The sequence below is a fragment of the Oncorhynchus clarkii genome, chromosome 10 (assembly GCF_045791955.1).
Source record: "Oncorhynchus clarkii lewisi isolate Uvic-CL-2024 chromosome 10, UVic_Ocla_1.0, whole genome shotgun sequence".
NCBI classification, from domain to species: Eukaryota; Metazoa; Chordata; class Actinopteri; order Salmoniformes; family Salmonidae; genus Oncorhynchus; species Oncorhynchus clarkii.
This window is the reverse complement of record NC_092156.1, coordinates 56609519-56897876: the sequence shown is the minus strand read 5'-3', so window position 1 is coordinate 56897876 and position 288358 is coordinate 56609519. Positions and strand designations below refer to the sequence as shown.

Genomic DNA, 288358 nt, shown 5'->3' with positions numbered 1-288358 from the left:
AACAAGCCCAAGAAATGTTGATACAATTGTCTGCTTGGTGTCACTAAAGTACCTTATCACAACCCCCAGGTACTTAGAAACACTTACATCCGTGGACTCATCTAGGAGGAGGCTGAAACGCTGGTCACCCACATCTGCCATCAACCTCGGTGCTAGAACACCATTAATCATTTCTGTGCATTTTGAAGTGGGTAGCAGCAGTGGAGTCTGAGAAAGCAACTCTACATGCTTCTCCAATGTGATCACATGCCAGCATGGAACAGTGTTCAGCGATAGCTAATTCCATGGTGGCCTCAGCCTTTTTTGAAGAGTAATGTAATTGTTTTAGAGCCTGTTTTCATATTTTAACCTGCATGTCGTGATCGCGTTTGGTGTGGGGGAACAAAATAAATGTATGCATGATGGTGCATGCGCGCAGCCAGTTTGGGTTCCTAGCTTGGAGCAGCAAGCAAGCTAGCCTCCATCAGGGTGCTCTGCTGTCCCCCCACTAGGTGTCGCTTGTGCCATCATTTGGGTTGTGTCCTTGTTTTTGTTAATTGTGACAGTGTACCAACCTGTGTGCTGCCAGTATTGCGGCGCTGAGGATTTGTTGTCCTTGTGACTTGCTTTGGGGTTCGGAGACCGTGCCTACACCGCAAGATCAGGAGACTGTATGCTTTGCTCTAGCTGGCTTGCAGTTCTCCCCTGAGACCGAGGTGTAGCGAGGCGTACCATGTTTAACAATACTCCTACTAAGGTTTGAACAAAGAACTTAAGATGCCTTTGGGAATCCGGGCCCTGGCTGCTGTGGAAATTGACCCACTACTACAGTTTACTGTGTGTGTACTTCATCTGGCTGAGTCTACCTTTAAACCTAACCTATGACCTGACCCATCACCTTATGCATTACTGCCTCAGAAAGGCAAGAAGTGACATCCCCAAAAACTATACAACACATAAATGCACGTCTTTCTGTCCCTAACACTAAAACTGAAACTAAATAATATACAATCAAAGAAGTGTTCCTATAACACTTAAACTAAATAAAAACTAGTCAAGTGGATCTGAAAACTGAAACTATCAAATAAAAATCTAATATAAAAACACTAAACACACAGTATGATTTGTGCCATTTGTCTTTGCTACTAAACAAAGATTATTTTGGGGAGCTGTGAATGCGGAGGTAAATGCATTGACACAGACAGAGAGGCAGTGGGTCACTCTACACACTGGACTAATTGGACTACAGGCTGATAAGATATTTTGGTTCTTTGGTCCAGTCATTCCAAACACCTCAATAGTTGAGAGTCAGGTCATCAGAGGAGAGAACTTCACAGAATTCAAAGGAAGATTCCCAGACAGACTACAGCTGGACAGAGAAACTGGATCTCACCCTCTACAACTCTGGAGTTTATCAGCTAAACATTTACACACAAAACATCTCAGAAATTCAACCTTACTGTCTATGGTGAGTGTTGGTTTAATATATTTATATATATTTTTCAGTGTTTCATGTGGCGCCCAATGCAGTCATTGATGGCCAAACAGTTATGTTTGATGTGACACAACACAGTGCCTGTAATATTCACCACCCTTTGTGTCATCCGTTATCTCTTTCATGCCCTGCCTCCAGCCCACTTACCGATATCTGAACAAGAGAGCCTCATCGAAATTGCAACAAGCAGTTCTGTGAACATTGAATTTAAATCAGAAGCCACTGCCAGATTTCTGGATTGGGCTGCACTCAGAGTATTCTGCCTAGGCAAAATCGCGCTGTTAAGACACTGATGCCCTTGCAACCACATACCTATGTGAGAGTGGATTCTCGGCCCTCAGTAGCATGAAAACTAAATACAGGCACAGACTGTGTGGAAAATGATTTACGACTGAGACTCTCCAATTACAACCCAACATTCCAGAATGGTGTGCATTCTTTCAAGCACACCCTTCTCAGTTATTCACAATTTTCAATGAACAAAACGTTTTATATGTAAGATGGCTAAATAAAGAGAAAAAGTATTGATTATTATTATTATTATTATAAGTTCCCTGGTCCTATAAGAGCTCTTTGTCACTTCCCACGAGGCGGGTTGTGACAAAAACCCACTCATTCTTATGTTTAATAAATGTATAGTGTAGTGTGTGTGGCAGACTTACAATGATGGCAAAAAAAAACATTTGCGAGTGCGCTGACCGTGGTGCTGGAGGGGGTACGTCGCTGGAGGTTGAATGTTTAAAGGGGTACGGGACTATAAAAGGTTTGTTATTGTGTATGCTATGCTTTTATGATAATTAAAATATGATTTGAGTGCCAACATTTTGGTCCACCTACATTTAATATAAGGTTTTACCTCTGAAAAGGGGGAAATATGAGAAATGATTCACACTGACACGTAGCATCAGCAGCGTATTACATTGTTAGAACTGTAATGTTTGCATTTTGATAGCGTTTCAATGTAAACCTATAGGGAAGATAGGCCATGTGGAAATGTACAGATTGAAACATATCTTAATTTTTTTAAGTTCCTAACTTAGTTCCCACAGAGCCCCGACCCCAAGTTTGGGAACCAATTTACTAACTTCTCTCTGCTTACTTCCTCCCTCCACTTTGTGTCCTCTGCTTCCTCCTGCATGCATTGCAGCCTGCCTCAGCCTCACCACTGAGAGCTACTTCAATGTTTGTCTCAGTATTCTACTCTCTGTAAAGCAAAGTTATTAGAACTTAGTTGGGTATTTCTTTGCTCCTGCTGAGGTAGGCTCTGTTTAATGTTAGCTTCTTACTTCATCCTTCTAGCTGGCTAAGTAATACTAGCCAGAGCCCTTCAAATTACTGCAATACAAGTATCTGGAAGCAGCTAGCCACCTGACTGACTGAAATATCTATGAGTGACTATTAACCAGTTGTACACTCCAGAGGAGGTTTTAGGAAGAGCTATAGGAGGACGGGCTCATTGTAATGGCTGGGATGGAATTAGTGGAACTGAGACAAACACTTTGTTTCCATGTGCTTGGTGTGTTTGGTACCATTCCATTTCATGGCCCCCTCCTCCTATAGCTCCTTCCACTAGCCTCCTCTGGTGCATTCATTCCCTGAGAGTCGGTTTTTGATTATTTTGGGGATGTCTGTGGACACAGCAAGAGTTGTGGGACAGTTTTAAAAATACATTTTAAGAACATGTGCAAAGATTCCTGGGTACACCACAAAGGCTGCTGGGATAAGAGTATAGTATCTTCTTCCATGCCTCTCATCTTTGTTGTGTTGTGTGGGTTAAAAACAAATACAATACATTACATACTTAGTGTACCTCACATAATACAACACAGAAGCATACAAGGTAATGTAAACTGCAAACAGTTGAAGAAGCAGCAGATATTCTTCCTGGTGTCCACAAGTTCAAGTATATAATTGTATAAGTTCACAGTGAAATTCTAAACTTTCTCCAATAGAAGGTGCTCTTGACCAATCTAAGCTCAGATTCATCACAATACAACAAGTATACTAAGCCATTGTCTCAAGAGAGATTTATACAATAGTGTATTGAGCTCAGAGCTGATGGCAATAAAGGATAATGATTTATCTTAGTGATGATAACGGTGATGGTCTGTTTAGTGACAGGGATGGCAGCCTACCAGCTGTAAATGGAGTTGTAATGTTCTCTCTCTACCTTCAGGGGGAGTGAGAGGTTGGTGGTGAGATCTGGGGCCTCATTTATAAAACTGTGCGGACGATTCACGTCAAAAGGTGGCGTACAGACGAAACAGAAAGTGCTTACTCGCAAAAATATTCTGATTTCTAAGAGTGCGCACACACACACGTCCCACACCGGTTTCACTTTATAAATCAATCAAATTGACATTTGGCGCACGTGAGCGAGGGTCTTGTCCCACCCTTTTAACGCCAATATTTGTCTAATTCTTCCATTTGCCAAATTTTACAACAGTGCCGAAGCAGCCATTGTGCGTCATTACGCATTGTAATTGCATGCCTTTTTTATCCACCCATTAGCGAAGCATCTGAGTGAGTTGGGTGCGGAATTACGCAGCTCCTTTCCCGAAACGGATGACACAAACAACTGGATTCATTATCTCTTTCATGCCCTGCCTCCAGCCCACTTACCGATATCTGAACAAGAGAGCCTCATCGACCTGAGCGAGCGTCTTGTCCCACCCGTTTAACGCCCATATTTGTCTAATTCTTCCATTTGCCAAATCTTCCAACACTGCCGAAGCAGCCATTGTGCATCATTACACATTGTAATTGCATGCCTTTTTATATCCACCCATTTGATTGTCAAAGCTACTCAATTGCGTAACACCTTCAGGTGTGGTAATTACCCTGATTGTAACTGACAATGACAGGGCTATTATCACATTGACAGTTCTGCGCAACGTCCATGTGTTAACAAATTAGAAAACTGTGCACTCGTATCTTCCAGCTTGAGGCATCGAAAACCGCATCAGTTTAAACGCAATTTGTCCTACTGTTCACCTCATTATTTATGATAATACATTTAATAACATGCAGGTATTGTTTAATAATTACAGATCCAATAAAATGTGATTCCCGATTAAACTGTACAACAGATTTGAGGGGTTCTTTTGCAAAAAACAGATATCTCCATTGATATTTTATTATCCTAAATCATGTTTTTGTGCACTCCAGGGAACCCTTCATATATAATATGTGAGAGCGATTTATTTTACACAATGGTATCAATTTCAAAGCGTTTCTTGAGTTTCATCCTTCTGTCATCAAAGTCCCCGTTTCTAATTTCTCCAGTTTATGTGCGTACCTATAGGTCAAAGTGTCCCTGGAGGACCGCACATTCTCCAGTCAAGTTTGTTTTCTATAAATCCCAAAGTTGGCTTAGAAAGTGGTGTACATCTTCTTTTGTACCTACGCAATGTTTATAAATGAGGCCCCAGGTCTGTTGAGATCTCACATGCACCTGTAAGGTCCTAACCGTTAGGACATGCTATAGAGGGCTTAACTTAACTTGGTATGTAGGCCCATGTTGTGTCTTGACTATCATTGATATGTTTGACTGTTATTTGATCAAATAATTACATGCCACGTTCATTATGCGATTAAATTAACAATATAACAATTAATTAAGTAGTAATCTGGTGCCCCACAGGAAAAGTTTTTTAACGAGTTACTATCTCCCGACTAAACTCTAAAGATATAATATCTGTTACATCAGTCACAGTCAATTCATTAATTCTTATTTACCTTCAGTCTCATTCTGAATGTCGCAAAACTCTTTGAAATCTGCACGAACCCTAGTCTCCATGATGAATCAGCGATACACAAATTGGCTTAATTATTTATTTACTGACTAACTAAATAATCACACAGAATGACAAACACACACACAGGATAGATTATACATTGGTTACTAACAATGCAATGATAGGTCCCTAGTGGACTAACCCGATATGACAGCGTGGTAGACAATGGAAAGGGGTGGGGACAGTTAAAGAGCGGAAGAGACAGAGAGTGGGCTTATTGTACATACATGTGAACCATCGTAAATGTGGATATTTAGCACCCTAACAACCGCTCATTCAGATTTAGAAATGCAATGTACATATTTACGCTTGCATGTCTCTGTGGTCTCTGTTGAAATCGCCGGTCCATCTGTGGAGAGTAGTTCGATGGAAGTCTCTGGTTTGTCCACCAGAGATCAAATTATTTTGTAGTTGTAGCTTGTTCAGCGGGCTCTGTTCATTAGAATAGTGGTGAGAGGATATTGTTATTTGTCTCTTGTCTTTGGTCGAGTTTACTAGACTATTTTATATATACAGCTGCAGACTGTGAATGTGTAGTCTTTACCTTCTTCACTGTTAAAAGTTTCAGAGTTTCTAACCATTTTGTACCTTTCAGCTAACGCTAGCCATGTACTGGTCTTGTAGAGTCTAACCATTTGTGACGTCCGGCTTACCGTCCACCTGCTTGGTTTAATGTACATTTAGTTAGGAGGGGTTTTATGCACTCTGGTAAAAGTTCCATGGTTCCATAATGCCGACATAATGTCTGTGCTTACGTGAGTGTGGTCACTGACTGGGTACAACTTTTATATGATAAACAATTCTCATTTAGAAGGCTAACATCACATTTAATCTTTTCACAAATAGTTTCATATTTAATCCTGTGAGTTCCACAACATTTGGATGTAAACCTGACAACTGTTAAATATACACATTCAGAGATACAGTTATGCTGTCATACCATCCTTAATGAGATCCCAAAACAACAACTGATCTGACATAATTGTTCTTTAAGTACCCACGGACCATTCCAACTGTTTGGATTACAGACACATTATCCAATCTTGGATGTCACAAACTGCTGTAACAAAGGGATGTTTAACTTCCCTTCCTCCAGAATGGGAGAGAGAGAGAGTTCCTGCAGGTATTTACAACCATCATAAAATGGCCAACTTCACCCCTCTCTCCCTCTGTGGGAGAGGGCTCTGTAAAATAAATAAATAGTTCATTTCGTCAATCAAGTAATATTTAAATAATGATCTAGTTATGCTGATATAAAAAAGATGGTGCAGAGGTTGAGTAGATACAGACTTTAAGATTTTCAATCAATTAATTGATCTAGTTATGCTGATATAAAAAAGATGGTGCAGAGGTTGAGTAGATACAGACTTTTAGATTTTCAATTAAATTAATTTCAACATAGATGTTTCCTATCATTTTAACTACAGGTTGTTGGTTTATTGTATTGAAACAATGTGTTGTATTTGCATCACTGCAAGCCATTCCGCTCTTATGTTGGAGAGAGAAAGATAGAGGTAAATAGGGTATTAAATAGAGCTCTTTCATGGGAGAAGGAAGGGTTGTGGTCTGCACAATATCTCTAACATGGTCTCAGGGGAATTTGTAAGACTACTATATAAATATGTTCCCAACCATTTAGTATGATACTTTATGTTACATTACATTACGATTGGAATAGCTTGTGTACATTATCAGGAGGACGGTATCATAGTTCTTACGAATTGGATGATGTAAATGATCCTACAGCTTGGAGGATATACGGCACATTCGGGAAGTATTCAGACCCCTTGACTTTTTCCACATTTTGTCATGTTATAGCCTTATTCTAAAACTGATTAAATCGTTTTTTTCCTCATCAATCTACACACAATACCCCATAATGACAGGTTCAGGAATTTTTGCAATTGCAAAAAAAAAAACAGGTTTAGGAATTTTTGTAAATGGAAAACAGGATTAGTAATTTTTTGCAAATGCAAAACAAATTATAGAAGGCCAGCAACCCGGAGTCGCCTCTTCACCGTTGACGTTGAGACTGGTGTTTTGTGGGTACTATTTAATGAAGCTGCCAGTTGAGGACTTGTGAGGTGTCTGTTTCTCAAACTATACACTCTAATGTACTTGTCCTCTTGCTCAGTTGTGCACCGGGGCCTCCCACTCCTCTTTCTATTCTGGTTAGAGCCAGTTTATGCTGTTCTGTGAAGGGAGTAGTGCACAGCGTTGTACGAGATCTTCATTTTCTTGGCAATTTCTCGCATGGAATAGCCTTCATTTCTCAGAACAAGAATAGACTGACAAGTTTCAGAAGAAAGTTCTTTGTTTCTGGCCATTTTGAGCCTGTAATCGAACCCACAAATTCTGATGCTCCAGATACTCAACTAGTCTAAAGGCGGCCAGTTTTATTGCTTCTTTAATCAGGAACAACAGTTTTCAGCTGTGCTAACATAATTGCAAAAGGGTTTTCTAATGATCAATTAGCCTTTTAAAATTATAAACTTGGATTAGCTAACTACGTGCCATTGGAACACAGGAGTGATGGTTGCTGATAATGGGCCTCTGTACGACAATGTAGATATTCCATTACAAAAATATGCCGTTTCCAGCTACAATAGACATTTACAACATTAACAATGTCTACACTGTATTTCTGATCAATTTGATGCTATTTTAAAGGACAAAAAAAAAAGATTTTCTTTCAAAAGCAAGGACATTTCTAAGTGACTCCAAACTTTTGAACGGTAGTGTATATATATATCATTTAGTTAATGAAGCTGCATACAAACATGGTCTCTTTTTTGTTTTCTTGAGTAAGGTTGCTCCAAAATGCAGGTGTTTCAGCCTAGCTCAGTGCTTTCTGTGGTGGTGGGGCAAGCCAGCAAAAAATAGGAGCATTAGCTCAGTGTTCTGTCACTCATGGGGACACTACGCCACCACCAGGTCTAAGTCCTTAGTAAGGGTAGACATCAAACATTTAAGCCCTTTGGGTCCTGCCATAGAGTTACATTATAAGTGCCATTCCAAGAAGGCTTAAGGTCATTGGCCACAGATAAAATGACATCAAATCACGTTATATGTACAGCAGCTTTGATTGGACTGATCATGTCAACATCTTACTTTCAAAATATTAGCTAGCGGTCATCATCATGAATCAAGTTGACAATCTACTGGCAAATTCTTTTTAATCCTTATGAAGAGAAAGTAATGACTTAATAGAAATGACGTATTGCCTCTTATCCGCTTGTCGTCCCGTTATGCCATACTTTGTACATCTCAATTGTCAGTAGAAACCACATTTGTTTCAGCAAGTCAGCCATATCAGCTAGGTTTTTTTAAAAGGCAGTAAATGAGGCTGAATGAACTGTTTCGCTGCCAGACAAGGCTCCACTGATAGCCAGGTGTAGCAGTGGTAAGGTGTTGGGACTGGAGTCACAACATTGCAAAATCTGAACTTTGTGGAAAAATACATCACATAGATACACAGAATGATAAATGAAGCACTCATGTTTTCTGACCAAATGTGTTTAATTAAACATATCATTGGCATGGCATAATTTACAAGACATGTTTTTATATAAAATATAAATTGGCACAATAATGCATGAGCACAGTCCAAATGTAAAAGCATAGAAAGGTTTGAGAACATTTTGCTGACACATGATTTAAGTTACACTTACAATATACAGTACACTAAAAGTAACAGATCAAACGTACCAAACACACTTAAACTCAATAAATCAAGAAACACACTTCAAAACCACCAAACTATTACAGTGGTCTCTCCTAGACCCCAGAAGTAGGCTCCATTTGGTACTTTATTAGGATCCCCATTAGCTGTTGCAAAAGCAGCAGCTTCTCTTCCTGGGGTCCACACAAAACATGCATAATACAGAACATTAATAGACGAGAACAGCTCAAGGACAGAACTACATCAATAAAAAGAAGGCACACTAAGCCTACATATCAATACATACACACAAATTATCTAGGTCAAACATTAAAACCAGCATCTGGAGGTTGTGTGTCTCTGGAGAAACGTTGCCAATCTCAAACTCTTGAACGCAACTTTGGCTGCAAAGACTGACTTTTTTCACAGGTATGTTGTAGCAATACATTGTTTGTTTACAAAAACTCAAATGACAACAAAAATATAAACAATGGAGTAAACTTAAACCATATTGTGGGTTGTGGTAAGGTAAGATTATTTTTCAAATATACAGTTGAATTCGGAAGTTTACATACACTTAGGTTGGAGTCATTAAAACTCATTTTTTAACCACTCCACAAATTTCTTGTTATAAACTATAGTTTTGGCAAGTCGGTCAGGACATCTAAGTTGACTGTGCTTTTAAACAGCTTGGAAAATTCCAGAAAATGATGTCATGGCTTTAGAAGCTTCTGATGGGCTAATTGACATAATTTGAGTGCATTGGAGGTGTACCTGTGAATGTATTTCAAGGCCTACCTTCAAACTCAGTGCCTCTTTGCTTGACATCATGGGAAAATCAAAATAAATCAGCCAAGACCTCAGAAAAAAATTGTAGACCTCCACAAGTCTGGTACAGGCTTGGGAGCAATTTCCAAACGCCCGAAGGTACCACGTTCATCTGTACAAACAATAGTCCGCAAGTTTAAACATCATGGAAGCACGCAGCCATCATACCACTCAGGAAGGAGACAGGTTCCTTCTCCTAGAGATGAACGTACTTTGGTGCGAAAAGTGCAAATTAATTCCAGAATAACAGCAAAGGACCTTGTGAAGATGCTGGAGGAAACAGGTACAAAAGTATCTATATCCACAGTAAAATGAGTCCTATATCAACATAACCCGAAAGGCCGCTCAGCAAGGAAGAAGCCACTGCTCAAAAACCGTCATAAAAAAGCCAGACTACGGTTTGCAACTGCACATGGGGACAAAGATCGTACTTTTTGGAGAAATGTCCTATGGTCTGATGAAACAAAATGAGAACTTTTTGGCCATAATGACCATCATTATGTTTGGAAGAGAAAGGGGGGGCTTGCAAGTCGAAGAACATCATCCCAACCGTGAAGCATGGGGGTGGCAGCATCATATTGTGGAGGTGCTTTGCTGCAGGAGGGACTGGTGCACTTCACAAAATAGATGGCATCATGAGGATGGAAAATTATGTGGATATAGTGAAGCAACATCTCAAGACATCAGTCAGGAAGTTAAAGCTTGGTCGCAAATGGGTCTTCCAAATGGACAACAGCCCCAAGCATAATTCCAAAGTTGTGGAAAATGGCTTAAGGACAACAAAGTCAAGGTAGTGGAGTGGCCATCACATAGCCCTTACCTCATCCTATAGAAAATCTGTGGGCAGAACTAAAAAAAGCATGTGCGAGCAAGGAGGCCTACAAACCTGATTCAGTTACACCAGCCCTGTCAGGAGGAATGGGCCAAAATTCACCCAATTTATTGTGGGAAGCTTGTGGAAGGCTACCAGAAACGTTTGACCCAAGTTAAACAATTTACAGGCAATGCTACCAAATATTAGTTGAGTGTATGTAAACCTCTGACCCACTGGAAATGTCATGAAAGATATAAAAGCTGAAATAAATCATTCTGTACTATTATTCTGACATTTCACATTGTTAGGGCTAGGGTCCTTTTTTTCCAGAATTTCCGCCTGACTGACGTGCTGAAAGTAAACTGCCTGTTACTCTCTCCAGAAGCCAGGTTATGCATATTATTGGTAGCATTGGATAGAAAACATTTAGAAGTTTCTAAAATTGTTAAAATAATGTCTGAGAGTATAACACAATTGATATGGCAGGCGAAAATCAGAAGAAAAAACAACCAGATTTTTTTTGATAATGGAAAGCTATGGGTCCTATGTAATTCGGGCTCCCAGATTGCAATTCCAATGGCTTCTAATAGATGTCAACAGTCATTGTTCAATGTTTCAGGCTTGTTTCTTCAAAAACTACTAAGAATATTTAATTTTTGCATAGAGACCACCGGAACCATATCAGACTTTCGATGCGCGAGGAAGAGATCGCTTACTAATTTTACTTTCCTATTGAACATACTACTTTCTGTATTAAATATTATAGTTTATTTACATTTTAGGGTACCTGAGGATTAAATAGAAACATCGTTTGACTTGTTTGGATGAAGTTTAGCGATAGCTTTTTGGATTCCTTTGTCTGCACATTGAACGCATGGATTACTGAAATCGAGGGTGCCAACTAAACATAATTTTTGGGATATAGAGAAGGATTTATCTAACAAAACGACCATTCATGTTGTAGCTGGGACCCTTGGGACTGCAAACGGAGGAAGATTTTCAAAAGTAAGTGATTTATTTAATCGCTATTTGTGAAGCCCGTGCTGGTTGAAAAATAGACAATCGCATCGTAGGCTTTCGCTGTAAAGCCTATTGTAGACAACGCAGTTAGATTAACAAGAATTGAGGCTTTTAAATTATATAAAATACTTGTATGTTCATGAATGTTTAATATTACGATTATTTATTTGAATTGCGCACCCTCCAATTTCACCGGATGTTGTCGACTAGCCTTAAGAAATTTTAAAATGAAGTGGTGATCCTAACTGACCTAAAACAGGGATTACTAGGATTAAATGTCAGGAATTGTGAAAAACTGAGTTTAAATGTATTTGGCTAAAGTGTATGTAAACTTACGACTTCAAATGTAACTGGGCGGCAGGTAGCCTAGTGGTTAGAGCATTGGACTAGTACCCGGAAGGTTACTTTGCAAGATAAAAAAAAACTGTCGTTCTGCCCCTGAACAAGGCAGTTTACCCACTGTTCCTAGGCCGTCATTGAAAATAAGAATTTGTTCTTTCCTGACTTGCCTAGTTAAATAAAGGTAAAATAAAGATAAAATAACTTTGGGGGATTGACAACCATTTAACATTAGATGAAATGTATAGGTAAGTCTGCCTTAATATATTGGAGGTCAGTTAAAAAAGCTCAGAAAACAAATCTTTATCCGTTTGAATAAGTCATAAGCTTATTTTATAATAGTGAAATGTGAATTATATTATCTTAATATTCAGACTTGGTAACTAATATAAAAATGAATGTCTCCAGTGCAACAATTCACTATGGTATCAGTAGATTTGGTATTTTTTCACAGTTATATTCTGTATCTTGGCTAACGTAGGTGGAGCACAAAATGCTCTAATATTTTTTTTATTTTTTTTATAGAAGTGTCTGCAGGAGGGAGTGATTGTAACCCTCCCCTAACAACACTGGGCCAATTGTGCACCTCCCCATGGGTCTCGACAGAGACTGGACACAAACCAGGATTTCTAGTGGCTAGCACTGCGATGCAGTGCTGAAAATAAGCTTTGGTCCAGCAGTAGCATAGCAAACATACTAGTGAATTGTATTAAAAGAGGTTCCATTTGTTTTAACCTATACATTGGGACAATGGGCACTTGAAAAGAGGGATCACCCTACTAATAACCCTAGGCATAGCTATTGAATTTGTCTGTAACAGTTAATCTCATCGAGGCCCCAATTCAACAAAAGAATGTGAGAATGACCAACACAGGAAGTCTGAACTGATAGCTCAATGGTTAAATGGGAATTTTCTCCAATAACAACTGACTCCATTAGGTTTCCTAAACTAATATTTACTATAATTCTGTCTCAACGTCCACTTTAGGATGTAACGCCTTCTCTTGGATGTGAATTATCACGTCACCCTCTCATTAACTTCCTGTTCCCTCTCCTTCATGCAGTGTTAACATCCTCGCTGGCAGCCATGTGACGTAACTGGAGCGTATAATAAATTAATGTCAGGTTAGGGTTGTCTCTAAGTGACTCCAGTCCTTGTACACCTGTTCGCTCCTCCTAGACAGGGAGAGGGAGGGAGGAAAGGATTGAGAGGGACAAGGAAAGAGGGGGGGGTGTAAGAAAACAACAACAAAAAGTAAAACTGATCATATGTTACGTTATTAGATACTTTGTACCAGAGGAAGGAAACAAGACAAGTCTGACGCTCTCTTGCCTATTCTCATTGTTCTGCAGTAAGTAACTCAGTCAACACATCTAGAACCATTCCTAAATCTAGTGGGAGGAACCATAAATTCAAGCTTAAAAGTCCACTGACTTGGCAAATACTGTAAAGGACATGGGAAGATCAAGGCATCGCTATACTGAACAAAAATATAAATGCAACAACTTCAAAGATTTTACTGAATTACAGTTCATTAAAGGACAGTCAATTTAAAATAAATCAATTACACTCTAATCTATGGATTTAACATGACTGGGCAATGGCGCATCAATTGATGGGCCAGGGAGGGCATAGGTCCACCCACGCGGGAGCCAGGCCCAGACAATCAGAATTAGTTTTTCCCCACAAAAGGGCTTTTTTACAGACAGAAAAAGCCCCCCCCCCCCCAGACGACCCACAGGTGAAGAAGCCGGATATGGAGGTCCTGGTTGGTATGGTTACATGTGGTCTGCAGTTGTGAGACCGGTTGAATGGGTAGGTGTGTCCAAATGTTTGACTGGTACTGTATGTACAATATGCAGTGTGGCGTCTCATTGTGCAACCCAAACATTTAAAATGGGCAAAACTGGTTGCAGTGACATCAGGCCGGTTATCAAACTCAGGTGGTCTGTGCAACTCAATACCACATTAACCCACTGACACAGAGATAAAGCCAACAGTTGTGAACATGAGGGCTGATAAAGCAGCTGTATTACATCTCCTATGTTTATCAGCCTGTAGAATTATTACTAACCTGGTTTTCTGCTGGTTTAATGTGAGTTATCTCTGCATACTGAACGCCATCTTGCTCTCTTTCAGGTGAATCTATAAAGGCAAATAAAGTAAATGAAATATACAGTGTGGGTGGGAGTTACTGACATATATGCACAAATGCTCACCCCCAAGACAGGTTCTGAAAACACTAAATAATCATGTTACTATGGGTGCCTGTACTAGCAGTGGTTTTGGCACCAGAGAACCTATAAAATAATTGTCAGACTGTGCTTGTGTGTGTGTGCCTTCTGCTTTATCAACATTTAGAGAAGTGGTCTGAGACAATGCAACTGTCTGACCAAGCAGAGGAAGTGTGGAAGATACGCCACTTCATTTGACCTGCATCAGGGAGTTGTTCAGGCAAACATTTCCTACATTTCTAAAACACTATCCATGATAATTAAAAAAGGTTGTGCACAAGATGTTTTGACTTTGACAAGGACAATGACCTCACCCCATTAAAAGCTAAATACCTGCATGTGAGTGTCCGTTTCTCCTCTTCTTCAGATACATTGCAAGACCAACAAGTCCTGAGGCAACCAGAACACAGATTACAGCAATAATAAGACAATCTCGAGTCCTCTCATCACCATCTAATGTAAAAAGACAGAAAACAATATTTGAATTAAAACATTGCGTTTCATAAAATGGGCTCTACCATACTTATTGTTTCATATAGAAGTTGGTATTGTCTGGATGTCTGTAATGTAACATTAATACTGTACATGTGTTTACCTGTCACCTTGAAGGGATCACTCTCTATACAGGAATGTGGAACAACAGCTGTCTCCTTGCTGACTGGGTTGGCAGCCTCACATCTGTAAGAGTCTCTGTTCTGTACATCCACCTTGAGAGGTAGAGAGAGGGTGATGTTGTGGTCAGGGCTGCTGGTCTGGTTGAGTATCTCCCCTCCTTTGTACCAGGACAGGGTCACCTCTCTACCGTTCTCCACAGAACACACCACGCTACAGGAGATGTTATCATGGACCGTCACCTGAGGTTTGGACAGAACATCTGGAAGACAAATAATGAAAAAATGTGAATTAGTGAAATGGATCTTATTTTTAAAGTGGCAAAGAGCAGTTGGTACATTCATTTTTGGACTCATTGATTCTTGAAGTATATTTAAAATTGCCTCTTGACCTTAGTCCCATTCAGAGAACCCATAAGCTTGTTTTACTCTGGTGTTTGTAAACAAAGACATTGTAAAACAAACACTATATAACTAACTATAAACTACAATCTTTATATAATGGCTGATCAGTCCTTGTATCCATAGCTCTGTCTATGAATTTGAGAGTGGTTACGTTTCTCCAGAAACATCCCTCAGCTTTTTACCGAACCAATAAAGCGACAGCTTCCGTATTGTTTCTACTGCTCATTTCCACTTTTATGATTTTGTCATTTACAGCACACACACACACACTTACAGTACACAGTCAGCTGAAATGTATGTATTGTCTTCCCTTCATCTGTATTCTCCACAGTATAAACCCCAGAATCGTCTATTTGTAGGTCTGACAAAGTGAAGAATCCAGTAACATTGTTCCAGTGAAGGCGGTTTTTAAATCTCTTCTCAAGGTTGGTAGAAGTTTGTTTACTAAGGTACACGTTTGCAATATTGCCATGGTCTCCATAAAGTAAATTGCCAGACTTCAACACCATCACTGGAAAACAGTGAATCTTTCCCACAAGGCCTTTCACCTGGGAAGCCTCAGGCTGAGCTGAATGCTGGGCTGCACAGAGTACTGTGGAGAGAAAGAGAGACTCAATATCAAAGCACTGATTTAAATATCAGAGTTATTCTCTAATAACATAGCAATGTAGCAAATTTCAGTTTCTCGATTGCTTGTTATCTTCTAAAAAATTAACAGTCAGCCCCAAATTGAAGCACGTTGGCCAAAATTACACATTTATTTTGCAAAATTCATTAAGACTCTCTAAACATTAAATACATGACTCAAAATCAACTACCTCCATCAAAACATACAGCTTGATATCTAATGAAAAGTCATTTCAATAAATCATTACACAATGGCCCAATAAATGGTAACTACAACTATCAATATACCCTAACATGGTTAACCCTCTTTCATATTTCTGTGACATTTGTTGATACTATAATTATAGTATGCACCATAAAAGACAACTAAACATATAACAGCATGGGCTGTATTCTTTTTTTCCTCAAATTATTTTACCAAAGATCACCAATGCAGAAAAACCCTTTTAGGTTCCAGGTTGAACCCTTTTGTGTTCCATGTAGAGCTCCCTGGGATATAGGTTCTACCTGAAACCAAAAAACCAAAGGATGGGGACAGCTGAAGAACTGTTTTAGGTTCTACACACCGAAATTAAGTAAACATGGAAATAAAGACTGTCTCAGCAAATTCTTCTTCTGCTGTTAATGGCACAATTTCTGAAATGCCATCATTGTAAAAAAAAAATCTATCCATTATTACTCAATAAATAACTTCCTACATCTATACTCAAAAAAGAGAAAAACATAGTTAGACTGTTGCATCACTATTTAAATCAATGCTGCTATTGTTTTAATTTCGTAAAGCAGTTTGTGTTTCTTAACCAGGCAAAGAAAGTCAACTGCACGAGTCATCTGCGCGATATGTAGCCGATAATCCGAGTGGAGTCTGTCTGCCTTTCTGCCCACACTCAAAGCTTCCTCACCTGCACCTCACAAGCTGGTAAAACATATTTCCTTCTGCTGAATAGAACTGCCCCTGGACAAACACAATCTCTATTGTGTTTGTCCAGTCTATTTAGCAGTCAGATTTTAGTAGCAGAGATAATTTAGTCAAGTTTAATTTTAGTAAACTGAAATTAAAAATATTTTAACCTATATTCTGTTCTTGGTCTCTTTAGCCAGTGTTTGGTGAATATTTTAGTAATTATTTTTGTTGACGAAATTAACACTGATCCAAACAATTTACCACTTGATAAAATACTTCAAAGTACTATTAAAAGTCATGTTTTGGGAGTATCTGTAATATAAGGAATTTGAAATGACTTATACTTTTTTTTTGATACTAAAATATATTTTAGAAATTACATTTACTTTTGATACTTAAGTATATTTCAAACCAAATACTTTGACTTTTCCTCAATAGTATTTTACTTGGTGACTTTCACTTTTACTTGAGTCATTTTCTATTTAGGTATCTTTACTTTGACTGAAGTACGACAATTCCACCTCTGCTTAATTTAAAACCAGTGATGCTTACTGAGATGGTGCAATGCCTTGGTCTGAAGCCTGACTGATGCACATTTAGAATAGATTCTGTAGTAGCAAAGATCTAAGCTGACAGTTGATTAGGGATTAAACAATGTTATCAAACTGGTTCTGACTAAAAAACACTTCCAATGAAAATGTTAATTCTTAATTTGTGTCCGGAAACCAGCCCTATGTGTCTACATTGACGTGAGGCTCTGTGTTTCTCTATGTCTATTTGTTTCCTGCTCATCCAACACAACACACACTGACATACAAAAACAAAGAATAGACTATATCTTTATACACTGTTTAATAAAGTCTTAAAACACAAGTATTTTGTAAAAAACAACAACTATTGCATCTAGCTGCCACAATTTTGCGAGTGTTGGAAACACCTCAAACTGTTAAAAAAAATGTATTTATTTATTTCACCTTTATTTAACGAGGTAGGTTAGTTGAGAACAAGTTCTCATTTGCAACTGCGACCTGGCCAAGATAAAGCATAGCAGTGTGAACAGACAATACAGAGTTACACATGGAGTAAACAATTAACAAGTCAATAACACAGTAGAAAAAAAAGAGAGTCTATATTCATTGTGTGCAAAAGGCATGAGGAGGTAGGCGAATAATTACAATTTTGCAGATTAACACTGGAGTGATAAATGATCAGATGGTCATGTACAGGTAGAGATATTGGTGTGCAAAAGAGCAGAAAAGTAAATAAATATAAACAGTATGGGGATGAGGTACGTAAAATTGGGTGGGCTATTTACCGATAGACTATGTACAGCTGCAGCGATCGGTTAGCTGCTCAGATAGCAATGTTTGAAGTTGGTGAGGGAGATAAAAGTCTCCAACCTCAGCGATTTTTGCAAATCGTTCCAGTCACAGGCAGCAGAGAACTGGAACGAAAGGCGGCCAAATGAGGTGTTGGCTTTAGGGATGATCAGTGAGATACACCTGCTGGAGCGCGTGCTACGGGTGGGTGTTGCCATCCGTTATGTTAGGCTTTAGGACTATGTTAATAACAAACATAATCATTAAATCATTAAAATATATTATAACGGACAGAACCTGCAGTAGGCCTATAACAAAATATGGACTTATTGACTCTCCTCTTCAGCTCATGCCACAGGTTTTCTATTGGGTTTAGGTCAGGGGACTGGGAGGTCCATGGCAAACCTTGACTACCTTGTAGTGAACCATTTATGTGTTGATTTTGGAGGTGTGCTTTGGATCATTGTCCAGCTGGAAGATCCAACCAAGGCCCAGTTTAAGCTTCCTAGCAGAGGCAGACAGGCTTTTATTTCATATCTGCTGGTACTTGATGGAGTCAACACCTTATATCCTAGCAAGTTGTCCAGTGCATTTGGAAGAAAAACAGCCCTACAACATCTAAGATCCACTACTTCACAGTGGGGATGAGGTACTTTTCTGCATGTCTATGCCAAACCCACCTCTGTTTTTCGTATCCAAAAAGCTCTATTTTGGTCTCATCTGACCATAGTACCCGGTCCCATTGAATGTTCGGAAAACTGTAGGCACCAGAGTTTGTTGTTTAATGACAGCAAAGGCTTTTTTTATGGCAACCCTCCCAAACAACTTGTGGTTATGTAGGTCGCGTCTGATCGTAGTTTGAGACGTTATTATTATATTTGTAATTTTTTTCATTGTATTTTTTTACCCCTTCTTCACAATTTCAAGGTAACCAATTGGAAGTTACAGTCTTGTCCCATCGCTGCAACTCCCGTACGGACTTGGATGAGGCGAAGGTCAAGAGCCGTGTGTCCTCTGAAACACGACACCGCCAAGATGCACTGCTTCTTGACACAATGCCCACTTGACACAGAAGCTACATTAAATGTGTTTTTGCCGGTGTCATTTTGCATTCAGATTGTGACTCAAGTGGTCATTATCTTTGTCTTTATAATTTAATTTAGTGAAATTATTTTGGTTACTGTCAATATTTATGGGTACAGCACAAAACAAGAAAATGATGTCCTTGACACTAGATGGGATTTATATGTTATATTCTGACGTACTAAGCTTTGCTACGTTTCTTGAATACACTTTAAAAACTGCATGATTCTCTCATCATGTGTTAGTGTTGACTGATTGATTTGGTACCCCATACAGAATAAATCAGTTGATACTGTCTAATAGAAAATATATTGCATTAAAACACTGGGGCGGCAGGTAGCCTAGTGGTTAGAGCGTTGGACTAGTAACCGTAAAGGTTGTAAGATCAAATCCCAGAGTTGACAAGGTAAAAATCTGTCATTCTGCCCCTGAACAAGGCAGTTAAACCTGCTGTTCCTAGGCTGTCATTGTAAATAAGAATTTGTTCTTAACTGACTTGCCTAGTTAAAAAAATATATTTAAATCAGACCGAAGGGCACCCGCTGACCCACGCATCTCCAATTCATACTGTGATTGCGTAGTGCAATGTTTACAGTAGGCAAAAATCATTTTCCAGGTTATTACAGTTTGTTATTACTAGATGGTTTTAATTCTGACAAACAACTGGCATTGGAGTTCAATTAGTTGTATCTCAGTTTTGAGGTACACGATTTTAGTAATAAAACCTTTGCGTTGCTAGACATTCACGTTACACACCCACCCATCCACCCTCCTTATCACACTATCTTATAACCCAGAGGTTGTAAATATACCCTTTTTAAGCTAATTTAACTTGAATCATTATCATATGGGTACTAAAAGCTACAGCCAAATGGCTTCAAACTGAGCATTTCTCACTGGAAATGGCTGCTGACACCAAACATAATTTATGGTTACTCATAAGACACCATTTCTTTGTAAATCAGTAATTGATACAAATCAGATTCCAAGAAAAAACTCTCACACACAGCCAAGATGGAGGGACACAGTGTGGGGCTTACATGCTGACCAGACACGTCACGTGCGCGAGCGTCGCAAAATATATTTAGAAATCCATGTTATTCAATTATTGCACCCACACTGCTCGCACGCCAACGAGCGTCTGCGTTGCCAAGGGCTAAAATAGAACTCCTTTCTATTTCTGACGCAGATCGCTCTGATAGTCCTGCCTCTCCCATCTCCTCATTGGTTTATAGAAGTAGGTACCCACGTGCCATCTCCTCATTGGTTATACCCACGTGTGTGATTGAAAGACGAAATGTTTTGCCGGTTGTCATGGTAAAACTGTAGATGCCAATCACCATATACGTTCAAAGATGAAAGAGCCTGGAAGGAGGAGAGATGACTAGAAACGATTCGGTTGGCTATTTTATGTGTGGATTAATTGTTGTAGTAGAGGACCTTGTGCATTTCAGGTAAAATAACAACTTAATATTTATATCCCAGGACAAATTAGCTTGCAACAGCAAGCTAACTAGCTAAATTTCCACACATGTTTAATGCTTTTCGACCTGTCCCCAAATTAATGTAATTGGTTCAGAGTTTGTTTTGATATTTTAACCTGCGTGTCATGATCGCGTTTGGTGTGGGGGGACAAAATACATTTATGCACGATAGCGCACACGCGCAGCCGGATTGGGTTCCGTGTTACAGACACACAGAGCCTGCAATAATTAGTACATTTATTGAACCTTAATTTCACTAGGCAAGTCAATTAAGAACAAATTCTTATTTACAATGAAGGCCTACCTCGGCTAAATCCAGAGCCAATTGTGCACCACCCTATGGGACTCCCAATCACAGACGGATGTGATGCAGCCTGGATTCAAACCAGGTACTGCAGTGTCTTAGACCACTGCATCACTCAGGAGCCCTAATAGTTACCGGCATTCGCCCCATCAAAGAACCTTCAGACCTAGAGCTCTGAAATTGTGTAAACCTGTTCTAGAGCTTAGGTCAGTAGAGCACTGTGAGTTTTGTGGAATTTTTTTATGGTTATGTGATAGTTGGCTTCTAAATGAGTTGGACAAAGTGAGTTAGGTGTCTGTATTGGACATTTCAACAGTATATTAGAGCAGGTCCAATTCATGAAGGTAAATGCCCATTGTAATATATTGCAAATGGACACTGTGGATTTGTACATTTCCAATGTATTTAACGAAGGATTTATCGTCACCAAATGGACAGACTGAAATCACCACCAACGAGCGAGGGAGAGGAACCATTATCACTGCTAGGCCATCCCGGGTTCAACAAGCCAGACATTTGGGCATTTCAGCAGTATATTAGAGCATGTCCAGTGTTCAGGGGCAGAACGGCAGATTTTACCTTGTCAGCTCGGGGATTCGATCTTGCAACCTTTACGCTCTAACCACAAGGCTACCTGCCACCCCAAGTGAAAGGCTTGGTGTGTTAAGTTAAAACCAGGACTCGGATTGAGGACATGTGTGTGAGGGTATTGTGGTCTAACCCCTTGTTAGATTAAGATTTTGAAAAAAAAAAGATGGACCTGGTTATATAAAGCAATCTATACCAATGTTTTATTCCGCAATGCTGTATGCTAGAAGCAAGTTGAAAAATGCCAGGTAAAGACATGACTCTGAGCATATGGGATATCTTTGGTTTGTCTCTCTAACCACGTTTCTATCTGCAGTTTTAGGGGAATTAAGTCATATTGATTTTTTTAAATCACAGTTTTATAAATGCCGACGATCATTTGTTCGTTCGACATGGTGGGATCTTTTTGTGTCTGTAAAATAAATAATGGAAGAAAAATGGTGGAAACATCTTCATACGCAAATATTGATATAAAAACCATAATGTCGAAGTAAACTTGGAGTCACACAATGATATAGTGTGTGGTCCTCCCATTAAGACTCGGGAAACCATGCAGTTTATTAGGCTACAGATTAAATCATTTATGATGAACTTCATAGGGTGTTGAAATTGTACAGTGATCTTGATGCTCCTTTCCAATAAATATCGAGGATCTGATTCTGGTGACATTATGATAAATACTTGACTGCCGTTTTACAAATAAAAAATTCCATAATAATCGCATCATGTAGACCAGCGGTAGGAACCTTGTTCCTGGAGTTCTGCAGGATTTTGTTCCAACTAGGCACCATACCTGACCAACTGAGATAATTCAGCAGTTCAGTGATTGCCTAAATTCAACACACCTGGTCTTCCAGGTAGGTTAAATCAAAAACACGAAGAGCCTGCGACACTCCAGGACCAGGGTTGCCTACCCCTAATGTAGACTTGACCCGCACAGCCTAAACACTATGTCTGTGATCTGTTGACTACAGCATACATGTCAAGACCATAGTTCACATTTGCTCATGACAATACTATTGGTATAGTTTAAAATGTGATGGAAACTTATTGAACTTTCTAACTTTCTAAGTCAATTTGGTGGAAACACACCACAGGTGGGAAAATGCGCTTGCGGATTCTAGGGTATTCATATGAAAATCTGTCCCAATTACATGAAAACCTAGCTTATGACATAGAAGTTTGCGCTACAACCTCCTTTAGCCGAGGAGACAAATGTTATTTGCTTAGGAAGTAATGTGTGATTCTGTCACTATCAATTGAAGTTCAACATTTAAACAGGCAATTAAACAACATACTATCTCTAAATCAGTCAGGAGTAAGCCAGGTAGCCTAGGAAGGAACGGAAATTAATTATATTAATATTATTAATATATTAATATTATTTCAAGGCTATAGCCTGCTATTTAAGAAATTAATTGTGAAGCATTTGTGACACTACAGGCAGGAAGGAGCACTCAGCATTTCAACAAGACATCAACAACAGCACTTTAAAACCTCTACGTCATCGGTGTGCCTAAAACGGGACTGTTGTTGATTAATATGCGATGATGTGACAAGAATGACGTTGTAAACAGCAACCAACTTTCCAGGACATAGACATGTCTTAAATGGGCAGAAAACTAACATTCTTCTTAATCTAACTGCAGTGTGCTATTTAAAGTAGTTATTACAGAAAAAACTACCATGCTATTGTTTGAGGATAAAACACTTATCATGGTAACTGGTAATGTACTTACATTCAGTAATCTTGCTCTAATTTGTCATCCTGAGGGTCACAGAGATAAAATGTAGCATAGTTATGTTTAATAAAATCTACTTTTATATTTAAATATAGAAACTGGGTTCTACAGTTTGACCCCGCAGCTCTCTGGCAACACCCAGAGTGTGTAAACTTACAATTTTTATTGCCAGAGCATTTTTGTATGTTCTCTGTAGTTATGTACTTAAAATGTATAAATTGACCAATTCGGCACATTTTGGCAAACTCATGGCAGACTTGATACACCATTTTGTGTAGTGAATTAATTATTCACTGGATCAGTCTGAAACCTTTCACACACTGCTGCCATCCTGTGAACAACATCTAAATTACACCTAGAGTTCTACAGTATCTCAATCGACAATGTATGGCCTTTCTCTTGCATTTCAAAGATGACATTTTTTAAATATATATATATAAATATATTTTACCAGATCTAAAGTGTTAATTCCACAAACTTCAAAGTGTTTATTTTCAAATGGTATTAATAATATGCATATCCTTGCTTCAGGTCCTGAGCTATAGCCAGTTTGGGTATGTCATTTTAGGTGAAAACCGATCCTTAACAACATGCCTATACATTTAGGCTGTTTAAATAGACATTTCCAAAAACAATTACTTAGAATTAAACAATAATTAGAAACTTAAAATATGCCTTATTAAGCTATACAGTTATTCTAGAGTGCCTTTGAATTCACTTTAGAAACACGAGTTTGGCCAGTCTTTGGTTTGAGGATCATGTGGTGAGCTATGCATACAGTTTGTTAATTTAGCATAGCAGATGTACAACACTAATGTATTTTGTAACGACAATATCATGGAAAGAAATATGATAAATTAGTAGATAGTTTCCTGAATGTAAAAAAAGTTACAAGTGCATATACCGTAGGCCTACCTAATGATTTGCGGCTCTGTGTTAAAAAATTTTTTTTAAAAAGGCTTTTTCTCAAATTCAACAATTAGATACTTCAGATGTCATTGGTTCATTTTTACACTGTTAGCACTGGTCCAAACTTAGACTATCCTCTTTTTTAACAGTAGCCTGTATAGAAATGAAAACCTCTCTGGTGCTGCAGCAATGCGCTCATTCGTTGTCATGTTCTGTTGTGGTGTTAAAAGATTCCGCTTGTCTTCAGTCATTTAAAATGATGTAGAATTGCATGAAATGCATCTACAAAAGGCATTTTTTTTTCTCAGAATTCAAATAATATGATAGATTCATTCAGTGCTTTTATTATAATGGAGATATTTTTATTTACACTTGTTCGTGGTGGAATGTGTATCCACAATCTTCTGACAACTTTTCTGAAACTGCGTATCTAAAGGCTCTGGTCTGTCCTAGGATTGAGGGTAAACGGTAGGTTCTCTGCTATCCACATTGTTTTAATTATTATTTTGGGTATAGGGGGATTACTTGTTTTGTTTTCAAGCGTTCAGGGAGGGTAAAAATATATGCATACTTTTTAGTCCAGGGCTTAATCTGTGTCCAGGAAACAGGCCCTGAATGATTGATCTATGGGGGTTCTTCATTTAGTTGATGGACCTACAGTATGCTCATTGTCATTCAATGATACAACACCATGGAGGAGATTCCCAGCTCTAGTTCTTATCATGACAATAATCTTATAAAAAATAATGCAGTTTCAGAAAAGGGAAGTTGTTCGAGATCAGCGCTTTAAGCAAGTTGGACAATAAAATCTCATTACCAAGAGAAAATGCTCTCTCTTCTCCATCCTGAACACAGAGGGGAATGACTTGTGTGAGCTCACATTCAAGCCCAACATTCAAATAAGAGGCTAATTGGTTGCAGTCAGATCATTAGTCCCAGAGAAATAGATAAAGTCACCTGCCTGTTAAAATAAGTTACTCAAGTTGATAAAACAGACAAAACAGTTTGTCTGCACACATTTTTTCACACAACTGTTAGGTGTAGCCATCAACGCTTGTGAACATAGCCAAGGGAAATAGGGGTGCTGTAGCACCCCCTGAAAAATAAATAATAAAACAAAATATAAAACAATAAAACAAACAAAAAACAGCGCCCAGCCCCCACCATAAAACTGCTTTTTGCGGCTATGCTTGTGTAAATGCTTTTGCACATAAAAACTCCCTAAAACATTAGCAAATGGGTCGATGCCTCCTTTTATATCAGTTGTGTAACTTGAGGGTGTAGGCTACGCCTGGAACAAAAGTGGAAGTCCCATAACATTGTATAAAGCATCAGGTAGCCAAGCCTGCAGATATAGTAATTACATTTGCGAACATAACTAATAAGACTAATAAGCCTACATGTATAGCTTACATATATATATATATATATTACGTTTCTGTATCACATGGAAACATGTCTAAAGGTGTCACACATGAGTTTAACACAGCTGTCTAGTCTCAAGTCTCCACAACCACAGTCACAATAATCAAGGGGCACATACCGAAGAGATGCAGCAGCGTCACCTTCAGTTTTTTTCTCTGAGAAAACAGCATTGTAGCCTACAGTCCATACAATCATCCAACTGGTTCCACTAAATCATCTTCAAATAACATAGCATAGTCTGAGATACTCGACAAGAGCGCCCAGACATTGAGTTTGTTAGTTTAAGCTGTCCCAGGGGCTGGGTGGGTGGAGTTTGTGAGGTGTAAAAAAAATTATTGCATTAATTTTGAAACAACTACAACTCCATCTACAGCTGTATTTGCTTTTCACATACAACATAAAAAAAGAGGAGGGGCATGGAGGGAGATATTATCCTGTTATCCCAGCAGCATCCTTGGTGGTGTACCCAGGAATCTTTGCAATGTTTTTCAATATGATGAAACCGCATCAAAGGTAACACCTTTAATTTGTCTCTCAAAAGACTGTTATAGAGGAACTTATCCTGTGTGCAATCTTTCTTCTCCAGAGAATGTTTTAATGTTGAGTGATGATGGATGAGCATTCCATTTCGAGGCAGAGAACAGAGAGAGAGAGAGATAGAGAGAAGTGGGAGAGCGAGAGAGGGGGGAGAGTGAGAGAGAGAGGGGTGGAGAGAGAGAAAACAGCCAGAAACACTCTCTAATCACTCTTGATTAAACATTATTTCTTAACCTTTTTTTTACATCAAATTAACTAAATGTTTATTGGTCACACGCACATATTTAGCAGATGTTATTGCGGGTGTAGCGACGTGCATTTGTTTAAAGGATATTGTATGTTTGTGAAGGATTCACCATCCTGCTTTGTTAACAATTTGACCAGGTGACACAATAATGATCCATTTGAACAGGGCATAATGTGTTTAGTGTCTGTGTGTGCAGACAGTCAGCTTTAATTTGAGGGTATTTTCATCCACATTGGGAGAACCGTTTAGGAATTACAGTACTTCTTGCACATAGTTCCCCTATTTTACGGGACCAAAAGTATTGTCACATTTCTACAATTGTTATTTCAGTTTGAAAATAAATCCCAATTTAATCCCTTTTAATATTTTAATTTAAGGCGGCAAAATGTGAAAACTGCGCAAGAGTATGTTGGGCGGCAGGTAGCCTAGTGGTTAGAGTTGTTTGGCCAGTAACTGAAAGGTTGCTATATTGAATCCCCGAGCTGACAAGGTAAAAATCTGTAGTTCTGCCCCTGAACAATGAAGTAACCCACTGTTCCTAGGCCGTCATTTTAAATAAGAATTTGTTCTTAACTGAGTTGCATAGTTAAATAAATTCAGAAAGCAATGGGGATCCTATTCAGACTTGAGATAAGTTGATTTAAAATGGACTTAAGTACATTTTGGGGGGCTTAACTTAATTTTGTGTCAATGTATCTCTGTCTGAATCAGAGCCTGTAAGATCTAAACTACCTAACCCAACACCTAAAGCTAATAATAGCAATTTAAAATCAGTTACTGGTCACTGTACACTCAATAGTAACAATATCCCTACTTTTTAGCACTTTGAGATTGTTTTTAATTGAATGCAGGTTAAGAAACTAAATGTATTATTATTGATTACTGTTACTCTTAAAATAATATCAAGCAAATATGTCTACCTAGATAAGATTTGTCACAGACACGTTAATTTATTCTTCAGTTCCTCACAGCTCATTAAATACATTCTTATAACGCCTGAACTGACACATTTGTGAAAGTTAGCTGGACAGACAGGTTTCACCTGCATTCTAAATGGATTCTCAACTTTTGTGACATTATTTTAAGGATATTGTATAGTATTTTTTTTCCTATTCATTTTTGGAGAAGAGTCTGTAGTTTGTGATTTATGAGAGGTTGTGGAGTAGATTCCTTGGAATCAGGACAAGACCCGAGGTAAGACAACAATGGACACATTTCTGTAATAGGGTGAACTATAACTGTTATAAGATACACCGGACACAAACGACATGGCGACAGACAGTGGTGGCTGCTGAGCTGGATGTAGATGGGTCTTTAATGGTCATGGGACAGACGGCACAAGCTGTGGTCAAAGACTTACTCCAGAAGAAGATTGTTGCAGCTGAATGTCCCACATGGGAATAAGAGGACTGAGTAAGTAAGTATAACTTTTAACGCTAAGAAATATTGTAAATCTTGAACCTTTAAAATCTTGAATCTTGAAATTAATACCACAATCATTTTGACATCCCGGGCAGTCATTCACATGCAGGATAGTTGGTAAATACTAGGCTTCATTGAATGGAACATGGATATGTTGCCAGTAAACAGTTTTGATATTGGCTCATTACGACATATCTAAAAAACACATTTATGAAAAAATTATTACCAATTAGAGATAAGTATTGTATTTATTTATCCTTTAACCAGGCCGTTGTTGTTAGAAACCTATTTTGAGAGGGTTATGTTACCATTTAGCAGTTGTCAGTTAATTCAGATGTGCTAATGGCACTAAATAAGTCTCTTTTCTTGTCCTACGGGAGTGTTTTTAACCAGAACAAGAACAGTTCATCACGTTCATACACTCAACTATGACACTAGGATAACTGCGATACCCTCATAACCCACAGCTTTTTTCTTCTCACGCTATAACAGTATCATTATTGAGACATTCACAGCGTTCTCATTTACTGTTCTGACCACATTGACGTTTTACGTGAAGCCCACTGCCTGTTTCCTCAACCACTTGTCTATCGCTCTGCTATCTAGCTTCTCTATGTGACAGACATTTCCTTTTTGAAGAACAGTCTGATACCATTAAATGCATCTTAAATACTTGCCATACTTTGAATTTGATCTATACTAGGGATCTTCATTTTGTTGGTGGACCCGACAACATTGGAAGACTTGATAGAGCTGATGGTCACTTTAAATGGAACACTAGTCACTTTAATAATGTTTACATACTGTTTTACTCATTTAATAATGTACATACTGTATTTTCAGAAAATGCCACTCAGACATGGCTTGTCATAATATTTAGATATTTCTTAATTCCATTCTTTTACTTTTAGATTTGTGTGTATTGTTCTGAATTGTTAGATACTACTACACTGTTGGAGGTAGGGACACAAGCATTTCGCTACACCTGCAATAACATCTGCTAAATATGTATGTGTCCAATACATTTGATTTGATGTACAGTACATTTCTATGAGGATGACACTGTTCTCTATTCAAGTGGCAGCAGTTTGACTTTGACTTTTGAAAAAGCTCAAACAGCTTTTAACATCCGTCAACAGAATCAGTTTGATTTGAAACTTCTTCTGAATTCCTCTAAAACAAAAACACATTGTCTTTTCCAGTACTAAACACTCTGAAAACCGTGTCATTACTTCCTTGGAAGGAAATTCCATAGAGCGAGTGAAGCTGAGTTCCCCTAATCATGTTGAGAACCTGGTAAAGAAGATCAAGTTGAGAATAGGTCTTTATTACCAGCATAAGGGTTGTTTTTCATTGGAGGCCAGAAAATAGCTAGTACCGAGAACCTTCCTGTCTGTCTTGAACTACAGTGATGTAATTTATAAACAGACCTCAAGCACAACCCTGATTTCGTGTATCATGCAGCTCTTAGGTTTATTAGCAACCAAAAGCATCTGACACATCACTGTGATCTCTATAGTGCTGTTGGCTGGTCGTCGTTGACTACTACACTTACACATTGTTCTTTTTTTCTTCATTGTTTTATTTTCTTTATTTCACCTTTATTTAACTAGGCAAGTCCGTTAAGAACAAATTATTATTTACAATGACGGCCTACCAAAAGCCCTCATTTAAAATAAAATAAAAATACTATATAAATATAGGGCAAAACGCACATCACAACAAGAGAGACAACACAACATAAAGAGAGACCTAAGACAACAACAACATGGTAGCCACACAACATGGTAGCAGCACAAAACATGGTATAAACCTTATTGGGCACAGTCAACAACACAAAAGGTCAAGAAGGTAGAGCCAACAATGCATCACAAAAAGCAGCCACAACTGTCAGTAAGAGTGTCCATGATTGAGTCTTTGAATGAAGATATTGACATAAAACAGTCCAGTTCGAGTGTTTGTTGCAGCTAGTTCCAGTCGCTAGCTGCAGCGAACTGAAAAGAGGAGCGACCCAGGGATGTGTGTGCTTTGGGGACCTTTAAAAGAATGTGACTGGCAGAATGGGTGTTGTATGTGGAGGATGAGGGCTGCAGTAGATATCTCAGATAGGTGGAGGCCTAAGAGGGTTTTCTAAATAAGCATCAACCAGTGGGTCTTGCGACGGGTATACAGAGATGACCAGTTTACAGAGGAGTATAGAGTGCAGTGATGTGTCCTATAAGGAGCATTGGTGGTAAATCTGATGGCCGAATGGTAAATAACATCTAGCCGCTTGAGAGCACCCTTACCTGCCGATCTATAAATTATTTCTCCGTAATCTAGCATGGGTAGGATAGTCATCTGAATCAGGGTTAGTTTGGCAGCAGGGGTGAAAGATGAGCGATAATGATAGAGGAAACCAAGTCTAGATATATTATGATTTATGAGGCCATTTTGGGAAAACTGCCACTTTATCGCTGTTCTTCTTTGATAAGGTTAGGAAACAAATAACAGTTAGGGTCTCACTACTTACTTTTAACGGTTCCTAAAATCAGAACGGTTTTAGAAACTAAGCTCTGTGGTTTTGTAATTCTCTCCAGACCAGCTTGAAACTCCAGGATCTGGTTTCCTTGGAGGATTGTCATTCGGACTTGATGCTGTGGTACATATGGTAAAAAAAATCTAAGACAATTGTATGTTTCTGTAATCGAAATGCATGTCTGCTATGTAAATGTTATTTTTTGATGGTGTGTCTATGTCTGTAAGTTGCTACAGTATGTCTGATATCTGTATCAAACATTGCTCCCCCGTTTCTGTCTTGGTTGGACCAGGTCTCTCTTGAAAAATGTATTTTCTCTCAATGAGATTAATCTGGATTAACAAAGGTTAAATAAAACATAATAATTCTCCTTCTATAATACATATTGGGGGCATTTACCAACTCACTGTTCATGTTACAGTGTCAGAAAAAGTTCAAGAGGAAGTGTGAGCTTTGTCAGTTGAGCAATCTTCAAAAGAGAGGCAAAATTGAGCTCCCAAGTAGTGCAACGGTCTAAGACACTGCATCTCAGTGCAAGAAGTGTCACTACAGTACCTGGTTTGAATCCAGGCTGTATCGCATCTGGCCGTGATTGGGAGTCCCATAGGGCGCCACACAATTGGCCCAGTATCGTCCGGGTTTGAACGAGGTAGGCCGTCATTGTAAATAAGAATTTGTTCTTAACTGACTTACCTAGTTAAATAAAGGTTAAATAAATAAAAATAGTAGGTCAAGGGATGTCCCCCTCTCCTCTGCTTGTTAGTAATCTGATGTGCACTATTGTAGCAGTTGTGACAAATATTAGTTTCAGTTTTTTTTCCCTGGGTTTGGTGATAGTTTTTGAACGGTTGGGGATATTAGCTATTATGATGCCTGAAAGCTATGACTCTCAGGAACACGCACGTGTCTTCTATCTCCCTCCACTATGCTTACAAGCCACACAGTGTAACAGCTTTCTTCTGTGAACGAAGGAGAGGACCAAAGTCCAGCGTGGTTAGTGTTTAATGTGTTTAATAAAGACGATAAATGTGAACACTACAAAACAACAAACGTGAAAAAACGAACCAGTTCTGTCTGGTGCAGACACACGAAGACAGAAGACAACCACCCACAAAACCCAACACAAAACAGGCTACCTAAATATGGTTCCCAATCAGAGACAATGACTAACACCTGCCTCTGATTGAGAACCATATCAGGCCAAACAGAAACGGGAAAACTAGACACACAACATAGAATGCCCACTCAGCTCACGTCCTGACCAACACTAAAACAAAGAGAACACAAAAGAACTATGGTCAGAACGTGACACCAGGAACCGTTAGATGAGACTATGACAAAACCGCAATTGAAAAAGATGGCAATGCAGCACAAACACAATTATTTTCCTGATTACCTTTCCCGAATTTCCAATACCTTTCTTATGCATTTCAATCACTTGTTGATGCAAATACAAATTGTTACATCTTTCCCAGATTCAAGTCATTTGATATATTTTGTAATTAGCCTTATTAAAATAGAAACTAGGTTGCAGTCTGTGCCAGAATTGTTCAAACGTACAAATATCAGTATTGGTTGATAATGCAATGAAAAAAAGAGCAGGTTTAGAGGGTACCAAACTAGGAGGCCTACGGCAGTCCAAGCACACACAGGCTCCACCGGCTCCAAAAAGAGATTACAGATAAGACTGCACAATTAATTGAATTCAGATATCCATATCACAAGAGATCCATATGCCATGCAATATTTTGAAACGCCACCCGGGCGTGTATCGCGTCCTTTTTTTCTTACTCCATTTTTTTCCCTTCTTGCGGCTGCTTTTCACACACAACAAGCCCGGCCCCGCCACTCAAACAGCACAATTCCTCCTCTTCGCTGTAATATTTACTATAAGTTTGCATGCTGTTCTTTTATGTCAAATGCAGTCAGCAGATTGATCCAAAGAAGAATGATGCTGCTTTCCACTTTGCTTCTAAATATACATAATCCTACTTTGATTATTCCAACAGTTCACCCAAGTGTTTTGATATCTATTGCAAGTCAAATTTCAATTGTAACATTTGGTTAAAAAAAAGAATACTTTTTTTGGCCTATATCGTGTAGCCCTAGTTACAGAAGCCACCTTTTTCACTAATACTTACCCAAGAAGCCTGAACTGTCAGAGCCACATGTAGGGAACCAGAACCTGCTGCAACTTGGCAAGGCACACTGACACGCTGTCACTGCAGCCCAATTCCATAGACTCCATGCTTTCAAAAACAATACACAGCTTGCGAGTCTAAAATGTTAGAACCTTAAAACATTAGAACACCTGTCGTGACTTGGTAAAACGCACACGTGCGCTGCATAGCATCGACTAGATTCGATGAACCATGGCAGCCCGAGGCTCAAACACACAGGGAATCAGCAATAACCTGAAAACTGTATACTTGCAAGCTTCCACGGCAGCCAAAGGCTCAAATCCACAGGAAATCAAATCAAATTTATTTATATATCCCTTCGTACATCAGCTGATATCTCAAAGTGCTGTACAGAAACCCAGCCTAAAACCCCAAACAGCAAGCAATGCAGGTGTAGAAGCACGGTGGCTTGGAAAAACTCCCTAGAAAGGCCAAAACCTAGGAAGAAACCTAGAGAGGAACCAAGCTATGTGGGGTAGCCAGTCCTCTTCTGGCTGTGCCGGGTGGAGATTATAACAGAACATGGCCAAGATGTTCAAATGTTCATAAATGACCAGCATGGTCCAATAATAATAAGGCAGAACAGTTGAAACTGGAGCAGCAGCACGGCCAGGTGGACTGGGGACAGCAAGAAGTCATCATGTCAGGTAGTCCTGAGGCATGGTCCTAGGGCTCAGGTCCTCCGAGAGAGAGAAAGAGAGAATTAGAGAGAGCACAACCCAGACAGGATGATCACATCAGTGACTCAACCCACTCACGTGACGCACCCCTCCCAGGGACGGTATGAGAGAGCCCCAGTAAGCCAGTGACTCAGCCCCTGTAATAGGGTTAGAGGCAGAGAATCCCAGTGGAAAGAGGGGAACCGGCCAGGTAGAGACAGCAAGGGCGGTTCGTTGCTCCAGAGCCTTTCCATTTACCTTCCCACTCCTGGGCCAGACTACACTCAATCATATGACCCACTGAAGAGATGAGTCTTCAGTAAAGACTTAAAGGTTGAGACCGATTTTGCGTCTCTGACATGGGTAGGCAGACCGTTCCATAAAAATGGAGCTCTATAGGAGAAAGCCCTGCCTCCAGCTGTTTGCTTAGAAATTCTAGGGACAATTAGGAGGCCTGCGTCTTGTGACCGTAGCGTACGTGTAGGTATGTACGGCAGGACCAAATCAGAGAGATAGGTAGGAGCAAGCCCATGTAATGCTTTGTAGGTTAGCAGTAAAACCTTGAAATCAGCCCTTGCTTTGACAGGAAGCCAGTGTAGGGAGGCTATCACTGGAGTAATATGATACATTTTTTGGGTTCTAGTCAGGATTCTAGCAGCCGTATTTAGCACTAACTGAAGTTTATTTAGTGCTTTATCCATGTAGCCAGAAAGAAGAGCATTGCAGTAGTCTAACCTAGAAGTGACAAAAGCATGGATTAATTTTTCTGCATCATTTTTGGACAGAAAGTTTCTGATTTTTGCAATGTTACGTAGATGGAAAAAATCTGTCCTTGAAATGGTCTTGATATGTTCTTCAAAAGAGAGATCAGGGTCCAGAGTAACGCCGAGGTCCTTCACAGTTTTATTTGAGACGACTGTACAACCATTAAGATGAATTGTCAGATTCAACAGAAGATCTCTTTGTTTCTTGGGACCTAGAACAAGCATCTCTGTTTTGTCCGAGTTTAAAAGTAGAAAGTTTGCAGCCATCCACTTCCTTAGATCTGAAACACATGCTTCTAGCGAGGGCAATTTTGGGGCTTCACCATGTTTCATTGAAATGTACAGCTATGTGTCATCCGCATAGCAGTGAAAGTTAACATTATGTTTTCGAATGACATCCCCAAGAGGTAAAATATATAGTGAAAACAATAGTGGTCCTAAAATGGAACCTTGAGGAACCCCGAAACTTACAGTTGATTTGTCAGAGGGAAACCATTCACAGAGACAAACTGATATCTTTCCGACAGATAAGATCTAAACCAGGCCAGAACTTGTCCGTGTAGACCAATTTGGGTTTCCAATCTCTCCAAAAGAATGTGGTGATCGATGGTATCAAAAGCAGCACTAAGGTCTAGGAGCACGAGGACAGATGCAGAGCCTCGGTCTGATGCCATTAAAAGGTAATTTACGACCTTCACAAGTGCAGTCTCAATGCTATGATGGAGACTGAGGTAACCCTGATAATGTGCACTTTAAGTGCTGCCACACCCCAAGGCAGCACAAGGCTCAAACTCACAGGGAACTGTGGTAACTCGGATAGATGCATAACATGTACGCTGCCTAACACCCACTCCCGGACCCAGCCATAAGAACACTGAGCGACACTGGGAGCAGTTAAATCCAAGCGATAAAACCTCACAAAGGTATGTGTAGAACCCCAATTCACTGCATCACATATCACTGATCGTCATGCCCCTGAACAATGGCCAAGAAGCTGCCACACCCATAAGGAAGAGATATGAAAGGAAATAGTTTGAAAGCTGGGACCTGTAAGACATAGGCAAAACAATGGGAGCAAAAGGTGCATTAGGATGTAATATCACTTTGGAGTCGCCAGGTGCAAACTACAAACAGGAAGGTTGTACTGATAGCATGTGGAGATCCCGAACACGTTTGGCCGACACCAAGGCCATGAGCAGGGCAGTCTTGTAGGAAAAGATCTTCAGATCCACAGAGTCCAATAAGTGCCATAGGCTTAGACACTGGTCTGAGCTGATGCACACCTTTCAGGAACTGCACACAAGAGGATAAAACCCCGGGGTAGAGCCATCAACCCCTACATGACACACTAAGATGGCTGCCATATAAAGCTTCAATGTGGAAAAAGAAATGTAAATGGCGTGAGGTGGTAAGGCCATAAATAGGCTATGGTAGCAAGTAATTACAATTTTGCAAAATTAACACTGGAGTGATAGATGTGCAGATGATGATGTGCAAGTAGAAATACTGGTGTGCAACAGAGCAGAAAAGTAAATTAAAACAATATGGGGATGAGGTAGGTAGATTGGATGGGCTATTTACAGATGGGCTATGTACAGCTGCAGCAATCAGTTAGCTGCTCAGATAGCTGATGTTTAAAGTTAGTGGGGGAAATAAGTGTACAGCTTCAGCAATTTGCAATTCGTTCCAGTCATTGGAAGCAGAGAACTAGAAGGAAAGGCGGTCAAAGAAGGTGTTGGCTTTGGGGGTGACCAGTGAGATATGCCTGCTGGAGCACGTGCTACTGGTGGGTGTTGTTATCATGACCAGTGAGCTGAGACAAGGCGGAGCTTTACCTAGTAAAGACTTATAGATGACCTGGAGCCAGTGGGTCTGGCAACGAATATGTAGCGAGGGCCAGCAGATTAGAACATACAGGTCGCTGTGGTGGGTGGTATATGGGGTTTTGGTGACAAAACGGATGGCACTGTGATAGACTGCATCCAGTTTGCTGAGTAGAGTGTTGGAAGCTATTTTGTAAATGACATCGACAAAGTCGAGGATCGGTAGGATAGTCAGTTTTACTACGGTATGCTTGGCAGCGTGAGTGAAGGAGGCTTTGTTGCAGAATAGAAAGCCGATTCTAGATTTAATTTTGGATTGGAGATGTTTAATATGAGTCTGGAAGGAGAGTTTACAGTCTAGCCAGACACCTAGGTATTTGTAGTTGTCCACATATTCTAAGTCAGAACCGACCAGAGTAGTGATGCAGTTCGGGCGGGCAGGTGCAGGCAACGAACGGTTGAAAAGCATGTTTTTATTTTTACTAGCGTTTAAGAGCAGTTGGAGGCCACGGAAGGAGTGTTGTATGGCATTGAAGCTTGTTTGGAGGTTAGTTAACACAGTGTCCAGAGAAGGGCCAGATGTATACAGAATGGCGTCGCCTGCGTAGAGGTGGATCAGGGAATCACCCGCAGCAAGAGCAACATCGTTGATATATACAGAGAAAAGAGTCGCCCGAGAATTGAACCCTGTGGTACACCCATAGAGACTGCCAGATGTCCGGACAACAGGCCCTCCGATTTGACACACTGAACTCTGTCTGAGAAGTAGTTGGTGAACCAGGCGAGGCAGTCATTTGAGAAACCAAGGCTGTGAAGTCTGCCGACAAGAATACAGTGATTGACAGAGTCGAAAGCCTTGGCCAGGTCAATGAAGACGGCTGCACAGTACAATCTTTTATCGATGGCGGTTATGATATCGTTCAGTACCTTGAGCGTGGCTGAGCTGACCAGCTTGGAAACCGGATTGCACAGTGGAGAAGGTACAGTGGGATTAAAAATGGTCAGTGATCTGTTTATTAACTTGGCTTTCGAAGACTTTAGAAAGGCAGGGCAGGATGGATAATGGTCTGTAACAATTTGGGTCTAGAGTGTCACCCCCGTTGAAGAGGGGCACGACCGTGGCTACTATCCAATCTTTAGGGATCTCGGATGATATGAAAGAGGCTGAACAGACCGGTAATAGGGGTTTCAAAAATGGCGGCGGATCATTTTAGAAAGAGAGGGACCAGATTGTCTAGCCCAGCTGATTTGTACGGGTCCAGGTCTTGTAGCTCTTTCTGAACATCTGCTATCTGGATTTGGGTGGAGTAGAAGCTGGGGAGGCTTGGGCAAGTAGCTGCGGGGGGTGCGGAGCTGTTGGCCGGGGTAGCCAGGAGGAAGGCATGGCCGGCCATAGAGAAATGCTTATTGAAATTCTTGATTATCGTGGATTTATCGATAGTGACAGTGTTACCTAGCCTCAGTGCAGTGGGCAGCTGGGAGGAGGTGCTCTTGTTCTCAATGGACTTTACAGTGTCCCAAAACTTTTTGGAGTTAGAGCTACAGGATGCAAATTTCTGTTTGAAAAAGCTAGCCTTTGCTTTCCTGACTGACTGCGTGTATTGGTTCCTGACTTCCCTGAACAGTTGCATATTGTGTGGACTATTCGATGCTATTGCAGTCCGCCACAGGATGTTTTTTTGCTGGTCGAGGGCAGTCAGGTCTGGAGTGAACCAAAGGCTATATTAGTTTTTTAAAATGGGTATGCTTATTTAAGATGGTCGTTCTTTAAAAGTAATTTCCTCACCAGGCATCCTCGACTGACGGGATGAGGTCAATATCCTTCCAGGATACCAGGGCCAGGTCGATTAGAAAGGCCCGCTCGCAGAAGTGTTTTAGGGAGCGTTTGACAGTGATGAGGGGTGGTCGTTTTACCGCGGACCCATAGTGGATGCAGGCAATGAGGCAGTGATCGCTGAGATCCTGATTGAAAACAGCAACACTTTGTCCAGCTGATCCTCTGAGAACCGGCACTGTTTATTTGGAAACACTGCGCTAGGATTAGCCCCCTTGATAGCCTCTGGAGCTAAGTAACTTGCCAGCTTTCCATTCATCAGTGGTGTGCAAATGAGACCAGCCTCCTCTATACCCCCTACACGACTCCTGAGTGGCACAAAGTTGTAAGGCACTGCATCAGTCCCTGTATTGAATCCAGGCTGTATCACATCCAGACGTGATTGGGAGTCCCATAGGGCGGCACACAATTTCACCAGCCTGGCTAAAAGAGGGGTATCCCAGGTCGCCAAAATATTTAAACATACAGTGGGGCAAAAAAGTATTTAGTCAGCCACCAATTGTGCAAGTTCTCCCACTTAAAAAGATGAGAGAGGCCTGTAATTTTCATCATAGGTACACTTCAACTATGACAGACAAAATGAGAAAAAAAATCCAGAATATCCCATTGTAGGATTTTTAATGAATTTATTTGCAAATTATGGTGGAAAATAAGTATTTGGTCAATAACAAAAGTTTCTCAATACTTTGTTATATACCCTTTGTTGACAATGACAGAGGTCAAACGTTTTCTGTAAGTCTTCACAAGGTTTTCACAAACTATTGCTGGTATTTTGGCCCATTCCTCCATGCAGATCTCCTCTAGAGGAGTGATGTTTTGGGGCTGTTGCTGGGCAACACGGACTTTCAACTCCCTCCAAAGATATTCTATGGGGTTGAGATCTGGAGACTGGCTAGGCCACTCCAGGACCTTGAAATGCTTCTTACGAAGCCACTCCTTCGTTGCCCGGGCGGTGTGTTTGGGATCATTGTCATGCTGAAAGACCCAGCCACGTTTCATCTTCAATGCCTTTGCTGATGGAGGGAGGTTCACTCAAAATCTCACGATACATGGCCCCATTCATTCTTTCCTTTACATGGATCAGTCGTCCTGGTCCCTTTGCAGAAAGACATCCCCAAAGCATGATGTTTCCACCCCCATGCTTCACAGTAGGTATGGTGTTATTTGGATGCAACTCAGCATTCTTTGTCCTCCAAACACGACGAGTTGAGTTTTAACCAAAAAGTTATATTTTGGTTTCATCTGACCATATGACATTCTCCCAATCCTCTTCTGGATCATCCAAATGCTCTCTAGCAAACTTCAGACGGGCCTGGACATGTACTGGCTTAAGCAGGGGGACACGTCTGGCATTGCAGGATTTGAGTCCCTGGCGGCGTAGTGTTACTGATGGTAGGCTTTGTTACTTTGGTCCCAGCTCTCTGCAGGTCATTCACTAGGTCCCCCGTGTGGTTCTGGGATTTTTGCTCACCGTTCTTGTGATCATTTTGACCCCACGGGGTGAGATCTTGCGTGGAGCCCCAGATCGAGGGAGATTATCAGTGGTCTTGTATGTCTTCCATTGCCTAATAATTGCTCCCACAGTTGATTTCTTCAAACCAAGCTGCTTACCTATTGCAAATTCAGTCTTCGCAGCCTGGTGCAGGTCTACAATTTTGTTTCTGGTGTTCTTTGACAGTTCTTTGGTCTTGGCCATAGTGGAGTTTGGAGTGTGACTGTTTGAGGTTGTGGACAGGTGTCTTTTATACTGATAAGTTCAAACAGTGCCATTAATAGAGGTAATGAGTGGAGGACAGAGGAGCCACTTAAAGAAGAAGTTACAGGTCTGTGAGAGCCAGAAATCTTGCTTGTTTGTAGGTGACCAAATACTTATTTTCCACCATAATTTGCAAATAAATTCATGAAAAATCCTACAATTAGATTTTCTGGATTTTTTTTCTCTCATGTCTGTCATAGTTGAAGTGTACCTATGATGAAAATTACAGGCCTCTCATCTTTTTAAGTGGGAGAACTTGCACAATTGGTGGCTGACTAAATACTTTTTTGCCCCACTGTAGGTTAGCAACGCTTCACCACTGTAGGGACAGGAGGTAAATACCTTCCCCCAAAGCTGGTGGAACTCTGCTGTGGCGGAGAAGACCAATAGTTAACTCTCCCCCACTGAATCCAAAGCCGGGGCTTTAGGCTGCCCTGGACTGAGTTAATCCTATTCACACTCTGAAAATTCTCCAGAGCCAACCAGGGATAGTATATCATCCCAGAATCCGTACTCTAAAGACTGCCAGAGAAATCGGCTTTGCTCTCAGACAACCCCATTCCTGAGGTTGCTTCACCGGAAAACCCTTTCCCAGCAGCCCCATCTCTTTCACAAAGTCAGCCAAATGCTCAATGAAAGCTGATCGCAGCCGGAGGCAAATGGTCACACAAACTGGCACGAGCCAAAGCCTCCTGTGTTGGTTTCTACTCCAGGCAAACAGGACAGCACTCCTGAGTATATTTCGTTTTCATTGTGAAACCACATGCCTTAGGGTATGGCCAGAGGTACAAACTCAGCTGGTTAGCTTTGTGAACTTACACTTACACTTAGCAGAGCAGAAAATAGTTAGACACAAGACACAAAACTCACAACATCTAGGGGCACGAGTACTCTCAAACCACTAACATAGACCTAAGTCAGAGTCGAATTTTGTTGGTCTTTGTGTGAATGAACATTTTGTAAATTCCTTGACACATTCTTCCTTCGGGCGATCTGAAGAGCAAAGAATTGAAGAAATAAATGCGTGCCCCGGTATTAGAGCCAGGAAGGCAGGGCTTCCAAGTGCGGGCTCGGCATCCATTGACCCGTTGGGCATGATTTCCGTTTTCAGATAAATATGATTGGTCGTTAACTCCCCATAGTATGTTATACCAAGTGTTATACCAAGTGACCGACTGAAAGAGGACAGATAGAAAATGTAGAAATGATAATGGACCTATATATTTTAAAATAACTGCCCTTTTTATGGACCGCAAACAAATTTTAACATAGAAATCTGTCAGAAAAAGTTATCAGCTAGCGGTTTCATTCTGCTTCATTCACCTAAAAGAGCCGGCTCTGAACTGCCCTTCGTTCAGCAACTATGATTGTGTTTAAATAGACATGGGTGGGTACCTCAGACATGGCCTCCAAAACACCAAGTCCGCCCTGCCATCACACACACCACTAGCCTTGCACTCACACAACAACACCCATGCTCTCTCTCACCCGCCGTCTCTACCTCCTCTGTAAATACTAGTGTAATAAAATGCCATAGACAGGCCTATGCTCAGATAGAGACATCCTCTTGTTTATCCTATAACAGCAGTGGAAAGATAAAGTAATCTGCTGATAGGCAAGCAACTGGTAGCCTAGCCCATGATGGCTAGTCTACTCCTTTACCGTCCACAAATTTTATATTTTATGTCCACAGGTGAATGGGCTCTGGCAGCCAAAACAGTCTGCGAGTATTTTCAGTTACAACACTTTTCTGGCTTCCCTCTTCTGTTACACACAGGTGTTCTGAAATGCTGGATAGCTAATTTTGGTTGACTTTCTGTTACATAAAAAATAAAAAAAATCACACAGAGTTGGTGTCACGATTGTCTTCGGGTGAAAGAGAGGAGGACCAAGATGCAGCGTGATGATAATCCATATTTAATGGGAATACTTAAACACCGACCAAAAACAACAAACCGACAAAAGGAACGAAGACAAAACAGTCCCATAACGTGAACAGTGGAACAATTACCCACAAAATACCCAAAGAATATGGCTGCCTAAATATAGTTCCTAATCAGAGACAACGATAGACAGCTGCCTCTAATTGAGAACCAATCTAGGCAATCATAGACTTACAAAAACGCCTAGAATTAGGAAACACCCCCATAAACATACAAAACACCTAGACATGAAGGAAAAACACATGCTCCACCCATGTCACACGCTGACCTAACCAAAATAACAAAGAAAATAAAGAATACTAAGGTCAGAGGTTGACAGTTGGTGTAACATGGAAATATGGCCGTGGGATCCTTTTTGCTTTTGAAAATGATTTCTCGATGATTTGAAAGTAAAGTTTCAAAGGTTTCCAAAACCGTATTGCAACCGAGGATTATTAAAGTTTACACAGAGCGTCGTCGGGACTGCTGTATAATTGTAACACCTGGTTCTTGTTAGGCCTATCTGAAAACACATACATCTTGAATTCTTGCATTGATCTTGAAATATTGATGGCTATTCAGAGAGTAGGCTAAGCCATCTTTGGATAAGCCATCCCTTCACTACAACTATATTGCAGTGCAGTAGGAATGTATATATTGCAGTTACTACAAACTTACTGCAAAACAACATCCATTGTGACGTATTTAATTATGCCGTACATCATCTTCATGCAATTTAGTTCCGGTACTGGACAAAGAGCTCAGGGAGGAGGAGCACGTGATGCCGCGGAGCTGAGCAGACATTGACAAACCGATCTCTTCAAAGTTATTAAATTATTACCTAAATAACAATGTTGAAACAATATTCTAACATCGGCTGATAAATTGTCAAGTACTTCCCAAAGAGCCATGGACTTCCGACCGAGAGGCAAGAAGGACGACCAAAACTTTATTGATTCCCAAGATAATGATAACGCTACAGCTAGCAAGATTAGCATTAGCCCTCACAACTCAGACGACAGTTCCAGACTGTTGCTCTTGCGAGCCTGCCGACATGCTGGCTACACTCCTCCGGGGAAATTCAGGGTGGTAACAAAGGTCTTTCTATGAAAATTGATGAGAAATTGGCTGAACTCCATTCTTCCATTGACGACCTGAAATCCTCCATGGATGATCTCCTTTTGACCACGACTGAGGCTGAGTTGCACATTAGCACAGTTGAAGATACCATCGCTCGACATGACCAGGTCTTGATACAACTGCAAAAGGACAATGCCTACCTCAAAAACAAGGTAGATCAGATGGAGAACCCGAGTAGAAGTAGTAATATCCGTGTGGTGGGATTGAAAGAGGACAGCGAGGGCCGTGACCCGGTCTGTTTCTTCACTCAATGGATCCCGGATGTCCTAGGCATAATCAACTTCACCAAGCCACTGGAAATCGAAAGCCGCCCACAGAACATCAGCGCCGAAGATGAGCCCCCACGGGCCGTCCTGATCAGGTTCCTATGTTTCCAAGACAGAGAGAAGATACTGCAACTCGCAAGAGCCAAAGGGGACATCACCATCGATGCAAAGAGGGTCAGCTTTTTCCCGGATATTAGCGCGGATCTCGCCAGACGTCGCAAGCAGTTCAGACCTGCCGCCAAAGCACTGAAGGAGAAGAACATCACCGACTACCTCATCCACCCTGCGCGATGAAAGTCCAGTACAAAGGCCGAAGCCATCTCTTCAACACACCGGGAGAAGTGTCCACTTTTCTCAAAGAACTGAACAGCGTCTGAGCCAGGACGGATAAGATGCAGTTTGTTTGTTTTCTCTTATCCGTACTGAATTGCTGATTATCTTCCGGTCGCTATAATTGATTTGTACATTTTCAACTAACCGTATTTTTCCGGGGTGAGTTCTATTACATTTACAGGAGAGTATATTTTGGTTTAGTCCATATCCACGGGGCTAAGCAAATAAGTGGGCTTAGGCCCACTACTTCCTCCCCCCATTTATGTTAATCTTTCGAAAAGAGACTCAAGCAGCCCTTACCGTGGGCTGTATATATTCAGCCATAAATGTCTATTCACAACGTTTGTTTTCAACTTAGAGAGCTCGTAGGTTTTAATTAGTTTACGCCAAGGTTTAGCTAGTAAGAGCAAGATGGAAAGCGAGCAGCAAGTGTATTCATGTTTGATTGTTGGGATTGTTGTTTTAGTCTGACAATCGGGGTGGGTGGGATTTTTTTCCCTCCTTTTTCTATGTTTATCGTTTCCTTCCTAAAGAGACACAGGTCACTTCTGTGTTCAAACCAAAGTTGAAACATTTCCTAACTATTTACAGATTTTCCATTCAGTTACATATTTGAAACCCAACCTATGAACCCCAACCTATGCTTAATCCACTAAAATATGTCACAAAATATGTCACATTCAACGTAAAAGGTCTTAACAGCCCGATTAAAAGGAAAAGAGTCTAAACATACCTTCAGAAATTAAAGGCTGACATTGTGTTTTTACAAGAAACACATCTTACAGCCAGTGAACGAACACAAGAAATTGAAGAGGGAATGGTGAGGACAAGGTTTTGCGTCCTCTTTTAACTCTAAAGCAAGAGGAACTGCAATTTTGATAAGTAGACACATCCCCTTATGCGTCAACAACACCATCTCTGATCCCTCTGGCAGGTTTGTTTTGGTGCAGGGGCATATGTTTTCAGAGTCTTGGACCCTATTGAATATTTATGCTCCTAACTTCGATGACCATATGTTTATTCCGAATGTCTTCCTTCAGGTCGCTCAAGCACCACCAGAATGGCTACTTATTGGAGGAGATTTTAATTTTTGTTTAGATACAGTTCTTGATAGGTCCTCTGATCAACCCTCACTTCTTACCAAAGCCGGCAAGCTCACCATGTCATTCATGAAAGATCTCAAGCTCTTACTAGACATCTGGAGACAGTTGCAGCCAATGGCGTCTCATTGTGCAACCCAAATATTTCATTTGGGCAAAACTGGTTCCAATGACATCAGGCCGGGTATCAAACTCAGGTGGTCTGTGCAACTCAATACCACATTAACTCACTGACACAGTGCAAATGAATGACTTAAAAATCATACAATGTGATTTTCTGGATTTCTGTTTTAGATTCCGTCTCTCGCAGTTGAAGTGTATCTATGATAAAAAATTACAGACCTCTACATACTTTGTAAGTAGGTAAAACCTGCTAAATCTCCCCACTGTATATATAGTTGAAGTCGGAAGTTTACATACACCTTAGGGGAATACATTTAAACTCAGTTTTTCACAATTCCTGACATTTCAGCCTCAGTGGGTAAGAGGTTTACATACACTCAATTACTATTTGGTAGCATTGCCTTTAAAAATGGTTTAACTTGGGTCAAACATTTTGGGTAGCCTTCCACAAGCTTCCCACAATACGTTTTTTAAAATTTTGGCCTATTCTTCCTGACAGAGCTGGTCAGGTTTGTAGGCATCCTTGCTCGCACACGCTTTTTCAGCTCTGCCCACAACTTTTCTATAGGGTTGAGGTCGGGGCTTTGTGATACCTTGACTTTGTTGTCCTTAAGCCATTTTGCCACAACTTTGGAAGTATGCTTAGGGTCATTGTCCATTTGGAAGACCCATTCGCGACCAAGCTTTAACTATCATTGCGTTTACTTGATGCCTACCTACACAAATAGCTAGCTAGAACAAAGTGTTAATAAGATAAATTCATTAAAAAGATTAAAAGCAATACAAATAAGTTCTCCAGTGGGCATCTACTGAGGGAGCTAAGAGCTGTGTTGTACTGATGTCTTGAGATGTTGCTTCAATATGTCCACATCATTTTCCTGCCCATCTATTTTGTGTGCCAGTCCCTCCTGCAGCAAAGCACCCCCACAACATGATGCTGCCAACCCCGTGCTTCACGGTTGGGATGGTATTCTTCGGCTTGCAAGCCTTTCCCTTTTTCCTCCAAACATAACAATGGTCATTATGGCGAACAGTTCTATTTTTGTTTCATCAGACCAGAGGACATTTCTCCAAAAGGTACGATCTTGGTCCCCATGTGCAGTTGCCAACCGTAGTCTGGCTTTTTTTATAGCGGTTTTGGAGCAGTAGCTTCTTCCTTGCTAAGCGGCCTTTCAGGTTATGTCGATATAGGACTCGTTTTGCTGTGGATATAGATACTTTTGTACCTGTTTCCTCCAGCATCTTCACAAGGTCATTTGCTGTTGTTCTGGGATTGATTTGCACTTTCTGCACCAAAGTACATTAATCTCTAGGAGACGGAACACGTTTGTTTGTTTGTTTGTACAGATGAACATGGTACCTTCAGGTGTTTGGAAATTACTCCCAAGGATGAACCAGACTTGTGGAGGTCTACAATTTTTTTCTGAGGTCTTGATTGATTTCTTTTGATTTTCCCATGATGTGAAGCAAGAGTTTGAAGGTAGGCCTTGAAATACATCCACAGGTACACCTCCAATTGACTCGAATGATGTCAATTAGCCTATCAGAAACTTCTAAAGCCATGACATCATTTCATGGAATTTGCCAAGCAGTTTCAAGGCACAGTCAACTTGGTGTATGTAAACTTCTGACCCACTGGAATTTTGATACAGTGAATAAAAAGTGAAATAATCTGTCTGTAAACAATTGTTGGAAAAATGTAGTGTCATGCACATAGTAGATTTGCCAAAACTATAGTTTGTTAACAAGACATTTGTGGAGTGGTTTAAAAACAAGTTTTAATGACTCCAACCTAAGTGTATGTAAACTTCCGACTTGAACTGTATATAGAAGCAACACTCACCATTGACAGTGTGATTGCATTTCTGAAATGTTTTGTGTGGATTGAAAATGTCTAGCTGATAAACTCCAGTGTTGTAGAGGGTGAGATCTCTGATGCTGAGAGATCCAGTTTCTGTGTCCAGCTGCAGTCTGTCTGGGAATCTTCCTTAGAATTCTGTGATGTTCTCTCCTCTGATGACCTGACTCAACTATTGAGGTGTTTGGAATGACTGAACCAAAGAACCAAAATATCTTATCAGCCTGTAGTCCAGTTAGTCCAGTGTGTAGAGTGACCGACTGCCTCTCTCTCAGTGTCAATGTATTTACCTCCGCATTCACAGCTCCCGAAAATAATCTTTGTTCAGTAGCAAAGACAAATGGCACAAATCATACTGTGTGTTTAGTGTTTTTATATTAGATTTTTATTTGATATTCAGTTTAGTTTCAGTTAGTTTTCAGATCCACTTGACTAGTTTTTATTTAGTTTAAGTGTTATAGGAACACTTCTTCGATTGTATATTATTTAGTTTCAGTTTTAGTGTTAGGGACAGAAAGACGTGCATTTATGTGTTGTATAGTTTTTGGGGATGTCACTTCTTGCCTTTCTGAAGCCGTATTGCATAAGTTGATGGGTCAGGTCATAGGTTAGGTTAAGTTTAAAGGTAGACTCAGCGAGATGAAGTACACGCACAAAGTAAACTGTAGTAGTGGGTCAATTTCCACAGCAGCCAGGGCCCGGATTCCCAAAGGCATCTTAAGTTCTTTGTTCAAACCTTAGTAGGAGTATCGTCAAACATGGTGCGCCTCGCTACACCTCGGTCTCAGGGGAGAACTGCAAGCCCGCTGGAGCGAAACATACAGTCAGTCTCCTGATCTTGCGGTGTAGGCACGGTCTCCGAACCCCAAAGGAAGTCACAAGGACAACAAATCCTCAGCACCGCAATACTGGCAGCACACAGGTTGGTACACTGTCACAAGTAATAAAAACAAGGACACAACCCAAACGATGGCACAAGCGACACCGAGTGGGTGGACAGCAGAGCACCCTGATGGAGGCTAGCTTGCTTGCTGCTCCAAGCTATTGAGTAGATGCCGGTATCCTATACTTCTGCGCTTATACACTCTAACATTGAGCTCTTACCAAGCGAGCCCTTCCTGGAACACGCCGAGAGAAGGAAGTGGAAGTAGTGCAGCGGCTGCTATTTAAACGGGTTATCCGCAGCACAACAGTACATAACTCAGCCCGCCTAAAATATTATTGGAAATACAGCGGCTGTGAAGAGACCTATGAAGTCCCAGCAATAGAGAACTAGAAAATGACAACGCTTCAATATTTGGGAATATCAGTACGTTTCATCATCGGTAAGTAGGCTATTCCTGTAGAAGTTGCACTTTGTTGGTTGCTGTTGTAATATACAGGCATGTCTTCTCATAATGTATAGGCTAGCCTATTAGACCTACTGTTATTAATTTAATTCGTTGTCAATCTATTGTTTAGCCTATAGTCCTTGTCCTTTTTGAACACCATTCCCCACGAATAAACTCGCACAAAAAGTATACAGCTCTGGTATCAAAACCTGCCATTTCCCCGGAAAGAGGTTGTGAGTGAGAACAGTGCTGTTAGTCTGGTTCAGTCTCTCATCTCTACCGTACCACGACAGAGTCACATCTCTCCCGATGTCCACAGAACACACCACTGAACAGCTCTCACTGCCAGGGGGAAATCGCCAGTTATGATACCAGATGACACGGAGTACAAGGAGTGGAATGTCATACCTGAACTTGCTAACCAAACATGTGCTATCAGCAAATTGTAAAAAGCATTCCAAAAATAATTGGTGTCAAATTTGAATGTAGACTAGATTATTCATATAGCCTATGCCTATGATTTATCATCGGATAAGATCAAAATGTGTATATTTGTATTATGCCTTATGGACTTTAAAAAAAAAATAGAAGCAACCCCGACACATGGAGATGGACATGTAAACTATCTTGTGCTGACTGACTACCTCAAATTATAATAATTTAACAGAGAGCGCTTTTGCGCCATGTACTCTATAGCCATCTGTTTTCTTTAGTTTTGTGTGCACTATTTAGCCTACTAATTTAGGATCAACGTAAAAACAGTTTCAGTTTTGATACCAGATATTCGGGCTTTCAAACCTCAATAGCTTTAAACCACTTAGGCCACAGACTCCAAATAAGTGTCATGATGTTAGAAAAATTGTGCACAACATTGCACAGGTCTTATTTTTCACGATTTTGACATTAATTCCCTTTCCAAAGCTAATAAACATGTGGAAATATGAGCAGCATTCTGTATTCGGAGTTGAATTAGTTAGGGAGCGCAAACAAAGTACAAACTTTTGACATTCTAATTTCAATAGCTCCTTGGTCATGTGACCTACTGACCTCAAACACAGTTCAGAATGTACATTCAGTGCTCCTATGTAGCTGATGTGAAATGGCTAGCTAGTTAGCGGTGGTGTGCGCTAGTGGTGTTTCAATCGGTGACGTCACTTGCTCTGAGACCTTGAAGTAGTGGTTCCCCTTGCTCTGCAAGAGCCATGGCTTTTGGGGAGCGATGGGTAACGATGCTTCGAGGGTGACTGTTGATGTGTGCAGAGCGTCCCTGGTTCGCGCCCAGGTCGGGGTGAGGGGACGGACGTAAAGTCTATACTGTTACACATTGCACACCCTTTAGTTTGTCCATTTTCATCTCACACTTTGTTACATGAATTTTGTACATTTTCTAATTTCAATACCTCCTTGGTCTTGTGACCTACTGGACCCAACCAAGGTTCGGAATGTCCACAGACTATCCTATATTGCACGCCTTTTGCACACGATTTTACATTAATTTGCCTGCTATGCCCCGCTGAAAGACAGTGTCACAAACACACCTATTCACTTGGGCCTTCTCCCTGGAGCCTTCCTGACCTCCAGGCAGGCCCCCATTGACCTGGTGACCTCTGACTCCAGGCCTCTAAGCCTACACTCCATGCCCGCCTGCCTGCCCTCTCCATGGGCCTAAGAGTGTAAGCTTACTCCCTGGAACTACAGACCTCTAGGCCTCCACCCTTATTCTCCCTACCCGGTCAACACCCCTCTCACTGGGAATCATCTATCACCGTGTCCCGGCCGGGGCTCAGCCAGCTCCATAACTTTGCCAACCAGGTGAACCAGGGCACCCACACTTAAGCACCCTCCACAGACACTAAGATGTCTATATTCCCACTGTCAGGAACCACGTGCACCTGGAAAATCAAAACAGGACATGTGCACCTGGTAACCTGAAACAGGCTCTGTGCACCTGGTGACCCGCCCACTTTTTTGTGTCCCCACTCCAACCTCCATGGCCTGAGTGCTGCCCATAGCCCCCGAGTCCGGCTGCCAGTGCTCGGACTCTGAGTGCACCCCTCCTTATATGGAGGCCTACTCGTGCACCTGATGACCCTTTGACTTCGACAGTGAGTCCCAACCTGACTCACAGTCACACTAGAGGATGGGCCTGGTTGGATGGGCGACCATCACCTAGCCCCCTACCTATCCATAGCCCCATGTCAATATGTTATGCCTTCTACCCGCCTGCCTGGTTTCTCTGACACTCTGTGTCTGGCCCCTGGCCCTTCTGTGTGCACCTGGTAACCCCTAAGTAAAAAATGAGGATGGCGGAGGAAGACACCTTCCGTCCCTGACAAAAGCTTGGATCGAGGGCTGACTTTCAATAGATCGCAGCGAATGAGCTGCTCTGCTACGTATGAAACCCTGACCCAGAATCAGGTCGTCTACAAGTGGTTTAGCACCAGAATCTCCACAAACATGCTGTGCGCATCAGGAGAGGGGCGGCAACTCATCCATCCGCACCCCAACCCCGTCACGAATGGCTCTAGTCACCTGCCAAAAGAGGCAGGCTATCCCGGTCCAACCAAAGGTCCGTGGCGCTACGGTATCATTGCATTTAGGTGGGATTCTGACTTAGAGGCGTTCAGTCATAGTTCCACAGATGGTAGCTTCGCACCATTGGCTCCTCAGCCAAGCACATATGTACTTGGGTGATTTGAGTGCGAACGCAACAGGTGGATATGCTCCTTTGAATTTGATCAAAGTTGACATTCAGTGATCCGTGCATGGTGTGAACCTAGGCTTCTTTCGTCTGTTTTATGGGTCCACAGCAAATCAATTGGCATGGATGGTACTACCCACATCAGATGTAGGCCTCCCTCTCCAGACAAGCTGTAGCTTCCTCTCCCCACTTCATAGGGCATGAGCCAGATCCATGCAATGCCCTATCACTGCGGGGCCAATGGGTTTAGTCTCCGCCTCGAGTCTTGTGAGCGTAGAGGAGACCTCGCCACCTACAACGTGTGGTGTCCCACACTCAGGTAATCCTAAGGCCTGGTAGTGTCAGCAAATGGTAAGGCACATGCCATCTCCACTACATGCTCCAAGGAGCGCAGAGGAGAGCTCCCACATAGAATGTATAGAGTCCCACACCCAGGCGGACCTGAGACCTGGCAGTGTCTATAACTGCTGAGCACATTCCATCTCCATTTAGTGCTCCACTGTTAACGGGTCCAGCCGAAGCCAGCGTTAGTTTCAAACTTTCGAAGTTTAGAGTTAGCTAAGTGTACAGGGGATGCGTCTTTAAACGTTTCACCACATCCGCTCACATCCGCTCAAATTGATGAAAGTGTACTACTGGCATCAGCATCTCCCAGGTCTTAACTCCCCCTCCTAGCTAAAGCCAGGGATGTGCTAAAGCCATCATTCTCTGATTGGCTTCCTGTCAAGGTCAGGATTCACATACAAGAGCACCACAGCAAATCATTGAGTCTGGTGGAACCGCCCTCCACATTTTCATGCTTGACTGAAAGACCCATATTCCAGGACCGACTGCCGCCTTCCGTTAACGATCAACAGCCGTCACCATCTGCAGGAATCTCTTTGCGCACGGACTAGTACCGAGGTAACTCCCGTTTGGTTTACATCATTAGTGACACCTGAAAACAGGTGACATACAGGGAGGGATTGGAAGAGCCCTGCTAGAAGGTTACCTCGTTATCTCCCTTACCACCCCCCCCCCCCCCCCCCCCCCCCTGTACTAACATGCTAGAGACAGTTTGTCTCCTAGCCGTTGGCTAGTATAAACAAATGTGTATAATTTATTATTCAAGACAAAATTCACATTCTACAGCACACCGGCAAAGTCATCAGACTCAATAAACCATGATTTCTGGGAATGTTATAAAATCCAAAAGTTATGGGCGGAGATAGAACTTTGGCTGTCAGAAGTAGCCTATTACAATGTAAACATACTTTTAATCCGTCTGTCTACCTATTTCAAGACCTGGCATATGGATGTGTAGTAAGATACCCGATGGGATGGACAATTCTCTTATCACTCATCTTGAAAAAAGTATACTAAAAACGTGGAAATCAAACAATCCGCCACCATTAACACAATGGGCGACTAATAATTTGTTTTGTACAATTTAAGGCCATGTGGCAAACAATTATGCAGGCACTAGGAGGCATGCGGGTCTGGGCAGATTTGTGTGTGTCTGTCTGTACGTTGTTTTTTGTATGTGTAAGTTTGTATCTGGTGTGGGAAAAAAAACTAAATAGATATAATAATAGAAAAAAAGAAAGTAGGGAAGGTGCATCTGCGACAGCCGAAAGTCAGAAACGAATATCGTTTTCCAACAGCAAGACTCGGATCAACATGGCAGTGTAAGGCATTGTTTATAAAAAGGTTCTTTAAAATGTCAAAATAAACATGCGTCTAAACCCCCACCTCACACACTCACAAACTAAAATCATAATGTAATATAGATGTGTGTAGGCTACATTTTAAATATTTTTTGATTTAACTAGGCGAGTCAGTTAAGAACATTCTTATTTACAATGACGGCCTAGGATCAGTGAGTTAACTGCCTTGTCCAGGGGCAAAAACAACAGATTTGTATCTTGTCAGCTCGGGATCCGTTCTACCAGCCTTTCGGTCACTGGCCCAAAGCCCTAACCACTAGGCTACCTGCCACCCCATTACAATCACTTAGTGAGGGAGACTCAATTTGCATTTATTTGGATATATCCACTGTACACATACATTGCAGAAAATTGGTTCCCGTTTCAGTCGTGTCTTTGGTCACGTTCGCATCTGTCAAATAAAAACACCCTAATGATTGGTTGACAATTGGAGCCTCCCAAAATGTGATGGCTGCAGGAGTTTGTAAAGAGCAACTGCAGAAACTTGCGGTCGACTGCAGTCAAAATTTAATGACATTAATTCACATGATTTTTGTAAAGTTAATGCAGTTGACATGTAGACGCAAGTTGGAAAATGTTTATCCCCAGAATGCAACACACTTGTTGCTGGAACAAGCACATTGAGGTGAGCACAATGCAACGGTTTTCGCACACTGAGCATCTGCAAGGGTGTGCTTCATGTCGCTAAAAAGTGGTAGCTACGGAACCAAAACAGCAGAAAAGTTTAGCCTTGTTCAACGCTCCAGGGCCCGGTTTCCCGATTGTGGTGGATTTTAGGCTTAAGAGTGTTTTTAATAATGCTCCTAGAAATATATTATCACTTATGGCTGCAAATATTGAGGCGGCTTATTCTAATGCACATCATGTAATATATTGAGACAAATTACAGACAACCTACAAGTATCAAAATATAACTAAATTGATTGAACATGAAATACATTTGAATATTATTCTCCCACTGTATTTATATTTTAATGCAGTCATCTCGGTTTTAATTTGAAGCATCTTTTTATACATCGCTGGTTTGCAAAGACAGTGGCAACTTTATTTGTAGTCCACTTTGAAGTAAGTTATCAGCGTTAGATTACGAGCGTGTTCAAGTGCAACATTAATAAAGATTGCTTTGGGAAACAGCTCGGAGATTTAAAGATGTTCTTATGAAGGTTCTAAAAAATGATATGTTTTGGGCTTTTGGGACACCGGGACCAGGTTGTGGCAATTGACCCACTACTACAGTTTACTTTGTGCATCTACGTCATCTACCATTAAACCTAACCATCACTTTATGCATTATGCCGATGTCAAAACTACTGGGAACTCGGAACCAAGTGCGTTTAACACAACTAGGAACTTAGAAGAAAACAAGCTCCTACAGGGAAAAATCGTTTTGATTTGTTCCAACTCGGAATTCCAACTCGGGCCTCTTTCTAGACCTCCCACTTTCCTACCCGAAGTTCATTATTTTTTTCATTAATATTTAAAAGAAACAATATACTTGCAGTGAAGCCGCTGAACAAATACATCACATGTCATGATTATCCCAGTTGTCTTGAACGCACCATTACTGCCCCACAGCTGCATGACGTGACGTTCCCCAAAACATAAATGGCTCCTAGCCTCCCACACAGAGGCAACTTTCTGTCCCTAACACTGAAAAAAATAATACAAATGAAAAATACATGTTTTTATAAAACTTAAACTAAAACAAATAGTGGTTTTGTGCCCTTTCTCTTTGCTACTGAACAACTAATATTCATTGTTCCAGATCTGTTGGGAGCTGTGAATGCTGAAGTGATTACATTGACACGGAGAGAGAGGCAGTCTGTCACTCTACACACGGGACTAACTGGACTACAGGCTGATAAGATATTTTTTTGTTCTTTGGTCCAGTCATTCCAAACACCTCAATAGTTGAGAGTCAGGTCATCAGAGGAGAGAACTTCACAGAATTCAAAGGAAGATTCCCAGACAGACTGCAGCTGGACAGATAAACAGATTCTCTCACCATCAGAGATCTCATCCTCAACAACCTGGAGTTTATCAGCTAGACATTTTCAATACACACAAAACATCTCAAAAATTCTATCTATGGTGAGTGTTAGTTTTATATATAAGTGTTTCAAGTGGGTCCCAATGCCCAAGAGTATTGTGGCATGTATTGTAAAACAGAAGCCTACAGTAAAAGGTATTGACGTAGTATACTGAATACCATTTCTGCCACAAGCAACATTACACTATCAACTTTTCTATGTGACTTGTTACTGTAACTGCTACAGTATCATCAGCTTACAGTGTATCAATTATGATATTTACAACCCAATTGTAGCGATTGTTATGAATAGGCCTAACCAGACATTGAGAATTGAAACCGTTTATGATAATCACATGTATGTTCTTGTAATAATGTGGGGTTAGTCATGTTATCCGATGTCTTGTTTTTTGATCACCTGTCAGATAAAAATAACCATGTTTAGAGTTTGTGGTCAAACGCAGACAATTGGTTTGTGCGCGCAAAACCTCTTGTGCGTTGCTCGGGTAGCCTAAAATGCTCTGTCTAATCATATATTTAGCCTAGGTCAACTTATCAAAACTTACAACCACAATGTGATCATATAAACAATTAAAACGTGAAGGTATATCAAAACGAATATTTAACGATTACCTTGTTTGTTTATTGGTACGAGTTTTCACTGTCAAACAGTGGGTGCGTTCAAGGTCATAGTTTATTCAGTGTAGCCTATGGGTATAAAGGAAATAGCTTATCCCAGAGGAGGCAGGAGCTCTATGATAATTTTTTGGGTATTATCCTGTTTGTTATTTTTGTTTGTATGTAGTGTTCAGTCACCGGCATAATTCTTCACTTTCTAAATTAAACGTTTCACTCTGGCAAGAAAAAACAGATCTGCATTGTTGCCTCCTCACTGTAAAATCCTACCACTGTGTCAACGTCACACCAAGTATTGCATTGTGACGAGCAAATACTTTGAATATGAATGCAAATTGAATGGGTGATTTGGTGCAGTGAACAAGAGTGACTGTTTGTTGCACTCAGTCAATTGAGAATGTGCTTAGTTTTGAATTGAGCAGTTTTGAGTTTTGTGAAAATTGCACCAAAGTGATCAATAAAAAACTGAATGTGCTCACCACATTTTGTTACTAGTGAGAGTTGTCCTCCTACCCAGAGGACCAATATTAATGACATGAATCTGTGTTGAATCATTGTTTTAATTTTAAAAATCCCAGCTCCAGTACCACTTCCTCAAGTCAGAAAAATCCCTGAAGGTGATTTTCTGGACAGTTCATCAGGCAAGGGGAGCTGTTCAGTGGCGTGTTCTGTGGAGAACCAGATAGAGAGGATCCTGTCCTGGTACAGAGGATAGGAGAGACTCAACCAGACTAGCAGCCCTGACCTCTCCACCAACCTGTCTCTCCCTCTGGAGATAAAGCTACAGGACAACAATATCTACAGCTGTGTGCCTGCCAACCCAGTCAGCAACCAGACAACCAAACTCAACATTGAAACACTCTGCCTTCAGTTTGTAGGTATGTCATTAATGGTAATGTGCAACATTTACTTTGTTATTGGACTGGTTAATTAGTTTATTTGGATCCCATGTCACTCCTATTCTTCCAGCACTGGGGGTTAGACACCATATAAAACAATAATATTATACTAATACCGTAATAAATATTAGTATTTACTACGGTATTAGAAGCCTCCAACTGGACTCACCACATCATTTCAATGTGGAAATTTGGGTAATATTTGGTTGAGACGTTGTTCATTGAGATTTCCACCTTTATTCACCCACCCAAAAAGACCAGTTGGATGAATTCCGAATATGTTCTATGCTTTCAATTATCTAAAAGCACAACCAAATTCCAATGGAAAAACAATGTCAGATTTTTGGTTAAGTTGTCATCTAAATGTGTTCTCATCGCGCTTTCAACCATAAAACTGCAACAAAGTTCAAATCGGAATACAATGTCAGATATTTTATATTTATACAACAACTAAATGTATTATCACGGTGCTTCATCTAATAGCACAACCATTTGACCTAGAATGCAATTTAGATTACATTAAAAGTACATAGTGCAATTGTGAAGATTTCCACAGACCTGCCACCTTTCCATGCTACAGTACAGTGAACATGCACACTTGAAATGTATAGTTACAGTAACCTCAATGTGACCATGTATGTGTTACTCATTTTAAGGTTGAATAAATGTTGTTGCATTAGTTTGTAAAAATAGCCTTGACGGGCAATTCCGCCACTTTTCAACCTCATATTCATTATTTCCAGTACCAAACCAGTGTCTACAGCGCGTTTCTATGATCTGTGACAACACCGTGCTCCTCACTTCACTGCGATTCCAACACAATCTCCTGTTGCGAGATTGTGTTGCAAAATGCAACACAATCTCACATTCAATGCGTGCATATATGTATATAACGCATTTCAGCAAATTTCGTGCGTTTTTGTGTGGCTTAATTCATAAAAAAAGACACGAATTTATGTGATACTTAATTCGTGCGAAAAGACACATTTAACCAGTAGGCTACACACAAGCCTTTGCAACAACCATAGATGCGATAGACTATTGTTCTTCTGTATGCCTAATTCAACGTTATAAATATACATAAACGGTGTCTTTGTTTAACCCTGTTTTAAAATGTGTCGTTGAATGCTTTTATGTAGTGTTTGCTGAACCGAATGTGAGAAAAGACACATTTACGTGCGAATTAATTCGTGGGAACAATTGCTTAATTAATGCCAATGCTGTTTTCTATGCATGACTTCGCTTAATACTTTGGGAAACTGGTGCACTTGTAACCAGAATGGCTTTTTTTCGTGTAGGCAACAAACAGTACACGATTTTCTTAAACACATTTCATATTTTGTGGAGCCTTAATTACACAATTTTCTTCATAATGCATGTATTACATGTTAAACAGGTTCATGTAAAATGAATTATGGCACTTACAAGGCCTTTCCATGATGATTATTACGGACATGGCAATCATGTTATATACTTAGGCAGCTGTAACGCGTTCAATCAGTTAGCAAGTCAGAAATATCAGTTTCCAAGTACCGACTAGCACGTGAATGCTGTATTATGCTGGCTTCACATTTTCATGGGAAAATGGGAATGTGTAACTCCAACATGATTGTGTTCAAGTGCTTTTGAAGTCGGAATAATTCATAAACCAATAAGATTGAAAACATAATTTTTTTCTCATTTCCCACTTGTAATTCCTATTTGGAGGTTCATTCAAGTGAAACTTCCCAGTCGAAACCAGGAATTTCCGAGAACTCCGATGGCACCTGAACGAGGCATTGGTATGTGTAAAAGACAATAGTAGGGTCTGGGTCGCGGCGTGTCCACCCCTCATACCCATTCACGACCACCACTCCAAATCGTATGCGAAAATAACGGAAAACTGACCCAAGATCAGTCCTGTACAGGCAACTTCAACACAATGAAATGCGGAGCGCGTTCCTGCTCGTCAACACAATCGGCTGCAGGGGAGGTTACTTTCTGCGTTGTTCGGTTTATTTATGAATATAAAATTAAATGAATCTAAGTAACGTATATTCTTATTCTGTGCAGAATGTGTATTTTGACCTACAACACAAATGCGCATCATGACTTCAACAAAGAAGGCAACTTGGAATGTACCGGATTCCAAGTTCCTATGCGATCATCCTCTTTCCCGGTGAGTGAAGTATGCAATAAAACAATGTGGTTGTAATCGCTAGTATGTAATGCTATGGAGATTTATTTATAGCTTTTTAGACACTTCTCAAACCAGTATGCATTTTCACTGATCTGTCAAGGTTTTCAATTAAAATCTTAGCATACTCAACAGTTTCAGCTAGCTAGAGCTAGGCTAAAGTCTATGGAGTTTCATGGTGGGCGCAGGATTTTGTTCTGGGCAACATCTACAGATTTTTGCTCCACCCTTGATTGGTAAATGAAGGTCACAAATGACTAAGGAACTCCTCTCACCTGGTTAGGTTGTCTTGGTGTTAATTGAAATGAAAAACCAAAAACCTGCAGACACTCGGCCCTCTGTGGAACGAGTTGGACACCCCTGCCCAATAGAGCTAGTTCAGCTTGTCTTTGCAAAGCCTTTCTAAAGACAGTTTTTAGATCTTGTGGAGCAAACAATGGGTGAATTGGGACAACAAGACAACGATCCTCCCATCCACAGTGAATTATGTTTCTATTCAATGGTCATCTTATTATCCATCATTCACATTATTTACATTTTTTACACCACCTGTAGTTTTTGTGATGTAACCCACTTACAAATTAAGTACATTTTAATGCCCAGTTAAACATGTTTATTAAAATAAGTATCCTACATATACAGCGGTGAAATACAATTCAAAACTTGTTTTGTTCTGTTTTCTTTGCATCTCCAAATGAAGACCCTTTACACCTTCACCACCCTTCTCTTCAGACCTATGGCTGACACCTTTAGTCTCTCTCTCTTTCCATCCCCTCGATACAGATCTCTTGATCCACCCTCTGGCTGCATTTTAAGTAAGTGGAGACTTTCTCATTTGTGTTTTCAAAAACTAAACCAGGTTGTAGTTTAAACATGCAAACCAACTGGAGGAGATTATTTCAAATGTTTAGCTTCAAATAAGTAACCAAAACCCACTGGCCCAGGTACTGTTTCATCTGTCAACTAACACTCATTGCACTATGCACCTGAGGCTATGGCAGGTAGCCTATATCTAGGTTACAATAGTAGTCAGTTAGTATTTCAGTTAGTACACATTATGCTAAAGTGTAGCGTGTTTGGTAATGTTAAAGCCTCAGGCTTAGTTTTAGTACCAGGTGAGGTCCATTATCAGATTTGACTCATGATTGAGTCATTGAAACCCTTGTCACCTTCAAACACACACATAGCACTTTAATTAGTTTGAGAAAGGTCAGGGCTTGACGTTTATTGTGAACTCAACGTCGCGGCCTTAGTTGGCCAAACTCTCTTTATTAATGGCTGTTAGTATGGTTTTTATCCCTAGTTCTCCTTGTCAATTCAAGCCCCATGCCAGAGTGGACCTCCCTGGTGCATTCCATCAGTCAAAGTTATGTGTATAGGGCTATTTTTTGTGACACTTTCGTATCCACCTTTCATGCAGAATGGCTCCTGTCCGAGTTGTAACACAGTAGCATCAAAGAAGTGCAAGTTCTGTGGTGCAATAACCCAGCTAAAGGATACAGGCAACAGATGAATGGGCAAATAAGAACTTGAAACATGGAAGATATGCAACCTTGGTTAATGCAACAAACAAGCTGGTGAGCTTTATTATGTTTTCCTCTAAAAAGATTTCTGCAATTATTGCTTAGTGAAATGATAGGCCCTATTTACTTATTTGTTGTTGTCTCATTGTGTCATTTAAGACTACATCTAAATTTCATTATTTGTTGTGTTTCTGGAAGTTGTTTTGTCATTAATGATTCTAGGTACATAGGTTCCACAAGTTATGAGTGTACCCCCTGCTACTCTTCAGCAAGAGGAAGAATGATAACATTTTGTTGTCAACTGCAGTGTCCTCACAGTTGTATGATGAATCGGACCTCAATGGCAGCAATCCAAAGGTTGTATGAGGCAATTATGAAAGGTATTTGGACAGAAATATGTATGTTTGTCTACCTTAAGACCCTATCCCTCAACCACTACATCCGCCAGACTGTAAACAAACAAATTATTTCACTTACGCAAATTAGCCATAGCCAGCCCCTCCCTCTACTGTCCTGCTGGTCAAAACTCTCATCCATGCTTTCATCTTCTCCCGAATAGACTATTGCAACTCACTACTCCCCGGCACTAACACAAACTCCCTCGATAAGCTCCAAAGGGTTCAGAACTCAGCAGCCCATCTTCTAACCCACACTAAATCATCCTGGCAGCATATCCTCTGAACTTCACTGGCTCCATGTCTCCCACCGCATTAATTACAAGATCCTCCTGACCTAAAAAGCTCTCCCTTACCTTGCTACCCCTTACCTCTCTGACCTTCTTCTCTCGTACTAGCCCTCATGCTCTCTCCCCTCAACCACAGTTGGCCACCTTGTCATCCCCAGGTCCAACTTCCAGAGTTTCAGTGACAGGGCCTTCTCCAGGGTTGCTCCTAGGCTCTTGAACTCCCTCCCTCCAGCCATCCATGACTGAGTCCATCTTTCAGTCCCGCCCAAAAACCCACCTCCTCACCATGGCCTACCCTTACCTCCACCATTTTCACACACACCTCTTATGTTTCACATATGCGCAACACCTGCTCACTCACCTTGCTGTCTCACTCACATACTCTATTTAGCCCCGTTTATACCTGGTTCTAACATGCATTATATGTCCTGATCTTGTCCACAGTCTGATTGTGCCCACATTTTCAGACATGTGTAGATGATTAAAAGAAGCATTGTGATCAGATCTTTCTGACCACGTCTGGAGGTGACAGTGAAACCATTTAAATCATCCTGCCTTATAAAATCATTGACAGGTGGCAACCATTGACTTACGGAATATATATGAGTCTTAAAATACGTTTTTTGAAAGAATATCTGTCAAAGAATTAGCATACAAGGTGGGACCAGTAAATCTGTTCACATTGTGGATACAGTGGGCGGTTAAGACTGTGTAGACGCATTTCAAAAAAATGTGTGCACAATCATAATGTGGACAAGATCAGGACAAAGGATGCATGTTTGCGCCAAAGTATTTTGGTTAATGTTTTTCTTTTTGTTTATTCTGGTGTTGATTGTTTGTTAGTTTCTACAATTGTAAAGCTTATACATGTATGTTTGATGTATAATTATTGTTATTATTAAAGTAGAGGAGGTAGTTCAGGCAAGCAACATTTCAACACATTCTTTTCACATATCCTGTGTAGAAGTTTATTTATAAACTGGGTGGTTCCATCCCTGAATGCTGTTTGTCTGAAAGCCTTGGTATATCAGACCGTATACCATGGGTATGACAAAACATGTATTTTTACTGCTCTAATTACGTTGGTAATCTGTTTATAATAGCAATAAGGCACCTCTGGGGCTTGTGATATATTACCAATATACCTCGGCTAAGGGCTGTGTCCAGGCACTCCGCATTGCGTCATGCATAAGAACAGCCCTTAGCCGTGGTCTATTGGCCATATTCCACACCTCCTTGGGCCTTATGGCTTAAATATACATGCTCACCTCTGGCAATTGGAAACTGTTGTCCACTTGTCTGTTCCATTTCCTTAATATGTTCTATTTCGCAGTGGCAATCAACACCCATGCCCCCACACTTCAACCCTCCTCCTGTTGCTGCCCAAGAACTGTCTGATACAATTGCCCCCCAGGAGACCAGCTACACCCTCACCCAGGTTGAACCCCCAATATCCCCCACCACCCAGGAGACCAGCTACACCCTCATCCTCAACCAGGTTGAACCCCCAATAATCCCCACCACCCAGGAGACCAGCTACACCCAAACCGAACCAAAGAAGACGGGGAGAAAGATAAGTCCTGTTCTGTCACCCTCAAAAAACCTTCCAACCCATTGAGCATGACAGTCAACCCCCTGCCTAGAAGTCCAGCATTCCAGATTCGCCTCTTCACTGTTGACATTGAGACTGGTGTTTTACAGGTACTATTTAATGAAGCTGCCAGTTGAGGACCTGTGAGGCGTCTGTTTCTCAAACTAGACACTCTAATGTACTTGTCCTCAGTTGTGCACTGGGGCCTCCCACTCCTCTTTCTAATCTGGTTAGAGCCAGTTTGTGCTGTTCTGTGAAGGGAGTAGGACACAGCATTGCACTAGATCTTCAGTCACTTGGCAATTTCTCGCATGGAATAGCCTTCATTTCTCAGAACCAGAATAGACTGACAAGTTTCAGAAGAAAGTTATTTGTTTCTGACCATTTTGAGCCTGTAATCGAACCCACAAATGCTGATGCTCCAGATACTGGTCTAAAGAAGGCCAGTTTTATTGCTTCTTTATTTAGCTTAACAGTTTTCAGCTGTGCTAACATAATTGCATTAACAATGTCTACACTGTATTTCTGATCAATTTGATGTTATTTTAATGGACCAAAAATGAGCTTTTCTTTCAAAAACAAGGACATTTCTAAAAGTGACCCTAAACTTTTGAACTGTAGTGTATAGACACACAAAAAACATTAAGCAGGACATTCTTACCAACATTAAAATCCTATTATAATCCAAAAGTAGTGTGAAATGCACTCATAAGCAACATGTAAATAAAGGCTGTTCTTGCTGGCTTTCTATAAGAACTCCCCTTTGTTCTGCCACCAACTTGTGTGTGCTTTGCCCTCATGAGTAAGCAATGTTTTCAAACACAAAGGGGTCTATAGCGGTGAAAATACTTGAAATCCTTGTAAGTGAACAGCTAAAATAGTAAATAAACTAACTTTATTTTATCAATGTACCAATCGGGCTTCAGAAAGAAGCATAGCACAATTACAGCAGCCATGAAGGTTTTAAATGATATCACTGAAGCCCTTGACAAAACAGCACTGTGTCTCACTTTTTATTGATCTCTCGAAGGCTTTTGATACAGTTGATCATGCTATACTATGGCAGAGATTGTCGAGTGTAGGTCTTTCGGAGCATGCAGTTGCATGGTTTGCTAACTATCTGTCTGATAGAACTCAGTGCACTCAATTTGACGGGCTTATGTCTGTTAAATTGTCTTAAATGGTGTGCCCCAAGGCTCCGTACTTGGTCCTCTCTTATTCACTATTTATATAAATGATTTAGACAAAAGTCAAATGCACAACTTCATTTTTATGCTGATGATACTGTTATTTACTGTTGTGCCTCGTCTCTTACAAAAGCTTGCAAACTGCCTTTATACTGTTCAACATACCTGTGTCAATACTGACAAAACTAAACTAATGGTGTTTTCTAATGCAAGAAATAGACCTCTGAACCTTTCACCTATTACTACCTGTCAGGGCAAGGAGATTGAGGTTTTAACCTCATATCTTAGAATGTTAATTCATGACTGCCTCTCTTTTTAAATTGCATATTCAACAACAATTTTATTTTAGGAATAATGCCTGTTTTCTTTTGAAGCCAGAAGGAGGCTAGTATCAGCTACATTTATGCCTTTACTAGACTATGGGGATATTTTATATATGAATACTTCCGCTCAGTGTTTGAGATCAATTGACACTCTTTACCATGGCACTTTGAGATTTATTTTAAACTGCAAAACCCTTACGCACCACTGCACTTTGTATACCAGGGTTGGCTGGCCTTCTCTAGTCACTCGTAGGCTCAGTCACTGGTATACTTTTATTTACAAAGCCATTTTTGGGTTTACTACCTTTTTTAATTTGGGCATTTTTATTGTTCAGAAATGTGGTGGGTACTCTCTTCGTTCACTGGACTTTATCCTGCTAACTGTTCCAAATGTCCGAACTGAATTTGGTTAAAAGGGCTTTTATGTACTCTGCGCCATCGTCTTGGAACGCCTTACAAAATACTTTTAAACTGGAAGAACTTGTCCCGATTGGTGTTTTTAAATCACTGATGAAGGATTTTGAGGCTGATTCCCTGACCTGTCAATGTTTATTTGCTTTTTTTTATTTTGTTATACTCTTGTGAATTCAATGGTTTTTACTAGATTACTTGTAGTTTGTTGTCTGTCTGTAATTTTTGTAATGACTTGGTGCTGCCTATCTTGGCCAGGACGCTCTTGAAAATGAGATTAAATCTCAATGAGCCCTTCCTGGTTAAATAAATAAAATAGCCAATTATATTTCCACCAATATTGTTTGTCTTTTTGAAGGCCATTCATTTTAAGAGTTTGTCTTAAATCTAGTTAACAATATTTTATATGCATATATACAGTATAACGACATGGTTGATGTTTTATGTACAAGTATATTTGTATAGACTACTACACCTAATATAGAACAGGCATTTCACTGAATTCAAATATTTCCTTTTAATTACATTCTGTTTCCCTTTTGCTACAGTACTTTGAATTTAATTCAAATTTAAGAATTGAATTGAAATTTGAGGCATTCTCAATTAAATTCTGAACCCTGTTTCCTATGAAAGATTGACAGTATAATTTAAAACAGAGGTCTCCAACCTTTTCTAAAAATGAGAGCTAATTTTAACGAAACATGTTGTGAGCTACACATTTTTTTCTAGCTTTCAAATAGTCACATTCATCTCTTCATGTCCATGCTTAAATCACATTAGAATAAAAAAATGGTCTTGAAGAATGTTTTGTGTAATTCCCCTATGATTGCGAATCTGGCCCTTTAATTGTACATCTTGTCTAGCCAGTGAGGAATGTGCGTGTAATGTGCCAGTCTAGTGATGGTTCTGTACTGCTGCTGCTCATTTCATGGCAAAGTTTGCCATAAACAAATAATAGATACAAATACATGTACTCATGATATACTGTACTTCTGCCAGGTAAGCCTACTTTGCACTTAAAGTTGCAATATGTAACTTTTTGGGCGACCACCAAATTCAGAGATTTGAGTTATATATCTGTCATTCTCATTGAAAGAACAGATACTGCTTCTTAGACTTTCTATGTGCACTATTTCTATGCTTCTCGTGTTTAAGTTTCAAGTTTTACTTTCGGTTTTGTACACCAGCTTCATGCAGCTGAAAATACAATACTTTTGGTTATGGAAAAGATATTCCACAGTGGTTTAGATGGTACAATGATTCTCTACATTATACTTGCTTGTTTTTGTCACAAACTAAAATTAGAATGTAAGTAACCAGGAAATGGAGAGAGTGATTTCTGCATAGAGCGAAGAAAGGGTTCTGTCAACCCAAAAGAGGGTTATCGCATCAACTGGCTACACACCGAGTGAAAGACAAAGGCGGGCATCACACAGACAGACAGGCGCAATATTGCTGGAAAAGAATTGGCAGATAGTGTTGAGTTATTCTAACAATTAATCTAATAGCAAAACTTGTAAGAAATATTTCAAAAATTGCCCTTTGAATGTTGTGTAAATTCCAGCACATTACTGTTTTCACATTAGGCAATAGACTTGCACTACCCATTTTAAAATGTACTGAGCATCCAATTTCCATAATTTCTATTCCATGTGTGAGCAAAGGTGTGATCATTGTGATCATTTGACAACGTAATCAAATGAAAGAAACATTCTGTTTAGCAGGCACCTAGTATGCATCAAGCCTGTCTTGAGCATTTGGCCATAGGTTCTCATCGAAATCGCTGTAAATATGCTCATTGCTCATGCACCTGGGGAAAAACCTTTTCTGCATGGCGAATCCAAGCCTGACATACAGGTAGGTCTTGATTGAAATCTTTGATTACCTCATCCATGGCTTGAAGGAGGGTTTTAAGCTCATGTGCATGGCAGTCATACACCTTCCACCTGTATTGTACTGTAGTGGTCCTTTACATGGCTCAGTTTATGAGAGTTGTGGGTTCGATTCCCATTAGGGTCACATACCAAAATGTGTGAACTGTTGTCACTTAGGATAAAAGTGTCCGCTACGTAAACGGCTGTATTGGCCAATGCAATTTTTGCAAAGTAAACCTTCAATTTGCGGGAGTATTGAAACACATCATCCTGAAATGTTTTGAAACGTTACAGGGTGTATTGTAACACCACTAAATCAAGTGTTGTGCAACACCTTGCCTGAAACTCGGCGGGAAAAACAGACAAGATTGATAACACAATTTTGGTGTTTTGAGGCCTGTTTCGAGCAGCATTATATACCTTCTGTTTTGGTATTTCCCCCTCTCTTAAGCTTCTAAACACAATAGATTTTTTTTAAACCTGTATAGTGCAGAATTAGATCCCTTTTTCTGAAGTGTCTCAATGTTTAACATTGTCTATGTATTTAATCCTTTGCCATTTTATACCGTTTTATTAGGCATTGTCAAGCACAGTGTTCAGTGGCGGTCGGTGCTGTTTAAGATTTTTTAAATGTTTTTATGAGCATGGCCTTCTTTCTACTACAGCATATTGGATGACTATCATTCATATTCAAACGTAAGTGCAAAGGTCGAGAGATGTGAGTAATCGACGTGACAGACATTGACATAATCAATACTCTCTTGCACAATCTTGCCTGCATCTAGCTAATCTAGTATAGTCATTAGTCCAACAGTGGCAAACTAGAGTTTCCATTGGACAAATCCGGGTATTTTTTATCTCAGTTTCGTTCCGTTCCGCTTGCTTCTATTTAAGAAACATTTTAACTGAATCGGAGGAATGAATACACCTCATCACACGCAAACCCAGTTCACTTTCATAACAACCATATACAGTGGGGATAACAAGTATTTGATACACTGCTGATTTTGCAGGTTTTCCTACTTAAAGTATGTAGAGGTCTGTCATTTTTATCATAGGTACCCTTCAACTGTGAGAGACAGAATCTAAAACGAAAATCACATTGTATGATTAAGTAATTAATTTGCATTTTATTGCATGACATAAGTATTTGATACATCAGAAAAGCAGAACTCAATATTTGGTACAGAAACCTGTTTGCAATTACAGAGATCATACGTTTCCTGTAGTTCTTGACCAGGTTTGCACACACTGCAGCAGGGATTTTGGCCCACTCCTCCATACAGACCTTCTCCAGATCCTTCAGGTTTCGGGGCTGTCGCTGGGCAATACGGACTTTCAGCTCCCTCCCAAAATGTTCTATTGGGTTCAGGTCTGGAGACTGGCTAGACCACTCCAGGACCTTGAGATGGTTCTTACAGAGCCACTCCTTAGTTGCCCTGGCTGTGTGTTTCGGGTCGTTGTCATGCTGGAAGACCCAGCCACGACCCATCTTCAATGCTCTTACTGAGGGAAGGAGGTTGTTGGCCAAGATCTCGCGATACATGGCCCCATCCATCCTCCCCTCAATACGGTGCAGTCGTCCTGTCCCCTTTGCAGAAAAGCATCCCCAAAGAATGATGTTTTCACCTACATGCTTCACGGTTGGGATGGTGTTCTTGGGGTTGTACTCATCCTTCTTCCTCCAAACACGGCGAGTGGAGTTTAGACCAAAAAGCTCTATTTTTGTCTCATCAGACCACATGACCTCCTCCCATTCCTCCTCTGGATCATCCAGATGGTCATTGGCAAACTTCAGACGGGCCTGGACATGCGCTGGCTTGAGCAGGGGCACCTTGCGTGCGCTGCAGGATTTTAATCCATGACGGTATAGTGTGTTACTAATGGTTTTCTTTGAGACTGTGGTCCCAGCTCTCTTCAGGTCATTGACCAGGTCCTTCTGTGTAGTTCTGGGCTGATCCTTCACCTTCCTCATGATCATTGATGCTCCACAAGGTGAGATCTTGCATGGAGCCCCAGACCGAGGGTGATTGACCGTCATCTTGAACTTCTTCCATTTTCTAATAATTGCGCCAACAGTTGTTGCCTTCTTACCAAGCTGTTTGCCTATTGTCCTGTAGCCCATCCCAGCCTTGTGCAGGTCTACAATTGTATCCCTGATGTCCTTACACCCTCTCTGGCCTTGGCCATTGTGGAGAGGTTGGAGTCTGTTTGATTGAGTGTGTGGACAGGTGTCTTTTATACAGGTAACGAGTTCAAACAGGTGCAGTTAATACAGGTAATGAGTGGAGAACAGGAGGGCTTCTTAAAGAAAAACTAACAGGTCTGTGAGAGCCGGAATTCTTACTGGTTGGTGGTGATCAAATACTTATGTCATGCAATAAAATGCAAATTAATTACTTAAAAATCATACAATGTGATTTTCTGGATGTTTGTTTTAGATTCCGTCTCTCACAGTTGAAGTGTACCTATGATATAAAATTACAGACCTCTACATGCTTTGTAAGTAGGAAAACCTAAAAATCGGCAGTGCATCAAAAACTTGTTCTCCTCACTGTATAAACAGCATGATCTCTTCATTTTGATCGTTGGATAGTTCCTTTTCTCTTGGCTTGTGAACTTGAGTGCACAAAAAAAATCAGCTGTCTGTGACCAGGCAAACAAACCTTTCCAAGCCAAACCTTCATATCATAACCGCTACACACAGCCTACATTGTTGTCACCATATTAGCTAGCTTCAAGGAACCACAAGCCTCCTAGGTTTTGTATTGAAGTCAAAGGAGGACAGAAACTAGCTGTCCGGCTACACCATGGTGCTACCCTACAGAGTTCTGTTGAGGCTACTGTAGACCTTCATTGCAAAAGTGTTTTTTCATTAATTATTTGGTGACGTGAATATATTTAGTATAGTTTATTTAAAAAGGATTACTTTAATGTTTCACTATTTTTAATTTGATGAAATTCACTGAGGACGGTTCTCCCCTTCCTCCTCTAAGGAGCCTCCGCTGGGAGGTTGACCTGAAAGAATTTAGGATTTTTCACTTGCCTCTCATTGAATCCTACTTCTTCCGTATTTGGTTGGTGGATCGCATCCAACTTTTAGTTGCATACAGTGCCACCGTATGAGGCCATCCACCACCTATCTACATTACATTCTTGATACTGTTATTTGATACGATAATACAACATTTGGAAAAAGGTAAAGGAAAATTGCCCGGCCAACTATTAGCCCTCTAACAAAAACCCCTCCATTCCACTATTTAACCCTCTCGTGCTACTCCAGACCAATAGTCTGAGAGGATATAACACTACCACTCAACACCACCTGCAGTAAATCCTCCCAATCCCAAGTACTTCTCTGCTGCTGCCACCACAACCTCTTTTCTGTGACTTTCATTCCATTTCTGTAATATAATTGACAACCATGGCTATAAATGCTAAAAAGCCCACCTTACTGAAGCACATATTCTTCCCATCACTGTCTCTTGGTCTCTGCCTACTCACAGGAATCCTCTCAGGATCCCTCACCCTGTACATATCTTCCTCTACCACTGTCTTCACTGCAATATGTTTTCTGTACTACTCCAACCCTGGCAACCTCAGTCTGCCTTTCTCTCACTGGACACCGCCGATCTCCAGCCCCCACAACTAACACATACAACTTTATCCACCGATACCACACATTCCTTCACATTGACAATCCTGGATGTGGGAATGGGTGCTGTCCTCATTGAACATTCATTTGCCTGATGGTTTTTGATGTCCGTTCATCATGAACCATTACAAGTCACTCTTTATATAATTTATTAAAATGCCTTTATTTGTATGGCATCTTCAATGGACACGAAGATTACAAAATCTGACGCATCAGAGAGAGAGTACAAAGATATAATAATACAATGTCCTCTTTTGAACAGCATTTTCCAATCAACCCTGATTTGAAGAGGAATTGGTTACAGAATTCATTGGACAACACCTAGCAAACAAAATATATCCAAGATGGCGTAGCAGTCAGACGTCGTTGTCCTGTCGTGTCCCTTGTATATATATATTTTTTTCTATATTTTTCTTCGCATATCTTTAAATTATTTTCCTAAACCTCAACTTCTAAATACTCTCCTGCAACCCGCCTCACCTGTAACTACAGAGTTCCTCTTCTTCATCTGAAGAGGTGTAGCAAGGATCGGACCAAAACGCAGCAGGGTAAGTGTCCATGTTTTAATAGTATAAAACGAACATGACACAATACAAAACAACAAAGTGAATATAAACGAAACAGTCCCGTGTGGCACAAACACTGACACAGGAAACAAACACCCACAAACCAACAGTGAAACCCAGGCTACCTAAATGTGGTTCTCAATCAGGGACAACGATAAACAGCTGCCTCTGATTGAGAACCATATCAGGCCAAACACAGAAATAGAAAAAATATAGAAACACAAACATAGACTGCCCACCCCAACTCACGCCCTGACCATACTAAATAAAGACTAAACAAAGGAAATAAAGGTCAGAACGTGACATCACCCAATGTGGCGAGGAACTGTTTTTTTCCCAAAGTATTTCTATTTACTTCGGATCTGGAATCCCTCAACTGAATCTAGCCAGCTAACTACCTGCCAGCTATCAATCAGCAAACCACTGCCAGCAGTCATCAGCTAGCCTTTAGCTTGGAAAGCTCTCGCCAGTTCGTACAACGTGACTCAAAGAGCATAACGGACCTATTCTTTTCTCTCTCCAAATCCCCGGATTCCTACCGCAAACTCTGAACATCTTCATCTGGATCTTCGCAACTAGCTAGCCGCAATCCCGGGTGACTACTCCTGGCAAGCGTTTCCATCCCGTAGCAAGCACCAATTAGCCTGAAGCTATCCCGGCTAGGACTCCTGGGCTACCACCAAAGCCCACTCCTGGGCTACAGCATCCGGACCCCTTCTACTGCCGGTACGGAGCACAGAACACCGCCGATCCTCTACGACTGGAATACCGACATGATCTGCCCGAGGATTCCAACAGGCCCCTTAGGCGCAACGTCCGGTGAAGGCTCATTCTGTTAACCGCGGCCTGCAAGCTACCACGAGCTACTTGGAACCCTACTAATCCACGACTGGTCTGTCGACATCACCACACAAAGAGGCAAAAACAGACTTACCTCCAGCCCCGGTCTACTAACTGCTAGCTTGCTAGCCCCGGTTTGCTAACTGCTAGCTTGTTAGCACCGGTCTGCTAACTGTCTGAATCGCCGTGTCCCCAGCCAGCCCAACCACTCACTGGACCCATATGTTCACTTGGCTATGCATGCCTCTCTCTAATATCAATATGCCTCATCCATTACTGTCCTCATTAGTGATTACTGTCTTATTTCACTGTAGAGCCTCTAGCCCTGCTCAATATGCCTTAACCAACTATGTTGTTCCACCTACTACATATACGACGACATCACCTGGTTTAAACGTCTCTAGAGACCATATCTCTCTCAACATTACTCAATGCCTAGGTTTACCTCCAATGTATTCACATCCTACCTTACCTTTATCTGTACACTATGCCTTGAATCTATGCTATCGGTTCCCAGAAACCTGCTCTTTTTACTCTGTTCCGAACATACTAGAAGGCCAGTTCGTATAGCCTTTAGCCGTACCCTTATCCTACTTCTCCTCTGTTCCTCTGGTGATGTAGAGGTTAATCCAGGCCATGCAGTGCCTAGCTCCACTCCCACTCCCCACGTGCTCTTATTTGTTGACTTCTGTAACCGTAAAAGCCTTGTTTTCATGCATGTTAACATTAGAAGCCTACTCCCTAAGATGGTTTTACTCAGTGCTTTAGCACACTCTGCAAACCTGGATGCTTTTGCCATGTCTGAATCCTGGCTTAGGAAAACCACCAAAAAACCTTGAAATTTCCATACCTAACAATAACATTTTCCGCCAAGATAGAACTGCCAAAGGGGGCAGTGTTGCAATCTACTGCAAAGATAGCCTGCAGAGTTCTGTCTTACTATCCAGATCTGTACCCAAACAATTCGAGCTTCTACTTCTAAAAATTCAACTTTCCAGATACAAGTCTCTCACTATTGCCGCTTGCTATAGACCACCCTCTGCCCCCAGCTGTGTCCTCGACACCATATGTGAATTGATTGCCCCCCATCTATCTTCTGAGCTCGTGCTACTAGGTGACCTAAACTGGAACATGCTTAACACCCCGGCCATCCTACAATCTAAGCTTGATGCCCTCAATATCATACAAATTATCAATGAACCTACCAGGTACAAACCCAAATCCGTAAACACAGGCACCCTCATAGATATCATCCTAAATAACTCACCCTCCAAATACACCTCTGCTGTTTTCAATCAAGATCTCAGCGATCACTGCCTCATTGCCTGCATCCGTAATGGGTCTGGGACCAAACGACCACCCCTCATCACTGTCAAACGCTGCCTAAAACACTTCTGAGAGCAGGCCTTTCTAATCGACCTGGCCGGGGTATCCTGGAATGACATTGACCTCATCCCGTCAGTAGAGGATGCCGGGTTATTCTTTAAAAGTGCCTTCCTCACCATCTTAAATAAGCATGTCCCATTTAAAAAAAAAATGAACTAGGAATAGATATAGTCCTTGGTTCACTCCAGACCTGTCTGCCCTTGACCAGCACAAAAACATCCTGTGGCGTTCTGCATTAGCATCGAATAGCCCCCGTGATATGCAACTTTTCAGACAAGTTAGGAACAAATATTCACAGGCAGTTAGGAAAGCTAAGGCTAGATTTTTCAAAAAGAAATTTGCATCCTGTAGTACAAACTCAAAAATGTTCTGGGACACTGTAAAGTCCATGGTGAATAAGAGGACCTCCTCCCAGCTGGCCACTGCACTGAGGCTAGGAAAAACTGTTCATACCGATAAATCCACTATAATTGAGAATTTCAATAAGCATTTCTCTACGGCTGGCCATGCTTTCCACCTGGCTACCCCTACCCCGGTCAACTGCCCAGCACCCTCCACAGCAACCCGCCAAAGCCCCCACCATTTCTCCTTCACCCAAATCTAGATAGCGGATGTTCTGAAAGAGCTGCAAAATCTGGACACCTACAAATCAGCCGGACTAGACAATCTGGATCCTCTCTTTCTAAAATGAACTGCCAAAATTGTTGCAACCCCTATTACTAGCCTGTTCAACCTCTCTTTTGTATCGTCTGAGATTCCCAAAGATTTGAAAGCTGCCGCGGTCATACCCCTCTTCAAAAGGGGTGACACTCTAGACCCAAACTGCTACAGACCTATATCTATCCTACCCTGTCTTTCTAAGGTCTTCGAAAGCCAAGTTAACAAACAGATTACCAACCATTTCGAATCCCACCATACCTTCTCCTCTATGCAATCTGGTTTCAGAGCTGGTCATGGGTGCACCTCAGCCACGCCCAAGGTCCTAAACGACATCATAACCGCCATTGATAAGCAACATTACTGTGCAATGATGTCACTCTGATGTCGCTCTTCTATACAGATGACACCATTCTGTATACTTCTGGCCCCTCTTTGGACACTGTGTTAACTAACCTCCAGACGAGCTTCAATGCCATACAACTCTCCTTCCATGGCCTCCAACTGCTCTTAAATGCATGTAAAACTAAATGCATGCTATTCAATCGATCACTGCCCGCACCTGCCCGCCCGTCCAGCATCACTAATCTGGGCGGCTCTGACTTAGAATACGTGGACAACTACAAATACCTAGGTGTCTTGTTAGACTGTAAACTCTCCTTCCAGACTCACATTAAGCATCTCCAATCCAAAATTACATCTAGAAATGGCTTCCTATATCGCAACAAAGCATCCTTCACTCATGCTGCCAAACATACCCTCGTAAAACTGACCATCCTATCGATCCTGGACTTCGGCGATCGGTCATCGGTCATCTATAAAATAGCCTCTAACACTCTACTCAACAAATTGGATGCAGTCTATCACAGTGCCATCCATTTTGTCACCAATGACCCCTACACTACCCACCACTGCAACCTGTATCCTCTAGTTGGTTGGCCCTCGCTTCATACTCGTCGCCAAACCCACTGGCTACAGGCTATCTACACGTCTCTGCTAGAGCCTGTTGTAACTACCCATCCCGGGTCCTGGAGCGTTGTCATCATCTGACACTAATTAGCATAACGCAACGGACATAAATATTACTAGAAAATATTCCTATTCATGAAATCACAAGTGAAATATATTGAAACACAGCTTAGCCTTTTGTTAATCACCCTGTCATCTCAGATTTTGAAAATATGCTTTACAGCCAAAGCAAGACAAGCATTTGTGTAAATTTATCGATAGCCTAGCATAGCATTATGCCTAGCTAGCAGCATGCAACCTGGTCACCTTGGGGAATACGTAGAAAAAGGAATCTGGTTGATAGCCCATGCACTGCTCAATAGGGACGCATCGGAACGCAGAGCTTTCAAAACATGAGTCACTTCCGGATTGGATTTTTCTCAGGCTTTCGCCTGCAATATCAGGTCCGATATACTCACAGACAATATTTTTACAGTTTTGGAAACTTTAGAGTGTTTTTTATCCTAAAATGTCAATTATATGCATATTCTAGCATCTTGTCCTGACAAAATAGCCCGTTTACTTTGGAAACGTTATTTTCTCCAAAAATGAAAATACTGCCCCCTAGTTACAAGAAGCTAGGTAAAGTCCCGCCTTATCTCAGCTCACTGGTCACCATAGCAGCACCCACTCGTAGCACTCGCTCCAGCAGGTATATTTCACTGGTCACCCCCAAAAACAATTCTTCCTTTGGTTGCCTTTCTGCAAAAATCACTTAAGCTGGAGACTCATATATCCCTCACTAGCTTTAAGCACCAGCTGTCAGAGCAGCTTACAAATCACTGCACCTGTACATAGATGGGCTGTTTACAGATGGGCTATCTACCTCCTCCCCATACTGTATTTATTTATCTTGCTCCTTTGCACCCAGTATCTCTACTTGCACATTCATCTTCTGCACATCTACCATTCCAGTGTTTAATATCTATATTGTAATTACTTCACCACCATGGCCTATTTATTGCCTTAACTCCCTTATCTTACCTCATTTGCACTCACTGTATGTAGACTTTTTGTCTTTCTATTTTTCTACTGTATTATTGACTGGTTTGTTTATTCCATGTGTAACTCTGTGTTGTTGTATGTGTTGAATTGCTATGCTTTATCTTGGCCAGGTCACAGTTGGAAATGAGAACTTGTTCTCAACTAGTTTACCTGGTTAAATAAAGGTGAAAATACTATAAACATTAAAAGTTGAAATACTGTAGACATGTTATCAAAATGCAAATCAAGGTTAGAAGCATCAAAACCCCCCCAATAAATAAAAGTTCTCACCTTGAATATGACTGGGCAAAGTGGTGAGTATAGGAGATACATCTATTTTATAGTACATACACTAGATCACAGCTGACAAGGACCACAGCAACATAGCTGAGGGCAATAAAGCATTATGTCCACTAGATGTAGGCAAAGAGACCTCTCACAACTCTACAGGAATGGTGAGAAATTCATATCTTCATTTAAACCAGGATACTTAACTTAGTGGCCCGTAGTACGTAAATCCCCAAACTTTCACTTCGGTTTAGCTGTTTAACCTCTACAGGATCGGTGGGTCCTCCGGACGGTTGAGCTAACGTAGGCTAATGTGATTAGCATGAGGTTGTCATTAACAAGAACATTCCCAGGACATAGACATATCTGATGTGGGATAAAAACTTAAATTCTTGTTAATCTAAAAACACTGTCCAAATTACAGTAGCTATTACAGTGAAATAATACCATGCTATTGTTTGTTTCAAGTTATGAACTTAGGCACATTTGGGCAGTCTTGAAACAACATTTTGAATAGAAATGCAATGGTTCATTGGATCAGTCAAAAACTTTGTACATACACTGCTGCCGTCTAGTGGCCAAAATGTAAATTGAGCCCTTGGCTGGAATAATACATTATGGCCTTTCCCTTGCATTTTAAAGATGATGGTACAGTCCCCTTTTCTAATTGAGGCTGGAACATGATCAATACGTATAGCTTGTAAGTCTGGGTTGCAGTGGTGTAAGGATATGTAGTGCCTTGCCATGGGGTAGTCTTCGTTGCCTACCCATATGGTGTACTTGTGTTCCGTTAAGCGGCACTATGGACATTCCAATCTGTAGATAAGTGATTTTACAGTTAATCACATGCTTATCTTGATACTCCGTTTTATGTCAACAAAATACTTCTTCTGTGCAATATTTCTTAATTGGTTGCATTTAAAAGAGCCCCTGGGTTTGTGGTCTAGCCAAGTCTTTTTAGAGTCACCAATAAGGTAGCTGTGGACTAATATGTAATTTAGGGTAGGACATCTCTTAAAGCGTATGACTGGTGGCTCTGGGAAGACTTTGCATAGTAGCGTATCACTTTGGATGATGCATACATTGTGTGAAAGAATCATAAAGTCAGTATTTTTTGTATTGCCCACAATCCCCTAAAACAAGATAAGAAATGCAAGGTGATTAAAACCAAATACTTATAATGAGTTCAATAATTACATTTTCTCTCTCTTTGGTTATCTTCATGAAATAGTCTTACATCTTGAGCAAAACATTAAGTTGGATTTATTCTTACATTATTTTGGTAAAATTAAATGAACAATTGATTTAAATGACTTGCCTACATTTTCTATATATGTATACATATATTTTTTTACACATTATTTAGACAGTTACAGACAGGTGGGAGATACAGATTGAAGGGCCGGTGCAGCGATTTTAACCCCGGTCTTCAGTGGAGACAGGGTGAAGGGTCTATGCTGGATGCGTTGCCGCTGTTCGCTAGACCAAAGGCTCTGCATGACTTGCCCACATTTTTATTAAGTAAATGTTTTTTTGTTTTTTTGTAAATTTCAGTTCACGCCAGAACTATTTCTTACACGGAACACAATCCAGCTGCGCGTGTGCGCCATCGTGCACACATTTATTTTGTCCACTACACCAAACACGATCACAACATGCAGGTTAAAATATAAAAACAAACTCTGAACCATTTACATGAATTTGGGGACAGGTCGAAAAGCATTAAACATGTATGGCAATTTAGCTAGTTAGCTTGCACTTGCTAGCTAATTTGTCCTGTTTAGCTAGCTTGCTGTTGCTAGCTGATTTGTTCTGGGATATAAACATTGAGTTGTTATTTTACCTGAAATGCACAAGGTCCTCCGACAATTCATCCACACGTAAAACGGTCAACCGAATTGTTTCTAGTCATCTCTCCTCCTTCCAGGCTTTTTCATCTTTGAACTTATTGGCATATAAACTTTCATAGTATTACTACACCGACCGGCAACACAGTTCGTCTTTCAGTCACCCACGTGGGTATAACCAATGAGGAGATGGGAGAGTCAGGACTTGCAGCGCGATCTGCTTCAGAAATAGAAAGGAGTTCTATTTTAGCCCTTGGCAACGCAGACGCTCGTTGACGCACGAGCAGTTTGGGTGCAATAATTGAATAACATGGATTTCTAAATTTATTTTGCAACGCAACGCGAGCAGTGTGGTCAGCCTATTGCAGTGTGGCTATGTGGTTGGTTCCAATGAAATGTACCATCTTACTGCCCCTCCTGTTTTCAATATGTCTAAATAAAGCATTGAAAAACTAAAGGTGGAATTCCACAAAGAATATTCTCAATAGGCCCTTATTATCAATACATTTTAGGCTATAAACCATTTGCATGTCTAAACCATTGATTGTATGAAAAATATTTTTTGTGTTTTGATGCTGCCTTTTACATACAGTATACTGAAACCCCCAAAAGTTTCAGTATAAAAACACACATATTTAGGTTGAATGTTTCAGGGCACTTAATTTCTATGTATTAAAACACTTTAAAGCACTTACAATCAAACATTCAAACACCAGATCTCAGTTTACTGCCGGCCTTCAAGGATATCTACAGCATCTGGTATCACAGGAATGCCAAGAAGATTATGAAGGATCTCCTCCCCCTGAGACACCCTCATCGAGTAGGGTTACAGCCAGGGTTCAGTCAATATTGACGGTGACTCTGGCCCAATTAGGGTTAATTGCCTTGCTATATTTTTACTTTTCGCTTACTGGCCCAATGCTCCAAACCACCGGCCTCTGACGCCCCAATATTACAGTATAGCTCTGTTGGATCTAGAAACAAGCATTTCGCTGCATCTGCGATAACATCTGCAAAATATGTGTATCCAACCAATAATATTTGATTAGATTAGATTTTTGATGAGGTGCACTACTTTCTATGGTTTCAGTACACAACCATGCTGTTTTCAGACTTTCTCCTTTTACAGTTTCGTACAGCAGCAATTCCTAATCTCTGCTAAGACTCCACCATGGTAAAGAGACAATAAAGCACTTACTATATTCTCAAAAGGTCAGATTCTATACAATTAACACTACTTTATTTGGCATTAGCCCTACTCTGAATCCCACATTTTGAACATTTTCAATTCATCTAGTTAATCTAGTAACAGGTTTTTGGTACTTGTCAAATTAAAGGAGAGCTGCACACTCTAGGACCTCAGATGCAATCATTTAATAACCCAATAGCCAACGTTTCGACAGACAAGCTGTCTTCATCAGGTTTTTGGTGCTTGTCACCTTGGCCGTGTGGTTGATGATATCAGTCAGAGATGGTGTACTTCTCCCTTCCCCCGTTTTCTATCATCTGTGTTTCTCTGCAGCCCCACCACATCCTGTCTAGCTAAGAGACAGAGACCTTAACTACACGTCTCCATAAAGAGAAATAAATATCATTGATCATACCCCTTGTACCTTAAAATGATCTTATGAGCATTTAATCCAATTAAGATGCTATTGATGAGCTTGTGGTGGTGTACTTAATGAACACATCTTAAACACTAAGACCCCATCTCTCTTACCCTCCTGTCTATGCATGGCAACCACACATTCAAGCTCTGTCTAATCCTGGCAAATCATAATTACCACACCATAATACATTATCTTATATCTGACTCTCTTTCTCTCTAGTGTCTCTCTCCATCACTCTCATTGTGTCTGCCTTTCTTTCCTCTCTTTCTCTATCTCTATCCTGTGAAAGTGAGAGGCCATTTAATGTTAAAATGTCAGCATGCAGCTAGAAAGTCTATTCAGTATACATTGTAGAATCGTTATGTAATTTAGCAGACACTTTCATCCAAAGTGACTTACAGTCATGTGTGCATACATTTTACGAACGGGTGGTCTCGGGAATCAAACCCAGTATCCTGATGTTGCAAGGGCTACGCTCTACAAATGAGCTATGGAAGACTATGCTCTCCTGAGAACTAACAGAGGGGCATTTTGATAACAGGTCACAGTTGGAAGCCGTCCTACTGCCTCTGACCACAGAACAACATGTGTCATTATCTGTTCTGTTCATTTCCCCTTCTGTTCAGTTAAAACTAAGTTGAGGTTAAAGGTTAGGCACAGGAGTGCTTCATTTGACTAGCTACCTAGCACAGATCTGACTTGCACAGAATTATTGGCCGATATAAGTTTTGGGGAATTATTGTGAAACTGTATGTGGTTATCTTACCTATTTTAGTTGAATACACTTATTGTAAGTCACTTTATAAAAGTGTCTGCTAAATGTGGGTGCAGGGGACTGAGAGCATGGTTTGTGGTGACAGCTTTCTTGCTTGAGAAAAGCTGTGCAGAGATAGAGGAAGGTACCACATCTCCCCTATAATGAGAATGACAGCGACTGACCCATATAGGCTATTGACAACAGAGAGAACAAATAAGCGATAACCACACCTTGACATAGATGGCAATAGAGAAGCGTCCATGCACACACACGCACACTACCACACGTACACAGACAATGTGGGGGTGTTGTGGGGTTTGATGGAATCCATGTATGTTGACACGTTCATTTTGATACATGTATTTGTGTAGTTTTGCTCGAGATATAGCAACCACAAGGCTCCCACTCTCTATCCGTTTGTGGGTGTTGTTTTGAGACTAACATCAGGGCCTTCTTCAAAGATTCTTGCAGAGTGATGTTCAGAAGAGGTGGCTTTATAGTTCTATACAGCACATTTCTATCAGGACCACACCATGCTCACAGAAAGAGACATGCTATTCTGATCTGATAGAGGCAACATGTGTAATAACTTTCAAATACATTATTGAAAAGATGTAGCAGCTGCACTTTTTATAGCAGTTTTACTTTCTATCTAATGCATCGTATTTCATAGGCTGATTGAAAATATGATGCAATAGATAAGGAGCAGGTGATGGCTTTATCAATCTGTCATCTAGAGCAGGGTTTACCTACCTTGGGTGCACGTTTAGTGTTTTCCCCCCTAGCACTACACAGCTTATTCAAGTCACCATCTCATCATCAAGCTCTGTTGAAGTTATCCTGGGGGGCCCCAGGAGCGAGCCTGGGAAACCCTGATCTAGAGATACACCAGAAAATCCTGTTCAAGTGTCAAAACACCTTGATACTCTATTCAATGTAAACACATGAGATCAACTAACAATCAACAACAACACGTATGACAATTGGGTACTTTTTCCCTCACTGCTTTATGAAAGCAAAAAATCTTTAAATTTTATTACACATTCTGGGATTTACTTTTCTTTACATCAGTTAATCCTACTGTAATGCAGGTCATGCTACAATGCTACTTTTACTGTACTGCAACACACACCAGGTTAACTTATGAAGGGAATGAGAGAGTCAGAGACCGGTACAGTTATATGCAAATATGATGTTGATGATACTTTCAGCACTGTATGTCTGATTGTGCCAGAGTAAATTATTAATTTAAATGTTAAAGCTGTAAATCTGTAAGGTCCCTCAGTCGAGCAGTGAATTTTAAACACAGATTCAAACACAAAGACCAGGGAGGTTTTACAATGCCTCACAAAGAAGACCACCTATTGGTAGATGGGTAAAAATATAAAAGAAAACCATTTAATATATAATTTTGAGCATGGTGAAGTTATTAAATACTCTTTGGATGGGGTATCAATACACCCAGTCACTACAAAGATACAGACGCCCTTCCTAACTCAGCTGCTGGAGAGGAAGGAAACTGTTCAGGGTTTTCACCATGAGACCAATGGTGAATTTAAAACAGTTACAGAGTTTAATGGCTGTGATAGGAGAAAACGGAGGATGGATCAACAACATTGTAGTTGTCCACAATACTAACCTAAATGACAGAGTGAAAATAATTAAGCCAGTACAGAATTACAAATATTTCAAAACATGAATCCTGTTTGCAATAAGACACTAAAGTAAATCTGCAAAAATGGTGGCAAAGAAATTAACTTTATTTCCTGAATACAAAGCATTATGTGCAAATCAATCACAACACATCACTGTGTGCCACTATTAATATTTTCAAGCATGTTTGTGGCTACATTGGCAAGGCTCTGGGAGTTTATTAGGATACAAATAAATGGAATACAGCTAAGCACAGGCAAAATCCTGGAGGAAAACCTGGTTCAGCCTGATTTCCAACACACTGGGAGACAAATTCACCCTTCATCAAGACAATAACCTAAAACATAAGGCCTAATTTACACTGGTGTTACTTACCAAGAAAACATTGAATGTTCCTGAGTGGCCTAGCTACAATTTGGACTTAAAATCCATGGCAAGACTTGAAAAAGTCTGTCTAGCAATGATCAACAACTAACTTCACAAAGCTTGAAGAATAAGAATGTGCAAATATTGTACAATCCAGGTGTGCAAAGCTCTTAGAGACTTACCAAGAAAGACACAGCTGTAATGACTGCAAAAGATGCTTCTACAAAGTATTGACTCGGGGTATGAATACCTGTGTAAATGAGATATTTCTGTGTTTATATTTCAATAAATGTGCAAACATTTCTAAAAACATCTCCACTTCGTCATTATGGGGTGTTGTGTGTAGATAGGTGAGGAAAAAACATCTATTTAATCCATTTTGAATTTAGTCTGTAACACAACAAAATGTGAAATAAGTAAATTGTTCTGAATACTTTACTGAAGGCACTAAGTGTACAAAATATTAGGAACATCTTCCTAATATTAATTGCACCCACTTTTGCCCTCAGAACAGCCTCAATTTGCCATGGCATGGACTCTACAAGTTGTCAAAAATGTTCCACAAGGATGCTGGCCCATGTTGACTCCAATGCTTCCCACAGTTGTGTCAAGTTGGCTGGATGTCTTTTTGGTGGCAGACCATTCTGGATACACACCCTGAAACTGTTGAGCGTGAAAAACCTACACCTTGACAGACTCAAACCGGTGCATCTGGCATCTACTGCTATACACTGTTCAAGGGACACTTAAAAATGTTGTCATATCTATTCAGCCTTTGAATGGATACACAAATCCATGACTCAATTGTCTCAAGGCTTAAAAAACTTTATTTAACCTGTCTCCTCCCCTTCATCTACACTGATTGAAGTGAATTTAACAGGTGGCCAAGACATCAATAAGGGATTGTAGCTTTCAACTGGATTCACCTGGTCAGTCTATGACATGGAAAGAGCAGGTTTTCCTAATGTTTTGTACACTCAGTGTACATACCTCACATAATAGAACATAGAAGGCAAACATACAAGATAATGAAAACGGCAAACCATTCACAGTGAAATTCTCAATTTTCTCCAGTAGAAGGTGCTCTTTAATCTACAAGAATGTGCTCTACTACACTGGCTTCGATGCTTGTTGGATGTAGCAGGGCTTACAAACTATTACGGACTACAAAGGCCTACCAGATGAGCTAAATTACTTCTACTTGCGCTTCAAGGGAAGAAACACTGAATCCTCCATGAGAGCACCAGCTGTTCCGGACGACTGTGTGATCACACTTGCCATAACCGATGTGAGCCAGACCTTTAAACAGGTCAACATTCACAAAGCCGCAGGGCCAGATGGATTACCAGGAAGTGTACTGCCAGCATGCACTGATCAACTGGCAAATGTCTTCACTGACATTTTCAACCTGTCCTTGGCCAAGTCTGTAATACCTACATGTTTCTAGCAGACCACCATCATCCCTGTGCCGAAGAAAACTAAGGTAAACTGCCTAAATGACCAACCCATAGCACTCACGTCTGTAGCCATGAAGTGCTTTAAAACGTTGGTCATGGCTCACATCTACACCATCATCACAGAAACCCTAGACCCACTTCAATTTGCATACAAATTGCACTCAACACTACCCTTTCCTACCTGGACAAAAGGAACCCCTATGTGAGAATGCTGTTCATTGACTACAACTCAGCATTCAACACCGTAGTGCCCTGAAAGCTCATCACTAAGCTAAGGACCCTGGGACTAAACACCTCCCTTTGCAACTGGATCCTGGACTTCCTGATGGGCCACCCCCAGGTGGTAAGGGTAGGCAACAACATCTGCCACACTGATCCTCAACACGGGGGCTCCTCAGGGGTGCATGCTTAGTCCCCTCCTGTACTCCCTGTTCACCCACGACTGTGTGGCCAAGCACCACTCCAAAACCATCATTACGTTTGCCAACGACACAACAGTGGTAGGCCTGATCACCGACAACGATGAGACAGCCTATAGGGAGGAGGTCAGAGACCTGTAAGTGTGGTGCCAGGTCAACAACCTCTCCCTCAACATGATCAAGACAAAGGACATGATCGTGGACTACAGGAAAAGGAGGGCCTGATCACGCCTCCATTCTCATTGACGGGGCTGTAGTGGAGCAGGTTGAGACCTTCAAGGTCCTTGGTGTCCACATCACTAAGAAACTATCATGGTCCAAACACACCAAGAGAGTCGTGACAACACCTTTTCACCCTCAGGAGACTGAAAAGTTTTGGCATTGGACCTCAGATCTTCAAAATGTACTACAGCTGCACCGTCGAGAGAATAATGACTGGTTGCATCATTGCCTGGAATGGCAACTGCTCGGCCTACAGAGGGTAGTGCGTACGGCCCAGTATATCAATGGGGCCAAGCTTCCTGCCATCCAAGACCTCTAAACCAGGCGGTGTCAGGGGAAGGCCCTAAAAATTGCCAAAAACCCTAGTCATAGACTGTTATCTCTGCTACTGTAACAGTACAAATTTAGACCGTCCCCTCGCCGGGCGCGAACTAGGGACCTTCTGCACACATCAACAGTCACCCTCGAAACATCGTTACCCATCGCTCCACAAAAGCCGCGGCCCTTGCAGAGCAAGGTCTCAGAGCAAGTGACGTCACTGATTGAAACGCTATTTAGCGCCCATGCTAACTAAGCTAGCCGTTTCACATCCGTTAAACTCACCCCCCTTTTGACCTTCCTCCTTTTTCCGCAGAAACCAGTAATCCGAGTCAACAGCATCAATGTAACAGTACAAGTTTAGACCGTCCCCTCGCCCATACCCGGGCGCGAACTAGGGACCTTCTGCACACATCAACAGTCACCCTCGAAGCATCGTTACCCATCACTCCACAAAAGCCGCGGCCCTTGCAGAGCAAGGGGAACTACTACTTCAAGGTCTCAGAGCAAGTGACGTCACTGATTGAAACGCTATTTAGCGCCCACGCTAACTAAGCTAGCCGTTTCACATCCGTTACACTACCACACGGCAAGCACCAAGTCTAGGTCCAAAAGGCTTCTTAATAATTTCTACTTCCAAGCCATAAGACTGCTGAACATGCTCAATTACCTCGACTAACCTGTACCACTGCACATATACCGGTACCCCCTGTATATAGCCTCGTTATTGTTATATATCTTTTACTTTTTACTTTAGTTGATTTGGTAAATATTTTTCTTAACTCTTATTTTTCTTATAACCTGCATTGTTGATAAGGTGTCAAATAAAAATCTATTTGATTTAACAACCTACACCCTGGTTCATCACTACACAAGTCTATTAACTGCTCTATAGTGTAATGAGCTCAGAGATGATGGCCTCCATCTCCTCAGTGATGTTTATGGTGAAGTGTAATTACCAACAGTGTTTGCAACTACACCACTGTAGATGGGAGAGACAGGCTGGTGATGAGATCAGGGGTGTAATCATTAGTCCAAACAGTTGCAACTAAATCAACAGGTTCTATTGGACAAATTCAGGTACGTCCTTCCCTGTTCTTTTTTTTACTTCCGTTTAAGAAAGGTTTTACAACAGAATTGGTGTAATGAATACACACCAGAGGGCTGCTGGTCTGGTTGAGTCTATTCTCTTCTCTGTACCAAGACAAGGTCACATCTTTCTGGTTCTTTACAGATCACACCACTGAACAACTCGAGCTTTAGAGAAATGAACCATTTGTTCAGAAGGAGAAGGCTTGCCAGACTGACGTTCATTCTGCTATATTTTGCCATTGATGGTATGTTTATTTTATTCTTACTGATTTGCTGCACTAACTAACAGTGTCTGTGGGAGATGATAGATAAGTAGCCTAATTATTGTTAGATTTGAAATGTACAATGTTTTAATTAATAGCTTTGGAAATGTAAAACACATTTAGGTCTATTTTTGTACGATTGTTGACTTTCCTGACAAGGAAGCCTAGACTAGTGCTTAGAGCACAGACCGAATGTGAATTCCGCTAATTGCATTCCGAACTTAAGCAACCATTATAGGTTCATGGGCCTCTTCTAATCTGATCCACAGCACAGCACGTTTTTTTACGTTGTCTATTGTTTTGATAAATGTTTATTCATTTCATGTAAAAAAAAATAAATGTTTCCTTAAAACTTAAAGGACAACTCCACCACTTTCCAAACTCATTTTCTTAATCTCCAGCACAATACAAGTGTCAACATATGTGAAAACGGCACATTCCTATGTTTTGTCAACAACAACAAAAAATAAGTATTTGCGGTGATGTGGGGAGCAAAAAAAATACCCTCCCTTGGCCTAGAAACTTGTTGCAGGTTTTGAAAATCACTGTTTATAATCTTTAATCCTACCCTGTGATGAAACTTTCTTCTTATCTTCATAACCACAGAAATACGATGTTTTCATATATGTAGACACTGGTTTGGTGCTGAAGATGATGAATATGATGTTGAAAAGTGGCGGAATTGCCCTTTAAATAGATTCCACCCAATATGACTTTCATGAATACAACCACTGTCACTGGGCAACTGTTATTGGTTCAGGGACCTCACCTCTAGCCTGAGTACCAGTCTCTTAGCTAACATTCCACTCGTTACCACTCCTTGTCATTGCCAAAAGGACTTGCCTTTTGGCAATCTTCAAATATGAACATTCTTTCAATAATGAGCTCAAGGAAATCTGAGGATTTGATCCTGATTGTATTACCCTCACAGCTGTCCTCCGATCACAATGTTTATGCAAAAAAGTTCATTCATAGGCTGGGCTATTAAGCCACCATTAGTATTGGAGCCTATATTAGGCCTAGCCTACTACAGTGAATGCAGGCGACCACCACCTGTGCTATGCAAGCCAGAGAGCCAGGTCTGACGCACGCTGTGGGACAATGAATTTAAGTTGAACTTGAACATCACCAAATGCGTCATGTTTATTTAAATATGTAATAAAAAAAAATATGGTGCCTTGGCCGATTTAATGAAACCCTTGCTGTTGAGGTAGACAACAGATCATAAAACAGCGAATCTCCGACTCCCCACCGAGCTCCTTTTTGGAAATGGCAAGTTCACTTTCTCATTCATAAAAGCATATCAATTTCAAGTGTGCTATCCTGCAGCTTACATCAGCAGGATCGCAACCTTTTCATTTGGAGGGACGTCTAACATGGATCACTAAAATAATGATTATGATCACATTTCCTCAATTTAAATATTAGGCATATGGGGACACCTACACATTTTTCAGCCTGGCACGTGTGATCAGTGTAGCCTTGTATGGTCTAGACTTTTAGCGTGTGTGTGTGTGCGTTTGCTAATTCTCTCTATGTCCATTCGGGATGTTTCCTAAAGTAGCCTGTCTAGACAGATAATATAACTAATGACCATACAAGCATTAAAAAAATGTAAGAAAGTCATGATTAGCAGCAGGTAGTCCCAGTCGGTGTGAACGTTGCGACCCTGCCCGCCTGTGGGGAAAACAAAGGCAATTTTCTTGTTGTCTGCTTGTTTTAGTCAATTACAAAACTACATTTAACAAAAGTACAACATATCTTAAGATTCCTTTTCAACATTGCCTGCTCCCGAGCTTTCTCACAACTTAGAAAAGTGTTACATTGCAGGGCTTCCCTCATGCCCTTTTTCATGACGTGCTAGCAGTGCTTGCTGCTGACCAGAACGTTAAGCCAGCCAAGAACAACACAAACGGACTATACAGATACAAGTAGTGAGTGGAGTTACAAACGGACTACATACTACACAAGTTAAATGTCTTACTTGAGATTAAATGTTTTCCACACACAAAGCTACGTGTAAATACTTGGACAACGGGGCCCCACATTTCCCGCTCTCCTATGCCGAATAGCCTGAAGCCGCAGGGATTTTCTCGCAAGCTTTATTTCCCTACATGGGAGCACTGCGAACCATTGGTCAGGATTTTTTACCTGGTTAAATGTACATTGAACAACCCAGCAGTCTTTCGGCATGTTTTTTTATTTCTATATAAGTAAAAATCTCCTTTGAAGTTGGCTCTTTTACAATGGGGGTCGATGGGAAAGAATGTTTGTTATTCCCAATTTGTGGGTGTGGTCAAGGGGAATTCCTTCTTACGATGTGAATATCAACTCAGAGTATGAGTGAGGAATGATGACAGTTGATTTTCTCTCATTAGCATTAATGGGATGCAACTGAAGCAAACAGTTCGATGGAATATATAGGTAAATATTTTCAGTATCATTATCTTTCTTTCATTAAGAAGCCCTCTCGAGCCACTTTGAACAACATGAACTTGCATTGACACGGCCATCTCACAATGAAATGACCGCAGCAGGTAGTAACGGTATATAAGCAATAATGCTTGAGAGGACGTGTTATTATGACATTTTTATCATGGCTGTGATGTGGTCAGAGTCACGAAGCAAAGCCGAGTGGTGTAGACCTGTCACGGTTTTCCACCTCTTCATCTGAAGAGGAGAGGCGAGAAGGATCGGAGGACCAATATGCGGCGTGGTAAGTGTCCATGGTTCTTTTAATAAGAAAATCTCAACATGAACACAACTACAAAACAAGAAACGTGAAAACCCGAAACAGTCCTGTGTGGCACAAACACTGACACAGGAAACAATCACCCACAAAATACCCAAAGAATATGGCTGCCTAAATATGGTTCGCAATCAGAGACAACGATAAACACCTGCCTCTGATTGAGAACCACTCTAGGCAACCATAGACTTACCTAGACAACTGAACTGAACACAACCCCATTAATCTAATAAAACCCCTAGACAAGACGAAACACAATAAATCACCCATATCACACCCTGGCCTAACAAAAATAATAAAGAAAACAAAGATAACTAAGGCCAGGGCGTGACAGTACCCCCCCCCCCTCCCCCCAAAGGTGCGGACTCCCGGCCGCACACCTAAACCCATAGTGGAGGGTCTGGGTGGGCGTCTGTCGCGGGACGTGGACCCCACTCCACCATCGTCTTAGTCCGTTTTTGTAGCATCCTAGGAACGGCGACCCTACTAAATGGCCCCACCGGACTGAGGTAGCTCAGGCTGGTTGACGGCTCTGGCAGCTTCTGGCTGAATGGCGGCTTTGGCAGATCCTGGCTGAATGGCAGCTCTGGCAGATCCTGGCTGAATGGCAGCTCTTGGCTGAATGGCGGCTCTGGCGGATCCTGGCTGAATGGCGGCTCTGGCGGATCCTGGCTGAATGGCGGCTCTGGCGGATCCTGGCTGAATGGCGGTTCTGGCGGATCCTGGCTGAATGGCGGCTCCTGGCTGAATGGCGGCTCTGGCGGATCCTGGCTGAATGGCGGCTCTGGCGGATCCTGGCTGAATGGCGGCTCTGGCGGAGCCTGGCTGAATGGCGGCTCTGGCGGATCCTGGCTGACTGGCGGCTCTGGAAGCTCCTGGCTGACTGGTGGCTCTGGCGGATCCTGGCTGAATGGCGGCTCTGGCGGATCCTGGCTGAATGGCGGCTCTGGCGGATCCTGGCTGACTGGTGGCTCTGGAGGATCCTGGCTGACTGGCAGCTCTGGAAGATCCTGGCTGACTGGCGGCTCTGGAAGATCCTGGCTGACTGGCGGCTCTGGAAGATCCTGGCTGACTGGCGGCTCTGGAGGATCCTGGCTGACTGGCGGATCTGGAGGATCCTGGCTGACTGGCGGCTCTGGAGGATCCTGGCTGACTGGCGGCTCTGGAGGATCCTGGCTGACTGGCGGCTCTGGAGGATCCTGGCTGACTGGCGGCTCTGGAGGATCCTGGCTGACTGGCGGCTCTGGACAGATGGGAGACTCTAGCAGCTCTGGACAGACGGGAGACTCTAGCAGCTCTGGACAGACGGGAGACTCTAGCAGCTCTGGACAGACGGGAGACTCTAGCAGCTCTGGACAGACGGGCAGCTCAGGCAACGCTGGAGAGAAGGAAGGCTCTGGCAGCTCTGGACAGAGGAGCTCTGGCGCCTCTGGACTGAGGGGCAGAAGCTCTGGCAGCGCCGAACAGGCGGGAGGCTCCGGCTGCGCTGGAGAGGCGAGGTGCACTGTAGGCCTGGTGCGTGGTGCCGGCACTGGTGGTACTGGACCGAGGACATGCACCTCAGGGCGAGTGCGGGGAGGAGAAACAGGGAGTACTGGGCTCTGGACACGCATAGGAAGCCTGGTGCGGGGGCTGCCACCGGAGGGCTGGTGCGTGTAGGTGGCACTGGATAGCCCGGACCGTGCAGGCGCACTGGAGCTCTTGAGCACCGAGCCTGTCCAATCTTACCTGGCTCGATGCCCACTCTAGCACGGCCGATCCGAGGAGCTGGAATGTACCACACCGGGCTATGCACCCGCACTGGAGACACTGTGCGCTCCATAGCATAACACGGTGCCTGCCCGGTCTCTCTCGCTCTCCAGTAAGCACAGGAAGTTGGCGCAGGTCTCCTACCTGGCTTCGCCATACTTCCTGTGTGCCTCCTCCCCAAGACATTTTAGGGGCTGACTCTCGGGCTTCCTACCGCGCCGCCGTGCTCGTTTCTCCAACTCCATTCTCCTGTAACCTTCCTCGCACTGCTCCATCAAATCCCAGGCGGGCTCCGGCACTCTCCCTGGGTCGACCACCCACCTGTCTATCTCTTCCCAAGTTGTATAGTCCAGATTCTGCTCCCATGTCCTGAAATCCTGACATCGCTGCTCCTGCTGGCGGTGCCTGTCACCACACCGCTTGGTCCTGTTGTGGTGGGTGATTCTGTCACGGTTTTCCTCCTCTTCATCTGAAGAGGAGAGGCGAGAAGGATCGGAGGACCAATATGCGGCGTGGTAAGTGTCCATGGTTCTTTTAATAAGAAAATCTCAACATGAACACAACTACAAAACAAGAAACTTGAAAACCTGAAACAGTCCCGTGTGGCACAAACACTGACACAGGAAACAATCACCCACAAAATACCCAAAGAATATGGCTGCCTAAATATGGTTCCCAATCAGAGACAACGATAAACACCTGCCTCTGATTGAGAACCACTCTAGGCAACCATAGACTTACCTAGACAACTAAACTGAACACAACCCCATTAATCTAATAAAACCCCTAGACAAGACGAAACACAATAAATCACCCATATCACACCCTGGCCTAACCAAAATAATAAAGAAAACAAAGATAACTAAGGCCAGGGCGTGACAAGACCATCACAGCAATGATAAAAATGTCATAACACATGGACTCAATTTATCAACAAAACGTGATGCTACAGAGAAATACGAGAAATTCTCGTTAGTTCTATTCGTATTGACTGCCAGGTAAAGCAAACTACTCAAGCGCTGGTTGATAGTTCCAGAACCTTGTTTTCTATGGACTCTGTCCATGGTTCTGAAAACAGTGCACGTCTGGTCTATGCATAGTAAAATTAAATGCCAGATCGAAACAGTGTACAGGGGCGCTGTCCATTGATCTGAAAACAGCGCTAAAACATTGTAGCAAAAACCTTGATACAGCAGATCGTAATAGAAACCACAGGGACATTGTTTGTTTTTTTTGGGGGGGGGGGGGGGTGGTCATTCACAGCATCGACAGCAATTTATTTATGATTCACATTGAATTGCACATTTCCACCGGCAGAGCTCATTCCCTAGTTTCTCATACATGCAGCTGCGACGATTCTCTCTTTCTCTGAGCCATTTTTTGTCTACATCCATAACAATGAGCTAATGAGGCGTGATTTTGTCTGGCATAGGAAATATGCTCACTCGCACGGTTGGTTAGGTTAGGTTACTTTCTAAATGTAATGCGTTACAGTTACTAGTTACCTGTCCAACTTGTAATCGGTAATGTAACTTTTGGATTACCCAAACTCAGTAACCTAAACTGATTACATTAAAAAAAAGGGACTTGGGAAAATTGCAGTTGGCTCAAACAGGGCAGCACGGCTGGCCCTTAAAAAAACACTGAAAGCTAACATTAATGACATGCATGCCGTCTCTCATGGCTTCCTCATTACTTGTTTTTGTAAGAGGTGTTGACAAGCTGAATTACCGCGCTGTCTGTTTAAAATACTCGGACACCCATGCATACCCCACAAGACATGCCACCAGAGATCTCTTCAGAGTATTACATAAAGCCATGACTACATGGAACTCTATTCCACATCAGGTAGCTGATTCAAGCAGTAGAATCAGATTTAAAAAACAGGTAAAAATACACCTTATGGAACAGCAGGGACTGTGAGGCAACACAAAAATAGGCACAGACACATGCATACACACACATGATAACATGCGCACTATACACCCATGTTCACATGGATTTTGCGTTGTAGATATGTGGTAGTGGAGTATGGGCCTGAGGGCACACACTTAGTGTGTTGTGAATTCTGTAATGAATGAGTGTATTGTAACGTTTTAAAAATGGTATAACTGCCTTAATTCTGCCGGACCCCAATGGGGATCCATAATAAAAACAAATACAAATGCAGTGACGAGTGCTAAAACGGTTGCCCCGTAATAAAACACAGTGGGCTATGATAAACTACATCTAACGGCTTTAATGAGGTAGCAGCTGCATTTCGCCACACGCGCAATAACATCTGCTGATCACGTGTATGTGACCAATACGATTTGATTTGATATGACGTCGCCATAGTCTAGGACCGATGGGAACGTGGACTGAATAATCTACTTTCTCCTATTTATCGAGAGGCAGGACATATTTCCATACAAGAAGCCCATTTTTTTTATTGTAGTCTTAACGAACTCGTCGAGATGCTTTTTAAAAGGTTTTTCCATCTATCCAAATGCCCAGATACTTGAAAACAGGGACACACTCAATATGGAAACCATCCAAAGTACATATGCTTAAATCGTCAGAGTTATTTTTATGCGCTCTAGAGAACAACATACTTTTTTTTACCTGGATTCAATACGAATTTCAGGTCAATAAAGTTTTTCTGTAATACAATGAAGGCAGACTGTAGTTCAGATAGAGCCTTGTCAACCATGGGGGCAATGACATATACAACAGTATCATCGGCATACAAGTGCAGTCAATTTTGTTAATGTAAACAGTAAAAAGTATAGAACCCAAAATCGACCCCATGCGGGACACCTTTGGTAATATCCAGGAAACCTGATTTAACACCATCAGTAGATAGATACACATTGAGTTCTATCTGTCAAGTCATTTTTTTAATAGTCACAGTTACTGGTCTAGGCCAATTGAGGAAAGCCTATAAATTAGCAGTGAGTGATCAACAGTATCAAAAGCCTTTGACAGGTCATTGAAGACGGCATCTCAATGTTGCCTTTTATCCACACAATTAACCACATCATTTATAAATAGGGATGCAGCAGATACGCTCTGAGCAACTCCCTAGCAAAGTGTGAAAAACAGTTAGCTTGTTAGCTATCCAGCTGAGTCTTCTGATGTTGTATTCTTAGTCCGTCTTCCTTTATCTTTTAATTTTCCATTGACCAACATGATTTCCCCCCAAAAAATCATTGCAGTTGTGCAGTTGCACATGCTGTTTTTTTATATGGCTACTGCAATACCTGTGTCCAAAATAACACAGTTACAGTCACGTTTGTTCCTGCAAGTGAATGTTAGATTATACTGCACAATTCAGTAATTGTGTAGTACAGGGGTAGGCAATCCTCTTCCTGGAGGGCCGCAGGTACTACAGGATTTTGTTCCAACTAGGCACCACACCTGACCAACTGAGCTAATTGATCAGTTCAGTTATTGCCTAAATTCAACACACCTGTCCTTCCAGGTCGGTTAAATGAAAAACATCAATCACCTGCGTCACTCCAGGATCATGGTTGCCTAACCCCTGGTGTAGTGGTTATGTCCTAACTGGTTATTTTGCAGTTCTATTGCAATTGCTGCATTCAAAATAACCATTATACTGTGAATACTGTAACTGCAGTTTCACAATTGCAATTAGTTACAAGTTGATGGCACAGCCAATTATTTGTTGCAATTATTGTCAGTTTTACTCTCAACTGTTTCAGTTGCCAGTTCTACACCTGTTATGGCTGCGATCCCCGTACAGGGATCAACATCAGGGGAAATTTCAGAGTGACAACTAACAATACAACTTCGTAACATTAAACATTCTTGAAAATGCAAGTGTCTTACACCCTTCAAAATATTAGAATCTTGGTACAAAACCGTTTGTGCCGTGAATTCCATCTCTATCAATTTTTTACGGAGCATTCGACGTGATTACCCCCGTAAACAATCGTTTATCTAGTCATGGTTGGTTTCAGTGCATTCCTCTGGATGTTTGCAACACAGCCAAACGTCATTGGTTTTTTTGCTGGGAGTATTGACCGAAGTGAACTGATTTGAAGACAACGAGCAATGACTACCTTACGCACCAATAATTTTAGCGAAGCTTCATTGATTGACTATATTTCTGCCCAATGACCACTGATCTTCTTGAAATCTAGCTGGGTAGATAGCCAATGAGCTGAGGTAATCGCCAGTATGTAATGGTTTTGGGTTGGACCACAATTCCTTGTTTGTAATCGCACGCGCAGGGAACTCCATTCTCACCTTGATGATCAGAGGAGTTGCTGTAAGGCTTTTTACGGGCAGCTGTATTTCAGAAAGTTGTAGTTTCAACGATTTCATTGAAGATATCATGGCGAATAAATCAGGTACTGTAACGGTTCTCCTCTTGTGAAGTAAAGGCGGACCAAAGCGCAGCGTGGTGGTTGTTCATTATATTTATTGACGACACTATACATGAACAAACTAACGAAAACAAAACAAGAAACGTGAGAACTCAAAACAGCCCTGTCTGGTGCAAACACAAAACAGGAACAATCACCCCCAAACAAACAGTGAAACCCAGGCTACCTAAGTATGATTCTCAATCAGAGACAACTAATGACACCTGCCTCTGATTGAGAACCATACTAGGCCGAAAACATAGAACTGACCCAAAACATAGAAAAACAAACATAGACTGCCCACCCAACTCACGCCCTGACCATACTAAATAAATACAAAAACAAAGGAAATAGAGGTCAGAACGTGACAGTACCCCCCCCCAAAGGTGCGGACTCCGGCCGCAAAACCTTGACCTATAGGGGAGGGTCTGGGTGGGCGTCTGTCCGCGGTGGCGGCTCTGGCGCGGGACGCGGACCCCACTTCGCCATTGTCTTAGTCCGCCGTATTGTCCACCTCCGTGGCTTACTCCCCATGCCCACCCCTCTCAATGACCCCACTGGACAGAGGGGCTGCTCGGGACAGAGGTGAAGCAGCAGCTCGGGACAGAGGGGCAGCTGCTCGGGACAGAGGGGCAGCTGCTCGGGACAGAGGGGCAGCTGCTCGGGACAGAGGGGCAGCTGCTCGGGACAGAGGGACAGCTGCTCGGGACAGAGGGGCAGCTGCTCCGGGCGGAGGGGCTCTAGCGGCCCCTGGCTGACTGGCGGCACTGGCGGCCCCTGGCTGACTGGCGGCCCCTGGTTGACTGGCGGCACTGGCGGCCCCTGGCTGACTGGCGGCACTGGCGGCCCCTGGCTGACGGGCGGCACTGGCGGCCCCTGGCTGACGGGCGGCACTGGCGGCCCCTGGTTGACTGGCGGCACTGGCGGCCCCTGGCTGACTGGCGGCACTGGCGGCCCCCGGTTGACTGGTGGCACTGGCGGCCCCTGGCTGACGGGCGGCACTGGCGGCCCCTGGCTGACGGGCGGCACTGGCGGCCCCTGGCTGACGGGCGGCACTGGCGGCCCCTGGCTGACGGGCGGCACTGGCGGCCCCTGGCTGACGGGCGGCATTGGCGGCTCCTGGCAGACGGGCGGCACTGGCGGCGCTGGGCAGACGGGCGGCACTGGCGGCGCTGGGCAGACGGGCGGCACTGGCGGCGCTGGGCAGACGGGCGGCACTGGCGGCGCTGGGCAGACGGGCGGCACTGGCGGCGCTGGGCAGACGGGCGGCACTGGCGGCGCTGGGCAGACGGGCGGCGCTGGCGGCGCTGGGCAGACGGGCGGCGCTGGCGGCGTTGGGCAGACGGGCGGCGCTGGGCAGACGGGCGGCTCAGATGGCGCTGGGCAGACGGGCGGCGCTGGCGGCGCTGGGCTGAGTAGCTCTCCTAGCGCCGAACAGGCGGGAGACTCCGGCAACGCTGGAGAGGAGGAAGGCTCTGGTAGTGCTGGACAGGCGAGGCGCACTGTAGGCCTGATGCGTGGTGCTGGCACTGGTGGTACTGGGCCGAGGACACGCACAGGAAGCCTTGTGCGGGGAGCTGCTACCGGAGGGCTGGGGTGTGGAGGTGGTACTGGAAAGACCGGACCGTGCAGGCGCACTGGAGCTCTTGAGCACCGAGCCTGCCCAACCTTACCTGGTTGAATGCTCACGGTCGCCCTGCCAGTGCGGCGTGGTGGAATAGCCCGCACTGGGCTATGCAGGCGAACCGGAGACACCGAGCGCAAGGCTGGTGCCATGTAAGCCGGCCCAAGGAGACGCACTGGGGACCAGCTGCGTAGAGCCGGCTTCATGGCATTAGGCTCGACGCTCAATCTAGCCCGGCCGACACGCGGAGCTGGAATATACCGCACCGGGCTATGCACCCGCACTGGAGACACCGTGCGCACCACTGCATAACACGGTGCCTGTCCGGTCTCTCTAGCCCCCCGGTAAGCACAGGGAGTCTGCCCAGGTCTCCTACCTGGCGTAGCCATACTCCCTGTTAGCCCCCCCCCAAGAAATTTTTGGGGCTGCCTCTCGGGCTTCCTTCCGCGCCGCCGTGCCTGCTTCGCCAACTCCATTCTCCGATAGCCTTCCGCGCACTGCTCCATCGAATCCCAGGCGGGCTCCGGCACTCTCCCTGGGTCGGCCGCCCACCTGTCGATCTCCTCCCAAGTAGTATAACCCATGCCATTGCTGTCCATAACGTCCTCCCATGTCCATACCTCCTCGCGCTGCTCCTGCTGCTGCTTTCTCCGTTGCCCATTACCACACCGCTTGGTCCTGTTGTGGTGGGTGATTCTGTAACGGTTCTCCTCTTGTGAAGTAAAGGCGGACCAAAGCGCAGCGTGGTGGTTGTTCATTATATTTATTGACGACACTATACATGAACAAACTAACGAAAACAAAACAAGAAACGTGAGAACTCAAAACAGCCCTGTCTGGTGCAAACACAAAACAGGAACAATCACCCCCAAACAAACAGTGAAACCCAGGCTACCTAAGTATGATTCTCAATCAGAGACAACTAATGACACCTGCCTCTGATTGAGAACCATACTAGGCCGAAAACATAGAACTGACCCAAAACATAGAAAAACAAACATAGACTGCCCACCCAACTCACGCCCTGACCATACTAAATAAATACAAAAACAAAGGAAATAGAGGTCAGAACGTGACAGGTACAGCGAAGTCAAAGTCTAAAGTTTTTTGTTTGAGGAATCTTGGAGTGTTATGATTCAAACGAACTGAGGAGCTGTTTCTGCAAGGACAGGACGTACTTCTGGACGGGTAAGTGCTAATGCCGTTTTATGAAATATATTAATAAAATATAAAATGTTATATACAGTGCCTTGCGAAAGTATTCGGCCCCCTTGAACTTTGCGACCTTTTGCCACATTTCAGGCTTCAAACATAAAGATATAAAACTGTATTTTTTTGTGAAGAATCAACAACAAGTGGGACACAATCATGAAGTGGAACGACATTTATTGGATATTTCAAACTTTTTTAACAAATCAAAAACTGAATAATTGGGCGTGCAAAATTATTCAGCCCCTTTACTTTCAGTGCAGCAAACTCTCTCCAGAAGTTCATTGAGGATCTCTGAATGATCCAATGTTGACCTAAATGACTAATGATGATAAATACAATCCACCTGTGTGTAATCAAGTCTCCGTATAAATGCACCTGCACTGTGATAGTCTCAGAGGTCCGATAAAAGCGCAGAGAGCATCATGAAGAACAAGGAACACACCAGGCAGGTCCGAGATACTGTTGTGAAGAAGTTTAAAGCCGGATTTGGATACAAAAAGATTTCCCAAGCTTTAAACATCCCAAGGAGCACTGTGCAAGCGATAATATTGAAATGGAAGGAGTATCAGACCACTGCAAATCTACCAAGACCTGGCCGTCCCTCTAAACTTTCAGCTCATACAAGGAGAAGACTGATCAGAGATGCAGCCAAGAGGCCCATGATCACTCTGGATGAACTGCAGAGATCTACAGCTGAGGTGGGAGACTCTGTCCTTAGGACAACAATCAGTCGTATATTGCACAAATCTGGCCTTTATGGAAGAGTGGCAAGAAGAAAGCCATTTCTTAAAGATATCCATAAAAAGTGTCGTTTAAAGTTTGCCACAAGCCACCTGGGAGACACACCAAACATGTGGAAGAAGGTGCTCTGGTCAGATGAAACCAAAATTGAACTTTTTGGCAACAATGCAAAACTTTATGTTTGGCGTAAAAGCAACACAGCTCATCACCATGAACACACCATCCCCACTGTCAAACATGGTGGTGGCAGCATCATGGTTTGGGCCTGCTTTTCTTCAGCAGGGACAGGGAAGATGGTTAAAATTGATGGGAAGATGGATGGAGCCAAATACAGGATCATTCTGGAAGAAAACCTGATGGAGTCTGCAAAAGACCTGAGACTGGGACGGAGATTTGTCTTCCAACAAGACAATGATCCAAAACATAAAGCAAAATCTACAATGGAATGGTTCAAAAATAAACATATCCAGGTGTTAGAATGGCCAAGTCAAAGTCCAGACCTGAATCCAATCGAGAATCTGTGGAAAGAACTGAAAACTGCTGTTCACAAATGCTCTCCATCCAACCTCACTGAGCTCGAGCAGTTTTGCAAGGAGGAATGGGGAAACATTTCAGTCTCTCGATGTGCAAAACTGATAGAGACATACCCCAAGCGACTTACAGCTGTAATCGCAGCAAAAGGTGGCGCTACAAAGTATTAACTTAAGGGGGCTGAATAATTTTGCACGCCCAATTTTTCAGTTTTTGATTTGTTAAAAAAGTTTGAAATATCCAATAAATGTCGTTCCACTTCATGATTGTGTCCCACTTGTTGTTGATTCTTCACAAAAAAATACAGTTTTATATCTTTATGTTTGAAGCCTGCAATGTGGCAAAAGGTCGTAAAGTTCAAGGGGGCCGAATACTTTCGCAAGGCACTGTATATAAAAAAAATATATAAAAATGTTTTTGCAATGAAATGTGTGGTTTGTTTGTTTGTGTGTGTGTGTGTGTGTGTGTGTGTGTGTGTGTGTGTGTGTGTGTGTGTGTGTGTGTGTGTGTGTGTGTGTGTGTGTTGGTTTGTTTGGGTGTGTGTGTGTGTCTGTGTGTGTGTGTATATATATATATATATATATATATATATATATATATATATATATATATATATATATATATATAACAATGGCCGGAGTTGAATGGAACAGCACTTCACCTTAGTGACTGTTCCCTCTTCTCTATACAATACATATCTGTTTATTTTATGTGATGATAACAGGCTCAATACAAATATTTTTTAAATGTTTTCTTTCACAGTGATAGCGACTCCGACTGGGAGCCCCCGGTGCCAAGCTGCCCGCTCTACCTGTGCCCCCAGTGGTGTTCATATGCCACAGTTCATTACTGCAGGCATGACTGTGCCTCAGGGCCAAAAGGGCACAGCATGGAGGCGTCATTGTGTTCTGTGTCGCATGAAATGCACCACTTGTTCAGTTTGCCTCTGCTTTACATCAGAGAGAGACTGCTATGGGACATGGCACAGGCAGCAAAATATTGTGATGAGGACTTCCAAGGGGTGTACTGTTTTTTATATATGTTTATTTTCTAATATTTTTTAAACATTTTTTTTGTTGTGTGTGTGTGTGTTAGAATTGCTTTATGATATGTTGTATATAGTTATTTGCACTGCTGTATATAGTTATAGGTCATTTCACCAATTCGGCCACTTGGGTACATTTGGGCAACGTGTGTGGGACACCTGGGTGACTTCATGCTAAATGTAGTGTAGCTCACCCATTCCTGTAGTTATCAGTCTGAAACTTGGCACACCTACAGTTGCCCTCTTGTGTTATCCATCAAAATTATCTCCAGCCTCCTATCTGACTGTGTGGCTATTCTAGTACATGTGAAAGATGATACTACAACAATAAAAAACAGAAAACGTATGCTCTGTCTTTCTCTTTTCTTCCACCAGATCTACTGTGTTATATTCTCCTACATTCAATTAACATTTCCACAAACGTCAGAATGCTTCCATTCAAATGATACCAAGAATATGCATATCCTTGCCTCTGGGGCTGAGCTACAGGCAGTTAGATTTGGGTATGTCTTCTGCCTCTGGGGCTGAGCTACAGGCAGTTAGATTTGGGTATGTCTTCTGCCTCTGGGGCTGAGCTACAGGCAGTTAGATTTGGGTATGTCTTCTGCCTCTGGGGCTGAGCTACAGGCAGTTAGATTTGGGTATGTCTTCAGGCGGAAATTGAGAACAAAGGGATGCAGCCATAACAGGTTTTAAGTAGATTTAAAATCAAATACTTTTAGACTATTACTCAAGTAGTATTTTACAGGGTGATTCACTTTTACTTGAGCCATTTTTATTTAAGGTATCTTTACTTTTACTCAAGTATAACAATTAGGTGCTTTTTCCACACGTATTATTGATATACATTACTTCAGTCTAGATAATTACATTTGAGTAATTTAGCAGACACTTTTCTACAGGCTACAGATGCTTACAATCATAATATGTCTGCAGTGTCCATATGTACAGAATTCCTGCCTCTTTCCTACTGCTGGTAGGACAACCATGCCCCTGATCTCTGTATCTGTGTTCTCAACAAATATCACATTTTCTAACGCCTACATTAGTCATCTATCATGCTGCAATGTTCCTCTGACCCTGAAAATCAAAGGACACAATCTAGGCTGTTTAAAAGGCTGCACTGGAAAATCTTAATTTCATTTCTTAATTTCGGACAAAATATTCAACTACTAGTCCAAACAATTATTTCCTGTCCCCAACCATCACATTAGACCTGTACATATCTAAGAAGGACTGTGATACTCAAGTCAGTAGTGTCATTCCAGACGACTACATTGCAGACGTGCAGAAAACATGAACTAATGGTTGAATTTCAATGTCATCTTCAGTGCAGTCTGACATCAGATCACAATATCATATGGATGCGGTTACTGACATATTAAACACTTATCCAGGTATTATGAGATTTAGTGTGCGACTGCAGTCATTGTGTTGATATTGAGTCTCTCTCTTTCCCCAGTACTCTGTGCTTCCCAGCAAACAGTCCAGTCTGAGACTCAGCAGGTGAAAGGCATCGTGGGACAGTCTTTCTCTTTTCAAGAGAGGGTGATCAAGATTGCCAATTTACATTATGGAGACCTTGATAGTATTGCAAATGTGTACCCTGGTAAAGAAGGCAACATCGCCCTTGAGAAGAGATTTGAAAACCGCCTCCGCTTGAACAATGTTACAAGATACTTCACTCTGTCAGACCTTCAGATAGACGATGCTGGGGTTTATACTGTTGAGAATACAGACGAAGAGAAAAAAACAACAAAATTTGAGCTCACTGTATACAGTAGGTGTCTGTGTGTGTGCTGTGTATTACAGAAACATTTAATATAGTTTCCAATTCCAATTTATTCATATTTTTTCTTCCAGATGTTGTTTCCAAACCTCCGGTGACAGAGTGTAACAGCAGCTCCTGTAGTGTGGTGTGTTCTGTGCACAATGAAAAAGAAGTGACCTTGACCTTGTACAGGGGAGAGGAAATACTAAACCAGACCAGCAGTCCTGACCTCACCTCTGATCCATCTCTCCACTTGGAGGTAGAGGGAAAGAACTACAACTCCACCTACAGCTGTGTGGCTTCCAACCCTGTCAGCAATGAGACAGTTCTTGTCCCAAAATGTTGCAGTGAACATGGTCATCCTGATGATGCAGGTAAGAGACATTTTGAATGGAAACCATCCAGAAAATAGCAATTACCAAGTCAAACTGAAGTGTAGTTGAGCTCATTCAAAACATATTTTACAAAAATAATTTCCTTGTGTTTTATTTCAGACAGTGGCGAGATGACTCTGGGTATGGTTATTATTGCTGTATTCTGCGTTCTGGTTGCCTCTGGGCTGGTTGGACTTGCAATCTATCTAAGGAAGAGTAGAAATGAACACTCACAAGGCAGGTATTTATCTTTTACAGGTGTGAGCTCACTCCCCAAAGTCAAAACATCTTTAGCCTTGTTTTTTTTGTGTGTTTTTTTACAATCAATGGTAGTATTTTGGAAAAGGTAGGAAATGTTTGCTTGAACCCAGGATGCAGGTAAAATATATACTACACTTCCTCTGCTTGGTCAGACAGTGTCATTATCCCAGACGACTTCTAAATGTTGAAAAAGCAGAAGGCACACACACTCTTGACAATGATTACTTGAAAAGCTCATCTCATCTGACACTGTTTTAAAGACTGCAAGCACAGACACTGATTTACATAGTAACACATGAGTCCTGAGTGTTTACAGAACCTGTCCAGGGAGGTGAGCATCTGTATGTCTCGTTCAGTTAGTCGCACCTCACCTTAGGCCCATATTTACTTTCCTTTATGTGTCTTCATAGATTCATCTGAAAGAGTGCAAGTTGACATTGAGTATACAGAGATAACTCCTAAAAAACAAACAGATAACCAGGTTAGTAAAAATGTTACAGGCTCATGTCTACAAGTCTACAAATTTCCCGTTTCCTTCCTCTGGCACAAAGTTTTATTATAAAGAGGCCTAACATCTTTTTTTTTTTACATTTGTTGGTTTCCTACCCCTTTTATCTCCCCTCTCAATTCAATTAATTTCAATTCAAGGGCTTTATTGGCATGGGAAACACATGTTAACTTTGCCAAATCAAGTGAAGTAGATAATAAACAATCAAATGAACAGTAAGCATTACACTCACAGAAGTTCCAAAAGAATAAAGACGTTTCAAACGTCATAATATGTATATATACAGTGTTGTAACGATGTCCCTGTCACTCTCCATCCCTCCCTCCCCTCCCCTCCCTCCCACACCTTGCCTAGGAGGAGCGAACAGGTACACAAGAACTGAAATGGCTTAGAGACAACCCTAAACTGACATCGGTTTACTATACACTCCAGTTACATCGCAGCGTTGCCAGCGGGGATGTTGACACAGCGACTTTCCATTTTGCTCCTTCATGCTGAGAGGCCAACATGATAACTCATATCCTGGAGAGGACGGTATATCATAAGGAGGACGTTGAAACAAAATGAAAGTAAAAAAATATTCACCCAGAAAACCTTTTAGAGGCACAGTTGTTATGGGAGAACATTCCCCTGGAACTTTTGCACTGATGTTATAATTTCAGGCTTTCTTTGCAGGTCTTTCTGTCAAATAGGGGGCTCGATGACATCCACTGATAAGGACCAATTCAATAGCTATGCATTGAGTAATTAGCAGGATCAGGATAATCTCTCTTTTCAAGTGCCTTTTATCCCATATCCCAATGTACAGTTTAGGTTAAAACAAATGGAACCTCTTTTAATACAATTCACTAGTGTGTTTGCTATGCTGTAGCTGGGTCAAAGCTTATTTTTCAGTTCTGTCTGTTCTGTTGTTTAAATGTAGGTTCTTCCCCTGTATCTTTTTTATAGCTGGTCATTGTTTAGCTTGCCAGTGGATAGCAGCTGTGTACATCATATAAAAAGAGCAGGCGTTTGAGATAAAACCACCTACTCCTTAGAAGCTAAGGCTGTTAGGCTTCTTTAGAAACAAAAGGTCCAAAGATGTGTTTTCCTTTCACCGTGTATGTTGTATTGAAACATTTCTGAGAGGAAAATCTTCCGTTTTTCTGTTTGATCTTGAGTGACATTTTATCGCTTTTTGCAGAATTTAGGGCTGGGATAAATTGTAGCTTTTAATTTAGCTCATTTCCTTTATGATGGACCATTTATTGATTGCCCCAATCTATGTAGCACATCAACCCTTAATTAGATATTTGATGGTGTAGCTACTTTATTTATGGCCTGTATGTGTCCCATATATGCAGTTGAAGTCAGAAGTTTACATACACTTAGGTTGGAGTCATTAAAACTTTTTCAACCACTCCACAAATTTCTTGTTAACAAACTATAGTTTTGGCTAGTCGGTTAGGACATCTACTTTGTGCATGACACAAGTCATTTTTCATCGACAATTGTTTACAGACAGATTATTTCACTTATAACTCACTGTATCACTTATAACTTATAACTCATTGAAATTCCAGAAAATTCCAGAAAAAGCTTCTGATAGGCTAATTGACATCATTTGAGACAATTGGAGGTGTACTTGTGGATGTATTTCAAGGCCTACCTTCAAACTCAGTGCCTCTATGCTTGACATCATGGGAAAATTTTTAAAAATCAGCCAAGACCTCTGGTTCATCCTTGGGAGCAATTTCCAAACGCCTGAAGGTACCATGTTTATCTGTACAAACAATAATACGCAAGTATAAACACCATGGGACCACGCAGCCGTCATACCGCTCAGGAATGAGACATGTTCTGTCTCCTAGAGATGAATGTGCTTTGGTGCAAAAAGTTCAAATCAATCCCAGAACAACAGCAAAGGACCTTGTGAAGATGCTGGAGGAAACAGGTACAAAAGCTTCTATATCCACAGTAAAACGAGTCCTACACCGACATAACCTGAAAGGCCGCTCAGCAAGGATGAAGCCACTGCTCCAAAACCGCTATAAACTGCACATGGGGACAAAGATCGTACTTTTTGGAGAAATGTCCTCTGATCTGATGAAACAAAAATATAACTGTTTGGCCATGATGACCATCGTTATGTTTCGAGGAAAAAGGGGGAGGCTTGCAAGCCGAAAAACACCATCCCAACCGTGAATCACGCGGGTGGCAGCATCATGTTGTGGGGGTGCTTTGCTGCAGGAGGGACTGGTGCACTTCACAAAATAGATGGCATCATGAGGGAGGTCATTTATGTGAATATTTTGAAGCAACATCTCAAGACATCAGTCAGGAAGTTAAAGCTTGGTCGCAAATGGGTCTTTCAAATGGACAACGACCCTAAGCATACTTCCAAAGCCACTATGTTTAACAGCAGAGAAAACCCCCTAAATTATATTTTTTCTACTTGAAATTGGATGTCTTTTCCTAGAGTGAACCCAACATTAGAAAATGAGAAACATCACCTTTATTCATATTTCCATGAAAGCTGTAGACCACCAGGGTACAAAAATTGTCTTAGGGTCATTTTTGACCCGGCAGTTCGAAAATCATTTACACACCACAAAAACCACAAAGACACACACACATGCGCGCACACACACACACACACACACACACACACACACACACACACACACACACACACACACACACACACACACACAATTGAGATTGTGTGCTACTGATTGAACTCAGCCAGCAGCTCCTGAAGAGGAAGATCCCCATGATTGGGTACAGTTAGAAAGAACAAGCCTGAGCTCCCCCCTGCACTCCTCGCATCAAGGGGGAGAGAGGCCTTCTCATCAAAGTTTTCCTTCACCCCCACCACCACTCTAGTTTCTTACCTCCCAAAGAGGAACAAGAATATGGTCCTCCTGAGCACACTGCACAAAACGGCTGAGATCAGTGATCGTGAGGATAGGAAGCCAGCCATCATTGTGGACTACAAACACAATAAAGGAGGCATGGACAACCTGGACAAGGTGATTTAAACGTACAGCTGCAGGAGGATGACTGCCCACTGGCCCCTGGTCATCTTCCATAACATCATTGTGTCCTCATACAATGCCTTCGTGATATGGAACAAGATCAACCCTATATGGATGCCTGATAAGTGGAACAAGAAGAGGGTGTTCCTGGAGCAGCTGGGAAAGGCACATTCAGCTGTTCAGGGGGCTGAATCTTATTTTTTAAATTATTTTTTTACCTTTATTTAACTAGGCAAGTCAGTTAAGAACAAATTCTTATTTTTAATGACGGTCTAGGAACGGTGGGTTAACTGCCGGTTCAGGGGCAGAACGACAGATTTGTACCTTGTCAGCTCGGGGATTTGAACTTGCAACCTTCCAGTTACTAGTCCAACACTCTAACCACTAACCCTAACCCTGCCGCATCCTCAGGTGTCCTGATCCACCTGAGGCTGCAGCTGGGGCAGACAAGAGGAGGAGATGCCAATTCTGTCCCACAAGGAAGGACTGTAAAACAAATACTAAGTGCTGCACATGTGAGAAATACGTCTACAAAGTCCAGGCACACACATTAGCATACTGTCCTACATGTGATAATTAGAGCTGATTGAGTTATGTTCTTCACATTTTTGTTTTGCATCTATCATCTTATTTTATTCTTATTTACTGTTGTTGTTTATACATCTTGTGGGTGTCGTCAATGGTCCACAAAATGGGAGAAGACTAGTATTTTGTAGTTGAATTCCTCATTGTACAGTATATAGGGGTTGATATAGGGGTTATGGACAACAAAGTCAAGGTATTGGTGTAGACATCACAAAGCCCTGACCTCAATCCTATTGAAAATGTGTGGGCAGAGCTGAAAGAGCGTGTGCGAGCAAGGAGGCCTACTAGCCTGATTCAGTTACACTCCGTCAGGAGGAATGTGCCAGAATTCACCCAACTTATTGTGGGAAGCTTGTGGAAGGCTACCCGAAATGTTTGACACAAGTTAAACAATTTACAGGCAAATGCTACCAGATACTAATTGAGTGTGTGTAAACTTCTGACCCACTGGGAATGTGATGAAAGAAATACAAGCTGAAATAATTCATTCTCCCTACTATTATTCTGACATTTCACCCTCTTAAAATAAAGTGGTGATCCTAACTAACCTAAGACAGGGAATTTTTACTAGGATTAAATGTCAGGAATTGTGAAAAGTTTAAACGTATTTGGCTAAGGTGTATGTAAACTTCCGACTTCACCAGTAAAAACTGTAAACTGTCAATCTCTTTTTGCTGTCTGTATACCAATTGTGTAAATGTGAATATACAAACATAGTTCATAAAAAGTCATATCAGCATTGCACCTGAGATGTTAAGGAATTAAAGCAGATTAGTATCATTTGTGTGTTTAACTGTGGAGGCATTACCTTTTGCTTTTGCACAATGTAGCACTGTCCTCACAATAAAGAAAATCCACCATCCACAATAATTACCAAATTACATCTCTCATGTGTGAATCTACCATATATATATTTGATTGGCTTCCCAAGTGGCACAGCGGTCTAAGGCACTGGATCGCAGTACTTGAGCCGTCACTACAGACACGGGTTTATTCCCAGACTGTGTCGCTGCTGGCCGTGGCCTGGAGACCCATGAGGCGGCACACAATTGGACCAGTCTCGCCTGGGTTAGGGGAGGGTTTGGCCGGCCGGGATGTCCTTGTTCCATCGCGCTCTAGCGACTCTTTGTGGTGTACTGTGTGCATTAACGCTGACGTCACATACAATACAAGTCAAAAGTTCAGATACACCTACTCATTCAAGGGTGTTTCTTTATTTTGATTATTTTCTACATTGTAGAATAATTGTGAAGACATCAAAACTATGAAATAACACATACGGAATCATGTTTTAACCCAAAAAAGTGTTAAACGGATATATTTTATAGTTGAGATCCTTCAAATTATCCACCCTTTTTCTTGATGACAGCTTTGCCCACTCTTGGACCACGGTGCGCTTCAGGCTTGGGTTTGCTGAGGTGCAGCAGTGGCCTGAAGGTAGAAACCTGTCTCTCAACTTCGGAATTGCATTGATGTCAGTAGAGTCATGTTAGTAACTTGCCCTATGTTTGACAGCCATACTTCAGGATAGTCAGACAGGGCAGACAGGGCATCTCCAGAAGAAGATTGAGGCGCTTTACCTCAGTGTGAAACCGAGGAATCACTCCCTCTACCGTTTGACAGGTAAGGCCCAACAACAATATGACCTCAAACACATTGTTCATCAAGCAGTACAACTGATTTGTGAAATACAATACATGATTCATATACATCAGACCATGTTTCTGATAAAATATAGGCATGACCTATGTTATTAATTGATGTAAACATTTAATTAAACTGTGAAATTACGTGACCTTAAACAGCAGTGTAACTTGAGTTGAATGCTTCGTACTCTCTTTGTTTGTGCCTCTCTTGTAGCTCTATAACTTACAGTCATGTAATATATCTGATTATAAACTGAGTGGTTCGAGCACCGAATGCTGATTGGCTGACAGACGTGGTATATCAGACCGTAAACCACGGGTATGACAAAACATATATTTTTTACTGCCCTAATTACGTTGGTAATCAGTTTTATAAAAGCAATAAGGCATCTCGGGGGTTTGTGGTATATTTCCAATATACCACGTCTAAAGGGCTGTATCCAGACACTTCCCGTTGTGTTGTGCATTAGAACAGCCCTTAGCCGTGGTATATTGGCCATATACCACACCCCCTCTGCCCTTAATGTTTAAATCTACAGTCCATCTAATCACCCTTTTTTTCAGATGGCAACAAGAGGAGGCATCAGATTCTGAGAAATTGTTGAGGACAAGGCGGCCTTGACAGCTGCCATTGCTCAACTTCACGAGTAGCAGGCAGAGTTTAGGCTCCCCACAGTGGACAAGCTGCTCAATATCGACAAATTTGTGTGGCCATGGGAGAGACTTGGCAACAGTAAGTATATGACTGCAGAAGGTATCTATTGTGGTTTAATTTTTATCTTCAGCGTAGGTTGCAATCATTGCTGTTGTTCGGTTATATACCTCTGTGAGTTTACATCTCATCTGTGGTATCACCACAGGCAACAGCCAGCTTACCATCAAAAAGGAAATATTCGACAGACTGATGTTGGTGAACAGACTGCAGGAGGATCCTGGAGCAGGAGATGAAGAGTTGCGGGAACACTGAAGGCACTGTCCCTACAGCTGCAAGATCAGAGTAAGTTGAGGTTTATACTATTTGTGGATTGAACTTTTTGTCGCATTTAATGGTATCAGACTGTTCTTCTTTAAAAAGGAAATGTCTGTCACATAGAGAAGAGCGAGAGACAAGTGGTTGAGGATACAGGTAGTGGGCTTCACGTAAAAAGTCAATGTGGTCAGAACAGTAAATGAGATGGGGAAGATGGTTGAGAATGTGAATGTCTCAATAATGATACTGTTATAGCGTGAGAAGAAAAAAAGCTGTGGGTTATGAGGGTGTCGCAGTTGTCATAGTGTCACAGTTGAGTGTCTGAACGTGGTGAACTGTTCTTGTTCTGGTTAAAAACACTCCCGTAGGACAAGAAAAGAGACTTCTTTAGTGCCATTAGCACATCTGAATTAACTGACTTAACCACTACATGGTTTAACTAGCTAACATAACCCTCTCAAAATAGGTTTCTAACCTCAAGGGTCTGGTTAAAGGATAAATAAATACTATATTTATCTCTAATTGGTAATATCGTTTTCATAAATGTGTTTTTCTAGAGATATTGTAACGAGTCAATATAAACACTGTTTACTGGCAACATATCCATGTTCCATTCAAAGAAGCCTAGTATTTACCAACTATCCTGTATGTGAATGACTGCCCGGGATGTCAAAATGATTGTGGTATTAATTTCAAGATTTTAAAGGTTCAAATTTACAATATTTCTTAGCGTTAAAAGTTATACTTACTTACTCAGTCCTCTTATTCCCATGTGGGACATTAAGCTGCAACAATCTTCTTCTGGAGTCTGTCTTTGACCACAGCTTGTGCCGTCTGTCCCATGACCATTAAAGACCCATCTACATCCAGCTCAGCAGCCACCACTGTCTGTCGCCATGTCGTTTGTGTCCGGTGTATCTTATAAAAGTTATAGTTCACCTTATTACAGAAATGTGTCCGTTGTTGTCTTACCTCGGGTCTTGTCCTGATTCCAAGGCATCTACTCCACAATTTCTTATAAATCACAAACTACAGACTCTTCTCCAAAAATTAATAGGAAAAAAAATACTATACAATATCCTTAAAATAATGTCACAAAAGTTGAGAAAACCAATCAGAATGCAGGTGAAACCTGTCTGTCCTGCTATCTTTCACAAGTGTGTCAGTTCAGGTGTTACAAGAATGTATTTAACGAGCTGTGAGGAATGTGAAGAATAAATGAACGTGTCTGTGACTAAGCTTATCTAGGTAGACATATTTGCTCGACATGCATATTATTTAAGAGTAAAAGTAATCAATAATAATACATTTCATTTTTACCCTGCTTTCAGTTAAAAACAATCTCAAAGTGCTAAAAAGTAGTGATATTGTTACTATTGAGTGTACTGTAACTGATTTCAATTAGCTATTATTAGTTTAAAAAAAACATTGTTCTCTGATAATATAAGGCTAATGTGGAACCAACTTATGGAGATGGGAGGTTGATAGTGTTGGGTTAGGTAGTTTAGTTCTTACAGGCCCCGATTCAGACTGAGATAAATTGACAAAAAAATGGCTTAAGTATAATTTGGGGGACTTAAGTCCATATTTAATCAACTTGTCTCAAGTCTGAATAGGGCCCCCAGTGCCTAGTGTAATTCAACACACCCTTGGACAGTTTTCACATTTTGCCACCTCAAATTTAAATATTAAAAGGGATTCAATTGGGATTTTTTTTCTCCACTGATCTACACAACCAACAACACATTTTCAAACTAAACCAAATGTCTCAAAACTTTTGGTCCCCTAAAATGGAGGAACTATGAACAAGAAGCGCTGTAATTCCTAAACGGTTCACCCAATATGGATGAAAATACCCTCAACTTAAAGCTGACAGTCTGCACACACAGACACTAAACACATTACGCCATGTTCAAATGGATCATTATTGTGTCACCTGGTCAAATTGTTAACAAAGCAGGATGGTGAATCCTTCACAAACATACAATATCCTTTAAATAAATGCATGTCGCTACACACGCAATAATATCTGCTAAATATGTGCGTGTGACCAATAAAATAAAATGTTATTTGATATTAAAAAAAAATATTTAAAAAAATGTTTAATCGAGAATGATTAGAGAGTGTTCCTGGCTGTTTTCTCTCTCTCCTCCCCTCTCTATCTCTCCCCCCTTTCTCGCTCTCCCCCTCTCTCACTCTCCCCCTCTCTCTCCCCCTCTCTCACTCTCCCCCTCTCTCTCCCCCTTCTCTCACTCTCCCACCTTCTCTCTCTCTCTTTCTCTCTGTTCTCTGCCTCGAAATGGAATGCTCATCCACCATCACTCAACATTCAACAATTATCTGGGCTAGAAAGAATGCACACAGTATAAGTGCATCTATAACAGTCTTTTGAGAGACAAATTAAAGGTGTTACCTTTGATGCGGTTTCATCATATTGAAAAACACTGCAAAGATTCCTGGGTACACCACCAAGGCTGCTGCTCTGATAACAGGATAATATCTCCCTCCATGCCCCTCCTCTTTTTTGTGTTGTATGTGAAAAGCAAATACAGTTGAAGATGTTGTAGTTGTTTCAAAATGAATGCAAACTCCACCCACCCAGCCCCTGGGAAAGCTTAAACTAACAAACTCAATGTCTGGGCGCTCTTGTCGAGTATCTCAGACTATGCTATGTTATTTGAAGATGATTTAGTGGAACCAGTTGGATGATTGTATGAACTGTAGGCTACAATGCTGTTTTCTCAAAGAAAAAAACTTAAGGTGACGCTACTGCATCTCTTCGGTATGTGCCCCTTGATTATTGTGACTGTGGTTGTGGAGACTTGAGACTAGAGACAGCTGTGTTAAACTCATGTGTGACACCTTTAGACATTTTTCCATGTGATACAGAAACGTCATATATGTATATAGGTAAGCTATACATGTAGGCTTATTAGTCTTATTAGTTATGTTCGCAAATGTAATTACTATGTCTGCAGGCTTGGCTACCTGATGCTTTATACAATGTTATGGGACTTCCACTGTTGTTCCAGGCGGAGCGTACACCCTCAAGTTACACAGCTGATATAAAAAAAGAAGGCATTGACCCATTTGCTAAGGTTGTAGTGGAGTGTTTCTGTGCAGCAGCAATTACTGGGGGCTGGGTGATGTTTTTTGTTCCTTTTTTTCCTCTTTTATTTTTCAGGGGGTGCTACAGCACCCCAATTTCACGTGGCTATGTTCACAAGCGTCGATGGCTACACCTAACAACAGTTGTGTGAAAAAAACTCTCTGTTTTATCTCATAGAGAAAGCGAAGTTGATCAACTTGAGTAACTCAACGTGACTTTATCTGTTTCTCTGGGACAAATGATCTGACTGCAACCAATTTGCCTCTTATTTGAATGTTGGGATTATATGTGAGCTCACACAAGTCATTCCCCTCTGTGTTCAGGATGGAGAAGAGAGAGCATTTCCTCTTGGTAACAAGATTTTATCAACTCACTGCATTAGATGTTTGTCCTACTTGCCTAAAGTGATGCTCTTAAACAACTTCCCCTTTTCTGAAACTGTAACATGAACAACTGTGTTTATGTTTCGTATGACGTTTTAAAACATTATTGTCATGATAAGAACTAGAGTTGGGAATCTCCTCCATGGTGTTGTATCATTGAATGACAATGAGCATACTGTAAGTCCATCAACTAAATGAAGAACCCCCGTAGATCAAACATTCAGGGCCTGTTTCCTGGACACAGATTAAGCCCTGGACTAAAAAGTATGCACAATGGAGAATCTCCATTGAAATAGGGTTTTAGTCCAGGACTAGGCCTAATATGTGTCTGGGAAACAAGCCCTCAAAGTATTTAAGATGTAGTGTGAGAAGGAAATGATGTGGGTTTTCAGGTTTTGGTTTTGTCTGTCAGAGCTATCTTGAGTTTCTTGACTGAGGTGCTTGTGAACTGTTAAGGGACTGTAAGGTATTTATAATGAGGGATACCTGGAGAAAATCGGACCTCTCTGAAATGAATATGGATGACCCTTCAGTAAAATATATTTTTACACTCCCTGACCGTTTGAAACAAGACAAGTGACCCTCCCCTGTACCCAAAATGAAACAAAGTGGATAGCAGAGAACATGCCTACTGCTTTACCCTCAATCCTAGGGCAGACCAGAGCCTTTAGATATGTAGTTTTAGAAGCTGTTCTTCATTTTGTAAGCATTAGCCTACATGCCTAAGTTGTCAGACGGTTGTGGATTCACATTCCACCGAGGACAAGGGTAGAGAGGAAAAGGTCTCCATTATAATAAAAGCACTGCATGAATCTATCATGTTATTTGAATTCTGAGAAGAAATTGCCTTTTTAAACACTTTTATGCAATTCTACTTCATTTTACATGATTGGAGACTAGCAGAATATTTTAATATCACACCAGAGCAAGACACTGAATGAGCGCATGCTGCAGCACCAGAGAGGCTGTGATTTCAATACAGGCTGTTAAATAAGATAAAAAAATGTGTAATAAATGTGATAAATATTTCTCTCCGAAACATGTGTTCCACAGTTATTGGCACCCCTAGAAATTCTTATGAGTAAATCTAACTGAAGTATATTCCCATTCATATTTTAGGTTTTTAAGTTCACCTGAGTTATTAGGAATGCTTAAGTGGTAAGCTATGACTTCCTGTTTCACCGGGGTATAAATAGGAGGTGACATACAGGCCAAGTTCCCATATTTATCCTCGCTATGGTAAAGACCCGAGAATACAGTAATGTTGTGCAACCAAATGTTGCTGGGCTGCACAAATCAGGAAATGGTTAAAATAACATTGTTTAACGGTTGACAATGCCCATTTGTAGAATAATAGTGAAAACTATGAAATAACACACATCAAAACTATGAAATAACACATATGGAATCATGTAGTAACCAAAAAAGTGTTAAACAAATCTACATATATTTTATATTTGAGATTCTTCAAACTAGCCACAGCTTTGCACACTGTTGGCATTCTCTCAACCAGCTTCATGAGGTAGTCATCTGGAACGCATTTCAAATAACAGGTGTGCCTTTTTAAAAGTTAATTTGTGGAATTTCTTTCCTTTTTAATGCGTTTGAGCCAATCAGTTGTGTCTTACAAGGTAGGGTTGGTATACAGAAGATAGCCCTATTTGGTAAAAGACAATGTTCAAATTATGGCAAGAACAGCTCAAATGAGCAAAAAGAAACGACATCCATCACAGTGCCATCCGTTTTGTCACTAAAGCACCTTATACCACCCACCACTGCGACTTGTATGCTCTAGTCGGCTGGCCCTCGCTACATATTCGTCGCCAGACCCACTGGCTCCAGGTCATCTACAAGTCCTTGCTAGGTAAAGCTCAACCTTATCTCAGTTCACTGGTCACGATGGCAACACCCACGCGCTCCAGCAGGTGTATCTCACTGATCATCCCTAAAGCCAACACCTCATTTGGCCGCCTTTCGCTCCAATACTCTGCTGCCTGTGACTGGAACGAACTGCAAAAATAGCTGAAGTTGGAGACTTTTATCTCCCTCACCAACTTCAAACATCAGCTATCTGAGCAGCTAACCGATCGCTGCAGCTGTACATAGTCTATTGGTAAATAGCCCACCCATTTCCACCTACCTCATTCCCATACTGTTTTTATTTATTTAATTTTCTTCTCTTTTGCACACCAATATCTCTACCTGTACATGACCATCTGATCATTTATCACTCCAGTGTTAATCTGCAAAATTGTAATTATTCGCCTACCTCCTCATGCCTTTTGCACACATTGTATATAGACTCCCCCTTTTTTTTCTACTGTGTTATTGACTTGTTAATTGTTTACTCCATGTGTAACTCTGTGTTGTCTGTTCACGCTGCTATGCTTTATCTTGGCCAGGTCGCAGTTGCAAATGAGAACTTGTTCTCAACTAGCCTACCTGGTTAAATAAAGGTGAAATAAAAAAAATAAATACAAAAAATTACCTTTAGACATGAAAGTCAGTCAATCCGGAAAATTTCAAGAACTTTGAAAGTTCCTTCAAGTGCAGTCGCAAAACCATCAACCACTATGATGAAACTAGCCCTCATGAGGACCATCACAGGAAAGGAAGACCCGGAGTTACCTCTGCTGTAGAGGATAAGTTCATTCGAGTTACCAGCCTCAGACATTTTCAATTAACTGCACCTCAGATTGCAGCCCAAATAAATGCTTCACAGAGTTCAAGTAACAGACATATCTCAACATCAACTGTTCAGAGGAGACTGTGTGAATCAGGTCTTCATGGTCAAATTGCTGCAAAGAAACCCCTACTAAAGGACACCAATGAGAAGAAGAGACTTGCTTAGGCCAAGAAACAACAACGGTGGATATCTGTCCTTTGTTCTGATGAGTTCAAATTTGAGATTTTTGGTTCCAACCGTCATGTCTTTGAGAGACACAGAGTAGGTGAATGGATGATCTCCGCATGTGTGGTTCCCACCATAAAGCATGGAGGACGAGGTGTGATGGTGTGGGGGTGCTTTGCGGGTAACACTGTCTGTGACTTATTTAGAATTCAAGGCACACTTGACCAACATTGCTACAACAGCATTCTGCAGCGATACACCATCCCATCTGGTTTGCGCTTAGTGGGACAATCATTTGTTTTTCAATATGACAATGACCCAAAACACACCACCAGGCTGTGTAAGGGCTATTTGACCAATAATGAGATTGATGGATTGCTGCATCCGATGGCCTGGCCATCACATTCACCTGACCTCAACCAATTGAATTGGTTAGCGATGAGTTGGACCGCAGAGTGAAGGAAAAGCAAACAACAAGTGCTCAGCATATGTGGGAACTCCTTCCAGACAGTTTGAAAAGCATTCCAGGTGACTACCTCATGAAGCTGGTTGAGAGATTGCCAATAGTGTGCAAAGCTGTCTTCAAGGCAAAGGGTTTAACACTTTTTTGGTTACTACATGATTCCATATGTGCTATTATTCTACAATGTAGAACATAGTAAAAATATAGAAAAAACCTTGAATGAGTAGGTGTGTCCAAACTTTTGACTGGTACTCTATTTGAGAAGAAAAAAAAAATTATGATAAGAATGTATTTTTTTCTTTCAATTATTTAACTTTAATTAAAGTTTGTATTTGTGTGATTTTGTAAATGAAAGACCAAGAGGATAAACAATAAGACGTTTTTTCACTGCCCATTTTACCAAGGGTGCCAAAATTAGTGGAGAGCACTGTATATATTGTATCTGTCCCTAACAATATAAACAAAATCATACCGCTGCATTTAGCCTGTACAAAATATATTTTGGCCAGTTCTGAAGCTGTATGTTAGTGTAACAAGGCATGCTTGCAAATATATTTTGTCCTCTTTTGTCTTGGTCAATTTCGACGAAGATTAATGTGTTTTATTTTAACACTTTATTAAACAGTGCATAAAGCTATACTCTGATCTTTGTTTTTTCTCATGTCAGTGTTTTCTTATCCTGGATGAGTATGACAACAAATAGACAAAAAAAAACACAGAGCACCATGTCAATGTAGGCATTTAGGGTTGGTTTCCCGGACACAAATTAAGAAATAACATTTTCATTGAAAGTATTTTTAGTCAAGAACCAGTCTGACGAAATTGTTGAATCTCTAATCAACTGTCAACTTAGATCTTTGCTTGCTACGAAATCTAATCTCAATGTTCATAAGTCAGGCTTCTGAACAAGACATAGCACCATCTCGGCAGCATCACTGGATGTATATTAAGCAGTACTTGAGTAAAAGTAAATAAACCTTAATAGAAATGACTCAGGTAAAAGTGAAAGTCACCCAGTAAAATACTACTTGAGTAAAAAGTATAAAAGTATTTTGTTTGAAATATACTTAAGTATCAAAAGTAAAAGTATAAATCATTTCAAATTTCTTAAATTAAGCAAACCAGACGGCATCATTTTCTTGTTTATTTTAATGTACGGATAGCAAGGGGAACGCTCCAACACTCAGACATAACTTACAAACTAAACATGTGTTCAGTGAGTCATCAGATCAGAAGCAGTAGGGATGACCAGGGATGTTCTCTTGGTAAGTGTGTAAATGTTATTATTCAGACGCCCACCCAGACCCTCCCCTATGGGTTTAGGTGTGCGGCCGGGAGTCCGCACCTTTGGGGCGGGGGGGGCAGGTGCTAATCGTTGTCTCTGATTGGGAACCATATTTAGGCAGCCATATGCTTTAGGTATCTTGTGGGTGATTTTTCCTGTCTCTGTGTTTTGCACCAGTTTTCTTATTTTGTATATGTATATTGTTCATGTATTGTTATATTGTTCATGTCATCATCTTTATTAACCATGTTCAACCATAACCACACTGCATTTTGGTCCTCCTCTCCTTCCCAGGAAGAAAACCGTTACATGTTGCCTTTTCTACATTGCTTTGTTTTTGCAGTGATTTTATAGCCTGGTGTATTTTCTTTTGATTCTCTGTATATACTGTACAGCATCACTGCATTTGTGAAGGACAACATGGAAAAAGGTCAAATAAAGCCTTCTGTTTCTGGATATTCATGCTCTTCAGTGACATTCTTTCTGTGTTTGTCATCTTTGGTTAAATCATTTTAGGAAAAAATAACACAACCCATGCTGTGATAATATATTTACTCGTCTTTTATGGTGCATACTATAATTATAGTATCAACAAATGGCACAGAAATATGAAAGAGGGTTAACCATGTTAGAGTATATTGATAGTTGTAATTTGTATTTATTGGGCCGTTGTGTAACGATTTATTTAAATAACTTTTCATTAGATAACAAGTTGTATGTTTTGATGGAGGTAGTTAATTTTGTGTCATGTATTTAATGTTTTGAGAGTCTTAATGCATTTTGCAAATTAAATGTGTCATTTTGGCCAACGTGTTTCAGTTTTGGGCTGCATGTTAATTGTTTAGAAAACGTTAATTCTGTTTGGACACATTTTATCAAGAAAAACTGCAATTTGCTGCATTGCTATATTATTAGAGAATAACTATGATATTTAAGGCAATGCGTTGATATTGAGTTTCTCTTCCTCTCCACAGTACTCTGATCAGCCCAGCATTCAGCCCAACCTGAGACTCGGCAGGCGAATGGAATCGTGGGAACGTTTTTCTATTTTCCAGAAAGGGTGTTGAACTCTGGCAGTTTACTTTATGGAGATCTTGGCATTATTGCACAGGTGCACCCTGGTAAACAAAGTAATACCAACCTTGAGAAGAGATTTAAAAACCGCCTTCACTGGAACAATGTTACTGGAGTCTTCACTTTGTCAGACCTACAAATAGTTGATTCTGGGGTTTATACTGTGGAGAATACAGATGAAGGGAAGACAAAACATACATTTCAGCTGACTGTGTACTGTAAGTGTGTGTGTGTGTGTGTGTGCTGTAAATTACAACATCATTAAAGTGGCAATCAGCAGTAGAAACAATACTAAAGCTGTCACCTTTTGGTTTGGTAAAGAGCTGAGGGATGTTTCTGGAGAAATGTAACCACTCTCAAATTCATAGACCGAGCTATGGATTCAAGGACTGATCAGACATCATGTAAAACATTATAGTGTGTAGATATATAGTATTTGTTTACAATTTCTTTGTTTACAAACACCAGAGTAAAACTTGTTTATGGGTTCTAAACTCAATAAGCATTTATAAATATTCTTCAAGAATCAATGGGTACATTTCATTCATTTCTAAATCCAAAAATGAATGTACCAACTGCTCTTTGCCACTTTAAAGATAAGATCCATTTCACTAATTCCCATTAATTCATTATTTGTCTTCCAGATGTTCTGTCCAAACCTCAGGTGACGGTTCATGATAACATCTCCTGTAGTGTTGTGTGTTCTGTGGAGAACGGGAGAGAGGTGACCCTGTCCTGGTACAAAGGAGGGGAGATGCTCAACCAGACCAGCAGCCCTGACCACATCACCCTCTCTCTACCTCTCAAGTTGGATGAACAGAACAGAGACTCTTACAGATGTGAGGCTGCCAACCCAGTCAGCAAGGAGACAGCTGTTGTTCCACATTCCTGTATAAAGAGTGATCCCTCTAAGGTGACAGGTAAACACATGTACAGTATTAATGTTACATTGCAGACATCCAGACAATACCAACTTCTATATGAAACAATAAGTATGGTAGAGCTCATTTTATGAAACCCAATGTTTTAATAAAAGTATTGTTTTCTCTCTTTTTAATTTAGATGGTGATTGTCTTATTATTGCAGTAATCTGTGTTCTGGTTGCCTCAGGACTTGTTGGACTTGCAATATATCTGAAGAAGAGGAGAAACGGACACTCACATGCAGGTATTTAGCTTTTAATGGGGTGAGGTCATTCTCCTTGTCAAAGTCAAAACATGTTGTGCACAACCTTTTTTAATTATCATGGATAGTGTTTTATAAATGTAGGAAATGTTTGCCTGAACAACAGATGCAGGTCAAATGAAGTGGCGTATCTTCCACACTTCCTCTGCTTGGTCAGACAGTTGCATTATCTCAGACCACTTCTCTAAATGTTGAAAAAGCAGAAGGCACACACACAGAAGCACAGTCTGACAATCATTACTTTATAGCTTCTCTGGTACCAAACAGACCTCACAGACACAGGAATCCATAGTAACATGATTCTTTAGTGTTTTCAGAACCTGTCTTGAGGATGAGCATTTGTGCATATCTGTCAGTTACTCCCAACCACGCTGTATATTTAATTTACTTTATTTGCCTTTATAGATTCACCTGAAAGAGAGCAAGATGACATTCAGTATGCAGAGATAACTCACATTAAACCAGCAGAAAACCAGGTTAGTAATAATTCTACAGGCTGATAAACATAGGAGATGTAATACAGCTGCTTTATCAGCCCTCATGTCTACAACTGTTGGCTTTAGCTCTGTGTCAGTGGGTTAATGTGGTATTGAGTTGCACAGACCACCTGAGTTTGATAACCGGCCTGATGTCACTGCAATCAGTTTTGCCCAAATTAAATGTTTGGGTTGCACAATGAGACGCCACACTGCATATTGTACATACAGTACCAGTCAAACGTTTGGACACACCTACCCATTCAAATTTTCTCACAACTGCAGACCACATGTAACCATACCAACCAGGACCACCACATTAGGACCTATGCCCTCCCTGGCCTACCCATTGCTGCGCTCTTGTCCAGTCATGAGAAATCCATAGATTAGAGCTTATTGAATATATTTTCATTTGACTGATGTCCTTATATGAACTGTAATTCAGTTAAATCTTTGAAATTGTTGCAAGTTGCATTCATATTTTTGTTCAGTATAGCAATGCCTTTGATCTTCTTGTGCCTTTAACAGTATCTGTCAAGTCAGTGAACTTTTAAGCTTGGCTTCTTTGTTCCTCCCACTATATTTAGGAATGGTTCTAGATGTGTTGACTGTTGAGTTACTTTCTGCAGAACAATGAGATTAAACAACAGAGCATCAGACGTGTCTTGTTTCCTTCCTCTGGTACAAAGTATCTAATAACGAAACACATCATAATTTTTCTTTAACTTTTTTGCTACACCTTTTCTCGTCCCCCATCTCTGCTCCTCTTTCCTTGTCCCTCTCAATCCTTCCCTCCCTCCCTCCCTCTCCCTGTCTAGGAGGAGCGAAGAGGTATGCCAGAACTGGAGTCACTTAGAGACAACCCTGACCTGACATTAGTTTATTATACACTCCAGTTACGTCACATGGCTGCCAGCGAGGATGTTAACACTGCATGAAGTTACTGAGAGGGTGACATGATAATCCACATCCAAGAGAAGTGGACTTTGAGACAAGATTATAGTAAATATTCATCTAGAAAACTTTTGCACAGTTGTTCCTGGAGAAAATTCCCATTTAACCATTGTGCTGTTGTTATCATTTCAAACCTCCTTTGTTGTTCATTCTCAGTCTCTTGTTGAATTGGGGCCTCGATGAGATTCACTGATGCAGACAAATTAAATAACTATACCTAGGGTTATTATAGCTGGTCATTGTTTAGCTTGCCATTGGATAGCAGCTGTGAACAAAAAAGCAGATGTTTGGTGAGATAAAGCCGCCTACTCCTCAGCACAATGGCTATTGGGCTACGGTGGAAACCACCATATATATTATGTTGAAACATTTCTGATTGGTAGATCTTGATTTGCATTTTGACTCAGAAAGTGATCTTTGGTGAGATTTTACTGTTTTTGCTTTTCACAAAATGCAGACATGATTAAGTGTAGTTCAGATCTTGCTTTGACTACAACTGTGTTCATGCAGTTTGAATGTACGAAAGTCAGAGTTTAGTTTACTTCTTGCTCCTACTTGAGACGCAGACGTCTCAAGTAGGCACCTGGAAATGCAAATGCGCTACGCTAAATGCTAAATGTACTCGTTAAAACTCAAACGTTCATTAAAATATACATGCAGGGTATTGAATTAAAGCTACACTCGTTGTGAATCTAGCCAACAAGTCAGATTTTTAAAATGCTTTTCGGCGAAAGCATGAGAAGCTATTATCTGATAGCATGCAACACCCCAAAATGCCTGAAGGCGACGTAAACAAAAGAATTAGCGTAGCCGGCGCTACACAAAAACGCAGAAATAAAATATAAAACATTCATTACCTTTGATGATATTCTTTGTTGGCACTCCTATATGTCCCATAAACATCACAAATTGGTATTTTTCCCGATTAAATCCGTCCATGAATGCCCAAAATATCAATTTGTATAGCCTGTCTGCATCACGAAAAAAGCTCTCTTCCAACACGCAACGTCATGTTTAAACATTATATAAGTTGCCTATATTCTTTGACAAAACACTTCAACCTACTTTTGTAACCCAACTTTAGGTATTTGTAAACGTTAATAAGCGATCAAATTGATCACTGGGCGATCTGTATTCAATAGCAGCTACAAAAGAAAACAGTGTCCATTTTTCAATCTTCCAAAATCGATTGAGGTAGGCTGGATGGAATCACGGATCTATTGGTAATGTCTCAAAGGATTTTTGTCAATGAAAATGACGTTTTTGGCGACATCGTGTGGAAGCTGTAGGAATTGCATCCGTCTCCATATTACATTTGGTTTCCTTTAAATAAATCATGAAAGGGGCACATGGATACTTTTTTCAGATTTCAGTGACCAGTTTTTCTTGCGCTTTTCGATGAAACACATGCTCTGTTATAGTCACCGTGATTTAACCAGTTTTAGAAACTTCAGAGTGTTTTCTATCCACACATACTAATCATATGCACATACTATATTCCTGGCATGAGTAGCAGGACGCTGAAATGTTGCACGATTTTTAACAGAATGTTCGAAAAAGGAGGGGGTAGGATAAAGAGAAGGACCTTTTATTGCTTGTCCTTATCTAGGTACACAGTATGTAGCTCATGATCTCTTAAGAATACATACAGTATACAGTGGGGCAAAACAGTATTTAGTCAGCCACCAATTGTGCAAGTTCTCCCACTTAAAAGATGAGAGAGGCCTGTAATTGTCATCATAGGTACACTTCAACTATGACAGACAAAATGAGAGACAAAAAATCCAGAAAATCACATTGTAGGATTTTTAATGAATTTATTTGCAAATTATGGTGGAAAATAAGTATTTGGTCAATAACAAAAGTTTATCTCAATACTTTGTTATACAGTGGGGCAAAAAAGTATTTAGTCAGCCACCAATTGTGCAAGTTCTCTCACTTAAAAAGATGAGAGAGACCTGTAATTTTCATCATAGGTACACTTCAACTATGACAGACAAAATGAAAAAAGAAAATCCAGAAAATCACATTGTAGGATATTTTATGAATTTATTTGAAAATTATGGTGGAAAATAAGTATTTGGTCACCTACAAACAAGCAAGATTTATGGCTCTCACAGACCTGTAACTTCTTCTTTTAGAGGCCTCCACTCGTTACCTGTATTAATAGCACCTGTTTGAACTTGTTATCAGTATAAAAGACACCTGTCCACAACCTCAAACAGTCACACTCCAAACTCCACTATGGCCAAGACCAAAGAGCTGTCAAAGGACACCAGAAAAAAAATTGTAGACCTGCACCAGGCTGGGAAGACTGAATCTGCAATAGGTAAGCAGCTTGGTTTGAAGAAATCAACTGTGGGAGCGATTATTAGGAAATGGAAGACATACAAGACCACTTGTAATCTCCCTGGATCTGGGGCTCCACGCAGGATCTCACCCCGTGGGGTCAAAATGATCACAAGAACGGTGAGCAAAAATCCCAGAACCACACGGGGGGACCTAGTGAATGACCTGCAGAGAGCTGGGACCAAAGTAACAAAGCCTACCATCAGTACGCCGCCAGGGACTCAAATCCTGCAGTGTCAGACGTGTCCCCCTGCTTAAGCCAGTACATGTCCAGGCCCGTCTGAAGTTTGCTAGAGAGCATTTGGATGATCCAGAAGAAGATTGGGAGAATGTCATATGGTCAGATGAAACCAAAATATAACTTTTTTTGTAAAAACTCAACTCGTCGTGTTTGGAGGACAAAGAATGCTGAGTTGCATCCAAACACAATCATACCTTCTGTGAAGCATGGGGGTGGAAACATCATGCTTTGGGGCTGTTTTTCTGCATAGGGACCAGGACGACTGATCCGTGTAAAGGAAAGAATGAATGGGGCCATGTATCGTAAGATTTTGAGTGAAAACCTCCTTCCATCAGCAAGGGCATTGAAGATGAAACGTGGCTGGGTCTTTCAGCATGACAATGATCCCAAACACACCGCCCGGGCAACGAAGGAGTGGCTTCGTAAGAATCATTTCAAGGTCATGGAGGGGCCTAGCCAGTCTCCAGATCTCAACCCCATAGAACATCTTTGGAGGGAGTTGAAAGTCCGTGTTGCCCAGCAACAGCCCCAAAACATCACTGCTCTAGAGGAGATCTGCATGGAGGAATGGAACAAAATACCAGCAACAGTGTGTGAAAACCTTGCGAAGACTTACAGAAAATGTTTCAGAGGAGCTAGCCAACAATACAGCTAACACAATTACTTCCATCTGAAACTGGAAAGACTGCAAACTAACTTTGTTTTACCTTTTTTCAATTGACATTTCTTTGTATATATCCATAGAAATGATGCCAGCTGATTCATTGATTTTGACAGGCTGAGAAACTCTGCCTAATTCTCTCTCTCGTCCCAACTCCCGACCCCTACACATTCATTACTATGGGACAGTTGGAGATCAAATCTGAATATTGAAAAAATATTGCATACAGTGCCTTGCGAAAGTATTCGGCCCCCTTGAACTTTGCGACCTTTTGCCACATTTCAGGCCTCAAACATAAAGATATAAAACTGTATTTTTTTGTGAAGAATCAACAACAAGTGGGACACAATCATGAAGTGGAACGACATTTATTGGATATTTCAAACTTTTTTAACAAATCAAAAACTGAAAAATTGGGCGTGCAAAATTATTCAGCCCCTTTACTTTCAGTGCAGCAAACTCTCTCCAGAAGTTCAGTGAGGATCTCTGAATGATCCAATGTTGACCTAAATGACTAATGATGATAAATACAATCCACCTGTGTGTAATCAAGTCTCCGTATCAATGCACCTGCACTGTGATAGTCTCAGAGGTCCGTTAAAAGCGCAGAGAGCATCATGAAGAACAAGGAACACACCAGGCAGGTCCGAGATACTGTTGTGAAGAAGTTTAAAGCCGGATTTGGATACAAAAAGATTTCCCAAGCTTTAAACATCCCAAGGAGCACTGTGCAAGCGATAATATTGAAATGGAAGGAGTATCAGACCACTGCAAATCTACCAAGACCTGGCCGTCCCTCTAAACTTTCAGCTCATACAAGGAGAAGACTGATCAGAGATGCAGCCAAGAGGCCCATGATCACTCTGGATGAATTGCAGAGATCTACAGCTGAGGTGGGAGACTCTGTCCATAGGACAACAATCAGTCGTATATTGCACAAATCTGGCCTTTATGGAAGAGTGTCAAGAAGAAAGCCATTTCTTAAAGATATCCATAAAAAGTGTTGTTTAAAGTTTGCCACAAGCCACCTGGGAGACACACCAAACATGTGGAAGAAGGTGCTCTGGTCAGATGAAACCAAAATTGAACTTTTTGGCAACAATGCAAAACGTTATGTTTGGCGTAAAAGCAACACAGCTCATCACCCTGAACACATCATCCCCACTGTCAAACATGGTGGTGGCAGCATCATGGTTTGGGCCTGCTTTTCTTCAGCAGGGACAGGGAAGATGGTTAAAATTGATGGGAAGATGGATGGAGCCAAATACAGGACCATTCTGGAAGAAAATCTGATGGAGTCTGCAAAAGACCTGAGACTGGGACGGAGATTTGTCTTCCAACAAGACAATGATCCAAAACATAAAGCAAAATCTACAATGGAATGGTTCAAAAATAAACATATCCAGGTGTTAGAATGGCCAAGTCAAAGTCCAGACCTGAATCCAATCGAGAATCTGTGGAAAGAACTGAAAACTGCTGTTCACAAATGCTCTCCATCCAACCTCACTGAGCTCGAGCTGTTTTGCAAGGAGGAATGGGAAAAAATTTCAGTCTCTCGATGTGCAAAACTGATAGAGGCATACCCCAAGCGACTTACAGCTGTAATCGAAACAAAAGGTGGCGCTACAAAGTATTAACTTAAGGGGGCTGAATAATTTTGCACGCCCAATTTTTCAGTTTTTGATTTGTTAAAAAAGTTGGAAATATCCAATAAATGTCGTTCCACTTCATGATTGTGTCCCACTTGTTGTTGATTCTTCACAAAAAAATACAGTTTTATATCTTTATGTTTGAAGCCTGAGATGTGGCAAAAGGTCGCAAAGTTCAAGGGGGCCGAATACTTTCGCAAGGCACTGTATGTTGGAGAGACAGACAGCAAGGTTTATACAAATCTCTGCTGTTGATAACTAAATGTTAGTCTAAAAGAAATGTGAGATAATGTCTAGATGCTTTTTGTAGTGGAGATCAAGTTTATAAATTGCTTGGCTGATGAGACAGTGGATTGCGCAGTCAGATGGAACAGAGTAAATAGGCATTTTAACGTTATAGATTTATCCGGAAGAAACCTGTGGAATAGACACCGGCTGGAATATGCATTTAACCAATCAGCATTCAGGATTAGACCCCCGTTGTATAATATGTCCTGTTTCATGTTTTGTGTAGACCCCAGGAAGAGTAGCTGCTGCTTTTGCAACAGCTAATGGGGATCATAATAAATGACCAAATACCAAATGTAGCCTACTGCTAGCGTCAAATTAGGAGGGAACACTGTAATTGTTTGGGTGGTTTTCAAGTGTATTTCTCTATTTATTGAGTTTAAGTGCATTTGGGACATTTTGTCCTGTGTATTTGGGATATTTTGTCCTGTTACTTTTAATGCCAGGCAGCTGTACATTTCTAATATTAAAATATTGACTAATCCTAATGTTTTTTTCTTCTAATGTATTTTCCACATATAGTGGTTTAACATTTTTATATTTCAGTATACTGTATACTGTACTGCACATATTACACCATGTTGTACTCTGAGCCAGTGTACCGTACGTATAGTGTAAGTCTTGAAAGATGTGTCAGCAAAACGTTCTCAAACCTTTCTATGCTTTTACGTTTGGACTGTGCTCATGCATTATTGTGCCAATTTATATTTTATATAAAAACATGTCTTGTATATTATGCCATGCCAATGATATGTTTAAACACATTTGGTCAGAAAACATGAGTGCTTCATTTATCATTCTGTGCATTTATGTGATGTATTTTTCCACAAAGATCAGATTGTGCAATGTTGTGATTCCAGTGTTTTGTTAAATAACATGTATATTTTATATTTTAAAAACAACTTTACGATAAAGTGGTCTGACATAACATCACCATCTTTTCAAATCTCTGATTATGGTCGATAATGCATTGTTTAGCCAGCTACACTGTGCAACATTGCCCTTCATAAATTAACTGCCCACTTCCAACACTTGCTCTGGAAAAAAATACTTCCAATCAATCTCTACAATCTCTACAATCTCTACAATCTCTTTCACTTGCTGAGTTTCAGACTGGGCTGAATGCTGGGCTTCAGAGAGTAGATAGCTTAGATATCTCAGTATCAACATACTTCTCACAAAGTACAGTATATATTATATACATAAGCTACAAAATTTAGAGCCTGTTTTTTTCCAGTTAAGACCCCCAAAAACGTCAGTCTTTTTTTGCTCATGCTGCAACACTTGTCTGGAAACTAACTGCAGCATTTTCACCCATTGTCACGCTCTGACCTTTATTTCCTTTGTTTTGTCATTATTTAGTATGGTCAGGGCGTCAGTTGGGGTGGGCAGTCTATGTTTGTATTTCTATGATTGGGTATTTCTATGTTTCGGCCTAGTATGGTTCTCAATCAGAGGCAGGTGTCATTAGTTGTCTCTGATTGAGAATCATACTTAGGTAGCCTGGGTTTCCCTGTGTGTTTGTGGGTGATTGTTCCTGTCTCTGTGTTTGCACCAGATAGGACTGTTTAGGTTTTCACTTTTCTTGTTTTGTTTAGTCTGTTCATGTCTTTATTAAAAACATGAATAACCACCACGCCGCATTTTGGTCCGCCACTCCTTCACCACAGGAAAACCCTTACACCCATCTAATTTCTCTGCCCATGATCTATTTAATAAACACATTACCTGTTCCTCAACCACTCGTCTTTCACTCTACCATCTGGCCTCTACATGACAGATAGACACTGACCACGTAATCACCGGAAACCACCAATATTTTCTGTTTAGAGTGGATCAGTTTAACTCACCTTTAACATGCAGTGTAAATCCATGCCTACTTTGGATGAAATGCATGAATGAAAAGCTGATCCTTATTACGTTCTAATAGATTGGTTGGACACATCCTCCATAGATAGTTACATCATCACAGAAGGAATTGTCCTCAAACTTAATTGAAATGGGAAACTGTCACGAGAATGTTCAATCCCAGTGATGATAACAATCACGATAGCTTTGACCAATTTCCCTTAGGTTGTATAGCTAGGGTTTTTATTTTTTTTATTTTTTTTATTAACCCTATAGCTAGGGTTAATGCGAATTAGGCAAAGACTCAGATTCTGCAAAGGTCCATTATAGTTTATTCATGAGATCTCTAAAGTCAACCAAAATGTGAGCAGTCTTTTTAACCCCCTCTACACACACACACACACACACACACACACACACACACACACACACACACACACACACACACACACACACACACACACACACACACACACACACACACACACACACACACACACACACACACACAGTTTTATTACTTTTCTACCAGCCTTGCCAGTTTCTCGCCATTCTTTTCCTCCCATGATAAGAGAGGCATAGGAAGGGCCCTCCTGTTGTCAGAGTTATCGTGTGTAGTCTACCAGCCTCTGTTTTCTCCACATATTTCTCCCTCTAAACTTGTCCCACACATGTATTATTGGAATATAGTCTTATACGTTTCAGGGTGGAATTCTTTAGTCATTACCTTAAACATATAAATTCCCTTCTCAGAAACACAAACAAGTCTATACAATTCCTGTTATAGTTTGAGAAAAGTAATGGGAGAGAAGGAAAGTCATCTTTCAGAGGAAAATTTAATTCAGTTCAATTCTAAGAGATTAATCAATTAACAGACACAGACACTATAAATGTGGAGTTTATAATCCTTGTTCCACATGTCTTGTGAATCAAAACAACCAATCAAGTGTTGGCATACTCTGTAGTTATGGACTCAATCGACAGATGTTTGGTATTTTATGTAAATCTTTTCACCTCCAATAAGTACTATTGATTACAAAGACAGAAGGTTACTTAAGACAAAAAAATAGGAGGGAGGTTGGTTGGGGAGGATGGGAAAGGTGTGTATCGCTAGAAATCCAAAGGTTGTGTGTTCAAGTTGTTCAGGGTGAACTGTAGCATTTTAGCTTACCCTTCCCCTAACCATTATTCTAACCTTATCCCGATTCACGTAACCTTTTACTTAATTATCCTAACCTTTGTTGTTGCTTTTCCTAACCGCTAACATAAATTCTCCACGTAATTCTCTTTGTTGTTACAACACAACAAGCAACCTGGTCTCAGAGAAAGACGTATAATACTATACAGTGCATTCTGAAAGTATTCAGACCCCTTCCCCTTTTCCACATTTTGTTACATTACAGCCTCATTTTAAAACGGATTAAAGTACTTGTTTTCCTCATCAATTTACAAACAATAATCCATAATTACTAAGTGAAAACACGTTTTTTACATTTAAATTCTTTATCTAAATACGTTTTCAGACCTTTGCTATGAGACTCAAAATTGAGCTTGGGTGCATCCTGTTTTCATTGACCATCCTTCCGACATTTCTACAACTTGATTGGAGTCCACCTGTGGTAAATTCAATCGATTGGACATGATTTGGGAAAGAACACACCTGTCTATATAAGGTCTCACAGTTGACAGTTGAACCCGAGGTCAATCTGACCGAGCTCCAGAATTCCTCTGTGGAGATGGGAGAAACTTCCAAAAGGACAACCATCTATGCAGCACTACACCAATCAGGCCTTTATGGCAGAGTGGCCAGACGAAAGCCACTCCTCAGTAAAAGGCACGCTTGGAGTTTGACAAAAGGCACCTAAAGGACTCTCAGACCTTGAGAAACAAGAACAAACTCTTTGGCCTGAATGCCAAGCATCCCATCTGGAGGAAACCTGGCACCATCCATACAGTGAAGCATGGTTGTGGCAGCATCATGATGTGGGGATGTTTTTCAGCAGAGGAGACTGAGAGACTAGTCAGGATTGAGGGAAAGATGAACGGAACAAAGTACAAAGAGATCCTTGATGAAAACCTGCTCCTGAGCGCTCAGGACCTCAGACTGGGGAAAATATTAACCTTCCATCAGGACGACGAGCACACAGACAAGACAACGCAGGAGTGTCTTCAGTACAAGTCTCTGACTGTCCTTGAGTGACCCAGCCAGAGCCCGGACTTGAACCCGATCGAACATCTCTGGAGAGATCTGAAAATAGCTGTGCAGTGACGCTCCCCATTCAACTTGACAGAGCTGGAGAGGATCTGCAGAAAAAATGGGAGAAACTCCCTAAATACAGGTGTGCCAAGCTTGTAGCATCATAACCAAGAAGACTCAGGGCTTTTATCGCTGCAAAAGGTGCGTCAACAAAGTACTGAGTAAAGTGTCTGAATACTTGGGATATTTCATTTTTTTACATTTGCAAAAATGTCTAACCTTATTTTTGCTTTGTCATTATGGGGTATTGTTTGTAGATAGATTTTTTTTTTTTTTAATCAATTCTAAAATAAGGCTGTAACATAACAACATTTGGAAAAAGTCAAGGGGTCTGAATACTTTCCGAATGCACTGTACATCCTCCAAAATGTATGATAAGTTACATCATCCGATTCAGAGGAACTATGATACCTTCCTCTATTTCGTGTGATAATGTACACACGCCCTTCCATTCATAATGTAACCTAACAGAAAGTAATGTAACATACTAAATGGGGGGGAACATAAAATTAGCAAAAAAAGAAATGTCCTCTCACTGTCAACTGCTGTAAATATTTGTATGAACATAAGATTCAACAACTGAGACATAAACTGAACAAGTCCCACAGACATGTGACTAACATAAATGGGATAATGTGTCCCTGAACAAAGGGGGGGTCAAAATCAAAAGTAACAGTCGGTATCTAGTATGGCCCCCAGCTGCATTAAGTACTGCAGTGCATCTCCTCCTCATGGACTGCACCAGATTTGCCAATTCTTGCTGTGAGATGTTACCCCACTCTTCCGCCAAGGCACCTGCAAGTTACCAGACATTTCTGGGGGGAATGACCCTAGCCTTCACCCTCCGATTCAACAGGTCCCAGATGTGCTCAATGGGATTGAGATTCGGGCTCTTCACTGGCCATGGCAGAACACTGACATTCCTGTCTTGCAGGAAATCACACACAGAACAAGCAGTATGGCTGGTGGCATTGTCATGCTAGAGGGTCATGTCAGGATGAGCCTGCAGGAAGGGCACCACATGAGGGATGAGGATGTCTTCCCTGTAACGCACAGCCTTGAGATTGCCTGCAATCCCAACCCAACAAGCTCAGTCCGATGATGCTGCAACTTACCGCCCAAGACCATGACAGACCCTCCACCTCCAAATCCATCCCGCTCCAGAGTACAGGGCTCGGTGTAATGCTCATTCCTTCGATGATAAACACGAATCCAACCATCACCCCTGGTGAGACAAAACCGGGACCTGTCTGATCCAGCGACGGTGGATTTGTGCCCATAGGTGACGTTGTTGCCGGTGATGTCTGGCGAGGACCTGCCTTACAACAGGCCTACAAGCCCTCTGTCCAGCCTCTCTCAGCCTATTGCTGACAGTCTGAGCACTGATGGAGGGATTGTGCATTCCTGGTGTAACTCGGGAAGTTGTTGTTGCCATCCTGTTCCTGTCAAGCAGGTGGGATGTTCGGATGTCCCGATCCTGTGCAGCTGTTGTGGGCATCTTTCTTTTGGTGTTTTTCAGAGTCAGTAGAAAGGCCTCTTTAGTGTCCTAAGTTTTCATAACTGTGACCTTAATTGCCTACTGTCTGTAAGCTGTTAGTGTCTTAAGCCCTCGTCTCAAAAAGATTTAAACAACAGTGTATTTAGCTCAGAGCTGATGGCAATAAAGGATAATGATGTATCTTACCTTCTTCATCTCCAAGGCCTCCATCTTCACAGGGTGTAGTGATGTTGACAGTGATGGTCTGTTTCGTGACAGGACTGGCAGCTAACCAACTGTAAATGGAGTTGTAATGTTCTCTCTCTACCTCCAGAGGGAGTAAGAGGTTGGTGGTGAGATCAGGTCTGTTGAGATCTCACATGCACCTGTAAGGTCCTAACCATTAGGACATGGAGAGTTAAACTTAAGTTTAGGCTGGTATGTCTTGTCGGTATGTAGGCCTAGGTTTACCTTTTTTTTACTTAAAGTATGTGCTTTTGGGTTATTGATTGCAGCCTAACATGGTGGGAATTATGTTAGAGCAACTATTTGTGCTGAACATACCAGCAGCCTATTTTACAGCTACGCCTGAACCTTAAGTGAAATCCTGTTTGTCCTAATAATATAATTCAAATGAAAGGACATTGCATAGTCCTACGATGTGGATGCTTTTTTGATTGGGGTTTGGGGTTTCCCTAGCTAAATAAAGGTTACTTGTTCAAATTAATTTGCGATTAACCTGTGATTAGATTGGAGAACATTTTGAATTTCACTGTGAACTTATACAATTATATACTTGCGCTCGTGGATCCCAGGAAGAATATCTACTGATTCTTTAACAGCTAATGGGGATCCGAATAAAATCAAATCAAAACTGTTTGCAGTTTGTATTACCTTGTATGCTTCTGTGTTCTATTTATGTGAGGTACACTATGTGTGTAATGTATTGTATTTGTTGTTCACCCACACAAAGATGAGAGGCATGGATGAACATACTCTTATCCCAGCAGCAGCCTTTGTGGTGTACTTCAAGTGTTCTTCAAAAGACAAAAGGCAATTTTAAAACCGTCCCTGCACTCCTGCGGTGTCTATAGACATCCCCCAAATCAGAGTTTGTCATCTAGGTTTGGCCCTGGGCCAAATTGTGTCGGAGCCAATAGTCGTCGGGCCAGAACATAAGTTGTAATGTAATATTAGCTCAATTCATTCGGCCTACACTACAATTTGAACAACATTTTTAACTCATCTGATTAGTACATAATGAATTCATAAATATTCTCACAAAATCACATCTCTATTCAATTACTATTTTCGTCTATATCTCTGTGGGTTAATTGGTGGGAAAAAAAGGTCTATGTAGCCTACTGTAGGCTACAAGTCTTTGTTATACTTCAACATTTGTTCAGAACAATTCGTTTGACAGCAAGAGATAAGTATCATAAGAAAGGTGGAAATAAAAATTGAAGTTTCAGGGAAGATCGTACAGAGATAGGTTTATCTTTCCATATTTTCCAAATCCCGAGCCAATGTGTCTTATTTGCAATGAAAATATCCCTGTTTGCAAATAATTCAATCTCAGACGTCATTAAAAATCCAAGCATATAACTTTCAAAGTGGCCTCCCCGCCCCAGACAGAGGCCGGAGCAGAAACATTGAAGCGTTAATAACTGCAAGCTACACAAGGCTTTTTTGGCGGACATATTATGTCACTTAAACTGGTTAAATCTGCAGTTACATGGAAGAGGGAAAACGGTTGTGTAGCCTACATGGTGGGAAAATGTGAGGCCTTTACTAGGAAGCTTGAGTTGTTCGATTTGGACTTGTCATCTGGAAGGCTGCTACACTTCAGTACACTGAAGAAACGACAGGCAGAGGGGACCAGGCCACAGCATTATCACAGAGGTGATGGAAGATTTCACCAAACAGCTGAGGGACAACTTCTCCACCATATGGGAAGACTACAGCATGCCCAAGGATATCATTGCATTTTTACGTGTTCCTCTCACAGTCCGCCCAGGTGGAGAATTCTCCTCCCTTGCTAATGAAACGACACCCTTGCTGATTAGGCCGCAATTCAATTAAAACTGAGTTGATTTGAATTCCAGACATCAAGTCAAATCAGGAATGAGCTCAGGAGTGCCGAATCCTTGTATACGTTTTGGGTGGCATGCTCAGAATACACCACAATAAAGAAACTTGCATTTTATTAACTACCCTACAGAGTGCTGTTGAGGTTACTATAGACCTTCGTTGCAAAACAGTGTGTTTTCATTAATTATTTGGTGACGGGAATATAATTAGTACAGTGTTATCGAAAATGGATAACGTTTTTAATGTTTCACTATTTTTATTGCCATAAAATTCTCTGAAGAGGACAGTCCTCCCCTTCCTCCTCTAAGGAGCCTCCCTTGGGAGGTTGACCTGCAAGAATTTGGGATTTTGCACTTGCTTCTTTCATTGAAAAGCCTACTTCTTCTTCTTTGAGATTTGGTTGGTGGATTGAATCCAACTTTTAGGTGCATACAACGCCACCTTCTGTTCTGGTGTGTGAGGTCACAAGACCACAGCAGTCTAAACATAGCTGAGGGCAATAAAGCAATATGTCCACTAGATGACAGCAAAGGGACTTCTCACAACTCTACAGGAAAGTTGAGAAATCCATATCTTCAATTAAAACAGGATACTTAACTTAGTGATCTGTAGTTTGTAAATCCCAAAACGTTCCCTTTGGTTTAGCTGTTTAGGATGTTCCCCTTTTCTAATTGAGTCCGGAACATGACCCATACCCATAGCTAGTATGGAGGCAGGGTCACCATAGTTTAAAGACTTGTAGTGCCTTGTCATTGGGTAGTCTTCATAGCCTACCTATACGTGTACCTGTGTTCCGCTAAGCGGTGTTGAAGGCGTTTCTCTGTCTGTCAAATATAGAAAACCTTGCACTGTGTACATTCCAATCAGTAAATTACATGAGTGGTGTTATACTTAGGCTATAAACAATTCTAATTTCTAAACCAGTTTTAGTGATATGATGCTGCCTTTTGCATAAACTGAAACCCCAGAAAGTGTTTTCACAACACTCTCTTAAAAACACCAATATTTAGGTTGAGTGTTTCAGAACACTTAATTTCGGTGTATTAAAACACTTACATTGGGATTATATGCAAACACCCTCCAAACACCAGATCTCAGTTTACTGCCTGCCCTCAAGGACATCTACAGCACCCGGTATCACAGGAAGGCCAAGAAGATTATCAAGGATCTCAGTCACCCGAGCCACGGCATGTTCACCCTGCTACCATCTAGAAGGTGCAGACAGTACAGGTGCATCAAGGCTGTGACTGAGAGAATGAAAAACAACTTCTATCTCCAGGTCATCAGACTGTTAAATAGTCACCACTAGCTGGCCTCCACGCTGAACTTAGTCACTGTTACAGCCCTGTGTACAGTGTCTTTGAACACTGGTTTATTCCACAACCATGCTGTTTTGAGACTTTCTTATTTCACAGTGTAGTTTCACAAGGCAGCTGTCCCTAATCTTTGCAAAGACTTCACAATGGGGAAGAGACAAATAAAGCATTTACCATAATCTCAAAAGGTCAAATTATATACAATTAACACTACTATATTTGGCATTAGCCATACTCTAAATCCCACACTTAAACACTTTCAATTAATTTAGTTTGAACAGATTTTTGGTGCTTGTCACCTTGGCCATGTGGTTGATGATATCAGTCAGGGATGGTGTTTTTCTCCAAGCCCCCATACTCTATAATCTCTGTTTCTCTGCAGGCCCACCACATCCTGTCCAGTTTAGAGACAGCGACCCTCACTACACGACTCCATAAAGAGAAATAAACATAATTTATCATACTCCTTGTATCTTCAATCAATCAAATTGATTTAGAAAAACCTTTTTACATCAGAAGATGTCATAAAGTGCTAATACAGAAACCTTAAAATTATCTTATTAGCATTTAATCCAACTAAAATGCTATTGATGAGCTCGTGGTTGTGTATTTCACAGCAAGAGGAAGAGAGTTTAAAACCTGAACAAATCTCAAACACTAAGACCCCGTCTCTCTTGCCCTGCTATCTGTGCATGGTAGCCACACTTTCCAGTTCCGACTACGCCTGGCAAGCCATTATTACCACACGATTCAAGTACTTAACTTTTTTTTTACAATGGCTAATGCATTTTTTATTATCATGATTGTCTCCACATAGCAACGTTTCCTACTGCACTTTGTATTGCCTTACTGATAGGGCTGTCTATCTGACTAGATGCTTAAGAACTCTAAAACCACGCTTGTGAAAAACAAAATGCCTCCAGCTGTCCACTACTGTAAATAAAAACACAAAATATCTAATGCATTCATGAATTAAATTACTTTAGCCAACATCTTGCGGTTCATCTGAAGAAGGTGCACATGGGACTATTTATATAATGAATATGAAATCGGAGGGCAGAAGTGATTCAATATTAAAGCATTAGACCTCTCACTAAAGGCGTCAGTCAAACAGAAGTTACACTTAAATCCAAACTGGTAGGAGATTGTAAGAGTACATGGACATAATGGCTAGATCATTTTTCAAGCTGTTCAAACATTCATAGGTGACCAGCAGGGTCAAATAATATGAGCAGTGGTTATAGAAGGTGCAACCGGTCAACACCTTAGGAGTAAATGTCAGTCGGCTTTTCATAGCCGAGCATTTAGAGGTCAAGACAGCAAGTGTGTGTGTGTGTGTGTGTGTGTGTGTGTGTGTGTGTGTGTGTGTGAGTGTGTGAGTGTGTGAGTGTGTGAGTGTGTGAGTGTGTGAGTGTGTGAGTGAGTGAGTGAGTGAGTGAGTGAGTGAGTGAGAGAGAGGATCGAAACACACACAAACACACACAGTAACACGTGTTAATGAGTTCCCGAAAGTCGATCTGTTATCCATCGATTAGTTTACTTGCCCCGGCTGCTGTACGTGTGAAAATCCCCCATATTTGCAATGTATTCAATGCTTAAGTACTCTAAAGTTTTACACAGTATCTTTTCATCAACATCTTTTTTGCTTTCGTTAAAATAATAATAAAAAAGACTTCCAAAATGTTTATTTCAACTACTGTACAGTACATCTATGCTACCTTTTAGTTGCACTTCCCCCCAGTTCCACCTCCACAGGTAAAACCTTGCTGAGGTGATCAATGTATTTGTTGCATTGTTTTATCGTCAGTTTCTTGCTATTAGGCTTGGAAGAGTTAAACATACATTTTTCACAGTAAAGTAGGCTAATGAATGCAACAAATTGTTGCTTACTGGAACACCAAAAGTCATCCAATTGATATAATAGGATTTGAAGAAATAGCCTACCCACGTGTGGTCAACTATTTCAGCACCGTTTCGTGGTGCACTGAGACAAGCATGGGGACTGGTCTTTTTTATTTCACCCTGAAACTCTGTTTGGGTATTGGTTACCTTACAATTATGGGGTGGAAATGTTAGGATCATTTTTGCTCTTAGTAGCCTAATCCCAACCGTTCACGTTGTACATTGCCATATTTCCCTAACGGAAACACTGAGGGTTTTGATTTTTGGTGGAATAGAAACACCATAATTTGAAACAAATTAAGCTACATTTCTTAAAATCATTCTTGCAAAAAAGGTTTTTAAATTCTCTAGTACAGCCAATATTAAAAACTGTCAAATGCTTCTCAAAGATGCCCTCTGCACTAACTAGCATTACTGGCAACAATGGCTGACACTGAAATAACGTGCCATTGAATTCTGCGGTAGCCCGCAAGGTGTGCTGCAGTATGACGCAACTTTTTTTTTAAAGAACCGCTGTAGCTGATATGGCTGACTTGGTTAAACAAACATGGTTTCTACTGACAATTGAGATGTAAAACTATGGCATAAGGGAATGGCGAATGGATAAGAGGCAATCCGTCATTTCTATTGTAACGGAGATGCTGTGAGTCGAGAAGCAGGTGCAGGTGAAATGTTTAATAAAACAATAAACATGAAACGAGAACATCACAGTGGCGAAAAGCATAGGAACAATAGTGACTGTGGAACAAACGTAAGAGAGGGACAGATGAATGTGAAGTAATGAGGAAGGTCATGGAGTCCAGGTGTGAATCATAATGATAAACAGGTGTGCGTAATGATGAATCCCAGGAACGGTGGTTAGCAGTCAGGCAATGTCGAACGCCGGAGTGGAGGAGCAGGACTAGACGTGACAGTAACCCCCCCCCCCCCCCCTCTGATGTGTTCCGGGCGGCAAAGGTGGAAATCATGGATGATGTTGGGATCCAGAATGTCCTCAACCGGAACCCAACATCGCTCGTATGGGCCATACCCCTCCCAGTCCACCAGGTACTGGAGCCGACCCCCACAACGCCGGGAGTCCAGTAGAGATCTGATAAAATATCCCTGACTCCCCTCAATGTCTAGGGGGATTGGGGGGGATGTTGTTGGAGATAGCATCGGGTAGGGGACCAGGAACCACCGGCCTGAGGAGACATATGAAAAGCGGGTGAGATGCGATAGTGACTGGGAAGCTATAATCTATACGTTGACCCTCCGGAGAACCTTGAACGGCCCCACAAGCCGGGGGCTCGGTTTCTCTGCAGAGCAGGCAGAGTGGGAACAAGTTCTCATTTACAACTGCGACCTGGCCAAGATAAAGCAAAGCAGTGCGACACAAACAACAACACAGAGATACACATGGAATAAACAAACATAGTCAATAAGACAATAGAAAAAGTCTATATACAATGTGTGCAAATGAGGTAGGATAAGGGAGGTAAGGCAATAAATAGGCCATAGTGGCGAGATAATTACAATATAGCAATTAAACACTGGAGTGATAGATGTGCAGAAGATGAGCGTGCAAGTTGAGATACTGAGGTGCAAAGGAGAAAAATAAATCAAATAACAGTATAGGGATGAGGTAGTTGGATGGGCTATTTACAGATGAGCTATGTACAGGTGCAGTGATCTGTGAGCTGCTCTGAGAGCTGGTGCTTAAAGAGTTGTATGGCATTGAAGCTCGTCTGGAGGTTAGTTAACACCGTGTCCAAAGAAGGGACAGATGTATACAGAATGGTGTTGTCTGCATAGAGGTGGATCAAAGAATCACCAGAAGCAAGAGCGACATCATTGATGTATACAGAGAAAAGAGTCGGCCCGAGGATTGAACCCCTATAGAGACTGCCAGAGGTCCTGCCAGCAGACCCTCCGATGATTTGACACACATAACTCTATCTGAGAAGTAGTTGGTGAACCAGGCCAGGCAGTCATTTGAGAAACCAAGGCTTTTGAGTCTGCCGATAAGAATGTGGTGATTGACAGAGTCGAAAGCCTTGGCCAGGTCGATGAATACAGCCGCACAGTATTGTCTCTTATCGATGGCAGTTATGATATCATTTAGGACCTTGAGCGTGGCTGTGGTACACCCGTGACCAGCTCGGAAACCAGATTGCATAGCGGGGAAGGTACGGTGAGATTCAAAATGGTCGGTGATCTGTTTGTTAACTTGGCTTTCGAAGATCTTAGAAAGACAGGGTAGGATAGATATAGGTCTGTAGCAGTTTGGGTCTAGAATGTCTCCCCCTTTGAAGAGGGGGATGACCGCAGCAGCTTTCCAATCTTTGGGGATCTCAGACGATACGAAAGAGAGGTTGAACAGGCTAGTAATAGGGGTTGCAACAAATTTAGAATAGATTTTAGATCATTTTAGAAAGAGAGGGTCCAGATTGTCTAGCCCGGCTGATTTGTAGGGGTTCAGATTTTGCCGTTCTTTCAGAACATCAGCTATCTGGATTTGGGCGAAGGAGAAATGGGGGAGGCATAAGCTATTACTGTAAAGAAATACAGTATGTTAGAGTCATTTTTACAGGAGGCTTACGAATAACAGTTAATAACTATTTTTCATAATTTGACACATAATGCAGTGCAATCTATAGCATTAATGCTGTAAAACACATGCATGTTATTATACTGTGCATCATACAGTGTTTTACTTTTGAAATTACAGAAAAGTCTTACAGTATAACTAAATAGTTAGTTTACAAATAAATGTAAAAAAACTTTACCTCATAGCAGTTTGTCGGACAGAAAACTCTAGCGAGCAGTCATCACCAGCTGTCTGCTTCCTTAGATACAGATAATGTGATTGGCAGACATGATCAGCAGCGATAGTACCATGGACAGTACACAATCTTTGATTGATTTACAGTTTAGTACTCAGCGGCGTTGGCCTGTCCAGCTAGCGAATATAAAATGAAGTATTTGGAAATAATTGCAAGAATTGACATTGCCAACAAAAGTAAATGAGTTAAACAAATATACACCGCATTGAAAAAACAGCCCCTCACTCCCCTCACTCCCCTCACTCACTCTGGTTTTTACATCCAGCTGTTCAGTGTTTCCTCCGAACAGATTGGTGTGGCTGGCTTACGGGTTAAGCAAGCATTGTGTCAAGAAGCAGTGCGGCTTGGCGGGGTCGTGTTTCGGAGGATGCATGGGTCTCGATCTTCTCCTCTCCCGAGTCCATACTGGAGTTGCAGCGATGGGACAAGACTGTAACTACCAATTGGATATCTCGAAATTGGGCAGAAAAAGGCGTAAAACAATATATACAGTATATAAAAAAATTACAAATATGAAAATAACACGACAAAAAAAAACAGCTCCTCCCTCGATAGAGATTGATTGTCTCAAAAACTAAAGCAGGTACTGCATCTTGGTTTGGCCCACCACCTATGCCGGTTAGTGTGCGTCAGACACGGATCTACTAAAACAGTGATTTTGGCAGACAGCATAGGCAGAAGCTCTAGAGAGATGAGATGAAATAAAAATGTCATCAAATAAAATAAATGGAATATACGCAACTGAAACATAAACCACAATAAGAATTTCAAAATAAAATTTTTAGAGGTGGAGAAATTGTTGTTTTCTCTAATGCAAGTCCTATGGGGTGAAAACTCTTGAAGTTTTAGTGAAGTACTATGAAAAACTATGAGTAGACCTATTTTGTTTGATACAGTGGAATGTATTCATAGCAGTGGTATTTCACCACATAGGCCTGCGTGTCAGACGGGGCTCCTGTACACAGAGAAGACTGTGTGGGGCTCCTTCTCAGTGGGGTCAAACCACTAGTAACACGTGACAGAAAAGCGCTGACCACACAATGTGACAGACTGATGGGAAAGGAAATTAGTCTGTGATCACAAGCAGAGCAGAGTCATACATATGTACAGTGGGGTCTGCAATGATTGGATGCCTTGATAAAGGTTAGCAAAAATATATAACACACACCATTGGTGTGAGTGGCCAAAGAACTCTATTTTCATGACATCTGACCATATCACTGCCTAGAGTTTGATAAATGCCATTGTCACTTGGATTGGAACCAGTACAATGGTCATATGACCTGAAAATAGAGCTTGTTGGCCACACACAGCAGCGGTGGGTTTTGCCTATGAAAGAACAATGCATAGGTAGAAAATACCTCATCCCTACTGTAAAATATGGTGGCGGATCTTTGATGTTATGGGGGCTATTTTGCTTCAACTGGTCCTGGGGCCCTTATTAAGGACAACGGCATTGTGAACTTTACAGTACCAGGACATTTTTGCCCAAAAAACTAGTTTGAACACAGGATGCAGGTCAAATAAAGTGGCACTTCCTCTGCTTGGTCAAACAGTTGCATTTTTTTTTTACCGGTCTGATTCACTTCTCTAAATGTTGAAAAAGCAGAAGTAACACACAAACACACACACACTCTCTAACAATGATTACCTTATTAGCTGGACTTCTCTGACACAGACACAGTTAGTATGCAAAGATACACATGACCCCTGAGTGTTTGCAGAACCTTTCCTGGAGGTGAGCATCTGTGTATCTCTGTCAGTTAGTCACACCCTCCCTAGCCATATATTTACTTTCCTTTATTTGTACTTCATCTGAAGAGTGTAAGTTGACATTCAGTACACAGCCCTCATTCATGGCTACAACTGTAGGCTTTAGCTCTGTGCCAGTGGGTTAATGTGGTATTGAGTTGCACAGACCACCTGCGTTTGATACCAGGCCTGATCTCATTGCAACCAGTTTTGCCCATATGTTATGGTTGGGTTGCACAATGAGAAGCCACACAGCACATATAGTATATAGTAATGCCTTTGTTATATTCATACAGTCTTTTACAGTATTTGCAAAGTCTGTGGACATTTGAAGCTTGGCATCATGGTTACTCCCACTACCTTTAGGAATGGTTCTAGATGTGTGTTGTGTTAACTGTTGAGTTACCTCTTGCAGAACAATGAGAGTAGACAAGAGAGCGTGTCTTGTTTTTTACCTCTGGCACAAAGTATCTAATAAGGAAACGTATTACTATTTTATTATTTTAACTTTTCGTTGCTTTTCTACCCCTTTTCTCTCCCATCTCTCTGCCCCTCTTTCCCTGTCCTTTATAACCTGTCCCTTTCCTACCTCCCTCCCTCTCCCTGTCGAGGAGGAGCAAAAAGGAAAACCAGAACTGGTCTCGCAGTGACAACATAAATCAATTGATGACACACTCCAGTCCTTCCTTAAAATAAGACTTTAAAACAATATGAACACATGTTAAGGGTATTATGGGAGAAATAAATGTTGCGCTTGTGTCATCATTTCAGGCTTCCTGTGTTGGTCATTTCCAGTCTTTCTCATGGGGTGGCAGGAAGCCTAGTGGTTAGAGGGTTGGACGAGTAACTGATTAGTTGCAAGATCAAATCCCTGAGCTGGCAAGGTAAAAATCTGCAGTTCTAACCCTGACCAAGGCAGTTAACCCACTGATCCTAGGCTGTCATTGAAAATAATAATTTGTTCTTAACTGACTTGCCTAGTAAAATAAAGGTAAAATAAAAATAGGGGCCTCAATGACATCCACTGATACAGACCAGTTCAATAGCTATGCATTGAGTTAGTATCAGGATAATCTTTCTTGCCTTTTGTCCCAAATCCCAATGTATAGGTTAAAACAAATGGAACGTGTCTTTTAAACCAGTTCACTACCGCGTTTACTATGCTACTGCTCAGCCAAAGCCTCTTCGGTATTGACTGTTCTGTTGTTTAAATGTCAGTTTTAGGTGCCTGCCCTGCCTGTATTTGTTAAAGCTGTTAATTGTTAAGCTTGTCAGTGGATAGCAGCTGTGTATAATATAAATATCAGGTGTTTGAGATAAACCCAACTACTCCTTCAAAGCAGTGGTGGTTAGGCTACAAAATGAAACAAAATGTCCATAGGTTTATTTTTCCTTTCACCATGTAGATTCTATTGAAACATTTCTGAGGGGTAGATATTGATTTACATTTCGACTTAGAAAGTGATCTCGGGTGTCATTTTACTCTTCGCAAAATGCAGACGTGATAAAGCGTAGTTCAGGTCTGGCTCCATATTCATTATCCCCAGCACCATGACACCAGTGACTACATATGTGAAAGGGCACGTTTTAAACTCAGGGACACGTTCCAAAGATGATCCTACAAGACATTCACACGTCATATAAGTGTTTACTGAGTGACAACTTGTTTAAAGATAATATTTACCATGATTCATCTCAAACAGAGAGGGTGGATCTAGAGAGCACAAGACTGTCAAGGGATCTAGAGAGCACAGGACGGAACTGAAACCTTTCAAGACACAATCTATAACTAGTTTTTCAGCCAAACGACATCTCCATCAGTTGGTTTTGCTCTGACATTCATAGATGGAGCTATGGACATAATGAGTCCATGACAGTACCTTTGCCACACTACACTGGATTACTGACCTCTGCCTGACCTGACCCTGCCTGCCATCCTGTACCTTTGCCCCACTACTCTGTATTATCGACCCTTGCCTGCCTTGACCGGTCATTTGTCTGCCCCATGTTTCTGTAATAAACATTGTTACTTCGACACAGTCTGCATTTGGGTCTTACCTGAAACGTCATCAGATCACAATTAAAGTTTTAAACATACAGTATTATGAGGAAAAACATTGTTGGTTTATAAAAATATTGTGATGCATTCCTAAGTTATATTATCATTAATTCTATCAATAATTGAATTGAGAATGAGAACAGCTGTAAATATTTTTGATTGTCCCTTTACTGTACAATTCTTTCCGAAAGTATTCAGACCCCTTTCCATTTTCCACATTTTGTAACGTTAGTCTTATTCTAAAATGGATTAAATGCATTTTAATGCATTTAAATGCATGCATCTACATCAATCCACACCCCATAATGACGAAGCAAAAACTGTTTTTTAGAAATGTTTGCAAAAAAACGGAAATATCACATTTACACAAGTATTCTAACCCTTTCTTATGAGACTCGAAATTGAGCTCAGGTGTATCCTGCTTCCATTGATCGTCCTTGAGATGTTTCTACATTTTGATTGTAAATTCAATTGATTGGACATGATTTGGAAAGACACATACCTGTCTGCTTAAGGTCCCACAGTTGACAGTTCATGTCAGAGCAAAAATCAAGCCATGATATCAAAGGAATTGTCCGTAGAGCTCCGAGACAGAACTGTGTTACGAACTGTGTCTTCGTAGAGCTGGCCGCCCGACCAAACTGACCAATCAGGGTAGAAGGGCCTTGGTCAGGGTGGTGACCAAGAATCCAATGGCCACTTTGACAGAGCGCCAGAGTTCCTCTGTGGAGATCGGAGAACCTTCCAGAAGGACTACCATCTCTGCAGCACTCCACCAATCAGGCCTTTATGGTAGAGTGGCCAGACGGAAGCCACTCCTCAGTAAAATGCATTTGACAGCCCACTTGGAGTTTGGCAAAGGCACCTATAGGACTCACAGACCATGAGAAACAAGGTTCTCTGGTCTGATGAAACCAAGATTGAACTCTTTGGACTGGAGGAAACCTGGCACTATCCTTACGGTGAAGCATGGTTGTGGCTGTGGGGATGTTTTTCAGCAGCAGGGAATGGAAGACTTGTCTGGATCGAAGAAAGAAAATGAACTGAGCAAAGTACAGAGAGATCCTTGATGGAAATCTGCTCTAGAGGGCTCAGGACTCGGGTGAAGGTTCACCTTCCAACAGAACAACGACCCAAAGCACACAGCCAAGACAACGCAGGAGTGGCTTCGGGACTGAATGTCCTTGAGTTGCCCAACGATTGCCAGGACTTGAACCCAACTAAACATCTCTAGAGATACCTGAAAATCGCTGTGCAGTGATGCTCCCCCTCCAACCTGACAGAGCTTGAGAGGATCTGCAGGGAAGAATAGGAGAAACTCCCCAAAAACAAGTATGCAAGCCTGTAGCATCATACCAAAGAAGAAGGCTGTAATCGCAGGCAAAGGCACTTCAACAAAGTACTGAGGAAAGGGTCAGAATACTTATGTAAATGTTACATTTCATTTTTTACTTTGTCATTATGTGGTTTTGTGTGTAGATTGATGAGGGGAAAAAACGATTCAATCAATTTTAGAATAAGGCTGTTGCAGTGAATGTTTCAATTAGGGTACAGAGTGGTGCAGCGGTCTAAGGCACTGCATCACAGTGTTAGTGGTGTCACTACAGACCCAGGTTCAAATGGGCTTGCCTAGTTAAATAAAACACTTTTTTTAATGAAGATGTTGGTGTTGTCTATTTCTCAGCAAATGAAAGACAGTTTGAAAACGTAACACATCCCTCTGCCCCGTTAGTGCATGCCAACCACCCCTAATTCACACTTTCAAATTCCAGTCAAGTCCTGCCCATCATCACCACATGGTGCCAGGCAACACCTAAAGCACTTTGGAATGGTGTGGCTAATGTTTTTTATTGATCCAATATGGTGTGTCCCTTTATAACCCAAGACAGCAAGATAATACATTCCATATAAGACACTCTTAGTAAAATATCAACCATATTGTGCATACAGTATTCCTGTAGTGAGGTAGTCTTCTTTGACTTTGCATACGTGTTTTATTATATTCTCCTTCGACAGAGAACAGAGGGATGTTTTATCAGGTGAGGTTAGCTACAGTTAAACCTAGTGTGATAAAGGCACAGAAAAACCAAGATGGAGGTGAAAATACACTGTGACCTACGACTCTTAAAGTCTGAGAAGGTCACATCCAGACCTAAAATAGAAATGAGGAGTGGGGGTAAAGGAGATTGAGAGCATGGTTTGTGGCTTGAGCTGTATTGCGTAAGAGAAGCTGTACAGTGCTGGAGGAAGGTACCACATCGCTCCTATAAGCAAGTGAGAATGAGAGTGACTGACCCATATAGGCTACTGACTACAAAGAGAACAGACAGAGAAGCGATAACCACACGTTATGGTGAGAAAGAAGCTCATTTCTACATAGCATGCAATGCAATCGCACATGCACACATGCATATTCACGCAACCACAATACTATGGGGATGATGAAGGGTTTGATGGAATCCATGTGGGTTGACTTGTTCATTTTGTTCATTATTCAAAGAACCTTGCAGATAGAACTGTGATGTACAGGAGATCAGAAGTCGTTTGTGTAGGCCTATATTCTGTAAAACACATTCCTATCAGCTATGCTTCTGATCATATGTGTCATGCATAGGTGTAATAGGTGGCAGGGAAGTCAGGCGCAGGAGAGTCAAATAGAGTGTAAAATGGAGTCTTTTAATAATGTCCACGGAGTATGCTCCATAACACTAAATGTACATAAACATGGGTACGCGGACCCAACGCGCACCTATACAACAATCATACTACACTGACAATAAAACAATCTCTGACAAAGACATGAGGGGAAACAGAGGGTTAAATACACAACAGGTAATGAATGGGATTGAAAACAGGTGTGTGGGAAGACAAGACAAAACCAATGGAAAATGAAAAAAGGATCAATGATGGCTAGAAGACCGGTGACGTCGAACGCCGAGCACCGCCCGAACAAGGAGAGGCAACGACTTCGGCAGAAGTCGTGACAATATGTAAATAAAAATGACCACACCACAGTCATAGAAAGGGACATGCAACTCTGATGGTAGCTGCAGAATGCTGGATAACTTTCAAATATAGTATTTTTTAATCCTGCATAGTGTTGAAAATATATAGACAACGCAAACATTTATATTTCTACAAAGGCAATTTGTTTTTCAGTTATTTTCATCATGCAGTTCTGGACGTATTTATTCCCTTTTCTTTGGTACTGCGTTGTTTTGTCTTGACACATTTACTACAATTTTCCATTCTCTCACAATAGACATTAACATTCAGTTACCTTCATTGTAAATGTACACAATACCACAATATATCTGCTACTTTTATTCTCTGTCCCCAATGCACTAGACGACCAGTTCTTATAGCCTTTAGCCGTACCTTTATCCTACTCCTCCTCTGTTCCTCTGGTGATGTAGAGGTTAACCCATGCCCTGTAGCCCCCAGGTCCACTCCCATTACCCAGGCGCTATCATTTGTTGACTTCTGTAACCGTAAAAGACTTAGTTTCATGCATGTTAACATCAGAAGTATCCTCCCTAAGTTTGTTTTATTCACTGCTTTAGCACACTCCGCCAACTCTGATGTCCCAGCTCTGTCTGAATCCTGGCTTAGGAAGGCCACCAAAAATTCAGAAATTTCCATCCCCAACTACAACATTTTCCGCCAAGATAGAATTGTCAAAGGGGGTGGAGTTGCGAAAGGGTGTGTAGTTGCAATCTACTGCAGAGATAGCCTGCAAAGTTCTGTCATGCTATCCACGTCTGTGCCTAAACAGTTCGAGCTTCTCCTTTCAATTTCTCCGCTATGCAATCAGGTTTCCGAGCTGGTCATGGGTGCACCTCAGCCATACGCAAGGTCCTAAACGATATCATTATACCCGCCATCAATAAAAGACAATACTGTGCAGCTGTCTTCATCGACCTGGCCAAGGCTTTAAACTCTGACAATCACCGCATTCTAATCGGCAGACTCAACAGCCTTAGTTTCTCAAATGACTGCCTCTCCTGGTTCACCAACTACTTCTCAGATTTGAACTGAACAGAGTTCAGTGTGGTAGTCTCTACGGGGGTGCCACAGGGTTCAAATCTCGGGCCGACTCTTTTCTCTGTATACATCGATGATGTCGCTCTTGCTGCTAGTGATTCTCTGATCCACCTCTACGCAGGCGACACCATTCTGTATACATCTGGCCCTTCTTTGGACACTGTGTTAACTAACCTGCAGATGAGCTTCAATTCCACACAACAATCCTTCCGTAGACTCCAACTGCTCTTAAATGCAAGTAAAACTAAATGCATGCTCTTCAACCGATCGCTGCCCGTACACGCCTGCCCTTCGAGCATCACTACTCTGGACGGTTCTGACTTAGAATATGTGGACAACTACAAATACCTATGTGTCTGGTTAGACTGTAAAATCTTCTTCCAGACTCACATTAAGCATCTTCAATCCAAAATTAAAACTAGAATTGGCTTCCTATTTCGCAACAAAGTATACTTCACTCATGCTGCCAAACATACCCTCTTAAAACTGACTATCCTACTGATCCTTGACTTCGGCGATGTCATTTACAAAATAGCCGCCAACACTCTACTCAGCAAATTGGATGTAGTCTATCACAGTGCCATCCGCTTTGCCACCAAAGCCCCATGTACTACCCACCACTGCGACCTGTAGGCTTTCGTTGGCTGGCCCTTGCTTCATATTCGTCGCCAAATCCACTGGCTCCAGGTCATCTATAAGTCTTTGCTAGGTAAAATCCCGCCTTATCTCAGGTCACTGGTCACTATAGCAGCACCCACCCATAGCACGTGCTCCAGCAGGTATATTTCACTGGTCAAAAGCTAACTCCTCTTTGGCTGCCTTTCCTTCCAGTTCTCTGCTGCCAATGACTGGAACAAATTGCAAAAATGACTGAAGCTGGAGTCTTCCCTCACTAACTTTAAGCAACAGCTGTCAGAGCAGCTTACTGATCATTGCACCTGACGTAGCCCATCTGTAAATAGCCCACCCAACTACCTCATTCCCATATGATTTACTTTTTGCTCATTTCTCGCACCAGTAACTCTACTTGCACATTCATCTTCTGCACATCTACCAGTGTTTAATTGCTAAAATGTAATTATTTCGCCACTATGGCCTATTTATTGCCTTACCTCCCTTATCTTATACATTTGCACACACTATATATATACTTTTCTATTGTGACTTTACGTTGTTTATCCCATGTGTAACTCTGTGTTGTTTGTGTCGCACTGCTTTGCTTTATCTTGGCCAGGTCGCAGTTGTAAATGAGAACTTCTTCTCATCTGGCCTACCTGGTTAAATAAAGGTGAAATAAAAAATAAAATAAAAACCTTGCCTGATCCTGTTTTTTGGGCCTTCAGGCAGATAACATTCTGTTTAACTATTGGGTCATTCCTTGTCATTTCAGCAAGCCATGACACCCACCATCTCAGATTGTTCTGAAATTATTTCTGTAGTTAGAAACAGATAAGATTAGTATTCCTAGATTAAAAAAAATTGTATGTAATTTGATTTCTGACAAAATAAGCTAACTGATTGCACCTAAATTGATTCTATAGGAATCATTCACATTGACCATAAGCACTCCCGTTACATTGCGCAAGATGTCATTCAATTGACATCCACAGCCGGAGTGGCAATGCAATGCCCCTTGTGGTTGAAGGATCCGTTGTGGTTGAAGGATCGAAACCATGCGTCTTCTTCAGTCCGGTCAGAGTCCGTTATAGAACAGGAAGTTACCAAAACACAGAAATTAAAAATATGTGGTTTTCATTAATGGTTTAATGGGATAGCTAGCAATTTGTAAAAAATTACCCATTCCTATAAGTAGGTACTATTTTTCTGACTGTTACCTCCCGTTTTAGTTTATTGTAAATGTAATGACGTTTGTTTTTGATGATAATTAACCACAGGTTGCAAGCTAGAGTATAGTGTAACTTTTAGCTAGCTAGTTAGATGCTCTGTTGACTAGCTAGTTAGATGCTCTGTGGGCTAGCTAGTTAGATGCTCTGTAGGCTAGCTAGTTAGATGCTCTGTAGGCTAGCTAGTTAGATGCTCTGTAGGCTAGCTATTTAGATGCTCTGTAGGCTAGCTAGTTAGATGCTCTGTAGGCTAGCTAGTTAGATACTCTGTAGGCTAGCTAGTTAGATGCTCCGTAGGCTAGCTAGTTAGATGCTCTGTAGGCTAGCTTGATTTGCTAGAAAGTTACAGAAGAAACAAGTTGATGAAAAAGTAACTAAACAAACATGTTTTATTATCAACTGAAACAATATTTTTCTACTGCATTGAATGAAAAGGTCGTATTTTGCAATCTCCCAAAATAAATGAAATCCCTGATGAGAGACTAGGCTATATTTTGCGAGTTGTGAAACACTCCCTGAGCTCTATTGCAGTATTGCAGTAGATTTGTAATAACTGCAATATATACATTCCTACTGCACTGCAATATATTTGTAGCTAAGGGATGGCTTATTCGAAGATGACTTAGCCTACTCTCTGAATAGCCATCAATATTTCAAGATCAATGCTTATGTTGTCAATTTAAGACTTCAAAATGTATGTGTTTTCAGATAGGCCTAACAAGAATCAGGTGTTACAATTATACAGCAGTCCCGACGACGCTCTGTGTAAATTGTAATAATCCTCGGTTGCAATACGGTTTTGGAAACCTTGGAAATTTTCAAATCATTGAGAAATCATTTTTAAAAACAAAAAGGATCCCACGGCCATATTTCCATATTACACCAACTCTGTGTGTGCTTGTTCATGGAACAGAAAGACGACTGCTAATTAGCCATCCAGCATCTGAGAACACCCGTGTGTAACAGAAGAGGGAAGCCAGAAAAGTGTTGAACTGAAAATATAAATGTGTTAATCAAGACTCGCAGACTGTTTTGGCTGCCAGAACCAGTTCAATTCTGGACATAAAAGATAAAGATCTTGGACGATAATGGAGTAGACTAGCCATCATGGGGTAGGCTACCGGTTGCTTTCCTATCAGCACATGAATTTCTCTTTCCACTGCTGTTGTAAGAGACATCCTCCTGTTTATCTTATCTGTGCATAGGCCTGTCTATGGCATTTTATTACACAAATATTTACAGAGGAGGGAGAGACTGCTGGGGAGAGAGAGCATGGGTGGTGGTGTGTGAGTGCAAGGGTGGTGGTGGTGTGTGTGGTGATTTAGAGGCCCCAGGCAGAGGCCATGTCTGAGGCACCCGCCCATGTCTATTTCACACAATCATGGTTGCTGAACGAAGGGAAGTTCAGAATCGGCTCTTTTAGGTGAATGAATCAGAATGAAAATGCTAGCTGATAATACTTTTCCTGAACGATTTGTTCTTCAAAAGCTGTTTGCGGTCTTGAAAAAGGACAGTTACTTTAAAATATACAGGTCCATTATCATTTCTACATATTTTCTATCTGTTCTCTTTCAGTCGGTCACTCGGTATAACATACTATGTGGAGTTAGCGACCAATCATATTTACCTGAAGAAAACTGAAATCACGCCCAATGGGTCAATGGATGCCTAGCCCGCACTCGAAAGCTCTGTCTTCCTGGTACTAATACCGGGGCAGGCATTCATTTCTTAAATTCTTTGATCGCCTGAAGGAAGAATGTGTCAAGGAATTTACAAAATGTTCAATCACACAAAGACTACTAAATTGAGCTTTGACTTAGGTCTATGATAGTGGGTTGAGAGTACTCGTGCCCCGAGGTGTTGTGAGTTTTGGATCTTGGTATCGGTTTTTGTGTTTGCTAAAAGCCAACTATTTTCTGCTTTGCTTGTGTAGCTAATTCTTCCTTGCCTGGGAAGGATTTGTGTCTGCTAAAATCCACTACTTTCTTCTCTGCTTGTGTAGCCCTGTGCTTCCTTGCTTGAGCAAGATGCCCAGTGGTAAGATTAAGTTCACAAAGGCAAACCAGCCGAGTTTGAACCTCCGGCCATAACCTAGGGCATGTAGTTTCACAATGCAAATTAAAGATACTCAGGAGTGCTGTCCTGTTTGTCCTAGGTAGAAACACACTCAGGAGGCTTTGGCTCGTACCAGTTTGTGTGACCATTGCCTCCGGCTGCGTTCAACTTCCATTGAGTGTTGGGCTGACTTTGTGAGAGAGATTGAGACTGCTGGTAAAGGGTCTTCTGGTGAAGCGACCTCGGAAATGGTTAAAGATTTTGCCAATGAGCTAAAGGCAAGGTGTGATACCCCTCTTTCGGTCAAGCTGGTGAAATTGTGTGCCGCTCTATGGGACTCCCAATTACAGCCAGATGTGATACAGTCTGGATTCAAACCAGAGACTGAGATGCAGTGCCTTAGACTGCTGTGCCACTCGGGAGCCGTGTAGAGGGTATGGAGGAGGCGGGGCTTGTTTGCACAACGATGATGTATGGAAAGCTGGCAAGTTACTTACCTGAGTTTTACCTGGGCTCAAGATGCTGACAATCTTAGTGCAATGCTTCCGAATAAACACTGTCGGTTCTCAAAGCATCAGCGTAACAATGGGTACCAAGCTGCAGGAGTCGCTGACAGGTTGTTGAATGTGGTTAATATGCTATAGATGTATCAAATTGATTTGCTGCAAGAGTTTAACAAGAACATGGAGGTGGGGTTGTCATGGCCCGGGTAGTGACTGCAGGATCATCGTGACCGAAGCATCCTTACTGAGATATGGAGTGCTACTCAGAAAGAGGGATTTGGTAAACAGCGCAAAGAATGCTGCATATTAATTCCCTAGAGATAGACAGTTTTGCTATAGCTGAGGTTTTTATTTCAGATGTTGGAGGACCAGTATGTGCTGGTAAGGTCTATCATCAGGCAGAGGGATGTGGTCTCTCTTTCTCCTAAACCTGGCACGTTATCTGTTCTTAAGGAGCAGTGCAAATTTCCTGTCGCTCAGGGTGATGTATCTTTACAGATATCTCTATGGCATGGAGACTGCACCCCTCAGTGGTTGAGTTTCTTTGGTGGACATTTTGACGTTCTTGCAATAACCTTTTGTGTAGGGCCTTTCTTTTTCCACATTGAAGGTTTAAATGGCAGCCATTTTGGCGTGTCATGTAGGAATTGATGGCTTTACCCCGGGGTCTCAGCCTCTTGTGTGCAGTTCCTGAAAGATGTGTGTCAGCTCAGTCCAGTGTCGAAGGCTATGGCACCAACCTGGGACCTGGCTTTGGTCCTGGATGCTCTGTGTGAGCCTTATTGGACTGTGGCTCAGAAAATCCTTTCCTACAGACTGCCCTGCTCATGGCCTTGGTGTCGGCCAAGCGTGTTCGGGATCTCCACGAGCTATCAGTACACCCTTCCTGTTTGGAGTTCGCACCTGGCAACTCCAAAATGATGTTACATCCTAATGCATCTTTTGCTCCCAATGTTATGCCTACTGTATGTCTTACAGGTCCCACTTTTCAGACTATTCCCTTTCTCATCTCCTCCATATGGGTGTGGCAGCTTCTTGGCCATTGTTCAGGGGCATGACGATTGGTGATAACTGTGCTGCAGTGAATTGGGGTTCCACACATAGCTTTGTAAGGTTTTATAGCTTGGATTTATCTTCTCCCAGTGTTGCTCATAGTGTTAGGTAGCGTACAGGTTGTGCAGCCTGGTAACCCTTATCTGGGTTACCACAGTTCCCTGTGAGTTTGAGCCTTGTGCTGCCTTTAGGTGTGGCAGCACCTAATGTGCACATTATCAGGATTACCTCAGCTTTCTGTGGATTTGAGCCTTTGGTTGTCGTGGCAGCGTGCGAGTATATAGATTTCAGGTTACTGTAGATTTCCTGTGTGTTTGGGCCTCGGGTTGCCATGGTTCATCGACTCTAATCGATGCTATGCAGCGCACTTGTGTGTTTCACCAAGTCATGACAGGTGTTCTAATGTTTTAGACTTGAGGTTCTGACATTTTAGACTCGCAAGGTGAGTATTGTTTTTGAAACCATGGGGTCTATGGAATTGGTCTATATGTGGCTTTGACAGTTCAGGCTTCTCGGGTAAGTATTAGTGAAAAAGGTGGCTTCTGTAACTAGGGCTGCACGATATAGGCAAAAAAGCATATAGCGTTTTTTTTTTAACCAAATATTTCAATTGCAATTTGACTTGCAATATATATCAAAACACTTGGGTGAACTATTGGAATAATCGAAGTAGGAGGATGTATATTTAGAAGCAAAGTGGAAAGCAGCATCATTCTTGTTTGCAACCATCCGTTGACTGCATTTGACCTAACAGAACAGCATGCAAACGTATAGTAAATATTACAGTGAAGAGGAGGAATTGTGCTGTTTGAGTGGCGGGCCGGGCTTGTTGTGTGTGAAAAGCAGCCGCAAGAGGGGAAAAAACGGAGTAAAAAAAGAAAGGACGCGATACACGGCTGGGTGTCATTTCAAAATATTGCATGCCATATGGATATCTGAATTCAATTAATTGTGTAGCTGTAATCCCTTTTTGGAGCCGGTGGAACCTGTGTGTGCTTGGACTGCCGTGGGCCTCCTAGTTTGGTACCCTCTATCCCAGAAACACTTGACCCAATCCAATTTGCATACCTTCCCAACAGATACACAGATGATACAATCTCTATTGCACCCCACACTTCCCTTTCCCATCTGGAGAAAAGGAACACCTACTTGAGAATGCTATTCATTGACTACAGCTCAGCGTTCAACACCGTAGTTCCCTCAAAGCTCATCACTAAGCTAAGGACCCTGGAACTAAACACCTCTCTCTGCAACTGAATCCTGGACTTCCTGATGGGCCGCCACCAGGTGGTAAGGGTAGGTAACAACACATCTGCCACGCTGATCCTCAACACTGGGGCCCCTCAGGGGTGGGTGCTCAGTCCCCTCCTGTACTCCCTGTTCACCCATGACTGCATGGCCCACACCATCATTAAGTTTGCCGACGACACAACAGTGGTAGGCCTGATCACTGACAATGATGAGACAGCCTATAGGAAGGAGGTCAGAGACCTGGCCGTGTGGTGCCAGGATAACAACCTCTCTCTCAATGTGAGCAAATCAAAGGAGATGATTGTGGACTACATTATCATTGACAGGGCTGTAGTGGAGCAGGTTGAGAGCTTCAAGTTCATTGGTGTCCACATCACCAACAAACTATCATGATCCAAACACACCAAGACAGTTGTGAAGAGGGCATGACAAAGAGGGCACAACAAATCTCCCTCAGGAGATTTAAAGGATTTGGCATGTGTCTTCAGATCCTCGGAAGGTTCTACAGCTTCACCATCACTATTTTTTATTTAACCTTTATTTAACAAGGCAAGTGAGTTAAGAACAAACTCTTATTTACAATGACGGCCTGCTCCGGCCAAACCCAGACGGCACAGTGAAGTGACAATTGTGCACCAGTCATGGCCAGATGTGATACAGGCTGGATTTGAACCAGGTACTATCGTGACCTCTCTGGCACTGAGATGCTGTGCCTTAGACTGCTGCGCCACTTGGGAGCCAAATTTTGCCTCTGTTTTGAATATTGGCCAACTGACAGAGCTCGCACTTCCTCTTGAACTTTTTCTGACACTTTAACATGAACAGTGAGTTGGGAAATGCCCACAATATGTATTATAGAAGGAGAAGTATTATTATGTTCTATTTAGCCTTTGTTAATCCAGGTTAATCTCATTGAGATAAAAATATATTTTTCAAGAGAGACCTTGTCCAACCAAGATAGCAGCAGGGGTGAGCAATGTTTGATACAAATATCAGACATACTGTAACAACTTACAGACATAGACACACCATAAAAAATTAACATTTACATAGACAGACATACATTTCAATTACAGAAACATATAATCATCTTAGATTTTTTTTAAATCTATCATATGTACCACAGCATCAAGTCCGAATGACAATCACATTCCTTAGAAACATGTGTCAACCAAACATTCAAACTCCTCCAAGGAAACAAGATTCTGGAGATTCATGCTGGTCTGGACAGAATTACAAAATCACTGGAATTAGTTGCTAAAATACTTTTTGCCACGATCTGTTCTGATTTCAGTAACCATTAAAAGTAAGTAGTGAGACCGTAGCTGGTATTTAATTTTCGGACCTTATCAAAGAAGTTTTCCCAAAATGCCCTTCTAAATCATAGTGTAATAATGTGTAAGCGTAGTAGAGTCAACGACGAACAGCCAACAGCACTATAGAGATCACAGTGATGTGTCAGATGCTTTTGGTTGCTAATAAACCTAAGAGCTGCATGATACACAAAATCAGGGTTGTGCTTGAGGTCTGTTTATACATTACATCACTGTAGTCCAGGACAGACAGGAAGGTTCTCGGTAGCAGCTATTTTCTGGCCTCCAATGAAAAACAACACTTATGCTGGTAATAAAGACCTATTCTCAACTTGATCTTCTTTACCAGGTTCTCAACATGATTAGGGGAACTCAGCTTCACTCGCTCTATGGAATTTCCTTCCAAGGAAGTAATGACACTGTTTTCAGAGTGTTTAGTATTGGAAAAGACAATGTATTTTGTTTTAGAGGAATTCAGAAGGAGCTTCAAATCATACTGATTCTGTTGACGGATGTTAAAAGCTGTTTGAGCTTTTTAAAAAGTCAAAGTCAAACTGCTGCCACTTGAATAGAGAACCGTGTCATCCTCATAGAAATGTACTGTACATCAAATCAAATGCATTGGACACATACACATATTTAGCAGATGTTATTGCAGGTGTAGCGAAATGCTTGTGTTCCTACCTCCAACAGAACAATACACACAAATCTAAAAGTAAAAGAATGGAATTAAAAAAATATATAAATATTGTGACAAGCCATGCCTGAGTGGCATTGACAAAAAATACAGTAAAATACAGTATGTACATTATGAAATGAGTCAAACAGTATGGAAACATTATTAAAGTGACTAGTGTTCCATTTAAAGTGACCATCAGCTCTATCAAGTCTTCCAATGTTGTCGGGTCCACCAACAAAATGAAGAACCCTTTGGTGATCCAAAGTATGGCAAGTATTTAAGATGCATTTAATGGTATCAGACTGTTGTTCTTTAAAAGGAAATGTCTGTCACATAGAGAAGCTAGATAGCAGAGCGATAGACAAGATGTTGAGGAAACAGGCAGTGGGCTTCACGTAAAACGTCAATGTGGTCAGAACAGTAAATGAGATGGGGAAGATGGTTGAGAATGCTGTGAATGTCTCAATAATGATACTGTTACAGCGTGAGAAGAAAAAAGCTGTGGGTTATGAGGGTATCGCAGTTGTCATAGTGTCATAGTTGAGTGTCTGAACGTGGTGAACTGTTCTTGTTCTGGTTCAAAACACTCCCGTAGAACAAGAAAAGAGACGTCTTTAGTGCCATTAGTACATCTGAATTAACTGACAACTGCTAAATGGTTTAACTAGCTAACATAACCCTCTCAAAATAGGTCGACATGTCTTTTTTGGCCCGGTGTATCTTATAAAAGTTATAGTTCACCCTATTACAGAAATGTGTCCGTTGTTGTCTTGTCCTGATTCCAAGGTATCTACTCCACAATCCATCATTAATCACAAACTACAGGCTCTTCTCCAAAATGAATTGGGAAAAAAAGATACTATACAATATCCCTATACTAACGTCACAAAAGTTGAGAAAACCAATCAGAATGCAGGTGAAACATGTTTAACTTTCACAAATGTGTCAGGTGTTATAAGAATGTATTTAACGAGCTGTGAGGAATGTGAAGAATAAATGAACGTGTCTGTGACTAAGCTTATCTAGGTAGACATATTTGTTTGACATGCATATTATTTAAGAGTAACAGTAATCAATAATAATACATTTCATTTCTTAACCTGCTTTCAATTAAAAATCGCAAAAATCGCACAATCGCAAAGTGCTAAAAAGTAAGTATATTGTTACTATTGAGTGTACAGTGTACTGTAACTGATTTTAATTTGGTATTATTAGCTTTAGGTGTTGGTGTTAGGTAGTTGTAGTTTTTACAGGCTCTGATTCAGACTTGTATACATTTACAAAAAAATTACTTTAGTACAATTGGGGGGCTTAAGTCCATGTTAAATCAACAAATCTCAAGTCTGGATAGTGTCCCCATTGCCTACCAAAATGTGTTGTTTTTAACCTTTATTTAACTATGCAAGTCAGTTCAGAACAAATTCTTATTGACAATGACGGCCTAGGAACAATCGATTTTTAACCTTGTCAGCTCGGGGATTCGATCTAGCAATCTTCTGATCTAGCAACCCAACATACCCTTGAGCAGTTTTCACATTTTGCCGCCTTAAATTAAAATATTAAAAGGGTAACATTTAGATTTTTTTCCCCCCTGATCTACACAACCTAAAACACATTTTCAAACTAAAAGAACAATTGTAGAAATGTGACAATACTTTTGCTCCCCTAAATTAGGGGGGAATATGTACAAGAGGTGCTGTAATTCCTAAACGGTTCACCCAGTGTGGATCAAAATAGCCAGCAGACAGTCTTCACTCACAGACACTAAACACATAACGCCCTGCTCAAATGGATCATTATTGTGTCACCTGGTCAAATTGTTCACAAAGCAGGATGGTGAATCCTTCACAAACATACAATAAATAAATGCATGTCGCTACACACACAATAATATCTGCTAAATATGTGCATGTGACCAATACATTTAAATTTTATTTGATGTAAAAAAAAATAATTTTAAATCATGTTTAATCAAGAATGATTAGAGAGAGAGTGTTCCTGGCTGTTTTCTCTCTCTCCTCCCCTCTCTCTCTCTCGCTCTCCCTCCTCTCTCTCTCTCCCTCCTCCCTCACTCTCCCCCTTCTCTCGCTCTCTGACTTCTCTCTCTCTCTGTTCTCTGCCTCGAAATGTGATGCTCATCCACCATCACTCAACATTCAAAAATTATCTGGGCTAGAAAGAATGCACACAGGATAAGTTCCTCTATAACAGTCTTTTCAGAGACAAATTAACAGGTGTTACCTTTGATGCGGTTTCATCATTTTGAAAAACACTGCAAAGATTGCTGGGTACACCACCAAGGCTGCCGCTCTGATAACAGGATAATATCTCGCTCCATGCCCCTCCTCTTTTTTATATTGTTTGTGAAAGTAAATACAGCTGTAGATGTAAATTTAAACTCCACCCACCCGGCCCCTGGGAAAGCTTAAACTAACAAACTCAATGTCTGGGCGCTCTTGTCGAGTATCTCAGACTATGTCATGTTATTTGTAGATGATTTAGTGGAACCAGTTGGATGATTGTATGGACTGTAGGCTACAATGCTGTTTTCTCAGAGAAAAAAACTGAAGGTGACGCTGCTGAATCTCTTCGGTATGTGCCTCTTGATTATTGTGACTGTGGTTGTGGAGACTTGAGACTAGAGACAGATGTGTTAAACTCATGTGTGACACATTTAGACATTTTTCCATGTGATACAGAAACGTAATATATATATATATATATATATATATATATATATATATATATATATAGGTAAGCTATACATGTAGGCTTATTAGTCTTATTAGTTATGTTCCCAAATGTAATTACTGTGTCTGCAGGCTTGGCTACCTGATGCTTTATACAATGTTATGGGACTTCCACTGTTGTTCCAGGCGGAGCCTACACCCTCAAGATACACAACTGATATAAAAAGGAGGCATCGACCCATTTGCTAAGGTTGTAGGGAGTTTTTATGTGCAAAAGCATTTACACAAGCATAGCCGCAAAAAGCAGTTTTATGGTGGGGGCTGGGCGCTGTTTTTTTTCTGTTTTTTTCCTTCTTTTTTTATTTTTCAGGGGGTGCTACAGCCCTATTTCCCTTGGCTATGTTCACAAGCGTTGATGGCTACACCTAACAACAGTTGTGTGAAAAAAAATTGTGCAGACATACTCTGTTGTATCTCATAGAGAAAGCGAAGTTTATCAAATTGAGTAACTCAAGGTGACTTTATCTGTTTCTCTGGGACTAATGATCTGACTGCAACCAATTTGCCTCTTATTTGAATGTTGGGCTTGAAGGGGCAGCAGAGTAGTCTAGTGGTTAGAGCGTTGGACTAGTAAACAGAAGGTTGCAAGTTCAAACTCCTGAGTTGACAAGGTACACATATGTTGTTCTGCCCCTGAACAGGCAGTTAAACCACTGTTCCTTGGTCGTCATTGAAAATAAGAAGTTGTTCCTAACTCATTTGCCTAGTTAAATAAAGTTTTTTTTTTTTTTTTTTAACTGTGATCTCACACAAGTCATTCCCCTCTGTGTTCAAATCAAATCAAATCAAATCAAATCAAATCAAATCAAATCAAATTTTATTTGTCACATACACATGGTTAGCAGATGTTAATGCGAGTGTAGCGAAATGCTTGTGCTTCTAGTTCCGACAATGCAGTAATAACAAGTAATCTAACTAACAATTCCAAAACTACTGTCTTGTACACAGTGTAAGGGGATAAAGAATATGTACATAAGGATATATGAATGAGTGATGGTACAGAGCAGCATAGGCAAGATACAGTAGATAGTATCGGGTACAGTATGTACAAATGAGATGAGTATGTAAACAAAGTGGCATAGTATAGTATAAAGTGGCTAGTGATACATGTATTACATAAGGATACCGTCGCTGTTCAGGATGGAGAAGAGAGAGCATTTCCTCTTGGTAACAAGATTTTATCAACTCACTGCATGAGATGTTTGTCCAACTTGCCTAAAGTGCTGCTCTTAAACAACTTCCCCTTTTCTGAAACTGTAACATGAACAACTGTGTTGTATGTTTCGTATGACGTTTTAAAACATTATTGTCATGATAAGAACTAGAGTTGGGAATCTCCTCCATGGTGTTGTATCATTGAATGACAATGAGCATACTGTAGGTCCATCAACTAAATGAAGAACCCCCGTAGATCAAACATTCAGGGCCTGTTTCCTGGACACAGATTAAGCCCTGGACTAAAAAGTATGCACAATGTAGAATCTCCATTTAAACAGGGTTTTAGTCCAGGACTAGGCCTAATATGTGTCTGAGAAACAAGCCCTCAAAGTATTTAAGATGTAGTGTGAGAAGGAAATGATGTGGGTTTTCAGGTTTTGGTTTTGTCTGTCAGATCTATCTTGAGTTTTTTGACTGAGGTGCTTGTGAACTGTTAAGGGACTGTAAGGTATTTATAATGAGGGATACCTGGAGAAAATCGGACCTCTCTGAAATTAATATGGATGACCCTTCAGTAAAATGTATTTTTACACTCCCTGACCGTTTGAAATGAGACAAGTGACCCTCCCCTGTACCCAAAATGAAACAAAGTGGATAGCAGAGAACATGCCTACTGCTTTACCCTCAATCCTAGGGCAGACCAGAGCCTTTAGATATGCAGTTTTAGAAGCTGTTCTTAATTTTGTAAGCATTAGCCTACATGCCAAAATTGTCAGACGGTTGTGGATTCACATTCCACCGCGGACAAGGGTAGAGGGGAAAAGATCTCCATTATAATAAAAGCACTGCATGAATCTATCATCTTATTTGAGTTCTGAGAAGAAATGGCCTTTTATAAACACATTTATGCAATTCTACTTCATTTTACATGACTGGAGACAAGCAGAATATTGTAATATCAAACCAGAGCAAGAGACTGAATGAGCGCATGCTACAGCACCAGAGAGGTTGTGATTTCAATACAGGCTGTTAAATAAGAGGATAGTCTAAGTTAGGAACAGTGCTAACAGTGTAATAATGAACCAGTTACATCTGAAGTATCTAATCATCGAATTTGAGAAAAATAAATTTGTTTTTTAACACAGAGCCGCATATCATAAGGTAGGCCTATATGCACTTGTAACTTTTTTTACACAAAACTATCTACTAATTTATTATATTTTATTCCATGATATTGTTGTTACAAAATAGATTTGTGTCGTCTGTGGGCATGGGAATATAAAAGCATCTGCTATGCTAAATTAACAACTAGGCGTGCATAGCTCACCACATGATACTCAAACCAAAGACTGGACAAACTCGTGTTTCTTAAAGTTAATTTAAAGGCACTGTAGAATGACTGTATAGCTTAATAAAGCATTTTATTATTGTTCAATTCTAAGTAATTGTTTTTGGAAATGTATATTTATACAGCCTAAATACAAAATGCATAGGCATGTTGCTAAGGATCGATTTTCTCCTACAATGGCATACCCAAATCTAACTGCCTATAGCTCAGGAGCTGAAGCAAGGATATGCATATTCTTGTTTCCATTTGAAAATAAACACTTTGAAGTTTGTGGAAATGTGAAATGAATGTAGGACAATGTAACACATTAGATCTCATAAAAGGTAACACAAACAAAAAAACATGCAAGGCATACATTGAGATATGACTCTATTTGTAACTTCAATGTTGTCTTCAACATGGCAGCAGTGTGTGTGCAACGTTTCAGACTGATCCAGTGAAGAATTACATCACTACACAAAATGTTGCATTAAGTCTGCGAGGAGTTAACGTGATAAAAGTTTGCCGTGATAGCTACTGTGAATTGGACACTGCAGTTAGGTTAGCAAGAATGTAAGTGTCCTGCCCATTTAAGACATGTCTATGTCCCAGAAAGTTGGCTGCTGTTTACAACTTCATTCTAATCACTTTATCTCATATTGAACAACAACTGTCCCGGTTTAGGCACACTGATCCTGTAGCGGTTTTAAAGTGCTGTTGTTGATGTGTTCTTGAAATGCTGAGCGCTCCTGCCTTCCTGTAGTGTCACAAATGCTTCACAATTAATTTCTCAAATGGCTATAGCCTTGAAATAATTAAGAATATAGCCTAAATAATTCATTGTTGTTCCTTTCTAGACTACCTGGCTTACTCCTGACTAGAGATATGTTGTTTAATAGCCTGTTGAAACTTTGCAACAAGCAAAGTAAATGTGTCTCCTCGACTATAGAAGGTTGAAGCGCAACCTTCTAAGTCATAAGCTAGGTTTTCATCCAATTTGGACAGATTTTCATGCAAATACCCTAGAATATGCATAAAGAAAATCTCCACATTTTCCCACCTGTGGTGTTTTTCCACAAAATTGACTTTTCACGGATAGGAATCAGTGTTTGATGACATAATGCACACAAAATGCACTTTTTAGGTTAACTTTTCATTCACCAAATAAAAATCTAAAGTTCATAAGTTTCCATCGCCTTTTAAACTATACCAATAGTATTGTCATTAGCAAATGTGTACTATTGTAAGGGGTGCGTACTGACGGCAGAGAAGTCAGGCGCAGGAGAGCAAGACTGATTTACAACAGTGCAGTTCAATAAATAAAACCACTGTAAACAGTACAATAAATCAATGGGTAAAACCCGTCACACACCAGCATAACGTGCACAAGCACTACAATAAACAATTCTGGACAAGGACATGGGGGACAGAGGGTTAAATACACCACATGTAATGATGGAATTGAAACCACGGGTGTGGTAAGGCAAGACAAAACAAATGGAAAATGAAAGGTGGATCGGCGATGGCTAGACGACCGGTGACGTCGACCGCCGAACGTCGCCCGAACAAGGAGGGGGACCGACTTCGGAGGAAGTCGTGACAACTATGGTCTTGGCATGTGCGCTGTAGCCAACAGATTACAGACATAGTGTTTAGGCTGTGCGGGTAAAGTCTACATCAGGGGTAGGCAACCCTGGTCCTGGAGTGTCGCAGGCTCTTCATGATATTGATTTAACCTCCCTGGAAGACCAGGTGTGTTGAATTTAGGATATCACTGAACTGCTGAATTACATCAGTTGGTCAGGTGTGGTGCCTAGTTGGAACACAATCCTGCAGTAACTGCAGAACTCCAGGAACAGGGTTCCCTACCCCTGGTCTACATGATGAGATTATTATGGATTTTTTAAATATGTAAAACGGCAGTCAAGTATTGATCATAATGTCACCATAATCAGATCCTCGATATTTATTGGAAAGAAGCATCAAGATCACAGTGCAATTTCAACACCCTGTGAAGTTCATTAGTTATTTCATCTGTAGCCTATTCAACTGCATTGTTTCCGGAGTCGTAGTGGGAGGATCACACACAATATCATTGTGTGACTTCGATATGATGGTTTTAATATATTTTATATTTGCGCATAAATGCGTTTCCACCAGAGAAGAGCTTTGACTGGGCTGAGCGGGAGCTGCCTGACCATAAAGGTGGGAGGGCCAAGATTCCAGAGGTTTCGGAACGGAGTGCTCGGTTTGGGATGTAGGGTTTGAGCATAGCCTGAAGGTAAGGAGGTGCAGTTCCCCTTGCTGCTCCATAGGCAACCACCAGGGTCTTGAAGATGATTCGAGCTTCGACTGGAAGACAATGCAGTGTGCAGAGGAGCGGGGTGACATGGGAGAACTTAGGACGGTTGAACACCAGGTGGGCTGCGGGATTCTGGATAAGTTACAGGGGTTGGATGGCACAAGAGTAGAGCCCAGCCACCAGAGAGTTGCAGAAGTCTAGACAGGAGATGACAAGTGTCTGGATTAGGACCTGCACCGCTTCCTGTGTATGGAAAGGTTGTACACTATGGATGTTGTATCGCATGAACCTGCACGAGCGAGTCCCTGCTTTGATGTTTACAGAGTACGACCGGGTGTTGTTCAGTGTCACGCGAAGGCCTTTCCCAGGAGGAAGATTAACTTTTGTCAAGGTTGAGCTTGAGATGGTTGGCCAACATCTTAGCTTAGATGTCTGCCAGGCAGACAGAGATGTATGTTGTCACTTGGGTGTCAGAAGTTGTAAGGAAAAGAGCAGTTGCAAGTCATGCGCATAGCAATGATAGGAGAGACCATGTGAGGATATGACAGATCCAAGTGACTTTGTGTAAAGAGAAAAGAGGAGAGAACCGAACCCTGGGGGACACCAGTTGTGAGAGCACGTGGTGCAGACACAGATCCTCTCCACGCCACCTGGTAGCAGCGACCTCCCAGGTAGGATGCAATCCAGGAGTGTGCAGAGCCTGAGATGCCTAACCCTGAGAGGGTGGAGAGGAGGATCTGATGGTCCACATTGGCGAAGATAGAGGATAGATCTAGTAGGATGAGAAAGAGAGTCAGCTCTTCATGGTCAGGGTCATGAAAAGCATTCTGAGAGAGATAACAAGAGAGTTGGTCAGAGACAGCACGCTCAAGTGTTTTGGAAAGAAAAGAAAGGGATTACCGGTCTATAGTTTGACATCAGAGAGGTCGAGTGTTGGTTTCTTGAGAAGGGGAGCGATTGGCCATCTTGATGTCAGAGGGGCCAGTGGTTAGGGATGAGTTCATTAGGAATGGGAGTAGGTAACAAATGACATGACCCTCCCCTGGACTAAATTAAAAAAAATACTAAACCTTTCCCTTGACTGAAATTGAAAAAGCATTTTCCTCCAGGTCACAACCACCCACTAATTGGAAAAACACACTTGGCTGTTGACCAAGAAAATGCATTGAAGGGAAGGTAGCATAAAACTAACCACATATAACATGGATTTGCATTGGTATACGAATCCAAGTTACACCAAACTTGACATTTCTTTAGTTATTACATATAACCCGAGTCATGTCGTAAAACAAATTCTGGGGTGTAATGTAATATGGAGAACCCAGCAAACCAGCTTATTCCCTAGGATGTAGACTCCCACAGAAATAACTTCAAATTAATCCAAATCATTTGCACTCATTATTATTGGTTTCAATCCAATGTTTTGCTTCCAAAGAACAGCAAAGGAGCGAGGTGGTTCAGAGCGAATAACCGTTTATTCACAGCTAATCTAATTTTGTCTCCTAGATATTTCTTTGTCAGATTTTCCGCTATTTGTTTTTACGTACAAGAAAATGCACTGCGATAGGAAACAAATTCATGACAGACAGAGAGACATAAAACATACACATTTATGACCAATAAAAACAAAAGTGTACATCTCAAAAGTTTACATCTTTTGGGGTGGGGTGGGGTGGTGGGGGTGGGGGCTTTCTTCTTCTGGAAGTGTTCCAAGAGTTCCACTTTCTTCTCATCTGTCCAAAAGCCTTCAAGGAACCCAGGGTTTTCACATGGATTTTTTTTTTAAAGCCAGAAAGAATCATATCTACACAGCACAACAATTGTCATTGAAAGCACAGTGTTTCCCTTCTGAATAATTCTACTACCATCAAATATCCCCATCTCTTCATAATGTATCACATGACATAGCCTAAGTCATCATTTAAATACTATCTTTGATGAGACTCTGTGGCAGAGCATAGCATCTGCTAATTGGGTTACACTATTCATTTGTTATGTTAACACTATAACATGTAGTAGCCTAAACCTTCTGTTGGAAAATTCTATATTTCACTGTTGGCCGCATCTTGTTCTAGATAAAAGTGCATTGCACAAACCACAACATGTCGCTCACAGTACATAATATGTATTTGAAAAGTACAATTAACTGAATAATGGAATATGGGTTTACCGTTCTCAGGGTACTCAATCCTTACCATGAAGGCCAATGGGATGCTGCCTTCTGCCCTTCACACTCCTTCTTCATCTAGCAAGAGAAGGATGTGTTAGCAACAACTATTAAAAAAATACTGCTACTACTACTAATAATAATAATAATTCACAGGTGGACAAAATGTTTGAGGACATAGATGTCAAAACATGAGAAGGAGAAGATATTAAGGGTAGAAAAATAGGAAATAGCCGTTGTATTACTTTGATTAATGATAATCACTTCTTGCATATCAGTAACTGCCCAGACTGACTATAGCCTATAACGGCCTTAATCTGGATTTACACTGTACTAGGCATACTCTAATAGAGGCTCTGCAAATATTTTGTAACTTTTAGCTGCTAAACATTTTCACTTTCTGTCATATATTATTGCTCAGATTAACACCTGGTAGAGTGAAAGCCAAGCCTCTGCTGACTACACTGGATGACTAAGAATAACTACCCTCTGCTCAAGTGACCACCATTTTGTCATCAAAGCCCTCTGCTTCTTTTGCCTCACAGACTGTGGATGTCGAAAACATAAAAAAATAACAGGAATCAGACAACAGAATTAAGTAGGACATCATTTACAAGATGTGATTGAACTGTGCTGACTAGTCAACTTTTTTCTTACCACCTCAGGTCTTATCCCAGCTTTGATGAGACTAGTACGTGCAACTTCCATTGTAGGCCTATTTACTCCCCAGGCTCCATTTTGAAATGATATGGAACCATCATGGAAATCGTTGAAATGGTCTCTATGTGGACTGACATGGGCTGGGAATGTCATGCCAGATTAGGCATTTGTTTAACTGTCTCTTTTGCTTGTGTCTTGTGTGTTTCTGTGCTCTCTTTATATATATGTGAGCTGTGGAAAGGATTTAAATCTTCTGAGGACGGTACACTTTGTCTAATCGAATCCAATTTTGTTATTCCTGGTAATACCTTGCCTTTCTGACTACACATTGGAGAAATTCAACTTCCCTTTTGATTAGCTGAGGTGATTTGATCAGGTGTGAAATGCTCTATCGAGGCACAGTTGATCCTTGATTGCGATACAGTTTTGGAAACCTTGAACATTCAACTTAATTATCATCCAGAACGAACCTTTAAAGTAGGCCTACACAAGATAAACTTAGTGTTTGCTGTTTTAACACAGATTTCTACAAAGATGTTTTGTTTTTACACAGCTTTGAACCAATGTTTTTTTTTTTTCATTCAGTGTCCTAGTTCGGGTAAATATGCAATGAAAACACCAATGTGGGAATCTGTGTCCAAACAATGCACAAACAGTGCATCATTTTGTATTTGTAAAATTATTTTGAGGTGATATGAAGGTAGTTGCCAAAATCATATTGCATGCAATGATTATTAGCCGGTTAGACAGAGCTGTCGGGAATGCTGTACACAGTGACTCCAATGGGATATTTTTTTTATTTTACCTTTATTAACTAGTCAAGTCAGTTAAGAACAAATTCTTATTTTCAATGACAGCCTGTTCCTAGGCTGTCATTGAAAATAAGAATTTGTTCTTAACTGACTTGACTAGTTAATAAAGGTAAAATAAAAAAAATATCCCATTGGAGTCACTGTGTACAGCATTGTCAACTTCAGGGGCAGAACAACAACAACCTTGTCAGCTCGGGGGTTTGAACTTGCAACCTTCCGGTTACTAGTCCAACGCTCTAACCACTAGGCTACCCTGCCACCCCAATGAGAACCCAATAGCTGTATGGCCTTGCTTTCTCATAAGCAGGTTAGACCTAGCTCTGATTCACCCAAGATGTGTTTGGTCTTCGCCAGGCATAATGGGAAGCAAGTCGTCCAAAAAGTTATACCTTTGACTCATCTGTCCGTAGAACATTCTTCCAAGAGTCTTGATGATCATCCAAGTGCTTCCAGTTTATTTTTTTTGATGAGATGTGTCCCATTCTGTCTGGTGAAAACCAAACATTGCATTCCACAGTAAGAACCTCATACTAACAGTCAAGCAGGTGGTAGTGTGATGGATTGTGGATGCTTTGCTGCCTCAGGACCTAGATGACTTGCCATAGAAGGAAACATAAATTATGCTATGTATCAGAGAATTGTCTGTCCATCCGTCTGTGAGCTGAAGCGCAGCTGGGTCATGCAGCAAGACAATTATCAAAAACAGACAATCAAGTCTACATGAAAATGGTTTTAAATCAACACATTTTTAGTTTTGGAATGGCTGAGTGAAGGTCCAGACTCAATCCCAATTTGGATTTAGGAACAAGCAGTTCATGCTTGAAAACCTACAAATGTCACTGAGTTAAAGAAGTTATGCAAGAGTGAACAAAATTCCTCCACAGCGATGTGAGAGACTGATCAACAACTACAGGAAGCATTTGTGTTATTATTGTGTTATTGACTGTACGTTTGTTTATTCCATGTGTAACTCTGTGTTGTTGTTTGTGTCGCACTGCTTTGCTTTATCTTGGGCAGGTTGCAGTTGTAAATGAGAACTTGTTCTCAACTGGCCTACCAGGTTAAATAAAGGTGAAATAAAAAATACAAACATTTGGTTGCAGTCATTGCAGCTAAAGGTTATTGAGTGTAAAGGGGAAATTACTTTTACACACAAGGGAATTTTGTTGTTTTTTGTAAACTAAGGTTCCCTTTATTTAATATTAGGTTTTGGTTGAAGATCTGATATCATTCAGTATCAAAAATATGCAAAAATAGAGAAAATCAGAAAGTGGGCAAATACTTATTCACTGTACTGTAAGTTCCTGTAAAAATTGGCACAGAAGTTGTCAACTGTCATAGGGACATCAGAGATCATATCATTCCCTTGAACTGTTGAGTAGTGTTACTTTTAGTGTTAAATATATACAGCCTAAAAAAAAAAGCAGAGTTCTGCTCTCCTTCTTCAAGCCATTTTTTCATTGATCTGAATGAAGCACCTCCTGCCTTAACCTTGTCAATTTCATCCAGTTTATTTTGTTGGTTAACTAACTTAGCTTTATCCGTATCTGAGAGACGATTAGGAGGTCTCTGGAAGAGGGAGGTATTTCTTTATGTAACATTTTCATCTTCTATCCTTCTGGTCTTTGCAAGATCACTGCTATATTTTCTTAAATATTTACCAGTTTCAAACTTTAGAAGTTCCCAGTTTGTCCTATATTCACTATTTCTCTGGGCTTTATTCCAAAAATGTATTACTAAACCAGTGAAATTTGACTATTTCATGTTTTAATATGAAGCTATTAGATTTCCGTTATGAAGCTTTGCATTGACTACCATTACAGGGCAATATTCACACGTGTATGCGAATAGCTCTATGGTCTGTTACAGGCGTGTCAATCATTTGAAAATAAACCATTTCTTTAGCCCTCTGAATCCAGCCGATAGTTAATATGTGAACGTCTAGTGTATGTTTTGTTACACCAGGTATAGGATCTCTCAAGAGGAAACTTCTCTCTCCATAAATCCACTAGATCAAACTTCTGCAGAAATAACTTTAGATTGGCATTCAGCGATGTAGACTGCCGCGGTGGCCACCTATCAAGATAATTATCTAAAGCAATATTAAAATCTCTACCTATTAAGAGTAAGGAGCTGGGAAATGTAGAATATCAACATAACATTTGATTTTCTACAGCCTCAGGGACAATTTTCTTGTTTTGAGTTGTTCCCATAAATATTGACAGTATCCAAAATCATTTGACTAAATTCAATAATAAAGAAAAAAGATAATGACCTCTTGAAAAACCAACAACCAGACCATATGCATAGACCTTGAGTTCAAAAATCTAAATATACTTATAATTAACTGTCAATCAGCTAAAGAAAAAATTAACTAGCTTTCAGTCAGCAACAAAAATACCCCTGAAGTAGCCTTTTCCTATAAAATTACGACTGGAGTTTATGTATAAATGTCTTGGAATATTTACATTTTGGATAATCTCTTAAACAATGGGTTAAAGTTATGTAGTGTAACCCTAGGTGTAGAATAGTCAATAATGGCTACTTCTCAGAAACAAGTAAACTGTCAAGAGGAGTAAAACAAGGTTGTCCACCATCAGCATATCTATTTAATATGGCCATCGAAATGTTAGCTCTTAAAATCAGATCTGACAATAATATCAAGGGCCTAGAAATCCAGCGCATAAAAACTTGAATGCTGATGATTCATTGCTTATTTTAAATCCACAATTTGGATCTCTCCACAGCCTCATAGATAATCTAACCTCTCTGGATTAGAACCAAATTATGATAAATGTACTATATTACATATTAGATCACAAAAAAATACAACTTTTGCATTACCGTGTAGTTTACCAATAAAATGGTATGACAGTGAAATGGACATTCTCACGCTGATTAACTCTTCAGTCATATCGCAGTTTACCTATTTGCTTACGGCCTTGTCTACAGCGACTTGATTTTTTTATTAGATGAAAGAAAGAATATTCCATTTGATTTGAAATGGCAAGCCAGACAAAATTAAACGGGCCTATTTATATTATGAATATGAATTCAGAGGGCAGAAATTATTAAAAATTAAACCATTATGCCTCTCCCTAAAGGTTTTAGTCATACAAAAGTTAAACTTAAATCCGAACTGGTTCTCCAGCAGATTAGTAAAATGACAACCATTCATTATTGGTTTCAGGTGTGATAGGCCAAGGCCAGAGTGACCCCAAGGGCCAAGACTGAGCAGCCCGGCACTGTTCATAGGCCGTCATTGAAAATAAGAATTTGTTCTTAACTGACTTGCCTAGTTAAATAAAGGTAAAATAAAATAAATAAAATAAGGATTGCCTAAATGGGTATCTCCCCTGACGTGGGCATGCTTTCAATACAGACTCCATTTATCATACAGTATTCCATATAAGGAATACAGACCGTATGAAAGTTGCACAGTATACCCTTAATTGTGTAATAAATCAAATCTAGTGATACATAACTTGACATTTCTGCCATCCATTGTGACATTGTGGGATGATAACCAACCTTCCAATTAATGGAATTGCATTTCTTAGCCGCCATAAATGCTAGGTTACACAGTTTCTTCTGATAACAGTCTCCAATATCAACATTTCCAAGCAAACAAAAACAGGCACTATATGTGTACATGCTGAGATAAAAGAACATACTCTTTGCCAGAATTCATCCACCCTTCACAAGACAATAACATGTTCAAATATGCCCCCTTTTGTGCTTTACACCTCCAGCAGAATAATGCAATTTCTGAATGCATGATATTCAGTTTAACTTGCATATACAGTGGCAAGAAAATGTATGTGAACCCTTTGGAATTATCTGGTTTTCTGCATAAATTGGTCATAAAATTTGATCTGATCTTCATCTAAGTCACAACAACAGACAAACACAGTCTGCTTAAACTAATAACACACAAATTATTGTGTTTTTCTTGTCTATATTGAATACATCATTTAATTAAACATTCACAGTGTCGGTTGGAAAAACCCTAGGCTTTCTCCAAAAGCTAATTGGAATCAGAAGTCTGCTAACCTGGAGTACAATCATTGAGATGAGATTGGAGATGTTGGTTAGAGCTGCCCTGCCCTATAAAAGCACTCACAAAATGTGAGTTTGCTATTCACAATAAGCATTGCCTGATGTGAACCATGCCTCGAACAAAAGACATCTCAGAAGAGATGAACTTCTTCGTGATCGGTGTCCCTTCCAAGGGACGGTTGAGCTAACGTAGGCTAATGCGATTAGCATGAGATTGTAAGTAAACAAGAACATTTCCCAGGACATAGTGTCACGAATCCCGCTTCCTGAGTCTGTGTTTGCCTGTGTTTCTGTCCTGGAGTGTGTTTCCGGTGTCCTGGAACGCACCCTGTCTGGTTGCCGGGCGAATTAGCTTGTTGGGAGATCGATGTTCACCCGCACCTGTATCCCATCAGTAATCTGCACACCTGTCCTGATCATCACCTCTCCCCTTCAAAAGCTCTGACCTGACATCCATTCCCTGCCGGATCGTTAGCCATGAACAGTGTGTTGTGCCAGAGTATCAGCCTCAAGTTGGATAGAATTTGTTTTGTTGTTTGTTACGTATTGCTTGCCTTGAACTTACCTCTGTTTGTTCTGTCTTCAGTTACTCACCCGGATCATTTACCCCATTCCCGCCTGGTCGTCAGAGGATTCCGCTTCCTCATTGGATCCACCTATTTACTCCCATCAACTCACCACCGCTACCCGCTGCACCACCTGGATATATCTACCCATTCACATTCACTTGTAAATAAATACTCACCTTCTTCCTACTCTCCTTGTCCTGGTCTGCTTCTGGGTTCGATTTTGAAGAATCGTGACAGAACGATCCGGCCAAGAATGAACCCAGCGGACCTGGATTCCGTTTGCCATGCCATTTCCCAGCAGGGGAAGACATTGGGACAACACAAGACGGCGCTACAGGAGATAGCGGTTGCAATCCAGAAATTATCTGCTAGCTTGACACAGATCCAGGATCAGCTCAGTTTGCTGGAAATTCATTCACCACCTGTTTCACCCATCTCACCTGCCGTGCCTGATGCGGTTTCCTTCCGTGAACCCAAGGTACCGACGCCTGATAAATATGAAGGGGATTTGGGAAGATGCCGTTCGTTTCTTATGCAGTGTGGGTTAGTGTTTGATCTGCAGCCCCATTCTTACGCCACTGACAAGGCTAGGATAGCCTTTGTTATTGAACTGCTGCGTGGAAGAGCTCTGGAATGGGCTTCAGCCGTTTGGGAACGACAGGGGACCTGCATGGCTTCATACCAGGAATTCACGGGAGAGATGAGAAGGCTTTTTGACCATCCTGTCCGAGGTAAGGACGCAGCTAAACGTTTGTTCACTCTTTGCCAAGGAGCTCGCAGTGTGGCAGATTTTATGATCGAGTTCAGGACATTGTCTGTGGAGAGTGGTTGGTATGAGGAGTCACTACAAGCGTCTTTTTACCAGGGGTTGTCGGAGCAACTCAAGGACGAGCTGATATCCTATCCAGAGCCTAGTGACCTAGACAGCTTGGTCAATTTATCTATTCGGGTAGATAATAGAGTCCGAGAGAGAAGGAGGGAGAAGCAGTGGGGCCCATCCAATCAATCAGCAACTCGGTTACCATTCGGTTCAGGAAGTGAACCAGAACGTATTGATCGTTATTCCCCACACGGGATTAGTGGAGGGGTCTTGCCACCAGAGCCTGAATCAATGCAAGTGGGGCGACACGGGCTAACTAAGGAGGAGCGCCAACGTAGACGTGAGACCAACAGCTGTCTCTACTGTGGTAGCTCAGGACATTACATCTCCGCTTGTCCACAGCGCTCGTTAAACTGCCCGGCTCGCTAGTTTTGGGAGGAATTTTAGCGAGCCAGATTCAACCTCTCAAGAATCCTGTCAGACCCCGTTTTCCTGCGACCCTTATGAATAAGGATCAAAGCTTAGAGATGAACGCTTTTATCGATTCAGGTGCCGATGGCAGCTTTATTGATGCTGACTTGGTGGAACAGCTGGGGCTTTCCAAGGAGCAATTGCCGGAAGCCATTGAAGCAACCACTCTGAACGGCAGTAGTCTGGCACGGATCACTATGAGGACTGAACCGGTTAAGATGTTGTTGTCGGGTAATCATTCAGAGTTTATCTCCTTCTTCATTCTGTCCTCGCCCCATGTTCCTCTGGTTCTTGGTTACCCCTGGCTGAAGGAACACAATCCCTCGTTTGATTGGGTGACGGGTAAAGTAACTAGTTGGAGCATTGATTGTCATGCTAACTGCCTTAGGACTGCCTGTTCTCCTGCCATTTCCAGTCAGGTCAGTGACTCTGCTCCTCCTGATTTGTCCCTGGTTCCAGAAACATATCACGAGTTGGGTGAAGTATTCAGTAAACAGAAGGCTCAGTCCCTTCCTCCCCACCGACCTTATGACTGCGATTAATCTGTTTCCTGGCGCCGCCTTTCCCAAAGGACGGTTATACAGTATCTCTCGACCTGAACGTGAGGCCTTGGAGACCTACATCAAGGAGTCTCTAGCTGCAAGTCTCATTCGGCCCTCGTCATCACCTCTGGGAGCAGGATTTTTTTTTTGTGAGCAAGAATGATGGCACTCTTCGACCGTGTATTGATTATCGGGGTTTGAATGATATTACGGTCAAGAACAAGTATCCCCTGCCCTTGATGAGCTCGGCTTTCGATTCTTTACAGGGTGCTACCGTTTTTACAAAGCTTGATTTACGTAATGCTTATCATTTGGTTCGGATCAAAGAGGGGGACGAGTGGTTGACTGGGTTCAATACTCCGATGGGAAATTTCGAGTACCAGGTGATGCCGTTTGGACTGACCAACGCTCCTGCTGTGTTCCAAAGTATGGTAAATGACGTTCTGAGAGATATGATTGGTATTTTTGTGTTCGTTTACCTGGATGATATCCTCATCTTCTCGAAGGAGCTTTCTAGCCACGTTCAACATGTCAAGCAGGTCCTGCAGCGGTTATTGGAGAACCGTCTGTTCGTGAAGGCTGAGAAGTGTGATTTTCACGCCCACACGACGTCCTTCCTCGGTTACATCATCTCCAGGGGAGAGATCAAGATGGACCAAGAGAAGGTTCGGGCGGTTCGGGATTGGGTCCAGCCCGGTTCGAGATTGCAGCTCCAGAGATTCCTGGGGTTTGCAAATTTTTATCGGAGGTTTATCCGTGATTACAGCCGGGTGGCCGCCCCTTTAACTGTACTGACGTCTTGCACCAGAAAGTTCTGTTGGTCTCCTGAGGCAGACCGAGCATTTCTAGATTTGAAGAGCCGATTCACCAACGCCCCGATTCTCTCTCAACCTGACACTTCCCGTCAGTTCGTTGTGGAGGTGGATGCGTCTGATGTGGGGGTGGGCGCCATCCTGTCCCAGCGTAGCTCCACTGACGGTAAACTCCATCCCTGCGCCTTCTACTCTTGTCGTCTTTCTCCAGCTGAAAGAAACTACGATGTGGGTAACCGGGAGCTTCTCGCTGTGAAGCTTGCCTTAGAGGAGTGGCGTCACTGGTTGGAGGGAGCGGAGCAACCGTTTGTGGTCTGGACTGACCACAAGAATCTGGCTTACGTGCAATCGGCTAAACGTCTCAACTCTCGTCAGGCCCGGTGGGCTTTGTTTTTTGGACGCTTCAATTTTTCCCTGACGTTCCGACCTGGGTCGAAGAACGGGAAGGCGGACGCCCTGTCCCGGATGTTCTCCAAGACGGAGGAGAGTGAGGCCAAGACTGAGACGATTCTTCCCCAGAACGTTGTCCTGGGAGATGTTACATGGAGGATTGAGGAGGAGGTGATGGCGGCTCTTCGGACACAGCCCGGGCCCGGTAACGGTCCACCCGGTCGGTTGTTCGTGCCTGAGTCGGTTCGTTCTGCTGTCCTTCAGTGGTCCCACGCCAGCAAGATAGCTTGTCACCCTGGTGTTGCTCGGACTATGGCGCTACTGCGCATACGATTTTGGTGGCCTGCCATGGGAGAAGATACCCGGAGGTTTGTTGCCGCTTGTCCTGTTTGTGCGCAGAATAAGAGTACCAATCGGGCCAACTCTGGGCTTCTTCACCCCCTACCTATTCCCCGAAGACCTTGGTCGCATCTGGCCCTGGATTTTGTCACGGGGTTGCCCTCTTCTGTTGGCAACACGGTTATTCTGACCATTGTGGATAGATTCAGCAAGTTTGCCCACTTTGTTCCCCTCTCCAAGCTGCCTTCTGCCACTGAGACGTCCGAGATCCTGGTTAGTGAGGTGTTCAGGGTCCACGGGTTGCCCTGTGACATTGTTTCTGACCGTGGTCCTCAGTTTACCTCTGCTGTCTGGAAATCCTTCTGTTTGGCCATTGGAGCTACAGTCAGTCTCACATCTGGATTTCACCCCCAATCTAATGGTCAGGCGGAGAGAGCCAACCAGAAGATGGAGTCCACGCTGCGTTGTCTTGTCTCCTCTGATTCCACCTCTTGGTCATCTCAATTACCCTGGGTCGAGTATGCCCATAATACCCTTCCTTCATCTGCCACTGGGATGTCCCCCTTCCAATGCCTGTACGGATACCAACCTCCCTTGTTTCCTTCTCAGGAGAGGGCTCTTTCGGTCCCTTCTGTCCAGGCCCACATTCGTCGTTGCCACCGGACCTGGCATCGGGCCAGGAAGGTTCTCCTTAGAGTTTCTGACCGGTATCAGATCCAGGCGAATCGTCGCCGTATTCCTGCTCCCGCTTATACCATCGGAGATAAGGTGTGGTTGGTTACACGGGATCTTCCTCTACGGACTGAGTCGAGGAAACTGTCACCAAAGTTCATTGGTCCGTTCGTGGTGGAGAGAATCATTAACCCTGCTGTGGTCCGACTAAAATTGCCGGCAACGCTTCGAGTACACCCCACCTTTCATGTCTCCTGCCTCAAGCCGGTTCACCTCAGTCCTCTGTTGCCCCCTCCTCCTCGTCCTCCTCCTCCTCGGATGATCGGAGGTGGTCCTGTCTACACGTTGCGCCGCATCACGGCGGGGTCGAGGGTTCCAATATCTCGTGGATTGGGAAGGATATGGTCCAGAGGAGAGGAGTTGGATTCCTCGGCGTCAGATCCTTAATGACGACCTGCTTCGTGACTTCTACCGCCTGCACCCTGGCGCTCCAGGTAGTCCGCCCGGTGGCGTTCGTCGGAGGGGGGGTACTGTCACGAATCCCGCTTCCTGAGTCTGTGTTTGCCTGTGTTTCTGTCCTGGAGTGTGTTTCCGGTGTCCTGGAACGCACCCTGTCTGGTTGCCGGGCGAATTAGCTTGTTGGGAGATCGATGTTCACCCGCACCTGTATCCCATCAGTAATCTGCACACCTGTCCTGATCATCACCTCTCCCCTTCAAAAGCTCTGACCTGACATCCATTCCCTGCCGGATCGTTAGCCATGAACAGTATGTTGTGCCAGAGTATCAGCCTCAAGTTGGATAGAATTTGTTTTGTTTGTTACGTATTGCTTGCCTTGAACTTACCTCTGTTTGTTCTGTCTTCAGTTACTCACCCGGATCATTTACCCCATTCCCGCCTGGTCGTCAGAGGATTCCGCTTCCTCATTGGATCCACCTATTTACTCCCATCAACTCACCACCGCTACCTGCTGCACCACCTGGATATATCTACCCATTCACATTCACTTGTAAATAAATACTCACCTTCTTCCTACTCTCCTTGTCCTGGTCTGCTTCTGGGTTCGATTTTGAAGAATCGTGACACATAGACATATCTGATATTGGCAGAAAGCTTGAATTCTTGTTAATCTAACTGCACTGTCCAATTTACAGTAGCTATTACAGTGAAATAATACCATGCTATTGTTTGAGGAGAGTGTACAGTTTTGATCATGAAAAGTTATTAATAAACAAATTACGCACATTTGGGATGTCTTGATACAATTATTTTAACAGAAATGCAATGGTTCATTGGATCAGTCTACAACGTTGCACATACACTGTGCAATCTAGTGGCCAAATTCTAAATTGTAGCTGGGCTGGAATAATACATCATGTCCTTTTTCTTGCATTTCAAAGATGATTGTACAAAAAAATACAAAAGAACGGTTGTTTTTTTCTATGTATTATCTTTTACCAGATCTATTGTGTTATATTCTCCTACATTCCTTTCACATTTCCACAAACTTTGAAGTGTTTCCTTTGAAATGGTACCAAGAATATGCATATCCTTGCATCACGGCCTGAGTTACAGGCAGTTAGATTTGGGTATGTCGTTTTAGGCAAAAATTGATAAAAAGGGGTGGATCCTTCATTTAAGCAGACTGTGTTTGTGTATTGTTGTGAATTAGACTCCAGGTAATTCCAAAGGGTTCACATACTTTTTCTTTCCACTGTAGTATATTCTATGGATGATCTTAAACTGCAGTCATTTATGTCTGAGATTATATGTACATGACTGGGCATATCTGTCTCCATTCATCATCAATAGTGTCTCCCTGGTCTTCCACTCATTTTTATTTGACGTGTTTTGTGTCATCGGGAAAAGCCACTATCAACCCATGATACAGTTTGGAAATCAACTTTAGATGTTTGTCTGACTGCTTTAAAATATTTTTTTTTATCTTGAAGCTTCTTGCCTGTCCAGTGTTTGCTGCACTGAGAGATAAAATGTATCTGCAAAAGTTCCCCTCTGCGCAGTAACAGACTGGTCTTCCCTGACTGCCTGACCCTGCTGAGTCCCCTGTCACCATCTGATACTGCTCAGATGAGGCATGACAAAGAATTACCTTGGTGTGCATTTATACATTATATTATCCAAGAAAACAATCAATGGTTCAATAATTGAAAGTACCATTATTCCCAGATCACAGACTCAACTCAAGATGGAACTTTGTACCCATTCACTGATTGTTATAATATATTGCACAATTCACATGAGCTCCATAGACAGATCTTATCTGGCTGTCTGACCCTGCTGGGAAACCTGTCACCATCTCATCCTGCTAAGACATGATGAGCATAGTGTTGTGTACTGACTGTGCACCATGACAGTGAAGCCTGTAGAGCTGTTAATACCGTGTCAGTGTGAAAAGTAGGGAGTTAGCTGGGGAAACTGATAGATCAATAACGTTACATTGCTATACTGACTAATAAAAACTCACATTACGTCGGAATATATATTTCTTTAATAGTTTGGCCGCTTGTTTCATTGTTTGATTCAGGTCTAGTGTGAATGAGTCAAAAATAATAGCTAAAGTTAGTGAGCTAGCAAGCTAACGTTTGCCAACTTTTGCCTAGCTCTAGCTAATGGTACATCATAGCATTTACTTCGGTATACAGTGCCCTCCACTAATATTGGAACCCTTGGTAAATATGAGCAAAACAGGCTGTGAATTGTTTTGTTGTTGCTGTTTATCCTTATGGTCTTTCATTCAAAATGTTCACAAAAATCTGTAAAATTGTTGAGAAAAAAATGTGTAATAAATGTGATAAATATTTCTCTCCGGAACATGTGTGCCACAGTTATTGGCACCCCTAGAAATTCTTATGAGTAAATCTAACTGAAGTATATTCCCATTCATATTTTACGTTTTTAAGTTCACCTGAGTTATTAGGAATGCTTAAGTGGTAAGCCATGACTTCCTGTTTCACCGGGGTATAAATAGGAGGTGACATACAGGCCAAGTTCCCATATTTATCCATCGCTATGGTAAAGACCCGAGAATACAGTAATGTTGTGCAACAAAATGTTGCTGGGCTGCACAAATCAGGAAATGGTTAAAAGAACATAGTTCAAAGGTTGAAAATGCCCATTTGTTGAATAATAGTGAAAGCTATGAAATAACACACATCAAAACTATGAAATAACACATATGGAATCATGTAGTAACCAAAAAAGGGTTAAATAAATATGCATATATTTTATACTTTAGATTCTTCTAAGTAGCCACCCTTTGCCTTGATGACAGCTTTGCACACTGTTGGCATTCTCTCAACCAGCTTCATGAGTTAGTCATCTAGAAAAACCTTTGAATGAGTAGGTGTGTCCAAACTTTTGACTGGTACTCTATATTTGAGAAAAAAAAAATGTTTTATGATAAGAATGTATTTTTTCTTTCAATTATTCTACTTTAATTAAAGGTTGGATTTGTGTGATTTTTTAAATGAAAGACCAAGAGGATAAACAATAAAGACGTTTTATCACTGCCCATTTTGCTCATATTTGCCAAGGGTGCCAAAATTAGTGGAGAGCACTGTATACATTGTACCTGTCCCTAACAATATAAACAAAATCATACCGCTGCCTTTAGCCTGTACAAAATATATTTCGGCCAGTTCTGAAGTTATATGTTGCTGTAACAAGTAATGCATGCAAATATCTTTTGTCCTGGTCAATTTTGACTAAGATTAATGTGTTTTCTCTATTATGTTATAGGACTACTGTATGTTCTGACCGTTATAATGCGTGAACACGTATTTTTGTGATTATGTTGACTATTAAACATAGTCCTATAGCCTAACATAACAGTCTGAGGTGTTTTCCGACACTCGCAAAATCGATGAAATAGTTGTTTTTTACAAAATATGTTTTGTTTTAACACTTTATTAAACAGTGCATAAAGCTATACTCTGATCTTTGTTTTTTCTCATGTCAGTGTTTGCTTATCCTGGATGAGTATGACAACAAATAGACAAAAAAAAACACAGAGCACCATGTCCATGTAGGCATTTAGGGTTGGTTTCCCGGACACAAATTAAGAATTAACATTTTCATTGAAAGTATTTTTAGTCAAGAACCAGTTTGACGAAATTGTTGAATCTCTAATCAACTGTCAGCTTAGATCTTTGCTTGCTACGAAATCTAATCTTAATGTTCATAAGTCAGGCTTCTGAACAAGACATAGCACCATCTCGGCAGCATCATTGGATGTATATTAAGCAGTACTTGAGTAAAAGTAAATAAACCTTGATAGAAAATGACTCAAGTAAAAGTGAAAGTCACCCAGTAAAATACTACTTGAGTAAAAAGTATAAAACTATTTCGTTTGAAATATACTTAAGTATCAAAAGTAAAAGTATAAATCATTTCAAATTTCTTAAATTAAGCAAACCAGACGGCATCATTTTCTTGTTTATTTTAATGTACGGATAGCAAGGGGAACGCTCCAACACTCAGACATCTTGGTAAGTGTGTAAATGTTATCATTGTCCTGTCCTGCTAAGCTTTCAAAATGAGTACTTTTGGGTGTCATGGAAAATGTATGGGGTAAAAAGTATATATATATATTTATTTTTTTCTTTTGGAATGTAGTGAAGTAAAAGTAAAAGTTGTCAAAAATATAAATAATCAAGTAAAGTACAGATACCCAAACAAACTTCTTAAGTAGTACTTTCAAGTATTTTATTAAGTGGTCAATTGTTTGGATCAGTGTTAATTTTGTCAGCTAAAATAGTGACTAAAATATTTCCAAACATTCCAAATATTTTTCAGTGGCAATTAACCGCCTAAATAGACCAAGAACAAACAATAGCAGCATTGATTTAATTAGTGATGCCACAGTCTAGCTATTTTTTTCTCTTCCTTGTGTACAGCAGTAGGTTGCTTGTTTATAGCAGTAGGAGTTTCTAGTCTTGCTCATTCCTCTCACTTTCCCAACTGCATTTCATAGCCAGTTTCGGTGGAGCCAAGTCTCAATCTTATCCTGAGAGAAAACGTCTTGGTTCTAGCTCTTACTGTTCAAAAGATATGATCCATGTTACCGGCGCTACGTTTTGGTGGGCCCCATTTTCATTTTTAAATTACAGACATAAGAGTACCAGACCCGAACACAGGGATGGCTACCTCTCGAGGTCCCGTGGATCACTACGGAATTAAGTAAATCATCATTTTTTTGCGCCCCATGTATGAAATGATCTGCAGCGCTCTGCACCATGATGCTCTGGGGACTCTAGGGCAGTTCAGGTTGTACATTTTGTATAATTTGTGCATATGCAGGGCTCTCTTGAAAAATAGGTTTTAGTCTCAATGTGATTTCACTGTCAAAATAAAGGTACGAAAAAAGAAGGTAATAAAGGATTGTGATTTATTTTACAACGATGGCATTTCAGTGATTGATAGTCTTTACTTCCATGTGAACTTAATTTCAGTGTCTACACTGAAAGGTGCTGTCCAGAACATAAAAGGGTTATTCATCTGTCCCCATAGGATGACCCGTTGAGGAACATTTTCTGTTTTCAGATAGAACCCTTTTGGGTTCCATGTACAATCCTTACCCCCAGGGGGCTATACATGGAACCCAAAAGGGTTCGACCTGGAACCAAAAAGTTTTTTTTATAAATCTAGAACCAAAAAGGGTTATCTTATGGGGACAGCCGAAGAACCCTTTTGGAACCATTTTCTGTGAGTGTATACTTTCTTTCCGAACTGTCACCATCACATCAGGCCTTTACAGTTTTTCCCGGTGGCTAAGACATTTTCAATTAAACTTTTAATGGAACTCCATCATAACCTAATGAGCACAACAGTATTATTTTTTGTAAAACTGTAAGTCATTACTTGTTGCTTTCACACCAAAATCTAATGCTAAGCACATTTTTTTTGCAAAACAGTAAACACAACTCACTACAAAAGACGCAAATCTCATGTCAAAAAATATTTTAACATTCGGTGACAGCTGATTCAAATTACTTCCGTGAATGTGAACTTCTTCTGCGCACGTGCACACTTCTTTACACAATGTTCACTGAGCAATCAGTCCTTACTCATGCATCATAGAGGTCACTCACCTCTGACTTACTGTTTGCAAGAACGGACCTAGTAAGAGGCCGAGGGCAAGGACAAAGGAGAGGTAGAGGGGCCCATAGAGGAAGAGGGGTTCAGATGTGTGGAGGTGGAACGTTTATAATTATCGTCCACATGACAGGATGTCCCTACTAGATGGATAGAAAACCGGTTATATGGCAATCACTGCAGAGGACTGTCAGAGGACTGCACTGCAGAGGACTGCACTGCAGAGGAAGCATGGATGTGCCATGCAAGGAGATGTTTTCCTCACTGAATTGCAAGGGAAAAGATCCAGGGTGATGTTGATGAAAACATGAATGGACCAAATGTAGTGTATACTGTAATGGTTTTGCCTTTTCTACATTGCTTTGTTTTTGCAGTTATTTGTTAGCCTGGTGTATTTTATTTTTATTCTCTGTATATACTGTACAGCATCACTGCTTTTGTGAAGGACAACATGGAAAAAGGTCAAAGAAAGCCTTCTGTTTCTGGATATTCATGCTCTTCAGTGACATTTTTTCTGTGTTTGTCATCTTTGGTTAAATCATTTTAGGAAAAAATAACACAACCCATGCTGTGATAATATATTTACTCGTCTTTTATGGTGCATACTATAATTATAGTATCAACAAATGGCACAGAAATATGAAAGAGGGTTAACCATGTTAGAGTATATTTATAGTTGTAATTAGTATTTATTGGCCCATTGTGTGACAATTTATTGAAATAACTTTTCATTAGATAAGAAGTTGTATGTTTTGATGGAGGTAGTTATGGATGGAGGTAGTTAATTTTGTGTCATGTATTTAATGTTTTGAGAGTCTTAATGCATTTTGCAAATTAAATGTGTCATTTTGGCCAACGTGTTTCAGTTTTGGACTGCATGTTAATTGTTTAGAAAACGTTAATTCTGTTTGGACACATTTTGGACACAAGAAAAACTGCAATTTGCTACATTGCTATATTATTAGAGAATAACTATGATATTTAAGTCAATGCGTTGATATTGAGTATCTCTTCCTCTCCACAGTACTCTGCTCAGCCCAGCATTCAGCCCAACCTGAGACTCGGCAGGTGAATGGCATCGTGGGAACGTTTTTCTATTTTCCAGAAAGGGTGTTGAACTCTGGCAGTTTACTTTATGGAGACCTTGGCAATATTGCACAGGTGCACCCTGGTAAACAAAGTAATACAAACCTTGAGAAGAGATTTAAAAACCGCCTTCACTGGAACAATGTTACTGGAGTCTTCACTTTGTCAGACCTACAAATAGATGATTCTGGGGTTTATACTGTGGAGAATACAGATGAAGGGAAGACAAAACATACATTTCAGCTGACTGTGTACTGTAAGTGTGTGTGTGTGTGTGTGTGTGCTGTAAATTACAACATCATTAAAGTGGCAATCAGCAGTAGAAACAATACTAAAGCTGTCACCTTTTGGTTTGGTAAAAAGCATAGACCGCGCTATGGATTCAAGGACTGATCAGCCATCATGTAAAAAATTACAGTGTGTAGATAGATAGTGTTTGTTTACAATTTCTTTGTTTACAAACACCGAAGTAAAACTTTTTTTTGGGTTCTAAGCTCAAGAAGCATTTATAAATATTCTTCAAGAATCAATGGGTACATTTCATTCATTTCTAAGTCCAAAAATGAATGTAGCAACTGCTCTTTGCTATTTAAAGATGAGATCCATTTCACTAATTCAAATTTTTTCATTATTTGTCTTCCAGATGTTCTGTCCAAACCTCAGGTGACGGTCCATGATAACATCTCCTGTAGCGTGGTGTGTTCTGTGGAGAACGGGAGAGAGGTGACCCTGTCCTGGTACAAAGGAGGGGAGATACTCAACCAGACCAGCAGCCCTGACCACAACATCACCCTCTCTATACCTCTGAAAGTGGATGAACAGAACAGAGACTCTTACAGATGTGAGGCTACCAACCCAGTCAGCAAGGAGACAGCTGTTGTTCCACATTCCTGTATAGAGAGTGATCCCTCTAAGGTGACAGGTAAACACATGTACAGTATTAATGTTATATTGCAGACATCCAGACAACACCAACTTCTATATGAAACAATAAGTATGGTAGAGCTCATTTTATGAAACGCAATGTTTTAATTAAAATATTGTTTTCTTTCTTTTTACATTAGATGGTGATGAGAGGACTCGAGATTGTCTTATTATTGCTGTAATCTGTGTTCTGGTTGCCTCAGGACTTGTTGGTCTTGCAACGTATCTGAAGAAGAGGAGAAACGGACACTCACATGCAGGTATTTAGCTTTTAACGGGGTGAGGTCATTCTCCTTGTCAAAGTCAAAACATGTTGTGCACAACCTTTTTTAATTATCATGGATAGTGTTTTAGAAATGTAGGAAATGTTTGCCTGAACAACAGATGCAGGTCAAATGAAGTGGCGTATCTTCCACACTTCCTCTGCTTGGTCAGACAGTTGCATTGTCTCAGACCACTTCTCTAAATGTTGACAAAGCAGAAGGCACACACACACAAGCACAGTCTGACAATCATTACTTTATAGCTTCTCTGGTGCCAAAACGACAGCTAGCACAGACACAGGAATCCATAGTTGTCACGTTCTGACCTTAGCTTCTTTTTTATGTCTTTGTGTTAGGTTGGTCAAGGCGTGAGTTGGGGTGGGTTGTCTATGTTCTTTTTTCTATGTTATATTTTATACGTGTTTGGCCTAGTATGGTTCTCAATCAGAGGCAGGTGTCGTTCGTTGTCTCTGATTGAGAATCATACTTAGCCTCCCGGGTGGCGCAGTGGTTAAGGGCGCTGTACTGCAGCGGGTTGGGTTGTGTATCGGAGGACAGATGACTTTCAACCTTCGTCTCTCCCGAGCCCGTACGGGAGTTGTAGCGATGAGACAAGATAGTAACTACTACAACAATTGGATACCACGAAATTGGGGAGAAAAAGGGGGTAAAAAAAAAAAAAAAGAATCCTACTTAGGTAGCCTTTTCCCACCTCTGTCTTGTGGGTGATTATTATCTGTTTAGTGTGTCTGCACCAGACAGAACTGTTTCGTTTTTTTTCTTCTCTTGTTGTTTTTTTGTCATTAAGTGTTCCGTTCTATTAAATACCATGAACACTTACACGCTGCGTATTGGTCCGATCTCTCATACTCCTCGTCAGAGGAAGACGAATGCCGTTACAATAGTAACATGAGTTCTTAGTGTTTGTAGAACCTGTCTTGGGGATGATCATGTGTGCATATCTGTCAGTTACTCCCACCCACACTGTATATTTAATTTACTTTATTTGCCTTTATAGATTCACCTGAAAGAAAACAAGATGACGTTCAGTATGCAGAGATAACTCACATTAAACCAGCAGAAAACCAGGTTAGTAATAATTCTACAGGCTGATAAACATAGGAGAAGTAATACAGCTGCTTTAGCAGCCCTCATGTCTACAACTGTTGGCTTTATCTCTGTGTCACTGGGTTAATGTGGTATTGAGTTGCACAGACCACCTGAGTTTGATAACCGGCCATATGAAATGTTTATGTTGGACAATTAGAAGAGTAATGCCTTTGATCTTCCTATGTCTTTTACAGTATTTGCCAAGTCTGTTGATTTTTAAGCCTGGCTTCATGGTTCCCTCCCACTAGATTTAGGAATGGTTCTAGATGTGTTGACTTCCTAGTTGAGTTACCTACTGCAGAACAATGAGAATAAACAACAGAGCATCAGACTTGTCTTGTTTCCTTCTTCTGGTACAAAGTATCTGATGAGGAAACATATGATCCTTTATTCTTTCCTACCCCCCCCCCCCCCCCCCTTTCCTTGTCCCTCTCAATCCTTTCCTCCCTCCCTCTCCCTGTCTAGGAGGAGCGAACAGGTATACAAGGACCGGAGTCACTTAGAGACAACCCTAACGTGACAGTTTATTATACACTCCAGTTACATCACATGCCTGCCAGCGAGGATGTTGACACTGCATGAAGGTTGAGAGAGAACAGGAAGTTAATGAGAGGGTGACAAGATAATTCACATCCCAGAGAAGGCGTTACATCCTAAAGAGAACCTTAAGACAAAAAAGACCTTAAGACCTTTAAGACAAAATTATAGTCAATATTAATTTTAGAAAACTTCATGGAGAAACAGTTGTTCCTGGAGACAACTACCATTTAACCAATGCGCTGTTGTCATTTCAGTCATTTCAGACTTCCTTTGTTGGTCATTCTCACTGTCTTTTGTTGAATTGGGGCCTTGATGAGACTAACTGATGCAGACAAATTAAATAACCATGCCTAGTGTTATTAGTAGGATGATCCCTCTTTTCAAGTGCCCATTGTCCCAATGTATAGGTTAAAACAAATGGAACCTCTTTTAATACATTTCACTAGTGTGTTTGCTATGCTACTGCTGTGCCAAAGCTTTTTTTCAGTTCTCTCTGTTCTGTCTCTCTGTTCTGTTGTTTAAATGTAGGTGCCTCCCCTGTATCTTTTTATAGCTGGTCATTGTTTAGCTTGCCAGTGGATAGCAGCTGTGTACATAAAAAGCAGATGTTTGGTGATATAAAGCCACCTACTCCTCAGCACCAGGATCTCCACTAGAGATCCTAATTGGAGTCCAGGCTCTGTCACAGCCGGCCGTGACCAGGAGACCCATGGTGCACAATTGGCCCAGTGTTGTCCGGGTTAGGGGAGTGTGACTTGGCTGGGTTGTGTTTCGGAGGACACACGTCCCTTGACCTTTGTCTCTCCCAAGTCCGTACGGGAGTTGCAGTGATGGGACAAAACTGTAACTAACAATTGGATACCGCGAAAATAGGGGGTACATTTTCTTTACAAATAAAATAGAATACAATCACTGACTCCTGCACACTCCTGCAGACATTCCTTCTATTGGAGCATTTTGTGCTCCACCTACATTGGCCCACATACTGTATATAACTGTGAAAACATTTCAAATCTACTGAAACCATTGTGAGTTTTTGCACTGCAGGTCATTTCATTTTTAGACATTTCTATTTCAGAGTAGTTATTGAGACTGAATATTTAGATATTATTCACATTTCACTATTCTAAAATACGCTTATGACTTATTCAAACTGATAAAGATTTTTTTACTGAGCTTTTTTTTTGAATTTTTGTAAACAAAGATTGCACTGCTACAACATACCTGTGAAAAATGTCAGTCCTTGCAACCACAGCTACGTTCAAGAGTTTGAGATTGGCAACGTTTCTCCAGAGACACACAACCTCTAGATTCTGGTTTTAATGTTTGACCTAGATAGTTTGTGTGTGTGTATTGATATGTAGGCTGTGTGCCTTTTTCATTGATGTAGTTCTGTCCTTGAGCTGTTCTTGTCTATTAATGTTCTGTACTATGTCATATTTTGTGTGGACCCCAGGAAGAGAAGCTGCTGCTTTTGAAACAGCTAATTGGGATCCTAATAAAAATACCAAATACCAAATGTAGCCTACTTTTAGAGTCTAGGGGAGAGCACTGCAATTGTTTGGTGGTTTTCAAGTGTGTTTCTGTATTTATTGAGTTTAAGTGTATTTGGGATGTTTTGTCCTGTTACTTTTAATGCCAGGTAGTTGTACATTTAATTTGACAGTTATGACTAATCCTATTACATTTCAAGCATTGCTATCAAGGAAACAATGTGTTTTTCTTTTAACGTATTTTCCTCATCTAGTGGTTGAATGTTTTTATCATTCAGCATACTGCAGACTGTACTTTACATACTACATTATTTTGTACTCTGAGCCAGTGTACTGTATATTGTAAGTGTAACTTAAATCATGTGTCAGCAAAATGTTCTCAAACCTTTCTATGCTTTTACATTTGGACTGTGCTCATGCATTATTGTGCCAATTTATATTTGATATAAAAACATGTCTTGTAAATTATGCCATGCCAATTATATTTTACATCACATTTGGTCAGAAAACATGAGTGCCTCATTTATCATTCTGTGTATTTATGTGATGTATTTTTCCACAAAGGTCAGATTGCGCAATGTTGAGACTCCAGTGTTTTGTTGCAGGAAATTAGCAACATTACTGTATAAAACACTGATTAGCCGTACACTCTTTCCGTCTGCAGCAGCATGTTCAAGGTAGCGAGTACCTTTAACATTTTGACTTTGATTCTTGATCTTTAGCATGATGGTCAGTGTGAAGAACTGTCTTTGGCTCCCCTAAAACAGATGTTTCTGCAGCACACACTGACAACCCCTCCTTCTAGTGCAGAGGTGTCACACCAGAAACCAGCCGATATGTATTATTATGTGTATAAAATATATGTAGTGAACAAAGTGAAAACCAAATTAAGTAGAGCCTATACGTTGTGAAGAATTTATTCATATCATCAAGGAACTCAAGACAAGATTCAGATTGGAAGACATTCTATAGGCCTAATATAGAAGAGTTGGCAGAAAAGTTGTCCTGTACTAAAATGTAAACATTTCATCTTAATATTGATTCATTGAATGAAGATACTGGGCAAATCATTTCCTTACATGGATGTAAAAAAAACTTTACGATAAAGTGGTCTGACATAACATCACCATCGATAAGGTGTTATATTCAAAACACGCACGCTCAAATGTACGTTTCCTCTTCTCTCCATCTGTTTTCTCCACAGTATAACCCCAGAATCTTCTATCTGAAAGTCTGACACTGTTAAGTATCCTGTAACACTGTCCCAGTGTAGGCGGTTTTCTAATCTCTTATCAGGGTTGATAATGCTTTGTTTAGCAGGGTACACCTGTGCAATATTGCCCTTTATAAATTGAACTGCCCACTTCCAACACCTGCTCTGGAAAAAAGAAAGACTTTCCCACAATCTCTTTCATCTACTCTGTAGTTATTGTGCCAGACTGGACTCAATGGACAGATGTTTGGTATTTTACATAGATCTTTGCCCCTCTAATTAGTATTGATTATAAAGGCAGAAGTTTACTTAAGACAGAAATTATAGGAGGGAGTTTGGTCAAGGAGGATGGGTAGACGACCGTCTAGCAATCCAAAGGTTGTGTGTTTAAGTTGCATCCTCCAAGATGTATGACTGTGATGCCGTCCTCTAATTCGTGTGATATTGTACGACCGCTATTCCATTCATAATGTAACCTAACCTAAAGTAATGTATTGTACTAAATGGTGGGGAACATATTTATATGGTAGTCTTACAAATTCCCCTGAGGCCAGGTTGCAGATATTGTGCAGACCACAACCTGTAAGAGCTTCCTTCTCCCATGAAAGAGCTCAATTTACTATCCTATTTACCTCTCTCTCTCTCCAACAGAAGTAAAGAGCGAAATGGTTTGCAGTGAGATAAATAAAACGCACTGTTTCAATACAACAAACCAACCTATAGTTAAAATAGTAGAAATCGTCAATGTTGCAATGAAATTAATTGAATGACTTTAATTAAAGTCTGTATCTACTCAACCTCTGCACCATCTTTCTTATATTAGCATAAATAGATCATGATTTAATTATTACATGATTGACAAAGCTATTTATTAATTAATTATATTGTGGAGGGGAATATGGAAAACCCTTTCCCCAGATGTCTAATAAGACGCACGACTGACTGCAAGCCTAATTCCCCTATACGGACGTGGACTACCTCAATCAATAAATCATCCGTATCGTAGGCCTATGTCCTTTCATTTTAATTATAATATTAGGACATACAGGACTACACTTAAGGTTCAGGCGTAGCTTTAAAATAGGCTGCTGGTATGTTCAGCACAAATAGTTGCTCTAACATAATTCCCACCATGTTGGGCTGCAATCAATAACCCAAAGGCACATAATTTAAGTAAATAAAGGTAAACATTGGCCGACATGTCAACAAGACATATCAGTCTCAACTTAAGTTTAGCCCTCCATGTCCTAACGGTTAGGACTTTACAGGTGCATGTGAGATCTCAACAGACCTGATCTCACCACCAACGTAACCTCTCACTCCCTCTGGAGGTAGAGAGAGAACATTATACAACTCCATTTACAGCTGGTTAGCTGCCAACCCTGTTAGTAACCAGACCATCACAGTCAACATCACTACACCCTGTGAAGATGGAGGCCCGGAGATGAAGAAAGTAAAATGAATTAATATCCTTTATTGCCATCAGCTCTGAGCTCAATACACTATTGTATAAATTCTCTTGAGACCAAGTGCTTAGTAGACTTGTTGTATTGTGATGAACCTGAGCTTAGATTGGTCAAGAGCACCTTCTATTGGAGAAAATGTAGAATTTCATTGTGAACTTATACAATTATATACTTGAACTTGTGGACCCCAGGAAGAATATCTGCTGCTTCTTCAACTGTTTGCAGTTTACATTAACTTGTGTGCTTCTGTGTTGTATTATGTGAGGTACAGTATATATGTAATGTACTGTATTTGTTTTTCACCCACACAACACCACACAACAACGATGAGAGGCATGGAAGAAAATACCATACTCTTATCCCAGCAGCCTTTGTGGTGTACCCAGGAATCTTTGCAGTGTTCGTCAAAGGACAAAAGGCAATTTTAAAACGGTTAATACTCCTGCCATGTCCACAGACATCTCCTAAATAATCAAAAACCGACTCTCGAAAAATGAATGCACCAGAGGAGACTAGTGGAAGGAGCTGTAGGAGGAGGGGCCCATGAAATGGAGTGGTACCAAACACATCAAGTACATGGAAACAACGTGTTTGACTCCGTTCCACTAATTCCGTTCCAGCCTTTACAATGAGCCAGTCCTCCTATAGCTCCTCCCAAAATCTCCTCTGGAGTGCACAACTGGTAAATAGTCTCGGATAGATAGGTCAGTCAGTCAGGTGGCTAGCTCCTGCCAGATACTTGTATTGCAGTAATGTTGAAGGGCTCTGGCTAGTATTACTTACCCAGCTAGAAGGATGAAGTAAGAAGCTAACATTAAACGGAGCCTACCTCAGCAGGAGCAAAGAAATACCCTACTAAGTTCTAATAACTTTGCTTTACAGAGAGCAGAATACTGAGACAAACATTGATGTAGCTCTCAGTGGTGAGGCTGAGGCAGGCTGCAATGCATGCAGGAGGAAGCAGAGGACACATAGAGAATGAGAGGAAGTAAGCAGAGAGAAGTTAGTACATTGGTTAGTACATGCTACGTGTCAGTGTGAATAATTTCTCATATTTCCCTCCTTTTAGAGGTATAACATTACAGAAAATGTAGGTGGCCAAAAATGTTTTAATAATCAGAAAAGAATACACAATACCCTACTGTAATCGATCGAACACAACAAATCATCTAACGTGATTTCACAATAAAACAGTCTTGTAGGCCTACGACTCACATAATAAACCATAGGCCTATAATTAATAGACAATGAGACTAGAACATAAATGACCTGAAATAGCAGTAATAATCACAATAAGCTGGACAACCTCATCGACCAGGAGATAGTAAGCTAAGCTAAGCTAGGCTCAGTGACAAGGAGATAATAGGCTAGGCTAGACTCATCAACCAAGAGATAATAGGCTAGGCTCAGCAACCAGGAGATGGTAGGCTAGGCTAAGCGGCCACAAATGTTAAATACATTTACTTTTTAAATTACTTAGCATTTTTTAAGTTATGTCCGCCCCGTTCTTGACTTCCTAAATCAGTCTGTTTAACACACTATCATGGTTAGAATCTTAAATATCACAAACAGAATTTGTGTTATGAACAGTTTTACGAGGACATGTCTTTTGGGGGGGGGGGGGCTGATGGCCCATCGAAAATACCCTTAACTATATTGAAACTAATTTCACACATATAATGATAGTCAGCCTAAAGACAAGATTAAATTGACAATAGTCTGATGGGGGAGAATATTATAAATTGTTGAATTGTGTATGAAGGATCTGATTAACAGTGCAGCTTGGAATTGACACAGAGGCAGGGAAATTAAATGGAGTTTCAAAAATACAACTTTTTTTTCTTACAGAGTCGTAAGCAGATAAGACATCTCAATGTCTATATAGTATCATAAAGATCTGATTCTGACCACTTGAGCTCTATTTCAACATTTTGGCAAGAATTTGTGCTGTTACACGTGCCCTTGCAACACTCAAAGCACAGTATTTAAACTCAAAATATGCCATTCTGTTCTTTTGGAAAATAATTTTCTGAAATTCATGAATTAATTCCTTAAGACCTGCTCTTAACAAATTAATAATGAATTATATTTGTTATGGTGTTTATTTAATGGATCTTCACACTTGAGTTGTGGTGTTGTAGTGGTTTCTATTTTGTACATACAGCCTACAGTTACATAAACTAATGGAAATGCTATTGTGTTCTTTGAAATACATTTTTCTTTCATATTATAATGTTACCTAAGACCTTCATAAACACAAGCAAATTATTATTTTTACCATAGCATACATGAAATGTATTTATTACACAGCTAGAATGTTGAATTTCAACAGGTTCGAAGGGGGCCCAACGAGGCCAGACTTTTCTAGTGTTAATCACTGGCCAATCAAAGTAGATCAGGTTTGCAATAGGTTACATGCTGCATATTATTAAAGTTTGCTGTTAGCTAGCCAGCTGACCTTTAGATTCGCTAGCTAGCTAGCTAACAGTATGTGTATGACGTGTGTGTAGTGATGTTATCTCAGAATGCCATTTTGCATCTATTGTATAATAATGCTAAAATATTTGTATCTGGAATTTGTATCAGTAGAACAGGCCTGACTCTCCTCCACCAGTCATACAAGGAGAATGGTCTAATGCCTCCCATCAAAAAAAGAGAAAAAGGTGTCATCTAATATTTCTAACATGTTTTTATCTGGACACTATCTGTTTACCTGGAATGTTTCCTTATTGTAGCCTACTACCAATTTTAGTCTTAATCTTTACTTCACTACTCACTGTTTAGCACATGACCTCATGTGAATCCTTAAAGAGATGGGTGGGGCTGGCTTAAGAGGGTGTGAACAATGCTGAATGGGTGTAGACAAAGGAGAGCTCTCCAGTTGGTACCAAAACATTCAAAGGCCCTTTTCTCAAAAGTGAGTTTACAAGTGTATAAACTTTCAAAGCAGAATTAGTGTCACATGAGTTGACGCTGGAGAGACGAAGTAGATACGGGGAGTCAAACAATGAGGAACGGACATGGAACGAGACAGGAACAGCATCAGCATACAAGAAAACAAAGATAAAGATGTGCGTAATTGATGGCAGGAGTGTGTGATAAAGGGCAGCCTGGCGCCCTCAAGCAAGAGGGAAGAGCGGGAGCAGACGTGACAGTACCCCCCCCCCCCCCTCCCCCTCTAGGGGAGCCCCACCCGGCGTCCCACCTGGGCAATCCGGCCGAGACATGGGCACTGGGCAAGCCGGTTGGGACGTGAGAGCCAAACAAACTGGCAGGAGCATGAGCCTAGCGAGCCGGCTGAGGCATGGAAGCCAGACAATCCGACTGAGGCAAGACACCTGTCGATCCTGCTGCAGAGAGGGAGCCCAATGATCCGGTGGAGAGTGACGTGGGATGGGAAGCTGCCGAACCAACCGAAGCAAGAAAACCTCTCGAACCAGTCAGGACGTGAAACCCCGAAGGGTTGGCTTAGGCACCTCCGGTTCCATCGGGGTTGGAATCTCCCCCGAGGTCACCAACAAAAAACAAACAAAAACTCCTGGACCGGCTGGGTGATGTTTCAAGATGTTTCAAGTTTTAAGGGAGCATGCAATTGGCATGCTGACTGCAGGAATGTCCAGAGATGTTGCCAGAGAAAGTAATGTTAATTTCTTTACCCTAAGTTGCCTCCAACATTGTTTTAGAGAATTTGGCAGTACGTCCAACCGGCATTTCAACTTCAGATCACATGTATGGCATTGTGTGGGCGAGCCTTTTGCTGATGTCTACGTTGTGAACAGAGCGCCTCATGGTGGAAGTGAGGTTATGGTATGGCAAGCATAAGCTACAGACAACAAACACAATTGTATTTTATAGATGGCAATTTGAATGCACAGAGACGCCATGATGAGATCCTGAGGCCCTTTGTCGTGCCATTCATCAGCTGCCATCACCTTCAGCAATATAATGCACGGCCCTATAGCAGGGATCTGTACACAATTCCTGGAAGCTGAAAATGGCCCAGTTCTTCCATTACCTGCATACTCACCAGACATGTCACTCATTTCGACAAGATGGCGCCGACAGAGATGGTTGCCTCGCTTCGAGTCCTTAGGAAACTATGCAGTATTTAGTTTTTTTATGTATTGTTTCTTACATTGTTAGCCAAGAAAATCTTAAGTGTTATTACATACAGCCGGGAAGAACTATTGGATAAAGGAGCGACGCCAACTCACCAACTATACGACCACGAATGCGACTTTTCCAAAGCGGAATCTTTGATCGGACTACCAGCCAGGACAGTGGATCTAATCCCAGAAGCCGACCCAAATAAAAGGTTGGCGCAGAAGAGGCAGATGGAGAGGCCTCCTGGTCAGGCTTTGTAGGCTTGCACCCCACTCACCACTTCAAAGTATACTATTCACCAATGTCCAGTCTCTTGACAACAAGGTAGACGAAATTAGAGGAAGTGTTGCATTCCAGAGAGACATTAGAGAGTGTAACATTCTCTGTTTCACGAAATATGTCTCTCTCGAGATACATTGTCGGAGTTGGTTCAGCCACCGGGCTTCTTCAAGCGTCTCTCCAGCAGAGATAAACACCTCTCTGGGAAGAAGAAAGGTGGGGGTGTATGCTTCATGATTAACGACACATGGTGTAATAATAACAACATGCAGGAACTCAAGTCCTTCTGCTCACCCAACCTAGAATTCCTTACAATCAAATGACAGCCATATTAACTCCCAAGATAATTATTGTCAGTTATCTTCACAGCGGTGTATATACCCCCTCAATCAGACACCACAAACGCCCTCAAGAAATCATATATCCTGAGGCTGCATTTATTGTAGCTGGGGAATTTAACAAAGCACATTTGAGAACAAGGCTACCTAAGTTCTATCAGCATATTGATTGCAGCACTCGCACGGCCAATACACTCGATTACTGCTACTCTAACTTCCGTGATGCATACAAGGCCATCCCTTGCCCTCTATTCGGCAAATCCGACCATGACTATCTTGCTCCTACCGTCTTATAGGCAGAAACTCAAACAGGATGTACCCATGACTAGAACCATTCAACGCTGGTCTGACCAATCGGAATTCACACTTAAAGATTGTTTTGCTCACGCGGACTGGGAAATGTTCCGGGCAGCCACAGAGAATAACATCGATCTATACCCTGACTTGGTGAGTGAGTTTATAAGGAAGTGCATTGGAGATATTGTACCCACTGTGACTAATAAAACCTACCCTAACCAGAAACCATGGATGGATGGCGTTATTCACAGAAAACTGAAAGTGCGCACCACTGCATTCAACCATGGAAAGAGGACAGGGAATATGTCAGAATATAAACAGTGTAGTTATTCCCTCCGCAAGGCAATCAAAAAAGCAACATGTCGGTATAGGGACAAAGTGGAGTCGCAATTCAACAGCTCAGACACGAGACTACAAAAATCACAGACTACAAAAAGAAAACCAGCCACGCCACGGACACCGTCTCGCTTCCAGACAAACTAAACACCTTATTTACCCGCTTTGAGGATAATACAGTGCCTCCACCTAACAAGGACTGCTTGCCCCCTCTCCTTCTCTGTGGCTGACGTGAGTAAGACATTTGACTTCTTTGGGATAGGGGAAGGTATTTTGACATCCGGATGAAAAGCATGCCCAATGTAAACTGCCTGCTAGTCAGGCCCAGAAGCTAGGATATGCATATAGAAATGAATAGAAAATACTCTAAAGTTTCTAAAACTGTTAAAAGAATATCTGGGAGTATAATAGAACTGAAATGGCAGGCGAAACCCCGAGGACAAACCATCCCCCCCCAAAAAAAACAATTCAGCATGACACTGATTTCAATGGCTGGCATTTTTACTATAGGGCGAAATCCTCCCAGATTGCAGTTCCTAGGGATTCCACTAGATGTCAACAGTCTTTAGAAAGAGTTTCAGGCTGTTTTTTTAAATGAGAGAGAAGTTGTTTTTCTAAGGGCTCCCATTTTGGCTGTAGTGTTTCTATCCACATGGCCGAGATGGCGTGTTAGTTTTATCTCCTGTAAAGACAATGACGATTCTCCGTCTTAAATGTATTGTTTATTTCCGTATTAGGGTACCTAAGGATTGATTATAAAAGTTGATTGACTTGTTTGGATACGTTTATTGGTAATGTTTGGGATGCATTTTGACCGTTGGAAACCGAGTGGATTATTGACTGAAGCACGCCAGCTAAACTGAGTTTTTATGGAAATAAAAAACAAATCAAATCAAATGTTATTTGTCACATACACATTGTTAGCAGATTTTAATGCAAGTGTAGCGAAATGCTTGTGCTTCTAGTTCCGACCATGCACTAATATCTAACAAATAACAATTTCACAACTACCTTATACACACAAGTGTAAAGAAATGAATACGAATATGTACATAAAAACATATAAATGAGTGATGGCTGAACGGCATAGGCAAGATGCAGTCGATGGTATAGAGTACAGTATGTGCATATGAGATGAGTAATGTAGGGTATGAAAACATTATATAAAGTGGCATTGTTTAAAGTGGCTAGTGATAGATTTAATTACATCAAGATGCAAGATGCAGTAGGTGGTATAGTGTACAGTATATACATATGAGATGAGTAATGTAGGGTATGTAAACATTATATAACATTAAGTGGCTAGTGATAAATTGATTACATAATTTTTTCCATCAGTGGCTGGAGTTAAGTCAGTATGTTGGCAGCAGCCACTCAATGTTAGTTGTGGCTGTTTAACAGTCTGATGGCCTTGAGATAGAAGTTGTTTTTCAGTCTCTTGGTCCCCGCTTTGATGCACCTGTACTGACCTCTCCTTCTGGATGAAAGTGGGGTGAACAGGCAGTGGCTCGGGTGGTTGTTGTCCTTGATGATCTTTTTGGCCTTCCTGTGACATTGGGTGGTGTAAGTGTCCTGGAGGGCAGGTAGTTTGCACCCGGTGATGCGTTGTGCAGACCTCACTACCCTCTGGAGAGCCTTCCAGGTACGGGCGGAGCAGCTGCCGTACCAGGCGGTAATACAGCCCAACAGGATGCTCTCGATTTTGCATCTGTAAAAGTTTGTGTTTTTGGTGACAAACTGCCTTCTTCACCACGCTGTCTGTGTGGGTGGACCATTTCAGTTTGTCCGTGATGTGTACGCCGAGGAACTTAAAACTCTCCACAATCTCCACTACTGTCCCTTCAATGTAGACAGGGGGCTGCTCCCTCTGCTGTTTCCTGAAGTCCACGATCGTCTCCTTTATTTTGTTGACATTGAGTGTGAAGTTATTTTCCTGACACCACACTCCGAGAGCCCTCAACCTCCTCCCTGTAGGCCGTCTCATCATTGTTGGTAACGAAGCCTACCACTGTAGTGTCATTTGCAAACTTGATGATTGAGTTCGAGGCGTGCATGGCCACGCAGTCGTGGGTGAACAGGGAGTACAGGAGAGGGCTGAGAATGCACCCTTGTGGGGACCCAGTGTTGAGGATCAGCAGGGTGGAGATGTTGTTACCTACCCTCACCACCTGGGGGCGGCCCATCAGGAAGTCCAGGACCCAGTTGCACAGGGCGGGGTCGAGACCCAAGGTCTGTAATCGATGAACAGCACTCTCACATAGGTATTCCTCTTGTCCAGATGGGTTAGGGCAGTGTGCAGTGTGGTTGCAATTGCGTCGTCTGTGGACCTATTGGGGCGGTAAGTAAATTGGAGTGGGTCTAGGGTGTCAGGTAGGGCGGAGGTGATATGGTCCTTGACTAGTCTCTCAAAGCACTTCATGATGAATGAAGTGAGTGGTACAGGGCAGTAGTCATTTAGCCCAGTTACCTTAGCTTTCTTGGGAACAGGAACAATGGTGTCCCTCTTGAAGCATGTGGGAACAGCAGACTGGGATAAGGATTGATTGAATATGTCTGTAAACACACCAGCCAGCTGGTCTGCAAATGCTCTGAGGATGTGGCCGGGGATGCCGTCTGGGCTGCAGCCTTGCGAGGGTTAACACGTTTAAATGTTTTACTCAAGTTGGCTACAGTGAAGGAGAGCCCGCAGGTTTTGGTAGCAGGCCGTGTCAGTGGCACTGTATTGTCCTCAAAGCGAGCAAAAAAGTTGTTTAGTCTCTCTGGGAGCAAGTCATTGTGATCAATCACAAAGGTTGTTTTTCTTTTTTAGTCTGTTATTGACTGTAGGCCCTGCCACATACCTCTCGTGTCTTAGCCGTTGAATCGTGACTCCACGTTGTCTCTGTGCTGACGCTTAGCTTGTTTGATTGCCTTGCGGAGGGAATAGCTACACTGTTTATAATCAATCATGTTTCAGGTCACCTTGCCCTTATTAAAAGCAGGGGTTCGCTCGTTCAGTTTTGCGCAAATGCTGCCATCAATCCACGGTTTCTGGTTGGGGAATGTTTTAATAGACGCTGTGGGTGCAACATCACCGATGCACTTGTTAATAAACTCGCACACCGAATCAGCGTATTCGTCAATGTTGTTGCTCATATCCCAGTCCACATCCCAGTCCACGTGATCAAAGTAATCTTGAAGCATGGAATCCGATTGGTCGGACCCGCGTTGAACCGACCTGAGCACGGGAGCTTCCTGTATTAGTTTCTGTCTATAGGCATGGAGCAACAGAATGGAGTCGTGGTCTGCTTTTCCGAAGGGAGGCCAGGGGAGGGCCTTATGTGTGTCGCGTAAGTTAGAATAACAGTGGTCTAGGGTTTTGCCAGCCCTGGTAGCATAATTGATATGCTGATAGAATTTGGGGAGCCTTGTTTTCAGATTAAAATCCCCAGCTACAAAAAAGGCCTCAGGATATGTGGTTTCCAGTTTACATAGAGTCCAATAAAGTCATTTCAGGGCTGTCAATGTGTCTGCTTGGGGGGGAATATACACAAATGTGATTATGATCGAAGATAATTATTTTGGTAGATAATGCGGTCGGCATTTGATTGTGAGGAATTCTAAGTCAGGTGAACAAAAGGACTTGAGTTCCTGTATGTTGTTATGATCACACCATGTCTCGTTAATTATAAGGCATACACCCCGCCCTTCTTCTTACGAGAGAGATGCTTGTTTCTGTTGGCGCAATGCGTGAAGAAACCAGGTGGCTGTACTGACTCAGAGAGTGTGTCTCGAGTGAGCCATGTTTCCGTGAAACAAAGAACGTTACAGTCTCAGATGTCTCTCTGGAATGCTACCCTTGCTCGGATTTCGTCTACCTTGTTGTCAAGAGACTGGACATTGGCGAGTAGTAGGCTCGGGAGCGGTGCACGATGTGCCCGACTACGGAGCCTGACCAGTATTGAACAAAAGGACCATTTGTGATGTAACTGAGTCCTTTTGGAGTGCCAACAGAAGAAGAACTTCAAAGGTAAGGCATGAATTATATCGTTATTTCTGACTTTTGTGTCGCCACCTACCTGGTTGAAAATGATTGTTATGCATTTGTAAAGTGGGGTGCTGTCCTCAGATAATCGCATGGTTTGCTTTTGATGTGAAGCCTTTTTGAAATCTGACACCGCGGCTGGATTAACAAAAAGTTACGTTTTTTTTTTACATATTTCATGTGTATTTTCAAGAATGTTAAATATTTACAATTCTGTAGTTTGAATTTGGCGCCCTGGACTTTCACTGGATGTTGGTCAGGTGGGACGGTAGCGCCCCATCTAGCCTAAAGAGGTTAAACACGTTAACCCTCGCAGGGCTGCTGGCCCAGACAGCATCCCTAGCCGTGTCCTCAGAGCATGTGCAGACCAGCTGGCTGGTGTGTTTACGGACATATGCAATTGCTCTCTATGCCAGTCTGCTGTCCCCACATGCTTCAAGATGGCCACTATTGCTTCTGTATCCAAAAAGGCAAAGATAACTGAACTAAATGACTACCGCCCGTGCACCCACTTCTGTCATCATGAAGTGCTTTGAGAGACTAGTCAAGGATCATATCACCTCCACCTTACCTGCCACCCTAGACTCACCTCAGTTTGCATACTGCCCCAACAGGTCCACAGATGATGCAATCACCATCACACTGCACACTACCCTATCCCATCTGGACAAGAGGAATATCTATGTAAGAATGCTGTTCATTGACCACAGCTCAGCATTCAACACCATAGTACCCTCCAAGCTCATCATTAAGCTGGAGGCCCTCGGTCTCAACGCCACCCTGTGCAATTGGGTCCTGGAGTTCCTGACGGGACGCCCTCAACACTTCGCTGACCCTCAACACTCAATACTCAAGACATTTCAGCTTTTCCTTTCGATTAATTTGTAAACATTTCTAAAAACATAATTACATTTTGACATTGGGTTATTGTGTGTAGGCTAGTCGAAAAATGTAACCCATTTTATATTCCGACCGTAACACAACAAAATGTGGAAGACATCAAGGGGTGTTAATACCATCTGAAGGCACTGTATATGTCTGTTTCTCCTCTTGTTTTGCAGTTGGAGTCCCAGCTCCATACATTATGAGCCCAGGTCAGCTGTTAGTCCGTCAGTATTGAAAGCTGTTCAGTGGTGTGTTCTGTGGAGAACTGAAAAGACGTTACCCTGGCCTGGTACAGAGGAGAGGGAAGACTGGAAAACACAAATAGTTACAAACACACCAATTTGTCTCTACCCTCTGGAGAAAAAGGAAGAGGATAATGTGTGGCTGCCAAACCTGTCAGTAACCCGACAATCAATCTCAACATTGAGGAGCACTGTCTGCAACATGCAGGTATAACCACAATCTATAGCATTAATACACTTGATGTGCTTTGAATATCCACAATTTGATTTCTGTACATTTATGCTCTCTCTCCCGCACTCTATACTGTATCGTCCCTTTTACAGAAGCAAACTCTCTATACCTAGGGAAATCTCCTACATGTCTTCTGTGACATGTCTTCAATGTGCTTTGGTAGTCTGTCCTCCTCAACTGTATCAGACACTAGAGGGAGCCATTGTATAACATGAGCTACTCTTTAGCAACTCTGAAAGATCTTATAGAGAGACTAGTATTTATTTTACCTTTACCTTTGTCAGCTTGGGGGTTTGAACTTGCAACCTTCTGGTTACTAGTTCAACGCTCTAACCACTAGGCTACCCTGCCGCCTCAAGCTGTTGAATCATGAACATATTAGAGACACATATTTCCCTCAGATTACACAGACCCACAAAGAAATCCAATTTTGATAAACTCCCATGTCTATTGGGTGAAATACCACAGTGTGCCATGTAAAATGGCACCGGAGAAGAAGGCAGACATTTTACCGATTGACTAATTTGTGTTTTTTTGTTAATTTATCTTCGTTGTTTCTAACTTATTTTTTTTTACAAATGTTGTACATAATGTTGCCGCTACCATCTCTTATGACCGAAAATAACTTCTAGACATCAGGACTGCGATTACTCACCTAGGACTGGCAGAATCATTTTTCTTCTTTCCCGACTCTGACTAGCCCAAAGCAGAGGATATACACGGCTCCCTCAGGAACAGACCCCAACCCCTGTGATCTGCATGACGAGGAGGCGGAGAAACGACGACAATGTCAAACCACGACAATATCAACATACAGCTGGCTGGTTATACGATGTACCGGCAGGATAGAACAGCAGTGTCTGGAAAGATAAGAGGCGGCGGGCTATGTATTTTTGTAAACAACAGCTGGTGTACTATATCTATGGAAGTCTCAAGCTATTGCTCACCTGAGGTTGAATATATCATGATAAGCTGTAGACCACACTACCTACCGAGAGTTCTCATCTGTATTCTTTGTAGCTGATTATATACCACCTCAGCCAGAGGTTGGCACTAAGATAGCATTGAATGAGCTATATTCCGCCATAAGCAAACAAGAAAACGCTCAGCCAGAGGCTGCGCTCCTAGTAGCCGGGGATTTTAATGCGGGGAACCTTAAATCAGTTTTACCAAATTTCTATCAGCATGTTAAATGTGCATCCAAAGGGAAAAGAACTCTGGACCACCTATACTCCACACACAGAGATGCATACAAAGCTCTCCCTTACCCTCCATTTGGCAAATCTGACCATAATTCCATTCTCATGATTTCTGCTTACAAGCAAAAATGTATGCAGGAAGCACCGATGACTAGATCAATAAAAAAGTAGTCAGATGAAGCAGATGCTAAACTACAGGACTGTTTTGTTAGTACAGACTGGAATATGTTCTGGGATTCCTCCAATTGCATTGAGGAGTACTCCACATCTGTCATTGGCTAAATCAATAAGTGCATCGATGACTTCGTTGCAACAGTGACCGTACGTACATACCCCTACCAGAAACCATGGATTACAGGCAGCATCTGCACTGAGATCAAGTCGTATGACACCGGCTCTGACGCTCGTCGGGGGTGCCAGGGCTTGCAAACCATTACAGACTACACAGCCAAGAGCTGCCCAGTGAAAAGAGCCTACCAGACGAGCTAAGCCACTTCTATGCTCGCTTCGAGGAAAATAACACTGAAACATGCATGAGAGCACCAGCTGTACCGGAAGACAGTGTGATCAAACTCTCCACAGCCGATGTGAGTTAGACCTTTAGACAGGTCAACATTCACAAGGCCGCAGGTCTAGACGGATTATCAGGACGTGTACCCAGAGCATGCACTGACCAACTAGCAAGTGTCTTCACTGACACTCTCCCTGTCATAGTCTGTTATACCAACATGTTTTAAGCAGACCACCATGGTGCCTGTGCCCAAGAACACTAATGTAACCTGCCTAAATGACTACTGACCCGTAGCACTCACGTCTGTTGCCATGAAGTGCTTTGAAAGGCTAGTTATGGCTCACATCAACACCATTATCCCAGAAATCCTAGACTCGCTCCAATTTGCATACCGCCTAACAGATCCACAGATGATGCAATCTATATTGCATTCCACACTGACCTTTCCCATCTGGACAAAAGGAACACATATGTGAGAATGCTATTCATTGACTACAGCTCAGCATTCAACACCATTGTGCCCTCAAAGCTCAACAATAAGCTAAGGACCCTGGGACTAAACACCTCCCTCTGCAACTGGATCCTGGACTTCCTGATGGGCCGCCCCCAGGTGGTAAGGGTAGGTAACAACACATCCGCCATGCTGATCCTCAACACAGGGCAACTCAGGGGTGCGTGCTCAGTCCCCTCCTGTACTCCCTGTTCACTCATGACTGCACGACTCCAGCACCATCATTAAATGTGCAGATGACACAACAGTGGTAAGCCTGATCACCGAAAACAACGAGACAGCCTACAGGGAGGAGGTCAGAGACCAGGCTGTTTTGTGCCAGGACAACACCCTCTCCCTCAACATGATCAAGAAAAAGGGGATGATTGTGGACTACAGGAAAAAGAGGACCGAGCACACCCCCATTCTGATCGATGGGGCTGCCGTGGAGTAGGTTGAGAGCTTCAAGTTCCTTGGTGTCCACATCACCAACAAACTAACATGGTCCAAGCACACCAAGACAGTCGTGAAGCGATTAAACCTATTCCCCCTCAGGAAACTGAAAAGATTTGGCATGGGTCCTCAGATCCTCAAAATGTTCTACAGCTGCATCATCGAGACTGGTTGCGTCACTGCCTTGTATGTCAGCTGCTCGGCCTCCGACCGCAAAGCACTACAGAGGGTAGTGCAAACGGCCCGAGTACATCACTGGGGCCAAGCTTCCTGACATCCAGAACTTGTAAACCAGGCGGTGTCAGAGGAAGGCCCTAAAAATGGTCAAAGACTCCAGCCAACCTTGTCATAGACTGTTCTCTCTGCTACCGCATGGCAAGCGGTACTAGAGCAACCAAGTCTAGGTCCAAGAGGCTTCTATACACCTTCTACCCCCAAGCCATAAGACTCCTGAACATCTAGTCAAATTGCTACCCATACAATTTTCATTACCCCACCTCCTCCACACCACTGCCACTCTCTGTTGTCATCTATGCATAGTCACTTTAATAACTATTCCTACATGTACATACTACCTCAACTAACCGGTGCCCCCGCACATTGACTCTGTACCGGCACTCCCCTGCATATATTAATTCTTACTGCTGCTCTTTAATTACTTTTTACTTTTATCTGTTATTCTTAGCCATATTTTTTAACTGCACTGTTGGTTAAGGGCTCGTAAGCAAGCATTTCACTGTAAGATCTACCTACACCTGTTATATTCGGCGCTTGTGACTAATACAATTTGATTTTTTTTGATTGCAGCAAGATTGTGAAGAACCAACAGCATTGTAAATACAACCCATATTTATGTTTGTACTTCAACTATTCAACTATTTGTAACATTGTGTATATTGAAATGGAAAATAATAAGATCCATTCTCTGGATATTACTCTTTCTCGAAAGTGGTAAGTCTGCCTTGTCAAACTGAGAGTCAATTACAAAAGTAGGCTACTATCATGTTACATGACTCTCGTGTAATTGATTTGAATGTGCTATATTATTACTGAAGTGTTATGGCAGATGGTGCAGAAAAATGCTGTTATAATTTCACTATCGCTTTTTGGTCATGTCCTTATTGTAAAAGAGAAAATGTGTTCTAGATGACTTACTGGTTAAATCAGGGCTGCCAACTTTTGAAGAAGGTTTGGAGTGAGATTTGCTATGTGAATTTCATTGCTCCCTGGCATAGACAAAAATTGTACTGTTTTAAAGCTAATTTCCTGCAATTCTATGTATTTTGATATGACTTAGGCGTATGACCAGGGTAAAAAGAAACTTCAAAAATGATTTGTACATGAAATGAACACTCAAAATCCGACAAGGTTGCTACTTTGAGATTTTATGGGGGGGTGTAATGTGAAGTACATTTTTAATATTCATGGTTGATGGCAGTGGGGAACCAAATCATAGATTGCAGTCTCCTTATACGTAGACTGCTTTCAAGGTAATGACACAAAAGTGCTGGGTGTTTGAAAATGTTCTTGTTATAACAATACATTTCTCAAAATCACCCAACCTTCAAGAAGCTTCGAATGAATATCAATATTCAGGTGGTTTATGGTTCCTAGTTGAAGATCCTTTACATCATCTTACTCTACACAGACAAAATATAATGTGTATGTAAGTCCCCGTACCATCTCTGCATAGCATGTGCAGAATACTAAAATGTCCAAAGTTATATTGATTCCTGGAGCATTTAATAGCTATTCCTTTACTTTATTATATATTTTTTATTTAACCTTTATTTAACTATGCAAGTCAGAACAAATTCTTATTTACAATGATGGCCTACGAAAAAGGCAAAAGCCCTCCGGCGAGGACGGGGATGGAGGCTGGGATTAAAAAATATATATTCAAAAAATAGGAACTAACATACATCACAGCAAGAGAGACACCACAACACTACATAAAGAGATACCTAAGAAACCAATCACATAACACTGTCGAATATACAGGATACAAACATTATTTTCCAGTTTAATAAATATATATATAGCAGTTTGCACCCCCCCAAAAATAACGTCAATATCTGAGAACGGTAATATTTCACAGACACATGAAGGCACCCATAACCAATCATTTCTAATGAAAAAAAAAAACAGTGGATATAGTGTTTTGTCCCTGAGTAAAGTAGACATAGTTCTTGTCCCCAGTCAACATTCAAAATGTAAAGTTTCATCATGCGTGTTCAACTTACCCAGAACATCTAGCTTTACATCTGCTACGGTCCGATTATGACAGACACACTCAAATGGGCCCTTGTCATTGTCCACAGCAGAGATTATTGTGAGAGAGAGGTCTTTGTTGATTTTCAACCCTCTTCTTATTTGTATGACTTATACAAGACTGTCCATGAATGGCTGCAAAACTACATATCCTCATATCATTTGTTTTCAAAGAAAAAAAGCAGGCATATCAGATTTCAAACACGTGATTACAGTGGGAAAATTGGGAGGAAGTGAAATAATCAAATAACTGTAGGGAATAACAGTAGTTTTCTTGCTGACAAGTCAAGCAGGGTAATTACCCAACATTTTAGCCCATTGTTAAGAACGAGAATTGTTCCACTGATCAGAGTGAAAGTAAATAAACAATAAAATCTCTTGAAGACAAGATTACATAAATCTGCCCCTACACCCTAACCAAATTATTTTTCTATGTATTGTCCCCACCCTATACTAATACTTACACTGTAGGTAGGTCTGTCTGCTGCCTTTTCGTTGTCACAGCCTAAACGACAATCACCAAAGGAGGGGACTAGTGTGGATTAAATCAACTTTTGTACATGCTGTCAAAATGCTGCATTCTGCAATACAGACTGGAGAAACAACCACCTAATTTTGTTGACAACATATAACAGTGGTACCATGCTACTCTTTTTTAGAGTTGTATAAACTCAGCAGAGATGGTTCTCTCTCCATTCAGCTCCACTCTAATCTTGAGGGGCGTTTATTTTTCCATCCAATCCCCTTTATCCCTCAGATAACTAGACTAATCATATGCTCCAATGTGTGGCGGTTCACAGTGCTGTGGCACGACATGACGACGATAGAGATTCAGATCGTGATGCGTCCTTAGTCATGTGCAGTGTTGCTCTATGTTATTCTTGTACAAACTAGCTTTGGTAAATGTGAAACTCCACTTCATTGTATTCAGAGTCTTTCTTATTATATATCCATTAGTAATAATAGCTAAGACACGACAGACAGTGTGTACTAAAGTCAATTTAATCCACACTTGCATTAGTCCACTCTTTTAGTGATTGGCATTTAGGCTGTGACAACAAAAATGCAGCAGACAGATAGACCTACACTACAATACGTTTTAGCAGTGAAGTTTGGTAGGGTGACCTGTTTGGTAACTATGAAAATATTTTTTTCAAAAAGATTGTGAACCCAAAAGTGTACGTTTTATTCTAGAGAGGGGACAATAACTAGACAAATAATTTGTATAGGGTGTAGGGGCAGATATATGTAATCTTGTCTTCAAGAGATTTTATTATTTATTTGCTTTCACTCTGATCAGTGGAACAATTCTCATTCTTAACAATGGGCTAAAATATAGGCTAATTACTGTGCTTGTCAGCAAGAACACAACTGTGATTCCCTACACTTATTTAATTATTCCACTTCTTCACAATTTTGTCAGTGTAATCACTTATTCGAAATCTGATATGCCTACTTGCTGTAACGGTTGTCGTCGGGAGAAAGAGAGGACCAAGGTGCAGCGTGGTAAGTATTCATTGTAAATTAATAAAGAATGAATACTGAAACGAAAACAATACACGACAAACGAACAGTCCTGAACGGTGCAACAAAACACAGAACAGAAAATAAACACCCACGAAACAAAGGTGGAAAAAGGCTACCTATGTATGATTCTCAATCAGAGACAATTAACGACACCTGCCTCAGATTGAGAACCATACTAGGCCGAACACAGAAACCAACATAGAAAAACAAACATAGACTGCACACCACAACTCATGCCCTGACCATACTAAAACAAAGACAAAACAAAGGAACTAAGGTCAGAACGTGACACTTGTGTCTTTGAAAATGACTTGTATGAGGCTATTTATTATATGCTCCAGGAATTAAATATAATTTTAACATTTTACTATGGTGCGGAGATTATTAGGCAGAGATGGTACGGTGACTCATGAACACATTATATTTTGTCTGTGTAGAGTAAGATGATGTCAAGGATCTTCAACTAGTGAACATAAACTACATGAATATTGATATTCATTAGATTTTTCTTGACGGTTGGGTGATTTTGTGAAATACATTTTTATAACAAGAACATTTTCAAACACCCAGCACTTGGGAAACAGATCGGGGGAGTGGGGTGCTCCTGGAGAGCAAGCAGGATTTTCTTCCAACCCCATTTGAAATAGTTCACCCAAATGACAAAATATACAATGTTTGTGTCCTTACCTTGAAAGCAGTCTATGGACAAGCAGACTGCAATCTATTATTTGGTTACCCACTGCCATCAACCAATAACGTTTCCTGTGCAGACCCTTGGTGTAGTGGTAACACTCCTCAGCATGTATCTCATATAACTTTCCATCTGAGAACAGAGATCAATGCCAGCATCCAACCTTCCCACTGTTTCTCCCATTTGCCTCTCTCCCCATCTCATTTCAGTACTGTCTGAATAAAATGTCAATCCCACCTAACAAATATTAGCAAACTTTACATTTCATCCTCCCCCCCAAAATCTCAAAGTAACAAAGTTGTCGAATTTTGATTTAACGTTAAAAGCATCCTGAATATACCTAATATTCCACCCTGATCATAGGCCTAAGGCATGTCAAAATACCTAGGATTACAGTAAATTTGCTTTCAAACAGTAATATCTACCCGGGGGGGGGGGCCCAGTGTCCCCCGTCTAGGGATTGTACCAGGGGCAATGAAATGCACATAGCAAACATCACTCAAAGCTTTTTTTAAAGGTTGGCAGCCCTGCATGAGGTGTGCCGTGAATGTGTAATGCGTGGGAGTTGGCAACTCTGGGTTAAATAAAGGTCAAATAGACTTATTTAGTGTTCGCGTGTTAGAAATGTGAACTAGGCTACACCTAGTAGCCATAACTACGACTCAATGGATTAAAAAAATAATGATTATAATACAAAGACAAGTAAACAAAAATGTACGTAGGTCACTGCATGCAGTCTATCATGTGCTTGGCTTGGATCCAGGATCGCCTACAGGATTTAGTCCTGTTAATGTCTTGTATTGATGTAGCTACTGCCCTTAGCCAATGTTTTCTTTCTTCCTTTCAGATCTGATTGATGCTGTAAATGTGTCGGGAAAAGAGGGAATGAAAGTAACTTTCCCGACTGGATTTACTGAACTGTCTAGCAGCACTGTTATAGCATGGTCTTTCCCATTGAATCATTCAGATTCATTTGATAACATAGCTATGCTGAATGCTGGTGTGATTACAACAAACTACAGTAGGAAATTCAAAGACAGACTGAAGCTGGATACTCAGACTGGATCTCTCACCATCAGAAACCTCACCATCAACGACTCTGGACTTTATAAAATACTTATCATCGATACACAGAGTTCATCTAAGACTGCAAATCTAACTGTCTATGGTGCGTGTCTGGCTTCTTTTTTTACTTCCCTTTTTTCCATTCTCCCATTTAGTCTGTTACCCAGTTGTTTTCAATGAAGATCAAGAAAGACCTTTGTATTTAGTTACTTGTTTTTATACTATAACATGTACCATGGCTGATCTAAAAAATACCAGGAAATTCACAACATTTACACTGTAAACTTTACTGTGAGTCTGCCGCCTGCGTCTGCCACATGTTTGACAAATAAATAGCCCACTTCTTCATATACGTTTAGATCTGATTTATGACCTCTTAGTTTTTACTGTCAACACATCATTTTTTATCTCTGTTTGTCATTGAGTCACTGCTTAATCATTATGCTATCCCAGCCTCAGTGTCTGCTCCTCACATCAGTCCCTCAGTGGACAGTCCATTTGAAAGCATGAGCTGTTCCTTGGTGTGCACTGTGAAGAACGGGAGAGAGGTGATCTTGTCCTGGTACAGAGGAGGGGAGATTCTCAACCAGACCAGCAGCCCTGATCTTCTAGCCAATCTCTCTCTCCCTCTGGAGTTAAACAAAATAAACGTTGACACCTACAGCTGTGAGGCTTCCAACCCTGCTGACTCAAAACCAACTCCACTCAACATTGAAACGCTCTGCCCTCAATTGTCCTCACGCTCTGCCCTCAAAGGTATGTCAACACTGCATATAGTATTGTTTTTCCATTTTGTGGATCAGTGAGGGACTGTAATGACAGACCACTAAATAGCAGGCTCTGTTTATAACGACCTCAGCAGGGATTTCATTGGACAGAGCAGACTCCCATACAGTGTCTGCTCTTTGTTTCCTCACTAACATCTTATATTGTAGGACAGTAAGGGGAAATATAACCTATTTTATTTTTAACAGTAAAACCTGAAGGCAGTTTTTACAAAATCCCCCAACATGCATATTATCATATTGTATTTACTTTAACTTTTGTATTACAGCCAGCTGATTTCTGTATTTATTTTCCTATGAGCCGTGTAGCCAACCTTATAATACCTCAATGTCATTCATTAGTATTGACTAAAGCACATGGCATGGGTTTGAACAGCTGCATTTTTACTCCTGACAGACTCTGGTCCCAATCCTGTCCCAATCACACTGGTTACATTGTTAGCAGTTGGGATAATGAGTGTTGGTACTTACTGGGCAGTTAAAATAAGAAAATGTGGAGGTAAGTACAATCTGTGTTACAGTTGACATCATACAGAGCACCCTGAAGGCAACATATACAGAACATACACTGTAGGTAATCATGTAATGTTATGCCTTTTCCCTTTATTTCAATGCAGCCTGCAAGCAAAGAGAAGAAGCCCAACATTATACTGAAGTGAAATTTCATAGACTGGTAAGGTCTATGTGTATGGATGTGTGCATGCACTGTGTATATATGTGCATGCATATAATGCTACTTTGTTTTCTGTGCATCTTCTGTATCGGTGAACACACACACACACATACACATTTAGGATGAAATTGGTCACTTGTTGTTGGCTTCTGAAAATACAGAATAGACAAGAACAAGCACAGTTTGCAAATGGGTGGACCTTATTGAATTACAGGCTTCTGTTTCTATTTGTTTATGTGCTGGCTTTACAGGTTGGGGATACACTGGTATCTGGCACCGGAGGAGTCTGTTCACCAGAGGGGTCTGTTTTGTACGCTGATGTCAGAATCTTACCTTCTGTTCAGACGGGACTGGATTCAATCACTCCTCTCTCAAAGCTGTGACCTTGGCGTGGTTTAGAGGCTTGTGTGTCTCAATGACCCTGAGAGCTACGCCGGAGGGGGCTTGGGCCCCTAGTAGGTTTAGCCATTCCAGATTGGTCTCCGGTGAGGGGCCAATAACAGCATTGGTCCTACATGTTTCAAGTCGTCATGATGCTATACGTAGGCAACCATACCACTGTGTCAATGTTACATGCTGTGTGTATGTCTTTACCGTAATTGTTAAATGTGTATTTTTCATAGTGCTGTACCTTACTCTGCAAGAAATGTGATTGATAAAAATGTAATATTATTGTTGTTATTTAGGTCAGAACATTTGTCTGAAAGCCGGGATTAGTAGCATGTAAACAAGCAAATGAGTTAAATCATGGCACCACATCCACTTCCTGAAACGCTTTTACCATTTATTTTCAAAATGATTGTAACCGACTCTCCAAACCTGCTGATATCATGGGCATGTTTAAACTTGTGGATGAATGTTTTCATGTAGGTTTGTCCTGCCTTTATCTTCCCTCTAGAGAGTCTTATGTTCTCCACTATTTACCAAACTACTGTGATGACTGTTCTGTGAGGATCCAAATAGGTCAGATTAGCTTGGAAACAGATGATTTCAACCAGACCCTCTCTCAGCCACAGAGAGAGGGAGGCGGGAGTTGGTGGGGGGTTGACACCTCACGCCCTGTTGTAAATTACAGGAGAGGAGATCCAGGGTCTCCCTCTACAAATTCACAAAGGAATGTGCTTTGTCTCCCGCCAAAACTCTAACTCGTTCTAAAGTGAATACTGGAACAATATTTTTTAACATAGAACATGGGGAATGGTCAGAGGCGATCTAAAGAATAATAATGTCATACGGGTTGTTATTTTTTTATATAATTAAAAATGCTATAAAGGAAATACTGTAACTTGAAAGTATATACACCACATGTACGAAGTCTCCATCCTTAACGTGTGTGTATGAAATATGAACAATTGTGAAATTATTTTTGTTAAGTTAGGAATGTGATTTTAGGAGCCATAAGAGATAATTTGTCTCCTATAAACTTTGCACAGTAAGTAGCCACGCCCGAGTGAGGTCAGAGAGCGTGTCAGCCTGACCGAACCATCCCTTTTGACCAGAGTGGATAAAAGGATTGGTAAAGAAATTAACATTTAGACCAGAAAGGAGACGAGCTGCAGCTCATGACCAAAGTGGATCGAACTCTGAAATCTCAACACGAGGTAGAGACGATAACGTCACATCCTGGACAATCACTACTATTGGATAATCAGAGCTTTACAAGCATGCCGCGGAAAGGCACAACACCCTTCCTAAGAAGGCCTGGTTCCGACAGAGATACACGGTGAACGAAGGCCTTTAAAGCGTAAATACATTCATGATTTCTTACTCCAAACAGGCGGCGGTTCATGTGCAAAGTATATGATTACTGTGACTGTAGTTCCTAAAATGTATCAACGATAAATGTCTCTCTCTCTCACTCGCCCTCTCAATGTCTTTTGTAAAAAGCTGTAATATTGTTTCAGTCCGCTAGGGATCTTTTTCTAATGTATTAAGTGTGTATTTTTATCCGGTGTTATCATTTAGTTAGCTAGTAAATAAATAATTAAACCAATTTGTGTAGTACTGAATCATAAGTAAGGCTGGGGTTTTTGCAGATGCAGGAGGTTACGACTGATTAGAATGGTGATGTGATACAAGGTTATGATTAATACGTTGACTGTTTTATGGATGTGATAGGTAAAGACTTGAAGAGTTTAATTCTGGAGATGGTAACCCTTTAAACAACTGCTCTCCTGGTGCCCCATATCATAATAAGTTCATTGTTAACCAGTTGCATCTCTAGGGGCGCTATTTCATTTTTGGATAAAAAACGTTCCCGTTTTAAGCGCGATTTTTTGTCACGAAAAGATGCTCGACTATGCATATTCTTGACAGTTTTGGAAAGAAAACACTCTGAAGTTTCAGAATCTGCAAAGATTTTGTCTGTAAGTGCCCCAGAACTCATTCTACAGGCGAAACCAAGATGATACGTCAAACAGGAAATGAGCGGAATTTCTGAAGCTCTGTTTTCTAATGTCTCCTTATATGGCTGTGAATGCGACAGGAATAAGCTTAGACCTTCTGCCGTTTCCCCAAGATGTCGGCAGCATTGTGACGTATTTGTAGGCATATCATTGGAAGATTGACCATAAGAGACTACATTTTCCAAGTGTCCGCCTGGTGTCCTGCGTCGAAACTGGTGCGCAAAGCCATGTGCAAGTATTTTTCCATTTGATTGAGAGGAGAAACCATGCTTCCACGAACGATATATCATCGAAGAGATATGTGAAAAACACCTTGAGGATTGATTCTAAACAACGTTTGCCATGTTTTCAGTCGATATTATGGAGTTAATTTGGAAAAAAGTTCGCGTTTTGAGGACTGAATTTTCGGTTTTTTTTGGTAGCCAAATGTGATGTACAAAACGTAGCTATTTCTAATACACAAAGAATCTTTTTGGAAAAACTGAGCATCTGCTATCTAACTGAGAGTCTCCTCATTGAAAACATCAGAAGTTCTTCAAAGGTAAATTATTTTATTTGAAGGCTTTTATGTTTTTGTTGAAATGTTGCGTGCTGGAGGCTAATGCTAACGCTAAATGCTACGCTAGCTAGCTACTTTTACACAAATTATTGTTTTCCTATGGTTGAGAAGCATATTTTGAAAATCTGAGATGACAGTGTTGTTTACAAAAGGCTAAGCTTGAGAGATGGCATATTTATTTCATTTCATTTGCGATTTTCATGAATAGTTAACGTTGCGTTATGGTAATGAGCGTTAGCATTAGCGTTAGCATTAGCGTTAGCATTTAGCAGGAAACTATCACAAAAAGAGGTAAAGCCTTCAAATAAAATAACTTACCTTTGAAGAACTTCTGATGTTTTCAATGAGGAGACTCTCAGTTAGATAGCAGATGCTCCGTTTTTCCAAAAAGATTCTTTGTGTATTAGAAATAGCTCCGTTTTGTACATCACATTTGGCTACCAAAAAAAAAAAAAAAAAAAAACGAAAATTCAGCCCTCAAAACGCAAACTTTTTTCCAAATTAACTCCATAATATCGACTGAAACATGGCAAACGTGGTTTAGAATCAATCCTCAAGGTGTTTTTCCACATATCTCTTCAATGATATATCCTTCGTGGAAGCCTGGTTTCTCCTTGCTCTCAAATGGAAAAATAATTGCACCTGGCTTTACGCTCCAATTTCGACGCAGGGACACCAGGCGGACACTTGGAAAATGTAGTCTCTTATGGTCAATCTTCCAATGATATGCCTACAAATACGTCACAATGCTGCTAACACTTTGGGGGAACGACAGAAAGTGTAGACTCATTCCTTGCGCAATCACAGCCATATAAGGAGACAATGGAAAACAGAGCTTCAGAAATTCTGCTCATTTCCTGGTTGATGCATCATCTTGGTTTCACCTGTAGAATGAGTTCTGGGGCACTTACAGACAATATCTTTGCAGATTCTGAAACTTCAGAGTGTTTTCTTTCAAAAACTGTCAAGAATATGCATAGTCGAGCATCTTTTCGTGACAAAAAATCGCGCTTAAAACGGGAACGTTTTTTATCCAAAAATGAAATAGCGCCCCTAGAGATCAAAGAGGTTAAATAACAGTCATCAGATTAATGAAAGTAAAGTCACAACAACAGGGTGAACAAGCGATACCTATTGGGAGTGTAGTTTCAGCATGATTCGCATTGTGAGGGCAGAGGTAGTCTGAATGAAACCTCAAAGTTTAGTGTCGCATCGTTCCGTTTATAACCTAAGTTTAGCTGGGTTCACAGCCTTTTTGAAATCAATAAACAATATTTGATAGATGAGCGACATTGTCGATTCCGCATCACCGATTAACCGATTAAGTCTTCTAGGACTACTTCCAGGTAGCGACTTTCAGAGTTGCGTTTTGGGATCATATTACCCACAAAGTGGAGTGGTTGTTCGCAACGGCGTGATGGGTCATTTGTGTTCATGGTGGAAACAGATTGACTTATTGGAGTTTGAATGGAATTGGCTAATGCAATGTTGTTTAGCTTGTGTGTCACAACATTTGTATCTGAGTATATAGTCAAGTGCCGGGAGCTTGTTTCTTGATTGAGCATAGATGTTCGAGTGAGAGCCGGGGTCATTTGATTGTTTACATCCTCGCTAATGTTCTTCTGCAAATCCGAAGTCATGGCGACTTATCTTTATCCTCTTTGTCTAATTTTTGGCGATTTTGTAATTCTCTCAGCAGAACTTCTAGAGAGCATCGGTCTACGTTTTGATCGTCACTGAACCCTTTGTTTATTACCCTTGTGCCCTGACACTTTCAGTGGGTTGGGTAATTGTTTTGGTGGCAACGTTCTTTGTAATTATTTGGACCACAGTGGTTATTGGTATTGTAGTTTCGTGGTAGATACCATTGTTGTGCGTCATCTCTCAACACTCCTATACCTGATAATGCACCATCTAACTGGAGTGAGTGCTCATGTTCAATATTGAAAACTGAGATGTCAGGGCTCTTAGCGCAGCTTATTTTTGATGCCTCAAAAGCTGTGCTTGCAAGCTCTCTGAGTTCTGAGGTTTGCAAGCCAACGTGGGCTGTAGGGCCCAAGTAGTTAATGAAGTTGGGATGCATGCTTGACAAAATAGTAGCTCTATTTTTTAATAGCTCTTCCATTCCTGTTTCAGTGAGTAAGCCAAAGTAAGCTGAACGAAAACTATGATAGTATACTTGTGGGTGTTCATTCCGAGCTTGTTTGACAGTGTTAGCCCAGCGAGCTGTTGTGTTTGGGAGTCGTAGAACCACTGAATTCTATTTTTAAAGTCGTGTCAAATTTTGCGTAGTCGTTTTGCACGTGTTGCTGTTGAAGATGGATGAACCTTGTCACGTGTCTATTCGACTTTCGCTTCAACGGGTAAAGCCTGTCAGGACCCGTAACGTTTTGGTAACCATCCAAGGCATCCTCTATGTCTGCTAAGAACGTCTCAGTGTCATTTGGCTTCCCTTGAACGTGGTCAAAGTTGTGGAAATTTTTGACAATTTTGTCAAGGCTTTCCGCGCCAAGTGCACGTAGAGGGTTAGCTTCATCCTGTGGGAAATTTGGGGCTGAAAGGCCCAGAGGAGAAGCAAATCTTTAGCTTTGTTGGCGAGGAGGTGCCATATTACTCTGTGCCGAATGGCCAAGAGGAAAAGACTTTGGGACAGCTGAGAGAGGTAATGTCTGAGAAAGGTATAAAGGAAAATATATATTTTTTTATAAAAATAATTGACATACAGTACCAGTCAAACGTTTGAACACCTACTCATTCAAGGGATTTTCTTTATTTTTACTATTTTCTACTGTCACGAATCCCGTTTCCTGAGTCTGTTTTTTGCCTATGTTCTGTCCTGGAGTGTTTTTTCCGGCTTCCTGGAACGCACCCTGTCTGGTTGCCGGGCAATGTAGCCAGTTGGGGTTTCTGATTACCCGCACCTGTATCCCATCAGCTATCTGCACACCTGGTCCTGATCATCATCTCTCCTCTTCATAAGCCCGGACCTGACATCCATTCCCTGCCGGATCGTTAGCCATGAACAGTATGTTGTGCCATAGAATCAGCCTCAAGTTGGATAGAATTTGTTTTGTTGTTTTATACGTATTGCTTGCCTTAAACTTACCTCAGTTTGTTCTGTCTTCAGTTACTCACCCGGATCATTTACCCCATTCCCGCCTGGTCGTCGGAGGATTCCGCTTCCCCATTGGATCCACCTATTTACTCCCATCAACTCACCACCGCTAACCGCTACGCCACCTGGATAAATCTACCCATTCACATTCACTTGTAAATAAATACTCACCTTCTTCCTACTCTCCTTGTCCTGGTCTGCTTCTGGGTTCGATTTTGAAGAAACGTGACATCTACATTGTAGAATAATAGTGAAGACATCAAACGTATGAAATAACACACAAGGAATCATGTAGTAACCAAAAAAGTGTTAAACATATCAACATATAGATTTTAGATTCTTCAAAGTAGCCACCCTTTGCCTTGATGACAGGTTTGCACACTCTTGGAATTCTCTCATCTCCATGAGGTAGTCACCTGCAATGCATTTCAATTAACAGGTGTGCCTTGTTAAAATAATGTATTTCCTTCTTAATATGTTTGAGCCAATCAGTTGTGTTGTGACAAGGCAGGGGGGGTATACAGAAGAACGTCCTATTTGGTAAAAGACCAAGTCCATATTATGGCAAGAACAGCTCAAATAAGTAAGGAGAAACGACAGTCCATCATTACTTTAAGACATGAAGGTCAATCAATGCAGAACATTTCAAGTTTCTTCAAGTGCAAAAATCATCAAGCGCTGTGATGAAACTGTCTCTAGTGACTGGACGCCACAGGAAAGGAAGACCCAGAGTTACCTCTTCTGCAGAGGATAAGTTCATTAAAGTTACCAGCCTCAGAAATTGCAGACCAAATAACTGCTTCACAGAGTTCAAGTAACAGTTCCCTCTCAACATCAACTGTTCAGAGGCGACTGCATGGATCAGGCCTTCATGGTCGAATTACTGCAAAGAAACCACTATTAAAGAACATAAATAATAATAAGAGACCTGCTTGGCCCAAGAAAGACGAGCAAAGGACATTAGACCGGTGGAAATCTGTCCATTGGTCTAATGAGTCCTAATTGTAGATGTTTAGTTCCAACCGCCGTGTCTTTGTGAGACACAGAGCAGGTGAACAGATGATCTCTACACGTGTGGTTCCCACCGTGAAGCATGGAGGAGGAGGTGTGATGATGTGGGTGTGTTTTTCCAATGACACTGTCAGTGATTTATTTAGAATTCAAGGCAGACTTCTTCTTTAGACTAGTTGAGTATCTGGAGCATCAACATTTGTGGGTTCGATTACAGGCTCAAAATGGCCAGAAACAAAGGAATTTCTACTGAAACTCGTCAGAGTGTCTAGCTTGAGAAACAGACGCCTCACAAGTCCTCAAATGGCAGCTTCATTAAACCTGTAAAACACCAGTCTCAACATCAACAGTGAAGAGGCAATTTCTTGGCAATTTCTCGCATGGAATAGCCTTCATTTCTCAGAACAAGAATAGCTTGACGAGTTTCAGAAGAAATGTCTTTCTTTCTGGCCATTTTGAGCATGTAATCGAACCCACAAATATTGATGCTCCTGATACTCAACTAGTCTACAGCAGGCCAGTTTTATTGCTTCTTTAATCAGTACAAAACTTTTCAGCTGTGCTAACATAATTCCAAAAGGGTTTTCTAATGATCAATTAGCCTTTTAAAATGATAAACTTGGATTAGCTAACATAACGTGCCACTGGAACACAGGAGTGATGGTTGCTGATAATTGGCCTATGTAGATATTCCATAACAAATCTGCCGTTTCCAGCTACAGTAGTCATTTACAACATTAACAATGTCTACACTGCATTTCTGATCAATTTGATTTGATTTTAATGGACAAAAAATGTAATTTTCTTTCAAAAACAAGGACATTTCTAAGTGACCTCAAACATTTTAATTGTAGCGCGTATATATATATATATACAGTGGGGAGAACAAGTATTTGATACACTGCCGATTTTGCAGGTTTTTCTACTTACAAATCATGTAGAGGTCTGTTTTTTTTTAAATCATAGGTACACTTCAACTGTTAGAGACAGAATCTAAAACAAAAATCCAGATAATCACATTGTATGATTTTTAAGTAATTAATTTGCATTTTATTGCATGACATAAGTATTTGATCACCTACCAAACAGTAAGAATTCCAGCTCTCATAGACCTGTTAGTTTTTCTTTAAGAAGCCCTCCTGTTCTCCACTCATTACATGTATTAACTGCACCTGTTTAAACTTGTTACCTGTATAAAAGACACCTGTCCACACACTCAATCAAACAGACTCCAACCTCTCCACAATAGCCAAGACCAGGACTTGCATAAGGCTGGGATGAGCTACAGGACAATAGGCAAGTAGCTTGGTGAGAAGGCAACAACTGTTGGCGCAATTCTTAGAAAACTGAAGAAGTTCAAGATGACGGTCAATCATCCTCGGTCTGGGGCTCCATGCAAGATCTCACCTCGTGGGGCATCAATGATCATGAGGAAGGTCAGGGATCAGCCCAGAACTACACGGCAGGACCTGGTCAATGACCTGAAGAGAGCTGGGACCACAGTCTCAAAGAAAACCATTAGTGACACACAATGCCGTCATGGATTAAAATCCTGTAGCGCATGCAAGGTCCCCCTGCTCAAGCCAGTGCATGTCCAGGCCCATCTGAAGTTTGCCAATGACCATCTGGATGATCCAGAGGAGGAATGGGAGGTCATGTGGTCTGATGAGACAAAAATAAAGCTTTTTGGTCTAAACTCCACTCGCCATGTTTGGAGGTAGAAGAAGGATGAGTACAACCCCAAGAACACCATCCCAACCGTGAAGCATGGAGGTGGAAACATCATTCTTTGGGGATGCTTTTCTGGAAAGGGGACAGGACGACTGCACCGTATTGAGGGGAAGGTGATGGGGCCATGTATCACGAGATCTTGGCCAACAACCTCCTTCCCTCAGTAATAGCATTGAAGATGGTTATTGTCTTCCAGCATGACAACAACCCGAAACACACAGCCAGGGCAACTAAGGAGTGGCTCCATAAGAAGCATCTCAGGGTCCTGGAGTGGCCTAGCCAGTCTCCAGACCTGAACCCAATAGAAAATCTTTGGAGGGAGCTGAAAGTTGGTTTTGCCCAGCGATAGCCCCGAAACCTGAAGGATCTGGAGAAGGTCTGTATGGAGGAGTGGGCCAAAATCCCTGCTGCAGTGTGTGTAAACCTGGTCAAGAACTACAGGAAATGTATGATCTCTGTAATTGCAAACAAAGGTTTCTGTACCAAATATTAAGTTCTGCATTTCTGATGTATCAAATACTTATGTCATGCAATAAAATGCTAATTAATTTCTTAAAAATCATACAATGTGATTTTCTGAATTTTTGTTTTAGATTCCGTCTCTCACAGTTGAAGTGTACCTATGATAAAAATGACAGACCTCTACATGCTTTGTAAGTAGGAAAATCTGCAATATTGGCAGTGTATCAAATACTTGTTCTCCCCACTGTATATATATATATATATATATATATATATATATATTCCAGACTCTGACATTACTTGTTCTGATATTTCTTAATTCCATTATTTTGTATGTTGGGGATTTGTGTGTATTGTTATAATTAGGGGGTAGTTTTTGATAGTTGAGAATTGTCTGTTAATTGAATGATTAGAATATTCCGCCCTGAAACATGATTGTATGGAATTGATTAGAATGTATAAAATCATAATCAATAAATGTGTAGTCCTAGTCAGAATTAGGGTAAAACAATATGTCTTTATGGTATTTTAAACACAGACTGTCTGAGCTTGGTGTTGACCTGGCTAGAGATTTGGGAGAGAACGGGGAGTACGTCTCAAGGACAAGGTCACTACTATCTCTGTCGGCTGGGTAGTGAGACAGACAGTGTGGGCGTATGTTTGTGTGTATTTGTGTGTGTATGTTTGTGTGTATGTGTGTGCGTATGTTTATGTGTGTGTGTGTATGTTTGTGTGTATGTGTGTGCGTATGTTTGTGTTTATGTGTGTGCGTATGTTTGTGTGTATGTGTGTGCGTATGTTTGTGTGTATGTGTTTGTGCGTATGTTTGTGTGTATTTGTGTGCGTATGTTTGTGTGTATGTGTGTGCGTATGTTTGTGTATATGTGTGTGTGCGTATGTTTGTGTGTATGTGTGTGCGTATGTTTGTGTTTATGTGTGTGCGTATGTGTGTGCGTATGTTTGTGTGTATGTGTGTGCGTATGTTTGTGTGTATGTGTGTGTGTGTGCGTATGTTTGTGTGTATGTGTGTGCGTATGTTTGTGTGTATGTGTGTGTGCGTATGTTTGTGCGTATGTGTGTGCGTATGTTTGTGTGTATTTGTGTGCGTATGTTTGTGTGTATGTGTGTGCGTATGTTTGTGTATATGTGTGTGTGCGTATGTTTGTGTGTATGTGTGTGCGTATGTTTGTGTTTATGTGTGTGCGTATGTGTGTGGGTATGTTTGTGTTTATGTGTGTACGTATGTTTGTGTGTATGTGTGTGCGTATGTTTGTGTTTATGTGTGTGCGTATGTGTGTGCGTATGTTTGTGTTTATGTGTGTGCGTATGTTTGTGTGTATGTATGTGCGTATGTTGTGTGTTTGTGTGTGTGCGTATGTTTGTGTGTATGTGTGTACGTATGTTTGTGTGTATGTGTGTGTGCGTATGTTTGTGTGTATGTGTGTACGTATGTTTGTGTGTATGTGTGTACGTATGTTTGTGTGTATGTGTGTGTGCGTATGTTTGTGTGTATGTGTGTACGTATGTTTGTGTGTATGTGTGTGCGTATGGTTGTGTGTATGTGTGTGCGTATGGTTGTGTGTATGTGTGTGCGTATGGTTGTGTGTATGTGTGTGCGTATGGTTGTGTGTATGTGTGTGCGTATGGTTGTGTGTATGTGTGGGCGTATGGTTGTGTGTATGTGTGTGCGTATGGTTGTGTGTATGTGTGTGCGTATGGTTGTGTGTATGTGTGTGCGTATGTTTGTGTGTATGTGTGTGCGTATGTTTGTGTATATGTGTGTGTGCGTATGTTTGTGTGTATGTGTGTGCGTATGTTTGTGTTTATGTGTGTGCGTATGTGTGTGCGTATGTTTGTGTTTATGTGTGTACGTATGTTTGTGTGTATGTGTGTGCGTATGTTTGTGTTTATGTGTGTGCATATGTGTGTGCGTATGTTTGTGTTTATGTGTGTGCGTATGTTTGTGTGTATGTATGTGCGTATGTTTGTGTGTTTGTGTGTGTGCGTATGTTTGTGTGTATGTGTGTACGTATGTTTGTGTGTATGTGTGTGTGCGTATGTTTGTGTGTATGTGTGTACGTATGTTTGTGTGTATGTGTGTGTGCGTATGTTTGTGCGTATGTGTGTGCGTATGTTTGTGTGTATTTGTGTGCGTATGTTTGTGTGTATGTGTGTGCGTATGTTTGTGTATATGTGTGTGTGCGTATGTTTGTGTGTATGTGTGTGCGTATGTGTGTGTGTATGTTTGTGTTTATGTGTGTGCGTATGTGTGTGCGTATGTGTGTGTGTATGTTTGTGTTTATGTGTGTGCGTATGTGTGTGCGTATGTGTGTGTGTATGTTTGTGTTTATGTGTGTGCGTATGTGTGTGCGTATGTGTGTGTGTATGTTTGTGTTTATGTGTGTGCGTATGTGTGTGCGTATGTTTGTGTTTATGTGTGTGCGTATGTTTGTGTGTATGTATGTGCGTATGTTGTGTGTTTGTGTGTGTGCGTATGTTTGTGTGTATGTGTGTACGTATGTTTGTGTGTATGTGTGTGTGCGTATGTTTGTGTGTATGTGTGTACGTATGTTTGTGTGTATGTGTGTACGTATGTTTGTGTGTATGTGTGTGTGCGTATGTTTGTGTGTATGTGTGTACGTATGTTTGTGTGTATGTGTGTGCGTATGGTTGTGTGTATGTGTGTGCGTATGGTTGTGTGTATGTGTGTGCGTATGGTTGTGTGTATGTGTGTGCGTATGGTTGTGTGTATGTGTGTGCGTATGGTTGTGTGTATGTGTGGGCGTATGGTTGTGTGTATGTGTGTGCGTATGGTTGTGTGTATGTGTGTGCGTATGGTTGTGTGTATGTGTGTGCGTATGTTTGTGTGTATGTGTGTGCGTATGTTTGTGTCTATGTGTGTGTGCGTATGTTTGTGTGTATGTGTGTGCGTATGTTTGTGTTTATGTGTGTGCGTATGTGTGTGCGTATGTTTGTGTTTATGTGTGTACGTATGTTTGTGTGTATGTGTGTGCGTATGTTTGTGTTTATGTGTGTGCATATGTGTGTGCGTATGTTTGTGTTTATGTGTGTGCGTATGTTTGTGTGTATGTATGTGCGTATGTTTGTGTGTTTGTGTGTGTGCGTATGTTTGTGTGTATGTGTGTACGTATGTTTGTGTGTATGTGTGTGTGCGTATGTTTGTGTGTATGTGTGTACGTATGTTTGTGTGTATGTGTGTACGTATGTTTGTGTGTATGTGTGTGTGCGTATGTTTGTGTGTATGTGTGTACGTATGTTTGTGTGTATGTGTGTGCGTATGGTTGTGTGTATGTGTGTGCGTATGGTTGTGTGTATGTGTGTGCGTATGGTTGTGTGTATGTGTGTGCGTATGGTTGTGTGTATGTGTGTGCGTATGGTTGTGTGTATGTGTGGGCGTATGGTTGTGTGTATGTGTGTGCGTATGGTTGTGTGTATGTGTGTGCGTATGGTTGTGTGTATGTGTGTGCGTATGGTTGTGTGTATGTGTGTGTGTGTATGTGTGTGTGCGTATGGTTGTGTGTATGTGTGTGTGCGTATGGTTGTGTGTATGTGTGTGTGCGTATGGTTGTGTGTATGTGTGTGCGTATGGTTGTGTGTATGTGTGTGCGTATGTTTGTGTGTATGTGTGTGCGTATGTTTGTGTGTATGTGTGTGCGTATGGTTGTGTGTATGTGTGTGCGTATGGTTGTGTGTATGTGTGTGTGCGTATGGTTGTGTGTATGTGTGTGCGTATGGTTGTGTGTATGTGTGTATGTATGTTTGTGTGTATGTGTGTATGTATGGTTGTGTGTATGTGTGTGTGTATGTGTGTGTGTGCGTATGGTTGTGTGAATGTGTGGGTGTGAGAAGTCAATATAAACTGAATTGTTTTGTATTCTTGACTTTAGAACGTTCCCGTGAATAAACATTTGACTGTGGTAGACTGGGCCTCCGTCTGTTTTCATTTCTATCAGTATCTTACAAATCCTGATACAGCAGACTGAGTAATTTCAATTGAATTGGTTAATGAACACGAGAACATAATTCTCCTCTCAGTTTTAGTCATGTCACACTGTATGTACAAGTTGGTAACCTGTACAAGTGTGAGGTGTGAAATGGAAATGTGTTTTGTTGCACATCTCCCTCCCCCCGAGACACCCTCAGAGAGTGGGATTTCGACCAGGGATCGGCCAATACCCCTGGAGCAATTAGGGTTAGATGCCTTGCTCATGGGCAGAACGACAGATTATACCTTTCGTTTACTGGCCCAGTGCTCTAAACTGCCAGGTTATCTGCTGCCCTATTATTACAGTATTGCTCTTTTGGAGCTAGAAACATTAGCATTTCGCTGCACCAGCAATAACATCCCCAAAGTATGTGTATGTGACCAACAACGTTTGATTTGATCTGCTTTTTGATTAGGTGCAGTACTTTCCATGGTATCAATACACAACCATGCTGTTTTGAGACTTTACACTTTTACAGTGGAGTTTCACACAGCAGCCGTCCCTAATCTTTGCTAAGACTCCGCCATCTGCAAGAGACAAATAAGTACCATGTCCTCAAAATTAACGGAACTTTATTTGGCATTAGCCCTACCCTACCCTACTCTACTTTGCTGCTTGTCACCTTGGCCGTGTGGTTGATGATATCAGTCAGAGATGGTGTATTTCTCCCTGCCTCCATTATCTATCATCTCTGTTTCTCTGCAGCCCCACCACATCCTGTCTAGCTTAGAGACCCTGACTAGACGTCTGGTTATCTTACCCACTTTAGTTGAATGCACTTATTGTAAGTCACTCTTGATAACAGTGTCTGATAAATGTAGGTGCAGGGGACTGAGAGGATGGTTTGTGGTGTCAGATCTCTTGCTTGAGAGAAGCTGTTCAGAGACATAGGGATTTCTCACATCTCCCCTATAAGAAGAATGACAGCGACTGACCCATATAGGGTACTGACCTCAGAGAGAACAAATAAGCTATAACCACACACTGACATAGATGGCGATCGTGCGTGAGTGTGCATGTACACTTCTCTAACACACACACATACAGACAATATGGGGGTGTTGTGGGGTTGACTGAATCCAAGTATGTTGACATTCACTCATTTGTATACATTTATTAGTGTAGTTTTACTTGAGCTAAAGCAACCAGGTTAACTTATGAAGGGAATGAGAGAGTCAGAGACCGGTACAGCTATATGCAAATTTGATGTTGATGATACATTCAGGGTAAATTATTCATTTAAAGCTAAAGCAGTTGATGAGCTCTTTGCCAAGGCACATTTCAGCCCCCCACACAGCTTGTTTATCCCACCCACCCCTACCAAGTACAATCTACTAGGTTTAACCTGGCTGAGTTGTCCCAAGCAACACACCCACACAGATCTCTGGTTACCCCATACAGGCCCCCAACCCTCCCAAAATCTGGCTGCTCTTCGAAAATGTATTCCTGAGGCACATGTCTGTGTTGTCAGCTGCAGCCCAGCCTTAACCTTTGTGTGTGTTTTTGTTATTTTTTTATATATATTTTTTTATTTTGTATTTTACCTTTAACTAGGAAAGTAAGTTAAGAACAAATTCTTATTTACAATGACGGCCTAGGAACAGTGAGTTAACTGTCACGACTTCCACCGAAGTTGTTCCCTCTCCTTGTTCGGGCGGTGTTCGGCGGTCGACGTCACCGGCTTTCTAGCTGCCACCGATCCATGTTTCATTTTTCCTTTTGTTTTGTCTGTTTTACACACCTGGTTCCCATCTCATGATTACGTTCCTTGTTTAACCCTCTGGTTTCCCTTTCTGTTTTGTGCGTTATTGTCTTTCGTGTGTTGGAGTTCGTATCCTGTTTTGTATTTGTTTTATATATTTGTTTTATAATTTTTGTTCCGTTCTCGGATGGAGTAAATACAGTGGTTTTACTCTTACCTGTGTCCTGCGTCTGACTCCTTCGCTATCCTCTAGATAGACTCTGACATTAACTGCCCTTTTCAGGGGCCGAATGACAGATTTTTACCTCGTCAGCTCGGGGATTCGATTGGGCAACCTTTCGGTTACTGGCCCAACGTTCGCGGGTCTGATGGACCCACAACATTATTGGGATTTTAAAACAATACAGCCATAACAATTTACGTAAAAATACTTAATACTTAGATGTTGGCTTATATCAATTACAAGCAATATAGACAGCATACATTGTTAATATCTGCTAGATCACATTTATCAATAAATGCACAGTTAGTTTTTTTAATAAATTGTGATTTTTGAACAAATATAAATGAAACAAGGTTTTCATCACTATTGATGTTTATTGCTTTGAATTGAACAAATTGGAAGGACAAATGTTACATTCAGTCATTTTTTTAAATGATAAATGAGCCCCATTGAACACAAATTAAGTCTGGTCTATACAAATAAAATCTACTGTATTTAAATAGCCCTTCGTACATCAGCTGATATCTCAAAGTGCTGTACAGAAACCCAGCCTAAAACCCCAAACAGCAAGCAATGAAAGTGTAGAAGCACGGTGGCTTGGAAAAACTCCCTAGAAAGGCCAAAACCTAGGAAGAAACCTAGAGAGGAACCAGGCTATGAGGGGTGGCCAGTCCTCTTCTGGCTGTGCCGGGTGGAGATTATAACAGAACATGGCCAAGATGTTCAAATGTTCATAAATGACCAGCATGGTCAAATAATAATAATCACAGGCAGAACAGTTGAAACTGGAGCAGCAGCACGGCCAGGTGGACTGAGGGCAGCAAGGAGTCATCATGCCAGGTAGTCCTGAGGCATGGTCCTAGGGCTCAGGTCCTCCTCCGAGAGAAAGAAAGAGAGAAAGAGAGAATTAGAGAGAGCATACTTAAATTCACACAGGACACCGGATAAGACAGGAGAAGTAGTCCAGATATAACAAACTGACCCTAGCCCCCCGACACATAAACTACTGCAGCATAAATACTGCAGGCTAAGACAGGAGGGGTCAGGAGGCACTGTGGCCCCATCCGATGATACCCCCGGACAGGGCCAAACAGGAAGGATATAACCCCGCCCACTTTGCCAAAGCACAGCCCCCACACCACTAGAGGGGTATCTTCAACCAGCAACTTACCATCTCGAGACAAGGCCGAGTATAGCCCACAAAGAACTCCGCCACGGCACAAACCAAGGGGGGCGACAACCCAACACATGAGGGACAGACTGTTACTGTGTGTGTGTTACAAATGTATTTCTTGCACTTGATGCATGTGTACTGTGTCTTCCTGTCCTTCTTGGGTCCACACACATCACAGCGCTTCTTCTTGTTGCTACCAGCTGCAATCTAGAATGATGAAAACACTTAGTACAGGAGATTTACTAACATCTCACTCACTCACTTATAAAGTTACAGCAGGCCAAGGTAGGAGAGTCCGACACACACACATGCAACATCATCACTCACACTTATTTCAGGTATTGGAGTTGTTGGTTCTGAGGGTCGGGCAGATGGGGCACCAGCATCCTCCTCCTGAATGGTCCTCATGATTGCTGCAGAAACTGGGGTCCTTGGGATATGTTGCCTCCTCTGGTTTGAGGTCTTACCAATACCTTGCCCAGCTCCTTGAGAAAGAGATGTCTCCTCTGGAGCTTTCCTCTGTTCCAATCTGGGTTCAACGCCATCCAGATGACAAACGAGTTGTCCGCCGAGATGGCCAAGATGTTGAAGAATATCACAAGTGGCCAGCGTAGGGTTCTTCTTTTTCAACTGTAGCCAGTCTAAATTGTCCACTCCTCCTTTTGTGGCATTGTAATCCATTATAATTTCTGTTTTTTTTATGTATAAAAAAAATACAAAATATGTTCCTGGCCACAGATTCTTCCATCCCTATGCAGCGTACTCGTGAGTACCACATTTTTGCCTTTCTTTGGTATGTAGGACAGTAGGGACGTGTCGGCCGTGAACAGAAACTTAGAGGGATTGATAGGCCTGTTCCATGTATTCAACAGCTGAGGAGCAGAGGAGCTCTGGTATGTTTTTTTGTACTGTTCCTACCATCGTCAGGATCCTCTTGAGGAGCTACTGTCCCAGCTTGTGTGAATTAAAAAAGTTATCCTATGTGATGTTGTGGCCACGGAGTACCTGTGTCACGTCCAGGTCAACACTCATCCCTTGGTGTTTATCAGGGGTTCCTCCATCTGGCTTCCAGGCATATGATGAAACAGCATCACAGGCTACCCAGATCTTGATTCCATATTTTGCGGGATTAGACGGTATGTACTGCCTGAAGGGGCCCCTAAATGGCATAAACTGCTCATCAACAGTAACGTTGGGCCCAGGGTTGTAAAACAGGGGAAGGCGGTCCATCCACTTGTCCCACACTGACCTGCTTGCAGCTAGCTTGTCTTTCTGTCACCAGGCTGGTCTGGTGTCTCGGGTTATCGAAGCGGATAATCCTGGAAATAATGTGGATGTTTTCCAGAGACATTGATGCACGGAAAAGTTATCTGTCAGTTTCTGTATCCCACAATGGATTCAAAGCCCCATATACTACCCACCACTGCGACCTGTACGCACTCGTTGGCTGGCCCTCGCTTCATACTCATCACCAACCCACTGGCTCCAGGTCATCTACAAGACCCTGCTAGGTAGAGTCCCCCCTTATCTCAGCTCGCTGGTCACCATAGCAGAACCCACCTGTAGCACGCACTACATCAGGTATATAATCTCTGGTCACCCCCAAAACCAATTCCTTTGGCCGGCTCTCCTTCCAGTTCTCTGCTGCCAATGACTGGAACGAACTACAAAAATCTCTGAAACTGGAAACACCCTCCCTCACTAGCTTTAAGCACCAACTGTCAGAGCAGCTCACCGATTATTGCACCTGTACATAGCCCATCTATAATTTAGCCCAAACAACTACCTCTCCCCCTACTATTTATTTATTTATTTTGCTCCTTTGCACCCCCTTATTTCTATCTCTACTTCACACATTCTTCAACTGCAAATCTACCATTCCAGTGTTTTGCTTGCTATATTGTATTTACTTCGCCACCATGGCCTTTTTTTTGCCTTTACCTCCCTTATCTCACCTCATTTGCTCACATTGTATGTAGACTTATTTTTCTACTGTATTATTGACTGCATGTTTGTTTTACTCCATGTTTAACTCTGTGTTGTTGTACGTGTCGAACTGCTTTGCTTTATCTTGGCCAGGTCGCAATTATATATGAGAACTTGTTCTCAACTTACCTACCTGGTTAAATAAAGGTGAAATTTAAAAAAAAATCCACATTGGATCTGAAAACACCAGCAAGGGTAAGAACCCAAAAGTGTGCATGTAAATGAGTTTGGTCGATCTCCTTCCATCTCTCTCCAAAAACATACCTTCCCTCCAAATTAGTGCAGTCCAGAATAATGTTGTCTGGGATGAACAGTCCAAAAGAAGACTTTCTGTCTTGGACATGAGTAACCACCATCCGCGTCGGCCCTGGTTGCATCCTTATCACATTGGCAGCCATGCGGGGTGGCTCATACCTTGGGCAAGAAGACCATTCAAACTCACAATTTTTTGACATTCATATTTCTCCTCCTGCAGGCTGCTGATGAGCTGGCTGCTAACGGGCTGGTCCTGGGGCTGGCTGAGGGTCGATCTCATCCTCTTCTTCCAACACACTGTCAGACTAAGGGTCAGAATTGACAGAGTCGTGAAAATTCTTCATCTTCCAAAATGGAATACTCCATCCACACTAGCTTCTCTCTCTGCAAAAAGTATTTCTCTAAGCAGAGATTATTTTTGCGATAGTGATTGATTGTGGTAAGGAGCCACAACATGCAAAGCTATTTATTTGTTGTGTCCCTGCCCCAATTTGCACCTGTCTGGGGTAGAGTGTGGGAAAAGACATTATTTTGATACATTGAAAATCGTAGTATCGGAATAATGTATTGTATTAACATTGTGCAGGTTCCCGCAGGACACACTACAAAGGGTAAAGAGTGCGAGAAAAGCGGGAGACAGGGAGGCAGGCAGGGAGACAGTGTCAAAGGTGGGTGTAGCTGGTGCATGGAAGTCAGGTGCAGGAGAGCAGAGATGAGTGAACAAGAAGCACTTTACTGAGGTACTTGTAAGACCAGAACTCAACCGCATCACAAAAACAAATGCCCAAAACAATTGAGGCAGCACAAAGTACCACAACAAAGTACAAAGTACCGGCTGCCACAAATCACGGGTACAAATAAAACCTGGCGCTAACCAGCTGGAAGCGTGCCAACCTCGACAATAAACAATACCCCACACAGACATGGAGGGAACAGAGGGCTAAAGACAGATAGTAATTATGAGGAGACAAAAACAAAAAACAAAACAAATGGAAAATGAAAGGTGGAGCGGCGATGGCTAGAAGACTGGTGACGTCGACCGCCGAACGCCGCCCCAACAAGGAGAGGGACCGACTTGGGCGGAAGTCGTGACAGACAGACAGGTTCTTGCTGCTATGTTGAAACAGCAGGCCCAGGGAGGAGGAAGACAGAGTGAGGGCACACAGCAAACCTTTTTGTTTAATTTTTACTTGTTTTTACCTACACACATTTTTACACACTTGTATTACCCTCAGGTCCAGTGGCCCCTAACATCACATATGTAATATAAATGTGAAGGGGGGGGTGCACAGTGTGCAAATGTTTTATTTTACATGTTCTTCACAGAAAATGAGCCAAGGCCAATGAGTCTCAGGTTGAAAAAAAGAAATTAATTGTATCATTTTTCTTTTGGTAAACATTGAAAAGGGTTAAATCAGGGAGATTCCAAAGACTCTTCCCAGCAGCGTTGTGTCACTATACCACCGGTTTTCAATTTCAACCAACCTACTTTCTCTCACTAACTTTGCTCTCTGCTTTTCATAGACTTGGTCATCCACCATCACTCAACTTTCAAAGATTCTCTGGATAATATGAAGTGAGAAATTGATTGCACACAGTATAGGTTAGACAGAAATAGCTGTTTATGAAGGACATGTACAGTATAAGTGAACTGTGTTACAGTAAATGCATCTACCCTATGTTAGCCTCACCTTATGGTGAATGACACTGCAAAGATGTCTGGCGAACACCACCAGGGCTGCTGCTGGGATAACAGGATAGTATCTTCCTCCATGCCTCTTGTCTTTGTTGTGTGGAGTTCTGTGGGGAAAAAAACAAATACAAAACTTGACATACAGTGTTTTCAGAACCAAAACTTCAATTAAACCGTAGTCCTATATATACTGTATACACAGTGTCTTCAGAAAGTATTCACACCCCTTGACGTGTTCAAAATGTGTTCGTGTTACAGCCTGAATTTGAAAATGATAAGTGTCACTGGCCAACACACAATATCCCACAATATCAAAGTCGACTTTAGTTTTTAGAAATGTGCACAAATTAATAAAAAATGAAAAGCTAAAATGTCTTAAAATAACTATTCAACTCCTGCGTTATTGCAAGCCTAAATAAATCCAGGATTAATGTGCTTTAACAAGTCACATAATAAGTTGCATGGACTCACTCTGTGTACAATAGTAGAGTGTAACATGGTTTTTGAATGACGACCTCATCTCTATACCTCACACATACAATTATGTAAAAGGTCCCTCAGTTGAGCAGTGAATTTCAAACACAGATTCAAAAACAAAGACCAGGGAGGTTTTCCAATTCCTTGCAAAGAAGACCACCTATTAGTACATGGGTAAAAAATATCAAAAACAAACATTGAATATCTCTTTGAGCATGGTGAAGATATCAATACACCCAGGCACTGCAAAGATGCAGGTGTCCCTCCTAACTCAGTTGCCGGAGAGGAAGGAAACCGCTCAGGGATTTCAACATGAGGCCAATGGTGACGTAAAAACAGTTACAGAGTTTAATGGCTGTGATAGGATACAACTGGGGATGGATCAACAACATTGTAGTTAAATCAACAATACTAACCTAAATGACAGAGCAAAAACAAGGAAGGAAGCCAGTACAGAATAAAAATATTCCAAAACATGGATCCTGTTTGCAATAAGGAAAACTGCAAAGAAAATGTGGCAAAAATGTAACTTAATTTCCTGAATACAAAACGTTATGTTTGGGGCAAATCCAACACATCACTGAGTACCGCTATTCAGTTTTTCAAGCATGGTGGTGGCTGCATCATGTTATGGGTATGCTTGTCATTGACAAGGACTTGGGAATTTTTTCAGATACAAATACATGAAATAGAGCTAAGCAAAGGCTAAATACTGGTTCGGTCTGCTATCCAAAAGACTGGGAGACAAATTCACCTTTCAGCAAGACACCAACCTAAAACAAAAGGAGAAATATACACTGGAGTTACTTACCAAGACGACATTGAATGTTCCTGAGTGGCCTAGCTACAGTTTTGACTTAAATCGTTTTGAAAATCTATGTCAAGACTTGAAAAAGGCTTTCTAGCAATGATCAACAACTAACTTGACAGACCTTGAATAATAAGAATAATGTGCAAATATTGTACAATCCAGGTGTGCAAAGCTCTTAGAGACTTACCAAGAAAGACACAGCTGTAATGACTGCCGAATATGCTTCTACAAGGTATTGACTCAGGGGTGTGAAGAATTATGTAGATATTTGAGATATTTCTGTATTTCATTTTCAATAAATGTGCAAACATTCTAAAAACATATTTTCACTTTGTTATTATGAGGTATTGTGTGTAGATAGGTGAAGGAAAAACATATATTTAATCTATTTTGAATTTAGGCTGTAAAATGTGGAATAAATCAATTGGTATGAATACTTTAATTAACAAAACATTAGGAACACCTTCCTAATATTGAGATTGCGCCCACGTTTTCTCTCAGAAGAGCCTCAATTCGCCGAGGTATGGACTCTACAAGGTGTCGAAAGAGTTCCACAGGGATGCTGTCCTTTGGGGGGTGGACCATTCTTGATACAGACCGTGAAACTGTTGCGTGTGAAAACCTAGCAGCATGCTGGTACTTGACACACTCAAATATATCCTCCCCTACATCTACACTGATTGAATTGGATTAACAGTGACCTCAATGAGGTATTATAGCTTTCACCTGGATTCACCTGGTCAGTCTATGCCATGGAAAGAGCAGTTATTCCTCACGTTTTGTGCACTCAGCGTTCATACCTCACATAATAGAACACAGTCTACCATGCAAGATCATTCAAAGTGCAAACCATTCACAGTGGAATTCTCTATTTTCTCCACTAGAAGGTGCACTTTAACAACATACACTTTGGTTCGTCGCTACACAACAAGTCTACTAACCGGCCTATCTCAAGAGGGATGGGCATTATATGTGTAATGAGCTCAGAGCTGATGGCAATAATGGATGATATGATTTCTCACACATGCGTCTTCTCCAAGGCCTCCGTCTCCACAGGGTGTTGTGATGTTGAAGGTGATGATGTGATTACTGACAGGGTTGACAGCTGCACCACTGTAGATGGAGTTGTAATCTCCTCTCTCTACCTCCAGAGGGAGAGACAGGTTGGTAATGATATTAGATGTGCAATCATTTAATCCAAACTGTTGCAACTAGAACTAGAGTTTCTATTGGACAATGTCAGGTAGGTCCCTACCTGTTCCGTTTGCTTACATTTTAAGTAACAGAATCGTCTTAATGAATACACCCCAGAGAGCTGCTGGTCTGGTTGAGTCTATTCTTTCCTCTGTACCAGGACAAGATCCCATCTTGCACACATCTGAACAGCTCGAGCTTTAGAGCAATGAACCATTTGTTTGGATGGACAAGGCTCATGCTGCTATGTTTCGTAATTGATGGTATGTTTCTTTTGTTGTTACTGATTTGCGTCACTAACATAAAGTGTTCAATGTTTTAATTGGTAACTTTTGATCTATCATACGTTTGTACGCTTGTTGTGTTTCTTGACAAGGGCGCCAAGACTAGGGCTGTAGTGTGTGTAGCACAGACCGAATGGGAATATTTACATTAAGGGATAGATACAGACAGAGACTAGTTTCTAAAAAAAGAGCTCTTTCATTGGATGAAAGAGGTGTAGGCTATAAAAGTTTGTGATCTATACACCAACTACAGAGTATGCCAATACTTTATTGATTCATGAACTAATTTAGATGAGAGATGAAACAATCTTTTGGAAACAACAGGCAGACAACCTTTTATAATTATCTGAGACTGAGACTGTAGCTAGTCATTTGACATTAACTCACAGAGCTCACAGGCTCACTGTGTTTAGGCTCACATTGCCTGTCCAGGGGAGGCATAGCTTTTTCAAATCTTATGGGGCTTTCACAACAATTTGGTTTGGAGTGTTTTATCCGAACTCTGGCACATTTCCCCCGTTATTTCGTATGGTTGAACTGGTGTGAACATTATCCCACAGTCAGGAGTGCATTAACATAACAACAATCAAAACAATCAATTCATAATACATTGATTGCTCCGCTCATAAGGTTGTTAACATACTCTTATCTTACTCAAATCAATCAGTCAGTTAAAATAATATAATTTAGTTACAAATCATAATTAAACCCCAATTTATTATTCAACCCAAATTTAGAATGAAAATGCTTAGTGTTTCACATCAGTTAATTAAGCTATCACTTAAAGACAAAACCCCTCAACTTAATGCACACCGACTCTGGCAGAATGTACATTTAACATACAGTATAATTATCCACAATTCTAATTTTAACTTCCTAATCATGATCATAATTACAGATCAGTATCTCAACGCATTCTTAGTCTAAATTACTATACATTTAGCAGTGTAAACCTCCACGATCAACCTGATACCCCAAATGACAATTTTGGACATTCCGAAATCAATTACAACCATTCGATACATGAACATTATTAAAACATAATATCGTAATTTCAACCATAAGCCCTATTCTAAAATGTATGATTTCCCCCGTCATCAATCTACACACAATGCCCTATAATGACAAAGCAAAAAACCTTTTTTTTTAACATTTTTGCAAATGAATAAAGTCATCTTGTTTTCCATGTAAAATAGTCTTTGGGCCTCAAAAACATTATCCACATTAAGGATGTTCAAATAAAATGTTTAGAATTGGAGAAATTGGTGTTTTCTCTCTTGCAAGTCATATGGAGTGGGAGCTTTAGGTAAGTGTTGCATATCTCATTCGCTTAGAAAATGTGAAAACAATGTTTCACAAAAGCACTGTACAGTTACACTCTCAGGCCTACACACCCATGCAGAACAGTCCTCCTTATTTCTGTGTAAAATTTTAACTTCCAAAGACACCTATAGGCCAACATGGATCCTACAAACTGTAAAAAAAAATGTAAATCAAAATCAAATCAAATTGTATTTAGTCACATGCGCAGAATACAACCTTACAGTGAATTGCTTACTTATGAGCCCCTAAAAAACGATGTAGTTTAAAAAAATATGGATAAGAATAAGAAATAAAAGTAGCAAGTAATTAAAAACAGTAGTAAAAAACAATAGCAAGACTATATACAGAGGGGTACCGGTAAAGAGTCTATGTGCTGGGGCACCGGTTATATGTACATGTAGGTAGGGTTATTAAAGTGACTATGCATAGATGATAACAACAGAGTGTAGCGGCGGGGGGGGGGGGGGGTATGCAAATGGTCTGGGTAGCCGTTTGATTAGATGTTCAGCATTCTTATGGCTTGGGGGTAGAAGGTGTTTAGAAGGAGGAGCCTCTTTGACCGAGACTTGGCGCTCTGGGTACTGCTTGCCATGTGGTAGCAGAAAGAACAGTCTATGACTAGGGTGGCTGGAGTCTTTGATCATTTTTAGGGCCTTCCTCTGACACCGCCTGGTTTACAAGTCCTGAATGGCAGGAAGCTTGGCCCCAGTGATGTACTGGGCCGTTAGCATCCACCCTCTGTAGTGCCTTGCGGTTGGAGGCCGAGCAATTGACATACCAGGCAGTGATGCAACCAGTGGTGCAGCTGTAAAACCTTTTGAAGATCTGAGGACTCATGCTGAGTCTTTTCAGTCACCTGAGAAGGAATAGGTTTTGTCATGCCCTCTTCATGAATGTCTTGGTGTGCTTGGACCATGTTAGTTTGTTGGTGATGTGGACACTAAGGAACTTGTAGCTCTCAACCACTGCAGCCCCATTGATGAAAATGGGGGCATGCTCAGTCCTCTTTTTCCTGAAGTCCACAATCATCTCCTTTGTTTTGATCACGTTGAGGGAGAGGTTGTTGTCCTGGCACCACACGGCCAGGTCTCTGACCTCCTCCCTATAGACTGTCTGGTCGTTGTCGGTGATCAGACCTACCACTTTTGTGTCATCTGCAAACTTAATGATGGTGTTGGAGTCGTGCCTGGCCGTGATGTCATGAGTGAACAGGGAGTACAGAAGGGGACTGAGCATGCACCCTTGAGGGGCCCCTGTGTTGAGGATCAGCGTGCGGATGTGTTGTTACCTACCCTTATCACCTAGGGCCGGCCCATCAGGAAGTCCAGGATCCAGCTTCAGAGGGAGCTGTTTGCGAGTTGGTCAGCGCAGTACACGTCCTGGTAATCCGTCTGGCCCTGCGGGCCGGTGAATGTTGACCTGTTTCAAGGTCTTACTCACATCGGCTGCGGAGAGCATGATCACACAGTCTTCCAGAACAGCTGGTGCTCTCATGCATGTTTCAGTGTTATTTGCCTCGAAACGGGCATAGAAGTAGTTTAGCTCGTCTGGTAGGCTCGCGTCACTGGGCAGCTCTCGGCTGTGCTTCCCTTTGTAGTCTTTGAAAGTTTGCAAGCCCTGCCACATCCGACTAGCGTCAGAGCTAGTTTAGTGTAGTATGATTCGATCTTAGTCCTGTATTGACGCTTTGACGGTTTGATGGTTTTGTCGGTGGGCATAGCGGGATTTCTTATAAGTTTATAAATGACTTTATGCTCCTTGAAAGCTGCAGCTCTAGCCTTTAGCTCAGTATGGATGTTGCCTGTAATCCATGGCTTCTGGTTGGGGTACGTAGGGTCAATGTGGGGACAACGTCATCGATGCACTTATTGATGAAGCCAGTGACTGATGTGGTGTACTCCTCAATGCCATCGGAAGAATCCCGGAACATATTCCAGTCTCTGCTAGCATAACAGTCCTGTAGCTTAGCATCTGCTTCATCTGACCACTTTTTTATTGATCTAGACACTGGTGCTTCCTGCTTTACATTTTGCTTGTAAGCAGGAATCGGGAGGATAGAATTATGGTCAGATTTACCTAATGGAGGGCGAGGGAGAGATGTGTATGTGTCTCTGTGTGTGGAGTAGAGGTGGTCCAGAGTTTTTTCCCCTCTGGTTGCACATTTAACATGCTGATAGAAGTTTAGTAAAAACGATTTAAGTTTTCCTCCATTAAAGAACCACCTCTTGATTTGTTTTTGAATGGTCTAAGATCCCTCCCAATGTGTTCTCCAATCTCATAAAACATTTTATAAAAAGGCTCAGTGTCGTTATCCTTGCTGGAGTATTGAAAACAGGAAATACAATTATCGTGATCCCCATTTTTTTTTGATTTTTTGTATTACTTGTTAAACAAAATAATATATTTTTCAATTTTTGGAGTATACAATATAGTTCAGTATATAGTTTTTTTTTTGCTCATCTTTATCATGTGATCCAATAATTCCCGACCACACTGTACATACAATTTATACAGTTCACTATAGAAGGACAAATACATTATGTACATTGAGCTAATAACCTGGGTAACCTAACCTAACCACATGCGGTAAGCCTATGTCTCTTCAGAGGATGTGACAATGAAACCAGTGCTTCATTTGAGAACAGGATCCGGCACCTCTCAGTTTTGGACTGTTTCATTCCGAAACCTATTTTCCAGGATCCGGTACCTCTCGTGGCATGAACAGTGGCTGCCCGTCATTCAGGGCAGGTGAGGCACAGTTTTGAGCCTCACCTGTTTAGCTAGTGGAAATTTGTTGAATATCCCTCTATCATTTGCTTTTCAATGATACTTAAATTTTTTATTTTGGAGGAAAAGAAAACAATCAATTGGTGAAAGATTTTCCCTTGCTCAGAGAATGTATGTGAACTCAACTACAGACAAAATATTAAACTACCAGTCCTAAAACTTTGTTTCCTGACCTTCACCATCACATCAGACCTGTTATTTGCTAAGAAGACCTGTGATACTCAAGTCAATAGTGTTGTTCCAGGCTACTACATTGTAGACGTGCTGCACAAATCTACTAATGATTGAATGTCATTGTTATCTCCTGAAATCAGATTGCAATATCATATGGATGCGGTTAATGACATGTTAAACACTTATCCAGGTATTGTGAGATTTAGTGTGTGACTGTTAAGCAGACCTCCTGGAATACTGCTATTGTGTTGATATCGAGTCTCTCTCTGTCCACAGCTCTCTGTGCTTCCCAGCAAACAGTCAACTCTGAGACTCAGGAGGTGAAAGGCATCGTGGGAAAGTCTTTATCTTTTCCAGAGAGAGTGTTTAAAACTGGATATGTAAGGTATGGAGAAGACACTACTGCAACTGTGATCAATGGACAAAGCCATATAGATTCAGATGAGAGATTTAAAAATCGCCTTCACTGGGACAATGTGACAGGATTATTCAGTCTGTCAGACCTACAGATAGAAGATGCTGGGGTTTATTCTGTGGAGAATAAAGACGGAGAGAAGAGGATACCTAAATTTAACCTCATTCTTTACTGTAAGTGTGTGTGTGTGTGTGTGTGTGTGTGTGTGTGTGTGTGTGTGTGTGTGTGTGTGTGTGTGTGTGTGTGTGTGTGTGTGTGTGTGTGTGTGTGTGTGTGTGTGTGTGTGTGTGTGTGTGTGTATGTGTGCTATATTACAAAAAACATTCAATATAAGTTCCATTCCTCCAATGTATTTGCTATTTGTCTTCCAGATGTTGTTTCCAAACCTCAGGTGAGAGAGTGTGACAGCAGCTCCTGTAGTGTGGTGTGTTTTGTTGACAATGAAAAAGAGGTGACCTTGACCTTGTACAGGGGAGAGGATATACTAAACCAAACCAGCAGTCCTGATCTCACCACCGATCTATCTCTCCGTTTGGAGGTAGAGGGAAAGAACTACAATTCCACCTACAGCTGTGTGGCTTCCAACCCTGTCAGCAATGAGACAGTTCTTGTCCCAAAATGTTGCAGTGAAGATGGTCATCCCAAGGAGACAGGTAAGAGTATCAATTCTGAATTAAAGCCATCCAGAAAATAGCAACTACCAAAATAATTAAGTGGAACTATTAGTTCAGCCCATTTAAAACACACTTTACACAAATAGTTTCCTTGTTTTTATTTATTTCAGACAAGAATGAGAGGACACGGGGTACGCTTATTATTGCTGTATTCTGCGTTGTGGTTGCCTCGGGACTGGTTGGACTTGCAATCAATCGAAAGAAGAGGGGAAATGAACACTCACAAGGCAGGTATTCATCTTTTAGAGGTCTGAGGTCAGTCAAAACATGTCATCATCTGCCTTTTTTTATTATCAAGAATAGTATTTTGGAAAAAGTAGGAACTGTTTACTTGAACACGGGATGCAGGTCAAATAAAGTGGCACACTTCCTCTGCTCGGTCAGACAGTATTATTATCATCTCAGACCTTCCTGATACACCTCTCTAAATGTTGAAAAAGCAGAAGGCACACACACAAACACACTCTGACAATCATTACTTTAAAGATTGGCTTCTATGGTGCCAAAAAGACCGCCAGCAGAGAGACAGGTACCCATCGTAGCAGTAGTCGTGAGGGTTTACAGAACCTGTTCAGGAGATGAGCGTCTGTACGTCTCTGTCAGTTAGTCACACCCCCCCGCCTTATATCTAATTGATTTTATTTGTCTTCATAGATTCATCCGAAGGAGTGCAAGTTGACAATGAGTATGCAACGATTACTTACATAAAACAAACAGATAACCAGGTTAGTAATAATGCTACAGGCTGATAGACAATAAACCAGTTTTTGCAGCCCTCAGGGCTACAACTGTAAGCTTTAACACAATGCAAACATCTTCTATCTGTAGGCCTGAAAGACTGAATGATCCTGTCATATTGTCCAAGGCGATTTTTTAAGGCTTGCGTTGCACAGACCACCTGAGTTTGATACCAGGCCTGATGTCATTGCAAGCAGTTTTGCCCATATGATATGGTTGGGTTGCACAATGAGAAGCAACACAGCACATATGGTATATAGTAATGCCTTCGATCTTCATATAGTCTTTTAGAGCATGTGCAAAGTCTTTTAAAGTTAGGCTTTGTGGTTCCTCCCAATTGTTTTAGGAAATATCCTAGATGTGTTGTGATGACAGTTGAGTTCCCTACTGCAGAACAATGAAAGTAGACAAGAGAGCATCAGACGTGTCTTGTTTCTTTCTTCTGGCACAAAGTATCTAATGATGAAACATATTATTCTTTTTTTTGTTGGTGCTTTCCTACCCACTTTCTCTGCCCCTCTTTCCCTGTCCCTTTTTCCCTGTCCCTCTCATTCCTTCCTTCCCTCCCTACCTCCCTCTCCCTGTCTAGGAGGAGCGAAGAGATATACCAGAACTGGAGTCGCGTAGAGACAACTCTGCAATGGTATCCGTTTATGATTCACTCCAGTTACATCGCATGGCTGCCAGCGGGGATGTTGACACTGCATGACGGAACAAAACTGGAAGTCACTGAGAAGCCAACATGATAACTCATGAAGAGGACATTTAAACAAAATGAAAGTAAAAAAAACTTTTAGAGGCACAGTTGTTATGGGAGAAAATTCCCCTGCAACTGTTGGGCTGATATAAGTTCAGTGTTTCTTTGTAGGTCATTCTCACAGACCTGTCAAATAGAGACCTCGATGGCATCCACTGATACGGACCAATTCAATAACTATTGAGTTAGTAGTAGGATCAGGATAATCCTTATTTTCAGATGCCTTTTGTCCCAAATCCCAATGTATAGGTTAAAACAAATGGAACATATATTTTAATACTGGGCGCAACTTTGGTTTTGGAATAGGGGGGGACATAACTTTTTATCCTATCGGATAAAAACTCCAAACAGCCTACCCGCCCACTCGGAGGCGCTAAAGCCCTAAAGCACACCATTGCCTCGTTTTGTATCACATTCCAATGATAAAACTGGGGGGGACAAAAATGCTATTTCAGAATGTGGGTGGGGAATGTGGCACCCTTGGTGTTTAATATGCTACTGCTGAACCAAAGCTTCTTTTCAGTAATGACTGTTCTGTTGTTTAAATGTAGGTCCCTCCCCTGTATATTTTATAGCTGCTCGTTGTTTAGCTTGCAGCTTTGTATAGTACATAAAAGAGCAGGCGTTTGAGATAAAGCCACCTACTCCTTGGCAGCTATGACTGTTAGACTACTTTAGGTCCATAGATTTAATAATAAAAGGTCCATAGATGTACTTTTTTTATGTAGATCTTGATTTGCCATTTGATCTTGAGTGTTTTTTTACTCTTCTTATCGCTCTTCGCAAAATGTTGTTCTGGCCTAACTTGTCTCTCTTAATTAGCTTGTTTCATTTATTATGATGGATAATTTATTTTTGCTGAAATATGTTGATCTGTCATTCTTATTGAGAGCAAGTCTAAGAAGCGGTACGTATGTTCTATGTGCACTATTTCTATGTTTGCCGTGCTTGAGTTTTGCTTTTGTGTATTTTACTTTTGGTTTTGTACAACAGCTTCAAACAGAGGAAAACACAATATGAAATGGAACGAGTGATTTCTGCATAGAGCATCTATAACATGAGAAGGTTTTGCGGAAAGAAAGTATTTCTGTCAACCCAATAGATGGTTATCACGTCAACTGGCTTCACACGGAGTGATAGACAAACGCGAGCATCACACAGACAGACAGTGGCAATATTGCTGGAAATTAATTGGCAGATATTGTGTTTAGTTATTTTAACAACCAATTAATCCAATAGCAAAAAAAAATATGATACATGTTTGAAAATTGCCCTTTGAATGTAGTATGTTACAGTACTGTAAAATCCAGTACATTACTCAGCTTTCACATTAGGCAATACACTTGCACTACCCATAACAATTTACTGAACATCCAATTTCCACAATTCACGCCAAAGAGTTCAATCTTGGTTTCATCACACCAGATAATCTTGTTTCTTGTGGTCTGAGAGTCCTTTAGGCTGTCATGTGCCTTTTACTGAGGAGTGGCTTCCGTCTCGCCACTCTACCATAAAGGCCTGATTGGTGGAGTGCTGCAGAGGTGGTTGTCCTTCTGGAAGGTTCTTCCATCTCCACAGAGGAACTCTGGAGCTCTGTCAGAGTGATCAAGGCCCTTCTCCCCCGATTGCTCAGTTTGGCCGAGAGGCCAGCTCTAGGAAGAGTCTTGGTGGTTCTAAACTTCTTCCATTTAAGAATGATGGAGGCCGCTGTGTTCTTGGGAACCTTCAATGCTGCAGACATTTTTTTGGTACCTTCCCCCAGATCTGTGGCTCAACACAATCCTGACTCTGAGCTCTACGGACAATTCCAACAACTCCTATCAAGTTGTCCAAACATCTCATGGATGATCAATGGAAACAGGATGCACATGAGCTCAATTTCGAGTCTCATAGCAAAGGGTCTGATTACTGATGTAAGTCATGTATTTCTGTTTTTCGTTGTCATTATGCGGTATTATGTGTAGGCTGTAACGTAACAAAATGTGGAAGAAGGGAATGGGTCTCAATACTTACCATCTTACTGCCCCTCCTGTTTCCAATCTGTCTTAATAAAGCATAGAAAAAATAAAGGTGGAATTCTACAAAAAATATTCTCAATAGGCCCTTAAAATCAATAAATATTATGCTTTAACCATTTGCATTTCTAAATCATTGATTGTGTTATTGTGTTTTGATGCTGCCTTTTACATGCACTGAACCCCCCCCCCAAAAAATGTTTTTACAACACTCTTTTAACAATTCCAATATGTAGGTTTAACACATAATTTCTGTGTATTAAAATACTTACATCGAGTTTACATACAAACACCATATCTCAGTTTACTGCCTGCCCAACTGTACAGCACCCACTTTCACAGGAAGGTTGAGGCGATTATATCAAGTACCTCAGTCACCCGAGCCAAAGCATGTTCACCTTGCTACCATCTAGAAGATTGAGACAGTATTGGTGCATCAAAGCTGTGAACGAGAGACTGAAAAACAGCTTCTACAGTTGATGGTGGAAGTTTACATACACTTAGGTTGGAGTCATTAAAACTTGTTTTTAACCACTCCACAAATTTCTTGTTAACAAACTATAGTTTTGGCAAGTCGGTTAGGACATCTACTTTGTGCATGACACATGTCATTTTTCCAACAATTGTTTACAGACAGATTACTTCACTTATCATTCACTATATCACAGTGAAGTTTACATACACTAAGTTGACTGTGCCTTTAAACAGCTTGAAAAATTCCATAAAATGACAGCCATGGCATTAGAAGCTTCTGATAGGCTAACTGACATCATTTGAGTCAATTGGAGGTGTACCTGTGGATGTATTTCAAGGCCTACCTTCAAACTCAGTGCCTCTTTTCTTGACATCATGGGAAAATAAAAAGAAATCAGCCAAGACCTCAGAAAAACAATTGTAGACCTCCACAAGTCTGGTTCATCCTTTTGAGCAATTTCCAAACGCCTGAAGGTACCTCATTCATCTGTACAAACAATAGTACGCAAGTATAAACACCATGGGACCACGCAGCCGTCATACCGCTCAGGGAGGAGACACGTTCTGTCTCCTAGAGAACGTACTGTGGATCGAAAAGTGCAAATCAATCCCAGAACAACAGCAAAGGACCTTGTGAAGATGCTGGAGGAAACAGGTACAAAAGTATCTATATCCACAGTAAAACGAGTCGTATATCGACATAACCTGAAAGGCCGCTCATCAAGGAAGAAGCCACTGCTCCCAAACTGCCATAAAAAAAAGCCAGACTGCCGTTTGCAACTGCACATGGGGGCAAAGATCATTATTTTGGGAGAACTGTCCTCTGGTCTGATGAAATAAAAATAGAACTGTTTGATCACAATGACCACCGTGCTGTTTTGAGACGTTCTGCTTGTACAGTGTAGTTTCACTAAGCATTCAAAAATTAAGAAAAACCCTTGAACGAGTAGGTGTTCTAAAACTTTTGACCGGTAGTGTATGTTCCTGTAATACATCCAGTGCCGGTCTACACCTTTGAGTGCACAGACAGAAAGAGCTGTGTTCTTCACCTCAACTCAAGGCATGTGTTTGTGCTTTCCTCTGTGTGTTTGTCTGTGCGTCAGTCGATGAGGGAAAATCAGACTGAGAAGACATGGCAGCACGTGGAGCTGACGTTTGTGGAGCATCGGACGTGTGATTGCAGATAATTAAGCATAACATTGTCTGACATGTAATGCAATCAAAGTCATTCAAAATATGAACAGCACTTTCACCCAGGCACATTCTCTTTAAAACTGGGTTGTATTCACTGGGAACGAGATGGAAGCAACAGGCCGATTCGACCATATCGAATAAGAAAAGCTTGCTTTCATTTTCCGTTGCCAAACCTTTTGAAATGGTGTGCGCTAATGATTGTGAATTAACCTGATGAGACTCATAACGCCTGTCGTCTTGTTTTTAGACTCAGGAAGATGCATTTGAACGAGAGGTGAGGAAATAAATTATTACTTCTATGGATACAGATCTGTAATTGTGTAGCACTTTATTTGACAGTACAGTAACGGTAAAACTGTAAAAATGTTTGTTCCTGTGGATTTCTTCATTCAAGCACCACTCCTTTCCCTGCTCTGTCTCCGCAGTCCCAGAGTCAGCATCCATCCCAGTAGGAGGAAGCACAGGAAGAGATCCAAAGACTGTGGTAAGTAAGTGTCACTAGACTGCCCTCAGCTGGTGATGGGAAGTCTTACATGCACACATAGATAGATACACCAGAGAGAGTGAGAGAGGAGAGAGAAGAGAGAGAGAGAGAGAGAGAAACTTAACTGCCTACACATAATACTGATACAATTGCGGTGGTGGGAGCCTACAGCTCAGCATTCAACACCATAGTGCCCTCAAAGCTCATCACTAAGCTAAGGACCCTGGGACTAAACACCTGGTCAGGGTAGGTAACAACACATCCGCCATGCTGATCCTCACCAAGGGGGCCCCTCAGGGGTGCGTACTCAGTCTCCTCCTGTACTCCCTGTTCACTCATGACTGCATGGCCAAGCACCACTCCAACACCATCATCAAGATTGCAGATGTCACCAAAAGCACTCACAAACTTCTACAGATGCACAATCGAGAGCCTCCTGTCGGGCTGTATCACCGCCTGGTATGGCAACTGCTCCGCCCACAACCGTAAGGCTCTCCAGAGGGTAGTGAGGTCTGCACAACGCATCACCGGGGGCAAACTACCTGCCCTCCAGGACACCTACACCACCCGATGTCACAGGAAGGCCATAAATATCATTAAGGACAACAACCACCCGAGCCACTGCCTGTTCACCCCGCTATCATCCAGAAGGCGAGGTCAGTACAGGTGCATCAAAGCTGGGACCGAGAGACTGAAAAACAGCTTCTATCTCAAGGCCATCAGACTGTTAAACAGCCACCACTAACATTGAGTGGCTGCTGCCAACACACTGACTCAACTCCAGCCACTTTAATAATGGGAATTGATGGGAAATTATGTAAAATATATCACTAGCCACTTTAAACAATGCTACCTAATATAATGTTTACATACCCTACATTATTCATCTCATATGTATATGTATATACTGTACTCTATATCATCTACTGCATCTTTATGTAATACCTGTATCACTAGCCACTTTAACTATGCCACTTTGTTTACATACTCATCTCATATGTATATACTGCACTCAATACCATCTACTGTATCTTGCCTATGCCGCTCTGTACCATCACTCATTCATATATCTTTATGTGCATAATCTTTATCCCCTTACACTTGTGTCTGTCTATAAGGTAGTAGTTTTGGAATTGTTAGCTAGATTACTTGTTGGTTATTACTGCATTGTCAGAACTAGAAGCACAAGCATTTCTCTACACTCGCATTAACATCTGCTAACCATGTGTATGTGACAAATAAAATTTGATTTGATTTGATTTGATTTGACACAACAGTGGTAGGCCTGATCACAGACAACGATGAGACAGCCTATGGGGAGGAGGTCAGAGACCTGGCCGTGTGGTGCCAGGACAACAACCTTTCTCTCAACGTGATCAAGACAAAGGAGATGATTGTGGACTACAGGAAAAGGAGCATGCCCCCATTCTCATCAACTGGGCTGTAGTGGTACAGGTTGAGAGCTTCAAGTTCCTTGGTGTCCACATCACCAACAAACTATCATGGTCCAAACACATTAAGACAGACGTGAAGAGGGCAAGACATTCCCCCTCAGGAGACTGAAAAGATTTGGCATGGGTCCTTAGATCCTCAAAAGGTTCTTATGCCATACGAGTAGGCAACAAAGACTACCCCATGACAAGTCACGACAAGTCCCTACACCATGGCGACCCTGCCTCCCTACAAGCTATGGGTATTGATCATGTTCCAGACTCAGTTAGAAAAGGGGACCGTCCTAAACCGCTAAACCAAAGGGAAAGCTTTTGGATTTACAAACTAGTGGCCAGTAAGTTCCCTGATTTAAATGAAGATGAGGATTTCTCACCTTTACTGTAGTCGTGAGGCGTCCCTTTGCTGTCATCTAGTGGACATGTTTAATTATTGCACTCAACATGTTCAGACTCCTTGTTTGCTGTGGTCTAGCAAACTATAAAATAGGTGGCTCTCCTATTCTTAGCACTTTGAAAACATGTCTACAGTATTTCACTTTTTAATGTGTATAGTATTACTTACTAGGTGTTGTCCAATGAATGATGTAACCACTCCCTCTTCAAATCAGAATTGATTGGAAAAGGCTGTTCTAAAGAGGACACTGTATCTTTGTTCTCCCTGACGAAGTCCATGCAGTCAAACCACGTCAGAGTTTGTAATCTTTGTTTCCATTGAACATGCCATACAAATAAGGGCATTATAATTAGTTATATGAAGAGTGCCTTGCTCCTCCTTTCTTTTTAACGTTGTATGCATGTTAGATGAAAGAAAAGTACATTTAGATATTAGTATTAAGCTTGCTGTGCCATGACGTGTAATGGATCATGATGAACGGACATCAAAAACCATCAGGCAAATTAATGTTCAATGAGGACAGCACCCATTCCCACATCCAGGATTGTCAATGTGAAGGAATGTGTGGTATCGGTGGATAAAGCTGTATGTGTTAGTTGTGGGGGCTGGAGATCGGCGGTGTCCAGTGAGAGAAAGGGAGACTGAGGTTGCCAGGGTTGGAGTAGTACAGAAAACATATTACACCGAAGCAGTGAAGACAGTGGTAGAGGACGATGTGTACAGGGTGAGGGATCCTGAGAGGATTCCTGTGAGTAGGCAGAGACCAAGAGACAGTGATGGGAAGAACATGAGCTTCAGTAAGGTGGGCCTTTTAGTATTTATAGCCATGGTTGTCAATTTTTACCTTTTGGTTACTTGCCCAACGCTCCAAACCTCCATGCTACCGACGGTATTGCTCTGTTGGAGCTAGAATCATAAGCATTTCACTGCACCTGCAAAACATCCGCAAAATATGTGTATGCTACCAATAATATTTGATTTGATTAGATGTTTGATTAGGAGCACTACTTTTCATGGGTTCATTACCCAACCATGCTGTTTTGAGACTTTCTACTTTTACAGTGTAGTTTCACACAGCAGCCATCCCTAATCTTTGCTAAGACTCCACCATGTGGAAGTGACAAATGAAGCACGTACCATATCCTCAAAATGTGAAATTCTATACAATTAATATTACTTTATTTGGCATTAGCCCTACTCTGAATCCTGAAATTTGAACACATTCAATGAATCTAGTTTGAACAGGTTTTTGGTGCTCGTCACCTTGGCCGTGTGGTTGATGATATCAGTCAGAAATTGTGTACTTCTCCCTGCCCCCGTATTCTATAATCTGTGTTTCTCTGCAGCCCCACCACATCCTGTCTAGCTTAGAGACAGAGACCCTAACTACGCTACTCCATAAAGAGAAAAAAACATAATTCATCATACCCCTTGTATCTTAAAATGATTTTATGAGCATTCAATCCAATTAAGATACTATTGGTGAGCTTGTGGTGGTGTACTTCACAGCAAAAAGAAGATAGTTTAAAACCTGAACACATCTCAAATACATCTCTTACCCTCCTGTCTATGGCATGGCAACCACACTTTCCAGTTCCTGCTAAGCCTGGCAAATCATTATTACCACACGATTCAAGCACTTTAAAATGTTTTCCAATTGTTAATAGCAACGTTTTCTACTGCACTCTGAATTGTCTTACTGATGGAGCTCTCTATCTGACTCTCTATCTCTCTCATTGTGTCTGTCTCTCTTTTCTCTTTCTCCACCTCTCTCCTCTGAAAGTGAGAGGAGGGGCCATAAAATGTTAAAATGTCAGCATGCAGCTAGAAAGTCTATTCAGTATACATTGTAAAAATATTTATGTAATTTAGCAGACACTTTTATACAAGGTGACTTACAGTCATGTGTGCATACATGTTTTATGAACGGCTGGTCTCGGGAATCAATCCCACTATCCTGGGGTTGCAAGAGCCGTGCTCTACCAATTAGATATGGAAGACTATGCTCCCCTGAGAACTAACAGAGGGGCACTTTGATAACAGGTCACACAGTTGGAAGCCGTCCTACTGCCTCTGACCAGAGAACAACAGAAGTTATTTCCCTTTCTGTTCAGTTAAAACTAAGCTTAGGTTAAAGGTTAGGCACAGAAGTCCTTAATTTGACCAGTGGTGTAAAGTATTTAAGTAGAAAAAATACTTTAAAGTACTACTTAAAGTAGTTTTTGGGGGTATCTGTACCTGACTATTTATATTTTTGACAACTTTTACTTCACTACATTCCTAATTAAATGTATTTACTTTTTACTCCATACATTTTCCCTGACTCCCAGAAGTACTTGTTACATTTTCAATGCTTATCAGAACAGAAATAGTCCAATTCACGCACTTATCAAGAGAACATCCCTGGTCATCCTTACTGCCTCTGATCTGGCGGACTCACTAAACACAAATCTTTTGTTTCTGAATAATGTCTGAGTGCCCCTTGCGTTTACTTGATAGCTACCTGCACAAATAGCTAGCTAGAACAAAGTGTTAATAAGATAAATTAATTAAACAGATTAAAAGCATTACAAATAAGTTTTCCAGTAGGCATCTACTGAGGGAGTTAAGAGCTGTGTTGCTGGCTGTCCATGAATAAAAAAAACATGAAAATGGTGCCATCTGGCTTGCTTAATAAAAGGATTTTAAGTGATTTATACTTTTACGTTTGATACTTAAGTATATTTAAACCCAAATACTTTTAGACTTTTACTCAATTCGTTTTTACTTGGTGACTTTCACTTTTACTTGAGTAATTTCCTATTAATTAAGGTATATTTACTTTTATACAAGTATGCCAATTGGGTACTTTGTCCGCAATTGAATTTGACTAGCTTACTAGCACAGATCTGACTTGTAGGTCACTCTTTATGAGAGTGTCTGCTAAATGTGGGAGCAGGGGACTGAGAGGTTTGTGGTGTCAGCTCTCTTGCTTGAGAGAAGCTGTGCAGAGTTAGAGGGCGGTTCCACGTCTCCCCTATAATGAGAATGAAAGCGACTGACCCATATAGGCTACAGACAACAGAGCGAACAAATAAGTGATAACCACACGCTGACATAGATGGCGATAGAGAAGAGTACATACAGACGTACTAACACACACACAGACAATGTGGGGGTGTTGTGGGGGTTGATGGAATCCATGTATGTTGACACGTTCATTTTGATACATGTATTTGTGTAGTTTTACTTGAGATATAGCAACCACAAGGCTCCCACTCTCTATTCGTTTGTGGGTGTTGTTTTGAGACTAACATCAGGGCCTTATTCAAAGATTCTTGCAGAGTGATGTACAGAAGAGGTGTCTGTACAGTATGTTCTATACAGCACATTTCTATCAGGACCACACCATGCTTACAGAAAGAGACATGCTACTCTGATCTGATAGAGGCAACATGTGTAATAACTTTCAAATACATTATTGAAAAGATGTAGCAGCTTCACCTTTTAATAGCATTTTCTTTTGAACTGCATTTATTTGTCTTGACACATGAACTACCATTTACCGTTCTCTCTGACGGACATTAACATTCAGTAACCTTCATTGTAATCTACATAATATCCTGGCCTGATACCCTGGCCTAACACCTGGCCTTCAGGCAGTTTTCTTTCTGTCTAACGCATCATATTTCATAGGCTGATTGAAAATATGATGCAATAGATAAGCAGCAGGTGATGGCTTTATCAATGTGTCATAAAGAGCAGTGTTTCCCAAACTCGGTCCTGGGCCCCCTCCCCGTGGGTGCAAGTTTTGTTTTTTGCCATAGCACTATACAGCTGATTCAAATCACCAACTCATCACCAAGCTTTGACTATTTGAATCAGCTGTGTAGTGCTCGGGGGAAAAACAAACCTGCCCCCAGGGGGGCCCCAGGACTGAGCTTGGAAAACCCTGATCTAGAGATACACCAGAATAACCTGTTCAAGTGTCAAAACACCTTGATATCATATTCAATGTAAACACATCAGATCAACCACAACAACCTTCTGAATAATACTTTGAAAATAAATATTTTTTCCAGTGTCTTTATGAAAGCAAAAATCTCTACATGTTATTACAAATTGTTGGATTTACTTTTCTTTACAACATTTAATTATACTGTATGTCAAGTCATATTACAGCTAAACAATAATACACAATGCTACTTTTACTGTATTGCAACACACACCATGAAGGGAATGAGAGAGTCAGGTACCGGTAAAGTTACATGCGAATATGATATTGATGATACATTCAGCACTGTATGTCTGTAAATTATTCATTTAAACATTAAAGTAGTTGATGAGCTCTTTGCCAAGGCAAATGTCAACCCTCACACAGCTTGTTGATCCCACCCACCGCTACCAAGTAAAATTTTCTAGCTTTCACCTGGCTGAGTTAGCCGATGCAACACACCCACACAGATCTCTGGTTACCCCACACTGGCCCTCAGCCCTCCCACAATCTGTCTGCTCCTCCCAAACGTATTCCTGAGGAAGATGTTTTCTTTATTCAGTCACCTGCAGCCCAGCCTCAAATCAGGGAGATTCCAAAGACTCTTCCAAGCAGCATTGTGTTACAAGTCCATTGGTTTTCCATTTCAACCAAACTACTTTCTCTCACCATCTTTGCTCTCTGCTTTTCTAAGGATTGATTGGTCATCCATCAACATTCAAAGATTATCTGGAGAATATGGAGTGAGAAAATGAATGCACACAGAATGGGTTAGACAGAATCAGCTCTGAGAGGGACACGTACAGGATAAGTGAACTGTGTTGGCATGTCCCTATGGTGAATAATACTGCAAAGATGTCTGGGAACACCACCAGGGCTGCTGCTGGGATAACAGGATAGTATCTTCCTCCATGCCTCTTGTCTTTGTTGTGTGGAGTTGTGTGGGGAAAAACAAATACAATACCTGACACACAGTGTTTTCAGAACCAAAACTTCAATGAAACCGTAGTCCTATATATACTGTATACAGTGTCTTCAGAAAGTATTCACACTCCTTGACCTTTTACAGCCTGAATTAAAATTTAAAATGAATTAAATGTAGATTTCGTGTCACTGGCCTACTACACACAATACCCCATAATGTCAAAGTGGAATTATGTTTTTAGACATTTTTACAAAATAATTAAAAATCAAAATCTGAAATCAAATCAAATTTATTTATATAGCCCTTCGTACATCAGCTGATATCTCAAAGTGCTGTACAGAAACCCAGCCTAAAACCCCAAACAGTAAGCAATGCAGGTGTAGAAGCACGGTGGCTAGGAAAATCTCCCTAGAAAGGCCAAAACCTAGGAAGAAACCTAGAGAGGAACCAGGCTGTGAGGGGTGGCCAGTCCTCTTCTGGCTGTGCCGGGTGGAGATTATAACAGAACATGGCCAAGATGTTCAAATGTTCATAAATGACCAGCATGGTCCAATAATAATAAGGCAGAACAGTTGAAACTGGAGCAGCAGCATGGCCAGGTGGACTGGGGACAGCAAGGAGTCGTCATGTCAGGTAGTCCAGAGGCATGGTCCTAGGGTTCAGGTCCTCCGAGAGAGAGAAAGAAAGAGAGAAAGAGAGAATTAGAGAGAGCACACTTAAATTCACACAGGACACCGAATAGGACAGGAGAAGTACTCCAGATATAACAAACTGACCCTAGCCCCCGACACATAAACTACTGCAGCATAAATACTGGAGGCTGAGACAGGAGGGGTCAGGAGACACTGTGGCCCCATCCGAGGACACCCCCGGACAGGGCCAAACAGGAAGGATATAACCCCACCCACTTTGCCAAAGCACAGCCCCCACACCACTAGAGGGATATCTTCAACCACCAACTTACCATCCTGAGACAAGGCCGACTATAGCCCACAAAGATCTCTGCCACGGGACAACCCAAGGGGGAAGATCAGTGACTCAGCCCCTGTAATAGGGTTAGAGGCAGAGAATCCCAGTGGAAAGAGGGGAAACGGCCAGGCAGAGACAGCAAGGGCGGTTCGTTGCTCCAGAGCCTTTCCGTTCACCTTCCCACTCCTGGGCCAGACTACACTCAATCATATGACCCACTGAAGAGATGAGTCTTCAGTAAAGACTTAAAGGTTGAGATCGAGTTTGCGTCTCTTACATGGGTAGGCAGACCATTCCATAAAAATGGAGCTCTATAGGAGAAAGCCTTGCCTCCAGCTGTTTGCTTAGAAATTCTAGGGACAATTAGGAGGCCTGCATCTTGTGAACGTAGCGTACGTGTAGGTATGTACGGCAGGACCAAACAACAAACGTTGAATATATCCCTTTGAGCATGGTGAAGTTATTAATTACACTTTGGATGGTGTATCAATACACACAGTCACTACAAAGATACAGGCGTCCTTCTTAACTCAGTTGACGGAGAGGAAGGAATCAAACCATTACAGAGCCATTAATGAATTTGATAGGAGACAACTGAAGATGGACCAGCAACATTGTAATTAATCCACAATACTAATACGAAGCCAGTACAGAATAAAAATGTTCCAAAACATGCATAATGTTTGCAATAAGCCAAAGAAATGTATTTTATGACCTGAGTACAAAGTGTTATGTTTGGGGCAAATCCAACACAACACATCACTGACTACCACTGATTACCCATATTTTCAAGAATGGTGGTGGCTATATCATGTTATGGGTATGCTTGTCATCGGTTAAGGACTTGGGAGTTTGTTTAGGATAAAAAAGTGGAATAGAGCTAAGCACAGGCAAAATCCTAGAGGAAAACATGGTTCGGTCTGATTTCCAACAGACTGGGAGATAAATTAACCTTTCAGCAGGACAATAACCTAAAACAAAAGGCCAAATATACACTGGAGTTGCTTACCAAGACAACATTGAATGTTCCTGAGTGGCCTAATAACAGTTTTCACTTAAATCGGCTTGAAGATCTATGTCAAAACTTGAAAAAGTCTGTCTACCAATGATCGACAACTAACTTGACAGAGCTTGAAGAATAAGAATAATGTGCAAATACTGTGAGAAGCTCTTAGAGAGTTACCCAGAAAGACACAGCTGTAATAGCTGCCCAAGATGCTTCTTCAAATCATTGACTCAGGGGTGTGAATACTTATGTAAATTAGATTTTTCTGTATTTTATTTTCAATAAATGTGTAAACATTTCTAAAAACATATTTTTACTTTGTCATTATCGGTTATTGTGTGTAGATGTGTGAGAAGAAAAATATGTTTAATCCATTTTGAATTTAGTCTATAACACAACAAAATGTGGAATAAGTCAATGGGTATGAATGCTTTCTGAAGGCACTGAGTGTACAAAACATTAGGAACACCTTCCTAATACTGAGTTGCACACGCTTTTGCTCTCAGAACAGCCTCAGTTTGCCGGGTCATGGACTCTACAAGGTGTTGAAAGTGTTCCACAGGGATGCTGGCCCATGTCAACAACCATGCTTCCCACAGTTGTGTGAAGTTGGCTGGATGTCCTTTGGGTAGTGGACCATTCTTGATACACACCAGGAAACTGTTGAGTGTGAAAAACCGAACAGCATTGTAGTTCTTGACACACTAACCTTTGCTCCTGGCACCTACTGCTATGCCCTGTTCAAAGGCAATTAAATATTTTGTCTTACCCATTTACTCTCTGAATGGAACAAATACACAATCCATGTAAAATGAGATTTTTGGATATAAACATGCACTTTTCGAACAAAACATACATGTATTGTGTAACATGAAGTCCTATGAGTTTCATCTGATGAAGATCATCAAAGGTTAGTGATTAATTTTATCTGTCACCTTAGATATCCTTTTTATGTCTCTATTTTGGTTTGGTCAGGGCGTGAGTTGGGGTGGGCATTCTATGTTTTGTGTTCTATGTTTTATATTTCTGTGTGTTTGGCCGGGTGTGGTTCTCAATCAGAGGCAGCTAGCTGTCTATCGTTGTCTCTGATTGAGAACCATACTTAGGTAGCCTTTCCCCCGTGTAGTAGGGTAGTTGTTTTCTGGTTTTGTGTCTGCACCATACAGAACTGTTTTGGTCGTTCTCTTTGTTATTTCAGTGTTCAGTTAAAAAAAATAATGAACACGTACCACGCTGCACCTTGTTCCACACCTTCCAACAGCCGTTACATTATCTATATTTCTGCTTTTTGTGACTCCTATCTTTGGCTGGGAAAATGGCTGTGTTTTTCTGTGACTTGGTGGTGACCTAATATAATCGTTTGTGGAGCTTTCTCTGTAAAGCCTTTTTGAAATCAGACACTGTGGCTGGATAAATGAGAATGTTATACCTGTATGTTTGAGAAATTTGATTTATGAGATTTCTGTTTGAATTTGGCGCCCTGCAATTTCACTGGCTGTTGGCGAGGGGTTCCGCTAGCAGAACCCCATTCCCAGACAGGTTGTCTCCTCCCCTTCATCTACACTGATTGAAGTGGATATAACAGGTAACCGTGACATCAAGGGATCATAGCTTTCACCTGGATTCACCCGGTCTGTCTATGTCATGGAAAGAGCAGGATTTCCTGATATTATGTACACTCTGTGTATATACCTCACACAATAGCATACAGAAGGCTACCATACACGATAATGCAAACTGCAAACAGTTCACAGTGAAATTCTCTTTTCTCCACTAGAAGGTGCTCTTTAATCGATGTCCCTTCCACGGGACGGTTAGGCTAACATAGGCTAATGCGATTAGCATGAGTTTGTAAGTAACATGAACATATCCCAGGACATAGACATATCTGATATTGGCAGAAAGCTTAAATTCTTGTTAATCTAACTGCACTGACCAATTTACAGTAGCTATTACAGTAAAATAATACCATGCTATTGTTTGAGGAGAGTGCACAGTTCTGAACATGAAAAGTTATTAATAAACAAATGAGGCACATTTGGGCGGTCTTGATACAGAAATGCAATGGATCATTGATCAGTTTATAACCTAGTAGCCAAAACCGAAATTGCACCTGAGCTAGAATAATACAGAATAATATGGCCTTTCTCTTGCATTTCAAAGATGATGGTACAAAAAAATACAAAATAAAGGTTTTTTTTCTTCTTTGTATTATCTTTTACCAAATCTATTGTGTTATTTTCTCCTACATTCCTTTCACATTTCCAAAAATGTCAAAGTGTTTCCTTTCAAATGTTACCAAGAATATGCACATCCTTGCTTCAGGGCCTGACATACAGGCAGTTAGATTTGGGTATGTCATTTTAGGTGACATTTTTTAAAAAGGGGGCGGATCCTTAAGAGTTTTTTAACAACCTACACTCTAGTTCATCACTACATAACAAGTCTACCAACCACTCTCTTTATCTCAAGAGGGATGGGTATTATAATGTAATGAGCTCAGACATGATGGCAGTCATGGATTATCCAATTTCTCACACATGCTTCTTCTGCCAAACCTCCATCTCATCTCCTCAGGGTGTTGTGATGTTGTGATTACTGACAGGGTCATCAAATACACCACTGTAGATGGAGTTGTAATCTTATCTCTTTACCTCGAGAGGGAGAGAAAGACTGGTGATGAGATGAGGGGTGTAAACATTTGCCAAAACAGTTGCAACTAAAACAGCAGTTTCTATTGGATAAATTCAGGTAGGTCCCTCCCCGTTCTGTTTCCTTCTGTTTAAGAAACATTTTGCAACAGAATCGTCTTAATGAATACACCACAGAGGGCTGCTGGTCTGGTTAAGTCTATTCTCTCCTCTGTACCAGGACAAGATCACATCTTTCCGGTTCTTCACAGTGCGCACCACTGAACAGTTGGAGATTTAGAGGAATGAACCATTTGTTCAGATGGAGAAGGCTTGCCAGACTGATGTTCATGCTGCTATATTTTGTCATTAATGGTATGTTTCTTTTGTTTTTACTGATTTGCTGCACTAACTCAAATGGCATGTGGGAGATGATAGATAAGTAGCCAAATGTTTTTATTTGTAAATGTTTTAATTAGCAACATTGGTCAAATTCAAAAATGCTAAATCATTTAAACAGTGCAACATTTACACTGTGTGTAGCCTATCGCTAAGACTCATTCCAAAATAACATTCCTCCCTTTCTGGAGAGACGTGCTCCTGTATCCTGTCCGAGCATTAGACAAATATTTAAAGTAAGGGATAGATACAGACAGAGACTAGGTTCTTTCATGGGAAAAAAAGAGTTGTAGGATATAAAAGTTTGTGATCTATACACCAACTACAGAGTATGCCAATACTTTATTGATTCATAGACTAATTTAGATGAGAGATTAATAATATTTTGGAAACAACAGGCTGATAACCTTTCATAGTTCTCTGAGACTGAGACTGGAGCTTGTCATTTGAAACTAATTTGTGTTCTATTAGAATTTTGTCCAAATGACAGAAGTCACATGTTCACTGTGTTTAGGCTCACAGTGCCTGCCCATTGATGTTTGAAAAGACTAATGACTATGGATGTGACAATAAAACATGCACCTTTATGGACATGGCTTCATCCCCAAAATGATGAAGTTCTTTAATGGATATCAATATCTAAAAGTCATTAGGTAAAATGAACATTAAAACTCAGTGGCATTTAAGCTACTTTCGAGGGGGACATTAAACAGGAAATGTTTGTGGTTTCCTGTGATTATGTGGTCAGAGGCTGTTTGTCACATAGATGGATGGAAGAGCAATGTACTTTTTGACAAAGTTCATGGGCTGGTCCACTTAGTCAGCCCACCACAAATGTGATGTTCCTCTGTTCATAGCGTGAGACAAAAAAAGTGGTGTTTTTTTAGGGTGTAAGTGTCTCGCTTGAATGTCTTAAAACTGAGAATGAAGACGTTCAAGAGAAATAAGAGCCAAAAGTATGTGGTCAGCAGTGGTGTAAAGTACTTAATTAATAATACTTTAAAGTACTACTTAAGTAGTTTTTTGGGGTTGGCCTTATGAATTCGAGCAGCGTTCTCTTGGCATCCGCCAAACCCAGATTCATCCATCAGACTGCCAGATGGTGAAGCGTGATTTCCAATGCTCAAGAGTCCAATGGCGGTGAGCTTTACTTTAATCCAGCTGATGCGTCGCATTGCGCATGGTGAATTTAGGCTTGTGTGTGTGGTTGCTCGGCCATGGAAACCCACAGTTGTTGCGCTGATGTTGCTTCCAGACTCAGAAGTGAGTGTTGCAACCGAGGACAGACAATTGTTACACGCTATAGGCCTACTATAGGCTAACGTTAACTAGCTGGCCTGGCACATCATTGCCAGTTAGGCTAGCTATTTTAGCCAGGCAGCCTAGAACAACATAAACTAAACGTGTGTAGCCTACTGTATGACCTACTGTATATATATATATTTTTTACCTTTATTTAACTAGGCAAGTCAGTTAAGAACAAATTCTTATTTACAATGACGGCCTAGGAACAGTGGGTTACCTGCCTGTTCAGGGGCAGAACGACAGATTTGTACCTTGTCAGCTCGGGGGTTTGAACTTGCAACCTTCCGGTTACTAGTCCAACGCTCTAACCACTAGCCCCTAAACCCTACCCTGCTGTATGACCGTTTCTAATATGAAAGAGGAGGATGTCATTGGCGTTTCTCTACAAGTAGGGTGAGTCAACATGTATTTTCTACTTGCATGCCAGCACGCACACTCACAGAAATCAGTACCATGGACAACCACATTATATTTAGCTTACTAAATCGTTTTTTTGTATATTTTAGTTGTCACTGTTTTAGACTAAGCATAGGTGATTAGATGATTTTGGAATGCTGAAGTTGAAATGGTGATGAAATAGTGGAGGCAGCGCTTGTTCTTTGTGACTTGTGGTAACTCTGTGGTTCTAAATCAACAGTTGTTTAGTAGTCCGAAAATGTCAGAAACATTAACTTGCTTGACCATGTTGTAGGTCATGTAACTGTTTATTATATGCAATATGTTTTGCGAACTTCACCTGTAGCTCTAAGTTTTTTTAATGAAATAAAGTTGTGGTTGAATTTATTCTTTCATTGTGTCTTCTTAATGTCTCAGCCTTAGGCCTATAGGCCTGGATTCGGTCTGAGATAGCAACATTTGAAATGGTGTTTTTTACATTGGATAAAAGTATCATACACTGCAGTTGAGGAACAATGTGAAGGTAATTCTGCTTTGAAAGTTGATTAACTTGTAATCCCACTTTTGAGAAAATGGCCATTGAATGTTTTGGTACACCTACTGGAGAGTTCTTCTTTGTCTACACCTATTCAGCATCGTTCACACACTCTTAAGCCTTAGCCCCACCCAACCAATGATTTCAAGACTAAAACTGGTGAAAGTAGTAGCCTACAATAAGGAAAAACTCGTAAAAATATACTTCATGTACACCTTGGTCTATTTCTTAACTTCTTAGTGATTCCTTCCCGCTCAACATCCAGTGAAATTTCAAACAACGTTCAAACAACGTTCCTAATCCAACCTTAGGTATCCTAAAACTTAAATAATTGATCAAATGTAAGACGAAATATACTGTGTTCAATACCGGATAAAAACAATGTGAAGCGCATTCCAGTTCACGCGCACCAAACAGAAGAGTCCACTTGGCTTGACACTCACAAAGAACAGCCGTACTTCTTAATTTCTCAAATGAAAAAAATCAACCAATTTCTAAAGACTGTTGACATCTAGTGGAAGCCATAAGAACTGCAACCAGGTTCCTACTAAATACAGCTTCCCATAGAAACCTAAAGGAAAACACATTGACCTCAATTTCTTTTTTTGTCCTCTGGGTTTTGCCAGCCAAATCACTTCTGTTATACTAACAGACATTATTTAAACAGTTTTAGAAACTTCAGAGTGTTTTCTTTCCAAATCTACCAATTATATGCATATCCTAGCTTCTGGTCCTGAGTAACAGGCAGTTTACTTTGGGCTAGCTTTTCATCCAAACGTGAAATTACTGCCCCCTATCCCTAAGAAGTCCAGATAAAAATATTTTGTAATTATTAGATGATGCTTACCCAGACACACCCAGATGGGATGGTCACTATTGTCTTGACATGTTCATAAAATAGCAAGTTAGCTAAACAATGAACCATAATACCAACCCATAGCTTCAGTACAAAGGGTTTGGTATAGCTAGCCACCATCCATGAAGTTTGAATCGGCAGGTAGCTAAAGCTAACCAACTAGGTTCAATGTTAGCCAGCTAGATAACATAACTAGCAATTAAAATGGCTTTCTGAGATACTAATAGTATTACTACACAGATCCTCCACGTAATGTTAGCTCGCGAGCCAGCAAGCTAATGTTTGCTTGCTAGCCTACAGTACACCTTAACTTGCAATGAAAATGACTTTCTGAGAAAATTAGAAACGTATAACATCTGAAAATGTGTCTAGACTCTTAACCATATATATGGGTGAACTCTTCACGGCATCGTAGCTACACCTTGTTTGGCTCATTGTTGTGTCAAGTCAACCGTGTGCAGAAAGTAACGTTAGTCCATCACAACTTTTTCACACTGATCTTTGAGAGGAGTAGCAACATCTGCCATATCATGGATTCAGAGCTATCTTTCTAATAGAACATTTAAAGTATGGTGTACCGCAGGGTAGCACTCTGGGCTCTCTACTATTTTATGTTTACCTGCCATTGGAATTAAACAAAGCATGTGTGTCCATGCTTTGTTTAGTCTTAACAAAGAGTTGCGGTCTGTTTTGGAATGGGTGGCCTGTAATAAACTAGTCCCGAACTTCTCTAAAACTAACAGCATTGTATTTGGTACAACTCATTCCATAAGTTCTAGACCTCAACTGAATCTGGTAATCAATGGTGTGGCTGTTGAAGTTGAGAAGACTAAATTACTTGGTGTTACCTTAGATTGTAAACTGTCATGGACAAAACATATAGATTCAATGGTTGTAAAGATGGGGAGAGGTCAGTGGTGGATAAAGTACCCAATTCTCATACTTGAGTAAAAGTATAGATACCTTAATGAAAGTTACTCAAGTAAAAGTGATTGTCAGCCAGTAAAAAACTACTTGAGTAAAAGTTTTAAAGTATTTGGTTTTAAATATACTTAAGTATCAAAAGTAAATGTAATTGCTAAAATATACTGAAGTTTCAAAAGTAAAAGCAAAATTATCAATCATTTAAAATTCCTTATATTAAGCAAAGCAGACAGCTTTTTTCTTGTTTTAAAAATGGACGAGTAGCCAGGGACACACTCCAACATTAGTGAGTCCACCAGCCCAGAGGCAGTAGGACAACAACCACCCGAGCCACTGACCCCACTGACCCTGTTACTTCACCCCACTATCATCCAGAAGGCGAGGTCAGTACAGCTCCATCAAAACTGGGACCAAAAGACTGAAAAACAGCTTCAATTACAAGGCCATCAGACTGTTAAATAGCCATCACTAGCACAGATAAGCTGCTGCATACATAGACAGACTTGAAATCATTGGCCACTTTAATAAATGGAACACTAGTCACTTTAATAATGTCACTTTAATGTTTACATATCTTGCATTACTCATCTCATATGTACAGTATATACAATATTATATATTATCTACTGTATCGTAGCCTATGCCGCTCTGACATTGCTTATCCATATATTTCCATTCCTTTACTTAGATTTGTGTATATTAGGTATTTGTTTTGAAATGGTTAGATATTACTTGTTACATTTCTGCACAAAATTATAAGCACAAGAATTATCAGAATCAGAATTAGAAGCACAAGCATTGTTTCTCACCCGCAATAACATCTGCTAAACATACAGTATGTATGTGACCAATATAATTTGATTTGATGACCAAGTTTAATCTTAATAAGTGTATGAATTTGACAATTTCCTGTCCTGCTAAGCATTCAAAGTGTAAAGTGTTTTTGGTTGTCAGGGAAAATGTACGGAGTGAAAAGTATAATGTTTTTTTTAGGAATGTGGTAAAATAGTAGTAAAAGTTGTCAAAAATATAAATAGTTGAGTAAAGTACAGATACCCAAAAAACGACTTAAGTATTACTTTAAAGTTCTGCTTTGATGACACCACACTCAAAAAAGCAAGTCCTTCAGGCTCTAGTTATGTCTTATCTTGATTATTGTCCAGTCGTGTGGTTGACTGCTGCAAGGAAAGACCTAGTTAAGCTGCAGCTGGCCCAGAACAGAACAGCACGTCTTGCTCTTCATTGTCATCAGAGGGCTAATATAAATACTATGCACGCCAGTCTCTCTTGGCTAAGAGTTGAGGAGAGACAGACATGCCACTAGGGGTCTTTTCACAGTACCCAAATCCAGAACAAATTCATGAAAGTGTTTTGTGTTATCTAGAGCCATTAGTGGAACTTCCATCTCATAATGCTCAAATGAACAGCAAACCTGGTTTCACAAAACAGATAAAGAAACACCTCACGGCACAACACCTCTCCCCTATTTGACCTAGATAGCTTGTGTGTATTTATTGATATGTAGGCGACATGTGCCATTTAAAAAAATGTAGTTTTGTCCTTGAGCTGTTCTTGTCTATTAGTGTTCTGTATTATGTCATGTTTCATGTTTTATGTGGACCCCAGGAAGAGCACTGCTTTCGCAACAGCTAATGGGGATTCTAATAAAATGAAATACATTTTTTTTAAAAGGCACATACATGAAAGTTCACCTGTTCCAGAATGCATTTTTTGGGGAAAAACACGTTTTGATAAAATAAAAATAAAAGAAACATTCAAATGCCTCTCCAGTGAAGTAGTGACGTGCAATATTTGAAGCCCAAAACTTGCACTGACAGTCAGGATAAGGATGAGTCTGTGACAGTAGGAGTGACATTTTTGGAGAAGGTGGAACCCTACCTTTTGGCTGATCCATTTGTGGTTGCAGGGTGAGTACAAACGGAGTTGGGTGCTGTGGAATTGATGAAGGTAACCCGAAGTGGTCTTTTTATAATTGTTTGTGTTTCTGCTGGTCAGAGGGCAGAGGCGCTTCTCACCAAATGAATTGGGACAAGAGATGTGACTTGCTTTGCTCTCAAGAAAATGGTGCCATTGAAAGGAGTGATTATGGGGTAGCAATGAATGTGAAAGTGGACCAACTGAAAGGGAATGATTCCTGGGCGTTTTGTGATGCTCGTCATTTGGTGCGATGCAGACAGGGTGGCATGAGTGGTGAAACAGAAGTCATTGTCTGTTCTTTTGAATTTTCATGATGAGTCCCTGCCCGACAAAGTGATGTTAGGATATTTCAGTTATCCCGCACAAGCTTATGTGCCAAATGCATTATGCTGTTACAGGTGTCAAACCTATGGGCATGTAGCAGCAGTGTGTAGGAGGGAGGTTCCTAGGTGTGAAAAGTGTGCAGAAGGGCATGAGATAAAGGAATGTGTAGCATTGGGGGGAAATGTGGAATGTTTTAATTGTAGGGGTGTCCATGAGTCTGGGCATCAGAAGTGTCCGGTGCGAGAGAGGCAGGTTGAAGTTACTAGGGTTAGTGTAGAGCAGAGGGTGTTGTATGTATGAGGCAGTAAAGAAAGTTGAGAAAGATGGGTCAAGGGGGCGGGATACTGAGAGGAGTCTTGTGAGTAGCAGATCTGTATCAACACAGAGGGATAGGCCAAAGAATGATATATGCTACAGTAAGATTGGCTTTTAGCATTCGTAGCAATGGTTATCATCTGTCCGGCAGGGATGGAAAAGTCACAGAAAATAGAGGTTGTGGTGGCAGCTGCAGAGAAATATTTGCGTGTACGAGATTTGAAGTCAGAAGAGTTACAGGGTGTGTTGAGTCGTGGTGTCCCGTCCTTTCGGAATGTAGGATTAGATAGGTTTAAATAGTGGAGTAGTGTGGTGGGGTATTAATGGGCGCAGGGTTAGATGGTATGGTATTAGGTAGTTATTGTCCAGTCTAGTTGGTGGTGGTAATGCAACATTTATTGGATGCCAACCACCGTTGAACCTCATCGAAGAAGTAGTGACGTGCGAAATACGCCTAGCTTCTTGAAACGGGTCGCATATCACGGTGTCAAGACATATGAACTAACAGGTTATAGAGCAAACAATGCAATTATCCCAACACATAAGTTGTAATATGTTTTTTTTTCCTGGCTTGACTTCCCCATGATTTTACCCATGCACCCCTACTGCTGTCCTGTATAGGCTACCTGAACCTGTATGACATGAGCCGTCCTCATGATCTCTCCCAGCTTGGATAGAAAGTTGAGCGTAAAACCAGTCTATTAATGCTATATAATACAGTCAGTCCACCCTCAATACACTAACTTACTAGGGATTGTTTCATTATGCATTGTACTATCTATTGCTATATATCGTGTTTAGCCAATAACTTTGTATCAACTTTAAACATCAAATAGGAAAATTAGGGAAAAAAAGTAGTCGGCTTGAGGATAAATTAACCCACTATTTATTGTTGAACTCAGCGGTTATTGTCTGGATAATACCTTACACAAATGGGCTTCAATATTCAAGGTAAATTAAATCTAATTCAATCCAATTTGAGACTCCCCTGGTGTCATGAAGTTCTCAATTTTTGTGTGCAAATGTTTACACCATGGCCTGTATGTCCAGGTTGCGAGACTGACTGTTTTCTGTACTGAGTACTGCCACACCAGACAGTCTTTCCTGAGAAATTGTGCATTATGTGAAATTGTGCATTATTAGTCTTGAATGATGCATGCCAAGATACACCATAGATAAAGGGCTGTTGATATTGCAACCACAACTCAAATTCTGCTTCACGTGGATGAACAAAATCATAAACAGCTTTTTTTGTTCAAACTCTCAAGAACTGTTGTTGTCTGGTAAAGATGATCTGTTTGCATCTGCTAATTCATTGGCTGTCCAGTATCCAGACGACCTGTCTCCAGAACAGCAATTAAGGAGAATGGGGGACTGAATTAAAGATTTCACAGAATTGCTGTATTTGAAGCACAACTTCCTTCTGCCCAATTTCCCTGTTGTTGCTATGACAATCAAGCTGTAACTGTTGCTTCTATGGAGAGATCATTTTCTAAACTAAAACTCATAAAGAACTACCTACACTCTAAAAAATGCTGCATTGTTTTCTGTTACGAACCGGCTCGAAGCATGTAACAAAAAGGGAGACTGTGGAGATAAGGAATAACAAAATTATATTTAATAACTGAAGTAACCTATATACAATAAACAATGGTGTATGTAGTCAGTAGTGTAAGTGAGTGGTTGCACGCATAGATGTAATAATGAGGGTTGTTGAAAGGTGCCAATGTAACGATTTTCTGTATGTGAAGTAGAGTCGGACCAAAATGCAGCGTGTAGATTGCGATCCATGTTTCAATAAACAAACGTAAAACACGAATCAATACAAACACTACAAAATAAAGAACGTAATGAACGTAACGAAAACCTAAACAGCCCTATCTGGTGAAAACACATAGACAGGAACAATCACCCACAAACACACAGTGAAAACCAGGCTACCTAAATATGGCTCCCAATCAGAGACAATGACGAACACCTGCCTCTGATTGAGAACCATATCAGGCCGAACATAGAACTGGACAAACTAGACATGTAACATAGAATGCCCACTCAGATCACACCCTGACCAACCAAAACATAGAAACATACAAAGCAAACTATGGTCAGGGTGTGACAGTACCCCCCCCCCCCCCCCCCCCCCCCCCCAAGGTGCGGACTCCGGCCGCAAAACCTGAACCTATAGGGGAGGGTCTGGGTGGGCATCTGTCCGCGGTGGCGGCTCTGGCGCTGGACGTGGACCCCACTCCATAATAGTCTTAGTCCACCTCCTTAGCGTCCCTAGATAGGTTACCCTCCTTAATGACAGCTCGGGACAGAGGGGCAGCTCGGGACAGGGGCAGCTCGGGACTGATGGGTAGCTCAGCACTGAGAGGAAGCTCAGCACTGAGAGGAAGCTCAGCACTGAGAGGAAGCCCAGGCAGGTAGTTGGATCTAGCAGATCCTGGCTGACTGGCAGATCCTGGCTGACTGGCAAATCTGGCAGATCCTGGCCGACTGGCAGATCCTGGCCGACTGGCAGTTCTGGCAGATCCCGGCTGACTGGCGGATCTGGAAGAGTCTGGTTGACTGGCAGATCTGGAAGAGTCTGGCTGACTGGCAGATCTGGAAGAGTCTGGTTGTCTGGCAGATCTGGAAGAGTCTGGTTGTCTGGCAGATCTGGAAGAGTCTGGTTGACTGGCAGATCTGGAAGAGTCTGGTTGACTGGCAGCTCTGGCTGCTCCATGCTGACTGGCGGCTCTGGCTGCTCCATGCTGACTGGCGGCTCTGGCTGCTCCATGCTGACTGGCGGCTCTGGCTGCTCCATGCTGACTGGCGGCTCTGGCTGCTCCATGCTGACTGGCGGCTCTGGCTGCTCCATGCTGACTGGCGGCTCTGGCTGCTCCATGCTGACTGGCGGCTCTGGCTGCTCCATGCTGACTGGCGGCTCTGGCTGCTCCATGCTGACTGGCGGCTCTGGCTGCTCCATGCTGACTGGCGGCTCTGGCTGCTCCATGCTGACTGGCGGCTCTGGCTGCTCCATGCTGACTGGCGGCTCTGGCTGCTCCATGCTGACTGGCGGCTCTGGCTGCTCCATGCAGACTGGCAGCTCTGGCGGCTCCATGCAGACTGGCAGCTCTGGCGGCTCCTTGCAGACTGGCAGCTTTGGCGGCATCCTGCAGACTGGCAGCTCTGGCGGCTCCTTGCAGACTGGCAGCTCCTTGCAGACTGGCAGCTCTATGCAGACTGGCAGCTCTATGCAGACTGGCAGCTCTATGCAGACTGGCAGCTCTATGCAGACTGGCAGCTCCTTGCAGACTGGCAGCTCCTTGCAGACTGGCAGCTCCTTGCAGACTGGCAGTTCTGAACAGGCGGGAGACTCCGGCAGCGCTGTAGAGGCGGAAAGCTCCGACAGCGCTAAACAGGCGGGAGACTCCGACAGCGCTGGAGAGGAGGAAGGCTCCGGCAGCGCTGGACAGGCGAGGCGCACTGTAGGCCTGATGCGTGGTGCTGGCACTGGTGGTACTGGGCCGAGGACACGCACAGGAAGCCTGGTGCAGGGAGCTGCTACCGGAGGGCTGGGGTGTGGAGGTGGTACTGGAAAGACCGGACCGTGCAGGCGCACTGGAGCTCTTGAGCACCGAGCCTGCCCAACCTTACCTGGTTGAATGCTCACGGTCGCCCTGCCAGTGCGGCGAGGTGGAATAGCCCGCACTGGGCTATGCAGGCGAACCGGAGACACCGAGCGCAAGGCTGGTGCCATGTAAGCCGGCCCAAGGAGACGCACTGGAGACCAGATGCGTAGAGCCGGCTTCATGGCATTAGGCTCGACGCTCAATCTAGCCCGGCCGACACGCCGAGCTGGAATATACCGCACTGGGCTATGCACCCGCACTGGAGACACTGTGTGCACCACTGCATAACACGGTGCCTGTCCGGTCTCTCTAGCCCCCAGGTAAGCACAGGGAGTTTGCGCAGGTCTCCTACCTGGCGTAGCCATACTCCCTGTTAGCCCCCCCCCCAATAAATTTTTGGGGCTGCCTCTCGGGCTTCCGTCCGCGCCGCCGTGCTTGCTTTGCCAACTCCATTCTCCGATAACCTTCCGCGCACTGCTCCATCGAATCCCAGGCGGGCTCCGGCACTCTCCCTGGGTCGACCGCCCACCTGTCTATCTCCTCCCAAGAAGTATAGTCCAAGTAATGCAGCCTCTCCCACTGCTGCTGCTGCTCCTGCCTCTGTTCCTTCTCCTGCTGCTGCTGCCTGTTGACACGCCGCTTGGTCCAGTTGTGGTGGGTGATTCTGTAACGATTTTCTGTATGTGAAGGAGAGTCGGACCAAAATGCAGCGTGTAGATGCGATCCATGTTTTAATAAACAAACGTAAAACACGAATCAATACAAACACTACAAAATAAAGAACGTAATGAACGTAACGAAAACCTAAACAGACAGGAACAATCACCCACAAACACACAGTGAAAACCAGGCTACCTAAATATGGTTCCCAATCAGAGACAATGACGAACACCTGCCTCTGATTGAGAACCATATCAGGCCGAACATAGAACTGGACAAACTAGACATGTAACATAGAATGCCCACTCAGATCACACCCTGACCAACCAAAACATAGAAACATACAAAGCAAACTATGGTCAGGGTGTGACAGCCAAAGCAAACGCCACAACACCAAAAAACACAGGACAGGACAGGACAGGACAGGACAGGACAGGACAGGACAGGACAACACAACACAACACAACACAACACAACAAAAAAAACACAACAAAAAAAACACAACAAAAACAACAAAAACCACAACAAAAACCACAACAAAATCCAGCAGTGTGTCTGCATGCTGTGTCTCCTTAATGAATGGGGAAAAGGTGTATTTATCCCGGGACACACCCGGGCCCAGGTGTGTCCCATTTCAGTAACGACCGTCCCGGCTCCGCCCACCGACATCCTAATAAGGAAAACAAGAACAAAGAGAAAGAATTTGGCAGACAGAGTGGGAGGGTCGTCACATCTTTAAAAAGAGAAAGGTTGGGTTGTTAATGCTGGGTTAATTCTCCTGCCAAATCAAAGTTATCCAACAAGCTGTTGAATGAGGATTGTTGCAGCTGTAGCAAGTCTAGCAGACAGTGCCGCCTGCTCATAGTGGAATTACTTTGAAGGATAAATGGGCAAGGGGCTATGGCTGACCAAAAACTGTGAGTAAAAAGCTATCTAACATTGTTTATTATCCATTCAGGTTAAATAGACCTAGCTAACAAAATGACATATCTCAGTCATTGACAATATTAGATCATGTTGGCAACCCCATGCATGCTAGCTCAAACATTAGTTAGCTAGTTAACTAACGTTACTTAGCTAACATGTTCTAACTTGGCTGGCTAACTATTTAACAATCAATTGTTCTGTGCTGTGTGCCTGGAAGCAAAAAATGTAATGTCGTTTTGGCTGGCTAGTTATGTCAGTGCCTGTAGAAAGCATGTATTCTGTAAGCCTAACTTTAACACTACTGCATTGTTTCATGTCAGGTAGTTAGCTCAAACATTTGGTTTCCCATCCGGTTTGGCTGGCTAGATTTTACTAAGCTAGACCTATTCCCTGTCTCTGAGTTCATGTAACATGATTGGAGCTAGTTGGCAAGCTTATAGCTAGTGCTTTTATGGTGGTTAAGTTTCTGTATGCTTTTTTTTTGCCTAATTGTTTCTGAGTTAACTGGCTAGGTAGTCTCAATCTGGATGCATACAGTTACTTTAGGTACCAATAGCTAGCTAGGTACATGTCTCAATTCACATGTTTAGGCTATCAATTTTGACTCCACTTAATGTGTTAGATATCATTTGTCTTTGTCCCCCAGATACTAAAGATGACATGATCCCACCACCAGTGTAACGAGTTGGAAAGACTACTGCCCGCCAAAACATTGAGGCCTGAATCAATTTTGAGCATAAGTATACATGTGGAATATTGACTACTAATTAATATGTAATACTGTGAACCAGAGGTGATAAATTCTCATTACTGTAAATTAGTTCATTCAGTAATTTTACTTATAATTGAGTAAATGTAAAGTAACAATACTTGATTAAGATATTTCAGTAGCCTTTCCCCCACTGATAAAAATGTCTTAATGTTTAATTTATTTTCAAATGTTAATAGTATATTTTACAGATGTGCCTTGTTGCAACTCCTAAAATAAATGAACCTAGATCAAACTATACATTTCCTCTTTTTCAATGTAATGCATGGAAGATCTGTAAGAAGATATGTAACCGTAGCAACATTAGCTAATTGTCAACATTAACTAAAATACTTTTACTCTGGGAACATTTTAAATGAGCTACTTTGGACTTTTACTTGAGTAGTTTTACTTTTATGTGCGTCAAATTTAATTGAAGTGACTCAGTGCAGATTAGCATCCTTCACACAGGCTTGTGCAAGAGTGTGATGAGTGTCTTGATTATTGTTCAATGTTTTATAATCCTATTCTAAAATTCCCAGGCTGGAACCAATATGGCTGAATATCTCTACCAAGCAACTGAATATCTCTGCCAAGAACAAGATACCTAACCCTTTGTTCTGACACTGGGGACAATCACCTCTACTCCCTGGAATTCATCATGAATGAGCAAGCTCTGGAGCAGGAGACATTGTTTTGTTTTACAAATTCCTCTTGAAAATGAACTGTAGGGGTTGGGGGGAGTAGTGTAAAGCGTTTACTTTTCTTCAGCCCCATTACTCAGCTTTAATTAGTAGGGCCGCTGTGATTTTGAAAAGTATGGTTGTGCTTCTAAAGTTTATTTGTGTTCTTTATTTGTTTTATATTTTGCATGACTTCATTTTGTAGCTAAAATGTATATCTGTATATATTTCTCAGGACCAGATGCTAGAAGATGCATATAATTGACCGCTTAGGATAGAGAACACTCTAAAGTTTCCAAAACTGTGAAAATATTGTCTGAGTATAACAGAACTGATTTTACAGGCGAAAGCCTGAGAAAAATCCAATCAGGAAGTTACTTATTTTGAAACCCCTGTGTTCCTATGCATCCCTATTGCCCATTGAAAGGGATAGAAACCAGATTCCTTTTTATATGGTGTCCCTAATGTGTCTACAGCCACTAGACAGTTACAGGATTTTATTTTGAAAAATGAGCGTGAACGACAACATTGCGTCAGTGGTCAGGTGGTGGCTCTCAGTGATTTGTGCATAATAGACAAAGGCGGCCATTGTTCCTCTCGCTCCTACTGAAAAGCCAATTGTCCCGGTTGATATTATTGAATAGATATTTGAAAAACACCTTGAGGATTGATTATAAAAACGTTTGCCTTGTTTCTGTCGATATTATGGATCTAATTTGGAGGTTTTTTTCGGAGTTGTCGTGACTGCAATTTCCGGTGGATTTCTCAACAAAACGTGGACAAGAAACTGAGGTATTTCGGCTATAAAAATAATCTTTATGGAACAAAAGGAACATTTGCTGTCTAACTGGGAGTCTCGTGAGTGAAAACATCCGAAGCTCACCAAAGGTAAACGATTTAATTTGATTGCTTTTCTGATTTTCGTGACCAAGCTTCCTGCTGCTAGCTGGACATAATGCTATGCTAGGCTTTCGATAAACTTACACAAATTTTTGTCTTGCTTTGGCTGTAAAGCATACTTTCAAAATCTGAGATGATAGGGTGATTAACAAAAGGCTAAGCTGTGTCTCAATATATTTCACTTGTGATTTCATGAATATGAATATTTTCTAGATTTTATTGTCCGTTGCGTTATGCTAATTAGTGTAGGTGATGACAATTCTCCCGGATCCGGGAGAGGTAGTTAGTTGTTTTTGGGGTATCTTTACTATACTCTTTTTGATAACTTTTACTTCACTACATTCCTAAATTTTTTAAAATGTACTTACTCTACATTTTTCTTGACACCCAAAAGTGCTCATTACATCTTGAATGCTTAGCAGGACAGGAACATTTTCCAATTCACGTACTTGTCAAGAGAACATTCCTGGTCATCCCTACTGCTAGGAAGCTAAGTGTTTGTTTCTTGGGCTTCGGGAATGTGACTGAAAAAGCAAAAACTAAACTGATTGAAAGTATAAGGGGATATCGGTGAACATGGTGACAGTACAATGAGTGGAGCATACTCACTGTGGTGGGAAAAGTACCCAATATCATACTTGAATAAAAGTAAAGATAACTTAATAGACAATTACAAAAGTGAAAGTCACGCAGTATAAGTCAAAAGTATTTGGTTTTAAATATACTTACGTATCAAAAGTAAAAAGTATCAAAATAATAAATATGGGCTCCCGAGTGGCGAAGCGTTGTAAGGCACTGACACTAGAGTAGTTTGATTCCAGGCTGTATCACAACTGGCCGTGATTGGGAGTCACATAGGGCGGTGTATAATTGGCCCAGCGTGTCCAGTTTTGGCCGGTGTAGGTCGTCATTGTAAATAACAATTTGTTCTTTATTTATTTCACCCTTATTTAACCAGATACGCTAGTTGAGAACAAGTTCTCATTTACAACTGTGACCTGGCCAAGATAAAGGAAAGCAGTGCGACACAAACACAGTTACACATGGAATAAACAAGCGTACAGTCAATAACACAATAGGAAAAAAAGAATGCCTATATACAGTGTGTGCAAATGGTGTGAGTTAGGCAATAAATAGGCCATAGTAGCAAAGTTATTCACAATTTAACAAATTAACACAAGTGATAGATGAGCAGATGATGATGTGCAAATAGAGATACTGGTGTGCAGAAAAGTAATAAACAATATGTGGATGAGGTAGGTAGATTGGGTGGGCTATTTACAGATGGACTATGTACAGCTGCAGTGATTGGTTAGCTGCTCAGATAGCTGATGTTTAAAGTTAGTGAGGGAAATGTAAGTCTCCAGCTTCAGTGATGTTTGCAATTTGTTCCAGTCACCAGCAGCAGAGAACTGGAAGGAAAGGCAGACAAAGGAGGTGTTGGCTTCGGGGATGACCAGTGAGATATACCTGCTGGAGCACGTGCTACGGGTGGGTGTTGTTATCGTGACCAGTGAGCTGAGATAAAGCAGAGCTTTATCTAGCATAGACTAAGATGACCTGGAGCCAGTGATCCTGGCGACGAATATGTTGCGAGGGCCAGCTGACAGGTCGCAGTGGTGGGTGGTATAAGGGGCTTTGGTAACAAAACGGATGGCACTGTGACAGAATGGCACTGTGATAGAGTGTTGGAAGCTATTTTGTAGATGACATCGTCGAAGTCGAGGATCGATAGGATACTCAAGTTTTACTAGGGTAAGTTTGGCGGCGTGAGTGAAGGAGACTGTTGCGAAATAGAAAGCCGACTCTAGATTTGATTTTGGATTGGAGATGTTTAATATGAGTCTGGAAGGAGAGTTTACAGTCTAGCCAGACACCTAGGTATTTGTAGTTGTCCACATATTCTAGGTCAGAACCGTCCATAGTAGTGATGCTAGTCGGGCAGGTGGGTGCGGGCAGAGAACGGTTGAAAAGCATGCATTTGGTTTTACTAGTGTTTGAGAGCAGTTGGAGGCCACGCAAGGAGTATTGTATGGCATTGAAGCTTGTATGGAGGTTAGTTAACACAGTGTCCAAAGAAGGGTCAGATGTATACAGAATGGTGTCGTCTGCATAGAGGTGGATCAGGGAATCACCCGCAGCAAGAGCGACATCATTGATATATACAGAGAAAAGAATGGGAATTGAAACCTGTGGTACCCCCATAGAGACTGTCAGAGATCCGGACAGCTGGCCCTCCGATTTGACACACTGAACTCTGCAAAGTAGTTGGTGAACCAGGCGAGGCAGTCATTTGAGAAACCAAACCTATTGTCTGCCGATAAGAATACGGTGATTGACAGAGTCGAAAGCCTTGGCCAGGTCGATGAAGACGGCTGCACAGTACTGTCTTTTATCGATGGCGGTTATGATATCGTTTAGTACCTTGAGCGTGGCTGAGGTGCACCTGTGACCAGCTCGGAAACCGGATTGCACAGCGGAGAAGGTACAGTGGGATTCAAAATGGTCAGTGATCTGTTTATTAACTTGGCTTTCGAAGACTTTAGAGAGGCAGGGCAGGATGGATATAGGTCTATAACAGTTTGGGTCTAGAGAGTCACCCCCTTTGAAGAGGGGGATGACCGTGGCAGCTTTCCAATCTTTAGGGATCTCGGACGATACGAAAAAGAGGTTGAACAGACTGGTAATGGGGGTTGCAACAACGGCGGTGGATAATTTTAGAAAGAGAGTGTCCAGGTTTTCTAGCCCAGCTGATTTGTACGGGTCCAGGTTTTGCAGCTCTTTCAGAACATCTGCTATCTGGATTTGGGTGAAGGTGCTGGGGAGGCTCAGGCAAGTAGCTGCAGGGAGGGGTGGGCTGTTGGCCGGGGTTGGGGTAGCCAGGAGGAAAGCATTGCCAGCCGTAGAGAAATGCTTATTGAAATTTTCGGTTATCAGTGCAGTGGGCAGCTGGGAGGAGGTGCTCTTGTTCTCCATGGACTTTACAGTGTCCCAAAACTTTTTGGAGTTAGAGCTACAGGATTAAAATTTCTGTTTGAAAAAGCTAGCCTTTGCTTTCCTGACTGACTGCGTGCGTGTATTGGTTCCTGACTTCACTGAACAGTTGCATATCGCGGGGACTATTCGATGCTATTGCAGTCCGCCACAGGATTTTTTTGTGCTGTTCAAGGGCAGTCAGGTCTGGAGTGAACCAAGGGCTATATCTGTTCTTAGTTCTACATTTTTTGAAAGGCGCATGCTTATTTAAGATGGTGAGGAAAGTACTTTTAACGAGGGACCAGGCATCCTCGACTGACGGGATGAGGTCAATATCCTTCCAGGATACCCGGGTCAGATTAATTAGAAAGGCCTGCTTGCAGAAGTGTTTTAGGGAGCGTTTGACAGTGATGAGGGGTGGTCGTTTGACCGTGGACCCATCGCGGATGCAGGCAATGAGGCAGTGATCGCTGAGATCCTGGTTGAAAACAGCAGAGGTGTATTTGGAGGGCTAGTTGGTCAGGATAATATCTATGAGGGTGCCGTGCCCGTGTTTACGGATTTGCGGTTGTACCTGGTGGGTTCCTTGATGATTTGTGTGAGATTGAGGGCATCTAGCTTAGACTGTAGGACTGCCGGGGTGTTAAGCACATCCCAGTTTAGGTCACCTAACAGAATGAACTCTGAAGATAGATGGTGTCCAGGGCACAGCTGGGAGCTAAGGGGGGTTAGTCTTAAACTGACTAGTGAAATAAAGGTACAATTTTTAAAAATTATCCTGATTTTAAGCTAACAAGACGAGGCGAAGGGTTCCCCTACGGGAACTCCAACCCCCGTTCAGCTGAAACGGTGGCGCAGGGAATGCAAAAATATTCTTAGAAATATTTAACCTCCACACATTAACAAGTCCAATACCTCAAATGAAAGATAAACACCTTGTTCATCTACCCAGCGTGTCAGATTTTTTAAATGTTTTACGGCGAAAACACAGCATATATTTATGTTAGACCACCACCAAAACAAAGAAAAAACGTAGCCATTTTGTCCAACAAAAGATAAAATGACAAAAGCAGGATTTTTTTTTAAAAATCTATCACTAACCTCTTGAAAATCTTCAATGTTTTGTTCGATAATATGCATTTTATATCCATAAATCTCGGTTTACATTGACGCCATGTTCAGAAAATTCTCCAAAATATCCGGAGGAATTATATAAAGCTACGCCAGATAACAGAAATACTCATCATAAACTTTGACTAAAGATACATGTTCTACATATAATTAAAAAGATACACTGGTTCTTAATGCAACCGCTGTGTCACATTTTTTTTTAACGTTACGGAAAAAGCCTAACATTGCAATAATCTGAGACGGCGCTCAGACGTAACAATATTTCTCCGCCATGTTGGAGTCAACAGAAATATAAAATTACAACATAAATATTCCCTTACCTTTGATGATCTTCCATCAGAATGTAGTGCAAGGAGTCCTCGTTCAACAATAAATCGTTTTGTTTCATAATGTTCAATTCTAGTGTCCAAGTAGCAGCATTTGCTACCACTTTCAGCTCAAATGCCCAAAAAATGACTTCTGGTCCAGGATAACTTTGCATCAAAACTTCCAAATTACATATTACAGGTCGACGAAACTGGTCAAACTAAGTGTAGAATCAATCTTCAGGATGTTATAATCATATAGATCCAATAGCATTCCAACCAGATCATTCGTTTTCATCTGGGGCTGATTGGAACAGCCGAAGCACTCAAACGCAAACGCGCCTCAACCACATGGAAATCTTTTGCGACACTTACTACTTTCCTTCCCATTATGTCAAAGTTCACAGCAAATACTCCATTATACTTTCTACTGAATGAGGACATCTAGTGGAAAACATAGGAAGTGTTTCCAGATCTATAACTTGTTGGGAAGGGAGGGGGCGATGACGTCAAAGTTGCCCCCAACTTTCAGGATTTCAAAACTAGTTTGGAAAATTGCCTGCCCTGTGAGTTCTGTTATACTCACAGACATCATTCAAACGGGTTTAGAAACTTCAGAGTGTTTTCTATCCAATACTAATAATAATAATAATATGCATATATTATCAATTTAGGACAGATTTTGATGCAGTTCACTATGGGCACGCAATTCATCCAAAGGGGAAATACTGCCCCCTATCTCTAACAGGTTCTAACAAGACGGCACCATTTTGGTTTTTTTTATTGACGGATAGCCAGAGGCACACTCCAACATCTTTACAAACTAAGCATTTGTGTTTAGTGAGTCCGCCACATCAGAAGCAGTACTATGGAAATTAAAATGGTTTATGAATTACTTTTTGGAAGGTTACTGTCAAAATGATTTTTATAAAAATTAAATACACATCGATGACAGGCGCATGGGCCCCCAGAGCTCTTATAATTCTCAAATTCAATGTTCAAAAGTTCAATCTCATCACGGTCAAATTTAGCATCTTATCTAATTAGCAACATTTCAACTACTTGATAGTTTTTAGCTAGTTTTCAAACACTAGCATGCTAGCTAAACCTTCCCCTAACCCTAACCTCAACCCTTTTAGTTAACCCTAACCTTAACCCTTTAACCTAACTCCTAACTCTAACCTTAACTCTAATCTTAACCCTTAACCTAGTATTCAAATCAAATTGTATTTGCCACACATACACATAGTTAGCAGATGTTAGTTGCGAGTGTAGAGAAATGCTTGTGCTTCTAGTTCCGACAGTGCAGCAATATCTAATAAGTAATCTTACAATTCCCCAACCACTAACTAATACACACAAATCTAAAGGGGTGAATGAGAATATGTACATATACTGTAAGGATATGGATGAGCAATGGCAGAGCTGCATAGGCAAGGTGCAATAGATGGTATAAAATGCAGTATAAACATTTGATTTGAGTCATGTAAGATATGTAAACATTATTAAAGTGATATTATTTAGAGTGGCATTGTATAAAGTGACTAGTGATCCATGTATTAAAGTGGCCAGTAACTGGGTCTCAATGTATGCAGAAGATTCTCTGACTTTGTGATTGCTGTTTAGCAGTCTGATGGCCTTGAGATAGAAGCTGTTTTTCAGTCTCTCGGTCCCATCTTTGATGCACCGGTACTGACCTCGCCTTCTGGATGGTAACGGGATGAACAGGCCGTGGCTCAGTTGGTTGATGTTCTTGATGATCTTTTTGGTCTTCCTGTGACATCGAGTGCTGTAGGTGTCATGGAGGGCAGGTAGTTTGCCCCCGGTGATGTGTTGTGCAGACCGCACCACTCTCTGGAGAGCCTTGCAGTTGAGGGCAGTGCAGTACCAGGCTGTGATACAGCCTGACAGGATGCTCTCGATTGTGCATCTTTAAAAGTTTGTCAGGGTTTTGGTGACAAGCCACATTTCTTCAGCCTCCTGAGGTGGCTGTTGCGCCTTCTTAACCACACTGTCTGTGTGAGTGGAACATTTCAGTTTGTCTGTGATGTGTACGCTGAGGAACTTATAACTTTACACCTTCTCCACTGCTGTCCCTTCAATGTGGATAGGGGGGTGCTCCCTCTGCTGTTTCCTAAAGTCCACGATCATCTCCTTTGTTTTGTTGATGTTGAGTGAGAGGTTGTTTTCCTGGCACAACACTCCGAGTGCCCTCACATCCTCGCTGAGGGCTGGCTCGTAGTTGATGGTAATCAAGCCCACTACTGTTATGCCATCTGCAAACCTCATGATTGAGTTGGAGGCGTGCATGGCCACGCAATCGTGGGTGAACAGGGAATACAGGGAGGGGGGGGGGGGGGGGGGTCGATGTTGTGGCGATGTTGTTTCCTACCTTCACCACCTGGTGGTGGCCCGTCAGAAAGCCAAGGACCCAATTGCACAGGGCGGGGCTGAGATCCAGGGCATCCAGCTTGATAATGAGCTTGGAGGGTACTATGGTGTCAAATTCTGAGCTGTAGTCAATGAACAGAATTCCTACATAGGTATTCCTTTTGTCCAGATGGGATAGGGAAGTGTGCAGTGTGATGGCGATTGCATTGTCTGTGGACCTGGAGCGGGACTATAACCCGGAAGCTTATAAGAAATCCAGCTATGCCCTTCGACAAACCATCAAACAGGCAAATCATCAAAACATGACTAAGATCGAATTGTACTACATCGGCTCTGACGCTCGTCGGATGTGGCAGGGCTTGCAAACTATTACAGACGACAAAGGGAAGCACAGCCGAGGGCTGTCCAGTGACACGAGCCTACCAGACGAGCTAAACTACTATGCTCGCTTCGAGGCAAATAGCACTGAAACATGCATGAGAGCACCAGCTGTTCCGGAAGACTGTGTGATCATGCTCTCCGCAGCCGATGTGAATAAGACCTTTAAACAGGTTAACATTCACAAGGCCTCAGGGCCAGACAGATTACCAGGACGTGTACTGCGAGCATGCGCTGACCAACTGGCAAGTGTCTTCACTGACATTTTCAACCTGTCCGAGTCTGTAATACCAACATGTTTTAAGCAGACCACTATACTGCCTGTGCCCAAGAACACTAAGGTAACCTACCTAAATCACTTCCAGCCCGTAGCACTCACGTCTGTCGCCACGAAGTGCTTTGAAAGGCTGGTCATGGCTCACATCAACACCATCATCTCAGAAACCGTAGACCCACTCAAATGTGCATACTGCCCCAACAGATCCACAGATTATGAAATATCTACTGCACTCCACACTGCCCTTTTCCACCTGGACAAAAGGAACACCTATGTGAGAATGCTATTCATTGACTACAGCTCAGTGTTCAACACAGTAGTGCCCTCAAAGCTCATCACTAAGCTAAGGACCCTGGGACTAAACACCTCCCTCTGCAACTGGATCCTGGACTTCCTGATGGGCCGGCCCCAGGTGGTAAGGGTAGTTAACAACACATTCGCCACGCTGATCCTCAACACAGGGGCCCCTCAGGGGTGCATGCTCAGTCCCCTCCTGTACTCCCTGTTCACTCATGACTGCACGGCCAGGCACGACTCCAACACCATCATTCAATTTTCAGATGACACAACAGTGGTAGGCCTGATTACCGACAGCCTATAGGGAGGAGGTCAGAGACCAGGCTGTGTGGTACCAGGACAACAACCTCTCCCTCAACGTGATCAAGACAAAGGAGAGGATTGTGGACTACAGGAAAAAGAGGACTGAGCATGCCCCCATTTTCATCGCGGGGCAGCAGTGGAGTAGGTTGAGAGCTTCAAGTTCCTTGGTGTCCACTTCATCAACAAACTAACATGGTCAAAGCACAGCAAGGCAGTCGTGAAGAGGACACGAAAAAACCTATTCCCATTCAGGAGACTGAAAATATTTGGCATGGGTCCTCAGATCCTCAATAGGTTCTACAGCTGCACCATTGAGAGCATCCTGATTGGCTGTATCCCTGCCTGGTATGGCAACTGCTCTGCCTCCGACTGCAACGCACTACAGAGTGTAGTGCGAACGGCCCAGAACATCACTGGGGCCAAGCTTCCTGCCATCCAGGACCTCTATACCAGGCAGTGTCAGAGGAATGCCCTAAGAATTGTCAAAGACTCCAGCAACCCTAGTCGTAGACTGTTCGCTCTGCTACCACACGGCAAGTGGTAACGGAGCATCGGGTCCAAGAGGCTTCTAAACAGCTTCTACCCCCAAGCCATAAGGGGGTAGAAGCTGCATTGCCAAACCCCCTTTCCCTCTCTTTACACCACTGCTACTCTCTGTTGTTGTCATCAATCCATAGTCACTTTCATAACTCTACCTACATGTACATACGACCTCAACTAACCAGTTTTCCCGCACATTGACTCTGTATCGGTACCCCCCGTATATAGTCTCACTATTGTTATTTTACTGCTGCTCTTTAATTACTTGTTACATTTATCCCTTATTCTTATCCATATTTTTTTTTAACTGCATTGTTGGTTAGGGGCTCGTAAGTAAGCATTTCACTGTCGTATTCTGCGCATGTGACTAATACGATTTGATTTGTTGGGGCGGTATGCAAACTGAAGTGGGTCCTGGGTGGCCGGTAAGGTGGAGGTGATATGCTCCTTGACTAGTCTCTCTTAGCACTTCATGATGACAGAAGTGAGTGCTACGGGGCAGTAGTCATTTAGTTCAGTTACCTTTGCCTTCTTGGGTACAGGAACAACTGCAACGCACTACGCACTACCATCTTGAAGCATGTTGGAACAACAGACTGGGATAGGGAGCGATTTAATATGTTCATAAACACACCAGCCAGCTGGTCTGCGCATGCTCTGAGGACGTGGCTAGGGATGACGTCTGGGCCAGCAGCCTTGCGAGGGTTTACACGTTTCAATGTTTTACTCACGTCAGGCACGGAGAAGGAGATGGGGGAGCAGTCCTTGTTTAGCGGGCCATGATAGTGGCACTGTATTATCCTCAAAGCTTGCAAAGAAGGTGTTTAGTTTGTCTGGAAGCGTGAAGTCTGTGTCCGTGACGTGGCTGGTTTTTCTTTTTGCAGTCCGTGATTTCCTGTAGACCCTGCCACATACGTCTCGTGTCTGAGCCGTTGAATTGCGACTCCACCTTCTCCCTGTACCAGCATTTCTCTTGTTTGATTGCCTAGCGGAGGGAATAACTACACTGTTTATATTAAGTCATATTCCCAGACCTCTTTCCTTGGTTATATGCGGTGGGTCGCGCTTTTAGTTTTGAGTGAATCCATCCACGGTTTCTGGTTAGGGTAGGTTTTAATAGTCACAGTGGGTACGACATCTCCAATGCACTTCTTTATAAACGCGCTCATTCAGTCAGCTTATAGGTCGATGTTGTTCTCTGAGGCTAACCGGAACATATTCCAGTCAGCGTGATCAAAACGATCTTGAAGCGTGGCTTCCATTTGGTCGGACCAGTGTTGAATGGTTCTCATCACTGGTACATCATGTTTGAGTTTCTGCCTATAAGACCTCGGATCATTACTGTTCTGTTATTATATTCTTTAATATTACATTTTGGGGTTGTGTCTACATACAATTGTCTCATGGTCTTGTTTCCACACATTTTAAGATGTTTGATTGCCTTGCTCAGGGCTGCATGCCAAGAATTTGAGAAGATCCACCTTGATTTCTTCCGTCTTAGTTTATTACAGCTGGTTGCAGTATATGTTACAGCTGGTTTGCACTTGGCTAGATGTAGCTAGCTGTTTTTGAATGTAAGCAAAGCCTACCTCAATTGTTTTCTGTCTGAATAGTTCTCCCTTGCTTGTGTAAGTTTAGGTACTAGTTTTCCTGTCCTTCGTCCTGTCCTTTTTTATTGTCCTTTTTTTTATTTGTTAGCTAGCTAGGTTTTTAAGCTAACAGCAGGTAGCCAGTAGCTAGAAAAGCTTAGCAACCCCATAGAAATGTGTATGCAACTGTTAGCTTGTTAGCTATCCAGTTGAGTTATCTGGATAAAAGTTGTCTTCTGATGTTGTATTCTTAGCCTTATCTTTCACTCACTTGTTTTTCTCAAATGTACTCTTCCTCAAAATAATTTTACTAAAAAATATAATATAATAATAATAATAATAATAATAATATTATAATAATATAATAATAATAGATATTAGGAGCTCATCATTTTACCAGCTGCTCTTGGAACAATAACTCAGTAACTCATAACTGATGTTTTGAAATGATCTGTCTGATCTGATGATCTGAAATACACTGCTCAAAAAAATAAAGGGAACACTAAAATAACACATCCTAGATCTGAATGAATTAAATATTCTTATTAAATACTTTTTTCTTTACATAATTGAATCTGCTCACAAAATCACACCAAAATGATCAATGGAAATCAAATTTATCAACCCATGGAGGTCTGGATTTGGAGTGACACTCAAAATTAAAGTGGAAAACCACGCTACAGGCTGATCCAACTTTGGATATAATGTCCTTAAAACAAGTCAAGATGAGGCTCAGTAGTGTGTGTGGCCTCCACGTGCCTGTATGACCTCTCTACAACGCCTGGGCATGCTCCTGATGAGGTGGCGGATGGTCTCCTGAGGGATCTCCTCCCAGACCTGGACTAAAGCATCCGCCAACTCCTGGACAGTCTGTGGCGTTGGTGGATGGAGCGAGACATGATGTCCCAGATGTGCTCAAATGGATTCAGGTCTGGGGAACGGGAGGGCCAGTCCATAGCATCAATGCCTTCCTCTTGCAGGAACTGCTGACACACTCCAGCCACATGAGGTCTAGCATTGTCTTGCATTAGGAGGAACCCAGGGCCAACCGCACCAGCCTGCTGCTGGGTTGTTGCCCTCCTACGGCCTCCTCCACGTCTAAAAATAACAAAATAATGTGGTCAGGTTTGTTTAATATAAGGAATTTGAAATGATTCATAATTTTACCGAGCGCCGCCCAAACAAGAAGAGGCACCATCTTCGGCGGGATTCGTGACAGTTCCTCTGACCCTGAAATTCAGAGGACACGATCTAGGCTATTTATGTTCGGTGGTAATGAAATATCTCTGTAAAGTCATGTGATTTTTCAGTGATATCCTTGACTTTTATTTGGGGGCTGTAAATTAGGCCTGTAAATAACTAAGAAGGACTGGGATACTCAAGTCACTAGTGTCATTCCAGGGGACTACATTGCAGACGTGCAGAAAACATGAACTAATTTCATGTCATCTTCAGTGCAGTCTGACATCAGATCACAATATCATATGGATGCAGTTACTGACATGTTAAAAACTCATCCAGGTATTGTGAGATTTACTGCAGTCATTGTGTTAATTTTGAGTCTCTCTTTCCACAGTTCTCTGTGCTTCCCAGCAAACAGTCCAGTCTGAGACTCAGCAGGTGAAAGGCATCGTGGGACAGTCTTTCTCTTTTCAAGAGAGGGTGATCAAGACTGGCAATTTACTTTATGGAGACCTTGACAGTATTGCAAATGTGTACCCTGGTAGAGAAGGTAAAATCACCCTTGAGAAGAGATTTGAAAACCGCCTCCACTTGAACAATGTTACAAGATACTTCACTCTGTCAGACCTTCATATTGACGATGCTGGGGTTTATACTGTTGAGAATACAGACGAAGAGAAAAAAACTACAAAATTTGAGCTCACTGTGTACAGTAAGTGTTTGTGCGTGTGTGTTGTATATTACAAAAACATTTAATATAGGTTCCAATTTCCATTTATTTGTATTTTTTCTTCCAGATGTTGTTTCCAAACCTCCGGTGACAGAGTGTGACCGCAGCTCCTGTAGTGTGGTGTGTTCTGTGGACAATGAAAAAGAGGTGACCTTGACCCTGTACAGGGGAGAGGAAATACTAAACCAGACCAGCAGTCCTGATCTCATCACTGATCTCTCTCTCCATTTGGAGGTAGAGGGAAAGAACTACAACTCCACCTACAGCTGTGTGGCTTCCAACCCTGTCAGCAATGAGACAGTTCTTGTCCCAAAATGTTGCAGTGAAGATGGTCATCCTAATGATGCTGGTAAGAGACATTTTGAATTAAAACCATCCAGAAAATAGCATTTACCAAGTCAAACTGAAGTGTAGTTGAACTCATTCAAAACATACTTAGGAAAATAAGGAAAATAATTTCCTTGTGTTTTATTTCAGACAGTGATGGGATGACTCTGGGTATGGTTATTGCTGTAATATGCGTTTTGGTTGCCTCTGGGCTGGTTGGACTTGCAATCTATCTAAGGAAGAGGGGAAATGAACACTCACAAGGCAGGTATTTACAATCAAGGGTAGTGTTTTGGAAAAGGTGTGAAATGCATGTAAAATAAAGTGTAATCTTCTACACTTCCTCTGCTTGGTCAGACAGTGTCATTATCCCAGACAACTTCTCTAAATGTTGAAAAAGCAGAAGGCACACACACTCTCTGACAATGATTACTTTAATAGCTTGGCTTATCTGACACCAAAATGACTGCGACCACAGAGATCAGTACTCATAGTAACAAAAGTCCTGAGTGTTTACAGAACCTGTCCAGGGGGGTGGGCGTTTGTATGTCTGTCAGTTAGTCGCATGCTTCTGCCAGTTAGTCGCACCTTACCTTAGGCCCATATTTACTTTCCTTTATCTGTCTTCATAGATTCATCCGAAAGAGTGCAAGTTGACATTGAGTATGCAACGATAATTGCTAAAAAACGAACAGATAACCAGGTTAGTAAAAAACCTACAGGCTGATTGACAATACAGCAGCTTTATCAGCCCTCATGTCACCAACTGTAGGCTTTATCTCTGTGTCAGTGGGTTAATGTGGTCTTGAGTTGCACAGACCACCTGAGTTTGATACCCGGCCTGATGTCGTTATGATATGGTTTGGTTGCACAATGAGAAGCCACACAGCACATCCTGGAGTGCCAGTTCTAGGTCCAAAAGACTTCTTAACAGCTTCTACCCCCAAGCCATGAGACTTCTGAACAGCTAATCAAATGGCGACCCAGACTATTTGCATTAACACCCCCCACCCCCCTTTTACGCTGCTACTACTCTCTGTTTATCTATGCATAGTCACTTTAACTACCTATATATACACATACTACCTCAATCCTCGACTTACCGGTGCCCCCGCACATTGACTCTGTACCAGTACCCCCTGTATATAGCCCCACTATTGTTATTTTACTGCTGCTCTTTAATTATTTGCAACTTACTTTTTTTTCTTAAAGTAAAAAAAAATAAAAAATAATTAACTGCATTGTTGGTTATGGGCTTGTACAGTAAGTAAGCATTTCACTGTAAGGTCTACTACACCTGTCGTATTCAGTACATGTGACAATTAACATTTGATTTGATTTGATTAGTAATTCCTTTGATCACCTGTGTCTTTTACAGCATTTGCAAAGTCTGTGGACTTTTAAAGTTAGGCTTTGTGGTTCCTCCCACTAGTTTTAGGAAAGGTTCCAGATGTGTTGTGTTGACTGTTGAGTTCCCTACTGCAGAACAATGAGAGTAGACAAGAGATCGTCAGGCTTGTCCTGTTTCCTTCCTCTGGCACAAAGTTTATAATAAAGAAGCATAAAATCCTCTTTTATTTTTGTTGTTTTCCCACCCCTTTTATCTCTCCTCTCTCTGCCCCTTCTTCCCCTGTCCCTCTATGTCCTTCCCTCCCCTACTTCCTTCTCCCTGCCTAGGAGGAGCGAACAGATATACCGGAATTGGAGTCACACAGAACAGATATACCAGAATTGGAGTCGCGTAGAGACAACCCTAACCTGACATCAGTTTATGATACACTCCTGTTGCATCGCATGGCTGCCAGCGGGGATGTTGACACAGCATGAAGGAGAAAAACGGGAAGTCAATGGGAGGCCAAAATGATAACTCACATTCTGTAGAGCATAAAGAGCATAAAAGAGTACGTTGAAACAAAATGAAAGTAAAACAATATTCATGCTGTCAACCTTTTAGAGGCACTGTTGTTATGGGAGAAAAATCCCCTGGAACTGTTGTGCTGATATTATAATTTCAGGCTTCATTTGTAGGTCATTCTCACAGACCTTCTGTCAAATAGGGGCCTCGGTTACATCCACTGATACTGACCAATTCAATAACTATGCATTGAGTTGTTAGCATGATCAGGATAATCCGTCTTTTTAAATGCCTTTTGTCCCAAATCCCAATGTATAAGTTAAAACAAATGGAACATATATTTTAATACAATTCACTAGTGTGTTTGCTATGCTACTGCTGTGCCAAAGCTTCCTTTCAGTACTGTCTCTTCTGTTGTTTAAATGTAGGTTCTTCCCCTGTATCTTTTTTATAGCTGATCATTGTTTAGCTTGCCAGTGGATAGCAGCTGTGTACATAATTTAAAAAGAGCAGGCGTTTGAGATAAAGCCACCTGCTCCTTAGAAGCAAAGGCTGTTAGGCTGTTTTAGAAACAAAACGGTCCATAGATACATGTTTTCCTTTCAACATTTAGGTTGTATTGAGGGGTGGCCAGCTCTAGGAAGAGTCTTGGTGGTTCCAAACTTTTTACATTTAAGAATGATGGAGGCCACTGTGTTCTTGGGGACCTTCAATGCTGCACCCTTCCCCAAATCTGTGCCCCGACAATCCTGTCTAGGAGCTCTATGGACAATTTCGTCGACCTCATGGCTTGGTTTTTGCTTTGACATGCAATGTCAACTATGGGACCATATAAAGACAGGTGTGTGCCTTTCCAAATCATGTCCAATCAAATTAATTTACCACAGGTGGACTCCAATCAAGTTGTAGCAACATCTAAAGGATGATCAATGAAAACAGGATGCACCTGAGCTCAATTTCAAGTCTCATAGCAGAGGGTCTGAATACTTATGCAATTAAGGTACCTGTTAAAATATAAATAATGCTTACGCTTTGTCATTATGGGCTATTGTCTGTAGATTTAAGGCTGCAACATAACAAAATGTGGAAAAAGTAAAGGGGTCTGAATACTTTCCAAATGCACTGTATATCCATAATTTAGCTGGAATGTAATGTTCATATCCTGTATAATTGACTGATATTTAGTTGTCTCAGCTAGCCGTCTTAAGATGAATTCACATACTGTATGTCGCTCTGGAAAATAAATGTAATTCTATATTTTAAATATTGTCACAAATGTATCATTTGTACATTTGATTAAAAAATGTAGTTTGTTACATTTGACAGTGAAACCTAGCAGTACTACTTATTTCTTTGAACGTGAGGCAGATGTGCTGTATAGCATGTTGAGGAAGGTGCTGAGGACTATTTCTGACCACTCATGCAGGAGTAACAAGGCCCTAGTTCACACAGGACTACTATAATTTGGGGATTTTTTTCAAATGTGTCTATGGTTGCTGCAGCACTCTTAGCACCCCTACTTCTCGTGGTTATGCATTATGACTGTTTTCAATTCAATATGTCAAAGTTGTAAATGTGCCTTTCCTTATGTAAACAAACTATAAAAAGTAATGGCTTCAGCCAGGAGAAAAGACAACTTTGAAAATGGCTGCATTATTTGGTTGTGCAACAAGACATGCATGCTAACCTGCATCTGGGTCTTAACCTAAGCCGTGATAACCGACCTGGAAGGACAGGTGTTAAATCAAAAACGTGAATAGCCTGCGGCACTCCAGGGTCATGGTTGCCTAACCCCTGGTGTAGTGGTTATGTCCTAACTCTGGTGATTTTGCAGTTATACTGCAATTGCTGCATTCAAAATAACCATTATATTACAAATACTGTAACTGCAGTTTTACAATTTTAATTCATTACAAGTTGTCATAGCCAATGCTTTGTTTCAGAAACCACCCTCAAATGTTGCAACTTTTTTTCTCCTCATAAATCGCTGTCTGTGTGTTATCTATCCTCTAATCCCTATGGCTGTGCTGAGAAGTATGTTTATTCTAAATTAACAGGACTTTGGGATGTGTGGGTGGGATACATAATGATATTTAGGCTTATACCATATGCGTCCTTTATTATCAAGTGCCTGAAGTATGTACTCTGGAGGCTAGCTTCCTTTTGCTGAAGAACATGCAACACTAGGGAGGCTATCACCACAATGTTCATCGTCACATCAATTTGCATAGTTAATTTGCTTAGAGAATGTGAAAACAATGTGGAAAGTCTGTAGTTACACTCCTAGACCTACCCACCCAAGCAAAATAGCCTTCCTTTCCCAGTGCAATTTCACTTTCATTTTTAGAAATCCAAACACCCCTATCAGGTATACATTGATCTGTCAACTGTAAGAATAAGAGTCAGGAGTAGACCTTTAGCATTACTGAGAACTATTCTGTTCGCTGCAGTGAAAAGTATTCATTGCAGTGGAAATGTATTTCACCACATAGGCCTGAAGACTGTGGGGCTGCTTGTCAGTGTGGTCAAGCCACTGACGTGACAGAAAAAAAGGCAGACCACACGTTGTAACAGACTGATGGGAAAGGAAACGAGTGATCACAAGCAGAGACAGTCACATATTCAGACAAATGTAAACAGTTCGCTATTGGATGACAAATATATTGTTGGTAGGGTGTGCATGACTTCGCTTCTATTCACCTGTAGAACTAATACTGAAAAGTTGCTCCTGTACAAGCCCAATAATATGCTGTTGGGCCTATGAGTCAATAACCAGATTATTAAACCAGTGACCTGGGTAATCTAATGCCTAATTGAGCCCACCTGCCGCATACATTAAGCCTATGTCTTCACAGAGGATGTGACACTGAAACATTTGTTCTACCTTACTCAAGGCCTAAAACCAGTAGGGGTCCTGCAAATTCAGAAAGATCTCAACCCCATAGAATATCTTTGGAGGGAGTTGAAAGTATGTGTTGCCCAGCAACAGCCCCAAAACAGTGTGTGAAAACCTTGTGAAGACTTACAGAAAACGTTTGACCTCTCATTGCCAACAAAGGGTATATAACAAAGTATTGAGATAAACTTTTGTTATTGACCAAATACTTATTTTCCACCATAATTTGCAAATAAATTCATTAAAAATCCTACCATTTTCTGGATTTTTTTTCTCATTTTGTCTGTCATAGTTGAAGTGTACCTATGATAAAAATTACAGGCCTCTCTCAACTTTTTAAGTGGGAGAACTTGCACAATTGGTGGCTGACTAAATACTTTTTTGCCCCACTGTATATCCAGTTCTCTCTCTCTCACTCTCACTCTCACACACACACGGGCTATAATCTACCACTGAGCCATATATCATGTAAAATATATGGCAAGAAGCAAACTTAAAATTGATAGGTAGCTGGTATTATTACAGAGAAACAAACCCCCAAAAATTTACAATTGTATCTATAAATATAGCAAACAAAAATGTTGTTGTTTCTCTGTAAAAGGCACAAGACAGCCCGCTTGGAGTGAGAAACAAGACTCTCTGGTCTGATAAAACCAAGATTGAACTGTATGGCCTGAAGCCAAGCATCACGTCTGGAGGAAAGCTGGCACATCCCTATGGTGAAGCATGGAGGTGGCAGCATCATGCTGTGGGGATGTTTTTCAGCGGCAGGTACATGCGAGACTAGACTGAATTGAGGCAACGATGATCAGAGCAAAGTGCAGAGAGATCCTTGATACAAACCTGATCCAGAGCACTCAGGACATCAAACTGGGGCGAAGGTTCACCTTCCAACAGGACAACGACCATAAGCACACAGCCAACATAACGCAGGAGTGGCTTCAGGACAAGTCTCTGAATGTCCTTGAGTGGCCCAGCCAGAGCCCGGACTTGAACCGAATCGAACATCTCTGGAGAAAATAGTAAAAATAAAGAAAAACCCTTGAATGAGTAGGTGTGTCCAAACTTTTGACTGGTATATTTGATGTATATATTTATATATGTTATTTAAAAAAATAAAGCTACATACAATCGTGGTCTCTTTTTTGCTTTCTTGAGTAAGGCAGCTCCAAAATGCAGATATTTCCACCTTGCTGAGTGCTTTCTGTGGTAGTGGGGCAGACAGTAGAAAATACGGAGTGTGGGGATTAGTAATGTTCTCTAGTTGCGCCATGATTGGCTCAGTGTTCTGTCACTCATGAGGACACTACATCCCTGTAAAATCTATGGGTAGAGCATTGGCCACATATAAAATTATGTCAAATCACGTTATATCTATCTTAGCTTCTATTGGACTGATCATGTCAACATCACACTTTCAAAATCTTAGCTACCAAGCTAGACAAGCAGTCATTATCCTGAATCAAGTCAACAATCTACTGGCAAATCCTTTTCAACCCTTGTCATATGAAGAGAAATTATAGATAAAATGTATCAGTGCTCATCGGCCCTTGGCCATAAACATTACATAAGTTGGAAATCACAAATTCAGCAATGAGTGGCTTGGAAGGAATCAGTGGCTGACTGCAAGCGTTGCAAAACATTCACGAGCCTGCTATTCAGTGGAGATGGTGTGTGGTCAAAGTCTGGGTTTAAGGGTCTCTTTTCCAAGCTTAAAAGGATGAACATTGAAATGTTGAATACATTGGCCATGCTGTCAATCCAGCATGTCTTCTACTGTGTTCAAAACAACTGGAAACGAGGAAATCTCAGAATCCACACAA

At 41.4% G+C, this 288358-nt stretch overlaps 5 protein-coding genes, 2 long non-coding RNA genes and 2 pseudogenes across 12 annotated transcripts; 7 read left to right on the top strand and 2 right to left on the bottom strand.

Annotated features, from left to right (window-relative positions):
* Positions 1-13054: 13054 nt before the first annotated feature.
* LOC139419277 (SLAM family member 9-like) lies at positions 13055-17825 on the bottom strand (the record flags this gene model as incomplete). Its single annotated transcript, XM_071169230.1, is given in 5 exon segments — positions 13055-13115; positions 14507-14621; positions 14764-15042; positions 15459-15776; positions 17804-17825. Coding segments are annotated over 5 exon segments (795 nt in total), but the record flags the coding sequence as incomplete, so codon positions are not given.
* Positions 17826-47202: 29377 nt separating this feature from the next.
* LOC139418811 (SLAM family member 9-like) lies at positions 47203-186792 on the top strand. 3 transcript variants are annotated; one of them, XM_071168531.1, is made up of 6 exons: positions 47203-47376; positions 181890-182207; positions 182595-182873; positions 183016-183135; positions 184157-184227; positions 184714-186777. In XM_071168531.1, the coding sequence occupies exons 1-6, from the start codon at positions 47331-47333 to the stop codon at positions 184828-184830; spliced, it is 951 nt and encodes a 316-aa protein (XP_071024632.1). In that variant the 5' UTR covers positions 47203-47330; the 3' UTR covers positions 184831-186777. The 3 variants fall into 3 exon arrangements, with proteins under 3 accessions (XP_071024632.1, XP_071024631.1, XP_071024633.1); XM_071168530.1 differs by lacking the exon at positions 47203-47376 and adding an exon at positions 157322-157493 and having other exon boundaries at positions 184714-186792; XM_071168532.1 differs by lacking the exon at positions 47203-47376 and adding an exon at positions 157369-157493 and having other exon boundaries at positions 183079-183135; positions 184714-184918.
* Positions 50284-101944, top strand: LOC139419778 (SLAM family member 5-like; annotated as a pseudogene).
* On the top strand, positions 58229-62789 carry LOC139419677 (uncharacterized). Of its 2 annotated transcripts, XR_011635431.1 has the most exons (4): positions 58229-58344; positions 58950-59106; positions 59275-59409; positions 61071-62789. It is a non-coding gene; the product is annotated as an uncharacterized lncRNA (long non-coding RNA). The 2 variants fall into 2 exon arrangements; XR_011635430.1 differs by having other exon boundaries at positions 59275-62789.
* On the top strand, positions 93349-119363 carry LOC139419777 (T-lymphocyte surface antigen Ly-9-like; annotated as a pseudogene).
* LOC139419676 (uncharacterized) lies at positions 136533-139268 on the bottom strand. The gene is made up of 3 exons (XR_011635429.1): positions 138596-139268; positions 138292-138351; positions 136533-136707 (listed from the first exon to the last, which is right to left on the bottom strand). It is a non-coding gene; the product is annotated as an uncharacterized lncRNA (long non-coding RNA).
* Positions 186793-207826: 21034 nt separating the features above from the next.
* Positions 207827-208847, top strand: LOC139419275 (SLAM family member 9-like). Its single transcript, XM_071169229.1, has 3 exons — positions 207827-208007; positions 208358-208660; positions 208840-208847. The coding sequence occupies exons 1-3, from the start codon at positions 207827-207829 to the stop codon at positions 208845-208847; spliced, it is 492 nt and encodes a 163-aa protein (XP_071025330.1).
* A 23461-nt stretch (positions 208848-232308) lies between these two features.
* On the top strand, positions 232309-241450 carry LOC139419675 (uncharacterized). Its single transcript, XM_071169662.1, has 6 exons — positions 232309-232430; positions 237012-237323; positions 237522-237803; positions 237935-238051; positions 238479-238549; positions 239152-241450. Exons 1-6 carry the CDS (start codon positions 232376-232378, stop codon positions 239269-239271), a joined length of 957 nt encoding a protein of 318 aa, XP_071025763.1. The 5' UTR covers positions 232309-232375; the 3' UTR covers positions 239272-241450.
* A 13566-nt stretch (positions 241451-255016) lies between these two features.
* Positions 255017-286786, top strand: LOC139418809 (uncharacterized). Of its 3 annotated transcripts, XR_011635350.1 has the most exons (7): positions 255017-255209; positions 281122-281439; positions 281525-281806; positions 281935-282048; positions 282417-282487; positions 283462-283685; positions 284253-285148. XR_011635350.1 is itself a non-coding variant. In XM_071168525.1 (6 exons), exons 1-6 carry the CDS (start codon positions 255140-255142, stop codon positions 283609-283611), a joined length of 1005 nt encoding a protein of 334 aa, XP_071024626.1. In that variant the 5' UTR covers positions 255017-255139; the 3' UTR covers positions 283612-286786. The 3 variants fall into 3 exon arrangements, 2 of the variants coding, with proteins under 2 accessions (XP_071024626.1, XP_071024627.1); XM_071168525.1 differs by having other exon boundaries at positions 283462-286786; XM_071168526.1 differs by having other exon boundaries at positions 281935-282052; positions 283462-285148.
* The last annotated feature ends 1572 nt before the right edge of the window (positions 286787-288358 follow it).

Excerpts from the sequence above, each read along its gene's own strand:
- LOC139418811 (XM_071168530.1), top strand. The coding sequence starts at position 157,442 with ATGCTGTTTTCTCAGAGAAAAAAACTGAAGGTGACGCTGCTGAATCTC. Across the intron at positions 182,874-183,015 it reads TGATCCCTCTAAGGTGACAG|ATGGTGATGAGAGGACTCGA; the intron begins GTAAACACATGT and ends TTTTTACATTAG. Across the intron at positions 184,228-184,713 it reads TTAAACCAGCAGAAAACCAG|GAGGAGCGAACAGGTATACA; the intron begins GTTAGTAATAAT and ends CTCCCTGTCTAG.
- LOC139419275 (XM_071169229.1), top strand. The coding sequence starts at position 207,827 with ATGCTGAATGCTGGTGTGATTACAACAAACTACAGTAGGAAATTCAAA. Across the intron at positions 208,008-208,357 it reads TGCAAATCTAACTGTCTATG|CCTCAGTGTCTGCTCCTCAC; the intron begins GTGCGTGTCTGG and ends ATGCTATCCCAG.
- LOC139418809 (XM_071168525.1), top strand. The coding sequence starts at position 255,140 with ATGAACCATTTGTTCAGATGGAGAAGGCTTGCCAGACTGATGTTCATG. Across the intron at positions 255,210-281,121 it reads GCTATATTTTGTCATTAATG|TTCTCTGTGCTTCCCAGCAA; the intron begins GTATGTTTCTTT and ends CTCTTTCCACAG. Across the intron at positions 282,488-283,461 it reads AAAAACGAACAGATAACCAG|GAGGAGCGAACAGATATACC; the intron begins GTTAGTAAAAAA and ends CTCCCTGCCTAG.
- LOC139419675 (XM_071169662.1), top strand. The coding sequence starts at position 232,376 with ATGAACCATTTGTTTGGATGGACAAGGCTCATGCTGCTATGTTTCGTA. Across the intron at positions 237,324-237,521 it reads ATTTAACCTCATTCTTTACT|ATGTTGTTTCCAAACCTCAG; the intron begins GTAAGTGTGTGT and ends TTTGTCTTCCAG. Across the intron at positions 238,052-238,478 it reads GGGAAATGAACACTCACAAG|ATTCATCCGAAGGAGTGCAA; the intron begins GCAGGTATTCAT and ends TTGTCTTCATAG.